General features: G+C 41.9%; 7 protein-coding genes and 1 non-coding gene across 31 annotated transcripts; 4 read left to right on the top strand and 4 right to left on the bottom strand.

Moving 5' to 3' along the window:
* Positions 1-27121: 27121 nt before the first annotated feature.
* Positions 27122-35447, bottom strand: HSP90AA1 (heat shock protein 90 alpha family class A member 1). The gene is made up of 11 exons (XM_074996497.1): positions 35291-35447; positions 33709-33867; positions 33243-33609; positions 32543-32676; positions 31375-31683; positions 30736-30901; positions 30314-30504; positions 30034-30181; positions 28970-29238; positions 27985-28318; positions 27122-27837 (listed from the first exon to the last, which is right to left on the bottom strand). Exons 2-11 carry the CDS (start codon positions 33865-33867, stop codon positions 27728-27730), a joined length of 2187 nt encoding a protein of 728 aa, XP_074852598.1. The 5' UTR covers positions 35291-35447; the 3' UTR covers positions 27122-27727.
* Positions 35448-61159: 25712 nt separating this feature from the next.
* On the top strand, positions 61160-139996 carry WDR20 (WD repeat domain 20). 8 transcript variants are annotated; one of them, XR_012645897.1, is made up of 5 exons: positions 61160-61459; positions 89911-90093; positions 100942-101160; positions 103982-104049; positions 114453-116577. XR_012645897.1 is itself a non-coding variant. In XM_074996482.1 (4 exons), exons 1-4 carry the CDS (start codon positions 61211-61213, stop codon positions 139316-139318), a joined length of 1734 nt encoding a protein of 577 aa, XP_074852583.1. In that variant the 5' UTR covers positions 61160-61210; the 3' UTR covers positions 139319-139996. The 8 variants fall into 8 exon arrangements, 5 of the variants coding, with proteins under 5 accessions (XP_074852583.1, XP_074852586.1, XP_074852582.1 ...); XR_012645896.1 differs by having other exon boundaries at positions 100942-102222; XR_012645895.1 differs by having other exon boundaries at positions 100942-104049.
* On the bottom strand, positions 90170-148675 carry MOK (MOK protein kinase). Of its 10 annotated transcripts, none has more exons than XM_074996489.1 (11): positions 145105-145279; positions 141617-141706; positions 137967-138037; positions 129626-129704; positions 129433-129481; positions 128174-128352; positions 125162-125263; positions 124338-124511; positions 123978-124089; positions 122789-122992; positions 92321-93020 (listed from the first exon to the last, which is right to left on the bottom strand). In XM_074996489.1, exons 1-11 carry the CDS (start codon positions 145122-145124, stop codon positions 92988-92990), a joined length of 1113 nt encoding a protein of 370 aa, XP_074852590.1. In that variant the 5' UTR covers positions 145125-145279; the 3' UTR covers positions 92321-92987. The 10 variants fall into 10 exon arrangements, with proteins under 10 accessions (XP_074852592.1, XP_074852590.1, XP_074852587.1 ...); XM_074996486.1 differs by lacking the exon at positions 92321-93020 and adding an exon at positions 121407-122704; XM_074996487.1 differs by lacking the exon at positions 92321-93020 and adding an exon at positions 121407-122701.
* A 576-nt stretch (positions 148676-149251) lies between these two features.
* On the top strand, positions 149252-149325 carry TRNAI-AAU (transfer RNA isoleucine (anticodon AAU)). The gene has a single exon. It is a non-coding gene; the product is annotated as a tRNA-Ile (tRNA).
* A 1120-nt stretch (positions 149326-150445) lies between these two features.
* On the top strand, positions 150446-171369 carry ZNF839 (zinc finger protein 839). The gene is made up of 8 exons (XM_074996477.1): positions 150446-151640; positions 156589-157515; positions 158764-159015; positions 160086-160178; positions 160495-160647; positions 166482-166622; positions 169104-169242; positions 170397-171369. The coding sequence occupies exons 1-8, from the start codon at positions 150579-150581 to the stop codon at positions 171359-171361; spliced, it is 3732 nt and encodes a 1243-aa protein (XP_074852578.1). The 5' UTR covers positions 150446-150578; the 3' UTR covers positions 171362-171369.
* Positions 171370-173755: 2386 nt separating this feature from the next.
* CINP (cyclin dependent kinase 2 interacting protein) lies at positions 173756-183490 on the bottom strand. 3 transcript variants are annotated; one of them, XM_074996479.1, is made up of 6 exons: positions 183442-183490; positions 181601-181769; positions 180696-180822; positions 176255-176384; positions 175293-175435; positions 173756-174009 (listed from the first exon to the last, which is right to left on the bottom strand). In XM_074996479.1, the coding sequence occupies exons 1-6, from the start codon at positions 183446-183448 to the stop codon at positions 173908-173910; spliced, it is 678 nt and encodes a 225-aa protein (XP_074852580.1). In that variant the 5' UTR covers positions 183449-183490; the 3' UTR covers positions 173756-173907. The 3 variants fall into 3 exon arrangements, with proteins under 3 accessions (XP_074852580.1, XP_074852579.1, XP_074852581.1); XM_074996478.1 differs by having other exon boundaries at positions 181601-181772; positions 183442-183486; XM_074996480.1 differs by lacking the exon at positions 175293-175435 and having other exon boundaries at positions 173783-174009; positions 181601-181772; positions 183442-183486.
* On the top strand, positions 176392-253805 carry TECPR2 (tectonin beta-propeller repeat containing 2). Of its 5 annotated transcripts, none has more exons than XM_074996472.1 (20): positions 176392-178206; positions 185926-186204; positions 186353-186481; positions 188244-188375; positions 189608-189765; positions 192163-192475; positions 192782-192908; positions 195268-195570; positions 202457-203442; positions 204989-205172; positions 207209-207382; positions 209423-209603; positions 213461-213602; positions 217743-217983; positions 224703-224792; positions 228477-228710; positions 233192-233340; positions 249696-249837; positions 250822-250971; positions 251278-253805. In XM_074996472.1, the coding sequence occupies exons 2-20, from the start codon at positions 185989-185991 to the stop codon at positions 251433-251435; spliced, it is 4209 nt and encodes a 1402-aa protein (XP_074852573.1). In that variant the 5' UTR covers positions 176392-178206; positions 185926-185988; the 3' UTR covers positions 251436-253805. The 5 variants fall into 5 exon arrangements, with proteins under 5 accessions (XP_074852573.1, XP_074852575.1, XP_074852572.1 ...); XM_074996474.1 differs by lacking the exon at positions 176392-178206 and adding an exon at positions 182952-183316; XM_074996471.1 differs by lacking the exon at positions 176392-178206 and adding an exon at positions 183512-183666.
* A 20283-nt stretch (positions 253806-274088) lies between these two features.
* On the bottom strand, positions 274089-277017 carry ANKRD9 (ankyrin repeat domain 9). 2 transcript variants are annotated; one of them, XM_074996470.1, is made up of 2 exons: positions 276780-277017; positions 274089-275359 (listed from the first exon to the last, which is right to left on the bottom strand). In XM_074996470.1, exon 2 carries the CDS (start codon positions 275291-275293, stop codon positions 274412-274414), a length of 882 nt encoding a protein of 293 aa, XP_074852571.1. In that variant the 5' UTR covers positions 275294-275359; positions 276780-277017; the 3' UTR covers positions 274089-274411. The 2 variants fall into 2 exon arrangements, with proteins under 2 accessions (XP_074852571.1, XP_074852570.1); XM_074996469.1 differs by having other exon boundaries at positions 274090-275370; positions 276780-277016.
* Positions 277018-288358: the final 11341 nt, after the last annotated feature.

Raw genomic sequence — 288358 nt, 5'->3', positions numbered from 1 at the left:
ACCAGGTATTTGCAAATACAAAACAGCACAAGTCTTACTTTGAAGTCAATATAAATAGGACACCTTCTCTAATATACTGAGGAAGTTTGCTGATGCTGTATTTTTCTAAGCCTCCAGTACTCAAAACTAATTTTTCTGGGGAAAAAAAATCTCGAAGTCTCAGAGAAGAATCTGCAAGAAATTTCAGGCCCAGAAGGATTTTTTTAAAGTCACAGCAGGGAGTGGTTCACTTATGCCTACAACAGAAACAGCACTTTCAAGTTATTAACATGACTTTTTGGCCATTGCATCCAACTTATAAAAGAGAAGTTGGTAGGTATGGCAGTGTAACCACAGATAGATAGCTGCACTAACACCCACTTCTCTAGCTTTTGTAGAGGATTCTGTGTGTTTTCTTTATTTACTCCAGCCACACACGCTCAAAGGAATTTTCATTCTGCAGGTGGCAATTCAGGAGTTCAATCAGAACTCAAAAGGAGTTTCCTCCCAGCCTCAGTTTTGTTTGTTTGTTTTTAAAACAGGTGAATCAGTTTGTGTCAGTTTTCCAACACAATTAGCCACACATGCTCGTTAAGCAGCATTTTGCAACTCAGCTCTTTAGCCTGAAATCTTAGCTGACAGAATCATATATGTATAGGAAAAGCCAATAAAGAAAATTTTACCATGTATGTGTGTGCTAATCTCTCTACATAGTCTGTACTTTTATCAGAATCCATCAGATCACAGGAATCTACCACAGAAGGGGGAAAGACAAGTTGTATTAGAGAAGCTTTTATAATGGATGATGCAGGGACATGGCAACCCCCTAAAAATAGAAACACAGCCATTCACCTAATTAACAATTGCATTTTAAGTTGGTTATTTAATTTAAGTTTGGCATCTACAGCTTAAAAGCAGTGAGCATCCACCAGTCTCATACCCTCATATCTTACCAACAGGATGGCTCAAGAAAATAACTAGGACATTTAATATTTAATCATCCTGTTATGAGAAAGACAGAGACAAGAGTGTCATTTTGTGCATAATGTGGTTTTTTAAGCACGGTCTGTTACTGGAAAGTGGAGAAAATCTTTTGTGTACCCAGGTAGCCAGATAAGACAAAAGGCATTTCACTTCCCCAAGAGAACTCTTCAGTCAGGCTCAAATACAGCTCTATTTAGAACTAGCAGCATCCCTTATTTTCTCAGCATACTCTGTCTTGACAGTGCAAGGTGTTACATGTTTATAGGGCATTTATAGCACTCTGGCAAGAACTGCAATCTTGTTTATGTAAGATTGCAATAAACTGATTAATAGTACAAATACCACCACCCCTCCCCAGCGCACAGAATGAGCTGCTTAGCTGTGTGCCTTATTAACAAGGATACAAACTTGTCTGTAGGAAAGTTGCACTAGTGTTCCTCTAGCCCAGCTATCACTCCAGAATCCAGGATTATCCTAACCCCATACCTGTATTGGGTTGTCTACTCCGGTACTTCTTCCTTCTCTTTTGCCTTTTCTCCATTGAAGATAACCAGCTCCTAGTAGCCTCAGCCTGCTGTTTTATAGGCATGACTTCCCCCCTACCCCCACACACACACTCTCTTCTGCCCTTCCCTGCTCCTCCCCTCCCTAATGCTTGCACCTAGTTTTCTCCACCACCCTTAAATTCCATAAACAAATTTGCACCAGAAATGTTCAGAAACTTGCAGTGACTTCATTCTGAGCAAGAGAGCCTTCTCCTTTACCATCCCTGCTGTGTATCACAACTTCCCTGTATGTCTCCACCAGTTTACAGCAAAATCATTCCTCAATAGAACTTGCTCTTAAGATAAAGATGAAACAATGAAAAACAAGAAAAAGTCTACCAGCCCCCAAAGTGGGTGTGTCACTGCTAACCGCTGGAGACCCTGCTTTTGAAAATGGTAGCTGAAGACAGCAAACTCCTGTAGTAGGCAGAATAAAAAAAGCACTGTACTTTCATATTTACATGAATCTCACAGGGCTTCCATGTCTTTTTTAATATAAGCTCAGATTTGCAGGAAATCTGCACAGATAAAAAGCTTGGGTTTGGCACATAATGCTCAAAGCACTTTTATGAAGTACTTAACATCTATCCCAGCTGATTGCTAAGTATCGCATACCTGCCTCATTAGAGTTAGGAAAACAGATTTTTTTCTTGCCACTTTTCTACAATATTTGTATTACAATAACAATTATGACTTTTGTGCCAAAAGTTCAGCAAAGGCAGAGTTGTGTGTCTCCTTTGGAGCCCACCGCAGGACCCAGGCACAAGTCTCTTCAACATATATTTCAGGTTTTTGTTTGATCTCCCCAGGTAGGAAAATTGCCCTAAAGCAGTTTGTTCACTTTATGTCTCACTCTGGATAGGATCCACAAAGGGACTTAGGCCTTGTAATGCTGAACATCAGGGCACCTAACTTCCAAGGTGTCCCATACTTCCCAAGCCCAAATAGGGGACACCCGAAGGGGGGTGGAGGTTACTCCTCAGCTGTGGCCCCGCGGGAGACCTCCCTGGCTGCCTCAGGGCGCTGGGAACAGGGCAGCAGCTGCACCAGTACTCCTCCCAGCTGACCCCGAGGCGCGGGGAGCCAGCAACCGCTCGGCAGCCACGCCGGTAAGACTCCCGCCAGCTGCAGGGAGGCAGGAGCAGAGTGGCAGCCACGCCCCCAAGCCCTAACGTACCCCTATGGCAGGGTCCCCTGCTGGCTCCCTCGCCGGCCAGTAGCTGCACCTGCGCTGGTGGGGGAGGCGGTCAGCCCAGCAGGGGGCCTGGATACGGGGCAATTAGCCCCTTTGTTAACATAAATCGGGCCGCCTTCCTAGCACCCATGACAGGGGACTGTCCCGGCCAAAACGGGACGGACGGGAAAGCCACACGAACAACGCTGTGCTACACACGCAGCGAGCAGGGGGCCTTGGCTGCCAACACAGTGACCGGGAGGAGACAGGCCCTGAAACATGCAAGCCACAGAAGTCACGTGCCTAAACCAGCCAATGGGAAAAGCCAAGAGGAAGGGTTGTCCCGCCTTTCTCTCAGAGGCAGCTGCGTCAGTCTGGGCGCTAGGGCGGCAGCCAGCAATCCGTCCGTTGGCATGTGCTGCCTGCAGCCGTTGTGGCTACGTGATGGAAGAGTGGCAGGAGCAGGGGGACTGGGCCCAGGATCTCACACTTCCTAGGTGGATGTACTGCCCCTTGGGTCCATGGCCCTCCCTGCTTTTTAGCCCACTGACGGATAAAGGAGCAAATTCAACAGGTGAGGCTGAGGGAACCCCGCGCTGGTCTGTCCCCCAACTCACCACTTAGAGCCAACTCCCGTGAGGTGGGAGCGCTTTATTCACACAGGGCAGAGAGGGGGAAAGTGAAACCCTCCCAGCTGAGGGCTGGTAGCACCTCCCCCTCGGGTGCCCCGATGTTCTGGTTTTACAGGGACAGCAGGCTTCCCTGCAAGCTGAGTGCTTGAACAGCCCCCCAGAAGAGATTCGAGTGTGGCCCAGCTGATTAGCAGAACACCACATGACCCACAGTTGGCAGCGTATATTTCTATTAGTGGTGCTCATCTGTACATCCCTGGGTGCACATAACAAAATTTATTCTGCCCAGGGACAGAAAAAGTTAGTGAACCCTGAGGGACAGTCCCAATATCTGGGGCTTTGTCTTATATCGGTGCCCCTTGATTCTCCCCCACTTCATTCCATTCCCCCCCCCAAACACACTGGGCTATTGTTTATTCCTTCTCCCCAGCACTTCTGTGAAACAGCTACTCGCAGTGAGTGGAAGGTGCTGACTGGCAGGGGAGAGATAGGGGTGGGAGCTGATGGGGTGCTGCTTGTATGTTCCCAGCACCCACTGATTTTTCCTCATGGGTGCTCCAGCCCCAAAGCACCCAGAGTGGGCACCAATAGCCTCCTCCCCTGATTTATGGATCACACAGGGGCTTGGGGGGAAACAGGCATTAGCAGTGCACATGACCATAGGCATCCCGGGAACTGTTACTCTGGGATATTGAGGCACCCACAGGGCTGGATAGTGGTTCTGTAAGTCACAGTGAACCCCAGTACTGGATCCCACCCTCTGTGCCCATTAGCTATCTCTGCTTTTGAAAAATGGTAGCTGCTTCTGCTGACAGCAAAGCCTTGACATTTTAAGTGGATGCTAACAAAAGGGATACCACAGTCGCATAGCTATTCACACAGTGCCCCTTTTCTAGTGCCTTGTGCTCCTTATTTCTTCTTTTCTCCCTTCTACCCAGCTCCCCCTCCACCTTCCGATTCCCTTTGCCCACTGACCTCCAGCTGCCTTCCTCTCCTCTTCCACATATACTCTTCTGTCTGCATGGTCTCTTTGCCCCTCCCCAGCAGGGAGGGACTGGTCTGAAGGGTCTTTTGCCCTGCTAGAGTCTCTGCTACTTTCACAAGAGCATAGAAACCAGTGAGAGGGTAAAAGCAGTGACAAGGAAGGAGCTACTAGAGACAGCTTTCCTCACAGGATTTACATCCCACTTTTGGCTGAAGGCTGGGTTGTGGGAGCTGAAGCCATGCCCTGGTAAGTGCTTTGACCTACAGCTGTCTTCAATAAATCTGTAATTACAACTATTCTTCCTTCTTTCAGTCCTGCAGCTCTGTGTGGAAAAATTTATCTTACAAGCTGTGCCTAGACTAGGGAAGCTAATCTGTTTTGAGAACAATTGCTAGCAACTGGGCTCTGTGAACTGGTGCTTTGGATAAACTGAACTGTAAGCGTAGAAGGGCCACAATGGCAATACGAAAGCGAGAGTGAGTGATGGCTGAAGCAGTGCAGAACAAGGTTTTAGTTTGCTGACCAAGCAGCCAGGGCAGCTGGAAGAGAAGCCCTGGAACACCCTGGATAGCTGCAAAGAACATTTCTGCAGCAATGAGATTGAAACACTGTGCCCCCTGGTGTTGCCTTGATTTCCTTGGGCAGGGCTTTCCCTCAGACAGGTCTCTGTCGACTGATCAGCGCTGAAGCCCTTTAGAACTGGTGCTTTCTGCCTTTTCAGCAGCTTACCCAGGGTAGTCCTGCACTCACTTGGAACCAGTCCAGCCCTGCTCCCCTATTTCCCAGAAGGGTCTGACAGACAGGAGCTGCAGGGAACAGCTCTCCCCAGTGGCTCAATTGAGAACTACACCTCCCCTTGCACTTTTTGGTTTGAACACCACACCTGCATCACTATATTCTGGCTTAAACAATCATCACTTCTGGAAACACGGCAAGGCTGTGCCTCATCTCTAACATATCCCTTGGCTTTCTGGAACATTATCAGGCACATCAAACATACAGGCTATTTGTGTGTCGTGTTAGGCAAATAGTGGGGAAGACAATGTATGCAGCTGTGGGAAACCACCTTTATCTGTACTACTGTGCCAAGGTGCAGCTCTAGAACTGGCTGGAGAGCAACATGCAAGCCTGGAGAGGTCAGAGTTCGCGGAGCTGCAGGTGAGGCTGACTCTAGTGCAGGGGTGGGGAATAATTTTCAATGGTGGAGGGCAACTTCAAGAATTTAATAAGTGGTCAAAGTCTGGACTCTTCTAAGTAACAGAGGAGGTGTGGAGGCTGGGTGCAGGAGGGAGCTTGGGGTAGGGGAGTGGGGTGCAGGAGGAGGTGCGGGGTGCGGGATGGAGGCTGCGTGCAGAAGGGCACTTGGGTAAAGACAGTGAGGTGCAGGAGAGGCTTCTGACCCCTGTGGGAGAGATGTAGGAAGGGATGCAGGGCGTGTTTACCACAGTAGACAGTTCCCAGCCAGCAGCCCAACGGGACCCTCAGATGGGCTCCCCAGTTGCCTTGCCCCACACACCACCGGTGGGACCACGTGCCCTACTCTCCACATGGTGCAGAGATACACAGGCTCACCCAAGCAGCCGGCTGCTTTGAGCAGCATGTGGGACATGGGGGCAGGCAGCCTGCCTGAGGATTCCACTGGGCTACAGGACACTGGTGGCCCAGAATTGCAAATATTGGAAATATTGTAAAGGGCCACATCCAAAGGTTTGATAGGTCAGACCTGCCCCCTCTCCAGTCTGTGTGTTCTTCAGGCAGGGCCATGTCCCCTCGGTGTCTGTGCATCAGCAGGCAGTCCTGACGGAAGCTGTTCAGAGTGGATTTGGATAGCAACTTGGAATGTCCCACTGTGTGTAGTGGAGATCACGGTGTGCTGTTATTGCGCTGGTTGCTTCTCTTGGCCAGTTTGAGTGGTTTAGTTTTAGTGAAGGAGCATGTTTTGGCTTAATTCATACATGGAGGCAGAACAGTGAACAAGGCTTACGACTTACTATTTGAAAGAAGGGGACTCAAAGACTAAAGGACCCCAGGTCCAGTGCTTTTGGGAGCCCCACAACAGCTTCCCCAGACATCCTATGTCTAGGAGAATGCAGAATTACTGCCTAGGGGATTGCACAAGGCAGCAGCAGCTGCAGCAACAGCAGGAGGTCACCTTCCCCCCCACCCTCCCAAGCAGGCAGCTGGAGCCTCAGTCTGCTCCACTGGGCTGTCCTCGTGGCTCACTGTGCTTAGCTTCTCTGCAGTGGGCTGGAGGGGCAGGGGAGCAGAGCAGGCTGCTGTTCCCACTATCCGTGTGGTGAGTGAGGTGTGGGGGAGCCCTTACTGTTGCTACCAACACCACACACAACACCCCTGCCCTAGGTAATCACCCTGGCTCCATTGCTGGGGTGAAGTAATGGGGGTGGGGCAGAGCAGGGAAAGGGAGAGGCCTGGGGCACCTGAGAAGGGGCTGCCCCAGGTCAGGCTCCCTGCCTCAGGAGGGCCCTGTGTTCAGCTTACAGGGAACACAGACCCTATGCACCCAAAAAAAAAAAAAAAAACCTTAAGGTGCAGCATGATATTAAAACTTTCATCCTCTTTACACAGTTCTTCAACCCTCAGGGACCTTCACCAGTGTGGGGGAGAGGGGGCCCGTAACAGGCAAAGTAGAAGAAATCAAGGAAGCACTCATCATGGTGGAGAGAATTCAGAGAGCTGAGAGACATACTTAATTACAAAGAAAAGAGAACACATTCCTGCCTCCCTAGGCCTAAGACTTTCTCTAGCCACAGTCCCACACCCAAAATGCAGTCTACTTCAGTGACACCAACAACAGCCTCTAAAGCTCCTTGCTCCCTTTCTTCTTAGGTCAGGTCATAGGCGATGTCTGTGCTGGAAAGTTAACTTTTCATGGCTGCTATCCTGCACTGAGCATGTGCAGCTGTTGTCCTTCTGCTAAAATGTTCAGCTGTTTCCCATCAACCTGCTGACAGCATGTACATGTGCTCCATCACAGAGCCCCTCACGGACAGACTGGAGCTAAAAGAGACCTATCTACTGGTTCTTATAGCCAGGCTGGCACTGACTTGCTTCTCTCAGACCCAGGGTGTAGTGCTGAATACTTAGGGTTACCATATTTGAGCTTTCAAAACAGGACACTCCTGAGGGAGAGTGTATCTGCATCGATGTTGACCAACTCACCTTTCATCTTTCTCTGTTACTATGTTATATTAATGTACTATATATGCTATAATGCATTTATGTAATGTAAGCAGGTAGATGCTGCTACAGATGTACTCCCTCTCAGGGGTGTCCTCTTTTTTGAAAGTTCAAATATGTTAACCCTATAAATACTGTTATTTTTGTGCTGATCAGGTATTGAGAATCTTTATAAGTCTGCCATTCACCAGAAAGTCATTTTTTAAAATTATAGAATGGATCTGACCTGCAGTACCAGTACAGAAAGTGCACAATGAGGCACAGTAAGACAAAGTAATGTACCACAATTATCTGAATTAATGGGAAACAGATGGAACATAATAACACAAGGTCAGGTCACCTCAAACATGGAGAGTCAGACAGGTCGGTAACTGGGACCCAACCACTAAACTGTGTGTGTCGTGCCAAGTCCTAATATAAACACAACTATCTTTTAAAACACAAATTATGACACAACTACAGCTGCCTTTCCAGATGCCATTGGGCGACCTTGTGCACAGCACTGCTGTGTGCCAGTAAATGAGCTTCTGCGCTAAGTATAGACTTTTTACCTAAAAATACACTCTTGGAATTGCCTGTGGTAGTAGCTATCGGTAGCTGTAGTAGTAGCTATTGGCATAATGGCTTTGAAGAAAAAGTTCTAGATAACATTTCTTTGAAAGTTACTTGATTAAAAGTGCAAAAAACACAACCGGTGAACTCCGATGGTCTTCATCTTTCCTCATGCCCAACATAAATCCATACAGCAGAAATTAATATAATTTGTGTAAATTGTTGAAGTTAGGCTCTTCTTGTGACCGACCAGAGAAATATCGCATTGCCAGTCTGGGAGGTTCTGCTCCTCCTGTCAGTTACCCATAATAAATGTCTTACTAAATCTTTAGATTCAAACTTAATGGGAAAGGAGGAAGTTGTGCCAGACCCCTCATTCAAAGCTGTTGTACATTAGACTGGAGCTATATAAACAAATGGGAATTTTGGCAACCCTTTGGTGCATTCTAAGATACCTTTTGCCAGACACACACACAGCTACAATGGTGGGGTATGTAAGCTAGAAGTCAGAATAGACAAAGATCAGAGGGCTCCCTGCTCACATCGTGTACTGGTAATGGCTCCATCTACATGCATAGTTGTAGGAAATTCTTCGGAATATTCAGCTTTCTATTAAATCAATCCACACTGTGAACAGAGATACAATTCTGACACTTTATACATTGGGGAGAGAGCCCTGTAAAATCCCCCAGCCCCCACGTTCTTCATCTGTACATAATTGTGAAATTTCATCTAAAGCAGGTCATGTGAGGTACCAGGAAAAGGTCTCTGCTGAAAGTAATTTTTTCTATCTAAATCTGTATATCATTAATGCAAATGAAGTTATGAGAATGTGTTGTAGGGTTGTCACTAAAATATGTTGGGGGTTCGGGAGGCACCCAGATACTAACTCTCTGGTGAAAATGTCAAGGGAGGTAACTAACACCCAGGTGCATGCTAAACAGAAATCACCTGCCTTTTTCAAGCAAGGGAACTACAGTTCAGTGACTCACATGCATAAGGCCATACCAGGGGAATTTTCAACCTTGCTTGGGGACTCAGAAATGTCCACCAGGCATGCTTGGACTTATATTCTCTAAACACATGGGATCAACGGCATAAAATAGAATACAGGAGCCACATACAAGGTCTTTCTCCTGACCCACCTGTGTTGCAAGCAACAAAGACACTGCAAAGACTCCAGCAGAGGAGACTGGCCCAGGTTTTAAGAATGAAAACCTGTGTGCTAGGGACAGCAGTAGCCCTGGAGGTGAGGAGAAATTACGTAAACTAGTTGTTGCCCAGTCTAAGAGTGGAAACTGTGTGTTTATATTTCTCTTGATAACTCCAGCTTTGTGCCTACAACTTAAAATCTCTCTCTTGAAGTCAACACATTTGTTTAACTGTTTTTGTTTACCTGTGAATTTGCCTGCAAAGTCTGATAAATATGTTCAGATTTTACAATGACTGCTGTATACCCACTTTCTATTGATGACGTGGTAAACCAGTGAATAACTTTGCACTGCTCATCTTGAGCAGTGTAAGAAGGTATATTCCTGAAGTACAACGGTGGGAGCTGGGGGGATTTCTCTGGTGCCTTCCCTCTGCGAGCATTCATGCAGTCTAGCAAAGCGTGGAGCTCTACATGCTGTTGTGCTGAGTGATCACAGCTGCTTGTTACTAGCAGAACATTGGGAGACACAGCCCTGGCCGAAATGTTAATGAGGCACAGAGGTTCCACTGTCCCAGGCTGCACCCCAGAGATCCTGTCACTACAGGGAATAAGGAGCCATGACAGAATTTGCAGTTGTTTTAGTTGAGTAATACCCTTATTGGCTTATTGCTAAATGTATGAAGAAAATGTATCTATCAGAAGGGCAGCAGTGTTGCTGTGTGAATAGCAAGCTTGATTGGGGTTCTGGGGACTGGGTTTCAGTTCAGCCAAAGGTGATCTTTGGCACAGCACTACTCTGTGCCTCAGTTTCCCCATCTGCAAAATGGGGCTGATAATCTGTGGAGCACTTCGAGACCAGCCGAAGAAAAGCAGTAGAGCTATGTGTCATTATGGTGGCTAATGTGGGGGTTGATTCCTCAAAAAATAAAATAAGATTGGGCTTCAGATAATAAATGTAAGTTTTAAACCCCTTCGCTACTTTGCATGAGCAAGAACCAGATTGTTAAAGGTATTTAGGTCCCTAACTCCTGAGTTAAGCACCTAAATGTTTTTTTAAAATCAGGCAACAGGTTATATAGAGGGCCTTTTCTTTGTCGCTGCAAAAGGAAACTCATTCAGATGCCTTCTCCGCTCTGTGGCCATAGAAGATGTAGAGTCTTTTTGTGGCAGACATCAGTTCTAAAGGGTATAGCTTTCCAATACCCCAAATCCTCTCTCTATTAAAGGGAAATGTGTAGAAAAGAAAGGTGAGTAATACTAATCAATTAAGATTCTCAGTTTTCTTCTGTTTCGTGGAAGGTAGTATGAGATGATGGATAGGGCACTAGAGTAGGATTAGAAAACCCAGGTTCTGTTGCTGCATCTTCAGTTGGCCTGGTAAGTGACAACAGACAAGTCACTTCATATATACATCGATATGCCCCATTTTCCCATTTCTAATATGTCTATGAGGATATTGCCGGTTTTTGTAAAGCAACTACACTTAGATGAAAAGTGCTTGCAAGAGTGAATAACTATGCAGTGAAGGTGGAAGATACTTAATTTTCACAATGCAAAAATAAAAGTAGTAATAAAGTGGATGTTTGGTATTTTCACTGTAAATCCAAAACTGTGTGCAAATGTGTACGGTTTGTATATGTAAAAATATATTCCAAATATATCTGGTGCTGCATCAAGGCAGACTAACAATCATCCACTAGCATTCTATTACATTATAGTCATATAAAAGGCAATAATCAGTTTATCACTGTAAAGTAAGAATAGAACAGGGCCTTTTTTCTTTGTGCTTTATTTAATTTGAACTATTTTAAAAGTCATCCATAGCTGAAGCTGTGAACAATCCTTCATATCCAGAGTGTAGTGGTCTCAGAACTTGATTATCTGAATGATGCATCACTGTAAAATAAAATGTGATAAATGCATAATAAACAGTAAGCATCATAACAGTGACACCTTCATGTTTTAGTTTGACTATAAAATGCAGCATCACTTATGATAAAATTTGCTGCAAACATTTCTGCTTAGTTATAGTGCCATGTTTACTGTTTCCTGGAAATCAGATGCCACGACTCCCAATAGGGGAGCCCCAAGTCTCGGAGTCAGATCCAGACAAGTAACAGTCTGGATCCGGACCACAGGCTGGGGAACCCCACCCCTGCTCTCCACCCATAGTCCACATAGCACTCTATCCTTCTGATTCAAATTGTTGATCCAAGAGACGTACCTGAGAGGCTATTGTTATGTAAGATGGTGCTGGCACCAGGAGACAGAAACAGCTCCTCAGTCTTGTTATACTAAAGATATGCCCTGTTCTGTTGTCTTAACAGATCTAGGTTCTGAGAGTGTTTTCAGAACTGATGCCAAGGGATCCAAGAGGGACCCAGAATAGTGCTTGGCTCTGCTCGAAAGAACCCTATGCTCTTAACTGGAAAGAATACACCATAGTGTTAACTGGAACCAGAGGTGTTGATGCTCTCATCAGAATTCTGGTAACAGAAGCAAGCATCCATGGGGTTTTACTGTATCTAGAAATAATGTCCCAATGGTTTATGATCTTTCAATAGCAAAGGTTTTGCTTTCACTCTAGGAGAGGAGCAGGACATCTTTATTGGAATCTTAGGCTTTTTATTCTCTGACAAGATAAGGGCCATTGCAGATCATTTGGGACTCATGAAACAAATGGTTAGGGAACCAGAAGGTTAGGCCACTTGTGCCTCTTGCAGTTGTATGGCTTAGAGTTGGCTTTGATGCTCCTTGTGAGGTCTTGGCCTGAAGGTGCTGCAGACAGTGTACCGTGAAGGAGAATATCAGTCACTGAAGCAAACAAAACATCTCATATGGGGATCCAAAGTGGAACTACAACATGATAAGAGGCACAGCTCTTAAATCCTGGTCCTTCCTCTTCAGATCTGCCAGAGGATCTGTAAGCCCATCAGAAATATGAGAACTAATAAAATACATTCTTTCATCCAGCATATATGCATGCTAAAGTTTCAAATACTACTCCTGCCTAGCTACAAAATCTAACCAAAGCACTGGGTCTTGGGTTGGATCTGGGGCTGGATCAGCCTGGTGAGTTCCTCGTCCATTTGGAAGGATCTAAGATGGCTGGAGCACCACACCTGCTTTTACAACCTAGCCTTCAGAATGTGAAGAAACAGTGGCTGAGACTGGGGAAAGGACAGAAGAGGGCAAGAGAGCACCACAAGGAGCACATCTTTGAAACACTCCATCACTGCAGATGCACAGACAATGCATCCCCTGACTGGGAATGTGCAGAGGCTGCTCGGGAATGTTAATTTATAGCTCTGTTTGCTAGTCACAGGAATAGGCCAAAAAAACAATGGGAGTACTTCCCAAATCCAGCTGTGCTGTGCTCCCACTCCCTCAGAAGAAATCCATATAGGATTTGGGGTATTTATCAGTGGCTCCCACCCCCAAACCTGACAACCAATCTCTCATTGGAAGCCTGAGAAAGGAGAGAGGCCTCTCAGATGCTGGAACAAGCCCTGTCCCTCATGAAGCCATCTGCTCTTAGGATAGTCCTAATTTTGTGGTGATAGGGGATGGCTGTATGTACAGATTCAAGGTGGAGCTACAATTCAGAGCTCATAAATTGAATAGAACACTGTCTTGCCTACAGTGGTTGCAAGACCCTAACTGAAAGTCTTAATACTGTTACCCAAGTACAAATGCTGCACAGGTTAACACAGAGCCTGGAATAAGATGGTTAGGAGTATATTTTTGTATTATTACTGATAGTATATATTTCATAGAGGGAACACTTTGGCAAGTCCAAATCATAATTAGCCTATTCATACCTCAGTTTAGGTCAACAGGCAATTTTTCTCTTAATTTTTCCCCAACGCACTCTAGAACTGGAAATACTTGTTTGCTCTTGAGGATTGGTTGCTCACACATAGTAACATCACCCTCACACTCAGTTAGCATGGGTTGTTGTAGCACAGCGGCTGGGCTTTCCACATCTCTCATGGATTTGGAAGGGTCAATATCCATAAATAAGGACTGGTCAGGAGTCAGCCTCATTGCATCAGCAATTACTTCAGAGTTCCTAGATGGTTCAAATGGCCTCACATATCTTGTTGGAAAATCCCTCTTCTCTTTACTGACTGTACCTACTGGCATTTTAAAATCAATTCCTGTTTCCATGGAAACATCACCACGGGTTTCGGTTGCTGGGGAAACCCAGTCTGAGAATGTATGGAGGAACTCTATGTCTTCTGAAGGGAAGACGTCTTCCACAGCTACCCATTCTGGCACTTGGTGTGTGAGCCCAGGGTTAACTCTTCTGCAATTTATGTTGTTAATGAGATTCAAACTACAATTTGACTGAGTTGACATATCTTCTGAACAACCACGATAAGGATCTAAAAACTACAAAAACAAATAAATTAGGCAAAGGCTGTATTATCACTTTCACTGCAAATATGAAAGAACTGGTAAGTGTTTTTAGTATAACTAGCACTTACTTAACATTGAGCAAGTCTGTGAACAATCCTTTACAGCCCTCCACAGCAACATGAGTAAAGAACAGACACAGTTAAAATAGGTTGAAAGAAAACCTTTTCCTGTAATAGAGGAAGCATTTCCTTTCTTTCTTCTTGACCTCTGAATATCTCAACAGGCAGAACAACACCAGCTAATTTTGAAAGAGATTCTTGTGGAAAGAATCAGTGCCTGGTACTTTTAAGAGAGCTACTGCACAACAATTCTCATCTCCCTCTAATCCCTCCTCCCACATCTCTTGCTTCCTCATCCCCAGAACAATAAAGCACAATGAGGGCACCTTATGACGAAGCAGTGCGTTCCTCTGCCTCAGCTTCATGCTACCACTGGTGCTAAGGACACCGAATGCTCCTTTGATGCAGTTATGTCTGTTCCACCTTTGATCAGCCATGTTTTCGAGAGAAGAGTTTTCACTGGGGTATTTTTATGCTTAATTTTAAAAAGTAAAGAGTTTTTTTTAATATATAAATCTCAAGACAGTTTTATAATGTATCATAAGTTCAATGAACAGCCAACAGCTGCCTCCCCTTGCATGAAGGTTGTGCTTAATCAGACCGCCATCAGACTTCGTATTGTTTCTCCCAAACTGTTCATGCAACAATACTGACAAAGGTCACTGAGAAAATGCAACACATGCTGGCATTCACTATCAACAAATCACACCTGTAAGAGTGTTGGAGACAATAGATTCTGACTTTTTATGTAGGGCAAGGGCATCAAACACATCATGTGACAGGGCCATGATAAAATATCAGTTTCTCATTAGTAGCCCTATGTACCACAGCTTTATTGTGTGGTTGAGAAGGGGGATATATGTGATAGCCAGTGCTCTATGAAGGGGGGCTGATAGCCACTGCGGGCCTCAGGGCAAGGTGTGTGGGGGTCGGGAACAGGGACAGTTCCATGGCCCTGGAAAGAATGGGGATCAGGTCAGTCAGTCTTTAGCACCACCCAGACTGGGACACATCCCACCTCCCCACCCCACAGAGCCACGTGAAATGACACTCTGGTGGCAAGTCAAAGAGGCCAAGGGCTCCGTCATCTACCACAGTAGCAGCAAGAGCTGCTGGGAGATCTGGTCCCCTTTGAATCTCTGGGCCGCAGGGCAACTGTTCCCACCCCCAACGGCTGGCTCGTACTACATGTCTCATCTAGACAAATGTTCAAACAATTATTTTGTTAAAGTCAGAATATTTGAACAAATCTGCTACAGAATGAAATAGCAGAAGTGTACAAACCTACTTGAAGTGTCATGTCACTTGGTTTCGCTGTGTCCTTCAGCTTTAGGGCAAACCTCATTTAAGATAGTATTTCCATCAGAAATATACACAAGAACATTTTGTAATTACATATTTGCCACAGGCTCTTTGTCAACATTTCCGTGTGTGGAGACTGAAGACCTCAAAGTGCAATTAGGAGCCAATAAAAAGGAACCTGTCTCAATTCAGTTTAAATAAGCTGAAAAACTCTGAGTCTTGCCAAAAGAAGATGTAATAGTCATGTTTTCCTTTTATGTAATATTGATATTATACCCATCACCATATCTGAATGCTTGCTTATTGATCATATCAACATTTCTTTTTCCTGCCCAGATTTTTGCATGGGGTGCATAAAAGAAGAGATTTCAATGACAGCTTGCATCCACTTAACTGACAACACCAAACTACAACATTTGCAAAGAGACAAAGAGAAGCTGATTTATGCCTTTTCTTCAGTGTGGTGAACAGGTCAAGTAAAAGAATAAATACTGCTGTCACTTTTAACATAGGAAGAATTTACTTGAGCCAATCATTTATGCCTACTCTAACAAGTCTTGGTAATCTATTGAATGTTAAAAGCTGCTTACGGTTTTCTTCAGCTCCAGTATGCATTTTAGTTGTAACCTGGCCAGCCCCAATAGTAAATGCATATAAGATATTTACCAAAAGAAAGCCTCTTGGTCTATAAGCAGTGCAACTGCTCACCAGCCCTTTTTATAATTTTCTAGGTGTGTTATACAGGTTAATGCTAAAATATCACTCTCTTAATTTCCTTAGAAAAGATGGCATATATCTAGGTACTTTTATGGTACCCATTGTTACAGCATGTTGAAGAAAAAGATAGTGTTCTTTGAAATGTGTTATACAGATCCATTCCAGTTAGGTATGTGTGCACAATGTATATGGCTGTTGGAAGTTCTTCCCTAGCTGCTACCCATTGGGTCAGCCGTGAGCCCCCTGGAGCAGCACTGGTATGATGTGCTGTATATGACCCTGCTGACCCAACTCCCCGTCTACTCCAGCAGAGGGCAAGGTGGGTGGGTATGGAATAGATATGAGCAACGCATCTCAAAGAACACTATTTATGAGAAGGTGAGCAGCCGTCTCTTCTTGGAGCGCTTAGGTGACTCCCAAGTTAGGTGACTCCCAAGCCATATCTAAATAGGTGGGGGTCAGAGTCAAGGAATTGCTGACACTGCTCTACCAAAGGCTGCATCCTCTCTGACTTGGTGAATGATGGCATACTGCCACATGAGTCTGTGGAACAAGGACCAGGAATGCAGCTGACAAGGCCTGGGCCCTTGCTGAGTGCACTGCAATGTCAAGCAGGAAGACACTGGCAAAACAGTAGCATGTGCAGATACAAGCAGTGATCCAAGAGGAAATGTACTGGGAGGAGATCGGAAGCCCCCTCATTTGCTCCACTACCACCATGAACAGTTGTGTTGATCTTCTGTATGGTTCTGTGTAGGCGGCTAGAGCCCTTCTGGTGCCCAAGGTGTGCTGTCTTTGCTTTCATAGGCGGTGATTGAGCTTTGGGGTGGAAGAGCGGTGTGATTGTCAGAAGTCTGGTAGCATGTTCTGATAGGTCTCGCTCTGACCAGTGATGATAACCACTTAGATGTATGCGTGTGCTCCTCATATGTGCTGTGGTCGCTTTGCACAAGTAGTCAGCACAGCAGACTCTGAGAGAGCCCCCAAAGACCACACAATCAGATGAGAATTGCAAGCACCAGCCCAGATTTACTGTCAAATGAAATACAGCAATAGTTGTCACTAGACTCGACTGAACCACTACATGTGTTTCTCCTGACTATGCACTCAGCTCAGTCCATGAGAGATCTCAGTACCCTTCAGGCTGGCCAAAGACAGCCCCTCCAAGACAAATCTTTATACAGAGGTACAAACAAATTACATATCAGGTTACCATCCTCTGAGGTTACTTAGATACCACCCATGACCTTGCACCTGGTGTATTTGATCAAAACATCTTTATCCATCAAGCTGTCATTTTAGACCCCGTCCTGAACCTATGCTGTTCTGTCCCTGTTATGTGTGGGGAATGCGTGGGTACCAAGGTGCTCTTTAATGAGCATCTCTGGAATCTGTTTTCAACCTATGCCCAGTACCAACAAATGTTATACTCCTGTGCCTCATACCAGATGGTGCTTTCCACTATCAGCCCTGTTTGGGCCAAGTTCTGTGAGCGGGTGCCTGCCTGTAATAACAACCAACCCCGCCCCTAAACTCATTTGTGCTCCCCACCAAAGGCAAACCAATAAATCAGACTGTGTCTTACATGAATGCTTTGACTTGGAGGATGGGGGTTAAGTTTCAGGCAAAAGAATGCATGTGGAGTGAGGGCTATTTTCCTAAAAAAAGGGCAGCTGTACTATTGACCCTACCCAGCAATGATTGTGCACCCTACCACACGTGCATGCCAAAAATCACACCAAGATCAAAAGGAAAGTTTATTTTGGGTGGAAGAGAGGTTTAAGTGTCAGGGAAAAGAAGAGAGGTCAAGGTTGGTGGAATTGCCTTTTACAGTGGCCCGTAGGGCTGAGCGTCAGGCTGCTCTTTCCCTCCCACCCTGTGTTCGTGGACCACAATGATGTAGTGTGGGTAACCTGCCTTCAGGGCTGGGAGTCCTTAGGCGGCACCATGGTTGACGGTGCCAGTGCACTTTGCACAGAAGTTCCACTCTCTGCTCCTGCTGGTGACCCTTGAGGCTTAAGAGCTGCCTCATTAAGAACTTTAAGGCATCGGGCCCTATATTTCAAAGTTCTGGGCTTAAAGGCCTTACAAATTGGACAGCAATCACGCAAGTGTCCTTCCCCCAAGCAAATCATACAGGCTGAATGGGGGTTACATATGGGCATATGTTTTGAACAAGACTTAAAGCTTGGGGACCCAGGCATTCCCCAGCACGGAGGTGCCAAGGGGGATGGAAAGCCCCACCTTGGCTATTAGTTAAAACACTAACTATCAAGTACTAAAACTATTTACACTTCTTCAAGAACTATTTACACTACAATAGGCTAATAGCTAAAGAATTGAGCAGAGAAAGCAAGAGCTCCAATGACCGGCAGCATGGCAAGAAGGAACTGAGTAGGGTGGGGAGTCGGGCAGTGCATATATTGGTCACTATATTGGTGCCACTCCAGGGGGAGCTGCACCGATCCTATGGCTACTGGTTAGGGCAAAAAGCTTCCGGTGACTGGGCACGTGCCTGCACGCACCCAACTTGGAATGGACTTGAGCAATCACTCGAAGAAGAATCATCATGTCACTATCTAGATACATGGTATCCCCTTATCTTGAATATTATGTGCTATTCTGATCACCTCAAAAAGATGTATTAAAATTGGAAAAGATGAGAACAGTAACAAAAATTATTAGAGGTATGGAAGACCTTCCACGTGAGGAGAAATGAAAAAAAACTGGGGCTGTTCATCTTAGAAGAGAGATAGCAAAGCAGGTGTGTGTGTGTGATAGAGGTCCATAAAACCATGAATGGTATGAGAAAATGTTATTTACGCCTTTGTGTATCACAAAAAGTAAATTAGGCATCAGGTTTAAAACAGAAGGAAATACGTTTGTCTAATACGCAGTGAACTTGCAGGACTTGTTTCTAGGAGATGCAGTGAAGACCAAAATTCTAGTTGGATTAAAAAAAGCATTAAATATAGTCATGCAGGCTAGAAAGAGCAATGGCTATTAGTCGAGATAGTTAGGAATGCAACATCATGTTTCAGGTGTCCCTAAACTTCCAACTACCGGAAGCTGGGATTGAGTAATGGGATAGCTCAAATTGAAGTTTCTCAGTTCTGTTTATTCCCTCTGAAGTATCTGGTACTGGCCATTGTCGGAACAGGATACTGTGCTACATGGATCACTATTGTGACCCAGTATGGCCTTTATGTATATGGGAAGAATTTAATAACAGTTAAGTTAGTGTGGCATCTAGTTCTGAAAGTGGTGATCTGTGGTAATTCTTATCTCTTCCAGGAGTAAGTTTCATAGTCTCCATTCAGTTCCTGTGAAAGTTTTAAGATCCTTCACTCATGCCCATCAACCTGTTACTCAACATTTTGACTATCCCAATGGAACACAGCTAGTTTCTTCCCCCACTTGTCATGCTTCACATCTGAATCCATTTTCAGGGAGGTGAACGCTTAAGTCATCAATTCACCAGCAAAGCAAAGTCGAAACAGATGTCTTCAGCATTTTCCAGCTCACTGTGTCAGTTTTAAATCTCAACACACTAGAGGATAAATTGTACAAATATTTTTCACTAGAGAGAGGAAGTCAATGATTTTAAAAGATTTTACTGTGTATTTATGTGTTAGTCTCCCTACAAAGTCTGGAGTTTTAGTGGACTCCATTAGATTACAAAAGTATAATACATAAGGAGATTTGTTAGCAAAGCAGTCTGAAATAAATCAAGCATTCAAACCATCTTTTAAACATCTGAGCACTACCAGGAAGAAAACATTTGAATGCATAATCCTACCTTTCAATCATTATTGTCATCCTAAATCCCAAAACTGCTAGTTAATGTATATTCACAAAGGATTTGTTTTTGCTGTACAGGCTATGTTCTTTGTCATCAAAAGCCAAAGTCATCTGTTTTGATGTCAGATTTATTCTTGTGGCAACAGAAAGTGATGTTACAGATGATACTGTGACATCACTGTCTATACAAGTAGGATATCTTACCTATGAACATTGTTATATATTCAACTACAAACCACTTTAAAGCAGTATCAGTTATCTAATTAAACCTATATATAGGCGATTCAAATATAAAATTAGAATTTTGTGTAATTATTAGGCAGAAATGAGGGAAATTGTCTTCTGTATGAACACTGCTATTCCTTCAGGCTTCAGATGGCAAAAGAATAAATTACTACAAAGATATTTTATCACCACTATTATGTCATAGAGAATGTTTTATTGACATATTGTGATAATTCTCATCCTCAGCAATTCCTTGTGGGTGTAATTTTTTACTTAAATTATCCACAGTTGTCAACTTTCTTTTGTCTGTAGTCCTGCAAGGTCCCGCATAATTGAAATAAGATTGGATTCTGTGAATGATGCTGTGACAAAAGAAGTGCGAAGGGCCAATACTCTACGGAGATTAAAGTAGAGGCCTTCAAATGTATTCTTTTCTCTTTTCCTTTTAACCATTTACTTACTGCTGAAAACTTCACAATGTTAAAAGTTCAAACTAAAAACAGAGAATTTTTTTTAATAGAACATAATAGCCAGTATCTAATCAACCACACAGAAACTACACATCTTCGGCGCTATCTCATGTATTCTTGTTAGGAATCAATAATAATAATAATCTACCGCAGCTTTTATTTGAAGATTTCGAGCTGTTTTGCAAAGATGTGTAAGTATCAAATCCCTGTTTCAGAGATGGAGGAATGGAGACACAGAGAAGTTCATTGGGCACACATTGGGCCAGTCATACGAGTACCTAACTCTCCAGACAGCCATTCTGTGACCTACCCAGTACACCCATCCCTCATTTAATGAGTACTTTACTTATGAGTATGTGCTAAAACGAAGGACACGTATACCCACCTATGTTCCCTAAATGAGTGAACTTCCCTCGCTAATATGAGCAAGCCATGGGGGGGTCAAAGCAGCCCCAAACTGCCCCCAGCCTTAGAACCCTCTTGCAGCCCCAAACTTCCCCCAGTCTTAGAACCGCTGCCCCGTATCCCTAAACCACGCCCCCCCCCAGCCTTAGATTCCCCACCCCCCACCTCAACGTAGCCCTAAACAGCCACAGCCTCAGACACTCCTCCTCCTTCCATAGCCTCTTGACTAGGGCTGCTAGGCTGGGTGGGTCCGCGAGCCCTCCTGCTCCCAGCAGGTAACAGTTGTTTAAGCCAATTAACTCAAGTGTGAAGCTTTCAGCACCTAGGCATAAGGTAATTGCTATCTCTAATGCTAGATATCTGCCTGACGCAGCAGTGTTAACAGCCACAAGCAGCTAAGAACTGTCCAGCTGGTGACCCTTAACAATCTAATGGTGACCCATGTTTGGGTCCCAATCCATAGTCTGGGAAGCCCTGCTCTACGTACTTACATTACATCCTAATTCCGGTGCCAACCTAGTCTAAGACATCAGAAAAGTACCTAACCTCAACTGATTTATGTCCTGTTACAAGCATTTGGAACAAATCAGAGACTTTTACATGTATTTTAATGGAAATTTTGTGTCACTCGTGACTTTTCACCTATGAGCAGAAATTTGGGAACCAAATGTGCTTGTATATCCAGGGATGAGTGTATAAAACACTGGCCTTGTTCCGGAAACATAGGTGATTCTTTCTACCCCAAAAAGCACACTGTGGTACAGTGGGGTTTGAGTCCTCATGTGCATGTTTGTCGCTCCAACTAATTGTCACCAGTATCAGGGAGACATCAGACGTTTCATTCTGCTGAGCAAAAGCGGGAGGAATGGCTCCATGATCACAAAAGGGGTGGGCTCTCTGGTGTAAGGGGTATTATGGAGTCTAATCTCTCCCAGCCAGTCCTTCAGCACTTCCTGGAGTGTGCCTAGGGCTCTGATGGTGCTATAAAAGGCCTGGAACACCTGCTATCACCACTGTTGCAGTAGTGGTTGTGGCCAGGAGCCCTGACCCCTTTTCAAATTGCAGACCTTGGGGCAGTTGACACATTTGTCTCCTGCTGTTAGTGGACCTTCCATCGGTATACCTTAGTTGTATATCAATTTTTCATCAGGGCCACTGAGGCCAAAACAAAGAACTCTCTGCAAAAGTTTTAATATGTGTCAATATGTGCTAAAATGATTTTGTCTGGAAACAAGTTTAGCCTAATACCCATTCTGTTGTGAGAGGATAGAGGGCCAGTCAGCTGGGGGCTGATGATGAGCCAAGATAACTGCCAGATGTACTTATATGAACCTTATGAAGAACCCTGAACACTTTATAACAAGAAGTCCAGGGTGGCCCCTAATGTTAGTCTACCCTGCTGTTAAAAGTATAGCTTGTCAGAGATGGTCTATAGTTAGTCCTTGTTTGAGTACAGGGGACTGGACTTGAAGACATTTTGAAGTCCTTTCCAGTCCTGTGATACTATGAAGGCTGGTGGTGTTGCCAGCCATTCTATGATGCACACCTCAGGCAGAGAACTGGGTGAGAGCAGCATCATAAAAAGGTCTGATGCTGGACCTCGGTGCCGGATCTTAGCCCTTGCCTTGCCCAGGCTGTGTGGCTGCTTGGTCAGTGCCAATGCATCTGGTGCCTGAGATCTTGGTGTGGGTGTCAGTGCTGTGGGTGCCACACCCCGTGCCTCTGCCTGCGGTTCCGCAAGGGCAGCAACCTCTGGCACCGTCAGAGCCCGTGCCAGAGCCTCTGGTTCCAATGCGCTCGGTGCCGGGCGGCTCAGTGCTGCAGCCTCTAGTGTCTGCCGGGTCCTTGGTGCCGACTGCTTGCCAGTCTGAGCCCCAGGCACAGTCTTATGTTCTGCGGCCTTTGCACCGCCCTGGACGGCAAGCGCTTTTTGGCCCCATGCCTCACTCGTCCTGCTCACAGATAATACTGGCAAGGATCAAGTGGGCGATATCTCCTTTTTCTTATGCACTGAGCTCACAGAGGTTGCCTTCCTCTTATGCAGCCCTGAGGGCCCTTCCCCGTGGGGCCTCTTCAATGACTCAGGCTGAAGAGCCTTGTCAAATAGACTCATTTTTAGCCTCATCTCCCTATCCTTCCTTGCTGTGGCTGTCAGTTTGAAGCAGTGAGAACATTTTTGTGGGACATGGGTCTCTCCCAAACAGTGAATGCACTTGCTATGGCCGTTGGAGGCAGGCATAGCTTTGTGGCACGAGTCGCATTTCTTAAACCCCTGTGAAGACATTTCTCAGATACTTAACAACTTGTAACTTTAGCAGGGTACTTAACAGCTACTAATAGCTAGTAAAACAGATAAGATTCAACAGTCTGTGGAGGTAGCAGGCCACGGAATGCATCTGCCTCCTCCTTCTCTTCTTCCCCCTTCTTTCTCTCTTTTTTTTTTCAAACTATATACAGAAGAACTTTAAACAGAGAACAGACTTAACAAAAAAACTGATAACAGAACTAGGAACATATTTATCTGTCTTAGGCGTTGGAGCCAAAGCGAATTCCATCTGCAGCCATTGGTGGTTGAGAGGAACTGGTGTGGACCGGATCACACACACGACCAAAAGCACATGAAGGACTGGTGCACATCAGTGCATGTGTGACCCGAAGAGATATGACTTGAAAATCTGTGGTCTGAAGTAGCAGGGCAAGCCCAACCTAATGTGGAGCACCCACGGGGACCACTCAAAGAAGAAATGTCTGTATGATGAAGACCGGAGAGGGGATCTATTCCTTGACCTTAAACCCCAGTGCCAATGATGTTCATGACACAAGTGACTTACAGCAAGAGCATGGACCTGGTGATGCAGATCTAGAATGTGAGTGATGTCTGTATCTATAGTGCTGAGTGTTATCTCCTGGATGATGTGGACATTGAAGGAGAGTCTCTATAGAGTTGTGTATGCCGCTCCTGTGAGGCAACCAGTGAGGGGTGCCTGAGCCAGGGAGAAGGTGATTGTAAAAGTGGAGATTGTGGGCCTTAGGAAGGGGGATAGTGATGTTAACAGCCACTCCAGGCTGCATACCTCAGGAGAACAGGGTGAGAGTGGCATGATGAAACCGTCTGGCGATGGACTTTGGTGCCAATGTTTCTGGTGCCTGAGATCTTGGTATGGGTGCCAGTGCCATTGGTGCTGTGCCCAGTTCCTCTGCCTGTGGTTCTGCAAACACAGTACCCTCTGGTACTGTCAGACCCCATGCTGGGATGCCCAGTTCCTGTTCTCTCAGTGCTGGGAGTCTCAGTGCCGCACTCTCTCGTGCCTGCAGGGTCCTCGGTGCTGGCTTTTTGCCAGTCTGAGCCCCAGGCACTCTCATGTTCTGTGGCCTTTGTGCTGCCCTTGCCAGCAAGTGCTTCCCAGCCCTGTGCCTCCCTCATCCTGCTTGCAAGTATTACCAGGAAAGATTGAGTAGGGGATATTTTCTTTTTCTTATGCACTGAGGTCAGAGAAGTTGCCTTCTGTTTATGTAGACCTGAGGGCCCTTCATGGCTCAGGCTGAAAAACCTTGTTGAATAAAATCATTTTCAGCCTCATGCCCCTGTCCTTTGTCACTCTGGCTGTCAGCTTAGAGTAGCGAGGACATTTCTGTGGGACATAGGTCTCTCCCAGACAGTGAATACACGTGCTATGACGGTGAGAGGCAGGCACAGCTTCCTGGCACGAGTCACATTTCTTAAACCAGTAGGTCTGTCCCACGAAAGTTCACCTAATAAACTATTTTGCTAGTCCTTAAAGTGCTACTTGACTGCTTTGTTTTCTTAAACCCGTTGGAGACATCTCCTTCTCAGAAGTACTTAAGTACCTGGTTAAAGTTACAAGTTGTTAACAGATAAAATTCAACAGTCTGTAGAGATAAGCAGACTGCAGCGGCACCTGCCCCTGCTCTCTCCCCCCCCTTTTTTTGAGCTATATACACGAAAAACTTTAGAACAGTTTGTAAGAGAATGAATTGAACAAGAAAATGATAATGGTACTACTAATGTATTTGTCTTAGGCATTGGAGCTGAAGTGAATTCTGTGTGCAGCTGCTGGTGGTTGAGAGGAACTGGCATGGACCAGATTGTGCATGACCAAAAGCATGTGAAAGACTGATGTGCATTGGCACATATGCAACCCAACAAGCTACAGCTTGGAAATCTCTGATCTGCAGTTCTGGGGCAAGCCTGACACCTAATGTAGAGTACCCAAGGGGACCACTCAAAGAGCTTAACCTTAATGGTACTTAACAGGTATTAAGAACAAAAAAAACAGGCTGTAGATAAGAGTTAACATGCAGGCTATGCTAAAGATAGTTTGGTGGTAGAACTTTTCCTTTTTTTTTTTTTAAAAAAATAGGAACTAAAAACTATATCCAATAAAACAATTAAAAACAAATTTAAGGGTTTTATCTTTCCAGCTGTTGGAGCCAAAACAAAGTCCATCTGCAACTGCTGGCAGTTGCTCAACTAGCATGGACCTGATCATGTGTGACTGAAACCAAATCTCTAATGTGCAGCACTCAGGCAACCCTGACATCTACTGTGGAGCACCCAGAGACCACTCTGAAGAACTCTTCTAGGAACAAAATGATCTAATGAGCCAATGCTTTTCAGACAGCTAGACCCTTCAAATACAATTGGCATGCAGATTAAGAGCCATAGGCCTGTAGCAGCTAACATGGTTTATAGCCAGGGTAATGGGTCATGCCCTGTGGGCTAAATTGCTAATTAGCGCTAAGTATAATTAACAAGAGAAGGCTATTCACAGAGTAAGGTATGCTTAATACTGAATACTACTGCTGAGGCTTGCTTGAATAGTACCAAGCACCATCCCAAGCAGAGAAGGAATGAGGAAGGCTAGCACATCCTACAGCACATTGGGGGTGCACTGCTCCACAAGATGCTGTAGCGAGGTCCCCTACTGATTTGATGGTCTGTGTTGGGATTAAGTCTTCCTTAGTGCATCAAAACAGTATGAGCCTTGACCTGCATTTAGAGATGCAAGTTTGCTTACCAGGAGAGTTTAAGTATGGGTACATCAGTCATTGGATATTTGTGTTAACTAGTGGAAAAGTTATGCAGTCATAGTATCTGGGACAAGTTGTATACTGATGGGCACATCCCATCAATCTTACCTGTAAGATTGCTAGGCTGCTCTTTCCAATAGCCCAGACTGCACAGAAATCCTACTCCTGTTTCTAGCATGGACATGTACCTTTTGGTTCTTCTACTTGCTATCACAGAAGTCACATTTCTGTTTCTCTTCCAAAACTGAAATATGGAGTCCCTCTTTGAAATAAGCAAACCAAGTTAGAACTGTCCAATCCTGGGATTATGGTTTAACATGAGGACTAGATGGCCCCTCTACAATCACTGTATGATGAACAGGAGACTGAAGGGCCTGTTAAAATGCCAAACTACAGGTTGGGTAAGTGTTGTGAAACAGAAACATTCAATGCCTTAAATTGTGAGCAATCTAAAAGCAGCCCCACAGCTAGGTATTCACACCAGGCATAGGTGCAAGAAGCTTTGAGCAGTGCACCTTTCCACCTAAAAGCTGGTTTTGCCAAGTCGATGACTGCTGGTAATTCAGCCCACCTTTAGGGCCACAAGCCAGAGACACTATTTGCCAAGTTTCTTGAATTCTTGAACTCTGATCTCCCAGCTTTTAACATGCTAGCTAGTGGTAGCTAGCTCCGAAAACTAATTAAAAACCCCACCTTATCTTTTACTCTTACACTGTAGATGCAGAATACATTTATGGTTTTTAAGATACCATTAAGAGTGGCAGCTGGTCTTCTAAAATAGCAATAGGTGGCACAGGAATTTTTTGGAAATGACAGCCAACTCACTAGTACTTACCTACCCCTTTGCACTTTCAACCAGAAACCCATACATGTTTGGGCTGCAACTGACCTTGGTATCATGTCTTTACTGTGACAGCTTACCGAAATTTGATTTTTAGACAATTAAACTTACTCCATTTAGGAAGCAACACCATTGAATTTAGCACCAGGGCCCTTCCCTGAAGCAGCAGCAGCAGCTTTTAAGTTTTAGTATCCAGTATAATCATCAGATCACTAAGCTTTATGAAGTTGGGCAACTGCTTCAGTTTCAGCTATCCTTTCTAGGGCAGTGCTGGTACCCTACAATTCAGGGAAATTTACACAGGCCTCAGGCTATTGACAGTTTAGCTTTCTGGATTCACAGAGAACTTACAGGTTTTCAGAATAACCATAAGGCAACAATGCATTCAGGGATCTATTAGTATTAAAAGGCTTTACAAGCCACCCTCCCACCCCCCATAACAGTGGCCAGTGTTCTTACAGCTTCTGCACTAGGACTAAGAGGGGAAAAAAAGATGTGTGCTACCAGGTGGCCAGCAGCTCAAAGGAGTGCTGGCTTCCACTTAATCTGGAAAGAAGTGAATTTTAAGACAGTTAACAGCACTGCCGTACTTGTGACAAATGCAACATCCACTAAAAAAAAAACAAACCATTCATAACACCTTTATTCCTAGACAGCTTAGACTGTACATGCAGAATTGCTGAAGACAGAAGCTTTACAGGTGGACTCTATTCCATGTTAGGAGTGCAATTCAAAATCCTTTTACAGTATAAAAATTTTTTTAAACGTCAAGATTGATACACAGGAGCAGGGAGTTAAAGGTTCCCCAAATATTTCAGCTCTTCTTGATGCCTAGTTACTAGGTACCAACTGACAAATATGTTTAGTGAGCAGAGAGCTGTGTAACAGGTTGCAACTTTAACATCCAGATATTATACTATTATGTTCCATATTTCTGCCAATAAAGAATAAGCCAAAAACCCTGCCACCATCTTTTATAGACAAAAATGACTTCTTACTTCTCTAACTAGGGTTGTTAGAGTGTAAATGCACCAAGAACCATTCCCTTCATAGCATTTGTATCTCACATTAGCTTTAAAAAAAGCAAAATGTAACAAAAATAAGGTAGAACATTTCTGAAAATAAATAGAGGGAATGCAGACAGTGTCAATTTTGGCAGGTAACAATATACAAAATATAACTTATCAAATTAGCCAAGAACACATCCACAAGTTTCTGTAATCTAGTTATTTTAGTCCACTTCCTCCATCCGTGATGTATCATCATCTCCTTCAAGTGGTGGCATCTCTTCAGCAACTGCTGGACTAGTTTCCTCTGTAGCAGCATCATCTTCATCAATGCCTGCACAAAGTGCAATGTACAATTAAAACCACTTCAGTATTTATTTAGTTTAAGAACTCAGAACAGTCCAATGTAAGACCATAACTATGTGCAGCCATTTAGTGCCTCCCAAAATATAGAAAATTTAGTTTACTAAATCTTACTTACCAAGACCAAGTTTGATCATTCTATAAATACGGTTAGCATGTGTCTGAGGATCTTCCAAACTGAAGCCAGAAGACAGAAGTGCTGTTTCATACAACAAAATAACCAGATCTTTCACAGATTTGTCATTCTTGTCAGCCTCTGCCTTTTGCCTTAGTGTTTCAACAATTGAATGGTCAGGATTTATCTCAAGGTGTTTCTTTGCTGCCATATAACCCATTGTTGAGTTGTCTCTGAGTGCTTGTGCTTTCATTATCCTCTCCATATTGGCAGTCCAACCATATGTACTTGTTACAATGCAGCATGGGGAAGTCACCAGACGGTTGGAAACCACAACCTGTTATGTGGAAGCATTAATTACTTAAGAGTTGTTAACTTTAGACTCTGGATGCTAGAAGAGTGGTTGCAGTAGTTGTTCTGGAGTACCTGCATTTACCACATAACAGTAGGACTTATATGCAGACTAACATCAATATAGCCAGTTATGTTAGCCTTTTAGTCACTCAGGATTACTACCTAGTAACCTATTCTGAATTCTCTTGGTTTTACTGACTGGAAACCAAAGCACCTCCCATTTAATACTCAAGCTGACAAACTAGGATTTCTAACCAGGGAACTTTTTTCTTGGGTAGGTGAATAAGTAGTGGAAGATTCTTCTGTAGGAATCAGCTATGCTTGTAACTTCTGCCTAACAGAGGGCCTAAAAACCATTACTTACTCTGTTCCCCCAGCTCCCCCACTTTGAAAGGGGCATACTTGGCAGAAGGGAAGAAGAGACTGCTATATACAAACCCTAATTCAAGTTCCCCCCCCACCCCCCAAAAAAAGCATTTCAGTAATGCACAAAGCTATAGCATTCTTCACCCTGACTTCAACCATACATACAATATCCTGAAGTGTTCTAAGCATATGGACTAGAAAACTAATGTGTTTCTCCTGAGCAACAGTAAATGGGTTAAGGTTGCATGTAACAGTAAAGTGATCATACCTTTTCCACTTTCTTTTCAAGTATGTCTTTCATGATTTTGCAGAGATTTTCAAACTTTGCTTTCTTCTCCTCCTGTTTCTTCTTCTCCTCTTCATCCTCTGGAAGCTCCAAACCCTCCTTTGTTACAGAAACTAAGGTCTTGCCTTCAAATTCCTTTAACTGCTGCACACAATACTCATCAATAGGCTCAATCATGTAAATTACTTCCAGACCATGCTTACGAAGGCGTTCCACAAAAGCAGAGTTTGCCACCTGATCTTTGGTTTCACCTAAAAGCAAGAATTCCATTTTTGCCTTAAACCATAGCTACTTGAATACAGTAAGTAAACACAGCTACTCCTTTTCCTGGAAGTCTGAGTCCTCATTTAAAGCTTGTCCCTGAAAGAGCACAGATTGTAGGATATGGTCTATCCTTGTTTGCAACTTCAGCTTGGAACTCGTGTATCAGAGACAAACCTGAGACAATGAACTGAGATTTGCCTTCTGTAAAAAGACTTGCTCAAGGAGACGACTAATCTGAGATGTGCAATTAGCTTTGCATCCACTTGTTACACCCATGGGTTTAACAATTTGCAAAGAGTTTCACATTTGACAGCTAAAAATCTTTCAGCTATGAGTTCATTCTGCTTTTTACTACTCATTACCTTTGAAGTTACTTCCTATTTCAGAGGCTCCCTCAGTCATATTTTGACTAGACTGCTTGTAAAATCTTACACAGCTAATTATACAAGTGCAGTAAAAGCCTTGCTTGTACCCCAGTACTCCTTTCCTCCAAACAGCACAGTTCCCACTCATGTCTTAGCATTAATACAAATTGAAAATTTGTTCATTAAAACTACCTCAACAGAACAGCTTGCCCTCTTGTGGCATCTCCAACATGCAAGGATACCATTAACTCCACCTTTAAACATGGCTGAGCAGTAAGACTCTGCACCACATCTTAAGCAGTCAGTCAGAATGCAGTGGCATATTTCTCCATTACTGACTTGTTCCATTAACTAATCCCAGCATACAGTAGCTATTTCTGGAAGTATACTAGCCAGCAAAGATCTAAGTTGACTCACCAGTAATGTAATATATGTGCTTCTGGTTTTCCTTCATACGAGTACAATAATCTTTCAGAGACACCATCTCATCACCAGATGCTGAGGTGTAGTACCTCAACAATTCTGAAAGTTTCTTGCGGTTTTGAGAATCTTCATGAATGCCAAGCTGGGAAGGGAGGGGGAAAAAAAAAAAAAATGTTTTAAATCTCACCTTTATGCTACATGTTCAAATTATGCAGATACCAAACAAACAAACTGAGATTGCCACCAACAAGTTCTTGTTAGTGAAGTCACTAACCTTAATATTTTTAGAAAACTGTTCATAAAATTTTTTGTAGTTTTCCTTGTCTTCTGCTAATTCAGTGAAGAGTTCCAAGCATTTCTTGACCAAATTCTTCCTTATCACTTTCAGAATCTTGCTCTGCTGCAGCATTTCACGGGAAATATTTAGAGGCAGATCTTCAGAGTCCACCACTCCCCGCATGAAGTCTATTAAAAGCATATGCATCAGTTTGATATTTGATTATGCTAACCAAGGAGATTATGGTCTTCACCATATTGCAAATGCGTCTCCCCTAAGGTTACAAGTGACCGAGTCACTAGAGTTTGATAGTTGATCCCTTTTACTGTTTTGCCATTGACATCCATGCCCTCTTTAAGTATTATAGGAAATGCTGTTCAACCATAAGAACTCCAGAAAAATGTTTAAGACCTACTTACTCAGATATTCAGGGATTAGCTCCTCACAGTTATCCATGATGAAAACTCTGCGTACATATAATTTAATGTTGTTCTTCTTCTTCCTGTTCTCAAACAAGTCAAAGGGTGCACGCCTTGGGACAAATAAGAGAGCCCTGAATTCCAGCTGCCCTTCCACAGAAAAGTGCTGCAAATAGTGTTTAAAAAGAAAAAAAAAGCAGTCACTAAAGCAAAGTATCATTGTTCTTCTTAGTAGTCACTTGTACACCCCCCACTGACCCACCCCTGGTTTCTACCTACCACCCAGCATGTTGGTAATATAAAGCAGTATTCTTAGAGTACTGTACAATTTGAGCCTCACAGGAAGTTCCCATTCTTAATCAGAACTCCAATAGGATTTTACCCTCATGTAAAAGTAATTTGTTTTCCATGTAATCACATTGTCAAAAGGTGACTGACAGAAAGCTGCTGATTAGAGCCTGAGAGGTTTCTAGGCTCTAGTGAGATTTAGTGGTATTACTTTTAAAGTTCACATTAGAAAACAATCTAATGTCTTTAAATGCCCTCAAGTCAAGCAGAAATAGGTTAGTTATCCCAGACAATAGCCCAGTCATGGAACAGAGCTTTGTTATTTTGCTTTTATCTGCAATCCTTACTTACTTTTACTGCTAAGTGATCCTCCCAGTCATTAGTCAGGCTTTTATAGAATTCACCATATTCTTCATTGGTAATGTCATCTGGATTCCGGGTCCATATTGGCTTGGTTTTGTTGAGCTCTTCCTGATCAATGTATTTCTCCTTGATCTTCTTTTTCTTCTTCTTGTCTCCATCTTTTTTCTCTTCTTCCTCATCAGAGCCAACATCCTCAATCTCTGGCTTGTCTTCTGTCTTTTCCTCCTTTTCTTCTTTCTCCTCTTCCTTCTCCTCTGCCTCATCATCACTTACTTCCTTATCTCTCTCTTTTTCCACCTAAAAAAAAAAGTTTAGATTTAAGGCAAATACTGATGAGACGCATTGAGTTAGAGACCCTTAACTTGTCCTTTTGTCAAAAAACTTTTGACCTTAATAGTCACAGAAATATCCTACCACCTACCACACACTAAAGTTCTCCCCCATGCTTCCTAGCCTCTGGGAAAGCCCCAGTGTAGTAATGTGAGAATTTCTGCACATCACTATTTAGTATAAGCAAATATTAGCCCAGCACAATCCTGAACAGCAGATACAGTTTGCTCTTAACTGGAAAGACATCTCTAGTTCCTTTGGAAAATGCCTTATTAAAAAGGAAGAAAAGTTAGAGAGTCTTGTAACAGGTCTTCTTAGTCAGAAAACTATAGTCTGCATTTAATCAAAAAAAATAAAAGACAACGCCCTCACTACTAATGTAGTCTGCAGACAATTCTAATTCACACCAAGGAATTGTGCATTGTTCTAAGCAATCTTAGTATTTACCCTCTGAATTACAGTAAGGCAGAGATCAGACTATAAGAGCCCTGAAAAATCCCTGATCTATGGGCATATACAGCACTCAAGTTGTGTTTATAAAATTAAGCTCCAAGCAGAAGACATCTAGGAAAAACCTCAAGTTTATTACATTTAACTATAGCTACTTATGTACCTAAGCACAGTGTGCCAACTATTCTGTGACTCCACATAACAGGACTACTGTCAGACTTGGTTGAGGAGGGTGGTGAAGATTAGAGATAAAAATATTGTCTACACTACATATTAGAAGTGACGTTTGATCCATTGTTTCTGTAGAATTATACACATTATGATTATACCACTGAATATTTTGTTATGTCTAAGTTTAGCTATAGCAGACACTTACAAAGAGTGTAATTGGATAGCCAATGAACTGGGAGTGCTTCTTCACAATTTCCTTGACTCGTCTTTCCTCCAAGTACTCAGTCTGGTCTTCTTTAAGATGCAGAATGACTTTTGTACCACGGCCCAGAGGTTCCCCTAAAACGAACATCTGAGATTTTTACCACAAGCACAAAATAAGGTCTGGCAAAGTATTTACCAAGCTAAGTTTTTATGATGGAATCATAGGTAAGATTCCAATTTACCAATATATCTACTTATGCGTCTCATGCCTCCCATTCCCTTGGAGGGAGTTTCCTGTATACCCATATTTACATGTGGAATTTTATGTTTCCTTGTGTTTTTAGAATTAGCCTTTTCTGTCCTTATGTACAAATCCTCCTTTAGAGGCATGATCTCCTATACAAAAAGCACAACCATTGCAACATACAAAGGACAGTACATTAATTATATTCACAAAACAGAAATTTGAACAGATTTTTTTAAAAAGATGATAAATTGAGAACCACTGCTATGCTACTATTGTTAATTCACTTCCCCTGTAAATTCATTTTGCGAGAATAGCCAAGACACTACCCCAAAAGCCATTTTAATGTTAGTTCTAAATTAGACTACAGCAATAGAACTTTAGACCCTTCCATTTGTCTTTTCCTACACTATGCACTACTTTAACAGCTACTGTACAACAAAATATTTACACTCACCATTATCAAGTCTAACAGTAAATGATCCTCCAGCAGAAGATTCCCAAGCATACTGCTCATCATCATTGTGCTTAGTGATCACTGTTACTTTCTCAGCCACCAAGTAGGCAGAGTAAAAGCCAACACCAAATTGACCAATCATGGAAATATCAGCACCTGCTTGCAATGCCTCCATGAAGGCTTTGGTGCCAGATTTGGCAATGGTACCCAGGTTGTTAACCAGGTCAGCTTTGGTCATCCCTATGCCAGTATCCACAATGGTCAGGGTACGATCATGCTTGTTGGGAATAAGATTAATTTTCAGATCTTTTCCAGAATCTAGTTTGCTTGGATCAGTCAAACTCTCATATCGTATTTTGTCCAGTGCCTAAAAAAATATAAATACCACTGTAAGACCCCTCACTCTGTATTTCACGGTAGCCATGTCAGTGGCTGCAAATGCTTCAAATATACATTCATTACTTACATCCGATGAATTGGAAATCAGCTCCCTCAGGAAAATCTCTTTATTTGAGTAGAAAGTGTTGATGATGAGAGACATCAACTGAGCTATTTCAGCCTGGAAGGCAAAGGTCTCCACCTCCTCCTCCATTGGCTGGTCTTGAGTCTCCACAGCTTCTGGCATCTGTTGCAATAAAGTTGTAATTTTCAAACAACTTTTTAAAAAAAGGCTCTTGGATCAAGCACTGTTATTCATCTGTTTTTACAGCCATCAACTAAAATGTCTCTTAATGAAGACCACTACTGTTAGAGAAAGCTTCTTAAGCATAAATAAAGTGTCATTAGACTACTAAGTGAAAGAATCCTAGTTGATACCCTTATTGGCAAAGAGCATTACATCTCCCACTTATAGTCCTTGTCTAGGAAGAACTGCAAATGCTGAACACTATACTCAACTCCTCAAAGAGGTACTCAAACCTTTGTACTCCATTTCCCCAATTGTCTACCAAGCACTTACATGAAGGAGTCAAGTTTTTTTTACAGCACTCAAGCACTAACCATTCCTGCCAGCCAAGTGTGAGTACAGAAGTTACCATTACAGAAATTAACAGAATCCCAAAACAAGTTTTACTTTAACATTTAAGAATAAAAAAGTGAAGAATATCCCTTAACGTAACCAGTCAAAGCCTATCAGTTCAACTGACAATTTGGTTACTGTTTCCAGCAGTCTTTCACCTAAGAAAACTGAATTCTTCTGAAAGCTGCAGAGCAGCGTTAACACACAACAAGTGTTTATATTGTCCAATTAGAAATACAGAAATAAATAGTTTTATACAATCCACGGTTCATATTCTAATTGCAAAACAGAACAGGTTCTGCCCATCAAGGCAGCTTAAGTTCAACAGTGCTAGCTCAAATCAAATCCACCCATATAGAGACACCACCACACACATCTATCCCATCCCGAGTACTTTGTACAATTGACAGCCATTAATGGTAAGCGCCACTGAAATGGGTGAGACGCTGACAACTCGTCGAAACGCAGCGCCCCCTACAGACTGAGCTCAAGAACAGATTCTAGAAACTGCCAGAGCCTTCGTACTCCGCTCCCCCCGCCCCCAACTCGCCGCAAGACCGGGTCCCTAGTCCAGGGCATCCCCTCCCGCCGGTTCCCACCTCCACCCGTGCGCTCCTCCATCACCCCCTTCTGCACATCAGCCGGGACCCCGTGCAGGCAACCAGGGGAACCGGGTCGCCTCCCCACCAGTTCTCCGAGAAGCCAAAAAAACTGCAGCGCTTTTGTGAACTCCTTTGCCCCGTTCCCGCCTGCTTCTGTGGAACGCACGTAAATCCCCCACCACCCACCCAGGGACCCCGTACCACCTCCACCACCCTACAGGTGGTCCTATCAAGAAACGGTGCCCCTATCCACCCCACAGCCTTCTGGAAAGGTGCTTCAGCCTGTCCTTCCTTCTCGCCCCCAGGGCTGCCTGCGCTACCGTCCACTATCAGCCCACTAACCCCTCAGCCGCAGAAGACAACAGAAAACCGCGTTCTCCAATAACTCGTCCACACACACAACTGCTGACGCAGCTCCTGTGACTCACCTTTGCGGTGATCAGTGACGGCTACTCCTATTGCCAGATGGTCCCCTTTCTCTCTCTCTGCACCTAACGGCACTGATCGCACGTTACCGCCCGCCTGCCTTATATACTGCCGGCACCGCCTCCTTCCAGAACCATCGGGAACCTTCACCGTCAGGCACGGGGGGCGGCCACTCCAACCCTCACCGCTGTGAGGGGGGGCCGAGAGCGGGCAGTGCTGGCTACACAATGCGCGTGCGCCACGGATAAAGTTCTCGATGTGCGCTCGTGCGTCTGGCCGATAGCTGAGGAAACTGCGCGTGCGCTATGACGGGCCCTGCTCGCTCGCGCGCCCCTTTGCCAACAGCTGCCTTTCAAGACGGCGATGGGGAGTGCGCTTGCGCGAAGTCAACTGTCATTGGGAAAAGCCGGCGTGGGGGGGAGCAGAAGCAATTGGGCACAATGCAAGGTGACTTCATTCATTGCAGCGCTGAGCCTATCCCCTCCCCTCCCCTGCTCTCCCTTCCGAACGTCCGAGAAGGAGGCGGAGCCTGTTAGTTCTACTCCGTGTCCCGCCTTCCTCGCTCGCCTCCCGCCTCCGCCCCGCTTCCTTCAGAAGGTCCTAGAAGCAGCCAGAAGCGACACGTCTCTTTACCCGTGAGGGGGTGGGGTTGTTAGCATCGCTTCTATCTGCGTTTCCCTTCAGGGTATCAGTGTTTCCTTGCACGGCCCGGGACTGCCGCCCAACCTCGTCCTACGTCGGTGTCATGCTTCCTGATATCATGTGCGGCCCTGGGGTGCCACTCCTGTTGTCATCCTGCATGCAGGTGGCCTTGGGGTGCTAGCATTACATATTTCAATACATCCTGCTGTGCTCCCTCCCCATTTCACGCTGGCTTTGGGCCGTGCACTAATGTATCACTGCTATGCAGGTCTGAGGAGACCCCTGTGCACTGTACTGGGTCACTTTGGGCAGACCCATCCTGTCCAGAGGATAAAGTGAGGAGGCTGCCCCATGCTATTGGGGGCCCTGTGGCCACTGCACCACCTGACATGGATGGGAGGGGTAGGATTGTCTGGGGCAGAGAGTGGTGGTGGGCAGTGGCATCATCAGGAATCCCCCCCACCCCAGACACATTCACTGCATGGGCAGTGTGAGCAGCAGCTTCTGATCTCTGCTGCCTATGGAGAAGTGGGGCTCAGTGGGCTGGGAGAGCACACAGAACAGAGCAGGATTCCACTTGCACTGCCTGTGTGGTGAGGGGAGGCAACCGCCTGTTACTGCCACTCACTGCCATACGCTGGCCTGGTTGATCAAGGAGGAAAAAAGGAGGCAGGGTTGGGGAGAGAACAGCCTAGTCTTTGCCACATTGCCATTGCATGTTTCTGTGTCAACCCTCTGATATGCCACACTCCACTGACAGCTGTGGGGCACTCTCCCAATCCCTTACCCCTCACTGAATGCTGATACCTTTTTCAATACATATCACTTTGGAATAAAGCAGGATTTTTAATAGAAAAAGTATTTCAGCAAATTTGCAACCAGCGCTACCGATAGTCTGACATCCTAATCTTGCAATCTGACCCACATAAGCAGACGTGATCGCAGGATCAGAACCCATGGGCCTGATTTTTGTGTAGTCCCTTGACTTCAGTGAGGATTGTGGTCTTTCAGCACCTTTTAGGACTGAGACCATAAAAACAGAAAATAGTAGTGTGTATGCACATCCCTGATTCATCTGCCCCACATTAAGGATACATCTGCATTAGGAGATTAGATGAAATTTGCTAAGGATGATTTTTTAGAAATTAATTTTGTAAAGCATCTGGGAGCTGCGCCTGCAGCTCCTACTCTTTACTATTTCCAAGCAGTGGAAGCTGCAGAGCCAGAACATGGGAAGGAACACGTGCATGGAGCCTGCCTGATCACCCATACACCTAAGGGCCACCTCAGTATGCCTACACTAGGAAATTAAGTTGAATTTGTTAAGGTCGATTTTTAGTAACTGATTTGTAAAGTCAAGGGTGCATGTTTACATAGGCATATGAAGGCTATAGAGTGTATCCCCCTTACGGTGGACAGCTTCAACTTTGTAAGAAATGCACAGTGTGTGTACCTATCCCACATTTTCGGATGCCCTCTTGCATTGTGGGTTAAGTTCCCAGTGCCTGATGGGACAAAAAGGTGCCATGGGTGGTTCTGGGTATGTGTCATCAGCATCTCAAAGTACATTTATTCTCTCCCTCTCCCTTTGGAACTTAACATCAAAGGGTGTTTTCACACCCTTTTTTCCCTGAGTATCTGTGCAGATGCCATTGCAAAGCTAGCATGGAATCTGTCCAGTTTCAAACTGTTGTGGCAAGTATTATGAGCACCTCATGCGTCATGCTGCAGTTTGTGCACATCCTAAGCAGACTCTGAAGAAAACAGACATACACCAATGTGAAACACTGCAGAAGAATGGGAAGATGTCATCAAAAAGTAGCTTTTGCTCACTTAAACTCTCTCTTCGTGAAAATACACAGATTTTGACAGTGGAAGTCTCCACAGAACCTGATAAATTATTTTGTTAGTCTTTAAAGTGCTACTTGACTCCTTTTTATTTTGGCGTTCTTTCAGTTTAATTTTGAAAGAACGCCCTGTTGGATATTTCGAAAGAGCCCCTTCTTTGGAAAAATAGTTCAAAAGAACTTGCTACTGTAGAAGCAGCCTACAGTGGGTCTACTACAAGTGGTGCCTATGTAGAGAAAAATTATTACCTAAAGATATATGTTGGGAAGAAACTTGTTGTCTTACATGTTGCCTTTCTTCACCAATGAGTTAGGATATATATTTATATTGGTTGGTTGGTTAGCTAGTTGGTTTGTTTGTCTGCCCTTCTGATTAAGAAAAGGGACTTTTGGAAACTAGGGTTATTGACATTAGTGAATGTGCTATTCTGTGAAATTATAGCTGGACATTGTACCCAAGGGACAGGCAGTGAAAAACCCATTACAATCAATGTACTACACCGACTACAGCAAACATCTATGCCACATGCTGTCTTAGAAACTGAGGAACCACTTGATCAAAATCCTTTACAGTAAACAAAAGATGATTAAAAATTAACTCTCTGAACTTGAAATTCTCATCAACAATCAGGCACCCATGCAACACCCCACAGAACGAAACTTTACTTATACTAGACAAGAAATCTATAAAACACACTTCCACTTCCTCCAAAAAAGAAAAGACAATAAATTTTCTAAATTACTTCATACCTCAGGATACTACAACAGCCACAGCTCAACTAACAATATTGTTAACTTTTCCAGCTACCAACTCAGCCCAGCAGAAGAGTCTCTCTTATCCTGGGCTCTTTCTTTCTGCTCCACTTCCTTCATGAACTTAATACAATTCTGTGGTGACCCTGAAAGAGAAGTTACTCACTTATGTAGTAACAATGGTTCTTCGAGATGTGTCCCCATGGGTGCTCCACATTAGATGTTGGGCTTGCCCCGGCGCCGCAGATCAGAAATTTCCAGCGGTATCTCATCGGGTTGTGCATGCGCCGATGCGCATTGGTCCTTCGTGCGCTTTCGGTCACGTGCGCAATCCGGTCCATGCCAGGTCCTCGATCAACCACCCCGGATGCTCCTGAAAAACACCAAGCAGAACTCTGAAGCGGGGAGGAACGGGTGGGTAGTGGAGCACCCATGGGGACACATCTTGAAGAACCATAGTTACTACACAAGTGAGTAACTTTTTCTTCTTTGAGTGCTCCCCGTGGGTGCTTCACATTAGGTGACTACCCAGCAGTGACCCCAAATATGGAGGTGGGTACCCAAGTTATGTGCAGCTTGCCCTTGAAAGGACTGCTGTCGATAGATGCATATCCTCATCGAACACCCGATGCATCGCATAGTGCTTGGCGAAGGTGTCGCAGGATGACCAAGTTGCCGCTTTGCAGATGTCTTTTAGTGTGATTCCTTTGAAGAAGGCTGTCGATGTCGCCATTGCTCTAGTGGAGTGAGCCCTGGGCAGAGCTAGCAGAGGGGTCTTACGGAGCTCATAACACAGTTTTATGCAGGATACAATGTTGTTCGAGATTCTTTGTGAGGATAGGCCTTCTCCTTTTGATCTGGGTGCAAGAGACACCAGAAGTCTGTCCGTTTTCTGGAAGAGCTTAGTTCTGTCTATGTAAAAGGCCAACGCCCTCCTCACTTCTAGCAAGTGCAGCCGCGCTTCCTTGCTGGAGGTGTGGGGTTTAGGATAAAATGAAGGTAAAACTATTGGTTCATTAATATGGAACTCTGAGGAAATCTTTGTGATGAAGGCCGGGTGTAATCGTAAGATCACTGCTTCCTTTGAGAATATTGTGTAGGGCAGCGTTGCCATTATTGCTGCGAGTTCGCTTACCCTGCAGGCTGATGTAATTGCGAGAAGAAAGATTGTTTTTAAGGTAAGCGACTGGAAGGGTACCGTGGCCAATGGTTCAAAGGGTGGTCTAGACAGTGTGTCGAGGACCAAGTCCAAACTCCATGACGGTGATAATGGTTTCCAAGGCGGGTATAGGTTTGCAAGCCCCTTTAGGAACCGTGTGGTAATGGGATGGGTGAATATGGTTGGCCCTTCCTCTCTGTGTTGGAACACTGATATAGCTGCGAGGTGGGCCTTTAATGTGGATAGGGAAAGTCCGTCTTGTTTCAGCTCCAGCAGGTACTCTAGAATTACAGGAATAGAGACGTCTAGAGGAGCCAATTGCTTGGACGAGCACCAGGATATAAATCGTTTCCATTTCTGTGCGTAAGTCCTCCTGGTGGAGGCCCGTCGACAGCACTCCAGAACTTCTTTTACTCCTTCTGAGCATGTGCTCTCTAAGGCGCTGAGCCATGGATTAGCCACGCTTGTAGGTGGAGCATTCGAGGATGTGGGTGCACTATGGACCCCTGACTCTGCATGAGAAGGTCCAGTATGATTGGGAGGGGAAGTGGCGGGCATCATGACGTGCTCAGGAGCAAGGGAAACCATTGCTGTCGGTCCCACGTTGGGACTATAAGTATCATGCGTGCCTTCTCCCTTCTGGCTTTCTCTAGAACCTTGTGAATGAGTGTTGTGGGAGGAAATGCATAGAGAAGAGGACCCTTCCATGGGACCATGAAGGCGTCGCCCAAAGAACCCTGCCCGATGCCTGCTCTGGAGCAATACTGTGGACATTTCTCGTTGGTGTAGGTGGCAAACAAATCGATTTGGGGAAACCCCCATCTGTGAAATACTTGGCGGAGCAGATCGGAGCGGATTTGCCACTCATGCGTGAGGGCAAAGTGTCTGCTTAGTTGGTCCGCTTTCACGTGGACACCCGGCAAGTATGAGGCTTTGAGCATTACGTTGTTGGCAACGCACCAGTTCCACAATTGGACTGCCTCTGCGCATAGCACACGAGATCTGGCCCCTCCTTGACGACTGATGTAGAACATTGTGGAGATGTTTGTCGGTATTGACTCCAACCACATTGCCCTGCAGATATTTTCGAAAGCACCTGCATGCACTGAACACTGCTCTGAGTTCCAGTATGTTTATGTGCATTGCCATCTCTGTTGGGGACCATTGCCCCTGTGTCACTCTGTTGCCAATGTGCGCTCCCCATCCTATGTGGGATGCGTCCATTGTGAGAAAAACTGCAATTTGCGGTTTGTGGAAAGGCTCCCCTAGTAGTAAATTCTTGGGGTGTACCCACCATGCTAGGGACTTTCACACCTCCATTGTGGGCGATCCCGTTTTGTGGATGGTGTGAATCATTGGCCTGTAAACCCTCGCCAGCCAGTGCTGTGGGCCTCACATGTGTAGCCTGGCATTCTGTACGACAAACGTGGTGACCGCCATGTACCCCAAAAGCTGTAGGCATGGTAGGATTGGCACTGTGGGGCTGTACGTCATTACCTGCACCAGGGATTTGACGGTGCGAAAATGGGCATCGGGCCGATATACTTTTGATGTAGTAGAGTCTATGCGTTCCCCTATGAATTCTATGTTTTGTGTGGGCTCGGTCTTTGATTTCAGGAGATTGATGACTAGGCCCAGTGAGGTAAAGGTCTTTGTAGTAACGTCTATCATGCGCAGGACATCTGACCTTGAGACCCCTTTCAGTAGGCAGTCATCCAGATATGGGAAAATGAACATGCCCTGCCTGTGTAGCTAAGCTGATACTACTACCAATGTTTTGGTGAAGACTCTGAGCGCCAAAGAAAGACCAAATGGGAGGACTCTGTATTGGAAGTGCTCCCTGCCCACTTTGAAGTGAAGAAAACGTCTGTGTGCTGGGTGGATTGTTATGTGGAAGTACACGTCCTGTAATTCGAGGGCTGCAAACTAATCTCCATCATCCAGTGCCATAACTATGGAGGCAAATGTAGTCATCTTGAAGCGCTGTTTGCGTAAATACCGGTTGAGAGCCCGTAGGTCCTGGATTGGCCTCCAGCCTCCTGTCTTTTTCTCTGTTAGAAAGTATCGGGAGTAGAAGCCTTTCCCTTGGAATTCTTCCAGGACTCTCTCCACCGCCCCTATAAATGTGAGGTGGTCTACCTCTTGCTTCAACCTTGTCTCGTGAGAGGGGTCCCTGGGGAGGGACTGGGTGGGGGGTTTTGGTGGCAGTAGTGGTTGGAAGGGGATGGCATATCCCTTGGCTATAATTTCCAGCACCCATTTGTCTGTCGTGATGTTTTGCCATTGAGGATAAAATGGTTTGAGTCAGTGGTGGAACATATGCTGTAACTGGCATTGAGTGATGGTCTTGGTATTGCAGTCCTTGACGTAGCCATCCAACTTGCTGTCTTGGAGCTTGCCCTGAGGGTGTATGCCCCTGCTGGGGACGCCGTCTGGGGGCCCTATACTGTTGTTGCTGTTGATGGCTCCCTTGATTGTAGCCCTGTTGGTATTGCGAGCACTGGGGTTGGTATGCATAGCGCCTTTGCTGGGGATAAAAATTTCTTTCTCCTGTACGGAGGGGTGTACATGCCCAATGTTCTAAGTGTGGCCCTCGAGTCCTTGCTGGAGTGTAGGACTGAATCAGTTGAGTCAGCAAATAATTTTTGTTTATCAAATGGAAGATCCACAATTTTTGCTTGCAGATCTTTGGGGATACCAGACGTCTGGAGCCACAACTCTCGCGCATTACTACTGCTGTGGCTGTGGAGCGTGCTGCTGTGTCTGCCACATCTAGGGCGATCTGGACTTCTGTCCGTGGGGCCACATAACCCTCCTGGACGATTGCCTTTAATACCGGTTTCTTGTCCTCCGGAAGGAAATCCATGAGGGAGGTAAGTCTAGAATAGTTATCAAAATTGTGATTTGATAGGTGGGCAGCATAGTTGGCCATCCTCAGTAATAACGTGGAGGAGGAGTAGACCTTTCTTCCAAATAAGTCCAGTTTCCTTGCGTCTTTGTCAGACCCCCCCGATTTGTATTGGGGTGTCTTAGATCTGTGTTGTGAGGATTCGACCACTAAGGAATTTGGCTGGGGTGGTTAAACAGGAATTCCATACCCTTGGATGGAACAAAGTATTTCTTATCCGTCCTCTTATTTGTAGGTGGAATGGAGGCAGGGGTCTGCCATATGTTGGTGGCTGCTTCCATAATAGCTTCATCTAGTGGGATAGCAATTTTAGATGATGCTGGGGGTCTCAGATTCTTTAGGAGTTTGTGATGTTTCTCCTGTACCTCTGCAATTTGTGTGTCTTGAGTGTGCGCCACTCTCTTAAAAAGTTCTTGGAATTGTTTAAGGTCATCCGGGGGAGAGATGTCCCCGGGGACAACCACCTCATCGGGAGAGGACGAAGAGGTGTCACTGTGATAAACCTCCTCTGATTCCTCTGGGTCCTAAGCCCCCTCATGTGTTTGCTCCCTTAAGAGTTCTCGGGGGAGGTCTAGGGACTCTGGGCCTATCCCCACTGGAGAAGGCTGGGCTCTTCTTGAAGGAGGAGGGTGAAGGTAGGGATGTACTAGAGGTTGAGGTGGGGATCTGCCCCTGGATCTGGATCCCCTGTGTCGGTGTTCACTATGCTATGGGCGGCCGTAACAGCAGGGGCAGGGTCCCAGTGATGGGGATCTGGACCAAGACCGGTGCCTGTACATATGGTGCCCAGAGGAACGTGATCGCCATGATGATGTTGACATTGGTGGAGATGCTCTGTAGTAGTATTCATACGGTTCCGCACTGGAGACTGGTGAAGGATGCCTGAGCCAGGGGGACGGTGGCTGAAGAAAGGGAGATGGAGGTCTTAGACAGGCTGTTGGTGTCGCTGCCCGTTGTGTTATGTCCATCTCAGGAGGAGAGCTAGGCAACAGCAGCATTTCAATGATGTCCAGGGATGGACTGCGGTGCTGGGCTTTGGATTTTGCTTTGCCCCACCCATGAAGAGTCGGTGCCACCATCTCCGGTGCCGGGGACCTCGGTGCAGTTGTCGGTGCCATGCCTGGTGCCGCTGCACGCGGTCCCGTGTGGGTAGCTTCCTCCGACACCGTCAGGTCCTGTGCCGGGTACCCCTGCTCTGGTGCCATCGGTGCCACAAGGCTCGGTGCTGTGGCTTCCGGTGCCTGCTGTGTCGGCGTCTGCGGTGCTCTCGGTGTCGACTGTTTAGTGGTCGGAGCCCCAGGCACTGTTGTATGTGGTACAGGCTTTCCGCTGCTGTGAGAAGTCAGCGGCTTGCGGCCTTGTGCCTCGCTCATCCTGCTCACAGATGCCACCGGCAAGGATCGAGCTGGGGAAAGCTCCTTTTTCTTGTGCACAGAGGAGGTTAAGGAGGCAGCTTTCCTCCTTTGCAGCCCTGAGGGCCCTTCCCTTTGAGGCTTCTCCGACAGTTCAGGCTGGAGGGCCTTGTCAAATAGGATCATTTTTAGTCTCATTTCCCTGTCCTTTCTTGCTTTGGCCATAAGTTTAGAGCAGTGGGGACATTTTTGGGGAACATGGGCCTCTCCAAGGCAACGAATACATTTACTGTGGCCATCGGAGGCAGGCATGGCCTCGTGGCATGATTCACATTTCTTAAACCCTGGTGAAGACATCTCTGTTAAGGCATTTAACTCCTTTCAATGTTAAGTATTTAGCAGCTATTAACACAGTCACAAAGGGGGATAACATTTACGGCCGTTAAGATAGCGGACCGCCCGAGGCGGCTGCCTCCTTCCCCTGTCTTTCTTTCCTCCCCTTTCTTTTCTTCTTCTAAAAGAATAACCCTAACCCTAACCCTAACCCTAACCCTAACCATATGCTTTGTATATTGGACAGACTTCAACTCTCTTAGATAAAGAATTAATGGACATAAAACAGACATTAAAAACACTCCTGATTCACAAACCTGTCAGCCAGCACTTTAATGGAGTGGGCCATTCTGTTAATGACCTGACAGTCTGTGTTTTACTGAAAAGGAATTTTCACTGCCGTTTGGAAAGAGAGGCTGCTGAACTCTCTTTTATATTCAAATTCGACACATTAACACGTGGTTTGAACCTGGATGACAATTTTCTAGCTCATTATAGGGGCTCTTTTACATACTTTGCTTTATTTCATTCTTGACTCCCCCCACTCCTTCTGCCCCTCTGCTCTCTGATTTGCTTACCTTGATAATTTTTCTGATTTGTTAACCTTGACTACTATTTTTCATTCTCTGTGCCTTAAATATTGAGTCTGTTCTGGCATGGCTATGATCTGAAGAAGTGGGTGTGTCCCACGAAAGCTCATCACCTAATAAATTATTGTGTTACTCTTTAAAGTGCTACTGGACTGCTATTTTATTTTTATAGCTGTTTGAATTGCCTGCTCATCCCATATTAGAAGCACTAACACAAAAGTGTTGATCTGATTTCAGAGAACAAGAATTTCAGGAAAAGTATGGTAATAATTTTCTTACAATGTCCCTAAATCAAAAGACAGAGCCAGATACTGTGAAGAATAGTCTGTAAGTAGGGGGAACAACCATTCTGATTTGTCTCTAAACTCGTCTATGCATTATTTTTATTTAAAAATAGATTTTCCAGTTTCACATTAAAGGCACATTAAATCATACATGATTTAAATGATTTTTCTGAGGTAAAAATTTTCTGATTTCTACCTTTCATGACCACACTAATATTGCAGCCCCTTTTCTTAATTATTTAAGTTGGGTAGGTGCGCAATACTCCTTCTAATGTGAGCGTGGTCACACCTAGAAAGTACACCCCCATCTCACGATCTTGACATGCCCTTGCGGCCACGCGAACAACATCTGGCGGTGCACCCTCCAATACAAGGTGTCTTAGGGCTTACTAATTAAGACACGTACATGATTCAGTAGAAATGTGGGATAACTCCCTTTCCAATTTTGTTATTTATGTATAAAACACTTTCCCATAGGTTTCAAAATTTTACCCCACAGTTTAGATACTACTATTCACATATTTACAATTATAATGATTTTTAACAATGATTACAATGTATTTTCATCTATGTCATTTGGCAATGATTGAATTTGTTCCATATTTTTGGAACAACAATTCAAACAACACTTAATTAGAAAATAAATTATATAGAATATTACAATTAGACCAATGATTATCAAAGGAATTAAAATTAAGCCTTTTAGTATTTGTTGTCCTAACTGACCAAAAGGTTTTGTAATCCAATTCCAAATGTCCCATGATTCTGGTTCTGGTTCGGGCGGAACATAAGCAATTTCCGTATGTCAAAACTGGGCACTTTTCTTGACTTTTGTCCCATTGCATTGTGAACGCTATTGGAGTTTTGTTGACAGAAGGGGATTGGTGACAAAAATGTCAATGCAAATATGCCCTGAGCGACAGTGGCATCTTGCATTTGCCTTTCCATTCCATCAGTGCTGACAGCAACAAGAATGTTGAGAAAGACAGAGACTCAAACTGAAGTGATTGGTCCCAGGAGACCAAGCCTATTTGTTAAGAACTACTATACCCTACCTGCAACATTTAGCGGGGTGAGGAAACACTGCTTCATCCAAATACTACCTAGTCCAGTAAAGTTCAGGATTTAGAGTGCATTCTTACTTTTTATATTCTTCGGTAACTACCTCTGATCTTTAATGCCTATCATGTATAATCAGTTAGAATCACCTAATCTGTAGTTAATAAGCCTGTTTTATACTTCACCTAAAACAACGTGTTTTGATTTAAGTGCTTGGGAAATCTCAGCTCAGTTTACAAAAGCTAAGGCCTGATCCACACTAGGAAATGATATTGAAATAACTTTCACTCAGGGGCATGACAAATTCAAACCCCTGGGTCATGTAATTAAACTGATCTTATCCTGGTGTAATTCTTCCAGCTAGCTACAGCCTCAAGGGAAAGTGGAATATCTACACTAATGGAGGAACCCCACCTGTTACCATCAATAATGTCATCTTAACAAGGCCATGAAGCCCCTGGGATTCCATGCCAATCCCAAGCCTGGAGGAGGACTGGTCAGATGAGTGACGATGCGCTGACCGTGAAACAACAATAGAAATTAAATCTGATGACAGTACGACTAAATGATAAAAGATGCTGGCTCGGACATTGCCCAGATAAACAAGGTCCGTGACGCCAATCAAGCGATCATGGTTGGGTTGATAGGTTGTCTACCAAAAGAAGATTACAACACATATACTACTATCAATTGGCAAGGCTAGGAGAGGAAGAAATAGGGACTGCATACAGAGCAGCGCTCGAAGAGAAGATTAGGAATGAGGGCACTTTAGGAATGCGGGCACAGTGAAAGACCAAGATAAGAGAGTCAAAGGGATAACGATGGTGATAGAAGAGGCAATTGAGCAGACTGTTCTGGACAAAGAGAAAATAAGAAGTGGATTATGCAGGAGAAACTGAAATTGGTCCAAGAGAGTTGAAGATCAGACGGGATGTTTCTGAGAGGGTGGGACAGCAATATAGAGTAAAATGCAATGAAATAAGGAAAGCACTATTTTAGTTGCTATTTCCTTCTTACAGTCTAGATTATACGTTATGTTGCTCCTCAGATACGTGAACTTCTCTACACTCTCTAGTTCAACCCCATCTGCCCTGGTCTTCCTTCCTATTTCCTTACCTCCAAATACCATTGTTTTTTTCATAATCAATCTCTATCACTTCCCTGACTTGTTTAGCACCTGCACCATTTTCGCTAGCTTCTCCTCATCTTCTTCAATAACTATACCATCCGTGAACCTCAAGTTGTTGATTCTCATCCTGTGCACAGATATCCCTTCTACCTCTTCCTTGATCTTGTCCATCGCTCTCTGTAGTTGTGTGATGAAGATACTTGGCAATATCAGATCTCCTTGTCTCATTCTAAACCAACTTCTGAACTTTCCTCGTATTCTCATCACTGCCTCCACATTGTCAATTATATCCTTCAACAACCATATCATTCTGCTATCCACTCCGTACAACTCCAACACTGCCCAGTTCACTTTCTGATCTATATTGACAAATGCCTTCTGCAAATTGATAAAGCAAGTGTAGATGTACATGTTCTTTCTTCAGGCTTTCTCCGCTATCAATCTTAGCGTCAATATCTGCTGTATGTTACTTCTATCTTTCCTGAATCCCACTTGCTCATCTGCTAGATGTTCTATCTGCAGTCTCAGTCTCTTCATCAGTACTTTGTCTAGATGACTTGTTAGGGCAATCATTCTGTAGTTTTTATACTCCGATGCACTTTCTTTCTTGTGTATTGTCACTAGCATTGATCTTGTCCATTCTTTAGGTGCCTTCCCTTCTTTCCATGCTATATTACATAGTCAGTGTATCTCCTGAATTATACTTTCTCTTACATATTTAATCATCTCTCCTGTGATCCATCATTTCCAGGGTTCTTGTTGTTCTTCAATTATTTCATTGCTCGTTCTACTTCGTCCTTCGAAATATTGGTCTCGTTCTCGATGCTCGGTGGAGAGATCTCTTTCAGTTCTTTTATTACTCTCTCTGAGACGTTCGGGTCCAACTGTGCTTTGTATAGATACATGCAATGTCTCGTCCATCACTGCACAACCTTCTCCTTGTTCATGAGCACCTTGTCATTCTAATCTTTGATCGCCGTCTCCTTCAGCTGCCACTTCCTATTAATATTCCTGATCATCTTATACACCTCCCTAGTCTTACACTTGCAGTAATACTTCTGTATATCTTCATACTGCTCCTCTAACCATTTTGCCTTATCCTTTCTGGCCACTTCCCTTACCTCATTGCATTTCACTCTGTATTGCTGTTCTTCCCTCTCAGAAACATCTCTTCTGATCTTCAGTGCTCTCTTCTCTTGGGCCAACTTCAGTGTCTCCTGAATAATCCACTTTTTATTGATCTTTTCTTCTTCCAGAACAGTCTGCTCAATTGCCTCTTCTATTGCCATGACTACCTCTTTGATTCTCTTATCTACGTCTTTCTCTGTGCCAGCATTCCTAATGTTCCCTTCAAGCGCTGCTCTGTACGCATTTCCTATTTCTTCCTCTGTTTGCCTCGCCACATCTCTTCTTTTCTTAAATTGAGTCTTACACTTTCTCTTCAGTTTCATCTTGATGTTTGTGATCACTATATTGTGGTCCAAGTCTATATTGCTCCTTGGAAAGTTCAGCACTGCTGTACTGATGTTACTCATCTTCTTTGTATCAAAATAATATCTATCGTGTTCTTGGACTTCCTGTCATTCAACCACCATGTCCACTTGCTACAATCCTTTTGTTGGCATCTCATGTTGCACATCACCATCTCGTGCACCGTAGCAAACTCTAGTAGTTTCTTGTCTTGTTCCTTTCTTTCTCCATATCCAGACTTTCCCATGACTCTCTCCCAACCTTCATTATCGGTTCTGACCTCCGTGTTCCAATGTCCTCTGATGAGCAATACATCTCTCTGTGGTATCTCCTCCAGCATCTTTGTTGAGTCTTTATGGAATAGCTCAATTTCTTCCTCCATACTGACTGACATGGGTGTGTACACCTGAATGACTGAGATGTTGAACAGCTTTCCTTTGATTCTCACGAACATCATTCTTGCATTCGCCGGTTTATATCCTAACAATGCTCCTCTAGCTCTTTTGCTAAGAAGGAATCTGACTTCTGCCTCATGTTTCATTTTGTTCCCTGACCAATTGACTTTGCAACCACACATCTCTCCCGATGCCATCCAACACATCTCATAGAATCATAGAACAATAGAGCTGGAAGAGACCTAAAAAAGCCATCGAGTCCAGCCCTGTGCTCTAAGCAGGACCAAACCCATCAGATCAGCCCCGCCAGGGCTTTGTCGAGCCGAGACTTAAACACCTCCAGGGATGGAGACTCCACTACTTCCCTGGGTAGACCATTCCACTGCTTCACCACCCTCCTCATGAAAAAGTTTTTCCTAATGTTCAACCTGGACCTTTCGAACCGCAACTCAAGACCATTGTTCCATGTTCTGCCATCCGTGACCACTGTGAACAGCCTCTCTCCAGCCTCTTTGCAGCCTCCCTTCCGTAAGTTGAAGGCTGTTATCAAGTCCCCCCTCAGTCTTCTCTTCTGCAGACTAAACAGTCCCAATTCCCTCAACCTTTCTTCATAAGTCATGCGCTCCAGCCCCCTAATTATTTTAGTCGCCCTCTGCTGGACCCTCTCCAGTGTATCCACATACTTCCTATAACTGGGGGCCCAGAACTGGACACAGTACTCCAGATGCGGCCTCACCAAAGCCGAATAAAGAGGAATAATCACTTCTCTGGATCTACTGGCAACGCTCCTCTCGATGCAACCTAATATGCCATTAGCTTTCTTGGCTACAATGGCACACTGTTGACTCATGTCCATCTTCTCATCTGCTACAACTCCCAGGTCCTTTTCTGCAAAACTACTACTGAGCCAGTCGGACCCCAGCCTTAACAATGCTTGGGATTCTTCCACCCCAAGTGCAGGCCTCTGCACTTGTCCTTATTGAACCTCATCAGATTTCTTGCAGCCCAGTCTTCCAATTTGTCTAAGTCAGTCTGGACCCTGTCCTTACCCTCCAGTGTATCTACCTCTCCCCCTAGTTTAGTGTCATCCGCAAACTTGCTGAGGGTGCAATCCAACCCCTCATCCAGGTCATTGATAAATACGGTGAACAGAACAGGACCCAGAACCAAACCTTGGGGCACTCCACTAGAAACCGACCGCCAATCTCCACCAATCCAAGTATACTGCATCAGTATCTCTCCATCTCCTTTCAAAATGGCTCTAACTTTCCAGTCACCCACAGAGTTTGGAATTTCCACATTCCAATTGCTAGTATATGTGTTAGTTGTAATTTTCTTTTGGTAGCCAACTTATTGGCCCAACCCCGATCGCTCAATTGGTGCTGCAGACTTTTTTTATCCAGGTGACATCCAAGCCAGCATCTTTTATCAGTTAGTCGTACTGGCATCAGATTTCATTCGTATTGTTGTTTCAGGATCAGCACATCGACACTCATGTGAGCAACCCTTCTCCTTTATCTAGGCTTGGGACTAGAACCCCTAGAGGCTCTGAGATTAAAGAGCTAGATATACTGACTCTGTCCCATTGCAGATGGTCCTCCCAGCCTAAGCAATATTCTGGGATCATGGGGGCAGCTGGATGTCTATTGGTAGTGGGAGGGGTTGTGTTTGGAGCGTACTGTGCTACTGCAGTAGGTCATTATATCTAGAGGTGCAGGTTAGGGTAGCTTCAGGGCTGCTCTAGTGTGTTTCAAGGGTCAGACTCTTTTCTGACAGTCTGTGGACAGGGGAGGCATAAACCACCAATCGTGGAAGTCTCATCTAATAGTTAAGGTGCTAGCCTGCAACTCTGAATGGCTGGGTTCAATATCTTCTTCTGCCATGAGTTTCCTTTGTGACTCTAGGCAAGCTACTAATTCTATCCTTAGATATTAGTACTCCCTACTGTGCCTCCCTTCAGATTTGCCCTGGGTCTTTGTCTGTAAGCGTTTGATACTGCTTCTTAAAAGTAGAGACTCAACATAAGTGATTCGGTATGAAGGCTCCCTTATTGCAGTGCAGTAAGAATTCTCTAGATGGGGCTAAAACAGTAAATAAAGAACTTCTGAGGTATAAAAATAATTTTATGGCACAAAAATGTACAGTATCACATTCTTCGCCATTTTAGTGATGTTAAAAATCTGTTTCTGGTGATCCATTTCAGCAAGCCCTTGATGAAGAATGGGTGGCTTGTTTGAATAGTTTTATATTAGTTAAATGCAATAAAACTCCCCATTCAATATTTGTTTATTTTATCCACCCCAGCCTGCTTAACTTCCATGGCTCCTCTGATGCTAATACTCATATTTCTACCCTCCTCTGTGTGACAGCAGCCATCTGAGCAATTTTTTTAAACTACGTGTTGTTTGTTTTGCTGTTTTTTTGCTCTGTTCAACGTTATATTTAAACAAAGACTGGCAAATTGAGATAAGACGCATGCTTTTCAGTTTGTGCTGCCTTTTTCTCTCTTGAATTTAAGATCTAATTCACAGTTTTAAAAACTAACTTATTTCTATATGGTTGTTCAAGTGTGTATGGCTTCCCTTCCTCATATAGTACATAAGTAGTGCCCTGCTAGTCCATTTTGGTCACTTGCATTGTTGTAGGATTTTTAACATTGTAAATATAATTACTGACAGCTACTGTATTTAAATCTGAAATTTCACAGTATTTTAACTGTAGGGGTCCTGATCCAAAAAGAAGTTTGGGGTGGGGAGGTGTCAGAAGGCTCTTTGAAGGGGAATTGTGCTTCTGCTACCCTTCTGCACTACTCTTGGAGGCAGCACTGCCTTTAGAGCTGAGCCACTGGAACATAGTGACTGCTAGGAGGGAGTTGTTCTAAAGGTAGGGGTGCCACCAGTGGCAGCGTAGAAATAAGGGTGGCATGGTAAAGCATTGCCACTCTTACTTCTGTGTTGTTGTCTGCAGGTCTAGGCCCTCAGTCAGCAGCCACCACTCTCTGGCCGTCCATCTCTGAAGTCAGTGTAGACGTGAAGGTGGCAATATCATGACCCACCCGTAAAATGAAATTGTGATATCCCTGCCACTCCCTTTTGGATCAGGATTCACAATTTGAGAAACACTGGTCTCCCGCATAACATCTGCATAGTAGATGGTAAAAACATATCTTCCTATTGTAAGTTCTCTCTTAACTGGCTTCAGTTCATAATACTATATCTGCTTTGCAAAACACCTGCATCTTCCTGACTCCTGGTGTGCTCTTCTTTCACAGTGACAGGGTGGCAAACATAGCAGTGTGCTCCTCCATGAATTAGTTTCCCTGAAAGATCCCACTGGGATTCCTCGTCTCGAGGAACCAGAAGCCCTTGCAAGCCCCACATAATCCCTAATAACATCATGTGCAGGGACTCACAACATGGAGTTCCATCTGTCCTCTGTACCACTTGGGTTCTGTCCCACCCCATGTGGAGGAAACACTCTGTTGATTTGAGGAGCCCCCAACACCTCCAGTATGTTCATCACTGATAGGCATTAGGAACTGAATCATGGTAATTCTGTGAAACTGCACTCAGCTGTACAAAAATGAGGCTCGAGAGGAGGAATGTCACATGATTGTGCAGAACACCAGTGTGACATACTAGTACCATGTGCATGTATCATTGAAATGTTCCAGGTGCATGCATGCATGTTTTCTTCTGTGATCTGCTACTACTTAATTACAGAGCTAGTCTTGTCACTTCATGTTGGCTTTACCAGAAGGCACAGCATCAGAATTTCTTCTTTGAGTGCCTTGTTCATATCCATTCCATTAGGATATGGAACTGAGATGCAAATTTTGAACCGGGATACGAATTTTCTGGGTCATTATAGGGGCTCTTTTGCATACTTGGCTTAATCTAATTCTTGACTCCCCCCCCAACCCCTCTACTCTCTGATTTCCTCACCTTGATCATTTTTTTTTCTGATTTGTACACCTTGATTACTATTTTTGGTTCTCTGTGCCTTAAATATTGAGTCTGTTCTGGTATGGCTATTGTCTGAAGAAGTGGGTCTGTGCCATGAAAGCTCACCTAATAAATTATTTTATTAGTCTTTAAAGTGCTACTTGACTGCTTTTTTGTTTTGATAGTATATAGACTAGCAAGGCTTTCTCTGTGTTACTATTCACTTAGGTGTGTGCATGCATCACTTGTATGATCATCTGCAGGTTTTCCCTAGCAGTAATTGAGTCAGCTGTGGAGCCCCCCTGGAGTGGTACCCTTATAGCAGTGTATATAGGACTCTGGTGACCTACCATCTGCTCAGTTCCTTCTCACTGTTAATAGCAGTAGTTGAAGCTACCTTGGTTTCTTGACTCCCAAGTGCCTACCTGGTTGAAAATATTTTAATATGTTGCAGTTTAGCTTAGTTTAATAGAATTATAGTTAGTTCCTTCAGGAGATTTCACCTCCCCACCCTCCCAGTCATTCCTAGTCCTTCTGACTGGGATATGCCTTGATCTCAGGTGTTTAAGTCCTGAGAGCACTGCAGGAAGACTATGCCCAAGGGTGATGCATATGCATCCTCTCTAAAGTGCCTGGAAGAGGGCCATCAAACAGAGAAGTGCCCCATTAGCAGGAGATTTAGACCCAGGACAAAGGAGTGGGATGATCACCTCAAGCTCATTTAATGGAGGCAGCCGTCACCCTCAGCCCGCACCAGAGGCAGCACTGGCTACAGTGGTGCACAGCGCACTGACTTCAGAGCAGCATGTTTTGGCACCAAAGAAGGATGCCTCCAGAAAATACAAATGCCATTCCCCAGGACACACAGAGGGCTCGAGCATGCACCAACATTCCCACTTCCACATACTGCACAAGAAGAAGCAGGTTGACAGGGATAGGTCCCACACGCAGAAGCCACACAGGGATATCCGTAGGTGCACCCTATGCCAGGGCACCAACAGACTGGCTGTCTGATTTCAGCACCATTGACTCTCACCCTACCAGGGTCTCTATTATGTTCAGTGATTGTGGACTCCCCGACTTGGGAGGAGGTGGAAGTCCAGATAGATACCCGCATGTGTGACACTTTTGGGGCCGCACAGGACCCTACTGCCACAGGACTGGCAGGGTGAGCACCAGCTTGGGTTCAGATGAAGATGCAAGTCCTGGCACTGGCACTGCCACCTGTGATGGCATCATATGTTTTATCCTTTGTGGCATTGTTGCCAGCACTACCACCAGTTCAGCACTGGGGCAAGCTAATGATGCTACAGTATCACTCCCCATAGCTGTGGTACTGTTTCCTGGCACTGTCAGGCTCTGCTTCTCTGTGGTCTGGCTCAGACTACTCATTGGACTCAGGTGAGCAGTCATTGGCTTCCAGAAACAGTCTGTAATGGTTGTCTTTATTGTGGTCCTTACACTGGTCCAGGCATCACAAGCCACAGGATGTGCTGGCACCAGTAGTAGTTGTCCCTCACAGAAGCAAGGCCTGTCCATTGGCCCTTTTGGACCCCTTAGGTCTATCACTGAGGTAAAGGTCAGGGCTCCAGGGCAGCATCAGTGGTCTCTGTGCTCTGTGCTCTTCTTTCTGCCCCATTGGTACCACAGCATACTCCCAGACCTCTGGAGGATCCTCTACGCCACAAGGACCCTGGGCCTGCACAAGCAGCTGCAGCTGTGGAACTGGCCCCCTAGGTGGTACTGTGCCACAAATCATCCCCGATATGGCATACATGCCTGGGCCAGCATCCAGGAAGCCAGAGGGGCAGGAGGACCCAGTCCCAAGAGCCTCATTGCTGGATGAGTTGGTGGCTGGCACCTCCACCACCACACTCCTGCTTTGGACAATAGGGCACACTAGGACCTTCTCAGAAGAGTGGCCCAAAACTTACACCTCCAGGCAGATGATGTGACTGAAGTCTTGGACCCAATGGTAAATATTCTTGCCCCAGGGGGGTCCTTCCGAAGTAGCATTTCCCCTCATAAAAACCATACAGCCACCTCTAAGGTGCTGTGGCAGAGCTTGACCTCCATATCACTCACAGCTAAAGGGGCAGAGAGTGGTATTTCATGCTGCAGAAAGGGCATGATCAGCTTTTCATGCACTCTCAGCCAGGAGCCTTAGTAGTTAATGTGGCAATCAATAGAGAGTGGCAAGGTGGATGGTGCTTGGTCCTGCCAAGAGAGCAAGGGACTGGACTCGATGACCTCCTAAGGTCCCTTCCAGCTCTATGAGATGTGTGCGTAAAAAAGGTCAGCTAGATCCTGCCCTGAAATCAAAGGAGACAAAAAAGCTGGACCTTTTCACCTATAAGGTCTACTTGACTGGGGAGCTTCTGCTTTGCATGGTGAATCAACAGGCAATGCTCAGCTGCCGTGCCTTCAACTCCTGAATCACTTTAGCTAAATTCTAGAACAGCTTCTTCCCAATGTGTGCCTGGAGTTCACAGTGCTCCTTGAGCAGGGGCACCATTTCAGATTTTGGGGAGCGGGGTGACCTGTGCATGCTGTGATGTGGGGCAGGGCAGAGTGAAGGTGTGGGGTGCAGACTGAGAACAGTGGCTTCATCAGTGTTACTGAGCATGCTCAGGACAAGTCAAGTAGCAAATCAAGGAGGGAAACCAATGCCATAACTACCTAATTTTATGCCTGAGGCATGAATGTAAAGTTGCATCCTCTCACGTTTATATATTCATAGCAGTTATTTCACAGAAAAGGGGAAAATACATTAATAATAAAATAACACAAAATTTATTTATTATAGTTAATTATCATTTTATTACTATAGTTAATCTGAGTGGTGGTGGGGAAAGACACTTATCCCCAAACTACTCCCCCCCATCCCCCAGTTTAAACCCCACACACTTGGAGGCTGGAGGGGGTCACTCTCATTGGTTGGGAGGTGGGGTAACACAGAGGTAGGGGTCACACACAGAGGATGGGGATGCTGGTGGGTAACACACTCTGGGGCTGTAAGGTGGGGTAATGGGTAGGGGTCACACATGAAGGATGGGGTGGGGGGGTCACACAGAGGCTGAGGAAGTCACATTCAGAGGCTGGGGGTCACACTTGGAGGATGGGGTGGAGTAACACAGGCATGAAGGGGTCACACAGAGGTTGGAGAGTCACCTACAGAGGATGGGGTGGAGTAACACAGAGGAGAGGGGGTCACATACGGAGGTTGTGGGGTGGGATGTCACACATGGGGGGGGTGCTGTGAGTGCCAGGGCAGGTCACATTGCAGGAAACATGAGGAGCAGGCACCTCCAAGCTCAACCAGGGGACGCTCTTCTCCCAACGGTGCCTCTGCTCCAGCTGCTGCCCTGGCGCTAACCCTATCCCCTGCCTCCCAGGGCAATGGTGACATGTGGCCAGCCAGCATGATGGCCAAGCCGAAGGGGAAGGAGACCAGGAACATACTCTGTGCCCCGCAGCAACTCCAATGGACCCTATGCTCCAGCACTGTGTACCCAGACCCGCCCCCCCCAGCTTAAACCCGACACTCCCCCCAAGCATCTACACACAACGTGCTCTGTCCACAGAGAACTGCCAGACTGCACTGCTCCCTGGTGCCAGAAAGCAGAATGGCAGCTCTGCAAAGAGGGCTGCCCGGCAGCCAGAAGCCCTCTCTGTTGACAGAAGTTTCTCACACTGGCTACGTCTACACGTGAATGCTACATCGAAATAGCTTATTTCGATGTAGTGACATCAAAATAGAATAACGTCTACACGTCCTCCAGGGCTGGCAACGTCGACGTTCAACATCGACGTTGTGCAGCACCACATCGAAATAGGCACTGCGAGGGAATGTCTACATGCCACAGTAGCACACATCAAAATAAGGGTGCCAGGCACAGCTGCAGACAGGGTCACAGGGCGGACTCAACAGCAAGCCGCTCCCTTAAAGGGCCCCTCCCAGACACAGTTGCACTAAACAACACAAGATCCACAGAGCCGACAACTGGTTGCAGACCCTGTGCATGCAGCATGGATCCCCAGCTGCAGCAGCAGCAGCAGCCAGAAGCCCTGGGCTAAGGGCTGCAGCACACGGTGACCATAGAGCCCCGCAGGGGCTGGAGAGAGGTCATCTCTCAACCCCTCAGCTGATGGCCGCCATGGAGGACCCCGCAATTTCGATGTTGCGGGACGCGCAACGACTACACGGTCCCTACTTTGACGTTGAACGTCGAAGTAGGGCGCTATTCCTATCCCCTCATGGGGTTAGCGGCTTCGACGTCTCGCCACTTAACGTCGATGTTAACATCGAAATAGCGCCCAACATGTGTAGCCGTGACGGGCGCTATTTCGAAGTTAGTGCCGCTACTTTGAAGTAGCGTGCACGTGTAGACACGGCTACTGACAGGAAGTACTCTGTTGACAAATTGCTATGCCTCAAATTTTTGAGGGATAATACTGTCGAGGCAATTGCAGAATTCTGTCAAGAAGCTGTCAACAGAATGCTTTAAGTGCATAAAGGCTCCCTGAGTTTCGTCGACAGAAGGCCCCTCTGTTGACAAAACTCTCTAGTATAGACCCAGCCTTAGTCTATTAGGTTCCACAGGACTTCTTCTTGTTTTTGAAGATAAAGACTAACACAGCTACCTCTTGGATACTTATCCCAAATCTCATTCGCCTTCCCTCTGAGTCTTCCGGCAAGAAGGAATGAGCGGTTGGAATGTCAGCAGGGATTTATATACACCTCTCTAAGGGCCCCACTCTAGGTGGCTCTACAGCTGACTTGATAGGTACTGTTAGGGAAAACCTTCTGACAATTGTTTACATGGCTTGCACACACACCTGTTTGAACAGATATGAGCAACACCTCTTAGTTACAAGAGGTCGGTAACCATTTTTTCCTCGAGAAACACTTCTTTTGTTTTGGGAGGTTTCAGTTGGAACTTGAAACTTCTGTACATAACAATAAAAGACAACAATGAAACAAATCTTTGAATGTTTAAAAGTACAGATTTCTTAAAAATTGCAAGAAATGTTAGATTGCTTTCCCTGCATAGCATATAAGATGTTATTAATCACATATATGCACAACAGCGTTATTTTCAAACCTATGATACAAGCAGAGCTAACATGTAGAGGCAAGATCAGCACAATCCTAAATATTAAAAAGGGTGATGAGAGGCGCAATTCAGATGCTATGAAAGCACTGGCAGCAACAGTACTGTGCAGCAACACAGTGAAAAAAGATGCTGCTTTACCAATACAGTATGTTATCAACCAATATACTTTTCATTTTTAAAATGCTACAAAACGTTACAAACCATTGGGAGCATTTTCATAAAGATATCTTCTAATTTGCAGTGATAATGACATTGTTATATGTTGAAACAAGAGTAGTCAAGTAACACTTTAAAGACTAACAAAATAATTTATTAGGTGAGCTTTTGTGGGACAGACCCACTTCTTCAGACCATAGCCATACCAGACCAGACTCAATATTTAAGGTGCAGAGAACCAAAAATAGTAATCAAGGTGGACAAATCAAAAAAATTATCAAGGTGAGCAAATCAGAGAGTAGAGGGGCAGAAGTGGGGGGAGTCAAGAATTAGATTAAGCCAAGTATGAGAATGAGCCCCTATAATGACCCAGAAAATTCTCATCCTGGTTCAAACCACGTGTTAATGTGTCGAATTTGAATATAAAAGAGAGTTCAGCAGCCTCTCTTTCAAGAGTGTTGTGAAAATTCCTCTTCAATAAGATGCAAACTTTCAAGTCATTAACAGAATGGCCCACTCCATTAAAATGCTGGTTGACCAGTTTGTGGATCAGGAGTGTTTTGATGTCTGTTTTGTGCCCATTAACTCTTTGTCTAAGAGAGTTTGTCCAATATACAAAGCATCTGGGCATAGTTGGCACATGATGGCATATCTGATGTTAGTTGAGGAACATGAGAATGTACCCCTGATTCTGTGAATAATCTGGTTAGGTCCAGTGATGGTATCTCCAGAATATATATGTGGACAAAGCGGGCAGCAGGCTTTGTTGCAAGGAAAAGTTCCAGGACTGGTGTTCCTGCAGGATAGACTGTGGCTGTTGGTGAGAATCCTCATAAGGTTGGGAGGTTGTCTGTAGGAGAGAACAGGCCTGTCACCTAGGGCGTTCTGGAGTGTGGCATCCTGATTAAGGGTAGGTTGTAGGTCTTTAATAACGCATTACAGTGGTTTCAGTTGGGGGCTGTAGGTAATAGTCGTGTTCTGTTCTTGGCTTTTCTGGGCCTATCTTGGAGTAGCTGGTCTGCAGGTATTCATCTGGCCCTGTTGATTTACAAATCAAGGTGGACACATTAACACGTGGTTTGAACTGGGATGGGGATTTTCTGGGTCATTATAGGGGCTTCTTTGCATACTTGGTTTAATTTAATTCTTGACTTCCCCTCCTCCCTTCTGCCCCTCTCCTCTCTGATTTGCTCACTTTGATCATTTTTTTTCTGATTTGTCCACCTTGATTACTATTTTTGGTTCTCCATGCCTTAAATATTGAGTCTGTTCTGGTATGGCTATGGTCTGAAAAAGTGGGTCTGTCCCACGAAAGCTCACCTAATAAATTATTGTGTTAGTCTTTAAAGTGCTACTTGACTGCTTTTTTGTTTTGATAGCATATAGACTAGCACAGCTTTCTCTCTGTTACTGTTATATGTTGGAGTTTATTATGGAACTTAATAATCCCATAGCTTTCTCAAACCATTTGACTTACCAGTTTGAGTTCACTTTACAGTATTTTTAAACTGATGTTTTTTCTATTTGGAATTTTTGGCCTTGATTCTTTCAGTTTCTTTCTGTCTGCACTTAGCTTTCCTGCATGTTTGTGATCCCAGCCCCTGAATTTGGGCTTTGCCAGCAGAGAGGACTCATGAAGTTGGCAGAATCAGACTTTAAAAATCCCCCAGGATAATGGGGTTTACCCCAATGGCATAGTCAAAAAAACACCCTACTTTGGCTTTCTTTGCAGACCATGCATACACACTTAGGAAGAAGAGGGGGAATGTCAATGGAGGGAGGAGGCATGATTGAAGCATACAATGGGCAGAGCTACTGCAAAAGTGAATAGTAAAACATAACCTAGTACTGCTCTTATTTATGCCAGGAACTAGACCCAGGTGGCTGTAGACTCCATGATATGGCAAGAAGAACCATGATGGGGAGAGCAGCAGAGCAGGTACAGAACCACTCCATCAGCCCCATGTTGGCTGCCAACTTCCTCCATGGCCACTGCTACCCAATGAGGCACTTTTATCGATGCTGCTGGAGTGGCAACAGAGGGCAAATGAGAATTGGGTCCTTTACTTTATATTTGATCAGATGCCTATTGACCAGTGTACATTTACTGGCTAAATAATGATCCCTGACATCGTGCAATCAAGTAGTGTGACAGATCCCAGGAGGTGAGTGTAGGCCCAGAGAGATGAGGGAATTACCAAGGCTCACAGTGTTCCTGACTGACTCTCACACCTGGCAGTTATCTCAGGTGGGAACGCACCGGGTGCACAGCGATAAGAAGTTACCCAGCACCTCAGAGCGCTGCAAGAGGCTGCTAAAGCCCTGCCACAGAAACATTGCATCGCCCTGAGCCCCTCGGCATTCCCATGGGCTTTGAGCCCCCGTCTGCCCGCAGTGCCCTCTCAGGCTAAGGCACTGTGTTGCCAGCCCCCGCCAGGTCTGACAGGCAGCTTCTGCACTGCCGTCTGCCCTGGCAGGCAAGAGCACGCCCGCACCCCGCCCTCCGTGCGCTACCCCCGCTCTACCTCCAGGGCGGCACCGCCGCCTCTGCTAGCGCCGGAGAAACACCCCCGGCCCCGCCTCTCCCAAGAGAAGCTCCTCCCCTTTGCCCCAATAGCGGCCGCCTAGACGTCAGGCCATCTAGCACATGCGCACAGGCTCAGTAAACAGGCGAGCCAGCTCCTCCCCTTTACGGCTTTTGCGTGGCCGCCCTCGGGTAGAGCGAGCGGCGGCGCAGTGGGGGCACATCCGGGCACTGGGGCAGGATGACTGCTCCTTTCCAAGATGGCGGCGGAGGGAGGAGGGAAGGAGATGAACGAGATTAAGACCCAGTTCACTACCCGGGAGGGGCTGTACAAGCTGCTGAGCCACTCGGAGTACAGCCGGCCCAACCGGGTGCCCTTCAACTCCCAGGGCTCTAACCCGGTCCGCGTCTCCTTCGTCAACGTCAACGACCAGAGCGGCAACGGCGACCGGCTCTGCTTCAATGTGGGCCGGGAGCTCTACTTCTACATCTACAAGGGGGTCCGCAAGGTACCTGCGCAGCCGGGGGACGGGAGAGGCCGGGGGCCTGGTCCGCTCGGAGCAGAGGGGCGTGCCGCGTTACCTGACATTAGCTACAGTGTGGGCCGGGAGCCCCACCTGCGAGGGCTAAGAGAGCCGCCCAGGGGACGGGCTTTGCCCCACTGAGTTTAGCGCGCTCCAGTGGGGGCTGAGAGGGTTCTCACAAGGCTGTGGGGGCGCCCTGTAGCCGAGAGCTGTGCCTCTTACCGAGCAAGGGGGCTTGCATGGTGCCGGGCCTTGAGGAGGGGGACTCCAGGCCTCGGGTGAGGAGTGAGGGGAGAGCCCTGAGAAGGAAGAGGATTAGTGCTGGGGGCTACTTAGAGAACATAGGACTGGAAGGGACTTCCTAGGTTGTAGAGTCCAGCCCCCTGCTGTGGCTGTCAGCTGTGTCCTATAATCCCTTTTAGATGTTTAAAAAATAGTAAATTTAAACCAGAGAATCACCACCAGCAGCCAAAGTATATTCCTGTGCAGGACTTTCTTGGGCTCCAGAGGGTAGGTTTGGTAATGGTACAGACTCATCTGGTGCTACAGGATGAAGATTATGGGACTCTGTAGAATGTATGGTGTTTGCATGGAGGTGCTAAATCTCTGAGAGGGTGGTGTTTTAGTCATATTTGGGTTAAAAGGAAATTTTTCATATTTAGAATGAAACATTAGAGGTCTAATGTTATAAGATGTGAAATAACCCCAAGACTGTCTCATGATGGGCCTGATACAGTGAACTGAGTCCTCAAAGGCCGAGACTCTTAGTTTCTAATTGCAGTACATAACAAAAGCTTTCTTTATGATGGAAATACTGATGTAATGTAATGTAAGATGCAAAAGCTGCAAATGGTATTTGGTGGTGTCGGTGTAATAGCTTGTGCTTTAAATGGCTAGTATACTATATTGGTTGGCAAAATATATGCTTGGAGTCAAAACAGAAATTACAAATATTTGTACTATACTTGGTGCCATACTTTAAGGTATTTAGTGAGGCATAGAAAGGGGATGTGAGGCATAGAAAAGTCTTAATAACCTGCCCAAGATTGCATGGGAAGTTTGGTGGGATAGCAAGGAATTAAACGTAGGTTTACAGAGTTCAAGGTGAATGCCCAAACCCCTCTCTTCATAATTCATGTAAAATGTAAGCACTAGCTACTTGCAGAGGCTAGTAAGGATCAGTTGGTAATGACTAACAACTGAACAGACACTGTTTTGAGTTTCTAGTTGTATGAAACAAGTCTTGCACACATTCTGACATTTACATAAATTAACTTAATCATGTGATGAATCTCGGTCATTTGGGAATATTTTAAGTAGTTGTGAATTAAATACCAAATCAGTATTTAAATTTAGGATCTTTAAATGTTTGTTGTTTTGTTGAATAGATGAACAAATAGTAACTTTAATATTTCCACTTTATAGTCCATAGTGGCTTTTTCTACATATTAGTTAGTGTGGATGATAAAACCTGTCTTCTAACCCTTGCCATTGCTACGGTTCTATCATCTTTGACTTAGTTTTCAGTACAGAATAATTGCAAATTTCTCCAACTGGTTTACTAGAGTAGCTTTTAATACATCTGTGTTACAGTATGTATGACTCTTACCAATCTTTTTTTAGTCATTTGTTATTGCACTTAAAGTAAAGAAGAATCTAGAATTGGAAAATATGCCATGGAAATAGGGAACTGAGGAGTTTTTAAAGTGCCTGCTTACATTTGTGAATCTTATCTGCATTCTTCTAATAGTTTTCAGTGTCTTGGTAAAGCAGCATTTAACTTTGTATTTGTGGGTGTAGCAGCAATTGAAAATTCTATTTTACTTACCTGCTGGATGTCCAGTGTGGGTTTTGAGATGTAATATAAATGTTCTAAATATACTTCAGATACAGTAAAATATACTAGAATTTGTTTGTGTTGGTCAAAGCAATCTTATAAGACCTTCAGAGAAGATCTTAAAGTCTTTTTAAACTGGAGTTAGCAATTATTGTATTAAAAGTAACATCAAATGTATTAAAAATAGACAAATTAAAGAAAATATTATAGGTGAGAGAAATGCACATTAGGGAAGTTAATCTGCCATAAATTTGGATTGCTTGCATATGTGAATGTATCTAGAAATTTCAATGAGCTTGAAATCATTGTGGTCTCTGATTCTGCAGACTGAGGTCTATGACTTTGGCTCTTTGTATAGAAAATTGGCAGTAGCATAGGGAAGATAGTCAGCTGATGATTACAGCTGTCAGAATCATTAACATAATTTTCATAAAGAGAAATGCCATTTATTGTAAAACTTGCTACTGCGTCTTGCTGTGATATATATAAGGTAAGTGAAAAGAGTTCAGTTGTAGGTTAAACTAGAAGTGTAAAAGTCTTAACATGAATAAATTGTTATAAACTTCACATACATCATGCTTCTAAAGTAGCCTAAACTAGACAGTAGTTAGCTAAGGCTGATTAAACTCTGCTCCTTAGCCTGTGTATGTGGCATGGAAATACCTTTACCTCAATGTTAGCAGGCTGAATTATAGTCTAGCTTCTGCTAGTGAATGGTGTTACTCTGAATTTATGCTTGGAAGTGAGGCTTGGGATTTTTTTGTTTTGTAGTTTGGATTGTGGTACATAAGTGACAGGGTTGAGCAAATATTTTAGGTCACGGCCCCCTTTTTCAGTCCTGCAATTAGCTGGGGTTACCCCGACCTGTGGCAGGGCCACAGGAAGTGTGCTCTGGAAGGGAGTGGGACACTTGGGAAGGGGATGCTGGAAGGCCACAGAGGGTGACCCAAAAGGGGAGGGTTGTTCAAAGGGAGGACCCCAGGAGGGATCTCAAGAGGATACCTCATCAAGCTGGGAAATCACCAGCTGCCCCCACTACTTGTCTCAGGGCTCCTCTGGACCCTGGCCCAGAGGCCGGAGAGGCATTCCCTTGGCAACACAGCGGTGAAGGCCTTGCAGGAGAAAGCGGAGCACTGGCAATGCAGTGGAAGCTGTGGCGGGTATGTGTGGGTAGGATGATCACACTGTGCCCCCCATTACAAAATGTCACATACCCCAGGTTTAGAACAGTGATTGTTATACTTTCATAGTTTAGGTACTTTACAATGTTAATTACAGCAAATACAAGTTTGTATTTAAAGCTGTACTATAACTTAACAGGTTAAAAAGAAATTTTCAATTTTAACTTTTCATGCCTGTTTAGAAGAAGTCTTTTAAAAAGCCTTATTATTGAGTTCTGCACGTGTTCCTCTTGACGTTTAAGGAAGGAATCTGCCATTGTCTTCAGAAAAAGCATGATCTACTCCTCAGTTTTAGATACATAGCTGCAGTGGGAACTTTTGCAGGTAAAGGAAGTTTTTATTTGATAGGTACCATGCTTAATTTAACCATGAAAGAACTAGCAAAGGAAAGAGATACTGCAATACATTTCTTCAAAGATTGTGTGCCACTGCAGTAAGTTTGTTTTACTGTGGGCCAGGCATAAGTATGACTCTGCTCATCTCCATGGGGGAGGGTTACTACAGATCTTTGAAGAACTCAAACAGTGATTGCAATATGAGAGGAACACACGTACTGTGTTTCCAAGCACAAGTAAAATAGAGTATTTGGCTTAAAAAAGTAATATGTAAATAGACTGAAGACCACTTTTCTAGCCCCATGAGACTGATGGATGACCTTTGGTAAGCTTCTGATGTGCAGATAAGCGCCTATCATTTTAAAATGTTTTCTCTGTAATGCTTTTGCCTTAAGAATAAAAATGCTGTCTTAGTGAAAGCTGTGTGGTAGCTTGTAACTGTTGAAAATACTGTTCGTAGTCCTCAGAGAGAAAGCAAAGCACAGGTGCTGGCCTATGGGTTATTGGCTTGTTGGTGATGTCCCAGTGTAAGTCACAGAGAGATGCGTCCATAAAATCCTGGTCATGAGGAAGAAGTGTAGGTCTCCATCCAAGAAAAGTGATGTCTAGGAGCTAGAAACTTGAAATGGGTGTCCTCAAGTGACTAGGGGAATACAGGTGCATTTGCTGTCAAACTATGGCAACTATCTGTGCTGGGAATTTCTGCTGGTTATGAACTTTTGGTATGTACTGTCTTGATTTAGTCAAAAAAGAACTTGGAAATGGTTAAAATGACACCCCCGTCTGAATGTGAATCCGAGTCACATCCCAAAGGATATTTCTTTAGGTCGCTTTTCTTTGGCTGCTTTCACATTCCAAATTGTCTTCATCTGCTGTTTTTTTGTGAGTTAATCTCTATTTGGAAGTCTCTATCTAGGTTGCTGGATTGTGTTGCTTTGGAGATGAATCCTGTGTAAGGATTGGTGGTGTTAGTATGCAACACTTTCTTAACCTGATTTCTTGGTGGTAGACTCAGAAGTTGGATCCTGTCTCCAGCATGATGTAAAACTTGGAAATGCTGAAATAGAGACTTCGGCTATGTCTACAGTAGAGTTGTGATAAAACCCATGTAGTGGCTACGTTGCTAAGGGAGTCTGTCAAGAGTAAATCAACAGAATGTAGAACTTTTGCTGACAGCATTCTGCTGCCCCTCATGAGGCAGAACGCTTCTGTCGACAGATTGTCTACAGAAGGCCAGTCCGGACATCCTGGGGGGCCCCTCTGTTGAGAGACAGGGCTTCTGGAACACTGGGCAGCCTTGTGTGTTCTGCCTCCAGTTGGCCGTTTTGTTGAGAGAGCGAATGGGCAGTCTGGCTGACCTGTTGACAGAATGGATTTCTCTTTCGATCCGCTTGGCAGTCTGGCTGCGATCTTGCAATAGAAATCTTGTCAGAAGATATCTTCTGACAGAAACATCTGACGGATTGCTCTAGTGTAGACATAGCCTTTCAGTTGGGAGTGGGGAGGGGCGTAAGAAATCCTTCAGTCTGCCTTACAGGCTTTTCATAGCGCAAACATAGGTTTTTCCAAATTTTCTCATCAGAATAGGTTTAGCGGTGAATTTGAAGAACACAGCATGGAAAATACTGGAAACTGAGAGAAAAGCTGATCAGTTATTTGATGTAATGAGGCTTTTATGCAGTATTTTGTGTCTTGTTTTAGGAATCAAAGGCTCCACAAAACTTAGTAGATTCCAGTTTTGACTTAAACATAGATCCAATTAACTGGAGGGTGAAACTGCAGTTTGGTAAGGAGAAGATAGTGTTGTGATGTAATGAGGTGTGGCCATTTTAGTGAAAAACTTGGCTAGTTAAGTATTCTTGGGAGTGTTGGTATGTTCCTGTGGTTTGTGTCAAGGCTAGATATGTACAACCATCTCCTCTTAAGGTGAAGGCTTTGCTGGAGGTGAAGTCCAGAGTTCTTTTGAGAGTGATACTCTTTGGCTGTGAAGTGCTATCTGAACCTCACTTGAGAGCTCAGGGTTGCATGTTTACATCTTCAGAATAAATTTCTGTCCAAAAGATAACTCTTCTCCTTGAGGTCATTGCTTGTGCAACTCTGCTGCTACAGCATCTATGACCTTTCCCTGGTGGCATGTGGTAGGAAAGAGTCAAATAATGGATGTTCCCTGTAAGTTGAGTGCTTTTGTGGCTGTTCAGGAGAAATTCAAATGCCACCCACTGATTAGCAGAGCGCCCACAGCTAGGTTTGTTTCTATTGGTACTGCACACTTATGCATGCCTCAGTGCACATAATTTACTCTGCACATGGATGAAAAAATCCACAAATGGATGGAAAAGATTAGAGGGAACACTGTTGGGTTTTGGTCAGATTGACTGGTTCCTTGGTCTCCCCATGCTCACCATAAAGATACAAAGCAGGGTGTAATTTTTCAGGTATAGACCAGGGAGCCGAAACTCACTATCAGATACATCTCATTTGTGAACCACAGAGCACTTTTTTGATAAAGCTGCTGTTTTTCATGTTTGCAGGGTCAGTAGTGAATTAAATTAACATCATATATAAATTAATCATAGAAGAACTCTCTTTCCTTTGTACATATATCATGAAGTTACAAGTGAATTTAACTAGGCCTTAAAGGCTAGACTCACAGAGAGACTTAGGCATACAACATGTAACTCTGCTGCTCGGTGGAATTTTCAGCTCTGTCTTACTCTCCCTGTACCATAATAGGGAGAGTAAGGTACCTAAGGGATTAACAAAAGCCAGCAAGCTGAGTGGTGAGATGCCTAAACTAGTCAGTGGGAGATACTGAAGTGAGTGGTAGAGACTAAGCACTACTGCCCAAAGGAAATTAGGTAGTTGAGTCCAGAGGGATGTACCAGCATTTGATTGGGGTTCACAGTCATGAACCCCTTCTGCAGTTAATCTAGGGCTAATGCTTGTTTTTCTCATGAATAGAGCTCAGCCCCTCACCTCCTTATACCAATAGTCCAGTGGTCAGGGCACTTGGCTGTAGTGTGGGAGACTTTTTTTAAATTCTTGGTTTGTCTGATTTGGAGAAGTAAATGCCTTACCTTCCAAGCTGTATAATTTCTTTCTCTCTTTGACACAGTAAGTAATTATATTAAGTGGAATAGTTTCAACAGGAGAGATTAAGATCTACCAGAGAATACCCAATAGCCTAGTTACTGTAGTGACCTGGTATAGGGGAAGACTTCAGCACAAGTCCCTACTTCAGGTCAGGTAGAGCAGGGATTTGAAAATGGGTATCCCACATTTCAAGTGCCTTAACCGGTGATCTGTTTGGTATTCTGAACAAACATTACAATTTCTGGATGACAGCACCATTTTTTCCCCGTCTGGGTGCTTGCTGCTAGTGGAGTATGCTTAAAGGTTTCCAGCTACCAGGTGTCATCTCTCCTGGTGGAGATCTGGATCTCCCTTCCTTTTGATATGAGTTTTTAAGGCTTCATGGGTCTCTGATTTACACTGTGATTCCTCAGAAGCCAAACTGCCTAAGCAATCTTTACATTGCGTGTCCTCTCAAGCAGGGATTCTCAAACTTCATTGCACTGTTAGCCCCCCTGACTCCCAACAACAAAAGTTACATGACCCCACAAGGAGGGGGGAGGGGGGACTAATGCTAAGGCCCAAGCTGCGCTGCTTGAAAGAGGGAGAGGCTGAAGCCCAGTATCTTCAGCCTGAGGCAGAGAGGGGCCTGAAACCTGAGCTGCACCACTCAAGGCTGAAGCCCTTTGGCTTTGGTCCTAGACAGTGGGGCTTGAACTTTGGCTATGGCCCCAGGCTGCAGCAAATCTAACGCCAGTCCTGGTGACCCGATTACAGCAGGATCACAACCCACTTTGGAGTCCTGACCCACACTTCGAGAACTGCTGCTCAGTGGACTCACCAGTGTATTGCTCACCGTTAAGTGTTCCTCCACAGCTCCTTCTCTAAGGTAAATTCATTATATAAACCTATTCAGACAGTAAAAGAATCTTCAAATGTTAGCTTTCCAGAAGTAACCCCCAACTTTAACTAGGGGTTTGGTAGATTTTAGTTTTTAGTCATAGAGTTAAAGCAGAATGGACCATTAGATTATCTAGTGTGATTTCCTGTGTATCAGATATCCTGTATCTGGCATAAGGGGTAAACTATGAGGTGGTAAAGTTTGCAATTGTTACTAAACTGCTCAGGGTAGTTAAGACCAAAGGAGACTGTGAAGAACTTCAAAAGGATCTCACAAAACTGAGTGACTGGGCAACAAAATGGCAAATGACATTTAATGTTGATCAAATGTAAAGTAATGAATATTGGAAAAAATAACCCCAACTGTACATACAATCTAAATGGGGGCTAATTTAGCTACAGCTAATCAGGAAAAAGATCTTGGAGTCATCATGGATAGTTCTCTGGAAACATCCACGCAGTGTGCAGCAGCAGTCAAAAAAAAACGGGATGTTAGGAATCATTAAAAAAGGGAAGAGAATAAGACAGTATATTTTATTGCCCTTATGTAAAATTATGGTATGCCCACATCTTGAATACTGCATACAGATGTGGTCACGTTGTTTCAGTCATTAGAAAAAGGCAACTAAAATTATTAGGGGTTTGGAATGGGTTCCATATGTGGAGAGGCTAAAGAGACTGGGACTTTTCAATTTAGAAAAAAGGAGGCGGTGGGGGAGGGAGATATGATAGAGGTATATAAAATTGAGTGGTGTGGATAAAGTGAACAAGGAATAATTATTTACTTGTTTGCAGAATATAAGAACTAGAGGACTCCAAATTAAATTAATGAGCAGCAGGTTTAAAAGAAAGAAAAGGAAGTTCTTCACACAGCATACAGTCAAAATGTGGAGCTCCTTGCCAGAGTAGGCTGTGAAGGCTAAGACTAACAGGATTTAAGAAAGAGCTAGATTAATTCATGGAGGTAAGGTCCATTAATGGCTGTTAGCCAGGATGGGTAAGGAATGTTGTCCCTAGCCTCTGTTTTTCAGCAGGTGCAGAGGGATAGCAGGAGAGAGAGTGTTAACCTGTTTGGTTCACTTCCTCTGGGGCACCTGGTTTTGGCCATTGTCAGCAGACAGGATACTGGGCAATGTGGATCTTCGGTGTGTTCCAGTATGGCTGCTGTTCTGTTCTTAGACTCAACTATCAAAGCCAAGGCATTACAGCCTGCAAAAGATTAGGCTATTATGTAACACAGGGAGAGTCTAAGAAAGGTTGAGGTGCACCTTCAAAACACATAGTTGAGATTTACCCTATGATTATATATTTATGTGCCTTAAATTCAGAACCAAAGCAAAAGCTGGGCAGGTCACTCATTTCTTTATATGAATCGTGCCTTTTGATCTTGATCTTCTGTAGCAGGTAATCACCCAATGATATTAATAGGCAACACATTTAAAACAAACAAAAGGAGGTACCTAATAACACAAAGTCAACCTGTAAAACTTGTTGCCAGGAGATGTTGTGAAGATAAATGTAACTAGGTTGAAAAAGAATTAAAGTTCATGAAGGGTAGGTCCATCAATGATTATTGGCCATTGTGGTTAAGTACACATCCTTAGGCTCCAGATATTCCTCAGCCCATGGTCTTCCAGATGCTGGCACTACACCAAAGGGAATGGATCACTTGATGGTTGCCGTCTTCTATTCATTCCCTCTGAAGTGGTTGCCATTGGTAGCTTGACAGGATACTTGGGCTAGATGGATTATAGCTCAGTCCCATTACAGCTATTGTTACGTCCTCTCCTTGAGTAATATGAAAGACTTCTTTTGCATAATCCAAACTGGATAATATTCATTATTCTGATTATCCAGAAAATCCACTTATCACTGAGTATCCCAGGAGCCCATATTTTTTGGCACATTTTGTATACAGTCTTTTGAACGTCCCGGTCACATCTCTTCCCTTGAGAGGTTACATACAATTCTGGTCCATCATGATGCATTACCTTAATATAGTAAGGCTTTCTGCAGACATTGTAGGAAATTGCCATATCTGTCCCAAAAATCCTGAGTCTCATGAACCTGATTATTTTTTGTGTGGGTTAGGTGTGCTTAGTCTTCTGACTTTCTCATAGCATATTTCCAGTATAATTTTTTTTAAAAATGGTTGTACTTACTCTTAAGCAGTGTCACAAATAACAAGCAGTCCTGTAGCACCTTAAAGACTACCTAATAAATAAATTTTATTAACACACTTTTGTGGGTGAGACCCACTTCCCCAGTGTGTGTGTTAAAAATGCTTAATAATTAGCAGGCCACAGAACTGTTTCGAGGTTTGGAGGTGTATGTTGGAAATATTTTCAAATCGAAATTTTGCATAAATATCTGTTCTTATAATTATACTGTTCTGGTTTAGGATGTTAGCCAACATAGTAAAAACAGACTAACGTGACACTCTTGTGCAGAAATGGTTTTAGAAGCAGAAATATTGGGCATGTTACTGAGTTATAATGTGGAACAGAAGTTGTGGGAGAACAGACTTTATTGTGAAGTTGAAATGTAATTGAGGTGTTGTGAGATCTGAGGGAATGTTCTTTCATTATGCAAGAAAACAGTTCACAAGGGGTAGATACATTTCTAGTCTTTCCACAGATCTGTATTGGTTTTGTCTGTTGGGGTTGAAATTAGACTGACATTTTTCAAATTGAACTTACATTGGTCAAGATAACATGGTTAACCTAATGTTCAAGTCTGTATTATGTTGAAGAGTTGCGTAAGGTCTACAGTACTGTTGTTGGCTTTCTAATATCTAATTTTAAGCATTTGGGTACATACCTAGTGAATGAAAATACAATGTCAAATGCTGTTCTGAACAAGCGTGTCAACTTAATGTACTGCAGTGACTAAATTGCATGGGATTTACTGTGTGTGGTAGATTAGTCTTACCTTATTATGCAAGAGAAATATCCCTAAAGATCCTCCAGACACAGCATATTTCTTACCCACTTCTATTAGAAAATAATTTTAATTAAGTTTCCAAGTTTTGAGAGTCTCTTGGGACATGTTTCACTTCGTAAAACTTTGAGAAGGTGGATGCCTTTTAATAGCAACATTCTGTTCTTACTAGCATCTTCCAGTGAAGAACTAGCTTCAAGGGTGCCACATGTTGAATGTCTTAAAATGTTCATGAGTCATTTATAGATTCTTAGTCATAAAATAAAGCCTTAAATACAATGCGTCCTGCAAAAAAAAATTCCTCGATAAATATAACAGTAATTGTACTAGAAAATGTGATGTGAGGGGAAAAAAATAAGGAATTTTAAATGTTAGTGTGTTGAAAGTCAAGTTTTTTTTATTCTTTAGAACATTCATTTTCTTTCTGCATTTCTGAGTAAGACTGATCTGCACTAAAGTCTTCCCAGTGAATTCAGATCTTATTTTTTAGAGTCTTTAAACTCAAGCTGTACCTAGAAGCCATGTAAACATTGTTAATGAGGTTATGTATTTTTGTACTATAATACCATGGAGTTTGTGTTTCTCTGATGTAGATTGGTGCCAAACTAATCCTTCAGAGTAAAGGCCAAAGGTGAGAACATCAGAGGCTGAGGAAAACTGCCTGACTTCAAATCTGCCTTGATCGACAGTTCTAAGACCATAAGTAACTCATGGCTTTTCTAGCAAAAGCCTACCTTCCCTGTCTGCTCTTATGGTTATAGCTCAACATACAGGTCTATCACATGTTGTCAAGGTTTATTAGAAACACCTGCTCACTCAGGGCTCGTAGCAATCTGTGGGGACCTGAGTGGGACTGGGGAACTGATGTACTCTTTCCCAGAGAGGAGGTGAGAGCAGGGGAGCAAAACACCTGATGCAACTACTCTTTTCTGTGGGGGAGAGAAGGTAGATGCTGTGTGACTGAAGTTACTGTTTATCTTAGGGTGAAAGGGTATAATTGTAGCTGGGAGACAGACTGGGAGTATAAAATAAAAATACAGAACTGAAAGTGCAAAAAAGGGAGGAAGGAGAGGTAGAAAATGTATTGGGAGCAGGGAGTTGATGTTAACATGGCAGGGAGAGAGAGGAAAAAATATGCAATGAAAATATAATCTAGGATAGAAAAAAGTACAGTGAAGTCAGGAGTGGACAAGTATCAAAACCACATGACATCTGGTGGAATACATTTAAAAATGTTGAGGTTGCCAATTGGGTATCTGGGATGTTTGGTTTAGTTTTAGGTCAAAGTGGATATTGAGCACGTAATACAAATGTTCGAAAACTTATGTTTTTAGCTGAGGCATTTGCAATGAGTGAAACTGCTATGGGTATGTCACGATCTAACTGTGTTGAAACTAAACTTTCTAACTTGAGGAAACTATGCAAGAAAAGCTCCATCTTTTTCACTTCCATGACTTTCATGACAAATGTGACTTTAATTTATCGTAAATCATGGTCTTTGTAATCTTCTGAGCAAGACTCCTATAAATTGTAAGAGTCTAGTTCTAAATGTAGAGATGCGTGTAGGAGAGTCATCTTTAAGTTTTTAAGCTTAGTTTGAGACCATTTTTATAGCCCTTCTTTTGCAAAGAGTGATCTTGCTGAAAATGTGACATTTGCATTTTTCTATTTTTTTCTTCAGCTTTCTGCATTAACTTGCATTGTGGGCACTGGTCATCTAAAGCAGTGGTTTTCAACCAGTGTGCTGTGAAATGTAAATTTTTCATCTTTGCCACTGAGGGGGAAATGACAACCTCATAGGACCCTGTTTGTACCAAGAGGCAGCTGAAATGCTGCTTCCCAGCTTGAATGAGCTGGCGGGGAACCCGCCACCCCACTTCCTGCTGTGGCAATGGGGAGGGAGGGCAGGAGACTCTTGGAGCTGGAACACAGTTTAGATGCTGCATCCTGGCTACAACAAGATGGTGGGGAGGGGAGTCTGTTTTCAGTGGTTACTCTTACTCAACCTCCCTAGCATGACATTGAGCAGATTTGGAAAATGTCTGTGCTTGCTGTCTAAAATGGTATATTCTGTGGTGGGATTTGAAACACTAATGCATTTGATCCTTGTTTTGCTTGTTGTATGCACTATGTTGCAAATCTCTAGCAAAACTGTAACCATAATAAATGTAAATGTGGTGTTTAGGGGCAATTAATGCAGCTGAAAAAGTGTGCACCATGGAATTTTGTCTCATTGAAGTGTCATGTAACTGAAAAGATTGGGAACCACTGATCAAACGATGTGATAGGTAAATATAAAAATTTCATTGTGAGCTCATACATACATTTTGAGCAAATGCTCATTGGTTACATAATTTAACACTTGGGGTCAGAAAGTTAAGGGTTGTGCTGTCAGCCTCCACCTCAAGTCCAGCATTTATAATAGTCTTTTTAATTCATAAAAGGAGTGATGGGGGGGGCTTGCACTCATAGGCTTGCTATGTGAAAGGAGTCACGAATTGAAAAGTTTGAGAACCTGCATTTAACTGCATGGCTTACTATGGTAATGATTAACTGTAAAAATAAGTGTAAACAAGAGTATTACAGATCTGTGTTGCTAGAATGCCTTTCAGATTAGGATTAGAATTATTAAAGACAGAGTAGTTTAACTGTTTCTAAGACTTCATTTTGCAGTACTAGAACTTTTTGAGCACATGGAGCCGTTTCTGATGATGGTGTGAGCCAAAGCACTGAAATAGATCTCTACTGAAACACAGAGTGAAAAGTGGATGCCAGAAAAGGTCATATCCCATACTCAGGCCCCATTGGGATTCCCAAACCCCCTAGTCATCTATCCCTGAGTTTTATGGGTGTCTAAATTTGTACACACCTAACTTTTTTGTGGTAAAAGTTCCATAAGCAGCTGTATTTCAGTCTCTAAGCATGTGTGTTGTAGACCCATGCCAGGAATTTGGACGGCTGATACTCAGTGTGATACACAAATCAGCGGAATGGGAGGCATGCCTTTACCTGTGAGACTCCAATCTAATAAGTACACTCAGACGTTGCTTACTGTAGCTGACCCCTATAGAAGAGCTTACACAAAACAATCGGGAGGAAATCCATCCTCATAACTTCTGGCCAAGTATTGAGGATTCTCATCTGAATTGTGGTCAAAGTCTCCTATTGAAAACTGCCAATATAAGGCATTTTAGTTATTCATCTTTATTTTGGTACACATTTAATGTGATTTTTGTTTTTAAATATGTGCAGTTAAACTAAAGGTTGATCTCATGACATTGTTTAGCAATTTGTTTATTCTTATTTGTGGTCTACTTTTTTCAGCTCCATCAGACTGTTGTTTTGGGTTCTGCAAGATTCTTTTGAGTTTTAAAAGGGTTCCATGGCCAAATAAAATTGGGAAACGCTGTTCTAGACAATAGGTCCTGTCTATGCTACCAGATTTTGTCAAAGTTCCACTTTTTCATCAGTCTATATTTAGTGTTTGACAGATTTAAAGCCCCATATCCTGATTGTTGGAAGGAGAAGGATCTTTGGCCTTTAGGTGTGTCTACTCCTGCCATATAAAACAGAAAAATCTTTTATGTGCAAAAACTATGGGAACATTGACACTCAGAAGTTGCACTGCAAAAAGAAAACAAGGCGTGCAGCTCTTACCGGTGATGCTTTTGCAGTGATATGCAAGTAAAGACATGTTCCACTTGTTTGCTAAGATTTTAGCCTCTTCAGGATATCCCACAGTGCTTCGGTGGGGACCATTCTAGCCAGCTCCTCTGTTACTTTGATGATGGGTACACAATTCAGTCCTTCCCCTGTAAAGCCCTAGAACTTTGAAAGTCCCTTTACTACTTTCTTGGCAAGTGCTCACTTATCTGGCCAGGTGGCAATGCCTTCTCTATTGAGCAAACAAGCCAATGCTTGGAACAATAATGAGCTATTGTTTGAGGAAAGGGAACTTCCTAGGGTCCCAGGATGCCTTGCAGTCACCCCACTTTCCCGCCAAAGTAGCACTGTGGGATAACTTCCCTTAGGGCACTGCTCTCATCAGTGATGGAAGTGCTGCAGATATAGACGCACTATCGTGTCTGTGGCAGTAAGTGAATGCCTGGGTGTATCCTGTCATGAATGAAACTGAGAGGAAAAGCTCTCTTGTAACTTTTGCTGCATGGTAACTTGGATTTATGAGCATGATTCTTTTTGGCAGCCTTTTGGTATGATGTATATTAATACAAAAGTGCTTTTGCTTGTGTGTAAGAAAAACAATTTGGTGATTGGGGTAGTAGCATTGGACTTGAGACCTGCATTCAATTCCCTTCTTTGTCACAGGCTTCTTATGTCACCTCAGGTAGGTCGCTTGGCTGCTCTGTTTTCCTGTATGTAACATAGGGATAATGTTTACCATCTTCTGTCAAGTGGTTTAAGACTTACTGATAAATATGATAGGAGCTAGATATTCATTTAATTTACCTGCTGTTTGGCAAAGCTATGACCAGCCATAGAGGTACTGGAGCAGTTCGCCCACAGACTTAGGAAAACACCACTGCTTTGTGTATGTGCAGTTCTTAATCAGAAGATTTAATTTAAGGACTAACCATCTTTAAAGCTTTATTTTTGCAGAAATTAGCTTAGCCTCACTACACATTTCCCAGGAAAAACTTCTAGCTTATTAATGGTGAATAGGCAAATGCATGTGTTAGGCACTAGGTAATTGGGGGGGTTGAAAGGTGAGGAGGAGTGATTCCAGTGGTATCTTTTTGTTTCCTTGTAAGTAGATATAAATGAATATGAAATTATGCCTTCTGCTCTTTTAAATTTCCAAGCAGCAGACAACTTAAATGCAATTCAAGGTGTGCTTACAAGTAACAAACGTGTTGGGTAAATGTAGAGTAAGAGTGCTTCTTTGGTTACAGTACAAATCTGTATGTTGGGAGACCTCAATTGTGTATGCGTGAGACTTTTACTCCTACAACATCTAAAATAAGGTTCTGGCTCGCAAGTTTAGATGAAATGCTTGATCTGTCTGATGTAGCAACATAGCTCAGATGTGATTAGTTCCACCTACTCTACAGGATGAATTGTGGCCAGGTCCTTGGTGCATGTCTTATTTTTTTCCAGGTAGTCTTTGTCTGCCTCAGGTTTCTGCTTGTAAAATGAGTATTTGCTTTCCACACAGGCATGTTAGAGTGCATTCTGAGATACATGGAAGAAAAATGCTCTAAGTGTGAAGAAATTTCAAAACAGCAGTTGACAGCATACAATATTACATCTTTCTGGCTGTGGCCAGATTTGGCTGGAAGTTAAAGGCTAAACCGGTTGGGCCTCATTTTTTCTTATTAAAGTAGTGGCTCCTCCTTGGCAGGTGTATTTATTTATTCAAGCAACTACTATCTGACTGTTGTCGGTTTCTAAATGGAAAATTAGTCTTTCTGGAATAAATGGAAAATTAGTCTTTCTGGAATATCAGGAATAATTGCATTTCTACACCTGTAATATTTAACATGCTGCAGCATGATGACATTATTTGGATTGAGTACGTGAAAGGGCAGGTCTGTCCTTGGGGAGAAACTCAACTTAAAATTCACAACTCTAGCTATGTGAATAGTGTAGCAGGAATCGAAATACCTTAACTTGAATTACTGCAGCATCCCCATAGTGGAAGGCTGAGGGAAGAAACTGTCACATAAATCTTACTGGCCCACAGCAATATCAGAAAGTTTTGATGCTATCTACACTTTTAACAGGAGCTCCCAAGGGTCAATTTAGTGTGTACAGTAGGGGCATTTAAATCAACGACTCATTACTCTCCTGTTGACCCAAGTACTCCACAGGATTGTGAGAAGTGTAGTCTAACAATCACAAAAGACTCATGTTTACGGTATAGTAATTCAAAATCAGATATTTACGCATGCTGACTTTTGCATTTAAGAGAATATAAAGTGATTGCCAAGCACTGTTAGAGTGAACTAAGTTTCTAAAGCAACATCAGCTGCAATACAGGGTGCTGTTATGTAGACTGCTTTAACAGAATTTCCTTCTCCCAAATATTAAATATCAATATGGTGTACTGGTTTTTCTGGTGAACTTCCATTATGTATTCCTTTCACAAAATCATCTCAGTTTTATACCTGAGCTAACAAAATAATTAGGTGATGATCTTTCATGGGATGGTTTCATGGGTCTGCCCCACAAAAGCTCATTGCCTAATTATTTTGTTAGTCTTAAGTGCTAAATGACAACTTTTTTTTTTTGTGACAATAGACTAATCCAGCTACTTCTCTGTGGTTATACTTGAGCTGTGAGCGCTTTGTGTTATCAACTGTGTCTACTGAATGTCTGGATGGTGCTTAGTACCATGGGTGCTTGTCTACACTACCACCTTCCTTCGAAGGAAGGATGGTAATTAGGGTGTTGGGAGTTTACTAATGTACTGCCGTGCAAAGGCAGCACTTTATTAAGCAAATTCCCCCCCACGGCAACTTCGAAGTTTTAAACTTCGAAGTACCGGCATGCATCTAGCCACAGCTCACCTGCTGATACTTTGAAGTGCTGGGGAACTTCAAAGTCCCCTTACTCTTGAGGACTGTAGTTGAGTTGCCCAGGCACTTCAAAGTACCAGCGGGTGAGCTGCGGCTGGACGCATGCTGGTACTTCGAAGTTTAAAACTTCGAAGTTGCCATTGTGGGGAGGGAGGATTTGCTTAATGAAGTCCTGCCTATGCATGGCAGCACTTCATTAGTAAACTCCCAACACCCTAATTACCATCCTTCCTTCGAAGGAAGGTGGTAGTGTACACAAGCCCTGGGGCTTTGATCTTTGATTGTTAGGTACTACTTCAGTACAAATCTATAGTTCAGTTCCAACTGTCAGGAGTTAAGCTTGCTAAGATATAAAAATAAATATGATCTTGCAGTCAGTTTGCACTTTCCCATTAGAATGAGCCTATTGGAATGTATTTTAGTGAACTACATAGCTTTTCGATGTCTGGTATAATGAATTAGTGTGGCTTTTAAAATGTTAATTACACAATGCTTAATTACTTCTTTAAAATATCTGGATAGCCTTAGAGGGAAATATTCTTGTTCATTAGGTTGCTCAGTTTCTCTACTAAACATTTTACAAATTTCAGGTGAACTGCAGTTTTGTTTGTAAGATATTTTTAAGCGCTACAGACGAGTAGATTTTCTAATATTGCTCTAATTTTACAATTAGAACAAAAGAAATCACTGCTTCTTCTAGCACCAAAATCACATTCTAACATGCTTTACAGTATTCTTGTAACAAATTATCTTTAATTTTCTGCAATACATAAATAAAAATAACTGAGTAGGATCATATGAATTTCTTATTCTTAGCTATTGCTTTCCGCTTATTTGTAGCCTTCAGTACATGCTCCCATCTCTTAAGGATTGAAAACCTCCAACATCCTGAATACTACTACTTTTCCATATGTTTCATAAACCCTTCTTTTCCTGGCATAACAAGAAAGAGAATAGCGTATTTACTACTCATTGAAATGTGAACTTCCCTAAAGTTCTAGAGAGAAAATAAAATAGCTTGTAACTAGAAATGGCTTAGCTTACGTACAAAACCTTTCACAGTGTGGGAATGAAAATTAGTATGTGTTCTATTCAGCACTTAGCAAAAAAGCGTATCATACAGTGTTTAGCACTGTATGAAGAGCTTAAAGGACACGTTGGTACAATACAAGGTAGGTTAAGGTGTGTAATCTTCATGGAAGATGAAGTGGCCAGGTGGTCTTCAATCCTATTGCCTGACATGAAGATGTAGTATGAAGTTAAGTTCAAAAGTGAGCAAAGCCATTAAAGATAGAAGACAGCAAAACTTTGAGAATCCCAAGAGAACATTTGAGGAAAAAAATTGTATGAGATTAGAATAGCTAAAGGAGAGGTATTGACTGTACAAAGGTGGCAGTGTGCCTGAGAAGAAAGGACTAGTCCAACAGGTCCAGGAACTTTTGTGTGGTTGTATGATCTTCGTAGGCCAGGTGCCTTGTGAAATAGATAGTATTCAGTCTACATGATTGTCATGCTGAAAGTAAAGAAACATTTCTAAACTGCTTCTTGTTTTTGGGCATTATAGTGTCTGAGTTGCCTTTGTTTAAACGAGAAGTGCAACTTGTCAACTGGCAAATGTTGATAGTTGTAACTTTCCAACTAGTTTTACTTGTGTTACTAGAAGTTCTCTCCTCCTAAGGCTACTGTGGGAAGTATGATGGAATTTAAAATGTTAGGAATTAAACTACTTATTTTCACCTGAAAACATTTTCATGTCACTTTGTTGACCCAGTACAAATATTTGCAGAGCTACATCAGAATATTGTTTATCTGGGATCTGTTTCACATGTTTGCATGAATCTAGTTTCTCTTGTTTATATAGTGCCTTATTCACTGTCACAAAATACTTTGAGAGGGCTGGCACTTCCATGGGAAGAGAAACTGGTTTAAATGTACAACAGCCATGTCCAATAGGAATTCAAAGCTCGCCACACTTGTGGTTGTTGTCTTTCCATATATGCCACATTGTAAGAATATTGGTAGCGAAATAAATGCCCTCCCCTCCCCCAGAGCCGGGCACCCCCAACCCTCTTGCTCTAAGTCAGTGCCAGAGACTCCATGGGGCCGCCACTATGCACTTCTCCTACTAAGCAGTGAGGTATGTGAATGGAGTGGGTGGACAGCACTCCCTGCACGTGGGTCTCAGGAGGAGCTGTATTTAAAGGCTCCGAAAGCTGTGAGTTGGGCACCCTGTCTTATGAGTTAGATATGCATGCGTTTGCTGCAACGCAGTGTCTTGTTTGCCACATGTGGCGAGTAGCGAGTGTATTGGACACAGTGGGTGTGTGAAAGAAGGTAAGACTCTAAGAATGGGAGGAAACTAGAGGGTTTCCTTGTGGTGATTTGGCGGCATTTCCAACTATTAATAGGTACTGCTGAGTGAAATGGAGGGAATAAAACTAATACCCATTATTTTAGAGAGGAGAATCTGCAATACCTACATTAAGCTCCTGACATTGGGGTAGCTGGGAAGAGAATTGAGATGTAGGTTAAACTTAGAAGTAAGTACACTTAAGCTTTTTGATCAAATTCCTGTGGAGCAGTCTAGGAAAAAAAATCTAAGTCTGTCCAAATTCACTGAATTGGCTCACAAAAATGGTATACTTTCTTAATTGGCGATTTTTACAGGAGCACACTGCACTGTATTCCAAGGATATAAGCAATAGAGAAATGATGCTCACAAATCTATTTAAATGATACATGTAGATAATTATAATCAGGATTAGGGAGCATAGTTCATACTTGTAAACATCAGCTGACACCTGTAAATATTCTGTTGTTCGTGTCATCGTCTTCTCATTTGAGGCCTATAAACTACAGCTTGCTGTATACAGCTCTGATTTATATTGTTTCCTACTTCAGCTGTGTTTTTATGTGAGTACAGTGAAAAATATGGCTTGTTTATGCAAAAACAACAAAAAAAACCCTCTTCATTTCTCTAATTTAAGAGACTGCAGGCATTTTCTTCAGACTTCCCATCAAATCACTTAAGTAGAGACTCAGCATGGAAAAACATAAGTCCAAAAGAATGGTTTAGAATTCTGAGCCTGCGAAAAGGGGGACAGAAGTTGTAATAGAAGCTTTCAGTCATAGCTGTGGAAACTGCTATAGTTATGAAAATAAGACAACTTTGCTGCTGTACATAGTTCATCTAGTATTTCAAGAGATAAAACCGAGGATATTTGATATTTTTTGTGCATGTGAAGCAAAACTGAAACTGTTACTTCATCTCAACTTGTGTCCATACACTATAGTCAGATACTATTTCACAAGTAATTAATACTGCTATATAATCCGGTGCATTTAACTTACAGGTGACACCAAACCTCTTTAGTCTCAGACTTTCCCAAAGAAGAATGGCAATCATAATTTTCAATTACTTCTGTATTTACCGTACAATTTCAGGTTTAGTTTATAGCTAGTTAGTAACCTTGTTCGCTCCAAATGTAGGTTGTGTTCAGGCTCGCAGGCCTTTTTTATGCTGACCATTCTTGGGAATTTTCTTGCAGGTGCTAGGAACAATGGAAATACTAGTTCATATTGGCAGCTGCCTAGAGCTGCTTGACAACTGGATTTTTCATTTTAGAATGGGTTTCTCCACCTTACAAATTTTTTTCATTCCAGAACAGAATGAAGAAAAATAATTTCGCATGTACCAAAATTCTAAACATTTGTCATTGTTGATCAAAATATTTTAACACAACTTAATTGTTTTGTTCCAATTTAATTGTATATCGTAACATAAAATATTTTTAAAAAGAATATTTATAAAATATTGTTTTGACATTTTTCACTTTTCTTAAGTAAAACCTTTCTACCTTTTTTTATCACAAACTAGATTTTCTGATGGGAAAACTCTCCAATTCTGACTAGCTTTATCATGGGCATTTATGAGATAGCATTCTTGCTGTTGTGCTGGAGTAAAATTGGTGACTTCCCAAGTGTTGATGAAGACAACATTGCTTAATTTTGCCAGTGTTACTATATCTTTTTTCAGTATTAACTCAGGTGATCAATATCTGTTAGCCTTGGTTGGTATGAGCAGTTGTAGTTCAAGCCATATTTGAATTACTGTGTCTTCCCTGTGCTGTATTCATCTGTGTGTTGCTAAGACTTTATGTGCGCATGATCAGGGACATGACCTGTTCTTAGTGCTTCAGTAAGCAGAGCCATACTTTCTCCACAGTGAACTGGTAGGGAAACTTGTGTTCCTCTTGGGCAGACAAAGGGGACTTTAGTGCTTGTAGTCCAGTGCCTTCCCTCAAGTGGTTAAGTCGGCATCCTCATTGGTGAATGTGTTCGTCACCAGTCTTAGTAAAAGTGGCACTTGGATTTCAGCTTGTAGCCTAGATGAGCCATCCAGTTTATTTTGATAGCATCAGTGAACTCAGGTGAGAGCGTTTTTCATAGGGAGGGTCAACACTGAGGGTAAGGGTTTACCTCTTCAGTGAAGACATAACCTGAGAGGCTTAGGCTAGTACATGGCTTTTATCCTACAGGTAGGGTGGCACACTTGTACAGAGAGGACTCCTAAATGTCTGTTTGACTACAAATTGATCTTCCCTTGTCTGGCATGCGCACATCCAGCGACATCTGTGGTCTGGCATGATTTTAGTTAGCCTGATGGCCATACACATAAGTGGCCAAGTTTCCTGTGGTTCTATAAAGTTTGTTTACAACCACCAGTCCTGTGTCTGTGTTCTGAGCTATTATTTAGCTCTAATTTACTCCTAAATGTCTTCTAAGAGCCCAGTGAGCAGTGGAAGTGTTGATAATGCTGCTAGATGATGCTGACCTCTTGTGGTTGAGCAAATTCTGTTTTGGTACCAGTCAGAGAGGCCAGAGAGTTTCAACCTACAGTTACACACATACTGTTAAGCTGCAACGTGGGCATGGTCAGCCCTGTTGTCAGCTATCACTGTTACTCAGAATGCAGGTACAAGTATCAGAGAGGTAGTGGAGTTAGCCTGTAGCTTCAAAAACAAGAAGTCCTGTGACACTTTATAGACTAAACAAGATGTTTTGGAGCATAAGCTTTTGTGGGCAAAAGCGATAGTTGACTACTATGAATGTGTCAGAGTTCAAGTTCTCCCAAGTACAGTGATCCTGTACTAAATGAGTTCCCTACAGGTTGTCGAAATTTTCAGATGAAAACATTGTAGATATCCCACGCATTTTCAAATGCTTTTCTGCTTATGCTAATGAGATGTATCACATGGTAGTGCAACTTAATTTTCCATTTCAGAGACTCTTGGTTAGCAAGTGCCACGCTGTATTAATGTATCTTGTTCCTTTCAGCAACTGATACCAGGTAACGTAAGCTTGAGATGAATAATGGAATCTTATAGAGCCACCAATGCTGAATATCTTGAGTCCGCCAAAACCCATTTAGTTCTGGTTTGGCTGTCAACAGTTTAATTTACTCATGGCTAGTACCCTACCTTACATATCCATGGTGGCTTTTTTAAAAAAAAACAAACAAAACATAATTTCAGATGAAGGTGCTGCTTATACTGTTCAGATCAACTGGTGAAAAGTAGGAACATGCACAATCAATATTCATAAAGCTCTAGCATACAGCAGAAAGGTTGTAGAATAATGAAGGCTCTACTACAAATGGTCAGTTTTTGTATGTGCAGAGCTGTATGAAGTGCAGAAGTAGCAAAGCATTAGCTGACCAATGGAAGGTGACTGGCGTGTTATAGTTGAATTTTAAGAGTATATTAATTGACATTGTGGCAATTAAGCCTATGCATGTTAACTGAATGGTCATTCTTTGTGACCTAACTGACAGCAAATAGAAAATTTAAATAATTCTATTTTATAAGCAAGTTATCTCTAGTGCCCTTGTGGTGATTTGGCGGCATTTCCAACTATTAATAGGTACTTTCTTAATTTCAGTATTTCATTGACAGTATATCCCCTTGAACTACAGTATTCTATCCCATAATTAGAAAAGAATTATTCTTTTATTGTTCTTGCTGTAAGATTGAGGGGACACGCCAAAAACAGCTCTGATGGATTCACTTATGACTTAGGTAATTTCTTGATTGACTCAGCCTTAAGTGTTTATCAGGGTGTTTAAACAGTTTGAGCACAGAATCCAAAAAGTCAATACTTAAGTTTTTGGCTGTCTATTGGTATTTATGTATTAAAGGAGTGATGACTTCCATTTAACAATTTTATTAAAGGAAATAATACTATACAGTTTGTAACAAAGATTTTTGGGAAGGATAGTTGGCTGAAGAGATGGGGGAGTAGCATTTTATCTGATGTATTTTAAGGAATTTGTTCACATACAGATTTGTGTGAAAAGGACCATACAGTTGATTATCTAGTGTTTATAAATTTTAAACTGTAGTAATATAGGGCTACATAACCTCCAGGAAGTCTGAACGGACTTAAATGTACAAAGTGACTGAGCTATGAATGCAAATACCCAAACTCTACTTAGAAACTTACTGTTCCAGTAGCAGGTTACTTTTAAAAGGCTGGAAGGCTGATGCTGGAAGTTAGACCAGTAAGCCTTATGCATGCAAATCAGTTGAAATAAGGGTTAATTACAATAGGCTATTAAAACACCTGCAAAATCTTGATATATGGTATGATCATGATAGTGAAATACGTCTTTCTTTTGCAGAAACTAATCTATTAGAAGTCTTCGATCATGTCCAAGAAGAGTTGGTTAACAATTTATTTAGATTTTTAAAAAGGCCTTTGACAAGCTTCTTCTGAAAGAGGTTATTAAGAAACTAAATAGTGATGGAGTGAGAAGCAAAATATTGTAATGAATCAACACTGTCTAGGACACTGAAAACTGTGGGATTTAAATATTCAATTTTTCTCATGACTGGAGTTTAACTGTGCATTTTTCAGTTTCTTGGTAAACTTCCCAAGCTAGATAGTCTCTTCTTTCTGCCAGGCTAGCTGCAGTGCACCGGGGATCTTTGAAAATCTCCCAGAATCCACTGATTACTGAGCTGTGCCTGAAAATGTAGTGTATATATGTATATTTAGAGATCTGCAGACCTGATAATGGTTAGAATGGTGCTAAACAGTGTGGATTCACTGAACAGTGTATGTTTAAACTGATTCAGTAGCAGGTTCAATTGAAAAATGGATAAAATGTCTTTTGTAACCATGAATTTGGGCCTAGCTGAGACTGCCACTCTGCTGTATCGCAACAGGTGTGGTCAGCATCAGCTCAGAGCAAAAGGTAGTCTTTTTCTGTGGTCCACAGAACTTTAGAATTTCACTTTCCTTCACCCCTTTTCCTGGTTTGAAGTAAGCCAAGTTTAACCTTTTGTTATTCTCCGAGATCTTTCTCTCTTCCCCAGCTTTTAAGAGAGGAAAAAGTGTAAGCTAAAGATTTGTAGGTATGTGCATGCACAATATTTTTCCCGTCTTTCAGTTTATGGGGGGGAGAGGAGAGGGGGAGAGTGTGTGTGAGAGAGAATTAGGGAGGACTGTACCCTTACTATTTGGTAAGAGCCTTGTGTGAATGCTTTACAATTTGTGTTTGTCTAAACACTAACAAATCTGAATGTACATTTAGAACATTAGCCACAGCTCTTCATTTTAGGTGCCTAAAATTAGGTACATAGTGTGAATTATTTTCAGAAGTGTAGAAGACTCAATGATTTTAGTGGAGGCTTTGGATGCTCCAACCCTCCTGGAAAATTAAACCATTCTTTCTACTATGCCTAAGATTTTGGTCTTAAATGACAGAGCCATTATGAGTATTGTCTTATTCATCTGGCAAACTATACACTGAAATGTTTCTGAAAGTGATTCTTCACTTTAAAAAGCATTTAAGTTTTACGAATGACCCAAAGTGAGATGCATAAAAGCTTTTATGCAAGTTTTGAGGGCTTGAACATATTTTTCCTGAGTCTATCTGTTTTGTCAAAAATTAACAAGCTGATCCCATGTAATGGCCTTAAATATTTAATTTTGAAATATAAAACTAAGAAAATGACAGTGTCACCCAATTTTCCTGAAGTCCATATTTTTTATATGATTTTGCAGGAGCTTCTTGGCACATTCAGGTTCAGTGTTAATATATAGTTTTTGTTAAGTGTTGTGTTTTCAGTATCTTGAACAAGTAGAATGTTCTCTGTTTGCAGGGAAAAGATAAGGAGACCCAGTGCTCCATAGAACAAAGTGTGTGGAGTGAAAAGAGTGGTGTGATAAGTACATGCGACTGAAGTTCCTATGTTCAGAATGAATATTAAAGGCATTTGTTCAGTATTCTATGATTGAATTCTTCAAAATACTTCATTACTGGAAAAAGTCATCCCATTCTAGAAATATAACTGTTAGGGAAATAAAATTATGCACAAGATCAGGGCCTTCCTTCTAAGTTTGCAGTACAGGGCATCTGTCATAAATTAAAAGCTGCAGGACACATTACAGTAGCAGTGATTTTTGCAGGGGCGCCACTCCAAGAATGTGGTAAGTAGTCAGGGGCCATGCTTTTCTACTATACTAATGAAGGGGGTGTGGAGTATTGGACTGAGTTTGGGTGCCAGGAGGGAGCTCAAGACAGGAGATTGGGGTGTAAGAGGGGGTGCGTGCCAGATGTAGACTGTGACTGGGAGGTGCTTACCATAGGCAGTTCCCAGTCATTGGCACAGCAGAGCGCCTGCTGCAGCCCCGCACACTGCTCAAAGTGGCTGATTAGCGGGGCAAGCATGTCTGTGTACTCCAAGGGGGAAAGAGGGCAGTGGGTTTCTGACCCCACAAGCTGTATCCCTACAGCTCCCAAGGCTGGGGCTGGAGCCATGGGCAGCATTTGGAGATCTGCTCCCTCTTCCTCCAAGATTGCGTAGTAAAAAGTTCCAAATGGGATGGCACTTGCAAGAGCGAGCAGCCGTGCAGCACATGGAGCACACACGCGCACACACATACACACACACCCAGTCCACAAATAGATGTGCCTCGACTCAGCCAGCCAGCTGTTTCCAACAACATTGTGGGGCCAGGCAGGCAGAGAAAGCATGCTTGAGCACTTCTGTGATGTCAGCCAGGATACCTATGGTAAATGCATCCCAGCTGCAGCCTGCAGTCTGTGCCAGACCTGAGCCTGCACCCAAACTCCTTCCCAGAGCCCAGCTCCTTACTCCCGCTGCACCCAACATTCTGTTGCAGCCTGGGGCCCCCTCTTTCACCAAACTTCTTTCCAGATCCCTTACCCCTTATTCCCTCTTTAATTCCAATCCTGGGCCCTGCCCCAGCAAAATGAAAGTGAATGAGAGTGGGGGAGAGGCTGGAGTGGGTGGGGCCTTGGGGAAGGGCCTGGATAGGCCTTGGCTTGCCATTAAATTCAAAAAGTGATCCTGGCTGTAAAACGATTGCAGACCACTTGTGGAAAGGCAAATACTTGTGGCTTTTATTTACGTCTTGTGTCCTGATTTTAAATTGGGGGTTAAAATCCGTTATTTAAAATACTTGAATTTTAACACATTCACCATATTCTCTCCTTGGCCATCTGTTTGTAGATTTTAGCGTTCTTGCAGGAAGGTCTGATGAGGGATTTCAGTGTTGACATTTTAACATTGAACCATTGATGGCACTATGCAACATAGTCTTCCAGCCTTCAGAGGAATGCATTTCTTTACCTGAGATTTTGAGTATCTCCTCAGAGCTGCATGTTTACTTCATTCTCCTAAGGTTCATCAAACAGCATCGTGGGATCTCAGTTTGGTGGTTTGGTGCCCTTGTTCTGCATTTCTTTGAACTTCTTGGGAAAGAATTCGTTTTTTTTGCTTCAAAGATGGTTTTCTTGGTAGCAGTTACCTTTACCTGGAGGGTTTGAGGTAGGGATGTTTCCTTTTGAGGAACAGTACTACGCATTTCACAATGTGGTTCTCTGAACAGACCTCATCTCTGTCCCAGAAATTAACTATTTTTTCCCCTACAGTCTAGGAAGTGGGTGCTTCCCTCTTTGTTCAAAATATTGCATCCAGCAGAGCAATATGGACATACTCAGGGCTCTGTCAATATTCACTGAATCTACATCGGTCTCACACACAGGCTTTTCACAAATTCAGTGCTCTAGGTCATTTCTACAATCAAGATATAAAGACAAGCATTTAAAGCTATTCCAGGTAGCTGAGATGATGCATTGATGAAATCTACAAATCAGTCTTTCTCCAATAACCAAGAAAACCCACTCTTGAAAATAAATGTTGGTAGTCTCTGTTGGGTGGCCACCTGGCTGTCTGGTTACACTTCCTCAATTTTACCCATAGATACCTGAACATGCAGTTGTACCACCTTCCGTAGGAAGGTGTTCCAACTTATCTTCAAGGGCTTGGAAGGGTCCCTAAAATGTTTAAATCAAAATAGGTGCCCTCAGTTTTGCTTAAGTTTGAGAACTGCTCGTCTAGAGGTGTATTTGATTCTGCCTTGGCAGAGGGGATTTAACGAAAAGATTTTTAAATGGACACCGAGGCATGTGCAAATGTGCACCACCAGTAGAAAGACAAAATCTAGCTCAGGGAATTGTGCTAATTGACTAGGTGGCATTGAAACAAGTGCACAGATTACAAGAAAACACTGATGGACAGTTGCAGCCCACTCACTAAGTTGCCCACCACTGGTCTATTCACATACTCAAGAGCTCATCTTGAGTTCCCTTCCCAGCCTTACATTCGGTACCTTACATTTGTGTTTGTTTCATGATTGCTTGATAGTTAGTTCTTGAAGTATAATGGAGGTAAAGAAAAGGGTTTTAGGACCAATTTAAAATAGCTTCTTTCAATGTCTCATCCTTCACACTATTGTAACTTGTATAGCCAGAGAACAATAAATGATAATCAGTCTTCCAGGGCAGGAAAGAGTCTTTAGGGGAGACTAATTGACTAGGTGCACCCATTTTGTCTCCCCTAAAGTCAATTGCACGTGGGGCAAAATGTGAAAAAGCATGAAGGTGCTTGTTCAAAAATTTAACAACGTAGTTTCTGTATAACCCGGTAGCAGGGGTAAATATTGAAGAGTGCAGATGGGCTCAGAATAGCTGTAGAGTTCTCTAGTATAGAAATCACTTATGAAACCAAGTGGCTATAAATACGTGTTTCCTTTGCTGTAGTCAGTACTACACTCAACTCTGCCTAGCAGCAGGTGTGTGGGAAAGCTGCTGCCAGAAAAACTGATGAGGGGAGAGGGAAAAAGGAGACCTTTCCCTTTTCCATTGGAGCATCCCTTTTCAGAAGAAGCCCTGGTGGAAATGTGGCTATGAAGAGGCTGGAGCCTAAATACTTAGTGTGCAACTAATTTACGTGGGGTCTAATGGAACCCATGATGGGTGGGTATGAGTCAGTGTTTAGTAAACCTGAAAGATGTGTAATAAAACTCTTGCTGTGCATTAAATTGCTGAAAGCATTTCACACTTTGTTCACACAGCAATGGTAACTTTATAAAGCCAAACTAATTTACAAATATTAAAGTTTTTTCTCACTGTTCACCATTGTCTTGATCATTTGCTACTGATAGCAAACTTCGTTAATAGTATTTATTCTCTTTGTTTATCACAAAGTGTATATATAATCTGAAATTTTGTTTTCATTGGTTTTTTTTTTTTTTTTTTTTGCAGGCTGCTGACTTGAGTAAACCAATAGACAAAAGGATATACAAAGGAACACAACCAACGTGTCACGACTTCAATCACTTAACAGCAACAGCAGAAAGTGTCTCTCTACTAGTGGGCTTCTCTGCAGGCCAGGTCCAGCTTATAGACCCTATTAAAAAAGAAACTAGCAAATTATTTAATGAGGAAGTAAGTAGGAATCTTGATCGTTTTGCACACAAACATGTCATATTTTTAAAAGTTAAGTAAGCCAGCTTGAAAGATTGCCACTAAAAACACGCACACTTTCACTAAAGTGTTTCTTCATAAAAAGTTAGAGGTCTTGTCTAGCTTTTTTGTGTAGTAACTAGAGTTAATTGCTTGCCAGTTGACTTGCGTTAACTAGAATGTAAATGCTATTGTAGACACCCCATAATTTTTTTCCAGGGTGCACCACAGACACGTACTTGTACACTGTTATACAGTAATTGAATAGTTGCACAACTAGCATAATTACCAAATGACTTGAATTTAGAATTTACAATCAACTCGAGCAATCAAAAACTTTAAATCTAGGCAGACTGAAAGAGGGCTAACCTGGCTCAACTTCTAAACTTAGCTTATCGTATATATTATTTTTGCTGTGTCCATCAGTCTGTCTGTCCAGGCAAGGGTTTTACCATGTTCTGCTGCACCGTGCCAGCCCCATCCCCTCCCCTGGCCAGAGTGCAACCTCACGGGGTTCCCCTGCACAGTGCCAGCCCCTCCCCTGGCCAGTGTGGAACCCAGCCCAGCCCCGATGGAGCTCCTCGCTGAGCCATCATGGGGCCAGTACAACAAGTTTCTATCTGGGACTTTCTTCCGGTCTGGCTTCCACTTGCAAACTGAACTGCAACAGAGCATCTGATTCATTTTAAGATTAGTGGAAGGGCGTGCTTTTTTTCTTCCCCCACCCCTTGCATGAGTGACTCAGAGCTGTGGACTAGGGTCTCTAAAATAATCTCATTCTTCAAGGGTCCCCGTGAGTGCTCCTTCTTTAGGTGTGTTGGTGCCCCTGTGCCCAGGGGCCAAAGATTTGTGTGTAGCAGTGTTGTTCCTTTCTTCCCACATGTGCAAGGTACAGGCACAAGACATCAGGGGCTTGTACTGCGCATGCGTGGGCAGCTGACTCCTCAGTTCTCCAAATACCACCAGCTTTGGTCACAAGAACAGTCTCTCCCTCAGTCACCTGGAAAAAAATTGAAAATCAGAACTTATTTTTAAATAACTAAACACAACAAGACAAGAAGACGAGGGAAAGCCACGGACCGGCTTTTAAAAAGTGCTCAGTTTGTGGGCTGTCCATTTGTGTCTGACAGCCAGTCTCTCTGCATACAGTACCTGGGTGAGCACCACAACATAGATGGCTGCCCACACTGTAGGAAATTGACAAAATGGTCCAGAAGAGTGAGGCAACAGCAGACTCTCATGCCTACAGACGACAATGACTCCCCCCTCAGGCATAGCCCACAGGAGTTTGAGACTACTGACAGGGCTTTGACTATAACAAGCCCTAGAGACAAGGGGAAATCCTCTGGAGCGAAGAAAGAGGTCTCGCTTGCTCCAGGTATGTCTCCTTGGTGGTGAACTTGACCAGCTTCAAGCACAATGCTGCCACCCTCAAACAAGACAGCATGGCTCTTTGATACAGCTGCTGTCCTGGCACCACAGAACAAGGCGAGGAAAAAAGAAGCAAACACTGGCTTCTGTGAACAGTATACGGGTGCCGGCAGCTGCTAATGCTGACAAACTGGCAGTGGTAAAGTGTGCAAAAGCGCTTAGCACAGCTACAGCTGCTTCTGTCCTCTCGGTAGCTATGCCCCTTCCACCATTTTATGCTGCAATATATCACTGCAGGGGAGCTCTCTGTCTCCTCAGTACCGTGCACCCTCCTGCTTAGAGAACACTTTACCTAGCTCAATGCTTTCACATTCACTCGCTCCAGCTTCTGATTCAGCAAGGTCCTCTGACTCAGATGATGACATTTCTCTTCAGAGACCAGTGGGAAAATCTTCATCCAAGCCAGTACAATTATAACAGTGTCAACAGCAGTGGGTGCCCCACCCAGCTGGCTTTACGAGGATCTGTGGGCAGCTTTTCAACACGAGCTACTTCCCCAGCCATTTCCTCAATTTCTACTGATGAACAGACCCCAACCCACTAGTATTCAGTCACCAGACAGGTCAGATTTCAGAGGTTGGGGACTATGGAACTTACACTAGGGGAGATGATGGATTGAATTCTCTGCTCTCATCACAGTTTTCTCCCTCCATTCTCTTCCACAGCCTCAATGATGCCACTGCCACCTCCCTCTTGGGTGATGACTCCAGGACCTTTCAAGACCTCGTCAGAAGGGTCTCAGACAGGCTGGAGATATCCCTCTTGTCACCAATGGATACACACCAAAAGCTAATATCTTACGCTTGTCCACACAAAACAGAGTGGCAATACCAATTAACAAAGCCCGTCTGGATCTAGCCAGGCTTCTCTGGAGCACTCCAGCCTCCATTCCACCCACATCGAAGAGGCTGGATCAAAAGTACTATGTGGCCTCGAAGGGGGCCAAATTTCTCTTCTCTCTCGCCCTCCAACTCATTGATAGTAGAGGCTGTGAATCAGAGGGGTAGGTAGCAGGATACCAGATTCACACTGGGAGACAAAGTGAAAAAGGCTAGATGCCATGAGGCAACAGTCTTACTCATTGGCCAGCCTACAGTTTTGTATTGCCAGTTATGTGGCACTTCTTGTAAAATATACATACCATGTCTTTGACTAACTTCACATGTTTATTGAAACAATTCCAGATAACAGAACAGATGAATATAAAGCCCTCATGGGGCAGAGCTCTGTCATTTCTAGGACAGCTTTACAATCAGCTCTGGATGCATCAGACACCACCGTTAGGTCCCTAGTGTCAGCAGTGGTCATGAGGCAAGTGTCCTGGATACAACTGGCTGGTTTTCCTAGGAATGTCTAAGCCACCATTGAGGAGCTTCCCTTTGAAGCATCTCGACTCTTTGTTGAAAACACTAACAAGATGCTTCACTCCCTCAAAGATTTACAGGTCACCTTATGTACTGTAGGCATCCAAAGAGCTGCTGTGAAAAGTAAACAAAACAGGAAATTTAGTTATGTACAAGCCATCTCCATTGAGCACCAGATACTACAATAACAGACCATGTCAGAAACAACCAGGGAGGAGGCAAACCACAGACGGGTCTCTGACCCAGCAGGCTCCAGCCTGTCAGTTGTTTTGAAGATTTGATCAAGAGTCAGATGGCCCCTATAGCTTGTGGGCCTCAGGCAGAGCCACTCACCACCTTTGGTTCAGGGCTAGCAGCATTCTACCCTGCATGGCAAGCCATCGCCACCGAAACAAGTCTTAGAGATCGTACACACAAGTTACATCATCCCATTCATCTCCATGCCCCGATCTCCATCCCTGTCCCTTTTCAGGGACTTTTCTCATGCAAGAGGCACAATGTCTTCTGCTGGGGCCACAGAAGAGGTACTCACGGAGCACAGGGAAAGGGGCTTCTACTCATGTTACTTCCTCGCCCAGAAGAAAACGGGATTCGAGTCACATACTAGACCTCAGAAATCTAAACCGGTATGTACTTTGTTAAAGATTCAAGATGGTAATGTTAGCCACAGCCATCCCTGCATATAGGGAATTGGCTGTCCACTCTTGACCTCCAGGATGCTTATTTTCATGTTGCCATCTACCGGTCACACAGATGATTCCTTGGATTCGTAATAGCAAAGCAACACTTCCTATACAGCATGCAACCCTTTGGCCTATGCACAGCACCAAAGCTCTTCTCTAAGGTCCTAGCAGTGGTCACTGCATATCTAAGAACAAAAGGAGTAACCATCTTTCCCTAGCTAGACAAGTGCCTAATAAGAGGCCACTCTTTAGCTCAGAACCAACAGGCAACAGCTTTGACCAGAACACTGGTTTCCTCTGGGCTTATGTATAAGCCTGCCAAAGTGCACCCTGACACCAACTTGCGCACTTGAGTTCATAGGGCACTTTTGGATTGCCGGACAGCCACAGCCTCACTGCCTGTACACAGACTACAGGCAATCTGAAACCTTGCCATCATGCCGCAGGTCATGCCCAGTGAATCTGCAAGGCAGTGTCTCCTTGGCCACATGGCAGCAGTGATCTTGGTCAATGCCCCTTGCATGCCTCTGGATGAGACCATCATGGGCCTGGTTGAGAGCAGTGTTCAAGCCCATATCTATCCATTGAACAAAATATTAAGCCTCCCAGCTACAGTCAAAGACACTCTCTGCTGGTGGATGTAACCATAGAACCTACACAAAGGAGTTTCCTTCCAGAGACCCTCTCCAACTATCATGATTACAATGTATACTTCCCTACTAGGGTTCAGGGCATATGGTTAACAGACTAATAGCTCGAACATCAAGCTGCTAGAGCTGAGAGCAGTTAGGTATGCCTTCGTGCACTTCTCCATGCAGATCTCCAACAACATAGTCTGCATAATAATGGACAGTACATCAAAAATGCACTACATCAACAGGGTCGAAACAAAAAAGCAGTTAAGTAGCACTTTAAAGACTAACAGGGTTGAATATGTTTGCGACAACTCTGCTGAGAAGCAGTGCAACTGTGAGAGTGATGCATCCCTCAACAAATCCACCTGGTGTCGACCTACATACCAGGCAGCAACGATATACTTGGGTATGAAGTCAGCTGCAATTTTGCACTTGTTCACTAGTGGGAAATCAATAGATCCACCATCTGCTACATCTTCTGCAAATGGGAGTTCCCGTTCATGGATGTGTTTGCTACAACTGCCAATATGTGCTGTCCTCACTATTGTTCTAGACAGTTCCCTGGGGGATGCATTCAACATCGCATGGAATGTACCTTTTGTGCATGCATTCCTGATGATGATGATTCCTCTCATTCAGAGGGTTATGGTCAAGATAAAGTCAGACAGGGCTCGAGTCATGCTTCTAGCATCCAGATGGACCTGGTTCTCCAAACTTCTACAGCTATCCAGATGTCACCCATATCTTCTTCCTCCCATCTCCTTGCTCTTAACCCAGCAAAATGGGTTCTTCACGACCCAGCCATCTACCACATTCACCTCATATGTAACTCCTGGTTGGCTGACAGACTGAGCTCCATTGTCCACCTCATGTCCAAACAGTCCTTGAAAATAGCAGGTGACCTTCAGGAAGACCTACTCGCAAAAATGGCAGTGCTCCATAGTCTGGTGCATCTCCCAACCGTGTGATCCCATTCCTGTGGGGATCCCATATATACTCACTTATCTACTTCACCTTCAGCAAACAAATCTATCAGTCATTGTGATTAGGGTCCATGTGGCAGCCATATTGATTTTCCACCGGCCTATCCAAGACCACTTGGTTTTCACCCACCCATCCATCGAGTGGTTCCTTAATGGCCTCCAAGACACCCTCCTGCCAACTGAAGAATAGACAGATGCCTGCATAGGATCTCAATTTGGTCCTCAGAGCCCTAACTGCAAACCCTTTGAACTGGTAGCCACCTGTTCTTTGCTGCACTTGCCCATGAAAGTAGCTTTGCTGGTGGCAGTCGCCTTTGCATGAAGGATAGGGGAGATCAGTGCACTCATGTCAGAACCATCATATATGACCTTTCACAAGGACAGAGTGGTCCTCTGCACCCACTCTAAATTCCTCCTTAAAGTATTTACCTCTTTCCATTGCAATGAACCCGTGTACTTACCTGTCTTCTTCCCTAAACCGCATACCAATTATAGGGATAGAACCATGCACACTTTCAATGTCTGCCGGGCCTTGGCCTTGGCCTTCCACCTGAAGAGAATGCAGCCATTCCAGAAGACCTTAGAGGCTGTCCAGATGGATCTGAAGCTGTATATGGCTCTCCTACAGTAAGTTTAACAAAGAACCTCTGCTGGGCATTCGTGCCCATTCCACACGTGCAATGGCAACCTCTACAGCCTTCCTCCAAGGTGTGTCCACTGAGGACACTTGCAGAGCAGCTACGTGGGCATCTGCTCACCCACTCACTCAGCATTACGGCATACAAACCTATTCCGAATCACAGGCTGCATCTGGCCAATCTGTTATCAGCCAATGTACACCATTCAAAGGACCCACCTCCAAACAATGACACTGCTTTGTAGTCCCCTAAAAGTGGAGCATGCAGGGGGACCCATGAAGAAGGAGAGGTTACTGACCCTATGCAAAACAAAACAGCAGTCATGTAGCACTTTAAAGACTAACAAAATAATTTGTTAGGCGATGAGCTTTCGTCGGACAGACCCACTTCAGATCTATAGCATTTCCAGTCCAGACTCAGTTATATCGCCTGGACTGGAAATGCTATAGATCTGAAGAAGTGGGTCTGTCCCATGAAAGCTCATTGCCTAACAAATTTTGTTGTTCTTTAAAGTGCTGCATGACTGCTGTTTCTGTTAGGTAGCAGTGTTACTCTATATTCTCTCTGTTACTATTCACCCTGGGCAGTAACTGGAGTTTTTTGAGATGTTGTCCCTGTGGGTGCTCCACCACCCACCCTCCTCCTCTCTGCTTTGGACTCCTTCTTTGGCTTCTGGATCAGAGAAGAACTGAGGAGCCAGTTGCCTGCGCATCTGCGGTAAGTGCCACATGCATCTCCTGCCTGTACCCTGTGTGCACGGGCAGCCAGCGGGTAGGGATGCTGCTACTCACACATCTTCGGCCAGTGGGCAGAGCACTCCCACGGACATCACCTCAAAGAACTGCAGTGAGTAGCCACTCCTTCCCAGTGGGGTGCTGCTTTTATATTTCTTCCTACTTCTGAGAAAAGCTATGGCTACTCCTAGATCAGAAGTGGGAATTTCTCCGTACTCTTTGCTATTCCGTTTCCCTCAAATCCTCTCATATTTTTCTCTCACTGAGCAGAGAAAGTTTTAATTTTCTTGGAAATCAACACTTTAAAGGTGCCTTTTGGTAGAAACCAATGTGCAGCAATGTTAACCTTCACCATGGTTTTGTCTTTACAAGAAAAAAATGGGACGTGTAATTCATCACTGGTGCAGCTGCATTAGTGTGAGCTGTAGTTTATACAAGGCACCCTAGTGGTATTTGATTTTGTGTCACTTTCACATAAATTTGTTTGACAGTGGCAAAACTGCTATTGATGTAAAGGAAATGGTAATGACTATGGAGATGTCTTCTGAAAAACCCCAAGCGCAGGCATGACCCATGTTGTCTGATCATGAATAAGCCAACACTGTGTGAGAGAGCCTGCATTCTGACTTGTTCTAAAAGGTGCATGTGCACTGGTGATGAACTTTAGTTTTTGCCACTATTTGGTAATCATCAAATAAAAGTTGATAAATGCATTCATACAGCTTGGGAGGCTCTCCCTACTTCAGAATACCCAGTTCCATCAAAATGAATTGCCTCTCTAATTAATGAGATGGTAATTAAAAAATAACCACTTCTACCATAGGTATTTTTAATATTAGCAGTAGCTGAGATTGGAAATGTAACAGGGACAGGTTACCTATGCTAACCTTCAATCTTAACATTGCCAGTAGTTGAGCTGGCCACACCACTAATTAACCACAGTTTTTTCAAGCTGAAGTGTGGTTGGCTGCGACTGGTAGTGTTTCAAATTGTAGACTTTTAGTTGTTCTCTCATTCTGGTGGTTTTAATTGTAATAGGTCTCTCAGCTATTGTTGCCAAATGTGGGAACCACAAGGGGATAGACAAATTGACATCTTGATAAACACAAGCATTGGGATATATCTATATTCAGTTCAAGACATGGCAAGGCCCATACCTCTTGCAAAATATGGTTGTCACCAGTGATTTGAAGGTACTTTAGTGGTCAAAATACGACTGCTTCTTTTTTTAAAAAAGTGGCAATTGCTGCTGCCCTAAGTGAGAAATTCCTTCTCATAAATATTAGCTAAGTAACCCACTGATAGCCCAGATCTTTACTTCTATGGCTGCTGCATGAAACAAGTTCAGTAAAATAAAATCAGTGCTATTGCTTTGTGAACAAAATATATAAAATCATTGGAACAGGCAGGACATGGGGACTCGAAAGGTTCAAGAAGATATTACTCTTGGGGGAATTCTGTGCCAAAAAGTTAAATTCTGCAAACTTTTAAAATTCTGAATATGTTTTTATCAAAGTATCATGGTACAATCGTGCCATTTTCAATTATTTTTGTAATCTGTTTCAAAAGAGTTTCAGCAAGTGTGTTTGGAACAAAACGGACACCAAAAATCAAATGTTTATTTTTACAAATAAATTCCTTATTTGGCATACCAATGGAGAACTTTGAGTAATTAATTTAAACAATACACTAGCCCTTCTGAGCTCCAATCTGTGACCTCTCAGTAGCCCCGTGTGCCCCGCTCTGTCTCCACTGGCAGGCTGCTATAAGGAATGGGTGCCACAGCTGTTTCTAGTTGGCGAAAGGTAGAACTTCAGCACATATTGGGCAGAACGTGGAAAAATTATGCACCAGACATTAATTCTGTGCATGGGCAGAGGTGCAGAATTCCCCCAGGAGTGAACTGTGGAACCTTTTGGTTCTGGTTGTCTGTTCTAATCCAATCTATTTGCGTAGTGATTGAAAACAGTCTTAATTATTATATGTGAAATGAAAATGAATTGCTGATGTCTATCTCATTTCCAGTGGACAGGTCTATAACCCAGTTACAGCACTATCTGGCTGGTCAACTGAACTATTAAGTATCAAGCCTGTGATCTGGGCATTGTTTGATTTTCCTCTCAGATTAAAGCCATGTCTGCACCACCAAACTTCTGAACAAGTTCTTTAATCTTTCTCCAGCCCCTCTGCTTGCAATGTGGTCTCATTTTCAAGTCTGTTTAATGTGATGACTAGGATTATTTTCTTGACTTACTTTCCTGCTTTTCACCTTCCTATGTCTCTCTACTGACTTCTTCACTTACTGCATAAAATGCAGACTTTTTCTACTTTCAAAGCCTTCCACAATTTCGCCTTGCCCAATCTGTTCACCCTGTTCTGTATAGCACAGTCTCTCTGTCAACATTACCAACCTCAATTTTCTGTTTCTCCAACAAGCTTTTCAGTGTTGTCTCCCATGCTATGCCTTCCGAGTTGGAAAAGATTCCAGTTAAAAATCCGTTAACCCATCATGCTTCTCTAAGTTTCTCCTCAAAACGCTGCTGTTCCTAATACAGAATATTGCAACCTTGATGGTTAAGAGGTGGTAAGTTGAGTGACTGAATAACAATTGTGCACCTCCCATTTTTGTTACGTTATGTCACATCTCCCTGTTTCAATCTGCTTGTTTCTTACAATCTGAGGACAAGACAAAATGTAAGCTCATCTGTTTCTCTACAAAACCTAGCATAAATTTTGTGTACTGTGATTGTGGCCTTCAAGTACTACTGTAATATAAAGTTGAGTAATATTAACCCCCTGGAGATGGAGTCTCTAGCCCTGTGTTGAGACACATTAATTGAGCAGTGTGGGAAAGCTTCTGTTGTGCTGTCTCAATATAGTTATTCCATGGCTAGAGAACAAATGTGGCCTGTGGCAGGCAGGATTGATCCAGTTTCTTAGCACCATACTTTGAGTGAGTAGGTAATGCTCTCATTTTGTTGGGCCCACAAAAGAGGCATAATTGGCCAACAACAAAACAGGTAGCTCAATTAAAATAATGAGCACACAAGCTGATTCCTAAGCTCTGCACAAAAACAAGTAAAACTACTATTTGAAGATGCTGGTTAGTCAGAAAAAAATTGTAGATTGTTACTGTCCTGAATCACCAAACACAAAGTAATTTTAATTCATCCTTTTGCTAGTTTGTAAGGAACTGAATAGCAAGTACTTGGTTTACAGATTTTTGGCTTTCACCCTAAGGTTGACAGCAACAGAAGTGCTTTAAAGCATAGGCTGAAATTTCCATTTAACTGTTGCTTTTCAGTGTGGTAGCTAACCAGAACAAATATAACTGTCTACTGCCTCAGTCATCAGTTTGCTGCCAAATAAGTTAAGTGCATTCTGCAGACATCTTTGTTTTTCTTTGAACTCCTTATTTACTTACCACAATCTTGACATGTCACTTATCTGTTTAAACCAACAAACTATGGACCATAATACTTATTTACTGCTGTTGCTTGTTTCTGCCCTAAATCACATTGGAAGTATGGGTGCTCAGGTGGATAGCATGGTGGATCAGCGAAAAGTTTACAAATGTCTCTTGGGCACCATGGATAGACTAGTAAACTGAAGCAGCCAGGTGAAATTTGCTAAGCAGCTTTCAGTATTTTTCACCACTAACTAGACACTTAAAATATTGTTTATATGCATATTACACATGACCACTCTTTTTTTTTTTTTTTTTGTTTTGTGTAAGTACTTAAAATATTTTATTTTAAAATGAGACTTCTGTTGTACAGATAGTGATCTAATCAACTTCTGTGTTTCTCTGGTATGTGAAAGGTAATCTGGAAAATTCATGCTCTGTTTTTAAATTCTCTAACCTGTACTTAACTATAAACTGTCAATTTTCTAGCCATTGCTGTGAATTTGGTTATAGCAAGTCAGAGGAAGAAATCACCACATATACGTATAGTGTGGATCTCGGCACACGTTCACTGAAGACTGTAGAAACACTAGTATCTTCAAGTGGGCTAAAGCTTTGTTTAAATGTTTTTGCAGTCAAGTCCCATGAATGGCTTTTGGGGCCTAATCTGAACTATAGTGTTATTTTGTTATGATTTCTAACGAAATATGAGCCTAATATAGAGTGTGGGTGAGCAACTTCCATACAAATTCCATACTGTTTTGACACTTTATTCTTTTTCTACTTAAGTAAACCTCTTGTCTCTGGGGCATAAGAGGTAAATCTAAGAATGTTAAGTTGTGATCTACAACTAATTGGAATGATGAGTTTGACAGTCTTCAAAACTCAAAATATTCTTTTAATAGATGTAAAATTATTGGGTTCTTCTGATGCATATCTTGTTTTCTTTTTCACAGAGACTAATAGACAAGTCCAGAGTAACCTGTGTAAAATGGGTACCAGGTTCGGAAAGCCTTTTCCTAGTAGCGCATTCCAGTGGAAATATGTACTTGTATAATGTGGAACACACTTGTGGTACCACAGCCCCACACTACCAGCTACTTAAGCAAGGCGAAAGTTTTGCAGTCCACACTTGCAAGAGTAAATCCACAAGAAATCCTCTACTTAAATGGACGGTAGGCGAGGGTGCCTTGAATGAATTTGCGTTTTCCCCGGATGGGAAATTTTTGGCATGTGTGAGTCAGGATGGTTTTCTTCGTGTATTTAACTTTGATTCAGTGGAGTTGCATGGTACAATGAAAAGCTACTTTGGGGGACTTTTGTGTGTGTGTTGGAGCCCAGATGGGAAATACATTGTAACAGGTGGAGAGGATGACTTGGTAACGGTTTGGTCTTTTGTGGACTGTCGAGTAATAGCAAGAGGCCATGGACATAAATCGTGGGTTAGCGTTGTGGCATTTGACCCATATACCACTAGTGTAGAAGAGACTGACCCAATGGAATTTAGTGGCAGTGATGAGGATTTCCAAGACCTTCTTCATTTTGGTAGAGACAGAGCAAACAGTACACAATCTAGATTATCAAAAAGGAACTCTACAGACAGTCGTCCAGTAAGTGTTACGTATAGGTTTGGTTCTGTAGGCCAAGACACACAACTCTGTTTGTGGGACCTTACAGAAGATATTCTTTTCCCTCATCAACCTCTGTCAAGAGCAAGGACACACACAAATGTCATGAATGCTACAAGTCCGCCTGCAGGAAGTGGTGGAACTAATCCAGGAAGTAATGGAAACAGTATCACAACGCCTGGAAACTCAGTACCACCTCCTCTTCCACGGTCAAACAGCCTTCCACATTCTGCAGTCTCAAATGCTGGCAGTAAAAGCAGTGTCATGGATGGTGCCATTGCTTCTGGTGTTAGTAAGTTTGCAACCTTATCGCTACATGATCGGAAGGAAAGACACCATGAAAAAGATCACAAGAGAAATCATAGCATGGGACATATATCTAGCAAGAGCAGTGACAAACTGAACCTAGTTACTAAAACCAAAACAGACCCAGCTAAAACTTTGGGAACACCTCTCTGTCCCAGAATGGAAGATGTTCCCTTGTTAGAGCCTCTTATCTGTAAAAAGATAGCACATGAAAGACTGACTGTGTTAATTTTTCTTGAAGACTGTATAGTCACTGCTTGTCAGGAGGGATTTATTTGCACATGGGCAAGGCCTGGTAAAGTGGTAAGTTTTAATCCTTAATGCTGCATCAAAGAACTAGAACTTTGAATAGATAGTTTTCTCAATATAACTGATGATTGGATATGACATTTCTTTATGCTTAATGTAAAAAAGGTTGTTTCTTCAGAGCCATACTTTTGGATACTGCATGCCATATTTCTGAATGATTTGAACTGTCTTTTGAGGTACATTTCTGAGTTGCCTTCCAATCAGAGAAATGCTGTATAGCCAAAGTTTGTATTCCTATATTTTCAAGCTTTTTTTAGTACAAATACAACGTGGTGAAGGCAAAGATTTAAAGTGAGATTAAAAGTGTTAGTCAGTAATGTAACTATTAGGTATCATACATTTTTCTATGCTGCTGTTTTCCTGTGTTTTGAAATACTACTTTGAGTTTATCATTCCATGCCTACCTTTTTTAGAAATTAGATATCCCATCTGACAACTTAAGCATTTAGCTCTACCTTCTTATGGATTTCTGGAGTATTAATAAATGTCAGTCACCTTATGAGCAAACTTTTAAAAACCTTTTGCTAATCATATGAGGAATAATTTGCACTATCTTGCCTGAAATTGTGACTCAATCCTAAATGCATAAGGTACTGATAAGATTTTATCAACCTGTATAAAGACCTTGATTTTATAAGGCTCATTATCATGAGAAGAATCATGGCCATGGTAACAAAAAAAAAAAAAAAAAAAATTCTGCATAAACATCTTTGGTCCAATAGTCATTTTTACTAGTCAACTATGGAGCAAAACTGACTTTGTAGGGTCCTTTCAGGCAACCACATCTATCAGTTTATAGTAGTAAATTTCTAAGATTTTTATCTTCCATTGTAAAAGTCTTTTAATCTTGAATAGAATATTTATTTTGTCTTGCTTGGCAAATTTGTTTTCCTGTGTGTGTTTGGTGTTTTTTTTTTTAAATGAGCCTAAAACAAATTTCCATCATACAATCTCAAGCATATTCCATGCCAAGATAGCTTTGTTTAACTCCTTCTGAGGGAATAGTTCTGAGAAACCATTCATAACCTTTGGGGGAGCACTCATTTGAGCATTTGTATAAAAATGCAGCATTCATAGACTATTAAATTTCCAGAATATTGGTCTTAAATTATTTAAATATTTTCCTAATTGGACAGCATAGATATATGCAGTTCCTCAATCCTAAACTATCTGATTCTCTAGATTCATGTTTGGAGTTGGAGCAACAAGTTTGTTGCAGAAAACTAAGATACAACAAACTACCTTGCAACAGAAATCTGATGTCTCAGAATTATACTGTTTTTTTTTTTAAAAAAAAAAAAAAGGTGCTCCTCCAGCTTCTGAAATTTGTCATATGCATGCATTGGGAATCTCTTAGCATCTCTGCACATTTGCTTAGTAGCTACATCTACTAAGTCTGAACATAGCGAATCTTTCCCTTGAGGATAAGGGAAAGGCATTACTTTACCTTTACAAATCTTTAATGAGAATCATTAACTCAAAATAGTGGAACTACTTTAACTTCTGTGAATCAGTGTAAGTCACAAACATTCTTGTGAAAGTAACTTTTAAGTGCACCAGTGTGTCAACTTTCCAGAGCAGAATATTTCCTTTTTTGCATAAATGTTAACTGATTGTGTGTATTAGCAAACACTACCTGTATGCATTTTCTATTAACTTGTAAATTAGGTTTTCTTAAATTGCTGATCATGACTTAGTTCATTTTTGTTCATAGATGGTTTTGATTTAGAATGCATTATCTCAAATATTTCAGAGATAGAGTATGCAGTACCCAAAATCAGGATTTATGTGTTTGGCTAATATGGAAAACTTTAATTACAGGTAAGTCAGTTTCATGCTGAAGTATCTCAATATTGCAAAGTTAATATATTGCACACTGATGTAAATGCCATATTGTTTAAGATATGTTTACTTCTCTAAAAAGATATTTTCAGATGGACTTGTTTCTCTGATTTCTTCATTTGCATTTGAAGTGGGTTCCCTCTAATACTTTAGTGTTGGTGGCATGTTTACAGGGTTTAGATGGGGAAGTCTCTGTTCCAGAAAGATAAGCATCCTTTGGTTTATATGATTAGAGCACTTACAATAATTTGATGCATATTTAATGAGCGATGAAAGTACAAAAACACTCATGGGAACATGTCACTTCTGGATTATATGCCACACATTTCTATATTGCCAATGGTTTTATCCTTAGTTAGGTCTGTCACTTCAGAGTTTAAAGCTGCTGTCTTCTGTCTTCCTCCCATCATATGGGTCTTGACAGTCCTGGAAGACTGCCCTCTGTTACCATTTTTTCCCCCCTTGTTTAAAAAGCTTATTCAACCATTGCTTCAAACAGCCTCATTTGGGTGCTCACCAAACTAACCCAAGGAAAAACTGAAAAGACAATTGAACTGAATTTGCATTAAAAAGCATCTGTATCAGTGAGCTTTCGCCACCTTTCCCTCTCATTTGCCTCCTTTTTGCAAGAGCCATCAAAGCACTTTCTGTGCAGTCTGAAAAGTCGTATGCCATGTATCTCCAAGAATTTACAGACCAGAAAGCACTGAGAATCAGGCAAAGAGTGGTCTTCCTCATTTTAGACTTATTGAATCTGTTGTCTCACAGTATTTGGTCTAACCTGGCCATTGCTGAAAATCAAAAGTGGATCTTCACCATTGATTCCACAAGCCCAGCATGCTGCACTGCTATCACAGCCCCAAAAGCCTACACTACACACTTTATAAATAATTACTTCAGTATATGCATCATACCTTGAGCTTTCTCATTGACTACATTGTTCTTGAAGAGTATGAGAGATGAAGAGACTTCTTAAAAATCATCATTCTAATACTTGGTGAAAAGTGTTACAAAGGATTTAGAAAATCAGTAAAACAAATTGAGCTGGGGTAAAAGGGAAGCATGTTTTGTTTGTCTGAAAAGTAAATTTTTTTTTTCCTTTCAGCCTGATCTATTCATTTGCAAATTTCATTCTCTTATTTTAGGAATTCATGTCTTAGCCTACTCTTCTTAGGGGCTGGACTTCTGAGACTTTCTTTTTCTCCTTAGTTGAGTAACAGTTGCCAGATTGGCCATGGGGATTGCTTTAGAGATGGGATCAAGGAAATTTTCATCTTATCCTTTAACTGTTTGAACACAACTTAAGTAGGAGAGAATTAGAAAAGTGAAATTACGTATGAATCACATTGCCAGTTACTTTCAAGCCAAATTACAATTACTTCTGATAGTAAAAATGCACTTATATAATTATATGCAAAGGAATTTAATAATTCCTTTACTTTAAACTATTTTCTTTCCTAGGTATGAATGTAGCTTCCCAAACAAGGTTATTTCAGTATAAAATAAACTATTTAAATGTTTGATACTGAAATTCCACTTGCTTGGCAATTTAAGGAGAACTTACCATTTGTTTCCCTTTGAGAGAGCTCAAGGTAAGATTGGACAAAAGGACGAGAGGAAGTGAAATGGCAATATATATCTGGCAGACTTAATACGTTACTATTTGGTGAAACAATGCCTTTGGAATTCAGGATGATTCTATCCTTATTGTACATGAAAATCTTACGTCCTTAAATCTTCCAGCTAACTACAGTTGTAGTACAGTATCATGATATAGTATGACATGTTTTTGCTGAAAGTACTTGACAAATTTGTGTATTATACTTGGTGAGTGGGAGACTAGCTACATTAATTCTTCCTCAGAAGGGGGGAAAAAACCTTTTTTTTTTTAAAAAAAATACACCTGAAGTTTAACTACTGGTATTTAGAAGTGCTATCAAATAGAATTATTTCCATGTTATAACCATATCTCTGTAAACTCTACAGTAAAACTAAATCACAACCATATGGTTTCAGATTACAAAGGGGCAATTTGAAGGTACCTGGAATATGCATATAGTAGCAAATGAGATGGCACATATTCTAGGCATATCCTCATTAGCAGGGTGAATTTAAACTAATATACTGGTTTGATTATGTATAGCAAGTTGTGCATGATGGAGGTGTGTTAAAATGACTTCAGTGAAGCCAGGAGAAGTCATAACCCTGTATAGAAGGTCTTACGGGTGAGAGTTTCTGGATTAGGAAATAACATGCCTTTTGTTAAACACTTGGCGAAAATCTCATGTTTTGAACTATCCTCTTTTAAAAGCTTGGTTATGTACTTAAAGAAACAGTGTACATCTGCCCCTTTTTAGCAGCTTAAATCTACTGCACTGATACTGAAATACTGTTGGCCTCCTTATGTTACAATAATGAAATTCATGTCAGTTAATTTACTGTGGCACATCTTAGCTGTAAAAGTTTTAAACATAGATTTTTTTCCTGCATTTTTACCAATTCTGTATACTTGAGTTTGTTAAAGATTAATGTTAGAGGTGATACTGTACAAAATTGTATTGACTATACATTCTAGTGAAAATCAAAAGAAAACTCCTATGGAAATGTAAAAAGGAAATACATCTAATTTCTTGACAACTTGAATAAATTTCATAGAGCCTTTCTAACATGAAATATTGTTAAATTAACTGTTGCAATAATTAAGCTTTAATAAGTATTGCTGGTATATTTATAATTTTAAAAATCAAGTTTGTTTCATACTGTTTATTTTTTAGCTATTCCGTTGTCACTGTTACAGCTGAAGAACCTTACTAAATACTTGACATTACAAAATTTGCTGGGGTTGTCCTCTGTATACTGACGTTAAATAAAATGTGTGACTGAACTACAAATGTAGATAATTTTCAATAGTCCTTTTCACATCTAAGTTCTGAAAGCTGGGATGTAACAAGCTTTTTCTATATGCTGTACATATCTTGAACAGATGGCTGCAATGGAACTACTGGCTTTTTTGCTGCTATTTTATAATTTAAGGGATTGGCTAAATCATGCAAATTTTGGGTAAATGTTGTTCAGAAATTATTATTCTCAAGTTAATATTAACTCAAATGTGGAATCAGATTTGTCGCTTCCACCTCTGGAAGTACGCTGTAAAGGTCACATTTGCTTTTTAAATCAAGTATCAGAACGTGAAATAAACTATTTTAAACTCAGATTCAGGTATTCAGATGTGGATAAATTAGACTAATATGTATCCATCAAGTAACAGTTGGAATGGAGAATTTTTGTCTTTGGACTCTACAGGAGCTCTTTCCTCTATAGATTCAAGCTGCACAGCTCAGTCACATCATTAACAGATCTTGAGGATTACTATACACAAATGACGGTCCTGTAGCACCTTAAAGACTAACAAATTTATTAATTTTCCATGTACAGCTTTCCAAGTGGGATGCTTATATGAAAAAGTAGGTTTAGTTGTCAAGGTGCTACAGAACTGCTTATTTTTTAAGCTACAGACTAACATGACCCTCTGAGACTATATACAAAACTGAGCTCACTTATGTGAGGAGATTGTGCTTCAAAAGAAAAGAGAATTCAGGTGCTTCCAACCTGGAAATAAATATCATAAGGCTGGAACAAATCAAGTTTGACATTGACTTTGATAGTTTGGTTGATATACAATGTTGCCCATTCAGTTCCATCAAAGGTGCAAGGGAACAGCTCATTAAGGTTCTCCAGACTTTAAACCAGTGTTCCAGGCTTATTCACAAAAGCAGTTAACAAAGATGATGATCTTGAGGTTATTTCCCAGGTTAGGGCTTTTTATTTATTTATTTTAAAACAGGACCTTCAAATTCTCCTTGTTTCATTTATCTACATTCAAGTGTAATTGTGAGCCCTGGCAAGGTGAGATCAGCTTCCTTGTTGAGGTTACCCTGTGGCTTTTTGATGTCAGGGAAAGTGTCTTTCCTTATTATTGGATTTAAACACTAGATGGCTTCTGGCACTTAAAGAAATAGTGAAATGAATGACCTTAATGTGAGTGGGCATGCTAGCACTTTTGAAAGCATGTGTGCTAAGAGAAGAAATCTCTCCTGATGGTGTGCTTTGGGAACTTTTGGTGGTCAAAAGCCACGTAAATGAGAATTGATTGCCCAAACATGTTCCTGGGGAATTAGGGAGAAGCCAGAATGCTTATATATTCCCACTAATCTAGTCCTAATGGATACTTTGGTAAAAGATGTCTCCTAGCTGTTGCCTGGCTTCTGTTTTCCTTTCCAGATACCCCTGTCACAAACACTTCTAAGGAAAGTCAGTGTGATCATGCTCTAGTTTGACGTGAAAGTTCAGATTTAGGTGGTGCATCCATCAGCTTCTCTATTTTCCATCTGTTCACTCTTACCACAGCCTGAGAATTCATATTCTTTGCTGCTGTAATATCTACTCATCTTTGCCTAGTTTCTCTCAAGTCACGTTTTTTGACCTGACATATGACCTAAATCTTGTCCATTCAAGTTTGAAAAAGTCTAGAGAGTGCTGCTCTTTGCACTTAGGTCAAAGGTCCCATGTGTAGGTGGGAATAGGACCCTGCCACCAAAAGCATGTGTAGGCTTCAGCAGGCTTTAGAGAAGAGGCACATGGCAGCCACACACTGATGTTGCACATAACCTCATGAGGGTATAGTCTGCCTCTTAGACCACACCTGCCTTCCATATCTAGGCAAAAGTGAGCCCTTTAAGATATGGTAACATTACCTCTGTGGATGTTTTGAGGCAAAATTTTTTACAGGGACTGCTTATAGATTTCCTTTTGCCACACAAGGAAATAAATTTAGATAAATAACTATCGTGGTATGATAAAACAAAAACGCGGTCATGTAGCACTTTAAAGGCTAACAAAATAATTTATTAGTAAAATTGCCACTGGATAATTTGAATTGCTGCCGCACGCATTTACAAGGAACTTCAGCCTACTTATATATAAACTATACTCAGGCATACTACACTACTACAGCACAAAAAGGGAAGGCAAGTAGATACTTGTGTACCAAACAAAATATCCATGAAGTGAATAAAATGAATTTGTTCTGTGCTTTTTTGAAAAAAATTTAAACACCCATGACTGTGCTAACAGCTTTCCCATAACCCATCTTTCTCCAGTGCTCTCCCAGTTCAAGGAGTTCTGCTGTATGGTGGCTGTATGCTCACAAAGGATTTGCCCCTTTTTTAAATAAAACTAACAGTTTTCAAGCTGATCTTATAACTCCATTAACAATTCTTTTAGTGTGACCTAGTAAACAAATTCATGCAGTTTAGTGCCTCACTTTAACACTAAAACACTAACCTGAGCAAACTACTGTTTGAAGTTTCATCTAAACAGAGCCAGTATCAGTTTGACTAAAATTGATCTTAAATTTAAATCAATGCAACCTTGGGTTTGGGTACTCTTTTTTTATTAGTATAATTTGTGGCTTAAAACTTCGAAGCACAAGCCTGTCTAACAAGTGGAAAACTGGCTAATACTGTCCAAGCAGGCTACTGGTTTAGCTGAAGGCCTAATTTATGCAGCTGCCCAAAGATGTATACTATATAGCACCTAGCTACTGCCATACTCTTTGCTTCACATTTTTCATTTTCTTATTGTGAAATATCAGGTAGGGGGGTAGACCTTTCCTGATATATAAAATACTGCAGTTGGGCTTATCTACTGTTCCTTCTTTGTCTTCAGTCAATTTTTATCTTCATTCATATACGAATATTTGTAACTCTGATCACTTTGAGCACTAATCTCATTCCTTTTTTCATATTCACAAAGTACTAGTGGAAAGACTTTAGAATTCTGACTACCCAGATTATCAGAGTTGAGAGCCTATAACGTCACATTATAAATTTTGTCTTCTCTCATCACTTCAGCTGTAAAAGATATTTCAGAAGTTTTGCAAGTTTGTTCTTCCTGAAGGTGAACTAAAAATAAAATTAAAATGCCTTTAGTACTGTGAATTGAGCATGAGGATAAGTGCCCAATGTATTTTTAAAGGCAGTCTCTTTTCTGAATAGAAAATGCAAGTAAAGCTGATTCTGAACTTCATGGGTATATCCTTGCTGAAGTCTATGTGCCTTTCAATTTGCAGGATAGGGAAAGAAAAGCTTAATGAATTTGAAGTTTGAGTGTGCTCAGAGTATATGATTTCAGTCCTGCCCAGTACGTGTTCTGGCAAGCCTGACTTGTATTTGGTAGTCCAAGAGACAGTTGCTGAAACAACTTGAATTAGAGAGAACACTGCAGAATCCTCCAACAAAAAGACCAGCCTTAACAGTAGGAATAAGCATGTGTAATATGTAAATTTTGCACATCTCCCCACCCTGGTCCTTCTGCATTTTTGATTCCTTCCATGATCTGTAACTTGTAAACTTTCTAGTAAGATGATTCGGACATCTATAACCTAAACAGACTTCCTCCAGAAAAGTGGCAGTTATGATCTTCACTAAGGTGAATGGAATGATGTAAATTAAAAGCTTAACAGGGGTAACATTTTTTTCTGTTGGTTTTTATTGGAAATAAATTCCTAATTGGAGTGTTATGTCCTATGAATGCTGTTCTAATTAAACATTTAATATAGATAAATGCAAAAATAACCCAGGTATTTAAAATATCACCAGCCTTTAATTGGCCCTTTCTGCACATTAGTATATTTTACTCGTTTGCTAAAAACACAGCTTAATATAACTTGTTTTGATGCATAACATGCATTGTGTGCATAACATGGCAGATTTGAAGTTGCAGTGAGAAGCTGAATTTCTCTAGACTTTGACTTAAGTGGCTAACCTTTCTGTTGCATTAGCAGGTTTTGTATTTAATTACTTAAATTTCTGCAATGTGTGTTCTGTCCCATCTTCTCTGCTCTATCCAAGAGTGATTCAGTTGCAGCAGATTACCTCATCTTCACTTCTGTGCTTCTTTCCTCCTTGAATCTGTTTCCCTCACTAAATTTTGCTAGTGCTCCTCAGACCAAAATTCATACCTATATACATAATTGAATGGCCCCATCTGGCTTTGTGTAGGCTGATCTCCTACTTCACACAGGTTAAAGAACCTCACCCAGTAACTTCTGCATCAAGCCCATAATTTGTTTGAGATAGAGCATATAGCTTCAAAAGATATCCACTCTCAATTTAAAACCTTCAAATTACAAATTTCAATTTTGTTAAATGTAATCTGTGCTGTTCATTATTTTCATTCTTGGTCTTAATATAAATATACTATTAAATTGTTACCCCTTGGACCGTATTAGCTAATACTAGCTTTTCACATTCAAAGAGCTGTACAAACAGAAGTAGATAAGCAGTTATCTTAACTGTAAGATGGGCATCCAAACCAGGCTGTAGCTTGCTCAGAACTATAGAAAGGGTTTCAGAGCAGAGATTAAAATTTAGGAGTGCCTAATATCTAGTCTTGTATCCAAACAACTGACCCCATTTCTTTCTGATAAGATAAAGGGTATTCATAGCTCCGGAGATCACGATCCACCCAGTCTTGGTCCTATGACCTTGAATACTGAAGATCATAGGGTATGTGGTAGCACATTGAATGGTAGTGTTTCCAAGAATCACCATTTTTAAAGCCCAGCTGTGTATAGTAAAACAAATACATGTCTCATGTTATTTCCCAGGAAATGATTGCATTTCAAATAAGGGTTCCCAAAACAGCCACAAGGAATAGTGTCTATTTCTTGCTTGTCATGGTACCTGGATATGAGCCTATTAGAAATATCTTGTTCTACATCATCTTCATAGGATTTAATTTACACTTTACTATCATGGAATTACTAGTATATGCACATATCAGACCCTTGATTAATTTGTCATAACACTGCTCATATTGAAATGTAAGGATGTTAACTACAGAACCTAGTTTGCTACTTAATTTTAAAAGTTAGTGTGTAATCTTTCAAGGAAATAAGATGTTTTGGTGTGCTGGTTTGAGACTCCTGTTGTTTGATAGCACTGTAAACTCTGAGTTAGCATTCTGGTTTATTCATCATACTATGTATTCCCTATTTTAAAAACAAAATAAGGCTTTAGAAGGTAACATTTTTCAGAAGTGCCTAATGATTCAGATGCTGTTAAATATTTTATATTTTAAATATATTCCACTCCCTAAAAAGTATCCTCCTCCCAGAGAAAGAAGACAAACTGTACCATTCCTTCTTTCATATAATGCTGAATGCCAAAAAGGCATATCACATTTATTTCATGACTAAACCATGAATTTACTTCACTGCATATATTATATAAAGATCAGTTATGGATTGCATAAAAATCAAAATAGAGCAATTGTAGATATTACTTACAGAGGGCAGGCTGAAGCATAGTGTACTGTACCAACTTCTGAGTACGTATTTTCTGCCACGAATCTCACCAGTCCATGTGGATACATCCCATATCTGAAGTGGTGGATCAGAGGTTTTTAAAGGTGTGGATGAGTTTACCTGAAACTGTTTTTTGTGACTCAGATCCACCAATCCAGAACCTCTTCCACTTCTGTGTGGTTTAAAAGAACAGGATTTTTTCTTCAGTAGGGGCTCCCAGATTCTTGGATCCAAGCAAGAAAGAGCTCCTATAGACTCTGAAGATGTCACTATTTCTACATTCCTATTAATTGCTGACTGATCTTGTCTAACTTGATGGATCTGAGTCAAAGGAACAAAATTTAGAGGTAAGAAACAATTACAAAAAGTGTGAATTTTTTTTTTTTTTGCTATATAGCCAGCGTGGCCAAGTTGTGGCCCATGAACTGCATGTGGCTCTTCTACAGTTAAAGTGCAGTTCCCAGAGTCCCCCATGCACCATCTTGTTCCCTAGTAGACTTAGCCAGGGGAGGTCAGTGCTTATGACTGGCGGTGGGAGAACAGGGATTCTTCTGTCCCCTGTGTGTGGAGTGGGGGAAGGAGGGGCACTAGGTAGAATCCCCTCACACCAGGAGGGGCCACCTTGTGGGGTAGATTGTCTTGCTGCTCTTGAACTTCTGAGGATTATTTGTATGCAGCTCAGATGGTCAGTAAGTTTGGCCACTCTATTTAGCAAGGAAAGGAAGTCGTCAGGTTAATCAGGGTATCTTAGCAGGAATGTAGCTCTTCAGGCTGTTAGCACTTTATTAATCACCTTACAACAGTGCAAGAAAACAACTCTGGCCTTTGGTGCAGATGTTTGTTTTTTAAATCTGAAGGCTGGTGTGCAAATTGAAATTCAACCCTTACATTTCTTTACAATGAATGACAGAGCAAAGCTTCTTGATTACCTCGCAGCCTAAGTACTTAAGTCAAAAGCACAAAATCCCTTTTTTTATTATATTATCCAAACTAGTTATCAACAAGAACCATTTGTAGCTAAGAATGCTGCATATTCCTTAAACTACAAATAGGAAATATAAGCCACTGTTGAATTGTAGTGCATTTCGATGGGGTGGTAAATTTATGAAAAAATTAAAATACTTACCTAAATCCAAATTTAAATGGTAATGCGAAACTTAATGTGAACTGTCTTCCCACTACACTCACTATCTTTTCTCAGCATTCTTGCTCAACTACTATATAAGAATATTAAAATATTTGTGTTCTTTATTTTTCTTTGGCAGATGTGGAACTTTGGACAGTTAGCCATCGTGTTAACATTGATGGAGGTTAATGGTCTAATTTCTTTCTCCTTCTCGATGGGAGAGTAGATCTATTGTATGTACAGTGCCCATTTGCTGTATATATAACCACTAGTTTAAAGGATGCTCACTATTTGTGTGGTGTCATTTAAAAAGAAGTGCTCAGAAATTGCCTGTGGCTTGAGAATAATGCAAGGGAAAATAAGATCAAGCATTTGCAGTAACTTCATATAGGGTGCGTCTACACTAGGAACTAACTTTGAAGTTAGGCACTACATTGAAGTAGCCAGCAGAGTCTCTACATGTTTTCCCTTACTTCGAAGTTAACGTCAAAGTAGGGAGCCCAACTTCAAAGTCCTGTACTCCATTCCTGGGAATGGAGTAGTGCCCTACTTCGAAGTTTAACTTCAAAGTAGGGTGTGTGTAGACACTCTTCTTCAAAGTTGTACTTTGAAGTAGGCAACTTCAAAGTTATTTTTGTCGTGTAGATAGTCATAGTGTCCTAAATAAATTAAACCACCCCGTAATCATTGTCTTGAACATTAGTAAGCAGGACAAAGGAAATATTTCACCCAGGAATCTAGCACATCGTTTTTGTAGGAATCAAGATATGTGAGTAGTGGGCACCTGTACATAGAAACCTTTGTACTAATAAATTTATCTGTTGTAGATGAATTTTTTTAGTTAATGTCAGGCTCTTGCTGGATTAATGTAAATTGCTTTGTTTGCAGGGTTTATTGTCATCCCAAAACCAGGCCAATTCTCCAAGTGGAACTGTAGTATAGCCATCACACTACTGCTAGCAGATCTTTGAACACAGGACAAGAAGTAATGACAGTGGAACCAGGAGCTGTTCTTCATGCAGAGAGCATCACAATTTATAAAATGGCAGTGTGTAAACTTGAAATTATGTGAATCACATAATTTGCAAAAGTATAATGTAATGAGTTCTTAGTATGGCTAATACTTCTAGGCTGCTCACCCAAATAAGTATTTTCCTTTTAAAAAAGAAATGCTTCATTTGGTGTTCCAGTTTAAAAAAAAATCTTCCTCAATTTTCTTTATAGTTTTCAAGTTCAGTGTAATTTAAATAAATAAATATATATATAGAAAGATATATATGTGTAAAATAAAGTATGTTTCTTAAATCCAAGTAAGTTTAATGGCTATATAAATTAGTACTTCACCATTGTTTTTGCACTGATTTTTTTTAAACCAGATATGGTTACAAGACAGCCTGGAATGCACTCATGGAAAAAGAAAGTTGTTACTTTCTGGCTTAATGTAATTCAGGACGATGGATGCTGCAATCATAGATTTAAAAAAAAAAAATAAAATAAAACTATTGTTTGCACTTAATAATTAAATGCTAGCAGAGAATTACTTTAAAATGGGTATTCAGAAACCCAGAAAAGCTATGTTGTGGAGAAAAAAATATCCTTTGTATCTATGAAACATTTATTTTAATATTGTTTCCAATTGCAATCGGCTCTGTATGATATGTATAAATGTAATTCAGTGATTGGGAGGAAAATGGATTAGTACACTAGTAATTTTCATCATCTAAAAGATATTTCTAATTCTGAAAATGCATATTAAACTACCTTGAATATGCAGTTTTGTTTATGTTCTGTTTTAAATTGGATCAATTTTGATGTAATCAATCTTTTCAATTAAATGTTGGGTACAGAAATACACAATCCTTGTAGGACATATTCCTTTTAAAACTTCTTTGCATCAGGAACACTTTTATATTTAATGTAGTTCAATTGGATTAGGGAAATTAGAAATTTTCCTGTGCACTTATTCCTATTGCATCTTACCTCTACCTACATTTTTCAGTACATTGAACACCAATATTTATGAAAATAGAACTCTCAGATTTTTGCAGATCTCCTCTGATGCCTTTTTAATTGCATTTCAGTGCAGTTCAATGCTGTATTTGTATCAGAAGTTTTAACCTTGACTGAGTTGCACTGACTTTTAAACTTTTGTATGTAGACCACTGACAGTGGCAGTAGGTGCATGCACTATGTCAAATGCAATCCAAAATTAAATAAAATGCTGAATAGCAAGTTGTCCCAAAATACATACTCAAAAAAAAAAAAAGTCCTTGCTAGTACTATAAAATTTGAGGTAGAAACAAGTATTATGGAGATAGAGCCAGATATTTTCACAATTGCTGCTTAACTGTGGTTGATATTAAAGTGTTTAACAAAACAAGGTCTGTTTCGTCCCTTCCAGTGTTTTGTGCAAGGCAATGAAAGGAATGAAGAATGTGCTACTCTGAACCAAAATCCATCAGAAAGGGTGATTGAGATAATAAGGTAGCATCTCCTCTGTCCTGCTTAAGCTGTTCAGACTCTATTGTGGGGCTTCTGCTGAACTTTGCAGTTGTGCAGCTAAGATGTGATGGAGCAGAGCTGAGAAGCTTATTGCTTATGGCATTCATATTCTTCAAAATGGAAGGATTTTCCAAAAGTAAATGTGATGCTGAGGCATTTTCCACAAGTCAATTTAATACTAATACTGAAGGCATGATCTGGGCCTCAATTGCCATCAAATTTTATCCCAGCTTCCAACAACAACATGTTTGTATAAAATTTTAGTCACAATATACTAATGCTACAGAATTACACACATGATCATAGAGTTAGGATTGCAAAGTTCATCTACTCTAATGTGGCAAGAATACGGATTTGTTGTGTCTACATCATGCAAAATAGATGGCTATCCAGCTTCATTTTGAAAACCTCCAGTGAAGGCACTTCTGTGACCTATGTAGGCACTCTGTTCCATTGTCCTTACTTTAAGATTTTTTTCCTGAAATTTAGTCTAAATGTTTTGCAACACTGGAGAAACTTAAACTGTACCAAGCCTGATGTGGTTCTTGCATATCAGTTTTATAAAAATTAAAGCTGTGCTCCTACTGAACATGTATTTTGCTGTTTGCTTCAATGGAAGAAGGATCATGCCTGTGATTTATGCAGTTTGGGTTTATTTAATCCTTGAATATAAACAAACTAGCTTGGAATTATCAATTTAACCATTCTGATTTTTATCTTATTTAAATGTCTCAATCTGACTTAGGTAAATATGGACATAGTGGCACTTGGTTGAAGTATTTTAAATTCTTAAGTTTCAGAGGGGTAGCCATGTTAGTCTAACTTCAAAAACAAGCAGTCCTGTGGTGCCTGAAAGCCTAACAAATGTATTAATTAGGTCACAAGCTTCTGACAAAGTGTATTTTACTGCAAAAGCTCATGACCAAATAAATATATTAGTCTCTAAGGTGCCACAAGGCTGCTTGTTTATAATTTCTTAATCTTAAACTTACAGTGGAGACAGAGTGAGTATCCTGTTACCAAATGTTCTGAGCCAGTAGCCTCCTGAGTTGGATTCAGATCAGTAACCAAATTAGAAGAGAAAACTGTTACATCTGACAGCTGTTCACTGGTCTGTGGACTAACACTGATGGGCATCTTTGGCATACAAAGCACTGAACGGAAATCAACTTTCTTTCCATCTTCTGTGATAAGGATCAAAAATACTTGCAGAAGAAACTCCTCTTCCCCTTCTCCCAAAGTTTACAAACTTTCAAGTTACAAATTCTTTTGCTAACTAGACTTCATTACCCAGTTCTGTTGTTCGAGCATCCTGCAGAAGCCATACAGGTAAGAAGTAGACTTGAAAAGTATGACATTTCCCTTAAGTGCATTTTCATTGTCACCATGTTCTATTGACGTGACAATAGTGTAAAATAAGGGTGGGTGTCTTGTTTCCACGCAGTAAGACTGAGACCTGAATGAAACTGTTCATCATTTAGTTCCAAAACAAGCTTCGGGAAGCAGAGTAACTAGAATAAATAGATTTCTAACACAACAATTTTAATAATTTTGTGGGGTTCATGGCAAATATACAACATTTGGGTGGAAAACCAGTTCCATTGGGCTACTTGCCTGAGAATCTGAAAGTGAAATTGACTAGTAATGATCATAAAAGTGAATAAACTAGGTAGTTTCAAACACATGGAAAAGTTTAAATTGTATAAATAGTCATTAATGCCCTATTCTAAGTGCTCTGGTATCCTATATTTGCATGTATAGACAACCATTCTTAGCCCTGCAATATTGAGTTGAGTACTCAGTAGCTGGAATGACGAAAGGAATTCTTCAGTGAAAGTTGTGGTCACTTGAAAAGAGAGAACTATTTAAGATTTATTCAACAAAACACTTAGCATACTATTTCACTTGAAAAGATTTAAGTATGTGCTTCATTTTAAGTACATACTTGGTAATCAATCTCTATTCAAAAATGCATTCATGTCACTCAACGCAGAAGGAACCCAGTCTGCATGTTTCGTTTAGAATGATCCCAGGAAATACACCATTTTTGACAAGTTTTAAATACATACCCTTGTCTTTTAACAATCTCCAGAGTTTTGCCAGAAGAGCAGGATTTGAACTCTAAGTAGACAAGTTCTGATCATGTATTTTTCTGGGTGTGTGTATTCAGTCTCTTTGCTGCGTGTTTTATTTATACCAGTTATCCACAGTAGAAAGCCCTAAAATGTGGCAATAAAAAGTGACTATCCTTTTTGGAAGTTCTGGATTCTGCAGAACAGTTATGTGATCAAAATACTACAGATTAAATGTTTATATAGTGTACTACTCAGAATAAGCCACTCCTAAACTTTTTTAAACAGGCAAAAATACAGACATCGATACTCTGAACAAACTATTGTTTGGATTAAAGCAAACTGAATGCTGGGTGGAAAATTGATTGTTTTTTAAAAATGATGATGTGGAGTCATGTTTTAGTGAAGTCCCAATTTCCTCAGTTTACACTTGAAGATTTTGCTAGCTCCTGACCTGACACATTCAAATGGGGTTTCCCTAAATGTTAACACCCTTCATAAAGGTTCTGCAGGCCCAAGTAGGCCTTCATAACCTCTGTGCAATCCCCAGTGCTTTCAGGTTTTATAGGCTGTCATTGGAATTTAGTAAACTGTTGGTGGTCTAGAAATAGTATAGCTCCCACTATAGTAGTTCTGGGAATCTAAAGCGGTATAAGCATATTGTTGTATGTGATGATACACACAGTGTATAAATATGCCATTTTTGAATCTATTCAAAACTAAAGACTACATTTAAATATATGCCCAAGATGGTCAGATATCCATGCCAAAATCAGTGGTTGTCAAGCTGCTGCATTGATAAATTGGTGAAATTGAGAATTTTGTATATGTACAGAATGAACAAGACTGAATTTTATATAGATGTGATCTTTTTAAAAAAGAATGAGCTGCATATTAAATTTAAAACTAATAGCTTCTGGCCAGCTTGAGTGGGGGAAAGCTCCCAGGAAAGCTGTATGAAGCAATTGGATGAAATTAACTGTATCTGACACTAGTGCATTGCTCCCGTGAGCTCTGATCTAGAGTGTGAGCTGTAAGACTTTTTTTTTTTTTTTTTAATAACCTGGAGAGTGTGTGGCGTTTAGGTCAAATGGTGGTGATGTTTTTTCCAATTTCATTTTCTGATGTGTAGACTGAAGATAAATTTTGCAGCTTATTGAATGTTCTGGGGGCTTGTACCCATCACTCTAGAGAACAAGACATTTAGAACTTCTAAAACATTAATAATCCTTTTGGGTTGGCCTGATGCTACTCTTGTTCTAGATATGCTTCATTTCCTTTGTCCACCACAGAATAAACCCAATGTAAAGCCTTGTGTGTTTAATGGAGAACACAAGTGCCACTGGCACTTCTGGATTCTTTCAGTCTGACTTGAATGCTTCACTGGATGTTCACCCCAGTGTAGATAGTGTAGTATCTTGCAATACAAAAATCATTTTGTGCGCTTTTTTGGCTCCTGCTCTCTCAACAATGAAAATTTGCAAGAGTCTTGTATTTTTTTAGCTCCTCCTTTGGAAGATTGTAAACTTCTGTCCTACAGAAGATAACTGATGGAACCTCTGTGCCTGCTTTCTAAAGATAAGAAATAATGGACTACTGTTGCACCACAGATGCGTGTGTCTAATTTTCATTTCCTCAGCTCCAGTTTTGTACCCTTATGTAGGCACACAGTGTAGGTATTGTCCTCATCCAGATAGGGAGCAGTCAAGTAGCACTTTAAAGACTAGCAAAATAGTTTGTTAGGTGAGCTTTCGTGGGACAGACCCACTTCTTCAGACCATCTCCAGGCCAGAACAGACTCCATATTTAAGACACAGAGAACCAAAAACAGTAAGCAAGGAGGACAAATCAGAAAAAGATAATCAAGGTGAGCGAATCAGAGTGGAGGGGTGGGGGGTGGGGGGAGATCAAGAATTAGATTGAGTCAAGTATGCAGACAGATAGGGGCTCGTCTGCATACTTGACTCAATCTAATTCTTGATCTTCCCCCCCGCCCACCCCTCCACTCTCTGATTCGCTCACCTTGATTATCTTTTTCTGATTTGTCCTCCTTGCTTACTGTTTTTGGTTCTGTGTCTTAAATATGGAGTCTGTTCTGGTCTGGCTATGGTCTGAAGAAGTGGGTCTGTCCCACAGAAGCTCACCTAATAAACTATTTTGCTAGTCTTTAAAGTGCTACTTGACTGCTTTTTGTTTTGATAGTATATAGACGAGCACGGCTTACTCTGTGACTATCCAGAGAGGGAGTTTATACAAGACCGAGTCAGCACTAATTATTGGTATCTTCTGTTTACACATCTCTATCATCCTAATCACTTCAAACCCTTTCTTATTTCCTCAGTTTGTTATGTTTTTGTGTTTGTGAAAAGTGACTGATAATCCAGGAACAGGAAGCCCCCTACCCACACAAGGGCAATGTATGAGAGCATATTACACTTGAAAACTGACTTTCTAGTTTGATACCTAGGTTTCAAACAGTGCTTTCCCCAATAGAGCCTGAAGAGCATCACATAGGATATAAGCATCAGAGGGGTAGCTATGTTAGTATATATCCCACAAAAGCAACGAGAAGTCCTGTGGCACCTTATAGACTAACAGACATATTGGAGCATAAACTTTTGTGGGCAGAGACCCACTTCGTCAGATATACAGGATGTAAGTATATCCTCTCAGATCAGGAAACTGATGTATAAGAAGATGAATGAAGTGAGTCATTCAAGATCACCTACTAGACCAGCAGTAGACCTGAAAATAGAACCCAGTTCTCCCAAGTCCTTTTGCAGTGCTCTATACACTAGACTTGTGGTTCCCAACACATACCTCCTGGGGGTATACACAATTCCAGGGGAAGTGTCTGCTCATCTAGATATTTGTCTAGTTTTTACAACAGGATACAATAAAAGCAATAGGAAAAAGCAAGAGTCATACAGTGCCTTGTTTATAATATGCACTGAAATGTAAGTTCAGTTGATTTGTTTTATATTGATAAATGAGCACATTTCCAGTTTCCACTTTTGTATGCAAGTATTTTGAGTGAGGTGAAACTTGAATTATGCAAGACAAATTAGACTCCTGAAAAAGGGTAGAGTAGACTGGAAAAATTGAAAGCTGCTCACTAAGCCATGCAATTTCAAAATGTAGCAGTTCCCTATTTTTAAATGTATCACTGCCCAATTCTATTCTGACCAATGTGGGGTTAGTAAAAAAAAAAAAACAAAAAAAAAACACATGCCCAGACTTAAATGAAAATTAGTCACAGCATTTTATTTCCAAAATGCTTTTTTTTTTTTTTTTTTTTGACAGCCTAACTTTCAAATACGAAAGGACCTGTGAAAAAAAATTCTGGGGGGCGTGGTGAAGATTACAGCACAATTTCAGATGTATGTAGATTGACTGACTGGTTTAGGCCAAATTACAACTACAAATGTACATGGGTATAACCATGTTGCTCACTTTATGAAAAAACCACACTCAAGGGATTATATCCAGGGGAGAGCTATTCCCCTTAACGTAGCTACTGTCTGTTTGTAGAGATGGATTAACTATGCGTTTGATTCTGAAATTGTGAATCCAGGTTTTAACAGACCTAATGCTAAGATGACAATTTTCCTTCTTCCTAGGATATTCTGAAAGTTTTAAAAATCAGACAACTTAGTCATTCACTTAAATAGCATCCCTCTGCTACAATCCTCAAAATACTATTTCTGAATGTTGTTGGTGTATACAGCTCAAAACTCTGAGAAATGTGGGGGAAAAACGGTCTCATCCATATGCTGCTGCTGCACCACTGTTTCGGCCAACTAATCCCCAGACCTGAAAAAGCTGCTGGTTTCTTTCTTAAACCATGCTTTTGGGGTAAAGGGCATAAATGAGAGAGAGATTTGCTTATGAGGCAGATAAATATGAAGCTGTACAGCTAGCCTCTGAAATCACAAATTTCAAAAGTAAGTAATTTTACTGAAATTGAATGTTTCTTCTCATTATATAATACACAAAATATTAAGACCTGAGGTTTGAAACTATCAGCTTACTACACAGTAATTATTTTCCAACATTGAGTATGCACAACTATCATTTTCATCTGTTTAAAAAGTCACAAAATTAACAAGGCTTAATGTAATAAACTTTCTATTTTGTGCTACATAAAGCAATTACAAACTGTCATTCCTAGCACTCAGATTAAAACTTCCAATATTATCCATTTGTTTTAAAAATTGAAAAAAGCTAATTCCTTTAAAGGGATTCAAGTATAAAGTGCATTCTGAGCTGCCAAAATGGAACTTTAGATAAATATTGAAACAGTTCAGAAACAAAGTACTAAAGTGTTAGTCATGTAGGGTTTTCTGCAGCATTTCTGGAAACAAAAAGATAAGGCACTGTTGCTTTTGGTGTATCTTTGACAATAACAGAGAAAGTATGCCTTGAATCTGTTTCACTGAATACACAGGCTTTTCCTTACATTCCAAATATTTGACAAGATGGTCAGCATTGTCCACCTCTTCTTTCGATGGAGGGTAAATGGTATTGTTTCACAGAAGGTTTAAGTTCCTTTTGTTTCTCAGACTGCTGAAAAAATGAGACATTTGAAATATGTCTAACACATCTATTTATTTGATGTGTATAACTGAATAAACAAATTAAGTTTACTACCTTGTGATTTGTCCCAATATATTTAATAGGATGTAACACAGGGACTTCACCATTTGTTGTGGGTGTAGTAAAAACTGAATGAAATGTAGGACTAGGGCAGGAAGTCAACTTGGTTACTCCAGAAACACTCAGTTTTGGCAATTCTATCGCATACGGTGGTCCATGAGGTCTTACTTCAATCTCTTGGATTCGCCTAATAGAGTGCTTTTAAAATAAATAATTAGTTTCAGTCTTGTGACTTTGTTCTTAAAAATAGTACAATTAAAAAATAGCCCATCAAAGCTCCACTTCAGCTGAATTCTTAAACACACACATTGATTACTTAAAATAACTGCACATTTTGCAGTTTTCCCAAGCATCTGTGTACAAATCCTATTTCAGCCAACTCCCAACAGTTAAATTAGTACCTGCAAATGGGAAAAAGACTCATACTTTAAAAGGTAGCCTATCAAAGAATATTGGTCTTGCAATTTGTTGTTGCTAATTTGTGCGTTTAACTAAAAAAGGCTGTACATCAACTACAGAGACTTAAGAGCTTAGAAGCCTGAAACAGTCTGTTCCACCAACAGAAGCTGATTTAGTAAATTCAACCACTTTGTTAACAATAAGAAACTATTTGAAATTTGGAAGGTCAAGTCCTGTTTTGCTGCAGGTTTCAGTTGGAGGATGAGCAATGCAGATGAGTAATTTGACATGGGGATGAAGAAGTGGAATTATTTTGGATACGTATAAACAAAAGTTTAACGGTCCTATACATAATCTCAGAGGGGTAGCCATGTTAGTCTGTATATTCAAAAAACTTTGTTTTGTGAGTTTACATATGTTTCTTCCCTTAATGAGAATTCATATCCTTAGAATCAAATGTTACTGTAGCTCTCCAGTTACCCCCCGTTTTCTAAGAAAAATAGGGTAAACAAGGCCAAAATTTCCAATATACATTAATAGAAATAAATTCCTGGTCCTTTAATATATTCACAAAGCAAAAAGCTGTTAGCAAGATATTCTGCCACTATCCAATTAAAAGACTATGGCAAAACTTTAGGCCCTGGCCCCAGCCTTTCAATGGACTGGAGCGTTACATCAGGAATAAAACCATGCAGTCAGCACTCACTAAGACGTTTGTTTAAACTAAACATTACAAATTATTTTAAAGAGGCTGCATGTTCTCCAGTTTGCTTTAAAAAATTACCTGCCTATGACCATCACTTGAAGTATTCCACAAGTTGATAGGTTCTTGTCCCACTATGCTTTCTGCTAATCTCATTTGTTTCTGCATTGTTAGAATGTGCTTCTCTCCTACTCTGAAAAGAGAGAACAGAAAGTCAAACAAAACTGTCCTACTGGACTCCAGATTACATATGAAAAGGGAAAGAAACTGCCATCTGAACTTTACTTGTTTTAATGCAGTAAATAAAACCGCAGGTATGTTTAGTTGCAAGGCCACTGAAACCTAATAAATTCAGGGTTTATTTTAAAGTTCCTTTCTCCACAGTGCATTGTGCATTTCAGGATTTAACTTTAAAATTCTGTACTGAAAGTGTAAACTTACCTCAGCTCTTGGAAATAAGGATGCTGTAGTGCTTGGTGGGCACCAACTCTCTGATCAGGATCATATTCTATCATCGCATACATAAGGGAGAGGCTCTTGGGGGAGATATTAGGCACAAGTGGAGATAGTCCTGTCCCTTTTTTAAAGGGGAAATCAAAATTCATAGCTCTTGACCTGTGTTAAACCCAGTAATAGAGCAAACACTTATTCACGTAAACAGCCTCTGAATATTAAACTTACTGAAAAATACTTAAAGTCAATCTAACATAACTAGGGATGTTAATTTTTATAAGGCTTTTGAAAAGGGATGTAAGTAAGAAACTCATATGAAAATTTCCTTATAAAATTATTACTAACATGCTAAATGGTGCAGAGAAACTGCTAGGTGAGACCTACAATACAATTGTGATTTTGTTTCATGTGCCGAGGAGCATCACACAGGAACTACTCCAGGTAGAGAGAGAACCCGAATCTGCAACTAGCATGAAGCAGCATTACATTTGTGGAGGAGGAAAATCCCCTTTATCACAAAGCTGGTGCAGCAGTGGTTCAAATGGTTTAGGCTGCTGGACACAAATCCTTGAGGGAGGAGATGTGAATGAGAAAAAACAGCTCAAGTTCCCTCTATGTGATGAGAAAACTGCATTTAGGAACTACACTTAAGCAAGGCTTAAGTATCTGCATATTAATTAATATTAAGGTATGTGACAATGACTGGATTTAGAGTTGTGTTCACAACAAAAACTGATTGCAAAAACTGCTACATTATGGGGCAGATTTCACTTATGTAGATTAATAAATATGGGAGTGTACAACATACTTACTGTTTGAATTTATTAAGAGTTTTCTTAGCAGGGGTCCCTAGAATATCATGGATTTTTGATATTTGGTCCAATTCATTAGCTCCAGGAAAGAGAGGGTGGAAACTGAAAGATAAATAAAATTGACAGTATTGAGGGTGATTTAAATCATTTCTAATGGAATGACTGCCACTGTGTGGTACTCTGAAAACTGACAGACTATTTTCAGACTGCATTTCACAAGGACAGCAGTTAGATGTGTCAATTCAGTGCTCAATCTTTGGCTGGGAATGGGAAAGTCAGTTCAGGCAAAATAACAGTCTCTAGCCATCGACCTGCCTCTCCAATCTGCCAAAGAATATCTATAAACAGTCACTGAAATATACTTATTTGCTGAGTTTCAAGGCTCAGCTGCTTTTTATGGGGATGAAAGTGTGGCTTTTTGTAAGAGTACTGTACGGGTAGTTTTGTTGGGGGTCACGTTTTCTTGGTGGGAGAAAGAACACATTTGGGGTTTTTGCATGTCAGCTGACCTCTTCCCAACAAATTTAAATTACTCCTACTGGTTAGTAAGCAGCCAGAGGCAGAAGAAGTGCCAGTTCATGTGGCTATTGTGGCAGCAGGAATGACAGCTGCATGTGATTGGGGAAGGAGACGACAGAAGCAAAAACACCACTGCTACCAAGTAAGGAGCCATTAGTTTGTGAGACAATGTAAAAGAACAATTATTACTCCTGTTAGGGCACACAGGCCCAGTGGATGAGGAGACGAGAGGGATGCGTAACAGAACAATAGCCATTTCCAGAGCACAAAGATGCTCAGGAAGTATTTAATGGCTTAACTATTTTCATGAATATTAATAATAATGGAAATTAGTGACTCTTCCCAGTTCTATAATTTCTTACACACTTGCAGATCTCAATCAGCTGAAGAATCTTGATTCTAGCTTCCTCTAAGCTTAACCTTTGCGTAGAGTTCAATTGCAAGGTCTGTTTGTGGGGTTTTTTTTTTAATTAAACAAAACCACGCCTGTAGAAAACGTGGTTTGAGCATACATAAATTAAACAGCAGAGTTGACTCCCCCATGACTGATTTCCTCTGTTACAAAACAGTAAATCAGCAGAGGAGGCAAAAATACTAACAAATGCATTAGAAAAACTGAGGACTGCTATGTTCATCACAAGCATATGTTTAAACTCCTTGAAGGTGTGACTACAGCTCAGGAAAGCACATCCCCTGTTAGCTGCCTCTAGTGCTGGTAATCCTAGTAGTGAAGACATGACAGCAATGGCTAGCTGACAGAATACCAGCTGCTTGGAAAGCCTAAGTATGTACCTAGGTTGCTAGCCCATGCTGCCATGTCTATTCTACTATCATTACACATGCTAGATAGATTAAAAATAGCAGTGATAGACACACATATGCTATAATCACATCTCATTTGCAAAGTCAGCACAGGATTGTAGAAATGTAGACCTGAAAGGGAAAAGTCAACAAGTCCACCCCGTGAGCCAAGGCCAAGTAGGACCAAGTAAACCTGGACCATCCCTGACAGGTGTTTGTTTAACCTGCTCTTAAAAAACCACCAGTGATGGGGATTCCACAGCCTCCACTGGAAACCTATTCCAAAACTTAGAATAGTTAGAAAACAAATATTCCTGATCTCTAACCCTAATCTCTCTTGTTGCAGACAGAACAAGTAGTAACAGGTTTAATTGTTAGTGGACACTAAAAACAATGGCTCATCCTTTTTATAACTGCCCTTAACATAACTGAAGATTATCACCAGATGTCCTCTTCTCTCCCAACAATTCTTGTTTCTCAAGACTAAACATGGCCAGTTTTTTAAACCCTCTTCATAAGTCAGATTTTCTGAACCTTTAATAATCTTTGTTGCTCTCCTCAACTCCAGTTTGTCCACATCTTTCCTATAGCATAGTGCTGCCCGACTGGACAAAGCACTTCCTGCTGAGGCCTTACTAGTGCTGAATAAAGCGAGACAGTTACTTTCCATGTTTTACACATGGGGCTTGTCCACACATGCCCCCAACTTGGAAGGGGGCATGTTAATCAGGGTGACTGGAGATTACTAATGAACAGCTGTTGTGAATACACAGCACTTCACTAGGCTAATTCTCCCCCGCGGCAACTTCAAAACTTCAAACTTTGAAGTGCCAGCATGCGTGTATTCACCACAGCCCTTCATTAGTAATCTCCCATTGCCCTGATTAACATGCCCCCTTCAAAGTTGGGGGCAAGTGTAGACCCAGCTGTAGACTTTTTCACTATTGCAGCACTGTTGATCCACAATACCCCACAGATCCTTTTTAGCAGTACTACCACTTAGCGAATTACTCCCCATTTTGTTTTTGTGCATTTTATTCTTTATTCCTAAGTGCAGTATTTTACAATTATTTTAACTGTATTGTATCTTGTTTATCAGACCCATTCTCCATTTTGTCCAGGTCATTTTGAATTTTAGTCCTAAACTCCAAGGTGCTTGCAAACCCTCCCACATTAGTGTCACCTGCAGATTTTATAAGTATACTCTCCACCCTGTTATCCAAGTTATGAAAATATTAAATAACACCATACTTAAAACTGACCACTGCAGGACACTCCTAGGAATATATCCCCAGTGAGCCATGAAGAATGCAGTGAAGAAGGGGAAAAAATCCAGTATTTCCCAACAAAGAAATGAAAAAAGTTATGAAATCACAAAAAATATGACAAACAAAATATTTAGGGGGAATTAACCGCTAAAGGCATGAGTATTACTTTCTGTTATGCAATCAGACACTTTGTTAATCTGCTGTTGTGGGTGTTTGGTGCCAGATAGGACAGGATTTTGGCTTAATGTAACTTCCCAAGTAGAGGCATGAAAGAGCTCCAAAAAAACTATGGAAAACATTTATGCCCTCAAAATAACATTACTCATACCATGTTCTGATTATATAATGAATTGATCTTTCAGGTTGGCCTGTCTTTGATATTGAATAAATCAGGGTCTTAGTTTATTTCTATTTAGGCCTGTACCTTGTGATTTCATAGAAAACACAGCCAGAGCTCCACATGTCCATTTTGTAGCTGTAGTAGCCATCTGTGAGCAGACACTCAGGTGCTCGGTACCAGCGTGTAGAGATGTATTCTGTATATGGCTGCTTGGAATATACACTCCTACAAGATCCAAAGTCTCCCAACTTCAGGGTCTCTTCCTGCGTGCGTGCACAAAACCACAAACAAACAAACAAACAAACTCATTAAGAAGTCCAATAAATTAGAAAATAGTAAAATACTGAAGCAAAAGCAGAAAGATTTATAAAATGGCTGAACCTGCCATTATAAATCTAATTATAGTTTGCTTTAGTTACTAAGTCTTCCAGACCCCTTTTTTAAGAGAAGAAAGGTGATTTGGATCATCAAACTGCGTATCTGTGATGAATTGTTAATTAAAACCTATTTTCTGAAGACACTGAATGGGTTTATAAATTAAGCATATATCAGATATGGGAAATGTTTCATTATGGTAATAAATTGTAAAACTGTCCTTTTTTACATTTTTTATATTTTAACAAAAAAAAAACAAAAAAAAGCAAACCTTTAATAGTAACAAATGTTAGCTAATTTTGAAGGGAAGGATGCTAAATGTAACATGTCTAGATGGTTTATTTATTTTGTATAATCACTGTTAGCAGTCACATGATAGTTTTTTTTTCCCTTGGCTTTTCTTCTTCCACCTACTGGTTTCTCCTTGGACAGGCTGAGCACTTAAACAGTAAAATCTCTCCAACAAAAATAAACAAACTGGCAACAACACTACTAAACACATCTGGAAAATAGAACTTCTACCATGATTTGATAGGTTTTTTCATGCAGGAATCTTTCAAAAACAAAACCAACTGAAGATCTCCTGCAGTAAGGTGAGCTACTTCAGTCAACCACAGGAATTAAAGATGGAGAGGACCGCAGAACTGAGTCACTGCCCTTGTTTCAAATGTAGCACAGAAAGGAAAAAAAGTCATTAGTATATGAAAAAGATTTGTTTGCTTTCAGGCTTAGCTCAGATGTAAGATTTCCAACTATAAAACAATTTATGCTTTTAGCGAATAGCAACAGCATCATTACCATTCAAGAAGGGGGAGGGGGCACAAGACTAAGTTATATCCCTAAGAGTCAACTCTCTCTATGAAAACGATACCTCATTTTACACAGATACATTAGTTTTTTTTCAGAATAAACAGAAATATATATGTATTTACACTTTCAGTTAAGTGATATCTCACAAGACTACCTACCTTTATTAATATATTTTCTGGTTTCACATCTCTATGAAATATTCCATTTCTGCACCAATACAAAAATACCAAAAAGAACAACTCAATGAAATCATAAGCATATTCACAAGGTTTCTAATTAATTATAGATGATATTTAATTAAAAGCATATGGCATAATTCATATAAGGTTACTGCTGAGTTTAGTGTCTTACCTGTGCATGTGATCAAGGGACTTGCATAACTGGTACATGTAGTTCATTATTTTTTTTTCAGATAATGGCTTTCTCCTCCCTATAATTTGGAACAGTCAAATGAAATTTCAAGTTGTACAAATGCTTTATATCAGTAAGTATACAACAGAAATAATACCTACTTTTCAGCTTCTGATAATGAGTCCATATTCTCCTCTTCAAGATAGGAAGAATTTTGTCTACATTTTTACATTTCTCATACAAAAATAACATCATGGCAATCAGGATTTCATTTGAAACAGGATATAAGGTCAAGACAGACAGATTGTGAAATACACCAGAATACTTTAATGAGTACAATTGTAAATTTGATGGCCTATAAATTGTCGGCTTTGGTATTGTATGTTTTTTTTTTTTATAGAGCAGGGAAAGAATCTACTCCAGATGATTATGAGTATTATGAATGGCAACAATAATCTATTTATTTTTCCCCAATTGTATTTTTGCAGGAATATTACATTCCAAATGTATTGGTAGCCCTCAATTTCTATGTAAGCAGTAAGTAATGATGCATCAAGTTCAATTTTAAAAGGGATACAATTCTCTATAAATGCACTGCCCAAAGTTTCTTAGGCTAGGTCTACACTAGCCGCAGAAGATCGAACACTTAGGTTTGATTTTCCAGGGTGCCATTTCATAATCAATGTCAAACCCAGAATTCCTTTCAAGCTGCAAGGATTAAGGAACATCAGCAGGAGAAGTACCTCCATCGACATCATTCTGCAGTGAAGACAGGGACCAATGTCGAAGGCTGCAAAATTGATTTTAGGCATGCAATTGGCATACAGTAAGGTCTCAGAGCACATGAGGGTTCTGTTCCATGCACCCTCGCATATACTTGGATTTCACATAACTGGGGGTCTGGCTTTTTCGCAGGCAGAACGCACGTCCTGCAGCTGGGGAAAAAGCATAAATGTAAGTCCTGGGCTGGGGGTGCCAGCTGGGGAGGGTTAAGCCTGGGGTGGGTTAGGGCCAGAACTGTGCGAGGGTAGTGAGCTTGGCTGCTGTGGGGCAGGGAGTTGAGCCAGAACCAGAGCCATGCATGGGTGGTGAGGTGGTGGGGGGAGGGGAGAGTGGGGGTGGGCATTGCACCGGAGCCACGCGGGGCAGATGTTCGTGGCTGGCTGGGCGGGCAGCTTGTGAGCCAAGGGATTGTACTGGAGCCGCGGTGGTGGGGAGGGAGGTGGGCAGCTTGTGAGCCAGGGGGTTTGCAGTGGAGCCATGCGGGGCAGGTGGGCGAGCAAGCAGGCGGCTTGCGAGCTGGCGGGGTTTGCATTGGAGCCGCCCGGGGTGGCAACTGAGTGGCTTGTGAGCCAAGGGGGTTGCACTGGAGGCATGAGGGGAGGGATGCAGGCGGCTTGTGAGCCGGCAGGGGGGTTGAACCAGAGCCGTGCAGGGCAGCAGCTTGAATCAGAGCTGCTTGCGGGCAGTTTAACCCGGCTGGGGGGTCAGCTGGAGCCATGTGAGAGTGGCGGTAAGCCAGAGCCAGGCATGGGTGTGCGGATGGTGAGTGGAACTGGGGGAGAGCTGCTCTGGAGCCATGCAGCGCTGAGGGAGGTTGAGCCAGAGCAGGGGGAGCGACTTAAGCAGAACTAGAAATCACAGCATGTGTTTTACAATAGGAATCGGGGTCGGACGCGTAAGAGCAGGGTCGCGTACTCTGAGCCCTTACTATACCTAAAATTGTGTAGCAGCAGTCGACATTCCTGGTAAGTGTGGACGTAACCTTATTCCTGTTTCAGTATGCAAATTACAGAACAAAGTAGCTCAGTGGTTAGAGCACTGGCCTTGTAAACCAGGGATTGTGAGTATGATCCTTGTTGGGCCTCAATGTATTTCATGAAAACAGCTTTCACATACCTAAGGACAGGATAGAAAAACATCTGTCAGAGATGAGGTAGATAGCACTAAGTCCTGCTGTGAGTGCAGAGGACTGGACTTGATGACCTCTGGAGGTCCCTTAAAGTTCTGTGATTCTATTCTACTTTATTCAGTGGATGCTACTGACGTAGGTAAGACTGCTGACAATCAAGACTACTCCATTTGTGTTGAGGGTCCTGAAGACATCCAATAATCACTTAGATTGTTTCCTTTACATGCCCTCTTGAACCTTTGTGCTTTGCTTTAGTGTCTCTAAATAATGCTGTATTGTTTATAATATTAATACAAAGCATAAGCAGATTTCTAAGAAAACTTAGTGACTCTGGTTAAACAAGTTTTAGATTACTTCAAAGTTAGACAAACAAAATTTAGATTTAAAATGATAGTTATATAGCCAAATGTGTTAGTGCAACCTTTTGAATTTCTATTTGTACTCATATTTTGCCAGATAGACCTGTTGAACACAAAACTAAATATTTATTCCTAAAAGAGTAAGACACTAAGAATTATTTTATTTATTGACATTAGTATGGTCCCCATTACTGTAGTATCTGAGCACATACTCCCATTTGACAGATGATGAAACTGAAGCTTAGAGGGGCAGTGGTTTTCCCAAGGGCACACAGGAAGTCTACAGCCGAGACGGCTACAGATCCAAGATTTCCAGAGATCCACAATTCTCGGTCAAGTGCCTGAACCATAAGATAATCCACTCCTTGTTGGCGTAAGAGTTCACTGTAACGTCATTTTGTTTTAAGACTTAACCTGCAATTTTTTTTTCAGAATTCTGGAGAGGATTTTTTAAAATAATCATATTGAGTCCTTTATTTCTTCTTTGAGGTATATAAAGGCCTCGTATCTTTCACTTTTGTTTTCTGCTTGTTTGTTAATATCCAGAATGTCAAATTTGGCCTTCCTTGATTTTGCTGGATGACCTGTTGTACCTCTGACCATGTATATCATGAGCTCTCGCAAATTATATGAAAGGTTAGTGTTTGAATATTTGGTGTTTTTAAAATTCCAAAATGTTAATTACTGAAGGTAATAATCTGTATTAATAAAAACAGTTTTCAACAGTATAAATGACTAAAGATTCCTTCCCTAACAAACTACTTGTTTTCATCCTCTTGACCCTTGATGTTTCTAGTTTGATAATTGTGTCCTTAATCAACTATTCTTAAGTGCCTAAGTCACTTAGGAACACAACACAAAATGACAGGCATTTCTCAAAATTCCACGTTAGTTTCCCAGTCACCACAATAAATGTAGATTAGACAATAATGCTTGAAACAATTGACCATTTACATTCAGGATCTTAACAGTGCTGTCCCCAGTGGAATTTAATTAATCCTAATAAAAATAGGATTAAAAAAAAACAAAACAAAAAAAAAACTTAATATAGACAAGGTTACAGAATCTTCCACATCAAAATGTGAACAAGAGACTTTAAAGAATATTAAGGGTGCTTCTTAACAATGCACAAACTCAGCTGTTTTTCCCTTTGCAAGTCACCTTTCAGGATGGAATCAAAGCTCTTCAGCTTTCACAGTTACAACATTATAAAAACTTAATACATAATTATGAACCAAATCACAAGAGGAAGTTTATAACCTGTATGTGGCTGCAATGCAGTTATATCCATGAAATCCTCTCCAGCTCTTAGAGAGCCCTATATCCTGTTTCCACGGAAGTTACTGGCAAAATTCCCATTGACTTTGCTGGAATAGAGCTGGGTGCCTAGTTTGTAAATAGCAAAGGATGATGATCTGTGGCACTAAATGTTCTATTCAGAACATAACTTTGTAAGAAAATTATGTGCTATAACATGCAGTCATCATTCTTTTCCCACTTGAGTAGTTTTAAAGACACTTTCAAAATAGTCCTACTCTCTACAACCAATGTTAGTATTTCTGTCAACCAAAATGTAAAAGAAAAAAAGGTGGGGGGTGCCGCGTGAAGTGGGATTAATTTCCAGACCAGTCCCATTAAGGCTCCCCCCCCCTCCCCCCGACATGCATCTGACAAAGTGGGTCTTTGCCCAGGAAAGCTTATGCTCCAAAATATGTTAGTCTATAAGGTGCCACAGGACTTCTTGTTGAGTATAGTAATACGTACAGTGGAGTGGCATAGAGATTAGTAATATGTCCTGTTTCAGGACACTAGAGTTACAAAAGGAGATGTGTGTGCTGGGAGCTAAACAGTGAACATTTTTTAAGTTTAAAAAGTCTTGAGTATTGCTGCATTTTGCAGATGCACTCTTTCTTTTGTGGCAACAGCCACAAACAGATCTAATGCAAAATCAGAATTTCAGTCCACAGGAAATGTTATTTTGGCATATGTGTTTAATTGAGAGAGAGCTGAATTTTTTTAATTAAAAAAAGTTAGTTAAAACAATTCAATTTAAAAATGTAATAATGTTATTTTGCTGCCTCACGTGAAGCTGTAGTTCAGCTGCCTTTTATCATTTTCCCCTATGACCCAGGCACCTTATATTACATTTCCCGTGATGCACTGCAGATGTTAAACAACAGATGAGCCTGTGGTATCAGAGAAAATGCAGAACAGCCAGGGAACCTGGCCCAACAAGAATGTTGGCACAAGGCACCACAGCTGTTCAGATAGATGCAGTTCAGCATCAAACTGACTTCAGCTGAAATCAAAGCAAGTGGTTGCGCTTACCCAACCTGAAATGAAGTATTTTGTTTTTTCTAATGGAAAATAAAAAATGTAGCAAAATTGCAATCTTCCCATGGAAAACTCTGATTTTGTGAAAACTGTTATCCACCAGATTACCAGTTTAAATTTTGGTCCTGTATTCAGAAACTCCTTTTATCCTTCAAAGTATTCAAAGATAACTCCAGATGGTTATTAAAAAAATTAGAGCACGTGCTTTTAAAAGGTGAGTTGCAAATGGACTTAGATCTCTCTTTACCAATGCTGACTTCTGCCCATTACCTAGACTACAGCATTCAACTTTCACCTCCCTAACTAGACTAAAGGCTTATCTAAACTTGCAGCTATCTAAACTTACAGCACTGCAGCTGCAAGGCTTTAAAACTTAAGAGAAGATGCTACCTAAGCCACCAGGAGGCTTTTCCTGTCTGTGCAGGTACTCTACTTCCCTAAGAGGCGGTAATTATGTCAACAGGAGAAGCCCTCCCCTTGACATAGCACTGTCTACACTAGGGGATTTTCCATACCCTGGAGCAACCAGGATAAGGAAGGAAGTTCAAAATACTGATATTTGTATTTTCATTCTGGGTCTCCCAACATTCATCCCACTGCAGCTAAAGAGACACTGTTCTGCTGAAATAGCTACTTCATACTGTAACTACTTTTATGCTGTAGAAAGGCCACCTTTCCCTTCTGAACTCAAACCAGAGGTGGTCTATAGGCATTCATATATTTGTACTATTTGACATATGCTTGTGCAACTTCCTAAAGCTATAACTGTTTTTCCTTCCTCCCAATTGTATTATTAAATAGCTCTGGCTCCATTTTTAACAGGGTTCCAAGCAACCTGTGATTTCATCATTTAGGTGGTTACTGGGACTGTATGTAGCGTGTGAGTCAGCAAGCCCTATGGGGAGGAATTTAGTTAAAGTCTGAGTGCTTGTGATAGAAGGCAATTATTTTATTTCAGAGACACCTACAGGCCTTAGCCCAGTAGTGCACAACATGTGGCCCAGCAGGGTTCGGTTTGTGACCCACAAGACACTTTGTTTACTATTTTCCACGATGCCACTGGTTTCTATCTGCATAGTATTTGTCCCTACTCGTATTACTTTAATGACACACACTTAAAGCAAGGGCATGCGAAGTGAGGTGTGTACTGATTGCACACACCAACTGTGAGAGCCAGGAGCACCTTCTGCATTTAAAGTGCTGCTGACGTTCAGTCAGCACATCCTGCAAATTCTAGCACAATTAGCAAAACTACCCTATCGGGGAAGGCCATCTTCGTTACAAAAATGTTGGGGCCCACTGAGATGAAGGAAGGGCACTCATATGGCACACTCACAAGCCTAAGTTACCCACTGCTACTATTTATTAGATATGGTAGAAACACAGAGAAAGGGGGTCCCTACTCACAAAGCTTACCATCTACATAGATTAGACAAGACAGAGGTTGTAAGAGAAAATAAGCATGGAGTTGACATGACATGCCAAAGGCCAAACAGCAGATCACTGTCAGCTGGGAACAGAATCCTGGGCTCCAGTGCCCTACTGACAGGATCTCAAGGCTTTTAAAGATTTTGTAGCTGAAGAGCTTTTTGGCCTTGTTCCCCTATGTAAGGAAAACAGACTCATTGTAAAAGTACTGGAATTTTGTTAATTCCATTTGCAAGAAATATGGTGGTTTTATTTATAAGGTTATAGGTAAGTGACACAGCAAATGCTTTATAGTCAGTTCTGAAGTACAAACCTATGCATTCTGATTTTTCAGAACTGCAGTTAAGTATTGTTCATAGCTGTTTTCTGGAAGCAAAAAGATTTGCTTAGAGTCCATGTGTTTAATCCATTGTAGATGGCAGGTCTTTACATTACTGACTCAGACTACTAATGACAGCACACAAGTCTGAAGACTAGATTTATAATAACGTATTATTTATGTTTTACTAACAGATATACAAGTTACTCCATGACTCGACTTTTATAATGACAAGCACAGTTAAACTATGTTTGGCATTCTAATTTCAGCTTTTGATGAAACCACGGTCTCCTTGAATCTAGTAGGAACTTTTCTCTAGATTGTAACTCCACATGCAAAACTCTTACGTGCTTATCTGGGTTTTATAGCCCCACAGATCATATCCTAGCCATTTTGGTTTTTATAGTGACTATTTGATATTTTAAAATTACCCTGCGTATTAAACTTCAGTAGGAACATCCCCAGCCCCAGCAAGCAACCTGTATCCAGCTTTCCTAAGGCTAGCCTATAGAGTTTTGTACTGGCATCACAGATGGTTAGGGATGTGACTTTTTTTTTTTAACTGATATAGTTGAAATTTACATTTTGACAGTTTGATAGTGGATTCTGTGTAAGTTCAAGTCCTTAAACAATAGTTCAACCCCTTGTGTGGATGCACTTACATGAGTATAAAGATGCCACAGACCAATATAGCCAATTCTTTTTCTCTTACATGAATAAACCTACACTTACATAAGTAACACTCTACGGTTGCATCTACACTAGCAAGTTTTTTCAGAAAAGCCAGGCCTTTTTCGAAAAAACCTGCAGAGTGTCTACGCACAAAATGAGGTCTTAAGATCTGAAATCAAAAGAGCACTGCCCTTTTTCCGGCGGCACTCTTTTCCTCTCCAGATGAGGAAAAGCACCTTTTTCTAAAAGCTTCTTTCAGAAATAAGCATGTGTAGACGCTCTACAGGTCCTTCTTTTGAAAGAGCAGTCCTCATGGTGCTAAATTTTTCAATCCCTGGCCTGTTCTTTTGAAAGAGGAGGGGCTGTGTGGATGCTCTCTATGAAAAGAGCAGGTCGATCTTTCAATCCGCTTGTTTGTGTGTGGATGTGATCTTTCAAAACTTTTTTCAGATGATGGCTTCCAGAAGAACTTCTTTCGAAGCATGGCTGTAGTGTAGATGCAGCCTAAGGGTATGTCTACACAGCAGTCTTATTTCAAGATAAGGTATTCCAGGATAGCTTTTTTCGAAATAACCCTGCTACACACTGTCTTCACTGTCTTTACCCAAACACTCTTCCTAAGGTCCTAATTCTTACACTGAATGACAGCTGCTCTATTAGCAGAAGGTAGGAACTAATGTTTGTAGAAGACAAAGCACATTCTAGGTAGTAATGTGACAGACTTCCTATGTGGGGATAAGTATAGTAGAAGTGTAGAGGCTTCTGTTACTCTGTCATGTGCCCTTCTTGAATAAACTTCCTTTGATTCTCAAATTTTATTATGTTTCAACTGAAAGGTGTACTACTTTCAAACCAAATGAGCATCATTTCTTACCACCAGTGCTCTTCTTCGGCAGTTCCAGCTATGGGATTGGCTGGTGAAGGTGGTGGGGGGAGGGGGAGGGGGAGGCTGGCGGAATACTGTCCTGAATACTGAATACTAAATTTATAATTTTTTGTAAGAAATACAGACTTGCCATGCTTTACAATCAGGGTAGTTGTTTTCCTGTTACCCTTTCAGGTTCGATAATGTATATTGAAAGTGTTCTATAGAATCACTTCCCTGACTCACTTAAAAATAGTTTAAATTAAAAAAAACTTGTGCACATACCTATCTATACACCAGAGAAACCAGTAATTTCCTTAAAACATAAAATACACACTTAAAATTTCATATTCTATGACCATTAAATAAATAGCCAAATGAAAACTATGATTAATGCCACTTTATAGTCTGTGAAATACACAATTTTGTACAGCTCAGATATGTTTACATACCTTTTATTAACTCATAAATATTCATGTCCATGAGTTCACATATTAGTGCAAGAGAGCCAGATTTTCTGTCACTGAAAAAACAAAGTTTTTTATGAGCAATAAATAAAATTATATTTGTATTTGCATATAAAGTAGACAAAAAGCACTGCACTCAGAAGAAGAGACAGTTTAGGCAATAAGACAACTTGAAGTTTTCAGTTTCAACAGTTATTTAGCTAGAGAAGCCTATTCAAATTAATTTACAATTTTAATTTACAGTGACATTTTTCAAAACTTCTTGCATCCAGCACTCCTGGCAGAAAGCCTTACTGGCTTCCCAAATACTGTATAAATTTCACTCTAAGTATGGCACAATGATGCAATCTGGAAGCCCCCAATAAAATGGCAACAGTGAGACAGAATATAGCAATAAAGTATAAAATAAAAATCGGTAGGGATACAAAAGCATTTTGCTGTATCTGAAAATATTTAATAGTTGACTGGGCCCTCTTTTTTTCTTTCTGGCCAAAATAAGTTAAATTTTTATATGGGTATGTCACTGTCTAAACCCTATATTTTGAGTTTGGCAGTTTTCTGTGATAGTAGATTCCCTTAACTTGACGTCTTTAAACTGAGTCTTTAATCTGAGGACTTCAGTAACTCATCCAGAGGTTATGAATCTATTATATGAGTGAGGGGGTTTGGGTTTTATGGCCTGCAATGTGCAGGAGATCAGACAAGCTCAGTGATCCCCCAACGTTTTTTTCACCTCTTCCCCACTTTAACTCTGCCTGTGCTGCTCACCTCTTTCCGTAGTTTTGGAGCAGTGCACAGGTTCAGGGGAGTGGGAGGGAGAAGATGTGGACAGGGGCTAGGGGGCTGAGATTAAAGCCACATCTAGAGGTGAGGTTTTGGCCAGGGTCCCGAGCTGGGTGATTCTACCTCCCTACCACCCCGTAAGAGCTGGCTCAGGCTCTGCCCTGTCGTAAACCTGCCTCTGGGCCTCCCATTTACCTCAACAGTTTAGGGACCTCTGAACTAGCTTATCATGATGGTCCTGGTTCCTTCTGACCTTAAAGTCTATGAATTTATATTGGGAATGACCTTCAGAACAGTAATTGTGGTCTATCAGTGTTTTTTCATTTTGCCTGACGCTAGGTATACATGCAATGGCAGTTGTGAAATTAGTAAAAGCAGAATCCACCCTACTCCACAACTGTGACACTCCAACATTTTTCTCTAGAATCTGATATTTTATTTTTTATAAAATGTTTAACCCTTGTGTGTGTAGAGCAAGTTGTGAATATGAATAGAGAGTATACTGATGCAGTGTTTCCTGTTTGACTCTGCAGGGAGCTGGAACATCTCCCTGAGAAGTGTGATCTACCTCATTAATCTCAAACGGGGCCGCCTGTGGACTTCACAATTCTGCTGCTGAATAACTTGATGCTTTGCCAAGATGCCATGGAATTCATCATGTTCCTGAGCTGGCAACTGACATTTTGTATTATGTCCCCTTGCCTGGGTGGTCCTATCTATGGAGATATTTACTACTCTCCAGTGTTCTTTTCCTCATAAAGTGTTTATCTGATTATAGTGCATACTCCCTGCACAGTTCAATTAAGACAGGCAAAAAGGAATTTGAGAACCATATATCGAGTCCACCTTGCAGATGTGCTGGCTGACAACCTGTGCTGCAGCTAGATCTAGGTGACTCCAAAGATGGGCTACTAAAGTGACTACAGGTGTCACTTTCCTAGCACTTGTGATGGGAAGTAGGTTCTAAGTCAGGTTATCTGGATAGCACTGCAAGAGCTGAGGGCCAAGGAGCGGACAAAGTCAGCATAAAGAGCATAGTGGAAAAAAACCTTGAAAGTAAGAATCAACAAATGTTATGTCTGATTATTTTCAGCAATGCACCATAGTGCTGTGAAGTTGCCTAGGGGTGAGGAGGATGAATTTTATGGCAATAGAATAAGTCAACTTCACTACAGACTTTGGTCTATCTATGCAAAGCTGTATCTACATTTGCATTCCTCTTTCGAAAGAGAAATGCAAATGAGGGAGTTTGAAAATGCAAATAATGCACTGACTTACATATCTTGTGCTTCATTTGCATAGTCTTTTTCGGAAGAGATTCTTTCAAAAGAAAAAAAAGCAGCGTAGACGGAGCTCTTTCGAAAATAAACCGCATCTTTGAAAGAATCGTTCTTCCTGAAACAAAATAAGAAGGGTTCTTCCAAAGATGGGGTTTATTTTCGAAAGAGCTCCAGCTACACTGTTTTCTTCTTTTTGAAAGAATCTCTTCTGAAAAAAGATTATGCATATGAAGCACACGATATGTAAAATTAGCACCTCATTTGCATTTTCGATTTCCCTCATTTGCATTCTTTCAAAAGAAGAATGCAAGTGTAGCTGTAGCCCAACAGACTACATGGAGTGTTGGGGTATGTCTACACAGAAAAATTATTTTGGAATAATGGCCACTATTCTGAAATAACTTTGTGAGCATCTACATAACACAATTGCTTATTTTGAAATTATTTTGAAATAGCAGATGGCTTATTTCAAATTTGGTAAATCTCATTCTGTAAGGAATAGTGCCTATTCCAAATTAGATATTTCAGAATAGGGGCTGTGTAGACAGGGAATAAGGGCTATTTTGAAATAGGCTATAGTGCATCCAAGGGCTTTAATCTGAAAAATTCAATTGTTTCTGGGCACTCTACATCAAAATGGCTGAGTGCTATTTTGATACACAGTTTGGCTGTGACTACACTAGCCCACACCTTTCGGAAGGGGCATGGTAATGAGCCACTTTGGCAGATGCTAATGAGGCTCTGTCATGAATATGCAGTACCTCATTAGCATAATGGTGGTTGCACGTTTTGAAAGTGCCACTTTCGAAACACATGCCACCCGTGTATACAGGGGCCTTTCGAAAGGATGCCCCAGACTTTGAAAGTCCCTTCTTCCCATTTGGTTTTGGGAAGAAGGTGTTTTCAAAGTCTTGGGGTTCCTTTCGAAAGGCTCCTGTTCACATGGGTAGCGTGCATTTCAAAAGCAGTACTTTTGAAACACGTGTTGCTGCCATTATGCTAATGAGGCACTGCATATTCATGGTAGTGCCTCATTAGTATCTGCCGAAGTGCTTCATTACCATGCCGCTTCCAAAAGGCGAGGCCTAGTGTAGCCACGGCCTTTGTGTTTAGATACACTATTTCCCACTATTTAGATACACTATTAGGGAAAATCTCTTCTGGAATAGTTTATTTTGAAATAATGCTACTGTGTAGACATAGCCTTGGAGGGCAGTAGACATGAAATCTTCTTACCATAAAATCAGAATATATATTTGCTTATTAAATTGCCTCAACTATCACTTGTCCCAGGTCAAATGCTTTCACATTTTGTTAGGATAGATGTTGTAGTTCTGATGTTTTTGCAGCACTATACTCTAAAGAAACTAAAAAATGCAATTTAGAACTGCATCTCATCTTCGCCTAGCAAGAGGCATGAGGGCTTGGGAGAATCAGACAGCTCTTCCAAAGATTTCCTTTTTGGTGGAATAAATTGTTGGTTAAATGCCTCCAGTCTCGTCTCCAAAAACTACTGAAAAATATTCAAATAGAGGCTATGGGAATTAGGGGAAATAAATATTCTGTACTTACAAAACTACCTCATGTAACATAAGTATATTAGGATGTGGATTCAGTCGCCTCAGTGCTTGTATTTCTCGCAAATTATTCACTTGCTCGATACTAATGTATAATTAAAAAAAAAATTAGAGTGGAAAACTAGTTTACAATTTAGGAATCAGATTGTGATGAAGTCCCCACACAATAAAGCACGCACCTCCATTCCTCTTATGTCCCTATGCAGGTTACCCAAATCTGGGGTCCAGGCATACAGAGTAATTGATGAGTTCATTGCCTGGGTCAAAGGGCTGGGGTAGGAAACATCCTGGTTTCACTTCCTCCTTTTGGTGACCAGAGTAGTTGACCCAGGAGAGGGGGTCTGGTCTACTTTTGGTGTAGACCAGAAGTAAATTACTATTCTATAGCAGCAAGAAAAGATCTGGAGAGAAATGGAGACTCAGAGGTGCATCCAAGTCACAATAATGCCACTGTTCCTTCTGGGTCAGTGCAGCTTTTAGTAAAGACTATCACAATCTAGTCCCATTTAATCATTACCGTTAAAACTCAGTTTTTAAATTAATAGCCACTAGTGTGAAGAATTGAAACCTTCTATTTTATTAGCTAGTTGAAATATAGTATTTAATCCTGTCACTCATGCCTGGACCCAATTATCTGGTATAAGAATGAGCTACAGAAACCACAGAGGTGAAAAATCCATTTTATGGGACTTCAATGGCTTTGCATGGACACTAGATATAACAAATCATTACAGGATAAGATATTCCTTTCACAGACTCATAAAGAGAATCAAATGTGGAAAAACTTTATGTTTCAATGTGAAACTATGAAAACTGTTCTGTAATAACAAGATCAATTTATATTATCATTACCAAAAGCTGTAAGTGATCGTTCCAGTAAAAGCATAAGCTCTAGCTATTCACAACTATTAGAAGGTCCAAGTCCAGAAAGACACTTAACACATCATAGGAAAGATGGTCTCACATTTCCTCATAAATGTGGAAATGGTGGATAGCTAAGTGCAATGAGTTGTACACACTCAAAGCTGCTTAACTATTATAATTAGTATTTAATTTGTTAATTTAATCTCAGCTCTAGATTGTTTCCATTTTTAATAGGAAAAGAGAAAACTAACATGATTGACTGGATATGTTTTTGGTTTCAATACTCAATGTTAGCATTTGTGAATGGCACCAAATAAAATTTAGAATAAAATGTTTCTAATTTTAACTCAAAACATGACAACAGTAAATTGATTTACACAATGAGGGCTATTTTTCAGAACTAGAGTAGTACAATTTGTTTTTAAGCAATTTCAATATACATAAAAAGGAAAATATATATTCAAAAGTTGCTGCTTCTGATACCTTTTATATAAATATCTCCACAAAATATCCTACAGTTTAAGACAAATATGCAGAATTTCTCAAAAGAGTATAACCAGATCTGAACTGCCCATATGAATTTCCTTAATGAAAATCTATTGCTGGAACCTGTTTCACAAAATGCACTGTCAGTTTCAACTATCGGTAAATAATAGTAATTTTACTTGGCATACACTGTGCCAAACTGACTGACTCACCAACAGTGGTTTACATGACAGTGCCACCTACCTCACTATCTAATATGATTTAATCTTGATAAACAAAAATTGATCATAATTTGAGTGAGACATAATGGAAATCTGTTTTGTGTTAATTAAAAGCAAAACCAACCAACCAACCAACCAAATCAGCATCAGCAAATTTGCATCTTTGCCAAATAAGCTCATACCTACGGCTAGTTAAACAAATTCTAAGTTTTTAATATTTCTAAAACTGATTGGCCAATAAATCTGTGTGCTTATTCTGAACATTCTGGACCAAATACTAGGTTATAACCAAGCGGCACTCAGAGGGCTTGTCTACACTACGGAGGGTAGCTTGATCTAAGTTATGCAACTTCAACTATATGAATAATGTAGCTGAAGTTGATGTACTTAGATCTACTTACCACGGTGTCTTCGCAGCAATGTGTTGACAGGAGATGTTCTCCCATCGACTCCCCTCGTGCTTCTCGTTAAGATGGAGTACTGCAGTCAACGGGAGAGTGATCGACGGGTGCTAGACGTGATAAATTGATCCCCACTGGATCGATCGCTGCCCCATTGATCTGGCCTGTAGTGTTGACCTGCCCAGAGCAACTAAGGAAGGGACCGCTTTTACATACATCTTGCTCCTCCAGCTGGCCAGATCCACTGAGTTTATGGCTCCATTAAACTAATGAATCAGCACAGAGTGGCTACAGTAGAAAGTTTATATTCACTGGCTTTGGCTGATTAATTATTTTTTCTATTTAAATGAAAAGGATGAATTTGTGTATGTAAACTCACCTTTTCTAATCTCTGCAAATTTGATTAAACTCATAATCTGTGAAACAGCAGATCACTGTATAAAATCTGATTTTTTTCAAAGCAGTAGACACAACATCAACCGTTACACATAGTAACTTCCACTGAAATCAATAGTAGCAGAGAGGGAGCCGTGCTAGTCTACACACTATCAAAACAAAAAGCAGTCAAGTAGAGTTTAAAGACTAGCAAAATAATTTATTAGGTGAGCTTTCATGGGACAGACCCACTCCTTCAGACCTAAGTGGGTCTGTCCCACGAAAGCTCACCTAATAAATTGTTTTGCTAGTCTTTAAAGTGCTACTTGACTGCTTTTTGTTTTGAAATCAATATGAAATTAGTGTGTGTATCTGAAAGCTGAACTTATTCCTGTGTGCTCACGTTAGGAGTTATTCACGTTGGTTTAGATGAGAATGCTGTGTATGGGTGTGCAGTGAACCCGATTTTGCCATTCTCCTAATAAGAAAGACCTCCCACTGAGACTTGTGATGCCCATTATTTGAGGATATGATCAAATGTGAATAAAAGCAAGTACAAAATATAAAGAGGAATCCACAAAGGGGGAGAAGATCTACTCTTACACAATCTACAATAAAATATATTTTAAAGTGAAACTGGCAAAGGTTAAAAAAGGATGCATGTACCTTACACCATCTTCCTATACTAATTCATTTTTGGAAGGAAGAAAAAGGACACAATCATGTTCAGATATATATTTTTTCCTGCTTGGTATGAATTATTTTACAATGTAAAAACCCAGATCAGACCAGACCAGACCAAACCAGAACAGCAGCAGGAAGAAATATGCATTAAAATAGGTAGGAAAGAACAAACCCCCCTATTCTTCTCCCTCTCTAATCCTGATCATAATCCAGTTGTCATGAAGGTACAGAATTTACTCTGAGTGACATCAGTGAGTCTACTTGGTAGTGAGTACAATGCCAAGTAATAATTTGCTATATGATCAGGCCCTCCATTCCCCTTTCCTAATATATGCCAACACAGTTTCCAATAACATGAATCCTTTATTCAGTCTTAAATTTATATTTATTTCCCCAAGAAACGTAAACAAAAATTTCAGATTTGGGGCAACAGAATGATCAACTATACTTACCTTTCAAAATGCTGTTTCATTTGTTTGCATGCATAGTAATTTCCATCCCTAAGATTCTGTGTCTTCAGAACATTGGAAAACGTTCCTTCACCTATTTTGCCAATTGTTTTATATTCTAAAAATACATATATTTAAATTTTAAAATCTAAAATTAAATTTTGTTGTAAACAATAAATATTTCTATGTTTACCCTGAGTTGATTTTCATTAAATTCTGTCTTATGCTTTTAGTTGTGGTTCACATGTCAATCATTTGGGCAAAAATTAAATTGAATTAGAGGAAATTGGGTTTTGCTGCCCAATCCTACTGATGCTCATATTATTGATCATAGACTATTAACACAATTCCAAAGCACAAATCCCCTGCTCTGTGACACAATACCTCTGCACATAAAACCTAAGAGACGTTTTTATGTCATAGTATATTAAAAACTCATGTCTATTTTGATGCAATGTCTCTTTACCCATTAATACATTTCTAGCTCTCTTTCAATATCTGCATTTCAGATTATTTTAGAAGCAGGGGCTGGCTGGCATTTTTGCATAGTAGCTACTAACGTAACAGCAATTGTAATTGTATTTAAAAATTAATCAAATGTTACCTTGTAAATGAATTTATTTTAAAAAATACTTGAGTTTAATAATGAAGTACAGTGAATGCCAGAAACAAGAGAGATGAGACAAGGAAAATTCCAGTCCCACAAGACTAGAAATAATAAAACAGATAGCAGTGGAGGATAAACGGTTATTTATTTTTACGTATTCTGAATCAGTATCCTGTTTTGACACAAATGATATTTCTTTTTCCTTCATTGCTTCCCCTATACTTTGTATGATTGGTCCTGCTCCAATAATACTGACTGTTGCATCAGCCAAGTTTATTAATCTCCTCTCCCTTCATTGCTTAGTACCCCTCCAGATTCAGTCCTTGGCAACCTCATCAGCACCTATAGGTTCAGCCACCACCTCCTCCAGAGAGCTAAAGGTGAACCAAATCATGTCAGTTTCATGCTTCTGTTACTGCTGGGGAAAGCTTATAAGTAAGTGAAACAGGCAGTGGAGATATTCACAGAAGAAAATCCAGAAAACAGAGGCCAAAGAGAAAAGTAAAATAACAAAGACCTCTTTCCTCCCCCATACCTTCATGCCTAACAGCAGTCAAGAAGGCTGTAGGAGACTTTGGGTACATCTCCATTATAAGCTGCAGCTCTGTAGCTATGCTACAGCAACATTGTAGTACAGCAGTGGTTCCCAAACTTTTCGGTATCACTCCTCCCTTTTGATTTTTGAGAAACCCTCACGCCCCCCCACCTCTTCTTTACCATCATCCAACCCCTATTTAACAAAAAAATTCAATTTGTAATTTAAAATAAATAAAAACTAGATATAAAAATGTTATTTAAAATAATAAGCACAAATAGTTTTTCTTGGTCCTCTGTGGGTGCCTGGTGCAGCCCCAGCTGGCCAAGTGCCTGAGCCCTATGCCAGCCACCAGAGCTACCCACGCAAGCCACCCACCCAGGTGAGGTCTGCATTGCCAGAGCCACCCACCTGCCCAATCCCCGCACTGCTGGGACCAGCTGCCTGCCCACCAGCTACCCAACCCAGTCATGTGCCAGCTGACCGAGCCCCATACTGCTGGGGCCAGCCACCCACCCACCAGCCCGAGCCTCCTGAGCCCGACAAGCCACCTGCCTGAGCCCCTCCACTCCCACAAAGCCAGGCACCACTAGCCCCCACTCTAATCCCATCCCCAGCCCTCCATCTAAGCCCATCCTCCTCCTCCTCCCCTACCCCTCCAACCCATATTCAATCACCTTTGCAGGAGGCAGCTAGTTCCACATGGGTCTTTGCTGGCTACTGGGTTCTTATAGCGGCTGCGCCGGGTCACCCATGTAAAATGGCAGGGGCTGAGAGCCAGAAGCAAAGGCCGGCTCTTTTTTCAGGTGGGGAAAATGATGGCGGGGCTGGGTTGCTTCATGCCCCCCCTGGAATTTCTTCACACACCCCCAGGGGGGCACACCCCCAGTTTGGGAAGCCATGTAGTACAGGCACTCATTAGAGCGAAGAAGTGAGTTTTCCATCATTAGAGTGAATCCACTCTTGAGAGGCAATAACTAGGTTGACAGAATTGTTCTGTCTGCTTAGCAGTGTCTGTACTGTAACTTATGTTGGTTATGGACAGGTCTATATTTAAAATGCTGCAGTGATACAAAGGCAGCAGCGTGGAAGCACCACTACAGCAAATCAGTGAAGATGCTTCTGTCTTCACGGGAGAGGTCCTCCTGTGAGAGGTGGTAGCAGAAGCCCTAACATCGACACAATGCTATCTACACTTAGGTTAGGTTGATTGTGTTGCTAAAGTTGTGGATTCTTCACACCTCTTAGTGATGTAGATGGATCAACCTACTCTTTAGGTATGTTCCAGGCCTTATAGTAGTGAAGACATATCAATGAACATGTGCAAAAGGGGGAGAGGAAGTCTTTGAGGAAAGTTTAAGAGTTGTTTTGGGCTATGTTCAGTTTAAATTGACAAGATAACCTCTCTCTGACATTTCCTCTAAGATATTAGAATGGACTGTTTAGAAAGGGACAGGTCAGCCATAGAGAGAAAATTTTGAAAGTCACCAGATAGATATCTGAAAGTGTAAGCAGATGGTATTGTCCAAACACAGCCTATAATGTGAGAGGATCAAAGGGCCAAGGACAGAACCTGATGAATGACTGGAGAAGTAGAAGGAAGTAGAGGACAATATCTCAAAACCCAGTGAGGATAAAAAAGTCAAAGAAAAGATGACCAACGGCATCAAAGGCAACCAAGAACTCGGGCAGAGTGGCTTGGTGCTGCTTTACTAGTTTTAGTCACTGGAGCATAGCTCCTTCCTCCTGATACTTATTTCCCTCATGTATGTTCTCACAGTAGGGTCTGGCCCCACGCCACCAACTCAAAGTCTAATATACATACTCCACCCCCCTCCCACCAGCAGGACTCCTTTCTGTTCCAAATGCATATGACACTGGAACCTGCTACACACCTAACAAAAGTAGGGCCCAAGCTCCTCATACACACCCTCGTCCACTGCCCTCCGACGGCCAACTCGCTCCCTCCCCAGATCCTGCCTCCCGCACCCGGAAACGACCCCGCCCTGTACTACCCCACAGGGAACCGGTCCCTCTGCTGCACTCTCCACCTTCCCCACAGCAGCACCCGCTCTGCCGAGATCCTCCCCCACCGCTACACCACCACCAGCGGGCCCCGCCCTTACTGTTCATGCTGCGGCTCTTTCAGCGGTGTAAGGGCGGGAGGGAAAGGCTGAGGCCTTCTCTGCAGAGCTCACCCCTCCCGGCAGAGCTGTCAGCGCGCCATGTTGTATTCCTGTCTCCCTGGCAACCGCACAGGCTCAGGATTCCAGCCCAAGCGCACCGCCGAGTCTGCCCCGCCCGGCCACGAGGCCGCGCAAGCGCAGTGGAGTCCTCTGCGCCTCCCGCGGCGCCAAATTAGGGTCTCTTCTCTCTAGCCGGTTTCACAGTTAAGCAGACGTAATACGGCTTGTTTTTTGGTCGGGCCACTGACGGACCAGTTTGCGCAGGCGCAGAAAGACTGACGTTCTCTCCATCTCAGCAGTCCTTGGTGAATAAGGTACAGTCGCCGAGCTGCACCCAGTAGGGCTGCGCCTGGGTAAATAAAAATGAATATACATTAAAATAAATAAATAAATAAATAGATAATTTGCAATATGCCCAGAAATTATAGCAAGAAAATAGTGACACGTGTGACTCATATTTTACCAATGCAATAGTTGATTAAAAGGAGGAAGTAAAATAACTACGAATTAAATATAGAAATATTAAAATAAATGGCAAAATGAATACTTTGGTGTCATGCTGTACAAGTGGAGTAGCTTTTTAAGAGCTCTTCCCGGGGGAGGTCACTCTGTGAGGACTTCTGAATGAAGGCGAACTCCGAGGGCTCACAAGGGTGGGTTCTGCTCCCACGGAGACGTGGCCCACATATGCTGTTGAGCCGGTAAAATCTGAAAAGTGGACGCTAGATGAGGCTGAACATGAACAATGAAAATGCACTAGATAAAACATTAGTGCCTGTTTTACCTTTAGCAGGGCGAGCTTTAACCTACTATATGCGTACTGGCCGGTTAGCTCAGTTGGTTAGAGCGTGGTGCTAATAACGCCAAGGTCGCGGGTTCGATCCCCGTACGGGCCAGAACGTTTTTAATCCATTTATTCCTACGGTTAAAACTCCCTAAAGAAATATATTTATATTAAAAGTAAAATATTATTATAAAATAACTAAGGTTATTTTACGTTCAATCAGATGTCAGATTGGTGTTTAAAATACATCCCCATTAAGTTTTTTAAAGAGCTATAAATGCAGCACCATAGTTTAAGGGGCACTTTTGCCTGAGGACCTCACACGTGCGCACATTTCTGCAGGTGTATCCATTATTCTTTATGCATGCATCCATCAGTGTTTTTTGTTGGTTGTAAATTTCTAGGCCACGGTTTTAATCAGTTTTTTTTTCCTGCACAGGCCCTAAATATTATAGGAAGCATACTTATACTTGGCTCTGAATAAAAACAAAAAGGAGTCAACTAGCACTTTAAAGACTAGCAAAATAGTTTATTAGGTGAGCTTTCGTGGGTCTGTCCCACGAAAGCTCACCTAATAAACTATTTTGCTAATCTTTAAAGTGCTACTTGGCTGCTTTTTGTTTTGATAGTATATAGAATAGGCTCCCTCTCTGTTACTTTTGGCTCTGAAGGTCTTTTCGTTATAGCACACTATTTGGTGCCATACAAAATAATAGTTTTTAAGCTATATATTCAGCACCAGACTAACAAACAGCACACTTATAGATGTAAAATACTCCCACCCCAAATTTTAAATGGTATCTTTTTATTTTTCCTTTAATTAATTAGAAAATAACGTTTAAAAGAAGAAAGCTAGTCTCCCTTGCTTCTATTGAAAAATTCCATTACTTTGAAAACTGGCGGTAGAAAATACTGATGGTAAGCAAATATTCCCTGTTAAATGGTTAAAAGTCAGGGAAGAGGACTGCTCATTGTAAAATTATGCACATCTATTCCCACCGACTGAAAATAAGCATACGCACACATCTTTTCAGGGTCAGAATTAAAATGTTAAGACTGTGGGGTAATATTTTTGTAGTTAAAGTTGACTTGGCATGTCCATAAAGACCGCTTAATTAGAGGATTATATCTTGCGTATTTCAAAAACAAAATGACACTTAGTGTAGATACAATTTATTTACCCAAAATGAAGGGCTTGATATTTTTACTTTTTAAAAGCGTCGCCTTCAGTTTATTATTGTCTCACCGATGGTGTATCAAACCTGTTCGTACAGAGCCACTGGGGCCTTCTGAATTGCGTTGTACTGAACTGTGCATGTCCTGTGTTGCACCGAAACAGTTGGGTTACACCGCATTAGGCTACAGATGAGTGAGTATATACCGAATTCCAGTGTAGTACACCGACTTACACCCGGCACCATCGCGCAGGAAAACGCTTTCGAAAGCGATTTGCCTCTGCGGGGCCCCAGTAGTCGTCATGACCCCGCCCTTTCCGTGATGACGCGCTCAGGCTGTACCGGCCTTCCTCATTGGCTGCTTCCCGGATTGCCGGTCCCTCAAGGTTCGCTCCGGACCTTTAAGATTTGCGGGGTCAAATGCGCTAGCCACCTCTTGATACTTGTCAAGATGGCGGCCCCGGAGGATGGGGGTGGAGAGAGCGTGCTGCCTTCTCCTTCTGAAGAAGAGCCTCCCGGACTGGCCGCTGCCCATGGGTCTCGGCTCTGCGCAGCGGCGGCTGGGGACGGGGTTGGCTTGCTGGGACCTGGGTATTCCCTTAGGGCGGCCGGGGGTGGCTTCCTGCGTCCGGTGGAGACTGGGAAGAGCGAGGGCCTGCTGGGCCCCCTGGAGACTGGATCCGCCGCCGAGGAGTTAGCTCAGAGCCTGGCTGTCAGCCCTTCTGCCGTCGGCACCACGCTCTGCCTGCAATCGCCTGGTAGTCTGGTGGAGGGACCTGAGCTGAGCGCCGAGGAGCAGCTAGTGGCGGCGCCTGAGAACCCGGTCTTTGGGCTGACGGAGAGTTTGCCTGCGGAGAGGAGCCAGGACGAGCCACTAGCTCAGCCTGCCGAACAGCAGGCTACGGCAACGCCCCTGGCCCCTGAGGCGCTGCAGAGGATCATCGAACAAGTGAGCAGGGCCCAGAAGCAGTCTCCTCCAGCGTCTGTTTCCTCGTTTGGGGCTGGCACAGGGTCCTACTTGTTTCCTCCATCCCGAACTGGGGGGTACTCGCTACCCCAGGAAATCAGCTTTGTGCCCCCAGCATCAGGGTTCATCGGGTCCCCACAGAACTCTAGCTTCATTGCTGCCTCGAAGTCTCAACCGGTAACCAGTATCATGCATAATGCAGCACAGCAGTTGCAGAATGTGGCCCAGCACGTTGCTCTTCAGCAGGGCAAAGCTATGGGTCCCACCAGGTGCCTTGTACACAAGGTAAACAAAGGGGAAGAGGAGAATATCTTTGGTGAACAAAGGGGTCAAATGAATGGTAAAGTGGTCTCCAGTACAGATCTGGAACTGGGCATGAGACTGTGTAGTTTAACATCAGTACCAGGCAAATTAGTAGAAACACTAGTAAAGAGTAAAATTGCAAGGCACATAAAAGAGCACGAATTGTTGGGCAAAAGTCAGCATGGTTTCTGCAGAGGGAAGTCGTGTCTAACTAATCTATTAGAATTCTTTGAAGGGGTTAATAAACATGCGGACAAGGGGTACCCAGTGGACATAATATACCTAGATTTCCAGAAAGCCTTTGACACGGTCCCACACCAAAGGCTTTTATGTAAATTAGGTGGTCATGGGATAGGAGGAAAGGTCCTTTCATGGATTGGGAATTGGTTAAAAGACAGAAAACAAAGGGTGGGAATAAATGGTAAATTTTCACAATGGAGGAGGGTAACTAGTGGTGTTCCCCAGGGGTCAGTCCTGGGACCGATCCTGTTCAACTTGTTCATCAATGATCTAGAAAATGAGGTAAGCAGTGAGGTGGCAAAGTTTGCAGATGACACCAAGTTGTTCAGGACAGTCAAAAGCAAAAGGGATTGTGAAGAACTACAAAAAGATCTCAGCAAACTGAGTGATTGGGCAGCAAAATGGCAAATGAAATTTAATGTGGGTAAGTGTAAGGTAATGCATGTTGGAAAAAATAACCCAAATTACACGTACTACATGATGGGGTCAAATTTAGCTACGACAGATCAGGAAAGGGATCTTGGAGTTATAGTGGATAGTTCTCTGAAGACATCCACGCAGTGTGCAGCGGCAGTTAGTAAGGCAAATAGGATGTTAAGAATTATTAAAAAAGGGATCGATAATAAGACAAAAGATATCATACTTCCCCTATATAAAACTATGGTACGCCCACATCTCGAGTACTGCGTGCAGATGTGGTCTCCTCACCTCAAAAAAGATATATTGGCATTAGAAAAGGTTCAGAAAAGGGCGACTAAGATGATTAGGGGCTTGGAAAGGGTCCCATATGGGGAGAGGCTAGAGAGACTGGGACTTTTCAGTTTGGAAAAAAGGCGATTGAGGGGCGATATGATAGAGGTATATAAAATCATGAATGGTGTGGAGAAAGTGAATATAGAAAAATTATTTACCTTTTCCCATAATACAAGAACTAGGGGACACCAAATGAAATTGATGGGCAATAGGTTCAAAACTAATAAAAGGAAATTTTTCTTCACACAGCGCACAGTCAACCTGTGGAACTCCTTGCCCGAGGAGGCTGTGAAGGCCAGGACTCTATTAGGGTTTAAAAAAGAGCTTGATAAATTTTTGCAGGTTAGGTCCATAAATGGCTATTAGCCAGGGATAAAGTATGGTGCCCTAGCCTTCATAACAAGGGCAGGAGATGGATGGCAGGAGATAAATCACTTGATCATTGTCTTCTGTTCTTCTCTGGGGCACCTGGCATTGGCCACCGTCGGCAGATGGGATGCTGGGCTCAATGGACCTTTGGTCTGACCCAGTATGGCCGTTCTTATGTTAGAACAGTGGATACTTATGGCCCTTTCTCAGTGATTAAACTTCACTGAGTTCTGTTGCCCTAGCTCCACTGCTGACTTAACTTCCTGATAAGTTTAACCTGCTTTGGAATTTAGATTTCTCAAGGTTCTGATCTTATAGGTGGAAAATGGGTGCTGAGGGCACCTCAGTTTCTCACAAGGTAGAACATATAGTGTTGAATGACAGGTGCAGATCAAAATGCCCTGTGTTCTAGTCTGGATGAACAAGCAGTTGTCCAGTGTGACTTGGAAGAACTACTTCACAGTGACTAGGTCACTGTAACCTGCCAATCTAGCAGCTGTGTGTTAGAGGGTACTTAGTTCCAGCTAGTCCATTGATTTAAGGGAGGTTTTTATTATTACAGTGGCTGCCTGCTACACTTCAGATTATAAAGCCATTTTTATTATAATTCTCAATTTTGTATGTTCTAACATTCCCAAATATTTTTCTTTTGAGCTAAGATTTTCCCTGACTAGTCCTTGCCTGCCAGCAACTTTTTTATTTTAAACTGAATACCCTCCATTCAGCTGAGTTTATATCATTAAAGACTGTAAAATAAAAGAAACAAACAAAAATCAACCCTCTGCTCTCACTTCTGAGCAGCTGTTAACAATTCAACATTTTTGGTTTGAAATTAGAAGTCTAGACTTTTGATCAATGGTGGGCAACCTGTGAGCTGCATGCAGCCCACCACAGTTCCTTGCATAGCCCACAAGACATTTTGTTTACTGTTTCCAACACACAGGATTGCCACAGTGCATTTTATTTTCCTACCAGTATTACTGAAGTGACACACATTGTAAACAAGGTCATGTGAAGTGAGGTGCATTGTGGTTGCATGCAACGTTGAGTGAGAGCCAGGTACCGTCTCTGTGTTGCTACCATTCAGTCAGCATACGGCGTAAACTGTAGATACGCAAAACTCAATTAACAAAACTACCCTCTTCTGTGAGACTCTCATTATTGCAACTTCTGTGGCCTACTGAGGAGATGGTCCTGAATGTCTGTACCAGGCCAATCAGTCAAAACAATAATAAAGAATAAAATTGTCAGACACATACAACATAATTTGTTGGGCAAAAGTCAACATGATTTCTGTAAAAGAAAATCATGTCTTACTAATCTATTGGAATTCTTTGAAGGGGTTAACAAACATGCAGACAAGGGGGATCCAGTAGATAGCGTATACTTAAGATTTCCAGAAAGCCTTTGACAAAGTCCCTTGCCAAAGGCTCTTGTGTAAATTACGTTGTCATGGGATGAAAGGGAAGATCCTTTCATAGATTGAGAACTGATTAAAACACAGGTAGGAATAAATGGTAAATTTTCTGAATTGGGATGGGTAATGAGTGGTGTTTCCCAAGGGTCAGTTCAAGGACCAATCCTATGAAACTTATTCATAAATGATCTAGAGAAAGGGGTAAGTAGTGAGGTGATAAAGTTTGCGGATGATACTAAACTGTTTAGTATAGTCAAGATGAAAGCAGACTGTGAAGAACTTCAAAAAAACTCACCAAACTGAGTGATTAGGCAACAAAATGGCAAATTAAATTTAATGTGGATAAGTGTAAAGTAATGCACGTTGGAAAAAAATAACCTCAAATATACATACAATATGATGGGGACTAATTTAGCTACATCTAATCAGGAAAGAGATCTTGAGGTTATTGTGAATAGTTCTCTGAAAATATCCATGCAGTCTGCAGCGGCAGTCAAAAAAGCAAATAGGACGTTAGGAATTATTAAAAAAGGGATAGAAAATAAGATAAAGAATATTTTACCACCCCTTTATAAAATTATGGTATGCTCCCATCTTGAATACTGTGTACAGATCTGGTCTTCTCCACCTCAAAAAGATATTTTGGCATTAGAAAAGGTTCAGAAAAGGGAAACTAAAATGATGAGGGGTTTAGAATGGGTCCTGTATGAGGAGAGGTTAAAGAGACTGGGATTTTTCATTTTAGAAAAGAGGAGATAGGATGGGGGGAGGCGGGATATGACAGGTATAAAATCATGAGCAGTGTGGAGAGGGTGAATAAAGAAAAGATACTTACTTGTTCCCATAACGTAAGAGCTCAGGGACACCAAATTAATGGGTAGCAGGTTTAAAACTAATACAACAGAGTTCTTTTTCACACAGTGCGCAGTCAGCCTGTGGAATTCTCTGCCAGAGGAGGCTGTGAAGGCTAGGACTATAAGAGAGTTCAAAGAAGAGCTAGATACATTCATGGAGGTTAGGTCCATAAAAAGCTATTAGCCAGGGGTTGGAATGGTGTCCCTGGCCTCTGTTGGTCAGAGGCTGGAGCTGGATGACAGGAGGCAAATCATTTGATCATTGTCTTCGGTCCACCTCTTCTGGGGCACATGGTACTGGCCACTGTTGGCAGACAGGATGCTCGGCTAGATGGACCTTTGGTCTGACCCAGCAATGGCTGTTTTTATGTAATGTGGCCCACTCACTAGCTAGGTTGCCTATCACAGATTTAGACTGTCAGCTCTTTTGGACAGGAACAAATATACATAGGACATATATTTGGCACCAGGGCCTTTTTGAGGAATAATACTTGTTTAATTTGTGGGGTGTGTGTGTGAATTATTTGAAAAAAAGCTAGAAGAAGCAATTCAGTTGTAGAATTTCTTTTAAATGGAGAGCTAGGCATTTAACAAAGCACATAAGCATAAGATCAGAGGGGTTATGTGTGTGATTATTTTTGGGTAGTTTACATCTGGAGAAATGGACACTTTTCGAGTAAGAGACAATAGTCAGAGTTTGTCTTTCTCAGTCCCTTGCTAACTCTGTGGTGTAATTAAAAAACAGAAAAATAAATTAGGTGGTGGAGAGGGCAGAAAGAAGATGATGGTCCAGAAGCATGAGCTGCTTATATCATCTTAAGGATTTTTGGAACTGTGCATTTATTGGGGTATAACCTTGACCTAAAAGCTGGCCTGCAAAAGTAAGAGTAATTGCCTTGTTGGGTGAGAGTCTTGTTTGACTTACAAATTCACACAAAATGCAACTGGATTTCCACAGGTGAACCCCACTAACTTCAACAGGGCTCTGCCCAACAGATCCATTGGCAGAAAGTATTTCTTAGTTTTTTGGCAACTACATTAACGTTCAATAGACAAAAAAATTAAACAATGATATGATAAAGTAAAGTGAAATACTTTATGTAAGCAACCAATATGACCATAATATATATAAAATTTAGTAGCTGGAAGGAAGGAAATATTTAATTTGAAGGGTGAAAGAAAACTGAATGATGTATCTAATTTTTCCATATTTTACTTTAAGGTCTTTATTCACAAAGATGTAAGATCTTGATGAGTAATATTGTACTTTTATATTCTCAACTTTTTTCCTTTAAAGCAATTAGAAGCCATTTGTGTACAAGTGCAGCCAGGGCAGATGAAGGAAAATGAAAAGCCAGTGCCACCTCTTGCCGCAGTCCAGTCCAAAGCTAGAACACCAATTCAAACTGCTGGTAGAAATTCTGGTCTGTCTAGTCTTAATGTTATTAATCCACAGATTATTAGGATACAGCCTGTTACAGGAACTGAACAGCAACAGTTTTTCTTACACAGTGCTTCTGAGCCTCCAGTTCATCTTATGCAGAGACCTTTAGCCTCTCATGGACCTGTGTCAGTGAATAAGATTTACATGCATCAGATATTGAATGGACAGAAAACTCCATGTGCTGCACTGTCTGATACAGAGTCTCAAAATGTTACTGTGGTGGCAGCCAGTTCAGCAAACACTCCTATCTCAAGCCTTGAGAGAAAACAAAAAGAAGAACTAAAGCTAAAAAAATCTTTGAAAGTGAAGACTCGTTCTGGACGGATTTCACGCCCTCCAAAATATAAAGCGAGAGATTACAAATTCATTAAAACAGAGGATTTGGCTGATGGTCATCAGTCTGATTCTGATGATTATTCTGAACTAAGCATAGAAGATGATGACGAGGAGAAAGTCAAAGACACAGATACATTATTCAATCCTTTGAATTATAACCTGAAGCCCAAAATGTTTAAATGTCAGACTTGTGAAAAATCCTACATAGGAAAAGGAGGATTAGCACGACATTATAAACTTAATCCAGTCCATGGACAACTGGAGTCTTTGCAGCAAAATGTATCTATGACTAAAACTAACAGAAGTGTGTTTCTGGATATTTCTGGTGGACCAGGTGATGATCCTGAGAGTTTGACACAGGCACAACCAATTGCTGTTGCTTTAAATAATGAAAACTCACTAGCTGTTAGTTTGGAAGAAACTGCTTCACAGAGTGAGCGACAGGTAAAGTAGTAGTTTTCTTTCTGCATCATATGCAGCCGTATAAACAATGTAATGACAAATGCACTTCAGTGTTATTGCACTTTTAGAACCTTATTGTACACTATATTATATGTTGAATTCCTATTGATGGTAATGGGAATTCTTTAGCTAGGCCACTACCTTCAACCTGTGTTCACAGCCAAAAGAGAATAAGATTGTGAATCAGGAAAAGTTGCAATCTTCTTGTCTGAGATGGCAATAAATATGTCTGACCATTCGTTGTTTGTTTGAAGCAACAAATGAACAAAAAAAAATTACTGACTTGGCTTGGGAAGAATAAAACTTTTCAATTTGATAATTCAATTTTTATCCTTTTTTAAAATAAGGTACCCTCTTGGAATCAAGCAGTTCTTTGACAAGACCACAGAATGTTTGTTTATGATCAAATTCCCTTTGTTCTGTATACAGTAAACCCTCAATATAGTGGACACCGTTTTACCAGACATCAGTAATAATGGACGTCCGCTAGCCTCCCCTAGCAAAGAAAGTAAAGTACAGTACTGTAAACGGCACCTCACCAGAGATGCCACTGGTCCCCCCACAACTGAGACTGCCACAGCTGTGAGGTCTCTGGCCACAGCTGAGATGGCAGTGATGGCTCAGAGCCAGCGGTGCCACCTCATTCAGGGCAAAGCACAAGTGGCTCAGTGCTGGAGGAGTCCCCGTGCTCTGCCCTGAGCGCAGGCAGCTCGGAGCTGGAGAAGCAAACCCTTGGATTTAAGACATCCCCCCGCACCATTAGTCCATTATATCAAAGGTTTACTATATTGCACGTAATATAATGCATCAGCAGACGTACTGACATTATGAATAGTGACAACAAATTACAGAAGCAGCTGTGTCTCTAGCCTCTTTCTGATTTATCCTGCGAATATTCATGCAGCTGTACTTGCTCATATCTAACATTAGTGAAATTGCATAGTAAATTAATTTGAAGTTAAGAACATTAGAAGGGCCATACTATGTCAGACCAAAGGTCCATCTAGCCCTGTGTCTTGTTTTCTGAGAGTGGTCAACATAGGTGCTTCACAGAGAATGAACAGAGCAGGCAATCATCTGTTTGCTCCCCTCTTATGGCAAACAGAGGCAAAGGATGCTGATAGCACTTGGTAGAATAATTTCACTACATGTTTTAAACTGAGATTTTTCTCTGTGTCCTTTTGAGGGAGGGACAGTGTTTTCATGATGACTGTCTTATTCTTTATAAAGAAAGGTAAATATGCAGAAGGCAGACACTTGTTGGCTGCACAGCAAAATGGGACTGGCTTAGTAAATCAGGGACCTGGAATACCAAATGGACCCAGAAGACCCAGACGACGTAAAAGACACGGCCGACCAAGGATGGCTGGAAAATCAGTATGTTCGGGAAGACATAGTAGACCTGTTCGTTCCCCTTCTGTGTCTCTTAGTAACATGTCAACAGAACACATCATATTTAGAAGAAAAGCTAGACTAAAAGAGGTATGGGTCCCTTAAATTATTTCAAATGTACTTTTTTCCCCCAACCTATTGCCAAAATCTGATGAATGTATTAATAAATGTAGTGAGGAGGTGTATGTAAATAAGGAGGACTGGGGGTTATTTCAATACCAATGTGAAATTTTAAATACATCTTAAGCAAAACATGCAAATCAAGTTATTGGTAAAAGATATACAGTGCACCCCCGAGTTACGTGAAGATTACGTTCCTGGGCAACCTCACGTAACTTGAATTTTGTGCAAGTTGGGAGAGGCTGGGAACCAGGCAGCACCGCTGGTCAGTTTCCTGTCTCCCACCAGTGGAAGGAAGCTGGGAGCCTGGCTGCCACCTGGCTCTCTGCCAATCCTGGGGATGGGGAAACCGACCAACACAGCAGCTGGCCAGTTTCCCCACTCCTCTGCGACTTGGGGAATTGGCCTCTGGCAGCCTGGAGCCAGGCACCAGCTCCCCACCACTCAAAGCTGCATTAACCCGAGATACGTGCAATTCAAGTGTACATATCTCAGGATTCTACTGTGTAGATTTTTAGAAGGTGTGCCTGTGGATGATGATGATTAGTAATTTAATACTCTCTTGTCTCTATTTTGGGAAAAATAATTGTGCCGCTGTATGTCTATTCATATATAAAAACATGAGTAATCAAAAAATCCCAGTGTATTTTACAAATACTTAAAGTCCAAATAATTGCCATATTTCTGAGCTTCCTGCACATCACTGTGGATGGACTGAGTTTGTGATTGTACATATTTGTTGAATTCATTAAGGTCTATTTTTTACACAATTATTATTTAGACTGATCATTAACAGCTTGTGTCAAAAGAATGGACCATGTCGTCTTAATTTAGCTGGAGGAATCTTTAAATTAAGATTTATTCTTAAAGCCACTTAATTTTATTGATCCTGTAAAGGGAAGTAATTGGTTCTTATTACGTACCATTTCTTTAATCGTGACTATTGTGTCCTATAATGGAGAACTGAAATTTTACATGATGAATTGAAGGCTGATTAGCACATATTTTTCTCCTAAATAATCTATTTTGATCTTTACCAGCTAATCCAACAATGTGGCAATGAGGACTTAATGGAGCTAGCTCTTCCCCGCCTGACAAAGTATGTTACTGTGTATGAATTTCTACTGATGAAGGTGAGATTTTGTTTCATATACACCATGAAAACTTCTTTGGGAATTAATTCTAGTTTCATACGTTGGACATATGAAGACTGAAGATGCATTAGAGTTCACCCTTCAGTCTCATATTGGCAAAGGTTGATAGTTAGCAAGATTATACTTTTAATTTTTATAGTATCAGTGCTATTTATGAAGATTCCACAATTCTCTCCTTTCTGTATAGATTGGTAAGGATGATAAAATTAGGATACACAAAAGTACTAGGCAAAACAAATTGATATTTTGCTGATTTAATTATATTTCATATTCAGTCTTGCTTATTTTTATTTAGGTTGAAAAAGGATCCCCAGCAAAGGCTTTTTTTCCAGATGTGTATAGAGAATTTGAAGAGTTACATAAAATGGTAAAGAAAATGTCTCAAGACCACTTCAGTAATTCTGATTTTCTAGGTTGTCACCAGTCAGTGGAGATAAAAGATCCTGTGGTAAGTTTGGTGGGGGAAGGCAGGAGGAGAGGAGAGGGAAAGAGAATGGGTTCTGCAATGTGTTTTTCTGATGCTAAACACTATATAGCATAAGCAATATTTGAACTGAACAACTTCCTGGTGAGATAAAATGTAAACTTTGAAGAACAAATACTGAACGATAAAATATTTATCTTTTTGGTATTTGATCAATAATATAAAATGTTTGATTAAACCAGAGTCTTAGTTAATAGCTGGGCACAAACTGAAAAAGGCAAATCAAAAGAACAGTTACTTAGAATAGTGCAAAGCTATGCTTTTCTGCCAGTAGTCCTTTGGATTAACAGAATTCCATCCCATGTCTTGCTAGAAAGGAAGTGGCCATAACATGATGCCTTTGGGAGTGAGATCAGGTAAGTGCTATTTTAGGATCTGATAGAGATGCAAAAGGTCCACTGCAAACAGATCCATTATTCGCCGGTTTATTTTCTAGTAAACATAAGTAATAGATGCCCTATAACTGGACCATGTTCATCTGACTCATGTAACTGCTCAGGCATGTTTCCTCTGTGGAGAAGTGAAATTGTACCAATTTCAAGGTAAACTGTGAAGAATGGAAGACCCAAATTTTGACGTATCTTGTATTGTTTCTCTTTGCAAAGTCCATTAAAAAAGAAAAAAGTGAAACTGTATATTAACAAACCAATGCATGAATAAAACAGAGCAAAATTGGTAAGAGAATGTGTTCTGACTCTGAAGATGGGAAGGGAGTCTCTCCCTTTTTAAGAAAAGACTGGGAGAATCTGAAGTCATGGAGGGACTTCACAATGTCCTTTTTAAACTGTGCTGTTGAGTAACTTGCTTGATAGTTGTGACCTGTGTTCACCATATTGCTAATTCTTGTGCTAAGCTTACATTCTATTTCTGATGTTGCTTGGGTACTTATCTCAATTAAGTTTTTAAAATAAAGCATGTACATTTTCCTTTCATTTGAAGGTTGTATTTTTCAAAAACAGTGTTTTTATTAAGTTAATTTTATTTTGGATTTCTCAAAGGGATTATTAAAATATGTTTGTGTAATTATTTTAAAATTGGAATTCCATCAAGTGTATTTTTCTTCATCCATATAAACTCTTAACATTCACCATGCTTTAACAAAAAAAATGGCTACAGTCAATTTGGTTTCCAATAACATTTTCTTCTAGTTTTCAAACATTAAACATTGATTAAGCTGTGGCAAAGCAGAGCACTGCTCCAAACTTCTCCATTTTATGTCTTTCCTGTAAAGTTTTCGGCAATCCTATTCCAGGTTCGTCCTGTTTTTCTGGCTCATATTGGTTCAGTATCTTTCAACATTCATGAAGTTATGTTTCTTTGGAGAGCTGTTCTTAATTTGGTGATTTTGTCTTTCTGTTTCGTTTTATGAGATGCAATCTCACTGGAGGCACATCCCATTTTCCTGGCACAGTCAAACTCTTGAGTTGCCTTAAGTTATGATAAAAGGAACCTTTATGTGGAATTTGATCCAAACTCTTATAATTTAGTAGTTCTTGAACACGCAAACTGTCTAAAATATGTAGTGAATATAGGAGGTGCTTTGATGGATGCTAATTTTAGAAATTATCTAAAACAGCTTTTGAAGTTCACAGACTCATAGGGCTGGAAGGGACCTCAGGAGGTCATCTAGTCCAGCCCCCTGCTTCAAGCAGGATCAAACCCCACTAAGTCATCTCAGCCAGGACCTTGTCAAGCCAGGACTTAAAAACCTCAAGGGATGGAGAATCCACCACCACTCTAGGCAACGCATTCCAATACTTCACCACCCTCCTGGTGAAGTAGTTTTTCCTAATATCTAACCTACACGTCTCCCTCTTCAACTTCAGACCATTACTCCTTGTTCTGTCATCTGACTCCACTGAAAACAGTTTCTCACCCTCCTCTTTAGAGCTTCACTTCAGGAAGTCGAAGGCTGCTATTAAATCACCCGTAAGTCTTCTCTTTTGTAAACTACACAAACCCAAATCCCTCATCTTATCCTCAGAGGTCTTGTGCTCCAGCCCCTTAATCATTTTTGTTGCCCTCCGCTAAACCTGCTCTAGCACATCCACATCCTTTTAATACTGGGGGGCCCAAAATTGGACACACTATTCTAGATGCAGCCTCACCAGTGCCAAATAGAGGGGAATAACTACTTCTCTGTCTGCTCAAATGCTCCTCCTAATGCACCCCAGTATGCCATTAGCTTTCTTGGCTACAAGGGCACACAGTTTACTTATATCCAGCCTTTCATCCACCATAACCCCTAGGTCCCTTTCTATCGTACTGCTGCTGAGCCAGTCAGTCCCCAGCCTGTAACAATGCTTGGGATTCTTCCACCCCAGGTGCAGGACTCTACACTTCTTGTTGAACTGCAACTGATTTCCTTTGGTCCAGTCCTCCAATTTATCCAGGTCACTCTGGATTCTCTCTCTACCCTCCAACGTATATACCTCTCCCCCTAGTTTTGTGTCATCCGCAAACTTGCTGAGGGTGCGCTCCAGTCCTTCATACAAGTCATTAATAAAGATGTTGAACAACACCCGACCCAGAAATGAGCCTTGTGGCACTCTGCTTGAAACCAACCTCCATCCAGATATTTGACCACCACCCATTGGGCCTGACCTTCAAGCCAGCTTTCTATCCATCTTATAGTCCAAGAATCCAAACCCTATTTCCTTAACTTATGGACTAGAATGTTGTGGGAGACAATATCAAAAGCTTTGCTGAAGTCAAGGTATATCACATCCACTGCCTTCCCCATGTCCACAGAGCCTTGTTACCTTGTCATAGAAGCTAATCAGATTGGTCAGGCAGGACTTGCCCCTGGTGAATCCATGTTGGCTACTTTTGATCACTTTCCCCTCTTCCAAGTGCTCCAAAATGGATTCCTTGAGGATCCCCTCCATTATTTCCCAAGGGATTGAGGAAAGGCTGACCAGTCTGTAGTTTCCTGAATGGTCCTTCTTTCCTTTTTTAAAGATGGACACTACGTTTGCCTTTTTCCAGTCATCCGGTATTTCCCCCGATTTCCAAGAGTCATCAAAGAAATGGCCAAAGGTTCAGTAATGACATCTGCCAATTCCCTCAGTACCCTCAGGTGCATTAAATCCAGACCCATGGATTTGTGTACATCTTGTTTTTCTAGATAGCTCAGAACTTGTTCCTTCCCCACAGATGGCTGCCCTCCACCTTCCCATACTGCATTGTCTAGGACCGTCATGTGGAAGTTGACTTTGTCCATGAAGACTGAGGCAAAAAAACATTGAGTACTTCAGCTTTGCCTACATCATCTGTCACTAGATTACCTCCCTCATCCAGTAATGGCCCCACACCTTCTCTGATAATCTGTTTATTGTTAACATGCCTGCAGAAACCCTTCTTGTTACTCTTCACATCCCTTGCCAGCTGCAGTTCCAATTGTGTTTTCGTTTTCCTGATTACTGCCATATGTTCTCCAGCCATATGTTTATACTCCTCCTTAGTCAACTGTCCACGTTTCCGTTTCTTGTATGCATCCTTTTTGAGTTTAAGCTGTCTAAGGATTTTCCTGTTAAGTCAAGCTGGTTGCCTACCCTGTTTGTATTTCTTACTGTGCAGGGGGATGGTTTGTTCCTGTGCCTTCAGTAAGACCTCTTTAAAGTACTGCCAGTTCTCTTGAACTCTTTTCCCCTTCATCTTCATTTCCCAAGGGATCCTGCTCATCAGGTCTCTCAGGGAGTCGAAGTCTGCTCTTTTGAAATCAAGGGTCTGTATGTTACTGCTCACCTTTCTTCCTTTTGTCCGGATCCTGAAATCTACGATCCCATGGTCGCTGCAGCCCAGGTTTCCACCCACTTTTATTTCTCCTACTAGTTCTTCGCTTTTTGTAAGCAGCAGGTCAAGTTGTGCATGGCCCCCTGGTTGATTCCTTCAGCACTTGTACCAAGAAGTTATCCCTAACATTCTCCAGAAACTTCCTGCATTGTCTGCGTGCTGATGTATTGGTCTCCCAACACGTCTGGATGATTAAAGTCTCCCGTGAGAACTAGGGCCTGTGATTTGGAAGCTTCACTTAGCTGCTTAAAGAAAGTCTCATCTTTCATCTTCCTGATCTGTTGGTCTATAGCAGACACCAACTACAACATCACCTCTGTTACTTCCGCCTCTAAGCTTAACCCAAAGACACTCAACTGGATTTTCTCCTTCCATATACTGGAGCTCTGAACAATCATATTGCTCCCTCACATAGAGCACAACTCCTCTTCCTTTTCTCCCGTCTGTCCTTCCTGAACAGTTTTAACCTTCCATGACTGTGCTCCAGTTATGCAAATCATCCCACCAAGTCTCCGTTATTCCAACCACCTCATACTTCTTTGATGGTGGCAGGGCCTCTAATTCTTCCTGTTTATTCCCTAGGCTTCTGGCAGTAGTGTACAAGCATCTTAGAGAAGGGGCTGATTGGCCCACTTTCTCCTCTTCACCCAAGAAACCCGCTTAATTGTTCCCTCCTCCTTCCCCACTTACTCAGGGCTTGTGTCACCTTCCCCTGACAAACCTAGTTTAAAGCCCTCCTGACTAGGTTTGCAAGCCTGCCCACAAAGATGCTCTTTCCTCTCTTTGTTAGGTGGATCACATCTCTTCCCAGCAGTCCCTGTTCACGAAAGAGAATCCCATGGTCAAAGAAACCAAATCATTCCCTGCTATACCACCTACACAACCACGCATTTACCTCTGTGATTCGATGATCCCTAGCTGGAAACCCTTCCTTCCACAGGGAGGATAAATGAGAACACCACTTGTGCTCCATATTCCTTGATCTTCCTTCCTAGGGTTACATAATTGGCCATGATCTCTTCAAAGTTGCTCTTAACTGTATCATTGGTTCCTACATGAAGAAGTAGGAAGGGGTAATAGTCTACAGGTTTAACCATTTTTGGCAGGGACTCTGCAATATCCCGGATTCTAGCTCCAGGCAGGCAAGCAGCAAACTTGCCAGGATTGTAGGTCTGGATAGCTGATGGATGACTCTGTCCCTCTTAGGAGGGAGTCCCCAACCACCACCACCTGTCTTTTTCTCTTATGGGTGGTGGTCACAGAACCCCCATCCCTAGGACTGCACATCTCATGCCTTAGAAACTGTGGGGACTCCTTCAGATCCAGTCCCTGTGAGGTATCAGCCCCAGTTATCTCTGCCGTATTGCCTGTGGAGAGAGGCTGAAAGCGATTACTTAACTCCACTGGAATTGGAGAGACCTGAACTGGTTTTCTCCTCCTGGAGACAACATGCTTCCAGCTCTCCTCGTTTTGAGCAGCCTGCTGTTCCTGCAGTATTATATGTTCCCTTCTATCCAGAAAGTCTTCACCCTCTCTGATGGACCTGAGGGTTGAAATTTGCACCTCAGGTCCTTTAACCTTCTCTTCTAAAATGGCTACCAGCTTGCACTTGTACACAGAAAATCATTTCTATCATCCGGCAGGAAGACAAACATGGCATGTGACATGCAGGTCACAACAACAGACCTCTCACCAGTCATGTCACTTTCAATTTTTTCCCTTTTCAGAGATCTCTTATTTGTTTCTAGTGCCGTCTTTAAGGGCACAAGAGAAACACCCTGTAAGAAAGGGAAAACAGGTATGGGGCTCCTCCCTAAGGCAAACTCCCTGTTAGCTGCTCCTGTTCACTGCTCACAGGGTTCACAGTTGTGTATGTGTTTTCACTGATAGTGGATCCCAATATTGGATATGTTTCTGAAACTGATCTAGAAAGACATTTGACTGTGTATTCAAAATTTGATGGAGAAAATACATTTACATTTTGCAACTCCTTTATTTCATAGGTTGCTAAATCACTGGGAATTACAGAGAATCTTCTTAGAAAACAAACAATACAATCTGCAGACTCTTCCACACAACATGTAATTAAGACAGTTGGTGACCAGATGTTTACAGAGATATCAGGAAAAAAACGAGCAAATGAGGTACAGAATAATTGTGAGTCTAATATAAACCAAGATAAAGCTGCTTAAAATATGCTAACTTGACCAATTTCTTTAATGTTCACAACTGTTACCTGACTTGTATTAAAATGATTTTTCTAGATGTAACTGAGTTTTCTAAGTAACACTGAAACATCAGATTTGGAAAATATTTCTTTAAGAAATCAAAATTAGCTATGTAAAGAGCTTGCTTTTCTGTGTCTACTCAGACTCTTCATTAAGGATCCTACTACTCCAAGAGGTTGACTTCAAGATGTCCCCCTGTCCAAATTCACTTGATCCATATGGCTCTGGGGGTGGGCTTAAGTCCCGTCCCTGCCTCCGGCTGCAGGTTCTGAGTTTCAGACCCTCTGCTCCACTATACATGTGAGAGAGCCTGGGAGCAAGACTGTGTAAAGGGGCAGCATGGGAGTTGAGGGTAAGGGGAGCAGAAAGGCCTGGGGGAGGTGGTTTGTGGTACTGTTACCCTTATTTCTGCACTGCTACTCATAGCAGTGTTTTGCCTTGGGAAGGGAGCAGCTGGAGACCAGCAGCTTCTGACTAGGAGCTCAGCCCTGAAGGCAGAGATACTGCTGGCAGGGTGCTGCCTTCAGCACTGGGCACTTGGCCAATAACCTCCACTTTGTCTGCCCACCTCTGAAGTCAACGCATACATAAGGGTGGCAATACCATAATCCTCTGAAACTCTTTTTGAGCAGGATCTCCAGTTGAGAAACGTTGGTCTCTCTCCTTTGAAATCTGTAGAATGGGTAAAAGCACATGCAAGACTAAACTTTGTGATGGAAGACCAGATTTCAGTTTGATGCATTGTTCATGGGTGTGAATTTGGTAGGGATCTATTCATGCTCTTGGAAGAGAACAATAGCTTGGGATGGAAGAAAGTGGGCTGGCCAGCATGCAAATTGTTAGTGGGGGAGAAATGTGTATTGCAGCTAACTAGGTGGTTAGCAGAAATGAGTGACACTGGCCCCTTTGTTTCTGAGGGGATCAGATTAGTATATTTGGTCTGTTGCCTGTGTCTGTATCAGTGAGCTGATAGTTTCTTCTCTAATAGAGTCTCAAGTCTGTCATGGTCTATGCTACAGAGTTAGGTGGATGTGTAAAAGCATATGTCAACCTAATTATTAGTGTCTACACTAAAATGCTATTTCCACCCCAGTAAGTGGCTGGCTACGCTGACATAATAGGTCCATGTCCAGAAGAGGTGTAACACTCCTGTAATTAGGGTGATTGAATGCTAATGCAGACACTATTACCGGGGGGGGGCGGGGGGCCAATACTTTTGCCACTCACCACATGTGGTGAATAGGACACTGCGTTGTGGGAAATACAGCTCTTCATCTGCATGTGGCTCTTGGAGCCTTTAAATATGGCTCCTCCTGAGAGCCGCACATGGGGCATGCAACTTTCCACTCAGCACATCACCTCACTTGGTAGTAGCAGTGGTGGTGTCTCTGGCAGCTCTGAGAGTCACTAGCATTGAATTACAATGGAGTGGACTGGGGGTACCTGTTTCTGGGAGAGGGCATTCAGTTAGAGTTGGGGAAGGGGGGTGGGGGGCCTGGCTCTGGGACGAGAGGGAGGGCATTTATTTATGGGGGGCTGAGGGGGCTTGGTTCTAGGGGAGGTCATTTATTTAGAGCAAGGCAGCAGAAATGTGGCAAATATGGAAAGACAACCACCATACATGTGGCGATCTTTAAATTCCTGTTGAACACTGCTGCACTACTTGCTTCAGTTTTTTTGTTTGTTTGTTTGTTTTTGTCAGCTGTATCTTCTCACAGCTGGAGCTGTGAAATTGCACCAGCCATGGGCTCAGAACTGGGTCTGATTGTTCTGGGACTAGAGCTGCAGCTTTGAGCCCTGCTCAGCTGTCCGTGCCCTGCAGTACTCCAGTTCAGTGTGTGTAAGCGCTCCTGCTGAGGATGTGCTTCAATGGCTGGAGGGTAGTAGACAAACCAACAGCTGGCTGAATTACTATGGTGACTGTAGGTGGATGAGCCCTCAGTGCTGCCTTTCAGAAGGAATGATGGCAATATCTTCCTGGTTTTTTTTAATGCCTGTGCTTATACTTGTGACCTTGTCAGCCTACCTATCCCCACTCACCCTTCTTAGGGCAGTTGTTCAGTGTCCATTAGTGAAGCTGGAGATGGGGAAGGAGAGATTTTTCTTTTATAGTATGTACTCCTTGTGCGTGAGCTATCCCAGAACTTACCAGTGAGACTTCTCTCAGACCCATCTCTCAGGTAGTAAGATAAGGCCAGGTTTATTACAACAAACATTAAAATTAAAACTAGAACTTTCAACACATTTTCTTGACTGTTAAGATTTTTCTTTTAAGGGCCTCCAAGCTTTGAAAAACTGTTAAGGTGTGAGTAATGTTTCACTTAATGCTGAAGGGAAAAAAAAGGGGGGGTCAGTTTTTGTAAGTGATACCAAACCAGCTGTTTTCTGCATTGACAGAGTTCAGATGCAGAACTGTTGCAATCAGCTAAAAGGATCAGAGTAGAAGATGTATTGGATTACGTGAAAGATGTTTGTGCCAGTCAAAATGGAGTTGAGGAAAAGAGCTGGAACTTGTCTACACTGATTACAAAAGATGGTAATATTTAACTTACTTTACCGACTCTCTGGTGCCATTCAGTTAATTCCATTATCTTATTTTGTGTCTAAAGATGTCATGACCATGCCTCAGTCTTGCACTTGGTTCTGTAGGTCTTTAAGTGACTGTTCATCTGAGAAGTCTGAGTTAAGGGTATTATTTATTTGTATTGTCATGGTGTCTACAATCCTCTATCATGGACTAGGATGTCATTGTACAAACACAGAACGAAAAGATCGAATAGGGAGCTGATCAGAGTGTCGATCAGATCAGTATAAGACTACACATTTTTATCCTCTCTTTTTATATAGCTTTTTCTTTTACCGCTGTACAAATGTCTGTACTTTTACTCATTTCATTTTTGCCCCTTATTCCCTTCCACTTATTTAGATAATTCCATGTTTCTTCTTTAAAGGATACCTCATAAAGCCACATTCCTCTTCATGTGCAAGAGGATTTTTCGGCTGTATTTCCATTTAAAAAATTCAGTAAACACTATCTGATTCATTAGCACCTCCACTTATGTTTGTGCTAGTTTAAGGTGCAGCTCCACTCTTGAAGTGCCATTTTTATAGAGTCAGGTTTCTTACCTGACAGGTCTCTTGTATAGTAAATCTCTTAATGACAAAAGCAAGTTTGACTCCTACTAACCATGAAGAGGTTGAATAAGTTGGCATATGAATGTTTTGCTTATAAAGTGTTGGTTTTGTTGTTTTTTTAAACTGAGGTCAAATCAACTATACCTGTGAAATCCTACTAAAGATAACACAGTTGCATTAGTGCCAGAAGGCATGATTAGACCTGCTGTCTTACTACTACTGACATGCATAATGGACAGAACTCAGTATGTCGTCAAGCCTAGACTTGTGACAGGGAAAAAAAATCCTTTTAGTTTATAAGGCCGTTTGATATGGACCCACTGGGAGAATACACATGGAATGCACCATAGCCACTTCAAGAGTCTGAGTAGCACTGCACTTCCTAATACTTTAGAATGTATTTTTGTAGTATTCATAAGGGCAATAGCATAATTCTATTCTAAGAAATCAACACTACTTGGAGGAAAAACTAGATAAAATCTTAGAGGCTTGTAAAAATACTTAGAGTACGAAACCATTACTGTACAACACACTAACATTTTTTCAATTGTTCAGGTTTTAATTCCCTGAACGGGGTAGCTGTGCTTCCTGAAGACAGGGGTATTATTCCATGCACAACTGGAAATGTAAAGTGTACTGGGGAGCAACATAAATCACTTCTTCTAGAAGATAAAACTAACTCTGCAAATTCAGACATCTTTGAGTCCATAAAAATAGAATACTCTAAACCTGTAAATATACCAGGACCAGAAAGCATTGGTAACACATCTCCACCATGTGCTGAAGCATTGCTGCGTGCTGAGGCAGATAGCTCACCAGAAGAACTTGTTCAAGCACACTGTGTTAATGAGAACAGAGAAGGTATAATAACTTCTGAATTTTGTAACTGCATGATATCAGAAGATGTGATTAATCTGAGTACCAACTTGTCAATGAGTGAAGAAACTGATCATAATGGAAAATATCAGAAACTTCGGTTAGAGGAAGAAAACCAGAGTTATGCTATTACCAGTGAACACTCTGCACAACTTAATGATGCTGATAGTGCTGATCAAATGCAGCAGCTTGAAAAAGTCTTTTCAACAAGCACTGTGCCAGTAGACCATTCACACATGACTCAAATTGACCCACATCAGAATCCTGCACAGGAGACCTACATATCCACTCAGGAGACTCTTGAAAGTCCAGACAAAAGCTTGAATGAATTCTCTTGTGGACTAGAGGGACAACATGAGCTAGAGAATGCAGTTACTGTAAATGAAACTGTAGCCTTTGAGATTTCTGATGAGAGCCATGAATTCTTGTCTCAGGGACGTGAACAGATTTTTATTCAGACTGCTGATGGGCTTATTCTGTCTAATCCAGGAACTGCTGTTCTGTCTCAAGCAGAAGGCATTGTGATTGTAACTAATGCAGATGGTACGGCAATGCACATTCGCACACCTGAAGGGGTTCCTTTGGAAACTGTGGAAGCACTACTGGCAATGGAAGCAGATGGCCAGAGTGAAGCAGAGCCATAAATATAAAAACCTGTTATTTATACAGGCTTTCTTCTGGAAAGACTGACCATAAATGTATATTTTTCTAGTGTGAATACTGAAATTAATTTATTTGTAAACATTTCTACGACCTGTACTTTTTTAGAACTTGTTTATATTAGCAGTATTGCAACCAAAAATTCTAAGGAATGACTTTTCAACTTGTGCTCTTATTTGCACAAGTGGGGATATGTGAACCCTACTTTTGATGCACTATTATTTTTATGTATTAGTTTTACTCATTTGCCAACAGAAATGCAATATAATATGTTGCACTACCTGTCAGTGATATGCCGTATGCTGGCAACCAGTATATGGGCAAAATAAACATGAAAAGAAGCTGTATTTTCTATAGATTAGAAATTTTATCCTACTGCTCTTAATCTATTTTAATTTAATTGCAGTTGATTGAATATTCAGGTTAATTTACTTTAGTAGTGCACATGACTTGGCGCACAAATAACGTATCAGCTTCTCAACATTCCAAGTCAACTTTCATTTCTCATAACTGTGAAAAGGGACCGTATAAACTCCCAGATTGCAACACAGATCAAAAGCATAGGCTACACTCTATTCTTGACTTCTGCAAGATGACAAGCAAGGATAGCAGTCCTTTAGAAACACCCCGCACCCACCAAAAGTTTGATTCCTTCTAACACCCTGAAGAGTATCTGATCTGGTTTAACATGCAATGGACAGTCAAATAGCATGAATGATGTATAAGATGTGAGATGCTTATCTAAACATTAATCTGCATTTTTTTCAATTTACTTCCTTTCACATGTGCCTCTCCATCTCTGATAGAGCCTTGTATAAAACTCCATCCTTTTGGCCAAGCAGTAACAGGCTCTGAAAAATGGTGCTTCTATTAAGTAAGCTTTGCTCTTGCTAAGAGCAAAGCAGTTCTGTACCTTAGAATCAACCCAATCTTCATATTTTAAAAATGCTGTTCTCAGGCACAGCACTGAGTTTAAGCACTTGTCCCTTACCTCCTTACCTTATTTGGATAAGTGTTAGCCAAAAAAAAAAAAAAGCTTTTGCTGCCACTATCTTTGATTTCACTAACAGGCTTCTACAATAGGACATGGTTCTGATACAGCATGACATTTAATCATCTGTTAAATGACCATCTGACTAGAGAAAATACAAGCACATTAATACTAATCCTAACTAGTATAATTGATACTGGTGATCATTCAAGTAGACATCTGCTCTAAAAAGCTACACAGGTGACCACAAACATCCTGAACTGGCTAACTTTTTTTATGACCTTAGTCACAGTGAGGAACATTTTGAAAGACATTTAATGTCATTTTAAATAATAATTTAGAAGCAGTGTTCCCTGTAAGATGAGCACTTAGGTGGCTACCTAGGAGAAATGCAAATACTGATTAGCAGAGCACACTTAGCTAGCAGCATGCATTTTTACTGGGTGTGCACATCTGTCCATGCCTTTGTGCACCTAACACAATTTATTATGCATATGGATGGATAAAATTAGAGGGAAAACTTTAGTTTGGTTAATCAAAATGCTGTTTTAAAGCTTAATTCTGTATAATCTCAAAGTTTTTTAAATGTTTAATTCTTCTACAAGGGGACAGTTTGACAGCTCAATAGCACAGAAGTGCAACCACAGCAGGCAGTGGCTATGGTGAAACAGAAGTACTTTTTAGATCAGCAGTGTCCAATAGGAATTCAAAGTTTACCATGCTTGTGGTTGTCGTCTTTCTATATTTGCCACATATTATACAAAACTTTATTAAATAATGTATTGGTAGGTATTTCATACTTATGTAACATCGCCAAGTAAATAATTATCTATGAATTGAAGAAAAGTAGTTAGAAAAATAGATACCTTCTGGACTTTGAATTTGTATGAAACCGTGAGCTGATGTAACAATCACAGACACAAGTATGGTGGTATGACTCATTGCAGCAAAGAACACCTAACAGCAGAAAGACTTTGAACCCTGCATAGTCTGTAACAAGCATCCCCCACTGCAGCTGGGAGTGATGTGGCTCCAGCTGTTCCCTGCTAGTAGCATGCAGACAGCAGCACTGCCCCCAATGCATTGGAGGGTGTGATATCAACCCCCCATCCTTGCCAGGCCCCACAGTGCTCTCTTTCAGCATGGGTGACACCAGTGCCTCCCGGGGTTCCCCACTGGCTGGTAGGCTGCCCCACCTTCATGCCCATGTCACAATGCAGTGTCCTATTTGCTACATGTGGCAAGTAGCAAATGTATTAGACACCACTACATTTAGATAGTTGCCTCATATCAATCAAGAGGTGCAACAAATGATAAAAGTAAATAGAGGGAAAAATCAGATTTTAATGTTTTTATAACAATACAGTAATTTATAATTTTATAATACAATAATTAACCTTGCAGCTTCAGTGAACAGCGACAGAAGCAGTCTTAAATGCTATACTTGTCTGTGTCCTGTTTCCAGTAACATGCTTTCTAGCTGTAGTTTGCTGCTGTTCTCAATATAAGGCTGATACAACCACGATGATAGATAAACCATCATGAGATCCTGGTCAGCAGTATGAGCAATCTCTTGCACAATTGTTTGCTTAAGTTGTAGTTCTTTCTTGTACATTTCAGAGAGCTTGAAAGAAACTTCATCTGAAATGGAGTGAACAATTATACACACCATAACAATAATTGTGCAATGCTAATAATTTTTAAAAATTAGCTATTACAGTATGCAAGCTTTTATACCTAGCCCCTCTTCCTTAGGGAGGTCTGCCATCTTAATCTTTACAGCAGTTAACACTTTTCTTTGTTGCAATGTAAAATGCCAAGTTTATTATAGATTGGATTATATTGCTACCACACTCATGCTTTCTCAGGATAAAATTATCTTTTATTTCTGGACAAACAGCAGTGTGTTAGCACCAGTTGTAACAAATATGCTATTTAGCCTATTTTTTTTGAAGAGACACACGTTGGGTTAAATTTTTTTCATAATATTTTGAATAAATATTCTACATAAATCTTCTGGACATATTGATATTTTTGAACAACTAAAACCGAATCTGCATACTATATTAACCCAAATGCTGCAAGTGCAGGAGCAGTAGGAAATGTGAAACTGAAATGTTTAATTTGAAGAGCTTAGTAATACGGGTAAAGACATTTAAAAAAAACAACCTGGTTACTTTCCCTTGAATTGAGTACATCAACAAAATATTTGACAATAAGGGCGTAAGTCAGTTTTCCTTGTTCACCCAAACAGGAATTCAGCAGAATTGTAGGTAAAATTATTACAATTACATTTCTTTGGACTTTTTCCAGTAACAGTGCATCCAACACATCTCCTTTCCCCTGCTAGCATTCCACTTGGCTGAAACCAAGACAGGACAATCCCACAGTTCTAAGGCAGTGAACTGAGGAGCAGTGGACACACTGCACAAATGAACTGCTTTCAGTCAGACAAAAAATTATGTTCCCACGTAGTTCCTGAGTTCCAAGTGCTGTAAAACTGCAGTAATAGTGCTTGTGAGAGAGGCATACTTGAAGCCTGGTACGTTATTTTAGGTTGCTAAATAAATGGAAGTGCAAAGGCCTCACCTACACTCTGTCAGCAAGTGAATGCTGGAAGGATCTGCAGTTCCTATTTTTGGTAGTAAAGCGTGATGAGCCTTCTTTCTCTGTCTAGTCATCCTCTACATCAGAGTCCTTTAAAAACTCATCTGTGTCTGCTAAGTGAGGTGGGGCTATCTTCTACCATGTAAGAATAAGCCCCATTCCACAGATAAGACAGAAACAGAAGGCTCAATGCTTCCAGACAAAAGATATTTTCAGTCTTTTCATAGGGAGGAGCTACTGAAACTTTTACCAGCTGCAGAGGCTTGTTTTAACTGGATCTGTCTGTATGTCTAACATTGTAATTATGTGTGAATTACCTTGTAATTTACATGTAGTTCACAGACGTACTTTATTGCTCCTTCCTTCTTTGTGTCTGTAGAGCTTTGTACCACCCTGTAAGTATGTTTACCACTGAACAGGCAGAGTGGAGAGTAGCAACTTTTGGCTGGGCATCCAGCAGCTGTGTAGAAGTAAAGGTGGCAATGTGAAAAGTAATGTTTTGTCAATATCACTTTTCACAACTTAGTGTCCCACTGCCACCCTTACTTGTGCCTTCATTACCAAAGGTCTGATAGCCGGAGCCCCACTGTCACCTCTCATGTTTGTGTTTGTTGGTTGGGGGAGGAGGAAGAGCTGGAATCTGACCAGCCTCCCAGTGAGGGGGGTGGGGGAAGGGAGAGCCTCAGCAGTGAGGCTCTATCTGCCTTTATCCTCTCCTCCCAGGTGCGCATAGTCCTTCTGCACTAGCCCCAGCCACCTGAGGCTGACTGAGTGCTTTAAAAAAAGACATAACACAGCTCACATCTCCACTGACATAGTCCCATACCTTTCCTGGGAGTGCCACACAATTTGAGAACCACTGCTGTAAATTACTTGATACACTAACTTATCTATTGATTACTCAATTTGAAAGATGGGCACTCATTACATGAGGTAAAGTTAACCATCTTACCTCAATAAACGTTAACAAGACAATTTTCAGTTCAACTAAACAGTGTTCCCTCTAATTTTATCCATCCATATGCAGAATAAATTTTGTTAGGTGCACAGAAGTATGGGCAAATATGCACCCACAGTAAAAACGCATGCTGCTGGTTAGGCATGCTCTGCTAACCCACTGGGCAGCATTTGAATTTCTCCTGGGTGGCCACCTAAGTGCTCACCTTACAGGTAACACTGCTTCCAAATTGTTATTTAAAATGACATCAGATGTCTTTCAAAATGTTCCTCACTAGAAAATATTAATAGATAACTTACAAGAGAACAGTATTCTACTTACAGAAGTACATAGTGGGCCATGTGTGGAAGAGTGGTGTCCTGTCACCTCCATTTTCATAATGGTATGATTCTAAGTCACAAATTCCTTTAGTAGTTGAACATAATTTTTCCATTTTCAGGTGTATTTTTGCCTGCAAATAATGAGTATTTCAAGTTAATAAACACTTGTGGCATGTTATACTATTAAGATCTTCCAAGTATTAACTGCTAATGTAGTTCAAAAACACTTGACTACCTTAACTAGATTCATAACATTTGTAATTCATCTTTATGCCTATAAACAATAGCTATCAGTGGGATTAATATGGAGCTCTCATGTGAGAAACACTTGGTATTTCAAATAAAATTTAAAATAACCCCACCTATACATACAACATGATGGGCTAATTTAGCTACAACTAATCAGGAAAGTAACAGAGAGTTTTGTTTTGATAATCAGGAAGGAGATCTTAGAGTCATCATGGATATTCCTCTGAAAAAATCCACGCAGTCAGCAGGGGCAGTCAAAAAACAAACAGGGTGTTAGGAATCATTAAAAAGGGATAGAGAATATCTTACTGCCCTTATATAAAACCCTAGTTTGCCCACATCTTGAATACTGCATACAGATGTGGTTCCTTCATCTCAAAAAAGATATATTTGCATTAGAAAAGGTTCAGAAAAGGGCAACTAAAATGATTAGGAATTTGGAATGGTTCCCATATGAAGAGAGATAAAAGACTAGGACTTTTCATCTTAGAAAAGAGGAGACTAAGACGGAATATGATAGAGGTATATAAAATCATGAGTGGTGTGGAGAAAGTAAATATGGAAATATTATTTACTTGTTCTCATATCAGAACTAGGAGACACCAAGTAAAATTAATGGGCAGCAGGTTTAAAACAAGTAAAAGGATGTTTTTCTTCACACAGCACACAATCAACCTGTAGAACTCCTTGCCAGAGGAGGCTGTGAAGGCTAAAACTATAACAGGGTTTAAGAAAGAGATAGATAAATTCATGGAGGTGAAGTCCATTAATGGCTATTAGCCAGGATGGGTAAGGAATGGTTTTCCTAGCCTCTGTCTGTCAGAAGCTAGAGAGGGACGGCAGGAAAAAGATCGCTTGATCCTTACCTGTTCAGTTCACTCATCTGGGTCACCCAGCATTGGCCACTGTTGGCAGACGGGATACTGGGCTGGATGGACCTTTGGTCTGACCCAGTAAGGCCATTCTTATGTTCTTAAACATTGCATAGACAGTTTATTTGCTTCTATTTTGAACATCTCCCTAATCTTCAGTCTTCTTTAATCCTAAATCCAAATTTACCACACAGAAAATTGGTAAAGCTTTCAATATTCTTGCAGTTGCTTCCTTACTTAATATTGGTGAAGGATCAAGAGGGAAAGTTGGGAAAGTTGAACAGGTACAGCATATGCATTAGAAGTACAAGCTTCCCTGCCAACATCCGCTAGCCTTAGCCTGGTGGGACCATCTCACAAATATGGAAAAACGTTCTCTATGCCATTTCAATCTTTTGCCCCTTTCCAAATTTACCAGTATTTCCTTATTTTCTGGAGAGAAAACACAAGGTCAGCCGGTCTTGGATGTGATCCAAGCCTTGGTGATAGTTAATGGTGCCTGGTCAGGGCCAGCAGTAATCCAAACTCCCTTCCCTTTGTATGAGTGCAGTACATGAGTCTGTGTTCCCAGGCTAGGGTGTCTAATTACAACAGTATCTCCAGGATTATATTTGGAGTCCTTGAGCGGTGCAGCTGAAGCTGAGAAATTTCTCCCAGTAGGGAAAAATCCTCTGCTGATTGGACTGCCCGTAGGGGTCTGTCGGTTGTTCAGTCTCTGTACAACCTCATCCAGCCTGTTTCCCCAAGTGCCATCCGTGGGCTTCAGGTGGTTTTTTAACAGCCCATTCTAGCGCTCGACTATGCCGTTGGACTGGGGTCGATAAGGGAGGTGGTAAGTCCACTGAATTCCATGCTTAACAGCCCACTCTTGTACTGCTTTGTTTTTAAAGTGTGAGCCATTGTCAGATTGGATTTCTTGGGGTACAGGGACAATTGCTGTTAAGCGGTTTAGTCCCATAATTGTGGACAGTCCTGTTGCCAACGGGGCAGGGTATGCAAAACCAATTCCCTAAACAACTTCCATTCCAGTCAAGAGGTACTTACACCTTTGCCTGGTAGTAGGAAGTGGGCCAATGTAATCAACCTGCCAGGTTGCCCACAGTGTTTTCCCATCTCTTAGTCTGGCAAATCGCTGTCCTTCATCTATGTGTTTTCAGGTTTTAGCACAGATAGTACAGGCTTGCAACAGGTCTCTGGCCTGTTGGTGGGTGATAGGCCACCCCTGATATGTGCTTGCCGCACCAGCTCATCACTCCCTCTGTGCCCCAGAGTCTCATGCTGCCACAGATACAAACGTTCCCAATCTACTTGGGTGGCAGAGATCTGGGCTGCTGCATCTGCCAGGTTACTTAGCTGTGCAGCCGGGGTGTTATTCTTTTGCTGGGCTGATGCATGTCCTATACTTAAGGGTTGCTGGGTGGCATGGTGGTACTCACTAGGCATTCCCACCTTCCATAGGGATTCCTTAATTAAGGTGGAGTTCTGTGCGGTATTAACTTTCCGGCATGGACATTCCTCTACCCATCCCGAGAACAAACAAACAATAACCAGCACATTTTAAAAGATTTACATTTGGGTAGCTGAATGAAGCTCATTTGTAACTTCAGGAACAGTCCTAAAGGCAGAGATCTGGTTGCCAGAACTGTCTTTACAGGTTTGCCCACGTCATGGGCTTGGCAGACAGGGCAAGCCAGACAGTAGTTTGGGCCACTTAGGAGAATTTGGAAGCAAACCAATTTGTTTGAACAGCAGTAATCATTCCCCTGCTTCGCTTACATGAGTCAGGCTGTGGTGCATGCAAGCAAGATAAGGGAGAAGGACCTTGGGTGCAACCAGGCGGCCGTCCGGGGAGCGCCAAACGTGTTCAGGGTGCAAAAGGCATTCATCCAGTCTCCAGATAGTTTCTTCTGAATTTAGGGCCTGATCCTGAAGTACAGGATCTTGTTATGGCTCCATGCTGGGGCTCTTCTGAGACCCTGAGAACTCAGATCAGAACTAGAACCCTAAGAACACATGATGGCTAGACTGAGGTGTGCTATCCATGCTGGTCAGAAAGAAAATGAATTCAAATTCCCAGGCTTCCTGTTATGTACTTCCTGCACATTTGGAGAGCAGCGGAGGTGAAAGAGGTCAGAATGGACACCTGAGGGTCATTGTGGGATACCTGTGGCATACCTCTGCAGGCCAATAAAATCAATTTAAAGTAACGCTGTTTTCACATTAGCATTAATTTGATCTTTTGAATTTGAATTTGGTGTTATGCTACATCAGAAGGGCAGAGCCAGAAAGTCAACCTTAGTGCCCCTTAAAATCAACTTAATGGTATCTGAAGTTAAGACAGTCACATTGTAAAATCAAGCTAAGTGCCTTAAAATTGACTTTATGCTGTAGTGTAGACATAACCTTATAGTGATTGAGTTCCCTGAGTTGATCTGTTTAGCTTGTAAAGACATGGTTCCAGGGTGACTTGATTCTGTAACTTTTTACAAGGAGAACAAATATGTAATAATGGACTCTTCAAGCTGATAGAGAAAGGTACAATATGATCTGTTGCCTGGAGGCTAGACATATTCAGACTGGAAATAAGGTGTAATTTTTAATGGTAAGAATAATTAACCTTTGGAATAACTTACCAAGGGTCTGGACTGGAGGATGTGCCATCACTGATTATTTTAAAAGCAAGATTATATATCTTGCTGAAAGATATGCTTTAGGAATTATTTTGGGGACGTCCCAGAGCTAGTGTTATACAGAAGGTAGATGATCACAATGGTCCAATCTGGCTTTGAAATCTATGAAACTATTCATAAAATCACTGAGGCTGGCAGCAGCATCTTACAGTAAAGAATTTAGGATAATTATGGTCATGATGTAAACTCCTGAATATATGGGACATGATTATAAACAGTGGAAAATAAAGTAAGTATATATGCATCGTCTAATCCACTACATGCTTACTGATACCACATCATATTACATCAGAACTGTTCAACCATCTTTGTAACTTGATATTTGTTTTGAACATGTGGAAAGTTTATGAATAGAAAGAATAGAAAACAGAATTGTATTATCTTTCAGAATTTTTTAAAATCATTCTATGACAAGGAGAATAAAGGGGGATGTAAAATCAACACTTACATTTTCAAATCAAGCTGATAAACATAATACACAGTACTTCTAATCATTTATAGCCCCAGTTATTTATTTTCAGCAAACATTTTAAATTATTCAGTTAGCTTGTACTTGAACAAACACATGTGCCAAAAATGGCTTAATCAGGTCAGGAAATGTTCCTTTGTTGATCTTTCAAACTTATATTACCATATTTTCCAAGGTCCCAACCAATCCTGAACACAACATTTCAAGCTCTTCGTTATAGTCGGGAGACAGCTTTTCACAGTCAGAGGAAATGTTGTCACATTCTATCTCCAACATGTTTTCCTTAAATCTGAGTAAGAGCATATATTAGTGCAAATAACTGTGTAACACTTTTACTCATATAGACTGCAGGAATTTTGTGTATACTTCACACGAGTAACAAAAGGCTTGAGCCTACAAGCCCTCTCTTACGGGGTAGTACAAAGGAATTGCTGTACTGGCTCAGAGGAGTGGTTTAGCTAGTTCAGTATTCAACTGTTGCTAGCACCACAGAGGAAAGTACAAGTAATCTTCATTAGGCTATTCCTTAATAGGATTTCCACCAGGAAAGTTTTTTCCTAATACCCATTAATTACAAGTTGTCTTATGTCCTGAAGCAGGAATTATGTCTCTTGCAAAGTTACTGGCTTTTTAAAATCCTAATTTCGGTTATTCATGTCAGTGGCCAATCCTTTTTTGTCGTCAATCTTATCTTGTAATGTTGACCTAAGTGTCAGAGAAAACTCATCTAAGTAAGGGCTTGTAGGATCAAACCTTAATTTTGTAACTTATTTAAAATGCCAGATTAATATTTATTATTTGTATACATGGAAACATTTTGCTGCAAATATAGCAACCTTATGAGGTTATCCAATTTTTACCTTAAACAGCCCTACCTGATTTTCATTCTTTTGATTTTACATGATCACAAAGTGGTATTGATTTAGAATATCGAGCTGTTCACTCCGTTGTTGGTTTTTGTTTGTTTTTTTGTAAAACTGCCTAATCATTATAAAAAACAAACTAGTTTCATAGCAAAGGTGTAGCCCTACACTGTCATTATTCACAAGCCATTGTAACATACTCACTGTGTGCCAATTTTCAAGTTTACAATTTTGTTTGCAATAGTAAATCCATTATTATTCAGGGTCTCCCATTTCATCATTAAATTATGCCAGTCTGCTGCATTATCCTTTATTTTTCTTGCACTGACAGACAAAACAGGTCTTTTTGGTGCAACAGCTGCAGGACTCTTTGCTACTTAAAAAGAAAAAGAAAAAAAAAGAAAAAGAAAATGCAAACCTTTCAACAGCTGCAATAGCAAATCAATGCACTGTTGTATGTAGTCATTTCAGTTGCATGTGCTGCATACAGTATTTTCTTTACTTCTGTTCCTGAATGCTGACTCAGTAAAACATAGCTTACATGCATACTCATAATTTTAATCATAAATCAAATTTCCAACCTGTCAGCCATTAACCATCACTGTAAAATTATCATTCTAACAACTGCTATAAAGCTACTAATAATCAATCAATAATCAATCCTGTAGTATTTTGCCAATACAAGTAATGGCTATGTTTTATCAAGTCACATTTCAGTGTATTGCTTCTTGGCAAAAAATCATTAACACTGTAAGAACCTAGTCCTTTTCATAAACTGGCCTTGATCCTGAGTAGGTTTGCTGAGTGCTGGAAGCACAATATGTAAAATCCTGACTAATACAAACAGTGGGAGTTTTGCCATTAACTTCAATAGAGCCAAAATGTCACCTTACATTTTTACAGGACTTTAATAACCATGCAAGGCTTTGGTCTTGCAAAGATTTGTGTACAAAGCTAATTTTACACAGGTGAGCATCCATGGAACACCAGTTCAATGGGACTACTCACCTCTTTAGTTATTCATGTTTGCAATTATTGCCAGTTCAAATGATAACCTATTTCCGTGCTCAACTTTACATTGAACAAAGTGGGTTTTACCCACAGAAGCTTATGCCCAAATGAATGTTAGTTTTTTAAGGTGAGCAGGACTCATTTTCTTAGCTTTACAGTTCACCACATAAATGGTTTCTGGATACTAGCAAAGCACACTACGATTTCAGAGGCAGTGCCTCTAAGAAAACTAATTTTATTTATAAACACCACTACAGATACAGTTGATACTAATTATTTACACAGCTAAATTTGCTTTTCATCTGCTATTTTGGAGCATAAGCTTTCGTGGGCAAAGACCCACTTCATCAGATACATCAGATGTATCTGATGAAGTGGGTCTTTGCCCACGAAAGCTTAAGCTCCAAGATATCTGTTAGTCTGTACGGTGCCCTAGATCTTCTCGTTGTTTTTGAAGCTACAGACTAACAGGGCTACCCCTCTGATACTTCTCTTCTGAGACTTTCAAAGTGCTTTACGAACATTAAACTACCAACCCTGGCATATTAATTACCCTCGCTAATGCTGATTTGTTAAAATGCCATGTTAACAGCCAAGGCAACGGGAGTGGGGGGAACCGAAACCGTTTTGAAGGCGGCCCCTCCCCACCAAATTTTGAAGACTCCATAGTTTAACTCCGGCCAGTCCCGGAACGTTAAGTACACGCGGGGGGTGGGGGAGTAAGAAGGTGACAGGGCCCCGGGCCCCGCAGCCTGAGCACGCGCTATCCGCTTCCCTTCACATTTGAAAGCGTAACGACCATAACGGAACAGAACGACGGAAACGCGCGACCAGCAGGGCCCGCGCGCCCTCAAGAGGCAAACTGGAGGGCGAGGCGCGCCAGAACTGGCCTTGCCATGGTGGCAGCAGGTGCGCGCCCTCAAGAGGCAAACTGGAGGGCGAGGCGCGCCAGAACTGGCCTTGCCATGGTGGCAGCAGGTACGCGCCCCAAGGACTGGGGAAAAACCGGCGCCCTGAGCCCGGGCCTCGCTCACCTGCCATGGCCGCCCCGAGCCCCGCAGTGACAGGGCCCCAGGCCGCTCCGCTCCCCGCCTCTCCCCGGAAGTGTGCTCACATCCGGCCCCTCCCGCTCCTGGCCCACCAGCAGCAGTAGCAGCTCGGCCGCGCCCGGGCTAACGACATCTCCTCAGTCAGCCGGGGCCTCGGAGATAGAGCCCGTGCCCGGTCCGGAGACATGAGGGGCCCGGACCCTTGCTGAGGTGAGCCAGGCTGCTCTTTCCTCCCCACGTTCATCCGCCGTTCCCCCACCTGTCTTCTGCCGCTTTGCCGCAGGGGCTGTAGCAGAGGCTGACAGGGAAACTGGCACCCGAGGAATTGCCTCCCCTGCTGGGGGGAACGCTGGTGTGGGAGCCCAAAGGGACGTGGATTTTGCATGCACGCACCACCCCCGCCCTGGTGATTGCCGGAAGCCGGGGGGTCGTTTGCTCCCGGTGAGACTGTGGCTACTTGCACCCCCTTGAAACTCTGCTCCCCTTTGTAAGCAAAGGGACTGGGTAGCCCGGCGTCCGCCCCCCACTCCCCGCAGTCCCGAGATGTTGCTGCTGCTTTGCTCCTTGCTACCTGTGGAGTCCTGCCGTGGGGTACCTGTTGCGCATGGCCAGTACTGGCCATTCGTTCCTGATTCAGTTAATTTGGTAAACTGTCCTGTTACTATTGTACAACCTGGGCAGCGCTAGAAGGATGTATGCCCTGTAGTATGGTCAGTCCTCATTATAAGTCACTGCAATATAAGCTGTTTTGCACTTAGACCAGTGAAACTTTGGCTACATCTACATTTACTGGCAATATCAACAGCTGCTGGGCAGTTTAAGGTAAGCCAATTGCGTATTTGCAGCTGTCGATGTTGGTCCTTGTCCTCGCTGTAGAATGCTGACATGAGCGTTCCCTCCTCCTTTCAACTTGCAATGAGTTCTGGAGGTGACACTTACCCCCAGAACTTACCATTCCGCACATGCCCAAAATGGTACCCTGGAAGGTTGAACCTAAGCGTTCGATCTGCTGCTAGTACAGACCTAGCCTTAGAGGAATGTGATGTAAAAATATCATTATAATTTAAAAAAAAATTCTCTGTGACTCTCCTCTGTCTCATACTGCACATAGGATAAAAATGTTTGAATGTTGTACTTTGGGTTAGGTCCATTTCTTTAAATGCATGGTATGGTAAGTGAGTGGTATATTAGGGTTGATGGTCACATAGGCAAAACTTACTCTCTTACAGGCCCATCTCCCTCTATTTACATTTTTTTTTCAGGGAGCGTGGGATTCCTCATTATACGTAGTTTCATTTTAAGTTGCAACTTTACAGTCCCTATCCCTCACATATATTGAGAACCCTCATGTGGGTGGCAAGGTGGGTGAGGTTCTACTAAAAGAAGTTGGGCCTGCCTTGGCTCTCTCATTAGAAGGATGCACAGCTTCATGCTCCCCACCCCCTTTTTTATTTTTTTAGGGGTGTGTGGAGGAAACATTTTTAAATTTGAGGAATAAATACAAAGAAAACAAAACAAACTTCCCAACCAAAATTTTCAGCCGTGTGGAGACAGAACAGAATATGCCAATCAATTTAATAGTTTAAAATGTGGTGACTTGGATTTTTTTTTACAAATAAGAAATTTAGTCAGTTGATATAGTCTTTGTAACATTGTTGTGACATTAACACAGTAAGGTTGATGCTGTTGTAGTTAAAGCCGCAAACCCTGAAACCTAAACTTCAAATAAAAATTGTGTGTCCACTTTCATAAATGTAGTTCCCAGTGCTTAGGTTACATGGGAGCTTATTCCCCTAAATTTGGGTTATTGCTCATTTTGTACTTCATGTATCTTTGACTTTTAAAGCAAACTGTATTTATGGATGATTTAAGCACTTTACCCAGATATGCAGATACTCTGTTCTTAACCTGTGTATTATATAAATCTTAATTTTAGCTTTAATATGACTTAAATCCGTTTAAGTCAAAGGACTCAAGCTTGGAGAGTGTCCTATGCTCTTATAATTCTTGGAAACTGACAACGCTAGGTGCTTTTAGGATTGAGCCCAGTGTTTATAGGAATCTTTCTCTGTCATACTTGCATGTTTTGCTCTGTGCCGTGCAGTGAGTACTCTGCTCTTTTAATCCTATGGCGGTTTGATTTTACTCTTAAAATAGTCAAATAGGAATGGATTGTAACATGGTAGATGTTTTTCCTTCTCTTTTGAGAGTGGAACCTTGCATTTGTGCTTGGACTAGACAGGTCTGAGCTGCTCAAGATTGGAGAAAAAATTGCTTATCAACTGTTGGGTTATTATGATGTACACCACTTAGCGCTGATAGTAATACTGGGTAAATTTCAGTGGAAATGTTCAGATTCTTGCTGTAGAATCATTTATTCCACTGAGACTTTTTCCCCCTATTGGTTGCTGTTTGTACCAAACTACCATCTTTCTGAATAAATGTTAATTACAGATGTTTGTTTTTCAGGTTTCCTTAGTGTGAAGTAAATGTGCTTATTCCAGCCTTAGGCTGTTGAAACTACCCTTTGCCATGGCATCAGCAGCTCCGGTTACATTTAAGGAGTTTTGCCCCCTGTACTATCTCCTCAATGCCATTCCTACAAAGGTCCAGAAAGGATTTCGCTCCATTGTGGTGTACCTCACAGCACTTGACACGAATGGAGACTACATTGCTGTGGGCAGTAGCATTGGAATGCTCTATCTGTACTGCAGACATTTAAACCAGATGAAAAAATATAATTTTGAGGTAAAATACATTTTTTTGCTTAGTTTTATCATCAAAAGTTCATCAGCACTTCAGATGTTAGTGGCAAATTAGCAATTCTAGATCTTTCTCTCAGGAAAATTCGTTAACTTTGCAGAGTTTTTTTTTTTTTTTTGTCTTGTTTCAACAGGGGAAGACTGAATCTATTACTGTTGTAAAGTTGTTGAGCTGCTTTGATGATCTTGTTGCTGTTGGTACAGCTTCAGGCCGGGTTGCAATATTTCAACTTGTCTCTTCATTGCCTGGAAGAAACAAACAAGTAAATGATAAATTTGGTTACACTTTCTTTGTTGTTAAATATAGTCGTCTTTGAGTACGTCAGTGAGGCTACCACTGAAGATGTACGTGTGCTGCAAGTACTTTGTCTAGCAGTGTCCGTCAGAAATGCTCATGCTGTCTGTGCCACCTCATGGTGCTGTGTGAGGAAGTAAAGGGTGGGATGGCAAAGCCCTTCTTTGCTTCCGTCTGGCTGCTGGTGACGGTGAGATGTAATGTAGATGGTTCAACATCGCCTGGTTTTGATTTCTAGACTTCTTCCCTAATGAAGAAATATCATGTTTGCTTTTACCTTTCATTAATTTCTTCACTTGATTTTTTTAATTGGTGGTTGTCCCTCATCCACAAAAAGGAAAAGCAGTTAGGACAAATAGGAGAAACCCTACCTGAACAGGCGAGGTGAGGGGCTTCATGCTAACCAGTAGCTATGGTGGATTCAAAATCTACTGAGTTCAAACCCTATGTTTCTTGTGATGGGTTAATACCTATCACAGATTAACATAGCAGATGTCGTTTGTTCTATTTTGAAAAGCAGACATCCTCCAAAAAATATGCTGTCTACCACTTCTCATCCCTCACCAAAAATGTCAAGATGTGATGCTCAAACTACCCCACTAGGAGAAACTTACGAGGGTAGCTTCACATCTAGGAGTAGAGTTATCTTCGAGCATTCCAGCTCTTCAGTATTATATTAACAAGGCCAAATCTTTCAGACTGTACCCAAGTCTACTTGTGGCTATTGCTGGCCAGTACAATTGTCAAGCCTTTTTATCCCAAAGACTTAAACTGTGTTACCTATTTTGAATTTTGTTGCGCTGTGAGGTAACTGATGTGACCTTCTCTCAACAAGATCCCAACTGGCATCCTCAGCATGACCTTGAACATACCAATATCCAAATGCTGCTATGCGGAACAACCTGCTCAGGTCTGTGTCAAACATTGCACACTGGATTTGTCTGCAAGATCAGACTCAAAGTTTATGAAATCTGTGCTTTAATCTCTGGTTGACTAATGCTGCTGAGGGTCCTCATGCATGCATCCGGAAGAGGAAACACTTGCTGGCCACCTTGGCGGAATCCACACTGATACAAAAAGCAGAAAGAATGATGTCTTTCCCTAAGGTAGTGGTGTGGTTCTTCAAGATGTACATGTAGATTCTACAACTTGCCTTCCATGCCCAGTTTTGAAGTCATCAATTAACAAGGACTCCACATTGCAAGGGAACTGAAAGAAGGTTCTGGCCACGTCATCCATTACGCACTTTTTCAAGGAGGTACAGGATACATTTGCAGTTCTGCCAGACGTTGCTAGATAAAAGATTTTGAGCTTGCATACCTACAGTGGGGTCCATAGTTACATCGTTGTCGTGAAGAAACACAGTTTTTGTAGGGCCAATAACTGTTTTTTCCTAATATATGTATGTATAATGGTTTTGCACATATAAAACAAGGAGGATGAGGAAAACCCATGCATAATGAAATATCTTGAAAGTAATCGTGTTAATCTTTATGACATACATTTTTTTCTTCAGTCACATTTTTAACAGAATGTGCTTAGTCAAAAAATGCTTTTAAGCAATTCTTGATGGATGGGGAAATTAAATAAAATCGCTGGTCAGGAATTGTGATAACCTTACCTTTGTTAATTCAGAGCTAATATTTAAAGTTGAGTCAGTGAATGTGCCTAGTGTTTCTTTCCCCGTTCCCCATTATGCTTTTTTGTGTTCCATTGTTGTCATTTCGTAGCTTCGGAGATTTGATGTGGCTGGTATCCACAAAAGCAGCATCACAGCCTTGGCTTGGAGTCCCAATGGAATGAAATTATTCTCTGGTGATGAGAAAGGAAAAATTGTCTATTCTGCTCTGGATTTAGATCAGGTAAATATTTCTTTGAAAGATCAGAATTCTGGTTTGTCTTTCTGTAAAAACATTAATATATCTAAATATTAAGCAGATGGCTAAATCTTCAGTTCTTTGTAGTCAGGTTGCCTATATGTAAGACAAGGTGAACACTTCATTACAGGTAATGTAGACAGAGGTAAATCTTTTTTCCATTTTACCTACTTTTGCATCTACTTTTCTTCCTCTCCCCAAGTCATGCCCACCAACTATCTGACTTGGATTCCCTTAGAATCCAACCAGTGCCCCTTTATAATTCTCTGGTAAGGTTACTGTTCAGCAATGCAAAGCATTTTGGCCGCATCTAGACTTATCTTGAAGGTCGATGGCTGTTATGCAATTTTTGATATGCCAGTTGTATACCAAAAATCGACTTTACAACCATTGACTTATGTGCCTGTCTTCATGACAGAAGGTCGGTGGGAGTGCTCCTTCTGTTGACCTTCTTTACTACCGTGTAGCTCAGGAGGAGTTTCAGGGTCAACATCGACCCTGGAATGCTCCGTTTTGCTCATGCGCGAAATGGCACCACAGAGGGTTAACCCAGAGCAGTCAGTCTTCTCTGATAAGTGTAGATGTATCTTTCCTTCCCACAGTGATTCATTGCCTCTCCAGAAGCACTTCATATTTCAGGAGCCTGAGATGTGCAATGAACATGAAGTTTGTGTCCAATGGGTGGCTTTACAGAATGCTCACTGAATTTAATCTTCCCTAGAGACTAATAAGTAATGTATTATATCAGGTTTGCCTTGACTAGTTAACTTGAGGATGAAAGTATTAACTTATATCTGCTTGAGAGAGAAATGCTCTCTTAATCTAACCTTGATTTTTTTTTCTGGTCTGGACAGATACTGTGGATTTAATGCCACTAATTGGATCAGCCTGTCATTCTGTTATGAACTCCATCTGTTGAATGGAGGAAAGTTGTTGTGGAAATGTGTAGTGGAGTTGCCATTGAATTCAGACAAATGTAATAGCTAATATTCCAGTAGAAGCTGAACTTCCTAGTATGTTACTGTTTAGTCATATAATCCACACAGAAGAGTGGGATTTCAGTAAGTTTGAAATCCATTTGAGTGAATTTCAAGGGACAGTTTTTGAGAATGCTCTGTTTGCTTCTAAAGCAACCAGTACATTTTTTTAATAAAAATTTATTACCAGATATTTTTATTTGAAAAGGGCTTGACTTTTAATTTCATGTGTCTTTAAAGGGTGTTTGCAACTCCAGTCTGGTATTGGAAGAGCCATCTTCAATTGTACAATTGGATTATAGCCAAAAAGTGCTTCTAGTCTCTACTTTACAGAGAACACTACTTTTTTACACAGAAGAAAAATCTGTCAAGCAAGTTGGAACACAGCCCAGAAAAAAGTAACTGTCATATCTTGATACAGGCACTTCTGTTAATTCTAGATTTTCAGAATAGAGACCCAGTGATCTGAGCAATGACATGAATGTGGCAATGTTTTCCACTCAAACTTATTAGCCACAGCAGCCACTTATATTAATACTTACCTTAAAAGGTTTTTTTTGACAATCTTATTCCTTCAATTATTATTTTTCAATGAAATGACTGCCTAGTTCAAAAGTATGATTAAATGTGTAACCTGGCAACCTCACTGCACGCAGATTTTTCTTTCCTCTTAAACTAAAAAGTTTAACTTTCTTCTCACCAGCTTGGAAGCTGTTGTGGCTTGATACAGTCATAGTGGTCACCAAAGAGGCTTTCAGTTTTGTGGGTGAGCTATTAGAAGTCCTGTGTGGCATGAAAGTGAGAAATAGCCTCAGTCACACCTTTCTTTTATGTCAGCCTTTCTTTATTAAAGAGAATATCACAAATATTAAAAAGGTGACTTAAAGTGAAAGTACTTCTTTGTTTTTGTTATATTTTTAAAAAAATCTTGTACCATGGTTTTCTGGCTTGTCTTGTTTGATCTGACAAGACAAGCCAGCAAGCCATGCACAGTCTGAGAGCTGAATGATGCTGTCAGTAATAGTATATGTTTACACAACCTGAGGATATTTGCATGTTTTAAAGGCATCTATGTTGTTATAAAAGGAGAGGTGTCCGTCCCTCCTCAGTTAGGTCCCCAGGGCTGGAGCTTCTGGCTTCCAGTCCCGGAGCTGCAGGCAGAGCCCTGTGCCCCAGCTGGCTCCTGGCTGTGAGGCTGCCAGGGTTCCCCTGGCCTGGTCCCCATGGCAACAGCTGCCAGCAGGGCTCTGAGCCCTGGCTGGCTGCTAGCTGCAGGGGGTTCGTCTGGGGCTGAAGTTGCTGGTGGAGCTCTCTGCTTCAGCCAGCTCCCAGCCACAGAGCTGCCAGGGTTCCCCCAGCCTTGAATGGGTTTCCAAGGCCAGAGCTGCCAGTGGAGCTCTGTGCCATGACTGGCTCTCGACCCTGGCTGGGCACCTGGGCTGGTGCTGGGGCTGCCACGCTTCCCTGAGTCCTGGCTGGACCCTTGGGGCTGGAGCTGCCAGCGAGCTCCTGACTTGGTAGCTACCACAAAGGGGTGGGCCCTGGTAGTGTTTATAATCATGTATTAGACGTATTCCCATTTGTGTAGCCTGTGACAAACTCAGTTTTAGGGACCTCATTTTAATGTTACATTTTTATGCTGGTAGTGTCCACCTCCTTTCAGGGACCCTTATTGTACAGATGAAGAAACAGGTGCTGAATGGGTAAGATCCATGCCCACAGTCCTACAGAAAGTCCATGGGAAAGAAGGGAATCAAACCTTGGTCTTCCACTTCCTGTGCGACCACTGAGCCATAGTAAATCAAAGATAGCTGTTGCAATTCTCTACTTGAGGAACAATACAGACTCTCTCTTCCATAGGTGATAATGGTGTCAGCTTGTGTGGTATCAGACTATGGCTATGTCTACACTAGCACTTCCCATTTGAAAGGGGAACACTTTGGGATATACTAACGAGGCACTGCAGTGAATATGCAGCACTCCATTAGCATAAGGGCAGCCGCAGCATTTCAAAAGTGCCACTTTCAATTGCGCACGACTTGTCTATGCCGTGTCCTTTTTGGAAGGACCCCTCAGACTTCGAAATCCCCTTATTCCTATTTGATTACAGGAATAAGTAGAGAATCACAATAACTATTTTTGATTTACTATGGCTCAGTGGTTGCATTTGATTATAGGAATAAGGGGATTTTGAAGTCTGCAGGGTCCTTTCGAAAAGGGCCCGGTGTAGACGAGCCACGCGCAATTGAAAGCGGCACTTCTGAAGTGCCGTGGTTGCTATTGTGCTAATAAGGTGCTGCATATTCATTGCAGTGCCCCATTAGTATATCCCAAAGTGTCTCCTTGGCATCCCCCTTTTGAAAGGGGGTGGGGCGGCTAGTGTAGACATGGCCTGTAAGACTTGAGTCACCTAGCATCATCCCCTAGTGAGCCTACAGTTAACTGAAGGTTCAGCATATCTGGACTCCTGAAGGAGCAACGTACAGACCTTTTCCCTGTGGTAAAGGGTCGCTGCAATAAGGGATCTCTTTTGTAGTAAGGGTTGAGATGGAAGAGTGTTGTAACTGAGATGTTGGAAAATCATTCTTTTTGTTTTCCCCGCACTTACCCTACAGATTAGAGAATAGTTCAGTGTTTTGATTAATGCATGTTAACTCAAACTCGTGTTGCAGACTATAGGTTCTCACTATACCTTGTTGATGGAAGCAATCTCAGTGACTAAATATTTTAGCTTCTCCTTTTTCAGCTTTTAAAATTGTTTATTGGTTTCTTACTATTTTTGTTTTACATCTTAGCACTGGCAAATTTGGAGCATGTTTTATACCTGGACTGTGTAAGCAAAGTGACCTGACACTATTTGCCTCAAGACCTGGGCTCCGTCTCTGGAAGTCTGATGTCCATGGAACTGTGCAAGCCACATTTATTTTAAAAGATGTATTTGCTAGAGGAATAAAGCCTTTGGAACTGTATCCTCGTTTGGAATCATCTGACAAAAGAAGTTATAGCTTCCCAGAGAAACACCTTGGGCTCATTTCTTTCCTTTCCCAGGAAGGATGGGTTCTGAGCTGGAATGAATATAGTATTTATTTATTTGATACTATAAACCAGGTAGGTGTATCTCCTGGATACATATTTTTTCCTTAGCAGTTTAGCATCATATCATTATTAACTCTAGTCTGTGTCTGCATATGTGTCTGCTTTTGTTATGTTGAAATGAACAAAGAAGGAATGTTAAAATAATTTCTGAATAAAAGGTTTGACTTGCTTATGCTAACTTTGTCATAGACAAGATAAATAATAGCTAATATTTACAATAGTTTATACTAAGTTTTACAGTCTAAAGTACAAAAACTAAATGCCTAAAGTGAGTCATTTTAAAATTAATACTCTTTATGTTTCTTTTACCCTCAACAGGCTGTGATAGGTGGCTTGGAAGGACCTGGTGATATTGTGTCTGTGTCCTGTACCGACAATGAGATTTTTCTCTTAAAGGGTGATAGAGACATAATACGAATATCAAGTAGACCTGAAGGATTTATAGGTTTGTGTAGATTTGTCAACTTGTACCTTTTTAAAGAAAGGGGTGTGTGCAAGATGTTCTTATATTATTTTTTCAAAAGAAATTTCCTGTAACAATATCTGTAGCAGTGTCTTCCTGTTTCTTAAGATTATAAAAGCCTAAATTCTCCATGGGGCCAGGTTTGTACTTTTATTAGCTGAAATAAGTTATCACTCTCCACTTCCGAGGGTGGCTCTGTATTCACCTTAACTTTGAAACGGCTCTGACCTGTTCCACCTGGCAGTAACCCCCAAGAAACTATATCCAGATGGTGATTGCTGGAGTGGAACACACTCCAGCTGTGCATTATCCCTTCCCTTGATAATGCTTCACTGACAGTCTTGGCTAGTTTCTTCTCATAGGCACCTTGAATAATGATCGTGTTATGCTTTATGCTCATAAGTGTCAACCATAAAATAGGAAGCGAGCATAAGCACTGGATGAAATTGTCAAACAAAGATCTTAGAGCTGAAACCAATTTATTCATCTTACTGGTGCTCTCTCTGTAGTGGGGGGAAAAAAGTAGTATGAAAAGTCATGGATAAAAATAAAAGAGAGGAACAATTTAGAAATATCAAATGCATCCACAGCTAAAAACAAAGATACAGATATGCTCTCATGTAGTGCAAATATCACTTTAGCTGGAGAACTAGACACTTCCTGCGCATTACTTGTAGTTACATCATTTGAGCTGCTTACTGCCATTTATAGCAATGGGATTTTTTAATCTTTCCTTCAGTACAAATGACTACCAAGTAAGATGTACAACAGTCTCTACACGTTCTAGCGTCTCATTTTCTTTAATATTAATGCATAGACGTGCAAGAATAGCTGTGCTTATTTAAACAGTACTTCACCCACCCACTTTTTTAAATGTTCTGGATGTGGTAGTTATTAGCATTCCCTCTAGTTTTTCCCATCCCTGAGCAGAAGATATTTTATGTGCACCAATATGGAGGTGTTGTGTGACACATCACCTTCATATTGGTGTGCATAACAAAATGGAAGAGGCATGGAGGGGGCCAAAGTGTTGTGAATGTGGGAGGGAGCTCTGGCCTGAGGTGGATGGTTAGAGTGAAGGGAGTGTGAGGGCACTGTCCGGTGGTGTGGGCTCTGGGCTGGGGTTGAGTATGAGGGGCTCAAGGCTGGCCCAGAGGGTTGGGGTGCAAAGGCTCTGTTTAAGAGTGTGGGCTCTGGGGTGGGGCTGTGGCAAAGGGTAGGGTGCAGGTATGTGAGGGGCTATGCTGCAGCAAAGGAGCTCCAGACCCAGGGGGCTCTGGCTGCATCAGTGTTCGTCTAGGCTGTCTGGGCCATGATGGTAGATTCTGAACTGTGGTGGGGGAGAAGGGGGATCTGGGCTGCTCCAGCTGCAGGGAGCAGATCAGGTTAGCAAGTTTGGGACCAGGAATCCAGGCCCAGCCACTTTGACCGTAGCTGGTTGCGGCTGGGGCTGGGCTGCAGTTGTGTTTGAGCTGGAGGACAGGTGCCTAATTCATGCCATCTGTTCAGCCAGCAGGCTGAAGGTTATGTAGGGGTGGTGTGGACTTCCTTGCATTGGTGCCTTGCATGCCTGCACAGTGCTAACTAGGCGGCTGTGCAGCCTACAGGAAGTTTAGGTAGTAACGTTTTAAAAAAAAAAAATCCTGAAAATTGAACTCTTAAAATGTTCTTGGTTGCAAGACTAGGGATTCAGACAAATGCACAACCTTCAATTCTGTGCGCTGTTGAGGAGCAAACATCTTCTTGGAATGCGTTTTTGTTTTTTACTACAATAGTGTAACTGGGGGGATTAAATTGAGGGTCCTGCTCTTATGAGATGCTAAATGCCTCACTTAGGTGAGTGCTGAGGGTGCAGGTCTCTCTGAGCACCAGACACAGTTGGGCCCACAAACCCAAAAGAATGTCTCTCTCAATATACAGGCATAACTGTGGCTAACGTTAATGGAAGTTTGTGGAGACACTGTAGCATGAATTGAGTTAATGCTAAAATAATTGTTTCAGTATAATCAGTTATATAAGGATACTGCACAACATTGATGTGAAATGTTGCTGGTTTAGACAGAATACCTTCCGGGGAACAGAACCTTAACTTTCTTACAATGCTCTCTATCCTTCTAATTACATGACACTTTAGTGCTTGTTACTCTTCTTGTTTTCTTATCAGTTTCAGATGCAAATTCAAAATTACTGAGTCCGTTACCAGACTCGAGTCCCAAATTGCAGAGCCCACTACCTGTGGCTGTATCTGTATTGCCTGGCCCTTCAGTTGAAACACACCAAAAATTAAAAATGGTTCCATCTCCCAGAATTATTGGTGATAAAAATGACTCTTCTTCTTTAGTGAAAGATGAGCTGGAAACAACACTGATATTGGAGAAAAGTCTTGATAGAGTGGGGGACTTAAGCAGTGAAACAAGAAAAAGAGGCTGTTCAGTAACCAGTGAATCAAGAAGCAGGAGTAGTTCAGTAAATTCCGTGGACAGTGGCTCTAGTTTCCTGACAAGTGGTGATCAGCTATTGCCTGAAGTATCCAGAGAGATTCAGCCATCTTCACAACGGTTCAGCATAATCAGCTGTGAAGATTTTGACCAGAAACTCATTATAGAACCCATCAAAGTGAAAAAGAAGAAAAAAAGGAGACCAGGTAAAAATAAACATTCACTAACTTTGCTATTTCTTAGAATTAGTGTCACCCTTTTTTTTTTTTGGGGGGGGGGGAGGGGGGGGTTAGCCATAAGTTTATTATGGCATGGCTTTCAGTCATCCTTGCTTGTCACCTACCAGTAATTGATCTGTAGTCTTGCTCTTTCATTTGAGGATGAAAGCCCATCAGGAAATTAATAAACTTGAGTCTCTACAATAGGATGTCATTTTTCTCTGTAGACCTACTTGCTCTTTATTTATTTCTATTCTAATTTTAGATTTGTTTCTACATTATTTGTAACATTATACAAAGGAGAAAAAAATCGAGAAAAAGGCTTACTGCTAATAGCTTCATTTGTTTTACATTGTGTATGTAATCTCTTCTTTGTTGCTCTTAAAATACTGACTGTTTTTAGTCTGTTTTAGACCCATAAACAATACTTTGTGAAATAAACATTTTTATGCACCATAATAAGAATTAGCATTCTAATCTAATCTTCCTGTAATAAATTGGTATTAGTTTTTGAGCTCTTGCCCATTAAAATTACATTGATATTCTAATGAAACCTTAATTGAGTAGTTTATATGTCAGGACAAGATTCTCATTGTCAGTTTGTTCCATCCAGTAGAGAAGTAATATAATTCTAAGTTTGTCAGAATTTGGATTAACTCTAGTTTCTAAAATTAGTTCTTTAAGTGATTGCTCATGCTCGTTCCAAGTTGGGTGCTCACAGGCATATGCCCAGTTGCCAGAAGGCTTTTGCTCTAGCCAGTAGCCACAGGGTCAGTGCAGCACCCCCTGGAGTGAAGTTGATATGCCAACCAATATATGCACCGCCCTCCCCTGCCCCAAACTCCCTCACTAAGTTCCTTCTCGCCACACCATGAGTTCTTACTTTCTCTGCTCAAATCTTTAGCTAGCAGCCTATTGTAGTAGCCTATTGTAGTTCTTGAAGAATTGTAAATAGTTGAGTACTTGATAGTTAGTCTTAGTGTTTTAACTAATAGTTGAGGTGGGGCTTTCCATCCCCCTTCGCGCTTCAGCGATGGGGAGTACCTGGCTCCCCAGGCTTTAAGACTTATTCAGAATATGGCAAACACATGCCAAAAAGTGACCCCCATTCAGCTTGTTTGATTTGTTTGGGCGAAGGACACTTGCGTGATCACTGTCCAGTTTGTAAGGCCTTTAAGCCCAGAATTTTAAAAGACAGGGCCCAGTGCCTTTAAGTCCTCTTAATGGAGGCAGCTCTTAAGCCTCAAGAGGCTCAAGCAGGAGCAGAGCGTGGAGCTTCCTCGGTGCAAAGTGCACCGGCACCATCAACCATGGTGCGGCCTAAGAACTCTCAGCACCGAGAACAGATACAGGTACTATCACCTTTCCAGCACCATAGGAGTCAATCTCTGGCACTGATGAAGAGGAGGAGGCATGAGAGGCATCACTTGCTGAAGAAACAGGAGCGGCCTCAAGTCCAAGACTCTGGTGCACTCTGCTGAAGGGCAGGAGACGTGTCCGTTGAAGCCAGTGCAGAGTGGGAGCCCGCAGGCATGGGACTTGCCCTCAAGGCCAGAGGCATTTCGCGTAGCACGAGGACTGCTGCGGATGACGGCGCCTTGCCCTTCTCCGTCTATGGAGGACAGGTGCCATAGTACTGAAACAGAACGATCAGGGCTCATGGATGTGACATGGGCTCCAACCCCGGCGCTCACGTCAATGTTGGCACCCACGTCATGTTCGGTGCTGAGTGCTCTGGTGCTGACCCAACACTGTGGGCCAGTTTCAGGTGCCCTATGCACCAGCACAATACCTAGCGCACATGACATCGGCGCCAATTCCAATGGCCCTGCCATGGTCATCTGCCTCTGAATCAGCATCGGAGTTGGACTCTTTCTACTTGCACTCCGGACAGAGCAGGAGCTCATGACGGCTGCACCATAGCTGTCGCAGGCACTGTAGTTGTTGCTCAGACGATCCAGGTTGGCTGCTGGATTCACAGGCAGCTCAGCAGTAGCCCTTCTGGACCCTGTGGGCATTTCATGAGACACAGAGCCAGGCCATTGGAGTGCCTTCCACAGTACTGGGGGCCCTTCTGATTCCACACTTGGCACCATTGGTCTCACTGGGCACCCCACCACCAGAACATAGACAGAAAGCAGCAGTCATAGTGGAGCTGCCTGCTTCTACCTCATCGGTGTTGACCTCAGCACTTCTCGTCACTGTCGCAGCGGGACTGGACCCCTTTGGTGCCAGCGCCATCTGTAATTGTACCTCGGGTGCTGATGGGGCAGGCACCAGCCCAGGCACCAGCACCAACCCAACTGCTGAGAGCCATAACAGTGCTGTTTATGCCTCCTGTGGCAGGGTTTTTGGGCCAGTCAGTGCCTATGCCAGCTCCGCCTACGGTGCCCCCCCCCCCCGGGTTTGCCCATAATTTCCATGGGGGGGCCGAGTGCCTGAACAGGTAACTACTGCCCTTCCCCGCCAAATGGAGGCACAAGGGCTATCATCGTCTTCCTCCCCAGATGAGGCGGTGATGGGTTCATCGGCCTCGCCCGTCTTGGAGGATGGCAGGGCTTTTCAACAACTCCTTAGGAGAACGGCTCAAACCTTGAGAGTGCAACTGGAAGAGGTCCCAGATGAAATGGACTCTGTCACAGACATTTTTGTCCTCTGCAGGCTCCACCAGGGTGGTTCTGCCCATAATCAAAATTGGCACTACAGCTAAAACGGTCTGGCAGACCCCTGCCTCTGCCTATCCTACAGCCCGTAGGAATGAGAGATGGTACTTAGTGCCATACCAGGGCAATGAACATTTGTTCATGAGCCCCCACATGACTCCCTGGTAGTGGACACTGCTAACCATAGAGAGCACCAAGGGTTCCAGGGTACCTCCCCAAAAAACAGAGAAGCTGAACACTTGGACCTCTATGGGAGAAAGGTCTATTCAATGGGGAGTTGCAATTAAGAATTGCTAACCAGCAGGCTCTGGTTAGCAGGTGTGCTTATAATACAGTCATCACTCTGTCTAGGTTCTCTGAAAACATGCAAACCGAAGCCAAGCAGGACTTCACCGCCATGGTGTAGGAGAACAAACTGATTTCCAGGGCGGCCCTGCAGACAGCATTGGATGCTGTGGACACTGCCATGAGGGCTTTGGCTTCTGGAGTGGCAATGTGCAGAGGCGCTTGGTTGCAGGTTTCCAGCCTGCCTCATGATGTCCAGCAGAAAATCCAAGACCTTCCCTATTTTCAGATAAGACAGATAAAAGACTGCACAGTCTGAAAGACTCTAGGGCTACCCTTTGCTCCTTGGGCCTGCATACACCTGCCAACCCACACAGGCATTTTAACCCCCATCCTCAGCAAAGATGGTTCCGCAGCCGCAAAGGGATGGCAGTAAAAGGTGGAACAGGACAGGCAGGTGCCTTTCAGGCCAACAATCTCAAGCTCACCAGGAGGGCCCCCAGGGACCCAACCTGCAGTTTTAATGGCATGGTCGGGAATGTCGAATCAATCTCACCCACTCCAGCATCCCCGCTTTTTTCATTCTGCCTGTCTCCCTTTTTACCATACGTGGTGCAGCATCACTACAGATCGGTGGGTCTGATGTACAGTAGAGAGGGGATACACCATTCTGTTCTCTTCATACCCTCCCCAACCCCTTCCCTGTCCCTCTTTAGGGACCCCCTCATGAGATCCCGTTACAGCAGGAATTGCAATCCCTCCTGAGTTCTGGGGCCATAGAAGTAGTTCCTCCCAGGTTCAGGGGACGGGTTTTATTCCTGGTATTTCCTAATTCTGAAACTAAATGGGAGCTTGAGACCCGTCCTGGACCTAAGAGGTCTCAACGAGTTTGTGAAAAAGATAAAATTTCATATGATATCCCTGGGTCTCATTCCCAATGCTGGAGCAGGGGGATTGGTTTGCGGCTCTCTACTTACAGGACGCATATTGCAATTTACCATCCTGACAGGTTTCTTGGGTTTATGGCACATGGGAACCATTATCAGTTCACAGTCCTGCCTTTCAGTCTGTCTGCGGCCCCGAGGGTCTTCACCAAATGCATGGCGGTAGTAGCTGCCCACCTATGTAGGCAAGGGGTGCAGCTGTTCCTGTACCTGGAAGACTGGCTAGTCCAGGGTTATTCCATGGAGCAGGTGATTCAGCATGTACAGTTGAGGCATCAAACATTTGTAAGCGTTGCTGTCCTAGTCAATGAGGCAAAGTTGGTGTTGGTTCCGTCTCAGTCAATAGGGTTTGTAGGGGCACGACTGAATGCCAGGTGTGTCAGGGTGTTGCTGCCGGACAACAGGTTCGGGTACCTGGGGGTCATCATCCGAGACATCCTGGCAGCTCCCACCACAATGGGCAGGTGCTGCCTACATTTGCTAGGTCACAGGACAGCATGCACCTTCATGGTGCAGCACACCAGGCTGAGGATGCACCCTCTATAGTTATGGCTGTCATCGGTGTATCGCCCTGTAAAAGACTGTTTGGACTTGATGGTTACAGTGCCGACATGGTCTTTGTCGACCCTGCACTGGTAGTTAGATGAGGGGATTGTCCTCACAGGGGTCCACTTTGCCCCTCAGGAGCTGTCACTTTCCCTAGTAACAGATGCTTGAGACCAGGGTGGGGAGCGCACCTGGGTCAGCTACGAACCCAGACTCTTTGGACTGTGTCAGACCGTCAGACCTTCAGACCCACATAAATGTGAAGGAGCTCAGGGCCATCAAACTAGCGCATGTGATTTTCAAGGTCAGTCTGATGGGACATTGCATGTTAGTCAGTACAGACAACACGACAGCAATGTACTATGTCAACAAACGGGTGCACGGTCCTCTCCCCTGTGCTACAAGTCCATGATGCTCTAGGACTTCTGCATACAGCACATCATCGTGCTGCAGGCCCTTTACCTGCTAGGTGTGCACAGTTCACAGGCACACCAACTCAGCAGGTCCTTTACAGATCACGAGTGGCCTCTTCCCCCCAGAGGTCATTCATTCTGTTTTCTGGAGAAGGGGGTGTTCCCAGGTGAACCTGTTTGCCTCCAACCGCAATGCAAAATGTGGCACGTTTTGCTCCTACCACAGTCAAAGCCCAGGGTCCTAGGCAGATGCCTTCGGTGTCCCCAGGCAAGCTGATGTGTGCATTCCCTCCGATTCTGCTAGTTCACAGGGTCCTCAAGCTTCACTCAGAAGGGGTGTTGATCATCTTCGTGGCACCGGCATGGGCCTGTCAGCACTGGTACTCAACCCTCCTGCATCTGTCAACCTGCAAGCCGATGACGTTGCCAATCTGACCAGACCTGCTGACGCAGCAAGAGGAGAGACTGCAACATCCCGATCTCTGGTCGCTGCACCTGACAATATGGATGCCCCGTGGCTGAGGGATTGGGAGCTGGCCTGTTCGGATTCCATAAAGGAAGTATTATTAAATAGTAGAAAACCCTCCACGAGGGTGACTTATTTGGCTAAGTGAAAAAGGTTTTCTGTGTGGGTATCTCACAGAGGTCTGTCTCCTTCACAAGCGCCCATCCCATTGATTTTAGATTACCTATGGGGCTTGATATAGGAGGGCTTGTCCCTCTCCTCAGTTAGGGTGCACTTTGCTGCTATCTCAGCTTTTCAATGAAACATCTTCTGTGTTTTCAAACCCCATAGTCAAAAGGTTTCTGAAAGGTTTAGAAATAATCAAGCTCCAGGTTTGGACACCACTGTCCCCATGGGATCTCAATTTGGTGTTAGCCAAGCTTATGGGTGCCCCCTTTGAACCTCGGGCTGCCTGTTCCTTGCTGTTTCTGAGTTACAAAACAAAGTTTGTAGTGGCAGTCGCCTCAGCCAGGAGGATATATGAGTTGAGGGCACTTTCAGAGGACTGTTTGTACAGTGCTTCAGAACGATAAGGTTAGGCTGAGACCTCACTCCATGTTTTTGCATAAGGTGGTCTCCACATTTCGTGTTAACCAAGATATTTCCCTACCAGTATTTTACCCAAAGCCCAATGTCTCCCGAAGGGAGCAATGTTTACATGCCTTGGCTGTTAGAAGGGTGCTGGCCTTCTATATGGGTAGGAGTAAGTCCTTTAGAAGAACGCAGCAGCTCTTTGTGGCAGTTGCTGATAGGATGAAGGGTCTTCCGGTCTCCTCCTAGCGGGTCTCCTACTGGTTTAGTGAAGTTCATCAAGGAGTGTTGCAAGCTCACGGGGGTCCCTCCCCTTTGGTTAGGGCACACTTCACGAGAGCACAGTCATTGTCTGTGGCATATTTAGCACAGATGCCTATCCAGGACATCTGTATGGCAGCTACCTGGTCCTCAATTCATAGGTTTATAGCAAATTACACTTTGATGCAGCATGCATGGGGAGATGCTGCAGTGGGCAGGGCTGTCCTGCAGTCCATTCAGGGCTCCAACCCCACCTCCTAGGCATTGGCTTGTACTCACCCAACTTGCAATGGACACAAGCAATCACTTGAAGAAAAGACAGTTACCTGTTTGGTAACTGGTGTTCTTTGAGATGTGTTGCTCATGTCCATTCCAAAACCCACCTGACTTCCCCACTGTTGGAGTAGCCAGCAAGAAGGAACTGAGCGCATGCATGCACGTGTGTGCACATATTGGTAGCCATATCGGCGTCTCTACAGGGGCGCTGCAGCGACCCAATGGTCACTGGCTAGGGCGAAAAAAGCTTCCAGGGACTGGATGTGCGCTCACACACACCCAACTTGGAACAGACATGAGCAACACATCTTTAAGAACACCAGTTATAAAACAGGTAACCGTCTCTTTCCTATTTCCTCAGTAAGAGTAAAAATATTTGCATTATTTTAATTCCATTGAACTCGGATAGATTTTATTAATAAGAATATTTCTTTTTTTTTCTGAGATCAGAAAATGTGACCAGGAAAAACCACAGCTCTCTGGAAGGTACACCAAGTTATGAACGTCAGGTTTCCGGTGATAGTGCACATTCTTTAAATGCAGATTCATTGTCTATGACTTCTAGCCTAATGAGCTGTAGTATAGATCACTTGAGCACAGCTTCTCCAGATCAGGAAAGTGAGTTCAGTGTGGAGTCGAATGCTGTCTTGCAAGAGGATAATATCTCAGAATCATTCAGTGTGCTTCAGTCCTCTGAATCTGTTTCTGTATTAATGCATGAAGAAGGTGGAGGAACAACTGAACTACTAAAACTTTCTAACAGTGACAATGGAATGAATATGCCAGCTGTTACAGATACTCAAACATCCAACTCTCTCTTAATCCTCACTGAAAATTTGGCTGATAGCAATAATACAGAATGTAATCCAAGCCTGCTGTCTGAAAATGCTGAATGCCATTATAAATCCTCACTGCAAGAGGAACAAGAGTATTTTCCTGTGCTAGGTAAAGTAGATAAAACTTTAGCTAGACTAAATCTGAAGGATTGTGAAAATGATTTGGAAGAATCTAAGATCACCGATAAAGTGTCTTTAGGTTTTCACTTCACATGTGGTGCAGAAAAATCACTGAAACAGGAGCAAAGTGATGAAGAGCAGCAGCCACATGTTTTAATAAATGCTGCCTCAGGAAACCCTACAGATCCCCAGTCTGACCTCTCTAGGGAAGATGTGCGGTTACAAGATACTGCAGTTTTGGGATGGGACTTGGAGGATGCAGTCAAAGCTAAGTATAGTGCTAGTGCATCTGAATGGGTAACCAACACGTATGATGCCAGGACTGAGAAATCTACATCCAGTGATGAAGAGGATATTTACAGACATGGACTACCATATTCATCTTCAGAGACTAGTGTGACAGAAATTGGAGGGAGTTTTATTTCCCAGGATACGACCAGAACAAGCCTAGATGAAATAATACTCTTAAAATCAGATCAGGTATCTGCTTTTTTTATGGTTAAAGTATTTAAAATAGTAGTATTCTAGAAGAACCTACCACAAACGTTTTTCTTTTCTTTTATGAAAGTGTTTTCTTATTGATCCAGCAAGTAAAACACAAATGAGGAAACTAAGCATATACAATACACAGTGCAAATTATTACTGCAGACCTCAACAATATACAGAAGGCTTTGTTTTCAGTGTGCTAATGGAGAGATGTCTGTTAACACATGTTCAAAAGGAGTTGTTTATCCTATATTGTGGAAATGTTGATGTGAAGCCATCAGAAAGTAATACAGCACCAAAAAGTTCTCTAAGATGGCATCAACATTTAAGTTTGAGGACCCAGCTCTGCAAGAGGTTGGATACTTTCATCTCTCATTGAAGAGTCTGAGCATCTCCTAGGTTTGGGTTTTTAGTCCACTTTTCTTTTAAATTTTGCCTATTTAAATAATAATTTGACAGTCCAGGGACTTTGGCTTTTTTTTTTTCCCTCTTCGTTTTCTATAGCAGAGAGTATGCTGAAAGAGGCATTGTGAATTACAACTAGCAAAGAATCTTTTTTTGTGCTTTTAAAATGAGTTTTTTCCTTCCTCTCTCTTCTCTCTGCTTCTCTGGTAGAAGAAAGAGAGCTACAGAAATAGTAAATTTAATTTAATGGACTGTCAAGTGACACTTATTAAAAAGGCGCTGGTACTAAACCTTTGATGTTGATGAAATGTTTAACACCAACTTGATTTGTAGGAGGGTCAGGTTCATAAGGCAAGCACACTGATAAAGTCTTGTTTCCTTAGCTTCAGTAACCTTTTGGTGTAATTTGTGTCAACAATAGGTAAAATGCTTTCAGATGACAGATGACTTTTAATTTTGTCCCAAAAAACTCTGCAAGCTAAATAAAGTATTGCTGTGTTAATTTCCTTTAAGCAATATGTTTTAGAAACATTAAAAGAAGGCTGTGATTTCAGAATCTGGAAGGGAGAACTTCATCTTCAGCAATGTTTTGAAATGCATCTTAGTATTTTAGTTAATGTACAGCCTGTTGAGCTAGTTGTTATGCAGAACTCCAGCTCAGTAATACAAGCTGTAAAAATCCATAACGTTCCATTCCATTTGTATTATCAGGGACACCCCGCAGGTCAGAGCTGGCAATTTATCCTATGCCGCCTCACTCACCAGTGTGTACTCCAAAAGATCATTAAAACATTAGTGCATACTTCATTCTGGCATTACTGTTTACATATGTATTTGCTTCTATGAAATAACAGGATAATATTGATTTGATTTTTGGATTGCCCTGTGAAGTCCATTGTAGTGGTGGACTTTGGTTTGTTTTTGGGTGAGACAGATAGGAAAACTTAGCACTAAGTACTCGGTCAGCTGGCTGCTGATAAAATGGTTTTTACCAGACTTATTCTGTAATTTAATATATTCTGATTCTTTTAAAAAAAAAAAAAAAAAAACCTCTGCTTTTTAATGTATGTATGTCTGACCATTTTCTTGTGTAACTGAAGGTACCTGACATTGCTCTGACTCTCCAGTTTTTAGTTTTCAGAAAGCTGGATGGGATATTCTGGCCCTGGCTATGGGATACTCAGCTTGGTTGTCTCAGAAAAGTACATTTGGTGCCTGGACTACAAAGGTAGCCTCTATTGTAGTGCTTTACCTAGTGCAGGTCTGCGGTGGCAAAAGTTTGAAGATGCTGTCCAGCAGGTGGCAGTCTCACCTTCAGGTTGGTTAAAGTGCATTTCACTCTATTTCTTGAAAATAAAATAAACATTTTTCAAATTAAGCTTTTTGATATGATTGTGTGACTACATGCAGCATGCATTCCCTCTCATCTCACTACTTTGTGATCAGTGTTTACATTAGTCAGGGAGGATTGCTATGCTGTCTGTATTCTAACTTGCTTTCCAAAACACACCTGGATAGGGCAACCATATCTCCCTGTCCCAATACAGGAGTGGGAGGAACGGCTCCTCCAAGCCCTGGGGAGCCAGGAAGGAGGCGGCAGCTGCTGGCGCTCCCCGGAAGCCTTGGAAGCGGCAGCCCCCTGTACTCCCCAGGTGCCCCGGGGAAGTGGCAGGTGCCCATGCTCCCCATGCTTCCCCAAGGCTCAGGGAAGTGGGATGGGAGCAGGAGAGGAATGGCCCAAATACGGGACTGTCCCATCCAGTACAGGACGGATGGTCACCTTACATCTAGACTGTATTCTGTAGTGCACAACATATATTTAAAAGTTGTTAAAAGGCTATCTTGACTTACATGACTTCATTCCTGGAATATTAAAGTACTGTTTTCTAGCATAAGTAGATAACACATTATTGAATGTTTTTATTTGTAATTAACTCAATTTTATAATTTTATATTTTAAAATTAACCTCTATTACACAACTTATTTTCTGAACAAAACATATTTTATTGGGGGGGAAAAAATCCTACTCCTAAGATGATCACTTTAATAACAAGGCTATACTTTAATTAGAAAGTCTTTCTTATCACCACTGCCCCCTCTCTTTTTTCATCTTCTCCACTGGGTACATTCATTGTTACATTTTGATTGACTTTGACTTTTAAAATTATTTTTGATGGTTTGGGATTAAAATTGTAAGAGGTAAAGCCAGGTTTTTGAAAGTGGATTTATTCCCTCTTCACCTTTCCAGATTCCTCCAGTGCTGGTATGATTGTAAGCCAGTTTCTCAACCATTTTCTCATTCTGGTTTCCAACCATCTCATGATTTCTTTTCCTGTCTCTTGTCACTTAAAGCAGCTGATAACCTTATTGCCTTTTCTGAAGGGTAGGAGGACATACTGGCTGAGTTACTTTTTAAATTGCCACATTTGGTCTGTGACTAAACCCTAATGGGAACATGCTAGCATTTATAAGAGTATGTAAACAGACCAAAGAGGAGAAAACAGAATCAAATAATGCAATTCTGGGCACCATGCTTTTCTCTTCTGTGTAAAAGCTATGAATGTATGGTGTACTGATTTGCCATTTGAATTGGACTGACACATTTAAATTTTGAATTCCATTATGCTGTTCTGTTACCTTTTTATGATTGGACTGTTTTACCAAGCAAAACTTGAGCCAAATTTTGAAAACTAGCCCCTGAAATTGCACCTGCAAGTTCTTTCTTCTACCACTGCCCTTTACTCTGTGGAGTGTCACACCTGTTTAAGTAACTGACTGTCACTCACTAGTGGCTTGCCTATAGCAATTATAAACTTTAACCTTGCTAGTGCTAATGACCCAAGAGAGAATACACGTAACCAGTGCACTTGAGCGCACACATGGAAAACAATGCGTTAGAGATTTGTCCTGTGCTGCATATGGTTTTAACATGACAACTGTGATCTTGGCTTTGGGATTAGTTATGCAAGACTGTGCGTGGGCATGCATGCGTGTCTATAGAACATCAGTTGTATTTCAGAAGTTTGTATTGGGGCCATTTGTTAATTTGACTTTAATATTTGTTTCATTTCATGTTGGATAATTTGAAAATAATATGATTAAAGTAATGACTTTAAACATTTTTCAGTAAGACCTGGTCTCTGGCAATATACATGACTCTGTAAAGCTGGTAACTGACTCCCTTTTGAACATCTAAAAATGTCATGTCATGTAAAAATTAATAAAGATTTTCTAAATCTTCATTTTTCCCCTGTTATCTTGGATAGCATTATGTATTTTGTGTGACCAGTAGACTAGCTGTCTCTGCAGTTGCAGTCAATATTTGGTATCACCCACCATTCATTTGTGTACAGGGGCTCTCCTCTGGAAGATTGAACAGAAAACTAATAAAGCATTTGCCTGCGGAAAAGTAACCATAAAAGGAAAGCGTCACTGGTATGAGGCTTTACCTCAGACAGTATTTGTAGCTTTAAGTGATGACACTGCCTGGATTATCAGAACTAATGGAGATCTGTATCTGCAAACAGGTATTTAATTTGTTGCCCTTCTCATTTTTGTAAATGAGAATTACAAGCATGTAAACAGTGCTCCAAATACAGAATAAAAATGTTATTTACTCCATGGTGGAGAAGTCCTTTGTCTTGGAAATCAATTATGAGATGTTGTCTTGCAAGCCTAGGAAATATTATTGTTTGTATTATTATAACTGCTAGGTGGCCAAATTTTGGACCCAGTAGATGGGGGTCAGCAACCCCCAGTGCACGTACCAAGAGTAACATGTGAGCCCATTTTCATCGGCATGTGAGATGGGACTTCCCCCCTATACATCCAGGAGCTTGCTCAAAGACAAGCCACCAGTGGATTAACAAAATACCATCTTAATGCTACCAAACACCACCTAAACAGTAAAGCTCTGCGTATTTGTTAATGAAGCTGTTGTAACTAGGACTATTAGTGACTTTAGAAAGAATCACTAGCACTTGCACTGTACATCGGGGCAAAAGGTCAAATTTCAGCACTCTGCCTTAGAAAGGGTGCTACCCCTGGAGCAAGAACCAAAAAAAAAAAGGCCATCCTGAGTGTTTTATAATCTCAGTATAAGATGAGACCTATAGATGAATACAGACAGGAGCATAAAGTAACAATGCAACAATGATAGGTTGCTGGCCTGCAGCCTAATCATTGTCAAGCATTTTGTAGGCATCAAAGCACAAATCAGGTTTTTAAGCAGGGTCACAAATATAAATAGTGAGGTGAATTTACAGATGTTTGTGGCGCTCCTTCCGAGTGTGAGATGCAGCGAGGAAAGCATGCAGATGTTTGAAAAATTGGAAGGGGGGCAGTGGCGTTTGGCATGGCGAGCTAATCAGAGGTGGGTGTTAGCCTCTCAGTAGGAAATGAGAAATAATAGATGAGAAGGGGCTAGGTTGTCAGGGTCTTTGAAATTAAAGACAAAGAGTTTGTTTGCTAAAGAATGGGGAGCTGGAAGAAGTATGCAAAGAGAAGGATGAAATTGTCTAAGTGATGACCTAGGAAAATGGCCTTGTAGCAGCATGGATATGAATGGGGAAAGACTGCATTGTCAAGCCTAAAGAAAAGTGTGTTTCAGTAACCAAGATGTGGTGATGAGCCCTTAAACAAAAATTTTAGCTGTGTGGATGGAAAGGATAGCACATTTTAGGCACACCCTAAATTTGAGGACCTAGAAGGTGTTATGCAGGTTATGAGCTTGAGTGACTGGCAGGATGATGATATTGTCCGTGTAGATTGAGGAAGGGGGTATTTTGCAGTGGGGAGAAGATGAGGTATTCTATTTTAGCTATGTTGAACTTCAACTGATGGCTAGAAATCCACAAAAGGAATCACAAAGATGCCTCATTTTCATTTGTAGAGAAGAGGCTACACTGCAGACAGGTGGTGTATGTAAATACAGGTTCAACTGAGATGACAGCCATTTATGCATAGAAGGGGAGAAGAAGCTAACTGTAATTTCCTTTAACTGTCATCAGTCTACCATGAGACACCTAAAGCTCCCTCCTACTTTAGAACTTACAAAAAATCTAATCTGTTGAGCTTTCCCTCTCAGACATGAAAATCAAACTTTCATATAGTTCTGGATAGGAAGCTATGCACTCTGGAAGAATGGATGTATCTATGCAATAATTGTTTAAACTTGTTTGATATTACAAGAAATTTCCCATGTTCAATCATTACAAGTCATTTCTGTTTTGTTATTGATGAACATCTTAAATGGAAATTCCTGGTACTGCCATTTGGAGGAGGGAAGAAGAAGTTGTAGAATGAGAATGATGGGCTCTCCAAGAAATTACTGAACTGAAAATGTTTTTGTTAAGTATTCTAACTAGAGGTACAATGGTTTGTTTGATAAAATATAAATGGAACATTCTACACTAAATGTTAATAGTCTGTGTAGAGTACAGTAAATGGAGCAGACAAGAGGTTAACATGTTTGTTGATCTCACCCCACCCTTTGTGCTCTACCTTACCAGATATAACACAACTTATTTGTAAACAGTTGCTCCTTCACTTCTTTGTTTTGGTTCCAGGCCTGAGCGTGGATCGTCCATGTGCCAGAGCTGTGAAGGTTGATTGCATGTATCCACTATCTCAGGTTACATCGAGAAACAATGTTGTGTGGGCACTGACTGAGCAGCGCATGCTTCTCTATCGAGAGGGAGTGAGTAGCTTCTGTCCCGAAGGAGAAGAATGGAAGTGTGATATTGTCAGGTAACTGAGCAGTGTTTAACCACAATGACAAATGGTTACTTTCATTCCTGGGTATTTCATCCTATGGTAACTTAGCCATTAACTTCTTGCTTTTTAAAGCATTCTGCAGCCAAACTGTAATCCTCGTGGCATCTCATTCCATACGGTGCATCTTGTTACGTCGTAATTTAATCAGTCTATGGGCAAAAAGGACGTTACTTGAAGGCATTTATTGTGGTGGGTGGCAGATGCTTAATAAAAGTATGTATGGGAAAGAAGAGTGGAAAAATCCTTGAACTCTGAATGAATGAAATAGGCCCTTTTATACTAAATATCGTTTAGATTGAATAGGAACACAGAGGTAGCCATGTTGGTCTGTACTCCAACAAAACAGCAGAAATGTAGCCCTTTAAAGACTAACAAAATGATTTATTTGGTAATATGCTTTCCTGGGACACACCCACTTCATCAGATCAATCTCATGTCCAAAACGGACGGACACTTATAAGTACAGAGGACCAAAAAAAATTGCAATAAAAACTGACAAATCATATAGGACTGAAGTAGGGGGATGAGGAGAGGGTAGATGTTAAGTGTCCTGCCTGAGATAATTATAAGCATCAAAGGAACGGAAGCAGTCCTTGTAATGTGTGAGGTAATTGATGTCTCTGTTCATACCATGTGTTAATGTGTCATATTTGAATATGAATTCCAATTCACAAATTTCTCACTGCAATCTGTTTTTAAATTCTCTGTGCTCTTGGACACACATTCTCAGGTCTTTAACAGAATGGCCCGCTCCACTGAAGTGTTCACTGACCAGCTTATGTGTACTGAGTTTCTTGATGTCTGCTCTGTGTACATTTATTCTTTGGTGAAGGTTTTGCCCAGTCTGTCCAATGTACATCATGGTAGGGAATTGTTGGCACCTAACGGCATATATAATGTTGCTGTAAGTGCACGAGAACGTTCCTTTGATCTTCTGACTAACTTAGTTAGGTCCAATGATGGTATGCCCAGAATAAATATGTGGACAAAGTTGGCAGCGGGGTTTGTTGCAAGGAAAACTTCCAGGATGGGTGTTTACAGTGGTGTTGCCTGTGATTGCTGGTGAGAATCTTTATTAGGTTAAGAGATTGCCTATAGGAAAAGACAGGCCTGTCACCTAGGGCCTTCTGCAGTGTAGCATCATGATCTCGAATGGGTTTGAGTTGGGGGCTGTAGGTGGTGATAAGTGGTGTTCTGTTGTTGATCTTCTGGGGCCTATCTTGAAGTAGCTGGTTTCAGGGTATTCATCTGGCCCTGTCAGTCTGCTTCTTTTTTTTTTTTTAACTTCTCCTTGTAGGTACTTTAAGTTTTATAAATGCTTGGTAGAGGTCTGGAAGTTTTCAGTCTCTGTCACTAGGATCAGAACAGATGTGATTGTATCTAAGGGCTTGACTATAAACGATGGATTGTGTGGTGTGTGCTGGATGGAAGCTGGAGGCATGTAGGTAAATGTAAGAGTCAGTGCGTTTCTGGTAGAGGGTGATGTCGATGTAGCTGTCAGTGATGATTTGTACTGTGGTTTTCAGGAAATGTGTGAAATAGTTGAGGCTGAGATTGATGGTAGAGTTCAGGTTGTTAAAATCTCTGTGAAATTCTTCCAGAGTCTCTTTACCATGGGTCCAAGTGATTAAATATGTCATTGTAGCATAAGTAACAGGGGACAAGAGCTAAGCAATCAGTGTTCTAAGCTGTCCATAAAAATGTTAGCATACTGTAGGGCCATGTGAGTGCCCATAGCAGTGCCACTAATAAGGAGGTATAAATTGTCCCCAAATTGGAAATAATTATGGGTGAGACCAAAGATACATAGGTCAGCCACCAGATTTGCTGTTGTAACAGCAGGGATGGTTTTCCTGATAGGTTGCAGTCCATCTTCATGTGGAATATTGGTGTAGAGAGCCTCGACATCCATGGTGGCAAGGATGGAGTTGTCAGGAAAGTTTCCAATTTTTTGTAATTTCCTCAAGAAATCAGTGATACCTCAGAGATAGCTAGGAGGCCTGGTGGCATAGGGTTTGAGGAGGGCGTCCTACATACCTGGATAGTCCGGTGGTAAGGGTGCCAATATCTGAAATGATAGGGCAATCCTGGGTTTCCAGGTTTATGGATTTTAGGCAGTAAATAGAATAATCCAGGTCGGGGCTCAGATGGTGTGTCTGAGTGAATTTGGTCTCAAGTAGAGGAAGGGAGTTCTTTAAGTAGATGGTGTAGTTTCTTTTAGATTCTACATTGGGATCTGAGAAAAGAGGTCTGTAAAATGTGGTGTTGGAGAGTTGTCTAGCTGCCTACTGTTCAGAGTCTGACTTATTCATGATGACGATAGCACACCCTTTGTCAGCTGGCTTGATTTTTGAGACTTGTTTAGGTTGCTCATTTGTGCTATAATAGTGCACCTAGTGTTTACAGTAGGTCTCCAAATATTTAATAGTTTTTCCAACAGTATAGGTATTTGTTTACAGCTGACTTTCTCAGTCAGTCACAAGGATAATAATTGCACTGATCTCTCATCCCCAAATCCATTTAAAATACAGTGGGTAGCATATTTTACTTCTGTGGATACTTTTACCAGAGCTTTATCAGCAACAGACCAATGTTTTCTTTCTCATCTGGAGAGCAATTACATGATGATAAAACAAAATGTAAAATGTGTGGAAATGTGCCCATTCTTGCATAAATAAACGTTATTTCTTTCCCAATAGGTAATTACTTTAATATTAGCTTTTAACATTAGCTTTATATTTAATTTATTTTTTGGAAGATTTGAGTGGGGGAGGGGCTAATGGTCACATCTACAACTTGCATCAAATTATTACGTTGAAGAAAGTTGGATCTCTTCCATGCAAATACACAACAGTAACTAATAAATGAGGTATCCTTCATGTCTCAGATTAGACTTTTAGAACCATTCAAATAAATGCAAATTGAGATTTCTGAGCTCTTCAGGAAGGCATGTTAGTGACTATCAAAGTAGGCCTGGCAATTTAACTTTTTTGTTTTAAAAATACTGTTCAGTGATCAGTTTTCTTGGTTTAGGTATGGGATTGTTTCACACAGGAAACTTGTAATCTAGGTTTGCTTCTGTCTTTATGGTATAATAATAAAGTTCAAGATTATGCTGTCTGGGCTCTTAATGCTCTAGTTACAATGGAGAAAAACAATCAAAACAAAACCTTGTAACATTACATTTTTTAAGAGTTGTCAGAAAGTAGCTGCCATTTTTATCATTTCTGTAGTGTTTATGTGCTGAAGAATTCAGTGTTCGTCCATTATATTTGTAGTCTTGATATTTACAAAAAACCACCTAGCTTTTAGAATTATAGTTGTAGGAAGAGGTCTAATAACTAAGTTAGTAGGTAAGTAAGGAGATACATTTTATTTTATATATTGGTACAGTAAACTCTTTCATATCCAGCAGTCCTGGGACCATGAGGTTGCTGGATATTCAAATATTCTGGATAATAAAGAGATATACCTGGTAATGCATAACACACACACATACATACACACACAAAATTAAGAAACAATCTAAAAAGTATGCAGAGTAGTTTATTTACCAACAACATTAGTCATGTACACTGTAAACTTATACTGAATTGGCTGTATTTATTTGTATTTTCTTTCGCTATACTGTACTTATGGAAAACGTAATTAAAATTTACTTAAGATTAGAATGCCGGTTATTTGGAAGGTCAAGATGATAGAATGCCAGATATGAAAGAGTTTACTGTAATACCATATGAAGAGCTTTGTTTCCTGATAGTTTCATATTCATTTTGAAGATTTTAAGGAAAATGTACTGCAGTATTTTAAAATGTCTTTTGCCTTTGCAGTGAAATGCAAGCTTTAGAACCAGTTTGTATAACTCTTGGAGATCAACAGACTTTATGGGCTTTGGATATACATGGAAATCTATGGTTCAGAACTGGTGTAGTACCAAAAAAACCGCAAGGAGATGATGACCATTGGTGGCAAGTATGTACTCCTTATTCAGCTTTCAGTAAAGTCCACCATTCCATGGCTGTGAGGTTCCCTTCCTGGGTTCCCAACATAAAAATATCAAGAAATAATTGCTTGAGGGCTTACAAGTATTATTGATACATATGTAATAAAAGCGTGAGGCTGCTTTTTAAATCTGGTCCCCCAAAACACTTAAGCATCCACTGTCAGCCAGACAAGAAATACAACAGTAAAAGGAGAGTTTGCTTTAGGAAGATTTAAAAAAATGCGGGGAAGCTGCTTTTCACTTAATCCAACTTTCTGCAAAGCATACAGGGCTGCTTCCTTCAGCCACAGAGCCTGTAAGGGAAAATGACAAAAGCAATTCTTATTGGGTGTAATTTCTCAGTATGGAATCCCTGATTGTAGTGTTCACATCTTTTCTTATGTTCTTGGATCCCTGCCCCCTGCCCCCCTCAAATCTCTAAAGACGGTGGATTGTCCACACCTCCATCTATCTCTCCTAAGTGATTTAGTCAAAAATATCTTAGTGTGTGCACATGGAGTCTTTTATACTGGAACATTATGGACAACATGGCTTATTGATGAAATTAGATTTCATTTCGAAGTTGTTTCAGCTTTGCTGCTTTTATAGGAATGTTCACTATGATCTCCTGTTTTGGAATGCTCCAAAACATAGTTATATTTAGTTGCTTGTAACAGAGCTTGAGTTTCAAGGAAGAGGAGAAATACACTTTTTTCCCTCTCTGACCATTCTCCAAATGGAGGGGATTCAGCTGCATCAGAGTTACAGGTACTTGAAATAAATAAAAAATACCAAGAAATACTAGCTCGGTACTTTGTTGTTTGATTAGTAGGCTTTTTTGTTTTATTTGTATGGGAAGCTGTTATCTGTAGTGTGATTCTGGTTTGTAATCAAGGCCTCTAAAACATAAGTCCATCAAAACTCAAGAGAGGTGAAATTGGTTTTTTCTTTCACTCACTCAGTAAAATGCCTTTAGAACAATAACAAAGAGGAAGCCGTGCTAGTCTATACACTATCAAAACAAAAAGCAATCAAGTAGCACTTTAAAGACTAGCAAAATGGTTGATTAGGTGAGCTTTTGTGGGACAGACCCACTTCTTCAGACCATAGCCAGACCAGAACAGACTCAATATTTAAAGCACAGAGAACCAAAAACAGTAAGCAAGGAGGACAAATCAGAAAAAGATAATCAAGGTGAGCAAATCGGAGAGTGGAGGGGTGGGGGGTAAGGTCAAGAATTAGACTGAGCCAAGTATGCAGACAAGCCCCTATAGTGACTCAGGAAGTTCCCATCACGATTTAAACCATGTGTTAATGTGCCGAATTTGAATATAAAAGCCAGCTCGTCCACTTCTCTCTCTAAAACGGTGCGATAATTTCTCTACAGTAACACACATACCTTGAGGTCATTGACAGAATGCCCCATTCCATTAAAATGTTGACTAACTGGTTTGTGGATCTGGAGTGTTTTGATGTCTGTTTTGTGCCCGTTGACCCTTTGTCTAAGGGAGTTAGAAGTCTGTCCAATATACAAAGCACCTGGGCATTGTTGGCACATGATGGCATATATGATGTTAGTAGAGGAGCATGAGAAAGTGCCCGTGATTCTGTGAGTAACCTGGTTAGGTCCAGTGATGGTATTTCCAGAGAAGATATGTGGACAAAGCTGGCAGCGGGCTTTGTTGCAGGGAAAGGTTCCAGGACTGGTGTTCCTGGGGTATAGACTGTGGCTGTTGGTGAGGATCCTCATGAGGTTGGGAGGTTGTCTGTAGGAGAGAACAGGCACGTCACCCAGGACCTTCTGGAGTGTGGCATCCTGATTAAGGATAGGTTGTGGGTCTTTAATAATTAGTTGCAGTGGTCTGAGTTGGGGGCTGTCGGTGATGACCAGTGGTGTTCTGTTCTTGGCTTTTTTGGGCCGATCTTGGAGTAGCTGGTCTCTGGGTATTCATCTGGCCCTGTCGATTTGGCTTTTTTTTTTTTACTTCTCCTGGTGGGTAATTCAGGTTTATGAATATTTTTGGTAAAGTTCTTGTAGTTTTTGGTCTCTGTCAGTTGGATCAGAGCAAATGCGATTGTACCTAAGAGGTACAAACCTAAGAGATTGTACAATCGCATTTGCTCTGATCCAACTGACAGAGACCAAAAACTACAAGAACTTTACCAAAAATATTCATAAACCTGAATTACCCACCAGGAGAAGTAAAAAAAAAAAGCCAAATCGACAGGGCCAGATGAATACCCAGAGACCAGCTACTCCAAGATCGGCCCAAAAAAGCCAAGAACAGAACACCACTGGTCATCACCGACAGCCCCCAACTCAGACCACTGCAATGAATTATTAAAGACCCACAACCTATCCTTAATCAAGATGCCACACTCCAGAAGGTCCTGGGTGACGTGCCTGTTCTCTCCTACAGACAACCTCCCAACCTCATGAGGATCCTCACCAACAGCCACAGTCTATACCCCAGGAACACCAGTCCTGGAACCTTTCCCTGCAACAAAGCCCGCTGCCAGCTTTGTCCACATATCTTCTCTGGAAATACCATCACTGGACCTAACCAGGTTACTCACAGAATCACGGGCACTTTCTCATGCTCCTCTACTAACATCATATATGCCATCATGTGCCAACAATGCCCAGGTGCTTTGTATATTGGACAGACTTCTAACTCCCTTAGACAAAGGGTCAACGGGCACAAAACAGACATCAAAACACTCCAGATCCACAAACCAGTTAGTCAACATTTTAATGGAATGGGGCATTCTGTCAATGACCTCAAGGTATGTGTGTTACTGAAGAGAAATTATCGCACCGTTTTAGAGAGAGAAGTGGACGAGCTGACTTTTATATTCAAATTCGGCACATTAACACATGGTTTAAATCGTGATGGGAACTTCCTGAGTCACTATAGGGGCTTGTCTGCATACTTGGCTCAGTCTAATTCTTGACCTTACCCCCCACCCCTCCACTCTCCGATTTGCTCACCTTGATTATCTTTTTCTGATTTGTCCTCCTTGCTTACTGTTTTTGGTTCTCTGTGCTTTAAATATTGAGTCTGTTCTGGTCTGGCTATGGTCTGAAGAAGTGGGTCTGTCCCACAAAAGCTCACCTAATCAACCGTTTTGCTAGTCTTTAAAGTGCTACTTGACTGCTTTTTCCTTTAGAACATTGTTTCTGAGACTCCTGAACCCTATTCAGAAGCAGATGAGGCATCTTTTTGTTATAGGCATTGTTTGATTTCTGTATTTGGGGGGCAACAAAGTGGTGGGAGTGAGACTTGGGGGGAGGGTGAAGCTAAGTGAGATGAGGAGGGCTTGGTGGGGGCGGTGTTGACCCACGGGGAAGTTCTGTGTTTGTGTGCATAGGGAAGTCGGAATAGAAGGGGCTTGAGCAAGTTGCATGGGGGTCAATTCCCATGTAGTAACCCCTTCCTGGCTGAGGAGACAGGAACTGGGAGAGGGATAAGGAGCTTCCTGCACCCAGGGAGGTTCCTGGAATTAGTTTGACTTGTTCCCAGGGGAAGAAGTCCAGTTCTCTCTTTACCTCAGTTCAGCCAAATGCAGAGTTCCTTTTCCCCCAAGGAGTAATTCATTCTGTTGCTCACCTGGGGTGTGCACTGCACAGATGGGGAACAGCTCAGCTGCCTGGTTCAGTGCTTTCGTGCCCTCCACTTACATGAGCATGAGGGGGAAAGTCATCTGCTAGCAGAGAACACCTGGCTCCTTCACCCCCATCCCACAAACCTTCCTCATTGCTCCACTAGCATGTTGAGGGAGAATGGGAGTGAACACCCACACCAGGTTCTCTGTGCCTACTGGTCAGTTTCCACATGCAGGCTGTGCAGTGAGTCACCCTGCCCTCCCCTTATGCAGCTCTTGTGGCAAACTCAGAAAAAGGCCTAAAGTGCCTTAAGTCACTCATCCTTCCCCCTACCTCTTCTGCTGAGGAAGCAGGACTATACGAGAAATCTGAGAGCTCCCCCTGTATGCATCACTTCTGGCACTGACCAGCCAAATTAGATAACAGCACACTCGCTGTGCCCCCCCTAATCTCCAGCCATAATTTTTATGAACAGTCTGGAATTAATCCCTAGTTTGATTATCTAGAACACTTTTTTTTCCAGGTAAGCATTACAGATTACGTCGTGTTTGATCAATGCAGCCTCTTCCAGACAATAATCCATGCAACACACACAGTGGCAACAGCAGCCCAGGCTCCAGTAGAGAAAGTGGCAGAGAAACTTCGAATGGCATTTTGGTCACAGCAGCTTCAATGTCAACCCAGTCTTCTTGGAGTCAACAGCAGTGGGGTCTGGATCTCGTCAGGCAAAAATGAGTTCCATGTAGCAAAGGGAAGTCTAATAGGTTGGTGCATTTGTACAACCGTTTTTTTTTTTTTTTTTGAAAAGTCAGAGAAACCAATTATGGCATCCACTCTGCACCTTCTCTTCCCCCTAACCCACCTCTCGTAAAATCCAGCCACCACAAATTAAAGAGCAAGTTGCAAAAGTGTCTTTTTCTTAGACCAGAGGAGGAACTCAGACAGTGTTGAGGGATGTTAACTTAATATTTGATGTTATTACTCGCTGTTTTAAAAGTAGTCCCATAAAAGCTGTTATCTGGCTTATTGGGATCCAAGGGGGGAGGTGCAGTTAGTCAAATATTCTGGTAAATGGAGAGTGTGGGAGGGTGCTCCAGACTGAGGCTGGAGGGTGGGGGTATGGGCAGGGGTATGGATTGTGGTCTGCGGTGTGTATGTTCCAAGATGGGGCCATAAATGAGGGGTTCAGAGTGTGAGACGGGGATCTGTGCTGGGGCAGAGTTTTACAGTGTGGGGCACGGTATGTGGTCTGAGGGTGTGGGTTTTGGGTTCTGGATGTCAGTTAGGGTGGAGGAGGTGTGTCAGAGCAAAGGGTTGTGGCATGGTAGAAGTTTGTGCGGTGGATCTGGGTAGAACTCACCTCCGGCAGCTCTCCTCGAGTGGTGACCAGTCCCTGCCTCTGCCCGCAAGTGCGGTTTCCATGGCTTTGGTTCTAGTTTGTAGGTGCAGCATGGACATGTTGCCACATCCAGGGAGCCCACCAGCCCCACGCTAACTGGACGATAAACCAGGTTTTCAGTGAAGATCAGAAATAATGATTTGTAGGGCTTTCCAGTAGGTACAGGGCCAGATAACACAGCTTTTACTGTCATGTGAAGAAGACACATGTACAGGAGCCTTTTGCTCAGATGTTATGCTTGCTACAAAATAGGTCATATTGCTTTCTTCAGTGCATGCACCCATATCTTCAGTTAAAAAGTTACACTGTATAGCACTTACCACAATGGAGTCTCACTCCATATTTAAATTAAGGCTAATTGGTGCTACAAAGGCTACATGTTGTTCTGTGTACAATAGTAAATATAGTGATCACTTTGAGAAATGTGTCTAGGAAAATAAGCAATGTATTACAGTTTATGATCTGATAAGAGAATCAGACTGATAGAATATACTAGAAATGGAAGGAACCTAGGGAGGTCATCAAGTCCAGTTGTCTGCACTCATGGCAGGATCAAGCACCATCTAAACCATCTCTGACAGATGTTTGTCTAACCTGCTCTTACGTCTCCATTAATGGTGATTCCACAGCATCCCCAGGGAACTTATTTCAGTGATTAACTATTGTGACAGGAAGCTTTTCCTAATATCCAACCTTAACCTCCTTTACAGCAATTTAAGCCCTTTGCTTCTTGTCCTGTCATCAGTGAGGAAGAATAACAAATTTTTCCCCTCCTCCTTAAAACAACCTTTTAGGCGCTTGAAAGCTGTTATCTTGTCTCCTCCCAGGTTTTCTCTTTTACAGACTAAACAAACCTAGTTCTTTTAATCTTCCTTCATAGGTCATGCTTTCTTAACTTTTTCATCATTTTTGTTCCTCTTCTCTAGACCTGCTCCAATTTGTCAACATCTTTTCTGAAATGTGGTGCCCAGAACTGTAGACACTAGTCCACTTAAGGCCCAATCAGCACAGAGTAGAGCAGAAAAATTACTTCATGTGCGTTGCTTACAACACTCCTGTTAATACATCCCAGAATTATGTTTCCCTTTCCCACTGCTCAACAGTGCCACACTGTTTACTCATATTTAGCTTGTGGTCCACTGTGACCCCCCTGCAACCTTTTCTGCAGTTTCGCTTCCTAGGCAATCATTTCCCATTTTGTATGTGTGTAGCTGATTGTTCCTTCCTAAGTGGTGTAGTCTGCATTTCTCCTTATCGAATTCCATCCTGTTTACCTCACACCATTTCTCCAGTTTGTCCAGATAATTTTGAATTAAAATCCTGTCCTCCAAATCACGTGCAACCCTCCCAGCTTGGTATCATGTGCGCACTTTATACGCTTACTCTCTCTCTGCCATTACCTAAATTATTGATGAAGATGTTGAAGAGAAGCAGGCCCAAAACTGATCCCTGCAGAACCTTACTTGTTGTGCCTGTCCAGCATGAGTATGAACCACTGACAGTTACTCTGTGGGAATGGTTATCCAATCAGTTGTACACCATTGAAGATGTTCTGGTTAAGCCAAAGTGATCTCTTGCCAGGCTGTCTTTTTCATACAGTGAAATAGTTCACTCTTGCAGCATTAATAATATCCCTCTGAAAAACGGCCAACTGTTTTCAGTTTATTTTTCCTCTTTGACTTGATCTACACTAGGATAGAAAGTTGATTCGATACACGGTTCTAACTATGCCATTAGTGTAACTAGAATCAACTTATCAGAATTGACTTTCTTACCTAGTATAGATCGGGGCTCTTCAGGCTCATGCCAATGTCCTTTACTCTGCACAATAGCATGGAGTACCCGGGGCAACAGCTGAGCCCAGAGAGGTTGATCTTGCTGTGTCTTAACGCACGTGGCAAAATCGAACTCCAGAAGATCGACCTCAGTGTGGTCGATTGTCAGGTAAGCATAGATTCACCCCCCAAATATGCTTCTCATGGGAGCTTATCTACCAGCTCTCCAAGTTTGCTAAAATCTGCATTTTTTAAATCCATTATCTTTCTTTTCTGTTTTGTGCCCATTAACTCTCTGACTCTCTCTGTCTCTGTCTGAGAGAGTTAATGGGCACAAAACAGACATCAAAACACTCCTGATCCACAAACCAGTTAGTCTACATTTTAATGGAGTGGGCCATTCTGTTAATGACTTAAGAGTCTGCGTCTTATTGAAGAAGAATTTTCACTCTGCTTTGGAAAGAGACTGCTGAACTCTCTTTCATATTCAAATTCGACACATTAACACATGGATTGAACCGGGATGCAAATTTTCTGGGACACTATAGGGGCTCTTTTGCATACTTGGCTTAATCTAATTCTTGACTCCCTCCCCCTGCACTCCTCTACTCTCTGATTTGTTCACCTTGATAATAATTTTCTGGTTTGTCCACCATGATTACTGCTTTTGGTTCTCTGTGCCTTAAATATTGAGTCTGTTCTGGTATGGCTATGGTCTGAAGAAGTGGGTCTGTCCCACAAAAGCTCACCTAATTTTGTTAGCCTTGAAAGTGCTACTTTACTGCCTTCTCTCCCCTCCCCCTCCCCCCGAATTGTGTGACTTTTCCAACAGATATCTGGATAGTTGAAGTTCCCTATCACCACCAAGTCCTGTATTTTGGATTATTTTGTTAGTTTAAAAAAAGCCTCCCCCACCTCCCCTTCCTGGCTAGGGGTGTCTGTAGTAGGCTCCTTACTATGACATCGCCCTGGTTTTTCACCCCTTTTATCCTTACTCAAAGACTCTCAACAAGTCTGCCTCCTTTGTCCATCTCAGCTTCAGTCCAAGTGTATACATTTTTACTATAATAAGACAACACCTCTGCCCTTTTTTTCCCTGCCTGTCTTTCCGAACAAGCTGTACCTGTCTATATCCATGTTCCAGTCATGCCTATTATCTCACCAAGCTCCTGTGATATTATGTCAAAGTTGTTTATTGACATTTCAAGTTCTTCCTTCTTATTGCCTATATTCTCACATTAGCGTACAGACAACTAAGATACTGGACGTTAAGTAATGGTGAACATTGACACTTCGGCTGTGGCCACACTACCCCCTCCTTTTGGATGGGACATGGTAATAAGCCACTTTGGCATATGGTAATGAGGCATTGCTATGAATATGCAGTACCTCATTAGCATAATGGTGGCCACACACACTTCGAAAGAGCTACTTTCTAAATTCATGCCTCCTGTGTAGCCAGGGGCCTTTCAAAATGACCCCCCCGATTTTGAAAGCCCCTTCTTCCCATTTGTTTTTGGGAAGAAGGGGCTTTCAAAATCAGGGGGTCATTTTGAAAGGCCCTCAGCTACACCGGAGGCTCGCGTTTAGAAACCAACACTTTCCAAGCGCGTGTGGCCACCATTATGCTGAGGCACTGCATCTCCATAGCAGCACCTCATTACCATCTGCTGAAGTGGCTCATTATCGTACCCCTTCCAAAAGGAGGGGGCAGTGTGGTCACAGGTTTAGTGAGTTTATTCTGGCAGGTGAATGTTGTAATTTATGACTGATTGGGTCTGTTTCCAGAAGTGTCTAACCTTGGTACTCTCATCTCACACAGTCCTGGCTTCATCTGCACACCTGTTTTGAAACCATTCTGATTTGTTTTGTCAAATCTACAGCTCTTAAGTAGATGTTTCTTCTTAGAACTAGGTGAAGGGTCCTGCTCAGAGTCATTTTTCAAGAGCTGTCAGAGAGGTAGCCATGTTAGTCTGTAGCTTCAAGAACAAGAAGTCTTGTGGCACCTTATAGACTAACAGATATTTTGGAGCATAAGCTTTCGTGGGCAAAGACCCACTTCATCAGATGCATGAGTGGGTGGCGGGGGTTTCAGAGGGGTATTTAAAGAATGGGGTCCCAGAAAAAGGGAGGGCCAGGCAGGCAATGTCTATTCAGCAAGGTGGGAATGGCCCGGTATCAAAAGAGGAAAAAACAAGTCCAGATCAGACAGGGGGTTATGAGCCATTGTCAGAGTCAAATGGGGAGATTTTAACACCCACAGCAGACAAGCTGCCTTTGTAAGCTGTGAGCCACTCCCAGTCTCTGTTTAATCCTTGGTTAATGGAGTCAAATTTGCAAATAAATTGCAGCTCAGAGATTTCTCTCTCCACTTGATTTCTGAAATTTCTTTGTTTCAGAACTGTCACCGTTAAATCTGCTACTGAGTGTCCAGGGAGACTGAAGTGTTCCCCCACAGGCTTCTGTACATTACCTTTTTTTTTTTTTTTTTTTTTTTTTTTTAAACTATTTTTCAGGAAGATTTCCCTGGACTTTTTGGAGGCAGTTGAAAGTTGTATTTCATCTGTCCTTTTGTGAGATATTTCTAAAGCTGTATGTCTAAACTGGACTGTAGAAACTGTCCTCTTGTTTGATCAAGAAAGTTTACTCTATGGCTTCTTGGAAGCAGCATATTAACATAGTAGCTAAGAAATGCCAAGTTGAACTTTAGGATTTTCTCTTTAAATTACATGAAGGATTATATAATTCTGTATTTACACATGGAATCTGCCAAAAATACTACTGTTCCTTCCCTCGAAGTATATGATTAAGCTGAGTAACCATGAAATCTACTCTTAAAACAAATATATAATAGATAGAAGTGCTTGACATGTATTTAAACAAGCATCAGCATATATTTGTGCAGCTGTTTTTCTTTAAGATTTGACTTGTTGATTTGCTAGTATTTTATACTAATGACTTTAAAGGTGAAACATCTGCATGCAGTTGTATTCCTCTAATATAAAAAAAAAGTGTTTTCCCAGCAAAGTGTAATTTTTGAATTTTTTTTTTCCCCCCCCCTGCAGGTATTTCAGTTTGTGAATAGCCAGTCCAGTTTGAGTAAGATTGGGCCATAAGCACAAGAAGTTAAGATTTGACTTTTGGCAATAAACCAGATTTTGCACTTCAGAAGATTAAGTGACTGGCTTTGCTGGTCACTAAGACTGCAGTTCTGTTACAAAGATACTGGAAGTAATGACTTCCATGATTTTGTATGATCTTTGTGGCTTCTACAGCTACAATGGCTGATGTGGCCGAACCCAGGGCCACCTGAGCAGCTGGCCCTGAGGCCAGCCACACTGACTGCTGCTGGGGCAGCCCAGCAGCAGTCAGTAAAGTGGTCCCCAGAGCCTCAGAGCAGTGTGCTGCTGGAGGACAGTCAGCATTGGCTGCTGGAGAAAGGACCCCCAGAGTAGTGGTGCCCTGGGGCCCTGCAGAGATTTAGTGATGGATATTTATAGTAAAAGTCATGGACAGTTCACAGGATGTGAATTTTTTCATTTTTGCCTGTGACCTGTCCATGACTTATACCCATGACTAAATCCTGGCCTTATTGGTCATACAAGGCTAATTAGAGTTGTTTATTTCTGGAAGGGCAGAATGTTGCAAATACCAAACTGGCAGTCAATGGGGAAGAGTATCCTTCTTGCTTTCGTCTGTTTTAGATTTATGAAGGTCACAAAATCTTTTTACTGAAGAGTCAACACAATCTTTAGCTGCATGTATTGGGTCAAAATTGCTACTAGTGCTTCAAACGAAAGATGACCACTAATATATCATTTCACATAAGCTTGCAGTCAGGACATTTTAATTCTGCTGTGGGCTTCAGTTTTCATTACTACTTGCTATAATTCACAAATGTATACACCTGCCAAGTATTTAAACATTGAACCTGACAGTCAGTGTCCACAATGACTTCAGCTATGTGCTGCATTGGTGTTTGTTCCATGATGGTGTAACAAACTGTCTAGGGATATAAAATGCATTTAAAATAATGAAGAAAAAAAAAGCGGGGGGACGTGGTTAGACAAGAAAACGGTCTCAAATTGAGGAGCATGAACTGGTGAGAAACATGGCTGTTCTTCAACCTTAAATAGTCATTTGCTTTTACAAAGTTTTTGTGGGGCAATATCAGATATTGATTAGAATAAATACAATAGTTTATTACAGCACAAATTCTCAGGTCTTTACATTCTAATGAAAGAACCTGTCACAACACTTAAATTGTAATGTGTGATTCATGCTTACACTGTTGTGCTTTCTTTTTCAGGAACGTATTGGAAGAATGTTGTGCCTCGAGGTACTGCTTCTGCCACAAAATGGGCTTTTGTGTTAGCTTCCACAGCTCCAACTAAAGAAGGTTAGTTAATCTTCAATATAAGTTTATACCATAGTTAAATTGATTTAATGCATTAGAGTTGATAGCTGAAGTGATGCTAACAGGTTTCATAATGCTGAATTAGTCCAGATTTTGTCTATTAAGTGTGCAGAAATCCCTTATTTTTCAACAAGCCAAATTTTCCTGCTGTTTGTTATTGGCAATCATGATAAGACTGCAATGGAATGACCTTTATAAGGTGTGTAGTTTTCTGAGCATCCTTGCTGGTTTATGTAAGGAATAACATGCTTTTACTGTCTTACTGAAGTTATATGTTCTTCATTTGGAAGGGTGTACTCATGCATCTGACAAAGCGGGTCTTTGCCCATGAAAGCTTATGCTCCGAAGTATCTGTTAGTCTATAAGGTGCTACCAGACTTATTGTTGTTCTCAAAGATACAGACTAACACGGCTACCTCTCTGATAAATGTGGAGAGAAACCAAATACAGCTTTAAATGGGTATGTTGAGCACAGGTGTTAAGAAGAGATGGCGGAGGGAAGTGCGAGCCGTAGATCTGCCACCAAAGATCAGGAAGAAGAGGAAAGGAGAGACCCGAAGTCTTAGTTAATAACATTTTGAAGACTCATGAGAATTTGTACTGATATATTAATTTTTTTATTTCATATAGTACCACAATATGCTAGAGACTTTCCATATGTTACTCTAAGTGCAAAATGAATCCCCAAATCCCATTTGAGGTGCTTTAGTGGATGAAGATGGGAGAAGTTTAGTAACGTGTGTTTCTCATGAATAATTTGCATACTTGTTCTTATATGAACTCAGACCCTAAATACCATATTCTAGACAGGGTTTCTAATCTGAACCCATGCTGCTAGTGGTGATGGGTGCAAGGAAAATCTAGTCATTCAAAGCATCACTACCAAGATAGAAGTTTTGAGGCTAGCCAGCCCAACCTATTAGATTACTTGAGCTAGTAAAGCTGTCCAGCAGGTGAGTTGACACGCCCTTTAGTGGGTAGTGTTTGGTTTTTTTTGGTTTTTTTTTTTTTTACCATCAACATTTGAAAACTGCAGCACAACGTAAGTGTTTTGTTTGTGATGCTGTGGTGAAAAAGATACAAACTGACCCCCTACTACACTTCTATAAGGGAAATAGCTGCTTTTATAGAAGGAGAATGTGAGAAACAGAGAATTTGCCCAAAATCAATCAAGATCCTGTGTTAGAGCTGGGAAAAGAACTCGAATCTCCTGATACTTGGTCCTGTGACATAACTACATCTTCCCTCTCCTTCTCTCTGGGACTGAAAAATGACTATTCTGTTTTCTTTTAAAAGCATAAATATAACTTTTCTCTAAAACATGAAAACGTTACGTTAGTTGAATAAACTTTGAAATTATTCAAGTTTGTTGTTGAGTTGGTAGATTTATGTTAAGGAAACACTTCTGAAATATTTAAGGTGCTTAAGGCCTTGTCCATGGGGCATTTGTCTCAGTTTCTGCCATTCATGACCAAGTGCTAGTAGGTAAAGTAAGCTGGAATTTGCAGTTTACAAAGTTTCAAGCAGAAAACTGCCACCCTGTAAATTATGGGGGATTTGTTGAATAATGCCCTGTGGATGCTCCAGTTTAGGTGTTGCTGCATCCCCGCACCTTTGATGGGAGAATTTGAGTAGCAGTGCCTGTTTGGGCTGTTCATTTGTGGTCCCTGTCTCATAGCATCATTGGCCCCTGAATTAGCACGCACGAAACCTGAACCCCTCAGTTCCCTTTCAACCATCATAACCCTGACACGGCACTTCCATCAGTGTGCTAAAGTTACCCCATTTTAGCTTTAAAATAGTTTTATCTTTGCTATTCCATTATTTAATCTTTTATTAGAAGCAACAAATTTGAGGGTTAGGTTAAGTGTCTGAATTAACTCCCATGTTCTACAGTGCTGCTCATGCTATCTGCTTTCCATTTCAGGGATTGCGTGACCCCCTTCTGCTTGAGCTGGTGTTCCTTCACCAGTGATAAGTGGAACTCTAGAAATCATACACGCATGCTCCTTGATTCAGTTCACTTCCATTCCACACATTCTACCTCTCACCTCTGCCATTTCAGGGACTCTTCTCAGAGTTCACTTCTTGGTGCAGAAGGTGTTTATCTTCTGTGCTTAAATGCTGTAGAACAAATTCCTCCTAACAAAGGGGGAAGGGGTTTTACTCCTATTACTACTTAACCCAAAGGAAAAATAGTGGATGGAGAGGCCCTTCCCAGCGCCTGCATGCAATATCAAAGATTTCCACTGGTTTCCACCAGCCTTAGTTAACACTGGTAGGGTGACTCCACGCATACCCCAGGGCCAACTTTTCCCAAAAACATATATTCTGAAATGTCCAGTTTTGTCCTGGAACAATTAGACTGACATTAAGGTTCATTGTCCCCTTTAAAGAATCGGTATTCAAGAATTTTCTAGTTTAACTGGGGTTACCGAGCAGTTTAAACCACAGTGCTGGATTGGTTTGATTTAAAATTAAACAAGTTTATTAATGAAAGAAGATAGAGTTTTAAGTTTATTCATGTATATAAAATGGTTACCAGCAAAAAAAAGTGGAAACATGAAGCTAAAAATCTGAACTTTATCCTAGCAAGTTTTGGTTCAAAAATTTAAGATAGTCTCTTCCACCTACAGTCTTTCAGCAAGATGGTGACTGACCCACTCTTCGGTCAGGGTAACTCCCAGAGACCCAAAGGTGTGCCTTTGTCATGTTTGGTGAAATAGAAAACTGGGGATTTCTGCACATTTCCTGTTATAGTCCAATGAACATTTCAACTGTATTAGTCTGAAGGTACTCCTCAAAGTACAGTTTATTCAAACAGTGAGGAAGGCAGTCCACTCTCTCTCAGTGAAGCAGGCTTTGTATTCATTTGTCTTCCACTTGTTCTCTGAAATGCAAATTATTTTGTTTCCACCCATTTCCTCCTCCTGGTCTCTTTAAGACACTATTTACAACTTACATGTACATTGAAGTAAACACACACATTCTTCTGCCTGGGACAGGCCTTTTTAAACAACTTTTTCCTAACGGAACTGTCTGATTTTTTTTTTTTTTTTTTTTAATAAATACATACAGGAGGAATTTGTAATTTTACATATTATAATGCTACGTACATTTTACCATCGTGTTCTTAACCAGTGAGTATAGTTTTTCAAATTGTACCTCTCCAATTATTTTGTATACGAAGATTACCATAGGCTGTGAGTATTTAGAGTGTTTTCTGTCATACTCCCCGACTGACATAGCTGTGTTGGTAAAAGTGTGTAATGTAGATCTGGCATGAGAATCAAGGAAAAACCTGAACAGCAATAGAATTTGGAGAAGAGTTTGCACGCAATATAGAAAGACAAAAAAAGTGATTGCAGGAATGTGGGTCAGTGTGTGGGTATGTACGTAAGTTAATTTTTACTCCCAAATAAAGTTGTGAAGTACTCGGTACTTTTAAATTAGGACACACACTTTAGATGCCTGAATATGGATGTAGGAGCCCTAACTCTAAGAACTTAGGATAGAAAATCTTGACCAAAAATACATTTCAGAAGATAGTTTGTGTTTAAATGCATTGGATGCTTGGTTGGTAGAGTGAAGCAACTGTGTAAGTTTTAGACATAAAGAGTGAATTAGAGGTTATTTTTAACAATAATGTACATGGTCTCTCCATAGGAAGCTTTCTCTGGGTATGCCAAAGCAACAAGGATCTGTTTTGTGTCAGCGATCAGAATCCTCAGTTCCATCCTTCTTCAGTGCAGCTACCCTCTGATGCTGAAATGGTGTGCTATTCAGCCTGCCAAGATGCCATATGGGGTTTGGATAGTCGAGGACAGATCTTTATCAGAACACTTTCACCAAGTTGCCCAGCCGGGATGCACTGGACAAAACTGGACCTTTCTCAGCTAGGTATGGCTTTTTGTGATAAGTGAAAGAACCCAACTTATTTTTAAAAACAAAATTTTAGCTGCATTTTTTTTTCATTCACAAATACCACTGTACATTTCAAGGCTTATTGGATTTAATACACCTGAAAAGAACTGCCTTTATTTTTTGCAAAAATATACGTCGTCTTTCCTACTTTATATAATGTCAGGAAAAAAATCTCAAGGCTTTCCAGTGGTAGGCATGCTTTGAAGGCAAAAGTACTATTAAGCATTCACTATTTCACTTGATAGTATTTTGTAAGGGTTTGTTCTGTGTTGTTGTTTTGTCTGTCTGAGCTTATCAGGTAAAGCATTCTGTATTTGGCAGGGAGCCCTTCAAGGAAAACTGTTTCAGAGAGCGGTGCTAGTGTTTCAGTTGGTGATGCCCTCTTTTCGTGCAGATACTGAACTTATACCTCAGCGTGACATTGGTGAATATGATGCTGCTGAAGTCGCTTTCCTTGTTTGGATGAAACATAAAACTGTAGACCTTGACTGCTTTTGATCATTAAAACATTCTCCCAATATGGCTCTTTTCGTAAGCAATGGGGCATCCTGTCTACATAACAGTTTAGCCAGTTTTATTCTACATGTATATTTCTTTATAGTCTCTTTCAATTGGCTATGCCCTATAGTTTTTAATGTTTTGCTCTGTTCTCCTGTTTGCTCTTGTTTGTCTCCAGGAGACTTGCATAGAATACAGTGTGGCAGCTAATGAAGTGATTCTTATGTAGGTAACATAATTAAGAATTAAATCTTTTCCAATATCACTTCCAAATTGTCTCTTAACTTCATGTTTCCCTTTGGGATGAAATTTCCTGCATTTGGCATCCGAGCAAAGGTGTTTTTTGTTTTTTTTAAAAATCTGGATCAAAATCTGTTCAGCTGGTTTTAAGTGAGGCAAGCATAAGCAGCAGACTTAATTTATATTTTATTTATAATTTGTATGAACAGTTAACATATGAAACATAAATTAAGCATAGGAAAAAACCCATTTTCTGTTTAAATCTTTAGGTATCAACTTTTCACCCTAGAATATGACCTCTTATTTTTTTACTTGGACTGGCTCCCAGCTGTCGAGATACCTTAAACTTGAGTGCTTCTCAAGCTGTCTCACACTCTCACTGGTCCATCAGTGAGGCCACCAACAGGCTCCTTTACTAGCCTTCCAGGGATTTGAGCCTTTTTTGTAATAATTATTGATGCTTTCTAGACTGTAGGTGGTGGTATTTCAATTTCATAGTTAATATGTATCTCTCAGCGTTCTTTCTTGATAGATATCAAGTGCTTTACAAGGGGGATATGCATCACTGCCTCCTTTTACAGAAGGGAAATTTGAGGTACAGAAGTGAAGTAGCTTGTCCAAGATCACCCAGCAGACCTGAGCAGAACTGGGAACAGAACAAGGTCTCCCCAGACACACTCTCAATACATATAATAGGTCATGCTTATCTATCCATTTTGGAACATTTCTCACTTCTGAGGTATCCCTGGCTTATGTGACACATTGAGTATAAATCACGTGATGGTTTGTAATAAAAGATTCTAGTGTGCACTAAGCAAATACTTATGTAGCATGGGCAACTTGAGTTTGGGAACCAGTGAGTGGGAAGAGAGAGAGAGAATGGGAGTAATTTCAGTCATTGTTACAGTGTATGTACACCTGGCAAGAATAAAGGAATGCTCATAATGGATCAAAAATGTGTAAACTAATATTTTTGTTTCTTGGCCTGCATTGGCAAAGAAAGTTTGATTAGTCATATCTTTACAGTGACTTATAGATACAGGTTGAACCTCTCTAGTCCAGCGCACTCTCATCCAGCAACATCTGTAATTGGGAATGATTTTAGTTAGCCAGGGGTGTGGTCAAGTTTTCTGTGATCCCCAAAAGTTTATGGCCACCAGTCATGGATCTCCGTGTTCTGTGGTGGTGTTTAGATTTACTTTACACCCAGATGTCTTCTAAGAGCCCAGTAAGCGGTGGAAGTGTTGGTAGTATGTTAAACAATATTGACTTCCCATGGTCTGGCACTGGTCAGGTCCAGTGGGTGCCGGCCAACAGAGGTTCAACCCGTAGTGTATCTTACTATAATAATAATGCACTGTACTTGGGTTAATGGACTCAAAACACCTTAAATTCCGTTAACTATTGATTCTATAGTGATTCTGTTCTATAAATATTCTTAAATAGTTGACCCATTTTCCGTGTGGGACAGGGAGGTACAGAGAGAAGAAATCATGCACAGTATCTGATTGGTGCAATAAAACATCTTTGTTCCTCTTGTGACCTTTTAGGAGCACAGTCCTTCTATTTAATCCATTTGGGTCCACCTCTGCAGTCAGGGGGGCTTTGTGCAAGTACAGCAGTACATCTGCATGCTTGTTACATTGCAGCCTGAGAAATTAATAAGTATATTAAAGTTGTCAAATCTAGATGCCATGTTTTATTTGTGGAAAAGTTGTAAAAGTAGTAAACTGTCTTGAAAAGTTCATACAAGTGTTGCAAAAAGAGACAGGTTTTTATATTGGATGAGCATGTTCCCAAATAAATGCTCAAGAACTTTTGTCTTATGTCATTTGTAGCCTTCACCAGTCCCTACACATTGTATTGTGGAATAGTGTGTTATAAATTGTCTTGATTAAGGTTTGTGCTATCAATGTCAAGATTTCTAAACACAGTAGAATGACCTTTCATAGTTCAATAATAAACAGTGTATCATGTAGAGGTGCTGCTGTCATATTATGTGTATGAACAGTTATTAACATGACCTTTAAGAAGAAAAAGCTGAAGATGTTTACATAAGGGTTGTGTTTTGGACTATCATATTTTACTTTAGAGGCAAATAATACCAGCAATGCAATGTAAGTGACATATGACACTTGTGTGAGCTGATGCTTATTTGGATTAAAACATTTTAACAGCTGAGGCATCATGTGACAAAACTATTACCATTTGTAGTGTTGCAATCGTGTTCATCCCAGCATATGAGGCATGAGATAGGAGAGCTATATCTTTTTTTATTCAGCTCCATAGAATGCGAAAAATTGTCTTGTGTCAGCTATGCACATTGGGCCAATACTTCACCCACCTTCTCTTTTAAAAAAAAAAAAAAAAAAACTACTGCTGCCAAACATGCTTTGTGCAGCAAGGAGTAATGAAGTTTTATTTAAACTATGACTTTATAGCTGTATGTTAGACCTCTGACTTCTGTAGAAATGTGTGTTCCTTGTGGTAGAATTTTGAACTCTGTGTGATTATCTTAATTATAATAATATTAACCTAAAGCCATCTAGAAATAAACCTAAAGATTTTCCTCTGAGCCAATACATAGAAAGAGTTAAATACAAAATAGTCTTAATATAAGGGTGACTACATTTACCGTTATAATAAATTAAAAGTTAAAGCTGTATGGAGCTATTGTCTAATTATTACAAGCTTTTAGCAATACATTGTAGAATCTGTGCTGAGATATGTGATATAAGCCTGCAATTTAAGGGATGATGTTGCATCTTCTAGTCAAAATTAAAAATATTATGATGTCCTTTATGAAGAGTTGATTGCCAGTTTTTACTTTCCCCAACAAACATCATCTCCAATGATACCTCAAGCAACAAAAAATAAAGATCTGATCATAGCATTCAGTGTGCAGTCTAACTGCACTTAGTTCATTTATCCATTACTAAACATTGTACATGCTTTCCTAAGACTACAAAGAATCCAAATATTAATTGTAGCAAATATTGCGGACATTTTTAAAGTAAATTAATATGATGTCTTCTGGTTTATGTTGGATTAAAGCATTGATAGTTCTTTTGTGACTACTATAAAATAATAAAGTTGTGTGACACAAATAGAGAGTCTGTTTTCAAATAGGTTTTCTGGTCACTGCAAGTAATAAAGGCACATTAACCTTGAAATATTAATCCACCTTTAGCATTTGCTGGTAACATTTGGGATCTTCAGTGCTCACATGTATTTATAGACCGAGATCATTAAGATTCTATAAGCATGACTAGCTACAGAAGAGAGTTCAGGTCAGGTCACATGAAAGTTTCTCTCTATGAGCTTAGAAACAATTTCTGCCTCTTCTTGCTGATGATGATCATTTTAAATTGCATTGCTCTCTACTAGCAGCTAGAGAATGATAGAACATGAAGCATTGTCAAAACGTTGTTTATCAATGGCAGGCTATGGCACAAAATAGGCCATTTTAGACAGATGAGAAATAAATCACTAGAATATATGCATGAGATGTAAATAAGATCATTTCCCCCCATTTGCTTTATACTTAGACTGGTGTTTGCAAATGTTCTTCCTTATACCAAAATGTACAGATTACGCTAATAACTGTCCTGAATATTAATTTTCAGAAATATTTCCATAAAACCCAGCTTCAGAGTCTATATTTCAGATTCTAGCTAAATAAAACAATGCCAAGTTAACATCAGTCTCTTCATCATCAGGAGCTGTAAAATTGACCAGTTTGGCATGTGGAAATCAGCACATCTGGGCCTGTGATACCAGTGGTGGCGTTTATTTTCGTGTAGGAACTCAGCCTCTAAACCCAAGTTTGATGCTTCCTGCGTGGATAATGATTGAGCCACCTGTACAGGTAAAACAGTCAATCATAACTTTTAAAATTGTGCTAATTTGATGATCTGCCCTGAATATCAAGAAATTTCAACCCTTTTCCTTTTGGAAAGATAAGGACCCCGAAAGCTGTGAATTTAAGAACATGAAAGTTGCAGCATTGGGTCAGACTACTTGTTCATGTAGCCCAGGATCATATCTTCGAGAGTGGCCAGTACTAAAGAATCAGGGGAAGCGTAAGGAAAAGGTCAATTGTATAGAAAAACATGGTTGGATCACTTCCAGGTTCTGGCAGTTAGAGGTTTATGATCACCACAAGTATACAGCTGGGTCCCTGTCCTTGACTAATAGTCATGAATCCTTCTTCATGCTTATGTATCCTCCATAATCTTACCTAGGGTTTTTTTTTTGTTTTTGTTTTTGTTTTGTTTTTAAAAAAACCTGTTAGTTAGTTATACTCCTAGCCATCACACATCCCACAACAAAGTCCCACAAGTTAATTGTTCATTGTGTGGAAAAAGTACTTCGCCTTGTCTGTTAAACTTGATGCCTGCTAACTTCATCTTGTGACCTCTGTTTATTGTATTGTGGAGAATGGAAAAATAACACTTTTCCTCACGCCATTCATAATTGTATTGGTCTTTACTGTATCTCCTGTTAGTAGTTTCTTTTCTAAACTGAACAGCCCTAATCTTTTTAGTCGCTCCTCATGTGGAAGCTGTTCTATACCCCTGATTTTTCTTGGTTGCCCTTTTTTGAACCTTTTCCAGTTCCAGTAAAAAGCCACCCTTTTTACTCATGCTTTTATTGATGTTTATGTATGTGCTCCTTCTTTTGAGATGTTTTAGTACGTTTTATGTTCTGTTGGAGTTTTGTGTTTTTTAAATCTTTTAATATATGTTTTTTATATTTTTAAAAAATTTTGTAAGCCACCTCAAATATTTTAAATAGGGAAGAGGAATAAAAATATTTAAATAAAAAAAAATTAATAAATAATCTGTTCTGTTGGAGATGGGGCAACTGGAACTAGATAGTCCTCAAATTGTGGATGCACCATGAATTTATATAATGGTGTTATATTTTTGGTCTTATTTTTCTATCTTTGTTATTAGTTGCTAACAGTCTTCAACCTTTTTGACCACTGCTGTGCCTTAATCTGAAGTTTTCAGAGAACTATCTATTCTTACTTCTTATTCTTACTTGTACAGTAACATCTAATTTAGACCCATCTGCCATTTTGTTGCCCAGCTATGCATTTACTCTTCATCATTGGAATTATCTTGAATAACTTTGATCATCTGCAAACTTTGTCACCACGTGATCTGAAAATGGGAGCGAACAGCAAATGATGAGGTTGAGCAGCACAGGTCTCAACAGAGATCCTTGGTGGAGCCTGCTGGTCACATCTCTCCATTGTGAAAATTGAGCATATATTCCTACCCTTTGTTGATCCATGAAAAGACTTTCCCTCTTAAGCCAAATAAACTGTCATGGGATAAGGTCCTTTGGTGAGGGACCTTGTGAAGGCTTTCTGAAAATCCAAGTACACTATATTGACTAGGTCACCCTTGTCCATGCACCTGTTGGCCCTGGCAAAGAATTCTATTAGATCAGTGAGACATGGTTTCCTTTACAAAAGCCACGTTGACTCTTCCCCAACAAATTGCGTTCATCTGTATATCCGATAATTCTGTTCCTTTTGGTGGTTTCTGTTGATTTGCTCAGTGCTGAAGTTAGGCTCGCCAGCCTGTGATTTCCAGTTTTGAACTTTGGAAGTCCTAGATCTCAGAATGCTACTAGATTTCTGAGAATTCGTTAGACAGTAATTTATCCTGAAAATGGTGTTCTTTCTGGCAAATACAGCACACAATTTAGGTAATGCCATTTTAAAGAATTTTTCTTAACTGCAAAGCTCATAGTGTCTTGCTTCCTGTCATTAATGATAATGGTAGGTTTTCTTAAAGATGTTTTGTGAGCTGTAAAAGAACCAAGGTTTAAATACTTATGCAATATCTGTATCTGGTAAATACAGCACTACTGTATAATCCTTTTGAATGACGCTTGGGCAGAGGAGACTGGAAATGAGTCTTGAACTGTAAAATTTGAGGGAGAGAGTGTTTGGGGGTTTTGTTAATTTGCTAGTAGAAAAAAAGCGGTTAATGGAAAGCTCTTACGGTGAGGGAAAAACAGTTTTCCAATCACATTAACACTAGACTTTTTTTGTTGTATATTTTAAAGTATGTTCTAAAAACTCATTGTATGGAATGATGTTAAATTGCAATAGTTTGTTGGTTTTATATCAGTGCCTTTTTAGCTTTGCTTAGCTCATGAGAGCTAGTTTCTCCTTCCTTAGGGAATTAGTCATGACAGTAAAAGGGGTAGGAAGCAACAGAGAAATGTCACTAAATTGCACTCAGTCAGTTAGCACAGCAGTGCTCAGGCTCTTTGACTGCTCAAGGTTGATGGACATGAGCCTGACAGGTGCTCACTTTTTGAAGAGGAAGGTATTTTGCAAAGGAGAGAGGCAGACCCATAATTTACCACCAAATGTCCAAAGTTCATTCTGACATAATCAGCAACAGGCATCGTTTCTACATATAGACTGTAAAAAAAGGGGAAAAAGACAAATTATGGGCTTTTTCCATAAAAAAAATTATTTTAAAATTTAAGCGAACTTAATTTCCCAACTGAGAAAATATCAAAGTAACTTCTGACAGTCCATTAGCTTGGCTAAGGCTGAACATTGAGTTATTTGCTCCCAAATCATGAGGATGACAGTGTCTTCCCCATCCAAGGTGGAGTTTCTAACAGATAACTTTCTTATACCTAGAGCAACGTAGCTCTTTCATGTCCTCTTGCCAAATTTCAGCATTGTAAATTTAATAAGTCAATATCAAAGGACAAAAAAATTAAGCTGTTTCTTGCAGGGAAAATAAAAACTCATTGGTTATATAATGGTCCCGAGGCAATTCCAGGGCATTAGATCATCATTACAAGAGTGTTAGAACGGCTATTATTCATGCATATGTGAAGACTGTATACAAAATCAGAAAGTACATGAACTTTAAAATCATTTCCACATGGTAATGTAGCATTTCACAAGCAAATGTAACAAATTAATGACTGACTGGTAAGCCACTCAGGGAATAATACCTACTTTACTATTAGCTGCTCATTAGTTGATATTTGTCATTTAATTGACTTAACACAGAGTTTATGCTGCATCAATATATATTAATAGCAGCAAGAATATTGTCAGAAATATTTGCAAACAGTTCACTCATCTCTTCTACTTAAAGAAAATCAAAGGGTAAAACTGCATTTCAGTTGCTTGAGGTACAGATGCTCTCTCAAAATATAGAATGTATGTAATTAGTTTTAAACTTGAATCTAATGGAAGTCAAAAATATGATCTTCTGTATCTCAGAGCTCATGACTCATGAAGTATCTATAAACAACTATGGGTCTGTTTTAACAGTATCAGTCCTCAGAAGCTGTGCTATCATAGAATTCCTTATATGTCCATATTGAAGCCATTTTATAGGCTGTATTCAGAAATAATGCAGTTTTGATCAAAACAAAATCAACTTACAATTAACCCCCACCTCTACTTCCGAGGAAGGTGACTGATTGATTAATCTAAAACTGATATGTAGGCATTCCTGTTATCCACCTCTCCATCCTCTTCCCCTCTTGATCCTCTTCACCACAGTCTATGCTGTCAATGATCCTCTTGCCCTGTGGGGAACTGCTGTATAGGGTCATTAACTGATTAAAAATCTTTTTTGTGGTATGATTTGACTGTAGCAGACACAGAACCTTTCAGTTTTTTGATAATAAGTAATAAGATAGCTCCACGTAATATCATATGTTGTTTTTATATGTCATGAACATACAACAAGTGTAGTGCTTCCAAGACATCCAATCTAAACATATAATAAAGTAGACACAGAATTACAAAAATAAACAGGAAAAATAATTCACCTACTAATCTCTACTCCTGCTTTATAACAAAGATTTTACAGAGAGAAGGTGAAATGAAGCTGCCCTGTTTAAACCAAGTTGCTCATTTAATCTCTAGCAATCATTGAAGGGAAAGGATTTACCTAATTAAATGGCTACTCTTTGACCATTTTGTGTAACTGCCATCCGCTGTCTGTGCAGATGGTATTGCTGAAGTTTCTGTAATTTGCTGTAAATGAGCTCTTCTAGTCCAAGTTAGTGAATCCTGAAGATTTTTCTTCATTTCCTTTAAGCAATCTACTTCTAACAATCTGTTTGTACGGTACCTAACACAGTGGGGTCCTGGACCATGAGTAGGGGGTCTTCAGAGAAAAGGAGGACAAACAGTAAATCTGCATACTTTTTGTCTGGTCTTTCATCTTGACTTCATCACCAGGAAGACTTGTAATTCTAACTGCTAAAATGGCTAATGTAGTTTTCTGCACAAATGTTAAAAATCTATGACCAGTTCACATTTCACTGTCTATTGTAATTAATCCTTAAAAATGCCTGAGAGGAAACAATATGATAAACAGTGAGAGGCACACAGTTATGTGGCAATATTTTCAGGTGATAGAAAAATGCTTAAGATGATTGAGTCCAAAGCTGACTGCAAAGAGGTCCAAATGCATCTCGCAAAATTTGGAGGCTGACCAAGAAAATAGCAGAATAAAGTATTTATAAATATAAAGGCGTGCACGTGAAACAATATAATCACAGCTATGCATACGAAAATGACTGAGTCTAAAGTAGCTGTTACAACTCATGAAAGAGATCTTGGAGTTATAATGGACAGTTAACTGAAAACATCTGCTCGGTGTGCAGCAGTAGTCAAAAAAGCTAATAATTTTAGGAACCATGAGGAAACAGAAAATATAATGATGCTGTATAAATCCATGGAATGCCCACACCTTGAATACTGTGTGAAATTTTCATCACCCATCTCAAAGAGACTTATGAGAAATGGAAAAATGTAGAGAGAAGGGCAACAAAAATCATTGGGGTATGGAACAATGTCCATATGAAGAGAGGTTAGAAAGATAGGGCTGCTCATCTTTGAAAGAGATTACTAATGTGGGATTGACGGAAGTCTATAAAATCGTGAAGTGTTTGGAAAAAGTGACTGTTTACTCTTTCACATACCACAAGATTCAGGGGGCTCACCCATTAAAATTAATGAGCAGGAGGCTTAAAATAAACATAAGGATGTGCTTCTTCATAGAATGCAACAAAGGGTCCTGTGGCACCTTATAGACTAACAGAAAAGTTTTGAGCATGTGCTTTCATGACCAGAGACTCACTTCATCAGATGGTGGTCATGGAAATCTGCAGGGCCAGGTATAAATAAGCCAGAGCAAGGCTGGGGATAACAAGGTTAGCTCAGTCAGGAAGGATGAGGCTTACTACCAGCAGTTGATCTGGAGATGTGAACACCAGGGGAGGGGAAGCTGCTTTTGTATTTAGCCAGCCATTCACAGTCTTTGTTTAATCCTGAGCTGAGGATGTCGAATTTGCAGATGAATTGTAGCTCAGCAATTTCTCTTCAGAGTCTGGTCTTGAAATTTTTTTGCTGTAGGATAGCTACTTTTAAGTCTGCTACTGTGTGGCCTGGGAGATTGAAGTGCTCTCCTATGGGTTTTTGTATATTGCCATTTCTGATATCTGATTTGTGTGCATTTATTCTTTTACATAGAGACTGTCCAGTTTGTCCGATGTATATAGCAGAGGGGCATTGCTGGCACAGGATGGTATAAATTATATTAGTAGATGTGCAGCTGAATGAACCCACGATGGTGTGGCTGATCTGGTTAGGTCCTGTAATGGTGTTGCTGGTGTAGATATGTGGGCAGAGCTGGCAACGAGGTTTGTTGTATGCTATCCTACTGCAAAGAAATTTCAAGGGTAGGTCCATTAATGGCCATTAAAAATATGATCTGGGACACAACCCCATGCTGTGGGTATCGCTAAGCAGCTGACTTCCACAAACTTGAACTGGCCATCACTTGGTAACTGGCCCTGAGTGGAAGACCAGATACTGGGTCAGATGGACTATTTGTCTGACCATGGTAAGGCTGTCCAAAGTTTTTGCAATTTCTGCAGAACAAAATAACATTAGCTGATTCCATTTCTTTTTAGTATCTTCCTAGTTCTTTAGGATTTATTATTGTTTAGTCCTTTTGCAGGTGATAAAGAAGTATGATTGATGAGTCACTGGTACTAAACCTCAGGTTTTTTTGGCCTTTTAATATAAGAGAACAAAAGGAAACAAAACTATACTCTCTAACTAAGGTTATACATTTAGCTTGTAGGTCTGTGGTTGCATATCCAATTATCCTTTCTTGCTTCATTCAGTTCACAGCAGGAAGTGTTGAGAACTCCACAATATCTGACTTTAATTGTGGGTCATGCTTTTGCTGGGTACCCTGAACTTGAATTGGAATTTTGGGAAGACATCTTTAGAAGTGATCTGTACTGTATTGTCAATTTTACCAATTGCTGTATTGGGAATTTCAGAGGATGTGTGTTAGTCTGTTTCCGCAAAAACAAGGAGTCCACTGGCACTTTAAAGACAAATTTATTTGGGCATACAATTTTGTGGGCTGGAAACTATTGTATCAAAAGGTTATAACCAAATAAATTGGTTAGTCTTTTTAAGGGTGCCATGGGATTCCTTATTTTTATATTGGGAATGATTTTTAATTTTGACTTATGTTTGGTTAGAATCTGATTTAATCTTCAAAATAGTTACAGTGGCACACAAAAGCATGCTCACTTGTTTTAGATTTGTGTTTATTTGCTGTATGTATGAATTATGTTGCTTGACTGTCCTAGAGATACTAACAGAGAGGGAGCTGCGCTAGTCTATACCGTATCAAAACAAAAAGCAGTCAAGTAGCACTTTAAAGACTAGCAAAATAGTTTATTAGGTGAGCTTTCGTGGGACAGACCCACTTCTTCAGACCATAGCCAGACCAGAACAGACTCAATATTACTAATTATTAATTTTACTAAATTATTAATATTGAGTCTGTTCTGGTATGGCTACGGTCTGAAGAAGTGGGTCTGTCCCATGAAAGCTCACCTAATAAACTGTTTTGCTAGTCTTTAAAGTGCTACTTGACTGCTTTTTGTTTTGTCCTAGAGATGTGATTGTGAATACTACTGGGGAGGTAGTACACTTCATTAACTTGTGTTACTAATGTACAGACTGGTCTGGATAGCCTCTGAAGGAACTGGTGCCAGCTGTCCTGAGTCAGGTGGGACACATTCAAAGCAGTGATGGGGGAGAGAATTTTCTTAGAGGACTGCCCTTTTTCAATTGGTGGGCAGGGGAGGGGACAATGAATTGGCAATGCTCCACATGAATGTTTTAGTGCACGTTACACATAAATGAAACTGGATAAACAGAGCACATCCAGGCTACCACCAAAGTGGCTTATTCAGCTGATTTAGAATTTCCTTAGTGTATAGTTTCAAATATTTTGTTTTTCCTTAGTATCAGGGTTTTCATTTGCAGTCAATCATTCATATTCATGTGCATGCACATACACACTCACACTTTCGGCACTTGTAATAAAAACTGTTTAAAATCTTTAGTTTCAAACTGATTCCTTAGTCCAGTGAGAGACAACTGTCCCCTTGTCACACATCAAGAAAGCCAATGTTAACATACCTTAGGCTGGGTATTTTTGCTAAGAATTCTATCCTTTTGGTTTTAGGATATTGCTGCTGTCATGGTGAAGGAAATATGCATGCAGCTTGTCACATGTTTGACTACTGTTATCAGTATCAAAAATGTTTCCACCACACCCTAAAGGCTCTGGAACTAGATTACAGCAGTGTATAATGTTGTTCTTTATAGTGCTTTTAAAAACATTCATCTTAAACTGGTATTTTCACTTCCTTCTCTTCAGGCTATTTGACACAATAAAGCATTTAGCTTAAAATTAACCACTTTTTTCACTGTAGTAATTTTAATTAATATATTTTTAAAAATCACATTTGGGAATGTGAGCTATCACTCCTTCAAATATCCATTTTCTTGTTATTCAGATTGTATCAGGGCTCTTCAAATACACCTATGCATCCATCTGACCTACTTTTACAAATATATTCTGCAAATTTTTATTCATCTAAATCTGAGCCTTGCTATTTTTAAAATTTTCTTTAACTATTTTCTTTTAAAGGCTTACATAACTGAAAAGATCTTCAACTTCTGACTTGCCTCTGGCACAGCTTGCTATAAAATGTTTAGAAGAAGGTACTTAAATAAATGCCTTGACTTAAATAGAACTGCTCACATGTTTAAAGTTAGGTATGTGATTGCTGTACTTGCTGAATAGGAGTTTTTCATATGAGATTTAGAGACAGATATAAAAACTTATGCCAGGCTTAATCAACCCCAGGAACATAATTCACATTCAAGTTGGGGGTCTACTGTACTGTAAACAGACCTATTACTGTCACTTCCAGCTTGTGTGCAGTCCTGCTGAAACCAGTGCAGCTGCTGGGCCAGTGCCTGCCAGAGTCCCTCTTTGCCAACACTCCTCCTCTCTCACAGCCACTTACTGAGCTGCAGCTTCCCAGGCCATGCGGAGCACAAGTAGGAGCTGGACTGCTCCACGTGGAGGGGGCAGGAAATGAGGTGCACGACCTAGGTGAGTGCCCCTCCACCGGTCAGCTCATGGGCAGGGCTCACCCATCCCTCTCTGCTCACTGCTGCTTGGGGAGAGGAGGGACAGTGTTGAGCTCCCACCATGTGCCACCGAAAATCAGCTTATGTGCCAAGCATGGCATGCATGCCAGTGGTTGCTGACCCCTGGTCTCGCTGAGGATATCTTCAGAGCTGTACATTGTGCTGGGATTCTACGAGGTTGAGGCGTGTCCTCAGGGTGGCAGATTGAGAGAGCCCTCCATGGAGTGATCTCAGGTTGCGCCGAATAATACAAAATAAGGTTCTGTGGATCAAAAGTACGTCAGAGAAGGGAAACTGATTCCAAACCAGGAAGACAGAGTTTGCTAAGCGTTTTTAGGCACATCAGTCTAGGAGGTAACTCTGATCTCAAACCTGCACTGTCTCAAAAGCACATGTTGCAGTGAATGATGGTTGGTGTGAGGAGAGAGCAGGGTTGGAACTCGCAAGCCAGCCTCACTTAAATCCATTTTCATATGACAGTACATCTTTTGATGCTATAGATTTACCTCTTGATGGAAGTCTTACAACAATGGGCAAGTGACGTTGGATGCAGGTGGAGGATACCGCTGGAAACATTTAGCCACAAAACTGCACATAGGCAGCCCAGGTGTGAGTTCATCTGCTGAACTGGAACAACAGAATCTCCCATATCCTACTGAGGTGACAAAGCAGCCCTGTTTAGGGACATTGCTGCTTTCTTCAAAAAAAGGGGATGAGGGAGAGAAGACAAACCTAAACACAGCTTGCATCTGATGAAGCAGGTCTTTGTCCATGAAAGCTTATGTTCCAAAATATTTATTAGCCGATAAGGTGCCACAGAACTTCTTGTTGTTCTTGTTCCAATTGATTCCTGTTGGTTTACTGTGATTGAGTGAATATCCGATTTTGCAGTCACAAGGGAAAACTGATGACTAAACAAACTGTGCTTTGCATCCTGGAACATACATACTTCTTGATAGTGATTGCCATGAACGCAGGACAGCAATCAGTGGTAGAGAACTTGCACATTAGAACATCAATGTTGCATCCTTAAGTGAAACATATTTCTGGTACCAGCCAGTTCACAGAGGTTGGAGCAGGCTATTCATATTACTGTGTGGGTTATCCTGAGGCTCATCCAAGGCAAGTGGGAGTTGGCTTTGCCATTAGGACACCATTAGCCTTGTATGTAATCAAGTCCTTGCCTCACGACCTAAAGCTTAGACTGAGGTAGGGACCATGGCTTGTACTTTTTAATACATATGCACCCATTTTGCCTGTTGCAGATGATGAAAAGGAGGCTTTCTATGCTAGCCTGAATTCAGTGGTCAAGTCTTGACTGCCTTTTAAATCCAAGTGTATATATACTCTGCGATTTTAATGATAGAGTTGATCAGGACTGCACAACATGGCCAAAGGTGCTTTCACATCATGGTATTGGACATGAGAACTCAAATCGCACCCTTCTTCAAACTTGTGCACAGCGTGAGCTTGCTTTTGCAAGCACATTCTTCCAGCAAGTGCACAAATACAAAGCAGCTTGGATGCACCCTCAGTCTGAGCATTGGCATATGACTACTTCATCACAAAACAGAGACTTTCTGGTATTAAGTTGACTTGGGCACTGTGTGGCTCTGGCTTCTAGTCTGACCACTATGGTATGCAGTATTTGTCTCTTTCAACTTTTGTCCACCAAAACATCATTCTGCTGTATGCCTGAAAATGCTGGTTATACGTAAACTTGAAATACCCGAGACACAAGCACTGGTTCAGGTCAGTCTTGACGCTTCTTTAGTCATCAGCAATGAAGGTCCAGAGCCCCCATCCAATACTGAGGGTAATTGGATTAACATCAAAGGAACAACCTACAGAACAGCTGTCGAAATTCACTGTTTCCAAAACGCAAGTTCAAGGACTGTTAGGACATCAAGGACAGAGATGCCTAAGCTCTTCTTGATAAGACTAATGTGATGTGCCTGACCTGGATCAATGATGAAGGGAGTGCCTCCAGGAACTCAGCATATATTCGAGCTAAGCAGGAGACACAAATCAAATTACAGCAAACGAAAGAGGACTGGTGGAAGTAAGCAGTTAAACTTCAAGATGCAGCCAATAGACATGATTTTAAAGCATTTTACGTTGAGCTGAAGGCAATCTATGGACCACGGATTACTGGCTCTACACCAGTGAGTTCTGCTGATGGCTTCTGATCACGGTGCTAAAATTCTTGACTGCTGCGCTGAAGATTTCCACAAATTATTAAATCAGACCTCAACTTTTGACAGTAGCATTCCTGAAGAGATTCGTCAGTGGGATAATGATTCACAGCTAGTCATACCACCAACTCTTGAGGAAATACAAAAAGCTGCTAAACAGATGAAATCTGGAAAGGCACCTGGTATTAATGTGATTCTGTCAAAAATTTATAAAGGTGCTCTGGCCAGCTGATTTACCATCTCACCTGTTTATTTGACACCATTTGGGAGAAGGAGCTAGTCCCCCAGGCCTTCGAAGGTGCCCTGATTGTACACACATACAAGAGAAAAGGTGACAGTGCATGTTGTGATGACTATCGGGGCATCTCTCTGCTCTCTATAGCTGGTAAGATCCTGGCCCACATCCTTTACAACCAGCTGTTCACTGCATGTGTTCAAAAATGGCATTATTCCTGAAAGCCACTGTGAATTTCATGTCAGTTAAGGTACCGTCAACATATTTACAGGCAGACTTATACAAGAGAAATACAGAGAGCAACAACAGGACCTCTATATAATTTTCATCGACTTGACCAAAGTGTTTGACATGGCCAAGAGAAATGGGCTCTGGAAAATACTTGGGTGAATTGGCTAGCCTGAAAAACTTACCAATGTTGTTCAGGCTTTTCATGTTGGCATGCTTGGTCACATCCTTAACAATGGACAAACATCAGCACCTTTTTGAAATATCAAACAGTACAAAGCAAGGATGGGTCCTTGTTCCTCTCCTGTTCAACATCTACTTTTCAATTATGCTGTTAGTTGCTTTTAAGGACTGCATGTTGGGCATCCCTGTTCAGTTCTGAAGAGATGGCAGTATTTTCGATCTAGAGAGACTTTGCACTCTCACTTAAGTGGTTACTATAACTGTCTGTGACCTTCTGTTTGCTGATGACTGCATTGTTGGCTCATTCAGTGAAGGATACACATGAGCTTTTTGATTGCTTTATTACTTCTGCTCACTGTTGTGGACTCACACCAATCCTCAAGGAGACAGAAGTTATGCCTATATGGAAAAAGCCCAGCACTCCAGTGATCACTTCTGCTGATGCAGTCCTTAAGGCTGTTGACAAGTTCTGCTACCGCAGAAGTATACTGTCCTCTAGCATAAATGTGGATCATGACGTATCTGATTGAGTAGCCAGAATTGACGAAATGCATATGAAATGACCATGGTGTTAAACTCCATACCAAGGTAGCGGTTTATCAAGCAGTTGTCCTGAATATCCTGCTGTATGGCTCAGAGTCTTGGACAATATATCGCCACCATATTTTGAAACTTGATCAGTTCCATATGTGCTGTTTGAGGAAGATTGTCCCACCAATTCACATGGGCAAAATTTTTAACATGTAGGTTCTTAAGCTGTGTGGTGTCATGGGCATGGAAGCAATACTTACAAACAGTTTCGCTGGATTGGTCATGTTATGAGGATGGATGATACACAGATACCAGAGATGGTCTTCTATAGCCAGTTTGCTCATGGAAAGCACTTTATTGGTGGTCAGTGTAAGTGCTAGAAAGACATTTTAAAGGCCAACGTGAAGTCATGCAGCATATCTCCCATTGATCTGGAAAGTCTAGTTCAGGACAGATTATCCTGGTTGCAAACCATTGTACAGGCTCTTAATTGCTTTGAGAGTTAGTGTATGCAGACACTACAGGAAAAACGTAGGATCCAAAAAGAACATACACCACCTGCTGTTGGTGTTTTTTTTTAATGTGACATCTGTAACCAGCTCTGCTGCTCATGGATTGGTTTAGTTGCTCACCGAAGGTGTCACAGAAGATGAAATGTCAATTAGCGGCTTAGTCCAGTTTCAGTTTCATTATATTGGAGTTGTTTACAATTGATGAAGCATTACCCAAGACTTAGGCACTGCTGCTTCTTACCGGTTTGTTTTTTTTAAGCATAGTTTTCCAAAACTCAGAAAAATTTTAGATACTCTCTACTGCTGTAGGGTGATGCAGTGACAGGTTGGTCAAGCATCAACAAAATCAGTTATCTTCTTCCATAGAACACTCTCTGCAAGCTATACAGGTTACACTTGTATCTGACAAGCTTCAATGCAACATACGTCCTTTTTTACAGATGCACAGACCAGAGGCTGAGTTCACCTACTCATATTGGTATTACAGGAAAATTCCCTGGGAACCTGGCAGAAGTATGAATAGAAAGTCTCGTAGATAGCCTATGTAATTGCTAAAATACATGACTGGACAAGCGGGTGTGTTTTTAGTGTTCTTCTCTGCATAGATTAAAGGGCATTTAAGAGCATGTCGTGATACAATTGTGATGGTATGAGAACAACTGATCTTTATAACAATATTCAAATATGTTAAAGGCTGTCAGGTCCCCCCTCGGTCATGTTTTCTCGACTTAAACAGGTCCAGTTTTATCTTTCCTTGTAAGTCAGTTTTCTAAACCTTTCGTCATTTTTGTTGCTCTCCTCTGGACTCCCTCCAGTTTGTTCACATCTTTCCTAACCTGTGGTGTCTAGAACTGACCACAGTATTCCATCTGACACCTCTTCAGTGCAAAGTAGAGTGGGACAATTATTCCTCGCCCTCCTGTTAATATGCTGCAGAACATTTGTTTTTTTTGGAACTGTCATGGTTACTCATATTTGGTTTGTTACCAGCTATAACTCCCAGATGACTTTCACTGCCTAGCCAGCTATTCCCTGTTTGGTGGTTGTGTTTTGGGTTTTGTTCACTTTCCACATGTAGAACTTTATGCTTGTCTTTATTGAATGTTATCATGTTTTTCAAACCAGTTCTCTTTATTGTTAAGGTTATATTTGACGATGTGCCGACCTACTCCGGGTCCCGTGGGTGCGCGTGGGGTGTGATACAGCGGTGGGAGTCAGGTGGCCCGGGACCAACCACCCCACCTTTATAGCAGTCTGATATAGTGTAGCAGCAATATGTGATTCAGTGTATCCACTTTAAAACCTAGGTTTCCACAGTATTATGAGTACCAGGAACAATAACACTCCGATTGTGAACACCACAATGCCCTGTGGCTGTTTTAAGTCCCAATAATTCTCTATACAGACCCAGCTAGACCAGCTAGTGGTATTTACCAATAGTGATTTATTCATTTATTCGTAACTACAATTACTTAACACTTGTTTTATATATATATATAGTTATTTATTTGGCATAAGCTAAATACTAGGTTACATATAACTATATATAATTACATGTGACTTACCAATAACATCCAGTGCTCCCACATCTCACCAATAACTACGTTACAGCGGCCCTTCAAGTCAGAGATACGGCTTGGTTGGGACCTTTCATGGTGGTGACGTCCGGGTGATCAGGCCGGGGTCTGCTGTCTGGACTGGAAGTTGCTAGCCTCCGCCTTGTGTCCAGGAGTCCACACCCTTATTCCTGCTAAATCACCTTTTATACTGTTTCTTACTTGGGGGTTCGATACCTGGCCAATTAAAGCGTTTGTTACCTAATTTGGGCTTTCTATCCTCCCAGCCTGTCAGAACATGTTACAAGATTTCCTCTGTCCTTGGTCTTTTTCTGAACCTCCCCTGGGACCCTCTGATGTTGTACAACCAAGATGTTCTCTTTGGGGGGCTTCCAGCTACTAGCCCCAGCTGTTCTCTTTGGGGGCTTACTATCTGCTTGTCAGGATGTTCTCTTTGGGGACTCTCCAACTACTTGTCAACTTTCTGATTTCTTTCTCCTGGCCTGACTTCAGACCTTCCCGCCGTTGTATGATAGCGTTCCAAGATGGAGTGTATGGTCATTCTGCCTTGCGAGTGAGGCCCGGCCAACAGGTGCTCATGCTCCCGCAATATTGAATTCCTCTCTTGTCCTCCCAGTGCTTACAGCTCCTTCCAGCTTGCTGTCAGTCACAAATTTTATAAGCATACTCTCTCCATTCCATTATCCAAGTCATTAATGAAAATGTTGACTAGTAGTGGCTCCAAGACAGACCCCTTCAGAATCACATTTAATACATCCTCCCAGTTTGACAGACACCATTGATGTATATTCTGAGTAAGCTCGTTCAACCACTTGTGCACCTGCTTCATATTAACATAACCTAGAGCACAGTTGCTTCATTTTCTGACAGAAATATCACATGGGATTTTGTCAAATGTCTTAGTAAAGTTATCAAGTCATATCACATCTTCAGCTCCCTCCATCAGCTAGAACAGTAACACTGTCAAAGGAGGAAATAAGGTTGGCGTGGCATGTGATTTGTCCTTGACAAATCCTTTCTGGCAATTACTTATTACAAACTGATTGTAAGTACATGAGCAGGAATACTTCATTTCCTTGTAAGATGCTGACTTTTTAAAGCTGCATCTGTCTGACTCTTACCTTGCTGCAAAACAACATCCAACGTGAGAGGCAACAAACCTGCTACTTGGAAACACTTGGTTTTGAAGGTCAGCTAAGTTCATAGCTCCCCAGAGTTCAGTAGAGGTATTCACTGAGCAAGGACTTGATGACTAGGAATACAGTGAGAGAAATGTTTCGCTGGGCTTGCAGTAATGATTTCAACTATTCTAGTGTAAATGTGGGTGATCCAGGGTCAAGAAGGTGCATCTGCAGCTATGTCTACATTACAAGATTAGGATTCCTCTGCTTGCGCATGCATACTTCTGCTATCTCAATTATAAATAGCCATGTAACCACGGTAGCATGGTAGCGATAGCAGATGCAAAGTACATACTGCTTGAAATTTGGGAGTTTGTACTTGGCACGGATCATCCTGCCCCTATAATGCTATTTATACTTGTGCTAGCTCAATGAAAGCTAGTGTGATCATGTGTTGAATCACGCTCCTAGCTCCTACTGTAGACATAACCTGCAAATCCCAGATCCTCTCCGTAATGGGGACGGTGGGAGCAGTGGAGGCAAGTTGCCAAATGAGTGACAGTTGGATGCTGGAAATTGCCCGTGTTTCATTTGTCAATGTAGGTGAAGAATTAAATGTGGCAGGAGAATTTGAGATGGCAGTAAGAAAATAATGAACAGCCTTCACGGGAAGGCTTCTCATGAATTTACAAATAACTTTTATTCTCTTTGTATTCCAAAAGCACTCTGTCAATGCTGCATATATGGACATTAGAACAATAAAGTTTAGGTTTGCAGTTACCGAACTTGGATGTTGCAAATTAAAATAATGCATTTTTTAAATTTTGCATTTGGAAGCAAAGTAGCATCACTTTATGTAGGGCCAGGTTATTTATTTATTTATTTTTGCAACCCTAAGACATTGGAATAGGAGAAATGTGATATTTTACATAGTAACTGGTGTAGTCTGTATTTGGAAATCTCTCAGGGTTTGGAGGGATTGGCTTTTTTGTCTGTTGTCTTTGATGTATTACTTCCATAGCAGATATCTATAAGAGTGAATTGTTCTGTTTAAAGTATCAGCTAGTGCAACATTTAAGTACTGTTTTTATTTCTAGCCAGTGGGAATAAACTTGGTCAGTGTACATTCAAGTCCAAATGATCAGATGCTATGGGCAATTGACAGCAAATGGAATGTCCACGTACGAATAGGGATTACAGAAGAAATGCCAGTAGGCACTGACTGGGAGCATGTACCAGGTAAAAATAACAATAGTATTCCTGTGTGCTTCCTCTGAAACAGTTTAATTCTGTTTGTAAGGGACCTGTTCCAATGCAAAAGCATGCTAGATGGTTGTGATTAATTAGAGATAAGCCTTGTGATTTGACTACATAGTTCCTAAATATGGTCTCACTTTCATTAAACATTGTAAGTGCCCCTTGATGTGAGAGTTCAGATTCTGGAAGTGTTTCCATTGTAGAACAAGCAGCACCACACCGTTTCCAAGCTGCTGCAGTCAGCAAGGTTGATGATACTCTCGTCCTCAGAGTTAGTACTACAGCAATGCTCAGCAAGATCTCTGGGCCTGCGGTGCACCCGGAAGTTCTGTCCCTGAATGTGATTCAAAACCAGCGTCCTCCCTACACCCCTGCCCAGCCCATGCTTCTTGTAAACTTCATCTCATTTTTCAGGTCTGCTTATATTAATCCCCTTGTCCTGGACAAATTCCATCTGCCTACCAAAATTTCAGGGTAATTGGATACATTATTCTTCCTCATTGCCTGTCCTAAATGTCTGAGTAGTATTACTCTGTGCATTCCTTTCCAGAAGTGACTGCATTTCTGACTGGGAGTGGGGTCCAACCTTGTGCAGGGAAAGCATAATGTTATACACAGTCACATAGTGGGCACAATCCTTCGCACTCAATTTAACTAAAGAGTTAAGTAAATGTCCGGTTGTTCCCATTTTCATCATACTGAGGGTGCTATCAAGTTTGTCTGAACTATTAAGACCAAATTCTGCACTCGTGCTTGAGCAACCACCTTAAAGTCAGAGACCCTCAGGAAAGAAATGGAAAAAAAAAAAATTGACAGCCTTAGTACCTTTAATGCTAGACGTCTCCCATAGAACATATACAGAATTACATAAAAATACCACAGTCTCATTGCTTTAATTATTAAACTGTATGTAACAGTCTCCTATAAAAAAACACTTAGTTATTTCCTTCATGTGTTTCCATTTAGGGTTACAGGCATGTCAGCTGGCTATAAGTGCAAGAACTGTTTGGGCACGCTGTCCAAATGGAGATGTAGCACGTCGGTACGGCATTACTGACAAAAACCCTGCTGGAGACTACTGGAAGAAGATTCCAGGGAGCATGTCTTGTTTAGCAGGCAAGTCAGTTCTGCAAGATCTGAAAGCTTCATTGGTTGTTCTTACAATAGCTATTGTGCATTCTGCCTGATGATGCTCAAATTGAGTTTTAATAGGGATAAATACTATTTTAAGTGCTACCATTTCCTTATATGACCATGATTCTAATCAATTTACCTTTAAGTCCCTTCCACCCTCCTCTCCCCACCAAAAAATACCCTGTGGATCCAGTTAGAAAGATCCTAATGAAGCATAAACTGCAATTTGAGTATTTACAACAGGAACATACTGCTTGAATTAAAATCTGGATAACTTTTTCTTGGCAGTGACACCTCTAGATGAACTGTGGGCAGTTGGTTCTTCAGGATACCTTCTTCAGCGCCTCACAAAGACATTCAGTCACTCTCATAACTTGCAAAAAAATAGTGACACTCCTGGTTTGCTGCACCCGGATGATTTTGAAGATGAATGGGAAGTGATATGAAGACATGTGAAGCAGTGGAATAACGAGAGATCAATGTTCAGCTTTCCAGTAACATGCACAGAGAATGTTGGGGTTTAAAGCCATTTGTATTTCCAATGCAATATTAGCACCTTTTTATTACAAAAAAAAAAACCAAAAACTGACCTGTGAGAGAAGCCCCAGATTGTGCATTCTCGTTTGTTCCAGTATTCCTTGGGAGAGAGTTCAGAGTGGCATACTGAAATGGTTAAATTGTATTACGCTAGCAGCTCATCTGGAAATATAACTCTTAAGTTAAACTTATTAGCAATGAAAATGAATATTTTACAACAGCATGCGCACTAATATATATGTACTTCTTTTGAGAAGATTTCTGTTACATTAAATATTTGTCCATAACAGAAACATTAAATATTTCTCAATTTCTTCTTGTAGTTTCAACTCCAGATAGAGAAATGCTCTCTGCTGTATGACTTTAAAAAGATTCCAGTAGGGACTAAAAGCATTGCACAGCATTAGTGTCAACATGAGCATTGTTTGGACCATTTTCAGTTCAAAAATCTCCAGTGCTTCATTAACCATCCATCTCTGGACATTTGGGTTCAGTACCTGGTTTCATCCACAGATGAGAAGTTTGAAATTACTCTAACTCAGTTGGATGTTTGTCCACCTTGCATACCATCAGGAAACTAACTGATTCCACTCCATGAGGTCCTGGACTGAAAGAGCAAGAAAGTTGTAGGCCCAGTTTCTGGTACGTTGGCGGGCTTATGTGTGGCAGCTTTCTTGGTACCTGCAACACTCTGTCTGTGCCTGTTGCCAACGCTTTATGGCATTGTCATTAAAGTACCGAATTCAGAGAGATTTTTTTTTTTAAAAATGGCAATTAATAGAGCTATATATAGTTCTGTCTCCCATAAAAAGTATGTGATATTGTGGGGAAGTGCTTAACAATATTGTGATTTTTTTTTTTAAGCTACATTAGCTAAACTCTGAAGTGTCTTAACAAATGTTGCAGCAGAGGTGTTTACTGAGCTGAGCAATGTGCTGAATAAATTAATCAGCGCTGTTTCTTTTTCTTTATATTCTAAATGTTCTCGAAGGGATACCTCATTTTAAGCACTAGAACTGTAGATGAAAAGAACTTGAGTTCACTGACAGAAGCAGAAGAATTTTTTCTTTGTGTCCATTCTAAACTCATACATGATTAAAATGTTCAAACAGCTGCTAACCAATACTGTAAATGAGCCAGCTTCAGGAAGAGACCAGATAAAGTGGAGAGAAAATTTTAGTATTGAGAACCTGGGAGTCAGTTGCATAGAAAGAGAGATGTTTCCATTTAACCTCTGCTGTCTTTCAAAATAGGTCTTGCACATTCCATTCTTTGTTGGAATATACACAGTTTAAGGTCTGAATGCAAATATGACAGAGAAATAACTTGGTTCACTTTTTTTAAATATAGCATATGCATTATTGAATTGGTTCTCAGTCTGATTTTTACAGCTGGGTTGATGCAGGGTGATCACAATTTGTTTCCCTTTGACAGCTGTTCTGTTTTGATTTCTTTCTCATCTGTATATGGAGACTGCCACAGAGTTTCTTTTTTGAGTCTGTCTGGCACTGCACTGTTATGGATTCAGCTTCTGGAGTTACCCAGTTGGATTTATACAAACATGGCAGGGTGTTTTGAGAACCTCTTGGCAAGTAGAAATTTTGTTTAAAAGTATCTTTTGGCAGCTCCCAAGTTATCCAGTTCAGAGTAGGGAAAAGATATCTTCCCCACTTCCTGTCAAGGACCAGATACTCAGATACAGTGGTGTTACTTAATACTGACAGTTCTTTATTACACTTTTAAAAAGTCATCTTGGTGATGGCTCACATTTGCTAGCTGTTTGTATGCTGCATAATACTGTATTTTGCTTTGTTCATTAATATTAATTGGTGTTGAAAGCCCTTCTGAATTGATGGGACTTTTTTGTGTAATTTTGATTAAAACTGAACCAAGGTAATAATTTGAAATGCTCTTAACCTCTTTATTTCAGAAATGTTTATTTTTGTTGTGCTTTGAGACAAGTGCAATAAACCAGACTTTTTCCAAACTACTGTATTCATAGCCTCAATTATTATGACTGACAAATAGTCTGTTTATCCTGGAAGTGCTTCCTGATGCTGGAGAAACATCCATATGAAACAATACAGCAATGGTCAAGAAGGGCTAGACAATATGATAGGGACTGAGTACATTAAAGAACACTATTTCTATTTTCAAAGCAGCATATGCATGCATAAAAGCGCTCTGAGCACTGTGCATTGTCAGGCATCCCCTGTGTAAGAAATATCATTACTTTGTTGCAAACAGGTCACCTCCAACTTCAACCTTGGGCTGTGTAGGTGTTTGTCCATAGTCGTAGTTATGGAATTTTAAGGCAAGAAGGAACCACTAAATCATCTAGTCCGGGTGTCTGCAAAGAAAATAATGAAAAGTCATTTTTTCTAATTCAGTTACAAAATCAATACCTCAAAAATGGCAATGCATGCAAATACAAAACAGTTGTTAATAAATAATATCAAACCGCACTTTGTAACCCCTATTATAAGAACAGCACATGCACAATGATTTGTACTAGTTAGACAGTTTGTTACTTCACCCCTGGATTGGAGAGCAAATGAGGACAAGGAAAAGGCTGCACCTGGGGATAGGCTCTTAATTAAGCAGGAAGGAGCAATGTTAGCATCAGCTCTCCGCTCCTCTCCCTCCCGACCCTCCCGTTCCCAGGCTCTATCCCCTTCAGCTCTCACGCCTGCCCCCCATTTCCCAGCTTTAACCACCTCAGCCCCCAAATTTGCCTCCTATCCCCAGGCTTAACCCTCTGAGCCCCAAACTCACCCACTACCAGGATTAACCCCCCTCAGCCCCATACTGGCCCCCAGGACTAACCCTTTTGTGGTGCTGGCTGGGGAGCCTATGCCAGGCAGATGTGCACCCAGTGGAAGGAAGGCTGGGGAGTCAGTGGTGGCATCCAGAGCCACAAATGACTCCTTAAAGAGCCACATGTGGCTGCAGGTTGCCAACCCCTGATCTAGTCGGACCTGTATATCAAGGGACACCACCCAATACCTACACGCAAAAACCAAAATGAGGCTGAAGTGCCAGAGCCCACAGGAGACTCGACTATTGCGTGCTACAGGAAGAGACTGATAGACTGAGGTGCACCTTTCAAATCCTCAACTGGGTTATCCCCTATGGTTACAAGTATATCTGCCTTAGATTCACAACCAGAACAAAAACTGGGCAGGTCCTCCATTTCTCTGAGCCTTTTAATCTTGGCCTTCTGTAACAGTTACTCAGTAGACATGAATGGCAACAGATTTAAAACAAATATAAGGAAATACTTCACACAATGTAAAGTGAACTTGGGGAACTGATAGTGATGGGGCACAAGTAAGGCCTTACCAAATTCATGGTCAATTTTGGGCATAGGAGTTTTAAAATAATAAATACTGAAAGCTAAAATTTCAGTTTTGCAGTGGTCCTGACCTGCAGAGGAGTTGCGGAGGGAGAGGGGTTGCAAGATTATTGTAGGGAGGTTGCAGTACTGCTGCACTTCACAATGCTGCAGATTGCAGCATTGTCTCCAGAGCTGGAACAAGCCTAGAGGCTGCTGGCCAGGAGTCCTACTCTGAAGGCAGAGCCACCACCAAGCAGCAGCACAGAAGTAAGGATGGCAAGGTATAGTATTGTCACCCTTCTTTGCAGCTGCTAGCAGGGCACTGCCTTCTGAGCTGTGCACCTGGCCAGTAGTCACTCCTCTCCAAGCCATCCAGCTCTGCAAGCTGCACAGAAGTAAGCATGGCAATACAATCCCTGTGAAATAGATCCTTGTGTCTAGATTGAAGAGAATTGTTGACAAAAGACATGTAAATTGCACAAAATATTTGCATATCCTGCCAACAGATCTATTGGGAGAGGTTTTCCTGACATCTGGCCTATCTACAGGGCCAAATGCCAGGAAAACACTCTTTGCCAACACATCCCTTCTTCCTCATGGAATGAGGATGACCAGGATGTCGGCAGAAGTCTCTGGGAGCTGCAGACTTCTGTCGGGAGCTCCAAGGTCTCCCAACAGAAACCTGCAAGCTAGACAGCCAAAGGGAACTGCACAGCAAGGATTAATAAATTAGTATCAGAGCCAGGGCTTCTGACTCCCAGGTCCTAATGTAACCCTGGCTTACTTGCTTTGCATCAGTGAGGATATTATAGCTTTTGTCCTGAAAAACCCAGCTTCTGCTGAATCTTGCAACAAAATTGTGTCTTTTGCTTTTACTTCTCACCTCAATCCATTGCTATGACACAGGAATAATTGTCACATTACAGTTTATAGGTTAGCTTCCCAGGAATGGGTTTGGTGTAGATCACCACTCTTTGCTGATGAAAATTTTTTAGTTTTCATATTAATTTTATTGCAGGATTGAACAGGAGAAAATAGGTTGTAACAAAAAAATATTTTTGGAAGCTGATTGTTAACTGTCGAAAGCTTTGAGGAGAATTGTATAATAGATTAATTACAGATGTTTTGGTTTCCTAATAAAATAATGTTCTCCAGACGCTAAGGAATTCAGTCAGACTTTTAATTATATGTTTTGTTTTTAAAACTTATTTTTGCATACATATAGCAAGCAGCAGCTCCCTTTACGCCCTTGACACAAATTGCAAGAACAAGAAAACACCTGCAGTTGTCAACAAACCTCAACCCCTGTGGAATTCCCCATCCTCATACCTACCCAACCCCATCACACTCCTTCCTCTGCACCAGCCCCAGCAGGTAGAAGAATCCCAAAGGTTAGGACTCTGGAGGAGAATGCTGTCCTCTCACTTTTAAAACCAGGGTGATTCCCCTCAAGTGCCTCTTCTGATCACAGCCATGACCACCAAACATTTTTTAACCTGACTTCCTGTTTACGCTAGATGCTGCATCATGTTGTGCTAACATTGTTTTCTAGCCAATGCATTTTCCCATTGTAGATGTTGCTGGATAGGAAGGTTCCAGGTAGGCCGCCACAGATTGCACCTGCTTGAATTTCTGGATTGAGTTAAGGAGTACCCCATTAAAAATGCTTTGTAGCAAATCCAGTTTCAAGTTAACAAACCTCTTCTCTGGTCTTTTCTCCACTCGTACCTCAGAGGATGTTAAAGAGCAGATACTAAAGATACACATTTTAAAATCAGCCAGGCTGGGAAACTTGCACGGAAGAGTTTTAAAAGACCTAGCCTAAGAGCTCCGCAGACTGGCAACATTGATTTCCAGTAAGTCTTATAACTCTAGCTTTCTACAGTCTTCTGGAATTTCCTTCAAGTTGTGCTAATATTTGAAGAAGGTAGAGGGGCTGATGCAGGAAACTATTGGCTTGTCAGTCTGACATAGATACCAAGTAAGATAATGGTGTACTGATATAGGACTTGATTAATCATGAGCTAAAGGAGGGTAATTTAATTAATGCTGACTAACATGGGTTTATGGCAAATGCTAAACAAATTTGATACATTTCTTTGAGAGTACATGTTTGGTTAATAGTGTTACTGTATTAGACTTCTGTAAGACCTTTGCATTGATACTACCTGATGTTTTGATTAAAAACTGAAACGATACAATATTACTGGCTAGCTAGTCAATTGGTTTCAAAGGGTACTTGTAAAGGTGGAACAGTCATCAAACAGGTGTTTCTAGTGGGTTCCTTCAGCAATCAGTTCTTGGTGCTATGCTAGTTAAGGCTTTACTAATGACTGAGGGAAGAGAACATGAAAGCCATTATGGATCAAGTTTGGACGTGTCAAATGCGAGGGACGCATAATCAACAGGACAGGCCACTGATTTGGAGTGATCTGGATGGCATGGTAAGCTGGGCATGAGCAAAAACTAGGCACTTTAGCCTGGCTAACTGTACATGCATATGCCTAGGAACAAGGAATGCTGGCCATTCTTGCGGGAAGCGGGTACTATTCTGCAAAACATATGGATGGTGATGTGGATGCTCAACTCACAAATGAGCACCAGTGTGACTCTGACCTAATGGGCTGACATGTCCTCAGGTGTAGAGAGGTTAGTTTACCCCTGCCTTTGGCACCGTGTGTGCCTTCTTCTGGAATACTGCAGCCAGCTCTGGTGTGCACAGCTCAAGAAGGAATGGTCAGAACTTGGAGCTGGTTCAGAGAAGAACAATAGTGATTAAAGGGTTTGAAAATCTGCCTGCTAGCCAGCTGCAGCGCGGAGATGCTCTCAGGATTACCACTGGAACTGTTTACCACAGGTTGTGGTGGATTCCACATCACCTGAATCTTTAAATCAAGATGGGATGTACATCTAAACAAGAGGCTCTAGTTCAGCACTAAGTCATCAGGCTCATTGCTGGAAATGCTGCTTGAAATTCTATGGCCTGTGTCACATAGGAGGTCAATTCATCATAGTTCCTTATAGCTCTTTAATAGATATGTCGCAAACCTTGTATCAGCCATAAAATTATATTCTATTGTACACTAGTGAAGAAGTGGAGCCTGCAGCAAAAATAAAGATTGCTTTCTTTTCAGACACTTTCTCAATTCTACCTTCCTGTAATATATGAGGCCTTGAAATTTTACCTGTCCTTTGCACACCATTCTCTGTTCTTAGCCTGTCTCCTCACCATATGCTATTGATTTTTGCAGTGTAATTTTATCAGCATATACTGAATTATATTTAAGAAATGTTATGCAGGATTTCCATGTTGCAGATACTAAAAAAGGAAAGCTGCTTTCTAGTGAAATATCGCCGATGGTAGTTTGTGGATTTATAAATTTCCAGTCTGCTTCTGCGGCTCTTTGGAATAAGAAAGGCATTAGGTACACACAAGTGCACAAATTACAATATCCCCTTTAGAGAACATACCCCTAAAGTCACATATGAACAATGTGGCAGTTTCATACCCACAATTATTTAATAGCTTGAACTTCACAGCAGACTGCTTCATGACCTATACTTAGAAATAATCCAGCAAAGACCCATGCATCACTATTGCACTTGATGTAGCTTGCCTGTGGTGAAAGTCAAATTCGCCTGAATTTGTAGAAACCAAGATCAGTCAGTGTAACACTTAAAATAACAGGTTACTCACTGTAAATTCATTTTATAATTAGAGTACTGAACTGCAAACCTCATCAGATGAGACTAAGCACGCCATAAGCAGAGGTGTAGGAAATCTGTTGCAGTTCAACACTAATTAGCTGGATAGTTGTTTCAAATGTTATCAGCATGCAGACTGCATTAAAAATATAATTATTTTTATATAATATGAATATAAATCTAAAAATATAAGTACATTATAAAAAGTAAAATACAGCCTTGTATTCGACTAACCTAAGCATTGTCCAGAGAAATCAGAGAGCCAGATGCAGAAAGCCCACATCCTTCTCATGCTAGTCTTTATTTTGTTGAAAGACAGACATAAACCCACTTCACAGGCACATGCAAACTCACATAACTGTACTCCAGCTGACTGCCATCCAACCAAATGACCACCTGGGAAAAGCTAGTGCCTGTGTTACTATGTGCCAGCCTCCTTCCTTTCACTGGTTGTTTACCGCTCTCCTCCTACTTGCCTTATTCCTGCCCTACAACAAGGGAGACCAAAAGGCAACTGAGCTGTTTTCTTCCACCAAAGTGCTGTCAGATAATTACCCCTTTATTAACGCCAGGGTGGAACTGGTGTGTTAGCAGTGTAGCGTCAGAGCTACTTCATGCTTCATGGCACTTTCCAGCAACCCATGTTCTGCCAACAAGGAGACTCATTGGTAGCTCTTTTAATTAAAACTTTCATTTAACTGGGAAGGTGGCACTTTATGAGTGAGCCAGGCTCCTTGCCACATGGCCCAAGAGCTGCGCATTGAGGAATGGGCTCCATGTTCCTGTAAGAGGCCATGCTTCATCCAGTCCCCGCGTTTCACAATTGCTGATTTCTCAATGCCAGTTTTAGAGCTGGACAAGGCTTTAGACCAGGGCAGAGCTCAGCCATCTAAAGAGGAACATTGTTTGAAAAGCAGCCTTAGGAGTTATACCCTAGAGTTCAACATCTTCCCTAAGGAAGCTCATTTTGAGTGCAGAGAGCCTCTTGGTCAGTATGTTGTATCTGTCGTCTGAGCTGCAAAGAAGGTGAGTGTACTATAGCTCTCAATTTGCTCTTTTAGGGATAGCTCAGTGGTTTGAACATTGGCCTTGTGAACCTATGATTGTGAGCTCAGTCCTTGAAGAGGCCATTTAGGGGTCTGGGGCAAATCTGTCAAGGATGGTGCTTGGCCCTGCCCAGAAGGCAGGGGAGTGACCCCTCAAGGTCCCTTCCAGCTCTGTAAGATACATATATCTTCATTCTTTCACTCCAGCTGCAACTGCTTTTACCACTAGACGTCCCTGGTGTGATCCCTATTCAGTTGCATACGTCATCCAAGGTAGCAGCTGCCAGCACTGAACTAAGTCAGTCCCAGATAGGCTTACATTTATCTCTCCAGCTAGAGCTGTGGTGACACGTAGACCCCAGGCTGGCCCGCGGCATGGCCGTGAATTTCACTTATAATGTGCAATTGCTCAATTAAAAAGTTGGAAGTGCAGCTTGATTGCACTGCGGGGCATAATTCAGTCTAGGCAGCAAGGCAGGGATTTGGAAAGGACCTTGAAGACGTGAAGCTCCCAGATCCCACTGCATGTCAGTGAAAGTTCGGCAAGAGCCATAGCCTTAATGTGTTTTTGTCTCTGTTGTCCCTGGCTGTCTTTCCTGTGATATCTGAGCCTGCACCCAGACTCTCCAGCTCAGTGTCAGTCTGGCCTGCTGCTCCCTCAAAGGTCTTTTTTTCTATCTTTATTGGTATCTATTAAAGGTACCTACTCATAACGAGAAATAATTCTACAGAATACAGCTGCGCACGCGCACGCGCACACACACACACATTGGGTTCCTGACCTTAAAGGACACACTCATGTGACACCTCTCCGAATATGAGTTTATTTGTATCTATTAGTATTCGTATAACTGACCATTCTGATTACTAGGTTTCGGTTTTTTTCAAGTAGTGAATTCTCAAGGAAACATTTTTTGGTTTTGGAGTACATCTTTATGTTAATGGTCCCTGACATTGCCTTGGGTTATATTCTTGGTGCAGTGGTTGCAACAAACAAAGGAGTAAGGTAAGAAAGCTCGGAGGTAACGTTTGAAGAGGGCTTTTAAACTATTATTATACAGTGGACAAATAGAGCACTGGAAATTGTAGGATTATCTTGCCTTTCAGGGTCAAATCCTGCTCCCATGTACTTCCATGGTAAAACAGATTACTGTGTAGGTTCTGGGGTTGTCCTTAAGTGTATTTGTAAGGTTTTGCCTCCTGCCTTATGCGCTTTGAGATGGGATGTTATCCCTGTTCAGCTTGTACTCCAGTGCCTCTCTTAGAGCCCAGGTAGGCAAGGGATGTGACCAGTGATCCATAGCAGAGGCAATTGAGGGCACGATGAGTGTACCTGGCATGGCTCATTAGGTGATGACCAAGAGCTACTGCTGGGGAGCTGCCACATTCAGCTCTCTACGCTGGAAGGGCATAGGTAGCAAAGCAGGGCCCCCTGGTGTGGGGCTGAACCCATTTGTACTGGTAAAGTGATCCATTGCTGGGAGTGATGTTAGCAGCACACAGTGAGTACTGGCTGGAAATGGGCCAGAGGGTGGGGCCCTGCTGGCCAAGATTCTGCACTCAGCAGGGTTTGTGCTGATGGATCAGCAGGGGAAGTGACTGGCTCTGCATGGTGCATCTTTGCCCCAATACCAGCCTTGCACACCCACCCCCTATCGTGGGCCACTGGGTCCCACCACTCACCGCTTGTGAACAGACAGCTGATGAGCAGGAATCTGGCCAGCAGCAGGTCCTGCCAGTGTTGATGGGGGGTAGACGAAAAAGAAAGGATAGTTCATGCAGACACCTACAGGAGAGCTTAAATACAGGACTGGCCCTTTAAAAACAGAACATGTGATCACCCTAATCAATGCTCCTGTTCTAATGAAATGTGCTGTGCTTATCTTTAATGACCAGGAGTTGTCAGGGTACCTCCAGGTCAACATCTCAATATACGGCTGGCACTTTCAGCTGCTGCCTACTACTGGGTCTTCAGTATCGGTGTCTGGGATTTTCCTCGGGAATCTTACGTCTATACATTGATTCAGCCCTAGCCTGCTCAGCTAACAGCGGCAGAAATCTGAATGAAGCTTTGTTACAAGCATGGAGGCTACATAAGATTTTGTTGGTGTCTGGGCAACTGCTTCTAAGGCACGAAACCTAAAGTGAGAGGTGGGGAAGGGTTCCTTTGACTCGAGAACACAGGCCTTCTGAAAGCTCAAAATTCACAGATTTCTTACGACATCTCCGCTGCTCCTGTCATCCACGCACATTGCAAACATTGACAAAATGAGCAAATGTATCCAGTGGCACAGCCAGGAACGTCGTATCACAAACCAACGCATTGTTCTGCTTGGCAGCATCTATTGAAGAAAGGCTCAGCACTTGAATAACGGGAGTGTTGTTGCTCAGGGTTTCAGATAGGCAGCGCTGAATGGCAGCATGTACACCTGTTTCACGGCTTGGTTCCAACGAGCAATGTAACTCCCTCCTTTTCGAGGGCACTAAATCAATGCATGCTCCCACTTCAAGCAGGAAAATTTTAAAAAGCTTTTCCCCTCTTCCTTACGATGTTTTCCACCAGGGCAACTGGAAAGATAATGGGAAATTTGCAAAGTCACAATGCCTCAGCACAGATTTAGGTAAAAACCCTTTTGACCCTGAAGTATAAGTCTGAATTCATTTTCATGCTGCATGGCTGCAGGACCAAGTTTAAAAGCTGTGCCGTGTGTGAACCATGCAAAATGTACCTGCTCATCACCACATATGTATAAACAAACAAGTTGTTTGCACATCAGAGCAGATGCAGTATTGGAAGGCCTGGTGACTGTGTGCTCAGCTAGCTGGCCTGTTTGCCTGGTGCAATGGTGACAGATGCCCTCTTGGCTGAGCACAGTGGGACACTGAGGCAGGGACCTTACGAGCTTAAAAGCATGAACTATGACAGCCTCAGCTTACAAGCCAGGCACTGAGGGCTTTAACAACTACTGTCCTCCGTGCACTGGTCATGGAATGGGACTCGTAACGCTCATTACCAGTTTCATATATTCAGACGCAGGGTTTTATGGCTGCAACGAGGTGTGCGCTTCGAGTGCTCACAATGGATTCAAGGTACAGTAGCCCCCTGAGTTATATGGGGGTTGTGTTTCTGGGCAACCGTGTGTAACTCAAATTTTGCGTGATCATGGGGAGCCGAAAACTAGGCAGCAGCCTGGCTCCCATCTCCCCTCTCCTGGTGGGAACCGGGAAAGTGACCAGTGCTAGTGCGCGGGTCAGGTTCCTGGCTTCTGCTGTGGCAGGGAGCTGGGGAAAAGCTGCAGCAGCATGACTGTGTGCCCTCGTGGCTTCCCACAGCTGGGGAAACCCCAGGGTTTTGACTCTCATTAATGTAAGTTAAGCGTGAGTCCAAACCGTGTATAGCAGAGGTTCATTGTATTCAAAGGGTATTTTACTAAGATATACAGAAAGACAATGGAAATATGTTATCCCACTGCATTATGATTTAAAAACATCTGTTTTAAATCTTAAAATGTTTGAACCAATGAATGAATAAGCGAATAAATCGTTAAATCGCCCCCACCAGCTCTTACAAGCCCTGTAACAACACCAGACTTGGTCCCAGAAATTGATTCTCTGCCTGATAATTCTGACACTAAACACTGTCTGAGAACTGCCTGTCTGTGATCTTTAGTGACAGAGAGGATGAGCAGCTCTCAAAGCTGAGATGGAATGTTTAAATTTAACGGAGGTGATGATCATGAAGCCATCTGATGCTTCTAGCTCTCAAGTATATAAAGTGTACAGTTGATACCACTATAACAAGCCCTCCTAATTTTTACCCAGTCTTTGTATTTTTGGTGATTCTTTATTTGATGACTCCATTTACTGAATAGTGCAGACCACATGAAGGCTGGTCAGCGTTCTGCAGAACAGAAACCATTTAGGTCATCGGGACGTGTGCAGTTGTATTTGATGATGGTATGTGCGTGTCCATTCCACTGGGTGCTGTCACAAGAGTGAACACCACAAATCACCTGCGTTAAATCAGCATGTCTCTGGGATGAGGTCTCCCTGGTGCTTCATATGCTCTCATAACGGAAGGAGTGTTCCCTATAATTTTTAACCCCCCAGGGCAGAATAAATTTTGTTATGTGCACCAAGGCATGTGTAGATGTGCACCACCAATAGACCTCCCCCCCCCGCATGCTGCTGGCTGTGCTTGCTGTGTGCATTCTGCTAATTAGCTGGGTGGCACCTGACTCTCCCCTGGGTGGCTACACAAGTGCTCAGCTTACCACGAATACTGCATGGAAGTAATCGTCCTAACCCACCACATCATATCTTTTGGCTAGTTCCCTCCTGAAACAACTGAGGAAAAGAGTGGAATTTATGGTGACTACTGAACACTAGCCTGGGTTAGTGGAGACAGTACAGCTCACCTGCCTCCAGTAATGGCAGCTTCAGTGGGTATTGCACAGGGTGAGAAGGACCCGGGTGCCTGACTGTTTATGGTTTTCTAGGTTACAAATAGCTCCTTGGCTTCAGTGCAGAGTTTAACAGGCAGTCAGCGCCGCAGTGGCATTCCATGCTATGGAGATGCCACTCTTTAGCAGAATGCCATGTTCTTCATTAAGTCGTCCAGTAAGATTTAAATGTTCGAACCAAGTAAACGTTCTGTTTTGGCCCTGAAAATGGAAGGAGTTATTTTAAAAACCTCTCTGGATCACCTGCCTTGTTTATCTACCCTGTTATTTGTTTCTGCAGTTTTGGATCTTTTCCAGTCCCTGCACTATAATGGAGAAAATCCTGGCCTGGGACAATACCGCAGGGTCAGATGTAGAAATGACATGTTTTTTTATTTTGTGCGTGAAAAATGTGGGGCAAACTATTTGCCCCCATTCCTCCTTGCATGGGTTATTGATAATCTTGTGTAACACTGACAGACCCCTGGGTTGCCAGCACCAGGGATTGAACCTGTGATTATAGGGACTAAAGTCTAAAATACTGAGCACCTGTACAATGCTTTTCAGCTGGAGAGAGGATTATTTTTTAAATATGAAATGCGAGGGCAGCTTGGTACTTTTGAAAGCATTTCACGGCATGGGCACATCCTTTTGCTGTTCCTTTTTGTTCTGCTTAAGATATGTACCCAGGCTATTTCTGCTCAATCTGTTGTTGCTTAAACACTTGATCTTGCGATTGATTAGGTGCACCTGCTTTCCCTGGCCTCTGCAACAGTCTTGAAAAATCTAGCATTGCTCCTCTGGTCCTGTGAGGATTAGATATAGATGTCATTACAGATGTCATGACTGGCTTTATACAACTGGTGCTAACTGACGTTTTGTTGGCAGTCTGCAGAAAAGCCAAGGGCTGAAGGGAGTGTGGAAATGGAACACCTATACAGTCTGATAATTGCAAAAGGCTTCTCCAGTATGATAAGTCACTGGAAGGACATTATCTGTGATGTAATTAGGCTGTGAATAAACACAGGACTTGTGTTCCTGTGACTGGCGATCCAGCCTGTTTTATAAGCACTGATTAGGTTTGCCAGATTTCTGGGGAGGGTTTGTGGAACAGGCAGCCCCAGCTGGAGGGAAGGAAAAACAGCAGTCCTGTGGCTGGGAGGCTACCACTGGGCTGGGGCACCCTGCACCCCAGCTGGCTCCTAGTTGCAGGGCTTCTGGGTTTTCCTCCCCCTGCTGGGGTTCCTGCGGCTGGGGGCCATGTGGGGCGCAGAGCCCCACCAGCAGCTGCAGGAAACCTGGCTGGGTTTGGGAATTTCCGTGACAAAGCCTGCATTTATGCAAAAATGTTGCTGCAGGACTTCTTGTGGAAATCAGGGACTGTCCTGCACATTGTGGGATGTCTGGCAACTCTAAGCACTGTACGCTGTTAAAAGAACAAAATTCACATCTGTGTTGTTGTACCCATATATCTACTGGGGAGATATCTCTTTAAGAGACTCCTGAACGAGAGTAAGAGTTAGTGGTGTCTGGGCCATTATTGCTAGGTGGATTTAGCACGCAACTCTTGGAAACTTCTGGAATTGGGTGGGGTAGTTTATGGGGTCTGTTGCAGTAGTTTCTGTGTGTGTTGTTGGGTCAGACTCCCTAAGGACAGCTGCTTTTCTAAGGTCATGTGTCCTGTGTGAGCTGGGAGAAGGAGTCAGGAGCTGGCAGACATCCCTTACTGAAGCACTTTGCAGTAGGTAGTGATGATGTTAACTCTCTAACAGGGAATGTGGGCATTGTTTATGTTATCATGGGGAAAGAGTCATTTCTATTTTGTTATTTTCAGGTTTTGTATTTTCTTGTAACTGAGTTTCCTTTAAACCTGTATGCTTGTGACTGACCAGTCGCTCAGTTAAGTGTTTTAGCTGCCTGTCTAGCAGTGATCCGCAGCAGAGGAAAATGTGTGTGGTTTCTAAGGATTCCTACAGGCAAGCAACTGGTTCAAACTCAGCAAATGGTCCAGATTTGGTGATAAAAGATACTAACTGACACTTAGGTGAACTAGCCCTAAAGCTTTTGGGATTTCTCAATTTTAGGGTTATCATATTTGACCTTTCAAAAAAGATGACACACCTGCAAAGGAATGTGAGTTTCTTCTCACTGTGTTTTGTGTGGACTGAACTGTTCATGTTACTTTTTTATTTACTCTTTTTGTTTATGCTTATTGTAACTGAAGATAATGGATCTGGGTTTATAACGTGGTTATAGTATAAAAATTAGATTGTTTGTTTGTTTGTTTGTTTTTCTTCATCATAAGATTTTTATAAAGTTATTTGATTAAATTCATTTACTTTGTTCATTTTGGGACTTGAATGTAAGGAGGCTGACCTAGTGCAGTCCTTGCTGAAAATCCTTAAGAGACTGAGCTCTGGGTCTCCACTTACTTTTCTATGGGAATTGGGGTTTGGTTTTTAAGGTGCTGGAGAAGGGCAACAAAGTGCCCATCTGCGGTTACATTATCAGACTTTTTAACAACAGTACAGTTTGCCCAAAGTTTCCATTGATCAGATCAAGTATCACAGGCTGCTCATACAACAACATCTCAGTGACCTTAGAGTAGGAGTCCAATTGGTGTGACTTCAGTCCCATAACACAGTAAACTCTATGATAGCCGACATCCAGATGACTGGGAGGTTGCTGGATAATCAAATATTCTGGATAATAGAGAGGTATCCCTAGCAACGCATAACACTAAAGAAAAACAAGATTAGACATTAAGAAACAAATGTATGCAGAAAATTTTTCCCAGTCTTTTTTCTATGAGCTTCCACATACATTAGAAGACTGTTAACCCCCTGCCAGTTGGACAGGACCTCCATTGAGTAACTCACACAGGGTGGGAGAGCAGAGGAGCCTGCCAGTTGCATTGGGGCTAGGTCTGCTCTAGCCCTGGAAGATTGAACGCTTGGGTTTGATCTTCCAGGGCGTTGTTTCGCACGTGTGAAATGGCATGTTCCGGGATCAGCGTTGAACCTGGACCTCCTTACGAGCTGCAAAGATTAAGGCATGTCGATGGGAGGAGCAATCCCATCAACATTTGCAGCCATCTACATTGGTCCCAGTCTTCTCTGCAGAAATGGATTTTGGATATGCAGTTGACATACCTAAAGTTGCATAGCAGCTGTATTCCCCGAAAGCGTAGACATAGCCTCAGACCATGTCTGTCCCCCAAAAGGGAGCTGAATAGTTGAAAAGAGTGTTAATGGCTATGTGGCAGAGCCTTTCTCGACCTCTTTGAAGAAATATCTACATTGTAATTGGTATGAATTATCTCTTAATGGTCAGTCTCCTCAGAACTTAGCCATGCATCCCTCTGCAGTGTGTCTGAGTGGAGCTTGGGGGCTCCTGTGTTTTCGTGGTGCTCTTGCCTGGTGTCAGCTCATCAGAGCTGCTTGGCTGTAAATTGTGTCAGATATTCAAGTGTGCTGGTTGATCAAATAGCAGTTAAACAAGAGTTTACTGTGCTATATTTGGGCAATACACTTTATACATAATATACTTTGTTTACCCAAATTAATCACCTCATCAGTTTGGGAAAGAATGTTCACCAGAGCGCACACAGGTTACTTTGACCTTTCGTGGGCTTATTACAACATAGTGAATTGGACCTCACACACTTTAGGAGTTGTGACCAACACAACTGTTTTGTACGATTGTAACGCCCAGAGTGTGCTAGGTGCTTTGCACAAATACTAACAGCCACAGCCTATACCCCAGGAACACCAGTCCTGGAACCTTTCCCTGCAACAAAGCCCGCTGCCAGCTTTGTCCACATATCTTCTCTGGAAATACCATCACTGGACCTAACCAGGTTACTCACAGAATCACGGGCACTTTCTCATGCTCCTCTACGAACATCATATATGCCATCATGTGCCAACAATGCCCAGATGCTTTGTATATTGGACAGACTTCTAACTCCCTTAGACAAAGGGTCAACGGGCACAAAACAGACATCAAAACACTCCAGATCCACAAACCAGTTAGTCAACATTTTAATGGAATGGGGCATTCTGTCAATGACCTCAAGGTATGTGTGTTACTGAAGAGAAATTATCTCACCGTTTTAGAGAGAGAAGTGGACGAGCTGACTTTTATATTCAAATTCGGCACATTAACACATGGTTTAAATCGTGATGGGAACTTCCTGAGTCACTATAGGGGCTTGTCTGCATACTTGGCTCAGTCTAATTCTTGATCTTCCCCCCCCACCCCTCCACTCTCTGATTTGCTCACCTTGATTATCTTTTTCTGATTTGTCCTCCTTGCTTACTGTTTTTGGTTCTCTGTGTCTTAAATATTGAGTCTGTTCTGGTCTGGCTATGGTCTGAAGAAGTGGGTCTGTCCCACGAAAGCTCACCTAATAAACTATTTTGCTAGTCTTTAAAGTGCTACTTGACTGCTTTCTGTTTTGGAGGATACAGTGTCTGCCCCTAAGAACCAATAGTCTAATAAATCCTAAATTTTCCTTTTTTTTTCTGGCCTTGGTTTGGTCATATCTCATGCGTTTGTATGTGGGAGTCCTTCTGTTGATGCTAATGGAATCAGGATTGCAGCTGTGACATATGGCCAGAAAGCACCCAGCAGGATAAATGATCCACATTCAAACATGGATTTTGGTAGATAATGTTTGTATTTTTGTGTGGTTTTCATATATATAATTAGAGGTCAACATTGTAAAGAGTTAACAGGTAAATAGTTCCTGTCTATGCTGTGTGTGTAATATATATTTTTATCTCTGAAGTATCAGCACTTAACATTTAAATGAACTGTAAGTATTGTGATATCACTTGATTTCTCTTGGAAGTATATAGCAAATCACATGGGAATGGTGGAAAACAGGCAATTGCCTTATGTTAATCTTTGTATCTTATTACTGGTGATGGCTTAGAAAAGAGAACTACAGTACTTCAAAATCTTGATGAATGCCTCGTTTGCCTGAGAACTCCAAGCTGTCAAGAAAAGGACTAGAACTGCATAAAGGTTTCTCAGGTCCTGATCCTTTTTATCACAGATCTGCATGATGCTTTATGTAGGAGAAGCTGAAGTCCTAAGTTAATAATAATTAGTTGTAAGCATGCATTTTGTTAAGATGTAGGGAGGTGAATGTGTCCAGTTCTTTCAGAGTGGTAGAACTTTCATATTTGACTTTGGTGTCAGGGTGGAAGCCCCAGACTGAGTTGCTGTAAGGGAACTGTGTATTGACTTTTATGCAGCTAATAAGGTATTGTAGAAACTGTTTTGTTCCGTGAATCTAAATTTTGGAATACCCACCACCATCTTTGGGGATTTTGTGCTCCATTCTTTGCAGTTTGCCCTGAGTAATCTCATTGTGGCTCCTTTGGGACCCTGGTGACAGTAGCTACCCATAGTTTTTAATGCAGCCTTCTAGAGCACACTGGATTATTCTGCTAAGGTTTGGGAAAGTTTCACAAATCGGGATTCCTTTGCCCTTTATATTCAAGAGCCAGATCTGACTCACAGTAAAGTCAGCAGAACTTCAGTTGATTTCAGTGGACAGTGGGACTTGTCCTTAAATCCTCTCTGCAGAGCTTCTAAGTGGAGCGGTAAACTTCCCATCTGGCTTCATATGACCCTTTTGAGATTGTTCTGATAGCTTTGAATGTTGTGACAATTGTTTTGTCTGTATGACAGTGAGTGTTTTCTTACCGTCCTCTACCTTTTGCTATTTTTCAGGTCACATTGTATAGTATTTTTCTCTTACCTGTTTACATTTCAAAAACATAAAGAACAAAGAACTGATTTTGATGGGTCTCAGTCGCTGAGTACACAGGAATATGGACATAACCTGTTAGGTTGAACAAAGAGGAGTCTGGGAAATGATCATGATACAATATATTCATGTTGCTCTTTTTCCTGTTTCCTCTGGGAAAAGAGCAATAAAAATGTTTAATGTTCAGCATAATGCCCCCTCTTTCCTTGCTGAGGGAGCTAAGTAAAAGTTTAATGCCAGCACTGAAGTGAGTAATTGCTGTGGAAGGTGGCAGCAGCACCAGTTGAGAGGGCCGAGGGACCAGGAAAAGCAGGTATGAGAGGAAAGAGAATAAGATAGCATATTTTTGTTAATTTCAATCTTTCAGTAAACAGTAACCATGCAGAAGGAGGCTGTCTGCATGGGCGCTGCTGACAGCACAAAACCTCTCAAATTCTGCTGTCTTATCTGTAAACACCTTTGGGTAGAACAGAAAACTTGCTAAAAAAATCTTTATTTCAGAGCATCCTTTCAAAACCCTAAATTTCCCCAGCCTGTAGTATATTATGCCTATGACACACTGTTATGAAGGCTACCACTTTTCTTAGGTGTGGGGAGTGAAGGATTCGTGTCAGCACAATTAAAACTGATTGCTTGATCATCTAGTTTCTGCAATATACTCTTATGTCAGTGATCCGAAAATAGTGGGAAAGATAGTCAGATGAAGAATCCAGCACTATAGGTTTTTATACTATTGTGAGGGGCATTCTTGGCTTTGAGTGGTTCACTGAACTCTATACCAGGACTTCATTTTGTTATCCCTGAGGTACCTGCGGTGGGGAATCAAAGCGCACATATTTTGGTTATTTCAAACCATCCTTGCTAGCAAGGGATCTCCATTTCCTGTGTTAATTAGCTTGAGCAAACACATGCTTGTCTTTTTCTGGAAGGTATTTTCAATTATCTCAGCCTAAAACAAGCTATTTTTAGTCTGTTGCATCTCAAATTTCAAACGCACACCAACCCTCTAGTACGTAGTGTCCCAAACTGGGGAGCGTGAAGAAATTCCAGCGGGGGCACAAGGCAACCCAGCCCCCACCATCATTTCCCCCCACTTGAAGAAAGATCCAGCCTTTGCTTCTGGCTCTCAGACCCTGCCATTTTATGGGGTAACCTGGCGCAGCTGCTATAAAAAGCAGGCAGCCAGTGAAGACCCATGTGAAGTTAGCTGCCTTCTGCAAAGATGAGTGAGTATGGGTTGTAGGGGGGATGAGGAGGATGGGGTTAGATGGGGGGCTGTGGGTGCCTGGCTCGGGTAAGGAGGATGGGGTGAGAACAGGGGGCTGGGGGTGCCTGGCTTTGTGGGATGGGAGGGGCTCAGGCAGGTGGCATGAGGGGCTTGTGGGACTCATGGTGCTTGAGCAGCTGGCCCCAGCATTGCAGGGTTCAGGCAGCTTGGGTTGGTAGCTAGCCCCAGCAGCATGGGGCTTGGGTGGCTCAGGCTGATGGGTGGGCGGCTGGCCCTAGCAGCTCAGGTGGCTTGGGGTAGCAGGTAGGTGGCTGGGCCCAGCAGCGGGGGTTTGGGCAGCTCGGGATGGCAGGCAGGCGGCTGTCCCTGGCAGTGTGGGGCGTGGGTGGGTGGCTGCTAGACAGGCAGCTGGTTCCAGTAGTGCGGGGTTGAGGCAGCCAGCAGGGTGGCTAGCCCTGGTGGTGTGGGGCTCAGGTGGATGGTTTTGGCAGTGCAGGTCTCAAGCGGACAGGTGGCTCTCGCAGTCAGTTCTGGCAACTGGCATGGGGCTCAAGCAGTTGCCCAGATGGGGCTTCACCAGGCACCTTCAAAGGGCCAAGAAAAACTATTTGTGCTTATTTTAAGTTTTAAATAACATTTTTATATCAAGTTTTTGTGTTTATTTTAAATCGTGAATTGAATTTTTTATTAAAGGGGGGTTGGATGATGGTAAAGAAGAGTGTGGGGGTGTGAGGGTTTCTCAAAAATCAAAAGGGGGATGTGATGCTGAAAAGTTTGGGAACAACTGCTCTCGGATTTCCTGTATTATCATATACCCACTAGAACTTTGTGGCTAAAGATGGAGATCCACACTGGAGAAAACTTCCAGAATCTATTCAGATGAACGATGATCAATTTAGTTGCTTGCTCTATGTTTTTCATAATTTTTTTCTCACCAAACTTGTTAATGATGAAAACGATTTATATTACAACTAAGGGATTTTTTCTTTCCCGATGCCCACCATGCAGAGAGCTAGGAGGCTGAATTCCCTAACGTAACAAGAGAATTCATGGTAAGAATCTTGGATGCCAACTCCTCCTCCTCCTCCTCCCAACCTTGCAGCTCAGCACATGCCGTCCAACTGTAGACCTGAAGGTGGGAGGGAAACTGTGAAACAAATGATTTCAGTGACTGGTGAGAGAAGGCAAAATTTGGTTCTTGCAGAGCAAAGAGGGGCACGACCCTTCCAGCGCAGAGATCTCTGGGAATATTACGTGTATCTCTCTAGTCATCCACTAAGGGTCAGATATTCAGGTGGTGTTCCAGTGCATCTAAGCTATTCCCTAAATACCTACAGGGACTAAGGATGTCATGGCCTTTTCAGTTGAGCCTATGCTTGCACATTTGGGGTAGGAAATGAGAACAGAGAAGCCGCCAGAGGATGCAATGCTGACACCAGCTTTTCAAAGAGCATCCTTGTGGGATCAAAGGAGGACAACAACCAGGAGAATGGCACTTGCCAGTTCTACTCAGTCTTTTCCTAGTTGTTCCCCTAAGATGACTGCCTCAAACATAGTGTTCATGTGAAGGGGCTTCTGCAAAGTTGGGGGAGGATGAGGACCTTCCTCCTCCCTTTAATAGAATCTTGGCCAACAGGGCACGTTTAAATTGATTTGTTCCTGAACTGTGGCCTGTCAACATGAAAGACAAGGCAGAACCAAGGGTGTCAATGAGCAGAGCCATCCTGTTCATTGGATGGCTTGGAGTGATTGCCCCAGGCTCTGGGCTTTAAGGTGCCCTGTAGTTCAGGAGAGACTTGGTGGAAGGGACAAAGCGGAGCCAGAGCAGGGGTGGGAAGAGGCTGGATGAGGTTGGGCAGGGGGTTTCTGGACCCTGTATCACCTTACAACCATATTGGACCAAACCAGTGGTCCAGCTAGCCTCGTATCCTGTCTTCCAAATGTGACCAATGTCAGATACCCCACAAGGAAAGAACAGAACAGGCTAGTCAGGGAGATTTCTAGAGGGGTGTGAGGTCTGATGCAGAAGTGGGATCACCTGTGGCATGGAGCAGTCCCCCTGATTCACCATAGCATACAGAGAACTCTGAGGTAATCCTTAAGTGATCCATCCCTAGTCATCCATTTTCAGCTTCTGGCAAACACAGACTAGGGATGCCACTCCTACCAGTCCTGGCTAATAGCCATGGATAGACTCATGTACTATGACTTATGATTCTTTTTTGAACTCTTATAGTCTTGGCCTTCATGGCCTTTGGCAAGGCATTCCACAGATTGTGTATTGCGTGAAGAATTACTTCCTTTTGTTTTTTTTAAAGCTACCACCTAATAATTTTATTTGGTGACTCTTAACTCTTTTGTGATGAGGAGTAAGTTAGCACTTCCTTATTTACTTTCTCCACATCAGTTGTATTGTAGAGCTCTCAAACGTATCCCACACATTTTGTCCTTTTTGAAGATAAGTCACAATCTTAATCTCTCCTCAAGCAGAAGCTGTTCCACACCCCTCAGACTTTGTTGCCCTTTTCTGAATCTTCTCCAATTCCACTATTACTTTTTTGACATAGGGTGACCACACTTGCAAGCAGCATTCAAGATACGAGTGCACCATGAATTTATGTAGAGGCAATATAGTTGGGATTATGTTTTCCAACATATTCTACTTTGCATTTGAGGGCAAAGACCCACTTCAGCAGATGTATGACAAAAGTGGGTTTTTGCCCACGAAAGCTTATGCTCCAAGATATCTGTTTGTCTATAAAGGTGCCACAGAACTTCTTGTTTTTGAAGATATAGACTAACTCAGCTACCTCTTTGATACTTTGCATTCATCAGCATTAAATTTCATTTGCCTTTTTGTTGCCCAGTTACCCAGTTTTGAGATCCTCTTATAGCTCTTTACAGGCTGCCTGGGATATAGCAATCTTGAGTAATTTTGCATCTGCAAATTTTGCCCCTCACTGTTTATCCCCACTTCCAGATAATTTATAAATATGTTGAATAAGACTGTCACAGATGTGTCACTTCAGAACTTTAAGTTGCTAGATTCCATTTTCAGTCATATCTGCCACTGCTTTATTTATACCTGTTTACAAAATATATACACCCATGTATCTAAGTGCCATAACACTTTTTATAAAGTGATGTGAAAAATGACTCACCACAATTATCTTTAAAAAAAAAAAGATATGTAAAGTGCTTGATACAATCCTTTTAAAAACATGTTCTAATTAAAATAAGCAGTGCCCCACTTCTGCATTAACAGCTCTTTATACTGAAACGTTTTCAGTAAAACACCTAGCAGCCCATTTTCACCACACAAGTTGGAGGCTCTCAAGCATCCCCTTAGCTCTTCAATTTCAAGTCTAAAGGCTTCAGAAACTGTGGCAAAGGCAGATTGTCCAGTGCCTCTGGGAACTCTTCAGGGGAAATGCTCCTGATTAAGACACGCATGGCTGTGATGAACAGAGATGTGGGAGCTAAGCCTGCCAGCCATTTAAATCTGTTCTCTCCCAAAAGGTTTAGCCAGGACTGGCAATTGTCCAGAAGCTGCTGTTTCATTGAAAAGTGGAGTTCCTGAGGCATGAAGAGGAAAAGGGAGTCAAGCAAAAGGAGCTTGGAGCGCAAGTTAGCTGGAGGAGCCTGAGAAATTTGCTGAAGCAAGATGTCCAAGGGGGTATTCCCAGTGCAGTCACATAAGCAGGGTGATGCCCCATGACCCAGCAGTAAAAGCAAACATTCAGGTCTTGAGAGTTCACAGGCCATGTGCAAGGCAGTTTTGCTGCCTTCCATACGACTGCATCCCCTGCGGTCCAGGTAGCTAGCTCGCTCGCTCTTGGGGAAGTCTCTGATAGCTTTCAGTATTCTGAAGAGGATGTGAGTGCGGTTGTAGCGAACTGCCATGGCTAGGTGAGGGGATGACTGGCAGCAGCTGAAATTCTGGCTGGGTATGGCCAGGGCACTTTGAGGAAACTTATTCAGTAGGTGTTGGGCATAAGGTTGGTGATTGTGCACCAGAGCATAGAGAAGAGCCTCTGAGGGAGAGTAGGTGCTCACCTTTCCACCTTCTTCCCAGTGAAAGACCTCCATTGTCCTCATGTCCTCCAGAAGCCACACAGGCAGAAGGTCCCTCACTGCCTGGTAAAAGGCAAAGGAAGATTTCTTGCATTGCTTTTGGGACTGGGAACTGCTGCTGTAGCTGTTCAGCCATTTGACGTTCCAGGGCATCGCTGAGCTTGGGTTTCAGGACAAGCTTTTTCTTACTTTTTCAAAATGCTTCATTAGGTCCAGGACCTATAGAAATGCTTCCCAAAAAACAAAATGTGATTTTTAACTATTAGACCTTTCCCCTCCCCAGTGAGCCTACAGGCACCATAGTAACACAAAACTCCCCAGCAAAGCTTTTGTTTTTGTTCCTCCCCCGTTTCCAACTCCAGCAGTGCTTTTAACCAGTTAATTTCTAACTTTCCTTGTGGCAGGCAGGGCTGACCCAGATTTATCAGTTCAGCAAACTAGTCAGTCTGGGCCAGGGGTCTGCAACCTGTGGCTCCAGAGGCACATACAGTTCTTTAAGGGTCTCTTTGTGGCTCCCACAGCTATAATTGCAAAGTTTAAAAAACAAAACAAAAAACCCTCCAGATCATTTTTGATAAACAGTGATCTAAAAGCTCCAAGATGAACAACTGGTAGCTAAATAGTAAACAAAGTGATCGCGAAACATTGAATAACCTGCTCCTCCCCTCTGGTGTCCTCCAGAGAGAAGGTTCACGAGTGAAAGTCAGACAGTGGCATAAACACACATGTAAAGTGTGAGGAAATATGAATACGCAAAAATGTTGAGAATGTCCTGCAGCAAATATGGATCGCATTATAAATCAGTGTGTGTGGTGTTCTGAGATAGGGATTACAAAAAGTATGGTTTGTGACTTATGAAGGATAATCTCTTATTCACATGCACTGTGGCTCCTGAATTGAATTTTGTACCCAAGTGGGGAAAATGGCTTTTCTTGCTATTTTGGTTACTGACCCCTGGTCTGGTTACATATAAAATGGCAGAGATGCACTAACCCTTCTGGTCTTTATCTGAATTATAGGTAAACAAAGCAAGGGCAAGATAGGAAGTACAGAGCTGGAAACACCAGCAACCAAATCTAATTTAACAAAATTATCAGCCACAGCAGACTCAAGCCCCCCTTTTTTTCCCCCTTCTCCAAAGGCAGCATGCTGGTAAATCTGACACATTCTGTAGCCCATCTCAGGCTAATATCAATTATGATTTTATAAATTCTCCATCTCCCTTTCTTTGCCCCAAAGCCCTATTCCCACCTCTCCTCCCTCACCCCATAACCCTGCTCCTCCCAACATCTCCTACCGTCCTGCTCTCCGTCTCAACGTCTCTGCTCTGCCCTACACCCGCCTTTTGCTCACAGCCCCATCCCCCAGGCTCACCCTTCACCTTCAACCCCAGCCATGGTCCCCATCTCTCCCTTCACCCACAACCCCCATCCCTCTCCCTTCTCCACGTAGCCCCACTCCCCAGCCCCACTCCCTGTCCAACCCCAGCCCTCCCCCCCGCTCCCCAACACGTTCCTACCCCTAGGCCGACTCTCCCCGCCCGTCTCCACCTTCCCCCTTCAGCCTCCGCCGGAATCGCCTCCCGGCCCTGCTCCACTCCGGGTCCCAGGGTGGGGAGGGGCCGTGGCAGGGCGCTCACCTCTACCGAGTGGGAGGGGGGCTGCTCCGCCCGGCCGCCGCCGAGCCCCGCTCCCGATGCTGCTGCGGCTGCAATGAATGAGTGGCGGCGGCGGCGGTCCGCGAGCCCCTCCGCTGCGGCGGTGACCCCGGGGCCGGCTCCCCGCGGGCTTGCGCTGCCTCCCGCTGCGATCCGGGCGCCGCCGGCTCCTGCAGGCGGGAGCTGCAGCAGCCAAACCTCCACCGCCCGCCCGGGGCCCTTTTATCCCCCGCCCGCGCCAGGCGCTGAAGGTCAGTCAGGACCGGGGAACTGTCCAGCTCCCTCTGATTGGTGGCAGCCGGGTCCCCCCAGGTGCCTATTGGCTGCCTGGGAGGATGGGGCCCCGCTCCATTGTTTGCGTCAGGGGAGGCAAAGTTCCAAGAAACTTGTCGGGCGGCTTTTTGTGCGGCGCGGGGAGGGGCAGGGGGCGGGCGCGCGCCAGTCGGGAGCCCTCCCAACCCGCGTGTCTCGGCCATTGGGAGCGGCACAGACCTGGGCGCGCAAGCGCCCTCCCCTCCGAGGTTTGGGACTGGCCAGCTCAAGGGGGCAGGGCCGGGTTTCTCTGCAGGGTGCTCGCCCCTCCTGGCCCTGGCAAAGTCCAGCCTTGCTCTGGAGAGGCCCGTGCAGAGTATGGGGGAGGAAAGCGCCTGCTGCTCCGGCTCGGCTCCAGCAGCGAGGCAGGGAAGGGATCTCCGGAGGGGATGCCGCCCTTCAGCTGATATTGTTCTAGACACGCTCAGCGTGTGCGTGTAGGTGCAGATGCTTGGAGTTAAACTTGTCCTTTCCTAAGGTGACCGGCCTTCCATATCATGGGGACATCCAGATATCAGGGGCTTTGTGTTAGATAAATAACTGTACTCCTTTCCCGGAAAAAAGTGTCCTGAAGTTTCACACTTGCTCTGATCACCTTGTTCTAGCCCAGCCCATGCCATGGGGTTGTGAGTATAAGTACAAGACTTAAGAGGTGTTTGTTAGTTACAAAAGGAAATGTGGCTTAATGAATATACCCCATCAGAGCGTGTGGCACAGCTGTGTGATCCAGGACTAGTTGCTTAGTTCAAGGGTATGCACACCATATAAAAAATATCAGTGTTGGGCACATGTCAGTTGACCCAGCTCCAACTCTTACGGGTGTAGGGTTATACAATTGCACTGTGGGCATACAGCACTTTAGTGGGAGCCCAGGTAGAATCGTACAAGGGGAGTGGGTGAGTGCGTAAAGACGTGTGTGTCATTAGGGAAGTAATAGTTATATGCCTCTTTAAAACGCTTTAAGATAAAAAGTGCAAAGTAGTAAGTACTATAGTGGGGTAGTGCTGACACTGCCTGTCTCCCAGGGCTGCAGAGTGGCTTAATTAATCTGTTTGCAAAGTGCTTTGGGTTTCTAGGTGTTACATGAATGAAGATAATTATTACCAAGGTTACTATATTTGGTTACTAGCGCTACTATTGCTCTTGTGGAATTCTTCTCCCTCCCTGGCCTCAAAGGAGAATTGAGTTGCTTCCTGCTTTTGCTCTGCTTGGTTGATCTCTAGTGTCTCTGTGTTGCAGTCCTTTCAGCCCAGAAGAACTCTGTAAGATTCCCCTGTCCCCTTGGAGCCTGTCAGTGGCATTTCTTATTTAGGTGGAGGAGTTGCTGATAGCAGATAGGATTTCTCTGCACTTCTGTGAGTGCCAGAGAGGTCACAGCCTCGAAAGTACTGGTTCTGTTAATTACCATGAAATGGTTGGCATTTCCATCTCATTCCCACACTAGATACATGGATTGTACACTTGAGGGAGTATTGCCAAGTTTGTGATGTAACATCTAATTACTTCACAGCTTTCAGTTTGATACCAGACTGAAATGCAGGCAGAAATAGATCATTATATTATGAATTCCCTCCTCCTAAACTATATGAACAATGTATGCTGGCCAAACTGTTTCTTGTTATTCATACTCTGAGCCACTGTGCAGCTAGGAGAGCAACATTTAAATAATACCTGATTTTTGAAGGGGACTTTCTGTTAATTCCAAGATGTATGTCAGTTACAAAGTATTCTAACAACCTTGCAATATATGGATCTATAATAAAAATCTGAGAGAAAATGATTCCAAGTAAAAATATTCAATGGGAGTGAGATATCTAGAAGTGAAATGCCTTCTACTGGGAGCGTCTCTCCAGTGGTTCATAGGTAGGCTTGGAAGGATTTGATTTTTATCAGTAGATGCTGGTAAACGTCGGTTTCACCGTAGAAACACACGATGAAAAATATTTCTATTAATGATAATCAGAATGTAGAGATTGGCAAAGTAAGAAAACTGCTGCTTGAGAGTTCATTAGAGTTTGAGTAAAGGCTGTTGGCTTTATATATTTTGGCATGTGATATCAAAAATTTGTCTTTTAATCATTGTACCTTTTGGCCCTGACTTTTGAGAACTTGAACGTGGCAGGGTACAATGAGGGGTCAGTGCCATAACTAGCTAATTTTGCACCTGAGGCAAGAATATACAGTTGTGCCCTGTCATGTTTATATATTCATAGTATTTTATTAGTTAATATTTCTGTATTATTTTTCTGTGCCCCCTCAGCTATGTGCCTGAGGGAAGTACCTCACTTGCTACACCCTTGTTATGGCTCGGGTCCAGCCCTTCATTTCCTGCCCCTGGGAGCTGGGTGGTATAACAGTGTATCCTGCTGTTATGACAGAGGAGAGGCTGGGCCAAATTTGAATGGATGGCGTTGTGATTCTGTGAGTGAGTGGCATTGCTATCCCATGTACCGGGGCCCATGCCGCTCACTGAAATTTGGCCCAGTTGACCCACTGTTATGCCATTTAGAATTGACCTTGTTATTTATACTTGTTTTTGTTACTTCTTTTCCACCACTTTTGTAGTCCTTCTGGCACCCATGAACTAGGGATTCCATATTCCCATCCCATTTTTTTCCCACAAACGTTTTGTTTGTGGAAAGCAAATTTAAGCACAAAGACCAGAGATAAATTTTTTTGGCAGGACAAAATATGTTTTGTGATAAAAGCAAACGCATTTTGAGCAGATGCTGAAATACTTCTTAAAGGTCAAGTGAGGAAAAGAAATAATACCACGTGACTGTGGTGTCCACTCACACAGAATATTGAATTACTTGAAGCCTCTTTGAGAACAGTTTGTAAGCAATTCATGGTTGAGATCTGTTTGCACAAAGTATTTGTCCAGTTGCTTTGAGTAATGAACATGTTATTTAAAACTACAGTCTATTGGTTGATCATGCTGAGACAGGAAAGTGAGTTAAGTTTGCCAAACAAATTAGTTATTGCAAACAGTTTGCCCAGCTGTAGTTTCAAAGCATGGTATCTGTAGTATCGTTAATTCATTAAATATATGTTACACATGCACATGCTGCCTTGTTGTTTAGTGTAGCTTTTTTTATCACCTTGAATTAAGGAATCAATCTTGTTACGTATATGATCATTTGTTTGCTTATTGCAGGTTTTATAGCATGTGGCTGTGATTATAGCATTAATGTAAGTAAATCAGAATAACGCAACTCTTAGAGCAGGTCTGCATTTAAAATGCAGCAGCAGTGCAGCTGCTCAAAGAAGCCGCACCAATGATGCGCTTCACTTGAAACAGGATCGTGTTAGTGGGAAAGTTTCTTCTTAAAGGCCTTAGCTAGACTGATGAGAAAAGCCCTCCTGTTGACAAAGTGCTACCTGTGCTGGGGGTCATTGATGTAACTGTGTCACTCAGGAATTTGGATTTTTCATGCCCTGGAGCGACTTAACCATGTAAGTTTATAGTGTAGACCTGGTCTTAGTTATCTTTAATTACCGTGTACCTTGCTTGGTCTACCTTTTTTTTTTTTGTTCAACATTATTGAGAATTTTGGCTCTTTCTTTGTAAAATTTCTAGAGAAAATTGACATTTAATAAACCCAGATAAATTGATTTTTAAATTTAATCCAAATGAAGGATGGAAAGACATGTTATTCTTTTAATGTTAATGATTCAGTTCCTGAGACTATGATCAAACTGAATGGGGGAATCAAATTAACTAGTGATTGAATTATGTAGATGTATAGTTTAAAACAATGTCATGAAACTATTATAAATGACCATACTGAACAATGTTAAAATTGAACAGTGTTTTTTTGGGGAGAATAAACTGTGTGCACTTCAGGTTTGAAAATTGCCTGATAGGATGTGTTTTATACTAGTTCTTACATTCAGATTGATAGGGCATTGGCCATTAAGCATTTACCAAACTCCATAATGGAGACCAGATGGGGGCCTAAATTCTAGCAGAGTTTGGATCCTTATACAAAAGCCCTTACAGCTCTGGGTTGTCTGGATGTAGGATTTTTGTTCAAGTCTGTACCTGCTGGAATCGTTTATTCATTCATCAGATTGGAGTTGCAGAGGTAGTATAAAAATACTCCATGTAATCAAAATCTTTATTTTTTTTACTTTTGGTAAGGGGATGTAGCTGCCAAAGGTTAAAATGTTTTTAGTTCCTGATTCTGGGACAAGTCATCTCTCTCTGAGCTGCCAATTTGCCATCTGTAAAATGGGTGTAACAGTACTTCCCTGGCTGTCTTGCCAATTTAGATTCAGGGCAGGCAGCGTCTCTTTGTTACATGTATGGGATGTGCCTAGCATAGTAAGTACTGATCTTGGCCGAGTCTCCAAGTTCTTATGTGCCATGATGCCTGTCATTTTGGCAGTGTATTGTCACTGGGCGGGGCTGTAAGGTTCCCTGTTCTTTGGTTGTATTGTATATAAAAGCTTGGAGTGCATTACATAACATGAAGAGTGCTGATCCTAGGCTGTGCTGTTTGGTTGCAGTGAGTAATAGCTGCTGCTGGCTCCTCCTGGAAAGCATAGATAAACATTTTTCTTCAGAAATATTTATGTTTGAGTTCCTCCATCGCTTTTGCCGATTCCTCACCTAAGGCGCTCAGCTTTTGTTTGTAACATTGCCCAGCAACTAAATGTCAAACAGTGTCTTCTGACTTCCGATAGAGAAACAAACAAGCAGCAAAGGCATTTCCAAGCTTCAGGTTGAATGCTCTGGACAGAAGCCAAGTAAGGGTTCCCTCTTTTTCCCATAGTGCAGATCTCCCTGGCATCCTCCTGTTTCTGATCCTTCCCTTTCTGGACCAGGACTCTTGACAGCCTTATGCTGTTGGCTTGCTTCCTCACCAGGCCACCTGCCCATCTTCCTCCATGGAGCAATTCTGGGCTCCATGGTATTTCCCTTCCATTCTAACCTATGGCCCTGCCCTTTTGGGTGCTGCCTGCCTCATAGGATCATGACCTTGGGCTGTGGCAGGGAGGATCAGCACACAGATGGGGCAGGCTTGAGGAGGAGCAGAGTTTTCTGGCAAGGGAGACAATCGGGATAGGGCTCACTGCAAGCTACAATCCAGGCCCACAGGCATGGGAGGAGGGGTGCACAGGGTACAAATGCTCCCCTTCCTGCCTCAGGCACAAGTGGCTGGTAGAAGAGGCAATGGGAGGGTGAAAACCCTTTCAGCTTGTCAGACCTATTGGCATAAGATAGAACCTGTGAAAGAAACATTGCGTGGTAATTAAAAACATCTAAAGTGCATGTACCAACCATGAAATTACTGACAAAACCAGTTGTGCATTATGCCCACAAGAGTTTAGTTTAAAATTTTACTTTAAACATTTCATTAGTTTGTGGATAAAGCTTCTAAAAATCACATCTCTAAAAATCCTTTCATAGCTATTTAGGTGCGCAGTCTGAGTATTCAGCTTTGGCCTTAAATGCTCGGATCTTCAGACAGCTTTCTAAATAAATTCTTCAGAAGACCACCTTGATCTAAAATCAGTGCCCAGATAAGATAACCTGGCCTCAGGGTCATCCCCCCACCACACACTGTACCCTAACTCCCACTCCCAGCCTCCTGCCCTGCCAACTATAGCCCCCACCCCCAATGTCCTATTGTGAGCCCCTCATGAACGCTGATGCCTTGCTCTGGGCCCCTCCAGCACCCCAACCCCTCTTCCTGAACTCCTAACCTCCCCAGCACCTTGCCCTTACTGCTGCATCCCTTACACACTCCAGCCCCATGCCCAGAGCACCTCCTATATCCCAACCCTGACTGCTGCTCCCATCCCCAGGTCGCTGGCCAGAGCCTCCCATGCTCCATCCCATAATTATTTGGGAGTATTTCTAATTGACTCACGGATTTGTTTAGCATCTTAAAGCTGAGCTTTGTGTGGATAAGGTGCATTTTTGGCGTGGTCACTAGCTTGAGTTGTTAGAAAGGGTGACAACAATACAGGCATTCCAAAAGGAGTGTTCATTTTCTTTTTATTGGATTGCCTATTAAATAAACATTGTAAGCATTGCTCCTTGTTAGTATATTTTCTTCCGCACCTATGGACTGTTTACTGTATGTGTTTTTATCTGGGTTTTTGTTTGCACACGAGGTGCACATCCATGCACTACCTCAGCATTGGTGTTTCACGTAAGAAATTTTAACCCACCCTAAAGAAAATTCAGCCGGTCCAAAGATGGGACATTTTAGAAGGAACACTGTGCATGCCATCGGGGATGCCTGGTACCTGTGTGGGGCTGTGGGCAGCTAGGAGAGTCCTGGGTGTGTGGCAGCCAGGACCCCAGCACACAGGGCAGAGAGGAGCAGGGAAGAGGGTTAGGGCATCAGGGCCCTGTGTGCACAGGCATGGCTGCCAGCAGCAGGAATGCTGAAGGAGAGGGGCACGGCCAGGACCAGGCTGGCTGGAGAAGGTGCGGGGGTGGTGTGGGATGAGGTCAGAGCCAGCTAGAGAGCTGGGGATGTGGGAAGAAGGGCAGAACCTGTTGGGGATGGTGGTGGGTCACATTTACAAAAAGAAAAAGCACCCCCTCCCGGAAATTCCTGCGTATGAGGCTGCACTCCCGCCTCCGAGTAGCCAGTAACCTTCCCAGCAGAGTAGCCTGTTTCCCAAAACCTGGGGACTGACCTTTAAATTATTCAGCTGTTTGATGGGTGGACTGGAGCTGGTACTGTGTCAGATATTAGAAAAAGTACAAAAGGACCTTCTCCCATCCTGGCATGTAGGCCGGGTGGTCAGCGATAACATCAGTAATCATTCTGTTCCCTGACCATGGGGATGAAAGTAACTTAATTTTCTTACAGGCATTGTTGTGTAAGATGGGGGCAGATTGGTAAGGCTCGATGTAAGTCAACAGTGTGTGACACTGTTGCAAAAAAAAGCCAACATGATTTTGGGATGCATTAATAGGAGTGTTATAAGCAAGACATGAGAAGTCATTCTTCTGCTCTACTCTGTGCTGATTAGGCCTCAGTTGGAGTATTGTGTTAAGTTCTGGGCACCACATTTCAAGAAAGATGTGGAGAAATCGGAGAGGGTCTAGAGAAGAGCACCAAAAATGATTAAAGGTCTGGAACACATGACCTATGAGGGAAGACTGAAAGGATTGGGTTTGTTTAGTTTAGAAAAGAAGACTGAGAGGGGACATAAGAGCAGGTTTCAAGAATGTAAAAGGGTGTTATATGGAGAAAAGAGGATGATCTAGATCATGGTTTCCCAAACTGGGAGGTGTGCCCCCTTGGAGGGGTGTGAAGAAATTCCAGGGGGGGTGTGAGGCTACCCAGCCCCCCCATCATTTCTCCCACCTGAAGAAAGATCTGGCCTTTGCTTCTGGCTCTCAACCCCTGCCATTTTACGTGGGTGATCTGGTGCAGCCACTATAAAAAGCAGGCAGCAGCAAAGACCCACATGCAACTAGCTGCCTCCTGCAAATCAGAGTGATTGTGGGTTGGGGGGAGGAGGAGGATGGGCTTAGATGGGGGGCTGGGGGTGCCTGGCTTTGTGGGAGGGCAGGAGAAGGGTTCGTCCGGGTGGTACTCAGGGTTGCGGGGCTCAGGTGGCTGGCCAGTTTGTGGAACTACTGGGGCTCAGGCAGCTGGCTCCGACAGAGTAGGGCTTGGGCAACTGGCCACAGCCATGTGGGGGTTGGGCAGCTCAAGCTGGTGGGTTTGTGGCTGGCCCCAGCAGAGTGGGGCTTGGGCAGCTTGGGATGGCGGGTGGGCGGCTGGCCCTGGCAGCATGGGGATTGGGTGGGCAGTTTGGGTGGCTGGCCCACAGCTGGGGTGGGTGGCTAGTGGGCAGGTGGCTGGTCCTGGCAGCACAGGGCTTGGGTGGCTGGTGGTAGGTGGATGGCTGGTGCTGGCAGGTGGGGGAGCGGGTGGCTAGCCCTGGTGGCATGGGGCTCAGGTGGGCAGCTCTAGCAGTGCAGATCTCAGGCCAGTGGGCAGCTCTGGAGGCTGCACCAGGCAACTGCAAGGGGCCAAGAAAAATTATTTGTGCTTATTTTAATTTTAAACAACATTTTTATATGCAGCTTTTGTGTTTATTTTAAATTATGAATTGAATTTTTTTTGTTAAAGTGGGTTTGGATGATGGTGGAGAAGAGGTGGGATGGGGGTGAGGGTTCCTCAAAAATCAAAAGTGAACCAAAAACAGCTCAATCTAATTCTTGACCTTCCCCCCCACCCCTCCACTCTCTGATTTGCTCACCTTGATTATCTTTTTCTGATTTGTCCTCCTTGCTTACTGTTTTTGGTTCTCTGTGTCTTAAATATTGAGTCTGTTCTGGTCTGGCTATGGTCTGAAGAAGTGGGTCTGTCCCACGAAAGCTCACCTAATAAACTATTTTGCTAGTCTTTAAAGTGCTACTTGACTGCTTTTTGTCCTACTAGCCTGAGTTTATTGACTTGGATTGGGTAGACATACTCCTCTTGGGCTGGTGGTATCTCCAGCTCATGAATGAGCCATCTATTAGCATAGACAACAGGGTGATAACTGTCTTTAAACTTTGTGAAAGAAACTAAGTCTCAGAATATTTTTAAAGTACAGTGTTTTAACTCTTTTGTATTTAGTCCATTTTCTGAGAAATTCTTTTAGTTTTATTAGCATGTACTAGGAGCTGAAACTTTGGTTTCAGGTGAGTCCAAGCAGCCTTATTTTTATATAGAAAATTTTTTGCTTTAGGGTTAGGGTTGCTTTTTTTATGTCCATGATTCCTAAAGAGCATTTTAGCTTAAATAACCCTAAAAAAATGCATTTATTATTTTTTATTTATTACAGTTCTTGGAGAAGTGGCTCTTTCTTTCAGGCATTGCCAGATGACTTAATTAACCCCCGTAAACATTCTGCTCTTAAATAGCTTCTTATGTAAGTTACCAGGATATTAAATGACATTTCTATATTTGTGCACACACCCTCTTACTATTTATGTAGCAGATGTTTTATGCAGTTGTCATGTGGCTTGCATTTAAATACAAAAATATTTTCAAATAAACACTTGCTAAGTACATAGGTTTTCCTTAAAGTTGCACATTGACCCCAGAGGACTTATACAAGGAATCGGTTTCTAGTATGTATATTCCTACAACTGTGTGTTAGAACTTGAAACAGACTCTTTTCATTATGAAGAGAAAAGGGGGTAAGAAGGGAGAGCAAGGATTGTTTCTATTTTTGTGGCCCTAACAAACCACAGGCTTCTCTTCAAGAAGGAAGAAGAGTATGTCCACATTCCTTAACAAAGAGACACTCCTGTGGGATGTTTGCCTTTTAACAAAGCAGAACCCAAGATTGCAATCTACAGTAACATCGCCCACAATTTGTAATTGTCAACGCCTACTAAGCACTCTGCACAAAACCCAAATCACAATAAAGTAAATTTTTATCTGGTATTTGAGTAACCAAAACACTCAAATAACCAGCATAACACACAGCTGAGTGGCTCTGGGCAGTGGACACTGGGCAGGAGCATGGAGAAGCGGCAAAATGGCTGGGGTTTGAGTTACTAAGCACCAGAGCGATGTCCTGCCCCTAGGGGCTGGTCTGATCAGTGCCCACCCAGGCTACGTCTACACGTGCAGCCAACATCGAAATAGTCTATTTCGATGAATAACGTCTACACGTCCTCCAGGGCCGGCAACGTCGATGTTCAACTTCGACATTGCTCAGCCCAACATCGAAATAGGCGCAGCGAGGGAACGTCTACACGTCAAAGTAGCACACATCGAAATAGGGATGCCAGGCACAGCTGCAGACAGGGTCACAGGGCGCACTCAACAGCCAGCCGCTCCCTTAAAGGGCCCCTCCCAGACACAGTTGCACTAAACAACACAAGATACACAGAGCTGACAACTGGTTGCAGACCCTGTGCCTGCAGCATAGATCCCCAGCTGCCGCAGAAGCAGCCAGAAGCCCTGGGCTAAGGGCTGCTGCCCACGGTGACCATAGAGCCCCGCAGGGGCTGGAGAGAGAGCATCTCTCAACCCCCCAGCTGATGGCCGCCATGGAGGACCCGGCAATTTCGACGTTGCGGGACGCGGATCGTCTACACGGTCCCTACTTCGACGTTGAACGTCGAAGTAGGGCGCTATTCCTATCTCCTCATGAGGTTAGCGACTTCGACATCTCGCCGCCTAACATCGAAGTTGGTGCCGCTACTTCGAAGTAGCGTGCACGTGTAGACGCAGCTCCAGTGTCCCTCAGTGCTGCCTGTGTGTGCAGCCAGCAGGCTCCTCTGCTCTCCTGTCCGGTGTCCACCATGCTGCATGGCAAGCCCCTCATTGTCATCTTCAAGTATCAGAGACATAGCTGTGTTAGTCTGTATCTTCGAGAACAAGAAGAAGTCCTCTGGCCCTCCCTTTTACTGGGACCCCACTCCTTAAGTACTCCTCTAAAACCCCACCCCCCACTTATGCATCTGATGAAGTGGGTCTCTGCCCACAAAACCTTATGCTCCAAAACATCTATTAGTCTATAAGGTGCCACAGGACTTCTTGATATTGTCATCTTCAGTCAGCTCCATGCCATCCCCACCAACAAAGCAGGGGCAGCATTTGAGCAGGAGCTGGTGCTGGGGTGCAAGTGGAGCTGAACTTTGGTATTGGAGAGGATCAGTGACTCCTACCTGTGCCTGCCCCCAGCTGCTTTCTATTAACCAGAATATATGAATATCTGGCAACCTGCCAGTCCTGGGGCTGCCAGATATGAAAGAGTTTCATGTAACTAATGTTCAAATCTCTAACATTCCAGAAAGTAAACAGTATGAATTATCACAACAAAAAAGTTATAAAATTGCATCCAGACTTTTGCAGTTGGACCTGAAGGTGAAAGGTACAGATTTATGGGCAAGGAGGAGGTATTCTCCTTGAAGTTTCTTTTGCCTTCCACTTATTAGGAAAAAGCAGAGATTTCCAATTTGTTAAATTAGTCTGAATACTTAATTTAATAAAACAAGGAACTAAAATCTAATATACAAGCAGTCATTTTTCATGTGTCATATATAGATGTACTTAGTAATATTCAAATTAAACAAGAACACAGGCAAGTTTAGGACAAAACATTACGGAATAAATTAAAATGATTTTATTTACCATTGTGTTAATGTTTGAATGAAAATGTTTCAGGCATTCTGTATGTGGATTCATTTTTTCACTAACCTGTTAGAATGTCATGGAACTTTCCACTTTCTGAGACGTGCGTTTTCTTGAACTTCTTAGAGTGCT

Source organism: Carettochelys insculpta, chromosome 6, assembly GCF_033958435.1.
Source record: "Carettochelys insculpta isolate YL-2023 chromosome 6, ASM3395843v1, whole genome shotgun sequence".
NCBI lineage: Eukaryota > Metazoa > Chordata > Testudines > Carettochelyidae > Carettochelys > Carettochelys insculpta.
Note: the sequence above shows the minus strand (reverse complement) of the source record. Positions and strands in the feature narration are given on the sequence as shown.

What these genes read in the sequence shown, in the direction of transcription:
- HSP90AA1 (XM_074996497.1), bottom strand. Translation starts at nt 33,867, where the DNA reads ATGCCAGAAGCTGTGGAGACTCAAGACCAGCCAATGGAGGAGGAGGTG. An exon ending in TGATTTCCAATTCATCGGAT is followed by an intron (nt 33,610 to 33,708) that starts GTAAGTAATGAA and finishes ATATTTTTTTAG; the next exon opens with GCACTGGACAAAATACGATA. An exon ending in AATGATCAAACTTGGTCTTG is followed by an intron (nt 27,838 to 27,984) that starts GTAAGTAAGATT and finishes CACTTTGTGCAG; the next exon opens with GCATTGATGAAGATGATGCT.
- CINP (XM_074996478.1), bottom strand. An exon ending in AACTTGAAAATTGGCACACA is followed by an intron (nt 180,823 to 181,600) that starts GTGAGTATGTTA and finishes GCTCTTACTCAG; the next exon opens with ATTTAAGGAAAACATGTTGG. An exon ending in TTGGGACCTTGGAAAATATG is followed by an intron (nt 176,385 to 180,695) that starts GTAATATAAGTT and finishes CATTATTTGCAG; the next exon opens with GCAAAAATACACCTGAAAAT.
- TECPR2 (XM_074996472.1), top strand. Translation starts at nt 185,989, where the DNA reads ATGGCATCAGCAGCTCCGGTTACATTTAAGGAGTTTTGCCCCCTGTAC. An exon ending in TGCCTGGAAGAAACAAACAA is followed by an intron (nt 186,482 to 188,243) that starts GTAAATGATAAA and finishes GTCATTTCGTAG; the next exon opens with CTTCGGAGATTTGATGTGGC. An exon ending in AGATCTGTATCTGCAAACAG is followed by an intron (nt 207,383 to 209,422) that starts GTATTTAATTTG and finishes TTTTGGTTCCAG; the next exon opens with GCCTGAGCGTGGATCGTCCA.
- ZNF839 (XM_074996477.1), top strand. Translation starts at nt 150,579, where the DNA reads ATGAGTGAGTATATACCGAATTCCAGTGTAGTACACCGACTTACACCC. An exon ending in CTTCACAGAGTGAGCGACAG is followed by an intron (nt 157,516 to 158,763) that starts GTAAAGTAGTAG and finishes TTCTTTATAAAG; the next exon opens with AAAGGTAAATATGCAGAAGG. An exon ending in GAAAAAAACGAGCAAATGAG is followed by an intron (nt 166,623 to 169,103) that starts GTACAGAATAAT and finishes CTGCATTGACAG; the next exon opens with AGTTCAGATGCAGAACTGTT.
- WDR20 (XM_074996481.1), top strand. Translation starts at nt 61,211, where the DNA reads ATGGCGGCGGAGGGAGGAGGGAAGGAGATGAACGAGATTAAGACCCAG. An exon ending in TCTACAAGGGGGTCCGCAAG is followed by an intron (nt 61,460 to 89,910) that starts GTACCTGCGCAG and finishes TTTTTTTTGCAG; the next exon opens with GCTGCTGACTTGAGTAAACC. An exon ending in GGGCAAGGCCTGGTAAAGTG is followed by an intron (nt 102,223 to 114,452) that starts GTAAGTTTTAAT and finishes CTTTGTTTGCAG; the next exon opens with GGTTTATTGTCATCCCAAAA.
- ANKRD9 (XM_074996470.1), bottom strand. Translation starts at nt 275,293, where the DNA reads ATGCCCTGGAACGTCAAATGGCTGAACAGCTACAGCAGCAGTTCCCAG.
- MOK (XM_074996486.1), bottom strand. Translation starts at nt 145,124, where the DNA reads ATGAAACAGCATTTTGAAAG. An exon ending in TCCCTTGATCACATGCACAG is followed by an intron (nt 129,482 to 129,625) that starts GTAAGACACTAA and finishes GTATTGGTGCAG; the next exon opens with AAATGGAATATTTCATAGAG. An exon ending in CAGAAAATATATTAATAAAG is followed by an intron (nt 128,353 to 129,432) that starts GTAGGTAGTCTT and finishes GCACGCACGCAG; the next exon opens with GAAGAGACCCTGAAGTTGGG.